At 41.6% G+C, this 282222-nt stretch overlaps 22 protein-coding genes across 32 annotated transcripts; 10 read left to right on the top strand and 12 right to left on the bottom strand.

Moving 5' to 3' along the window:
• Positions 1–3432: 3432 nt before the first annotated feature.
• On the bottom strand, positions 3433–35826 carry bcl11ab (BAF chromatin remodeling complex subunit BCL11A b). Its single transcript, XM_026360646.1, has 3 exons — positions 35331–35826; positions 32181–32573; positions 3433–6621 (listed from the first exon to the last, which is right to left on the bottom strand). The coding sequence occupies exons 1-3, from the start codon at positions 35383–35385 to the stop codon at positions 4643–4645; spliced, it is 2427 nt and encodes an 808-aa protein (XP_026216431.1). The 5' UTR covers positions 35386–35826; the 3' UTR covers positions 3433–4642.
• Positions 35827–37288: 1462 nt separating this feature from the next.
• cep170ab (centrosomal protein 170Ab) lies at positions 37289–50246 on the top strand. 2 transcript variants are annotated; one of them, XM_026358952.1, is made up of 20 exons: positions 37289–37396; positions 38531–38608; positions 38882–39024; positions 39151–39240; positions 39974–40052; positions 40265–40323; positions 40796–40955; positions 41086–41223; positions 41389–41841; positions 41948–42318; positions 42459–42590; positions 42795–42927; positions 43585–45045; positions 45215–45458; positions 45686–45794; positions 45967–46128; positions 46693–46781; positions 47137–47230; positions 48266–48317; positions 48490–50246. In XM_026358952.1, the coding sequence occupies exons 3-20, from the start codon at positions 38920–38922 to the stop codon at positions 48750–48752; spliced, it is 4194 nt and encodes a 1397-aa protein (XP_026214737.1). In that variant the 5' UTR covers positions 37289–37396; positions 38531–38608; positions 38882–38919; the 3' UTR covers positions 48753–50246. The 2 variants fall into 2 exon arrangements, with proteins under 2 accessions (XP_026214737.1, XP_026214738.1); XM_026358953.1 differs by having other exon boundaries at positions 38879–39024.
• Positions 50247–57435: 7189 nt separating this feature from the next.
• Positions 57436–64344, top strand: pld5 (phospholipase D family member 5). The gene is made up of 10 exons (XM_026360350.1): positions 57436–57468; positions 59770–59906; positions 60153–60336; positions 60580–60688; positions 61062–61189; positions 62221–62418; positions 63100–63251; positions 63435–63600; positions 63738–63828; positions 63999–64344. The coding sequence occupies exons 1-10, from the start codon at positions 57436–57438 to the stop codon at positions 64157–64159; spliced, it is 1359 nt and encodes a 452-aa protein (XP_026216135.1). The 3' UTR covers positions 64160–64344.
• A 1689-nt stretch (positions 64345–66033) lies between these two features.
• Positions 66034–82943, top strand: LOC113162121 (girdin-like). The gene is made up of 30 exons (XM_026360136.1): positions 66034–66271; positions 66448–66587; positions 66668–66759; positions 68252–68357; positions 69477–69546; positions 70206–70264; positions 70348–70431; positions 70629–70769; positions 71014–71186; positions 72175–72256; positions 72868–73026; positions 73446–73592; positions 73824–73968; positions 74211–74837; positions 74921–75126; positions 75230–75424; positions 75660–75790; positions 75888–76029; positions 76110–76283; positions 76679–76840; positions 77007–77284; positions 77370–77513; positions 77608–77794; positions 77994–78139; positions 78273–78365; positions 78845–79056; positions 79834–79914; positions 80489–80734; positions 80894–80959; positions 81286–82943. Exons 2-30 carry the CDS (start codon positions 66525–66527, stop codon positions 82383–82385), a joined length of 5511 nt encoding a protein of 1836 aa, XP_026215921.1. The 5' UTR covers positions 66034–66271; positions 66448–66524; the 3' UTR covers positions 82386–82943.
• A 120-nt stretch (positions 82944–83063) lies between these two features.
• On the top strand, positions 83064–85678 carry mettl26 (methyltransferase like 26). Its single transcript, XM_026359559.1, has 6 exons — positions 83064–83391; positions 83687–83849; positions 84302–84361; positions 84489–84556; positions 84711–84789; positions 84927–85678. Exons 1-6 carry the CDS (start codon positions 83198–83200, stop codon positions 84981–84983), a joined length of 621 nt encoding a protein of 206 aa, XP_026215344.1. The 5' UTR covers positions 83064–83197; the 3' UTR covers positions 84984–85678.
• On the bottom strand, positions 85277–98525 carry LOC113161879 (WAP, Kazal, immunoglobulin, Kunitz and NTR domain-containing protein-like). Its single transcript, XM_026359693.1, has 6 exons — positions 98415–98525; positions 97064–98120; positions 89179–89209; positions 88730–88865; positions 87450–87752; positions 85277–87322 (listed from the first exon to the last, which is right to left on the bottom strand). The coding sequence occupies exons 2-6, from the start codon at positions 98106–98108 to the stop codon at positions 85808–85810; spliced, it is 3030 nt and encodes a 1009-aa protein (XP_026215478.1). The 5' UTR covers positions 98109–98120; positions 98415–98525; the 3' UTR covers positions 85277–85807.
• On the bottom strand, positions 88949–93006 carry LOC113161754 (ras-related protein Rab-40C-like). Of its 2 annotated transcripts, XM_026359558.2 has the most exons (6): positions 92332–93006; positions 92173–92233; positions 92013–92073; positions 91857–91934; positions 91514–91736; positions 88949–91051 (listed from the first exon to the last, which is right to left on the bottom strand). In XM_026359558.2, the coding sequence occupies exons 1-6, from the start codon at positions 92483–92485 to the stop codon at positions 90750–90752; spliced, it is 879 nt and encodes a 292-aa protein (XP_026215343.1). In that variant the 5' UTR covers positions 92486–93006; the 3' UTR covers positions 88949–90749. The 2 variants fall into 2 exon arrangements, with proteins under 2 accessions (XP_026215343.1, XP_026215342.1); XM_026359557.2 differs by having other exon boundaries at positions 91857–92073.
• On the top strand, positions 93455–96249 carry zp3c (zona pellucida glycoprotein 3c). Its single transcript, XM_026359556.1, has 8 exons — positions 93455–94070; positions 94149–94255; positions 94428–94531; positions 94961–95144; positions 95227–95347; positions 95425–95513; positions 95624–95697; positions 95933–96249. The coding sequence occupies exons 1-8, from the start codon at positions 93519–93521 to the stop codon at positions 96109–96111; spliced, it is 1410 nt and encodes a 469-aa protein (XP_026215341.1). The 5' UTR covers positions 93455–93518; the 3' UTR covers positions 96112–96249.
• Positions 98526–100084: 1559 nt separating the features above from the next.
• On the top strand, positions 100085–102170 carry LOC113162403 (calcium homeostasis modulator protein 1). Its single transcript, XM_026360496.1, has 2 exons — positions 100085–100630; positions 101661–102170. Exons 1-2 carry the CDS (start codon positions 100085–100087, stop codon positions 102168–102170), a joined length of 1056 nt encoding a protein of 351 aa, XP_026216281.1.
• A 2327-nt stretch (positions 102171–104497) lies between these two features.
• On the top strand, positions 104498–111567 carry zgc:175214 (RING-H2_RNF24_like domain-containing protein). Its single transcript, XM_026359254.1, has 7 exons — positions 104498–105174; positions 105338–105740; positions 107204–107357; positions 108588–108630; positions 109068–109109; positions 109748–109830; positions 111147–111567. Exons 2-7 carry the CDS (start codon positions 105716–105718, stop codon positions 111265–111267), a joined length of 468 nt encoding a protein of 155 aa, XP_026215039.1. The 5' UTR covers positions 104498–105174; positions 105338–105715; the 3' UTR covers positions 111268–111567.
• Positions 111568–112031: 464 nt separating this feature from the next.
• Positions 112032–123856, bottom strand: pdcd11 (programmed cell death 11). 3 transcript variants are annotated; one of them, XM_026359250.1, is made up of 36 exons: positions 123777–123856; positions 123213–123335; positions 122793–122939; positions 122479–122643; positions 122163–122324; positions 121953–122073; positions 121671–121846; positions 121368–121475; positions 120947–121159; positions 120708–120832; positions 120562–120622; positions 120274–120420; positions 119935–120186; positions 119667–119792; positions 119356–119550; positions 119022–119192; positions 118718–118931; positions 118414–118563; positions 118130–118242; positions 117490–117989; positions 117290–117352; positions 117010–117106; positions 116801–116890; positions 116567–116669; positions 116228–116405; positions 115795–115851; positions 115561–115683; positions 115143–115265; positions 114783–114951; positions 114368–114511; positions 114118–114264; positions 113752–114002; positions 113414–113582; positions 113141–113294; positions 112766–112931; positions 112032–112590 (listed from the first exon to the last, which is right to left on the bottom strand). In XM_026359250.1, the coding sequence occupies exons 2-36, from the start codon at positions 123312–123314 to the stop codon at positions 112419–112421; spliced, it is 5454 nt and encodes a 1817-aa protein (XP_026215035.1). In that variant the 5' UTR covers positions 123315–123335; positions 123777–123856; the 3' UTR covers positions 112032–112418. The 3 variants fall into 3 exon arrangements, with proteins under 3 accessions (XP_026215035.1, XP_026215037.1, XP_026215036.1); XM_026359252.1 differs by having other exon boundaries at positions 114118–114261; XM_026359251.1 differs by having other exon boundaries at positions 123811–123829.
• A 135-nt stretch (positions 123857–123991) lies between these two features.
• Positions 123992–125356, top strand: atp5md (ATP synthase membrane subunit DAPIT). Its single transcript, XM_026360593.1, has 4 exons — positions 123992–124078; positions 124852–124956; positions 125065–125158; positions 125239–125356. The coding sequence occupies exons 2-3, from the start codon at positions 124870–124872 to the stop codon at positions 125152–125154; spliced, it is 177 nt and encodes a 58-aa protein (XP_026216378.1). The 5' UTR covers positions 123992–124078; positions 124852–124869; the 3' UTR covers positions 125155–125158; positions 125239–125356.
• A 1-nt stretch (position 125357) lies between these two features.
• taf5 (TAF5 RNA polymerase II, TATA box binding protein (TBP)-associated factor) lies at positions 125358–130885 on the bottom strand. 2 transcript variants are annotated; one of them, XM_026360592.1, is made up of 11 exons: positions 130459–130885; positions 129580–129808; positions 129172–129487; positions 128919–129082; positions 128437–128572; positions 128174–128294; positions 127954–128083; positions 127668–127832; positions 127383–127560; positions 127043–127220; positions 125358–126893 (listed from the first exon to the last, which is right to left on the bottom strand). In XM_026360592.1, the coding sequence occupies exons 1-11, from the start codon at positions 130865–130867 to the stop codon at positions 126679–126681; spliced, it is 2241 nt and encodes a 746-aa protein (XP_026216377.1). In that variant the 5' UTR covers positions 130868–130885; the 3' UTR covers positions 125358–126678. The 2 variants fall into 2 exon arrangements, with proteins under 2 accessions (XP_026216377.1, XP_026216376.1); XM_026360591.1 differs by having other exon boundaries at positions 129580–129811; positions 130459–130867.
• Positions 130886–146606: 15721 nt separating this feature from the next.
• Positions 146607–150967, bottom strand: inab (internexin neuronal intermediate filament protein, alpha b). Its single transcript, XM_026359139.1, has 3 exons — positions 149888–150967; positions 149239–149363; positions 146607–149107 (listed from the first exon to the last, which is right to left on the bottom strand). The coding sequence occupies exons 1-3, from the start codon at positions 150932–150934 to the stop codon at positions 148834–148836; spliced, it is 1446 nt and encodes a 481-aa protein (XP_026214924.1). The 5' UTR covers positions 150935–150967; the 3' UTR covers positions 146607–148833.
• Positions 150968–153051: 2084 nt separating this feature from the next.
• Positions 153052–173892, top strand: nt5c2b (5'-nucleotidase, cytosolic IIb). Of its 2 annotated transcripts, XM_026359137.1 has the most exons (18): positions 153052–153291; positions 154860–154979; positions 158612–158685; positions 163808–163925; positions 164190–164285; positions 164373–164464; positions 164624–164681; positions 165293–165386; positions 166203–166256; positions 166415–166498; positions 166694–166735; positions 166881–166988; positions 167544–167610; positions 167706–167876; positions 168049–168100; positions 169241–169301; positions 169763–169939; positions 170496–173892. In XM_026359137.1, the coding sequence occupies exons 2-18, from the start codon at positions 154879–154881 to the stop codon at positions 170736–170738; spliced, it is 1692 nt and encodes a 563-aa protein (XP_026214922.1). In that variant the 5' UTR covers positions 153052–153291; positions 154860–154878; the 3' UTR covers positions 170739–173892. The 2 variants fall into 2 exon arrangements, with proteins under 2 accessions (XP_026214922.1, XP_026214923.1); XM_026359138.1 differs by lacking the exons at positions 153052–153291; positions 154860–154979; positions 158612–158685; ... (1 more) ...; positions 164190–164285; positions 164373–164464 and having other exon boundaries at positions 165131–165386.
• Positions 173893–176848: 2956 nt separating this feature from the next.
• cnnm2b (cyclin and CBS domain divalent metal cation transport mediator 2b) lies at positions 176849–207935 on the bottom strand. 3 transcript variants are annotated; one of them, XM_026359925.1, is made up of 8 exons: positions 205617–207935; positions 186622–186765; positions 185481–185618; positions 183668–183837; positions 182684–182777; positions 181969–182031; positions 180122–180300; positions 176849–178408 (listed from the first exon to the last, which is right to left on the bottom strand). In XM_026359925.1, the coding sequence occupies exons 1-8, from the start codon at positions 207112–207114 to the stop codon at positions 178127–178129; spliced, it is 2568 nt and encodes an 855-aa protein (XP_026215710.1). In that variant the 5' UTR covers positions 207115–207935; the 3' UTR covers positions 176849–178126. The 3 variants fall into 3 exon arrangements, with proteins under 3 accessions (XP_026215710.1, XP_026215711.1, XP_026215712.1); XM_026359926.1 differs by lacking the exon at positions 181969–182031; XM_026359927.1 differs by lacking the exons at positions 176849–178408; positions 180122–180300; positions 181969–182031; ... (2 more) ...; positions 185481–185618; positions 186622–186765 and adding exons at positions 192577–193455; positions 204851–204897.
• Positions 207936–208219: 284 nt separating this feature from the next.
• Positions 208220–213092, bottom strand: as3mt (arsenite methyltransferase). The gene is made up of 11 exons (XM_026359928.1): positions 212993–213092; positions 212596–212644; positions 212265–212392; positions 212022–212172; positions 211538–211674; positions 211377–211446; positions 211131–211212; positions 210920–211051; positions 210002–210141; positions 209792–209914; positions 208220–208810 (listed from the first exon to the last, which is right to left on the bottom strand). The coding sequence occupies exons 1-11, from the start codon at positions 213007–213009 to the stop codon at positions 208703–208705; spliced, it is 1137 nt and encodes a 378-aa protein (XP_026215713.1). The 5' UTR covers positions 213010–213092; the 3' UTR covers positions 208220–208702.
• A 374-nt stretch (positions 213093–213466) lies between these two features.
• wbp1lb (WW domain binding protein 1-like b) lies at positions 213467–229489 on the bottom strand. 2 transcript variants are annotated; one of them, XM_026359808.1, is made up of 4 exons: positions 229073–229489; positions 221432–221534; positions 219470–219631; positions 213467–216936 (listed from the first exon to the last, which is right to left on the bottom strand). In XM_026359808.1, the coding sequence occupies exons 1-4, from the start codon at positions 229157–229159 to the stop codon at positions 216095–216097; spliced, it is 1194 nt and encodes a 397-aa protein (XP_026215593.1). In that variant the 5' UTR covers positions 229160–229489; the 3' UTR covers positions 213467–216094. The 2 variants fall into 2 exon arrangements, with proteins under 2 accessions (XP_026215593.1, XP_026215594.1); XM_026359809.1 differs by lacking the exon at positions 229073–229489 and adding an exon at positions 223975–226708.
• A 336-nt stretch (positions 229490–229825) lies between these two features.
• Positions 229826–234494, bottom strand: poll (polymerase (DNA directed), lambda). The gene is made up of 9 exons (XM_026360717.1): positions 234431–234494; positions 233830–233973; positions 233374–233671; positions 233091–233208; positions 232573–232911; positions 232276–232449; positions 231562–231690; positions 230782–230950; positions 229826–230688 (listed from the first exon to the last, which is right to left on the bottom strand). Exons 2-9 carry the CDS (start codon positions 233942–233944, stop codon positions 230327–230329), a joined length of 1704 nt encoding a protein of 567 aa, XP_026216502.1. The 5' UTR covers positions 233945–233973; positions 234431–234494; the 3' UTR covers positions 229826–230326.
• Positions 234495–234688: 194 nt separating this feature from the next.
• Positions 234689–238598, top strand: dpcd (deleted in primary ciliary dyskinesia homolog (mouse)). Its single transcript, XM_026360718.1, has 6 exons — positions 234689–234779; positions 235237–235317; positions 235421–235545; positions 235675–235808; positions 235973–236075; positions 237162–238598. Exons 1-6 carry the CDS (start codon positions 234716–234718, stop codon positions 237264–237266), a joined length of 612 nt encoding a protein of 203 aa, XP_026216503.1. The 5' UTR covers positions 234689–234715; the 3' UTR covers positions 237267–238598.
• A 445-nt stretch (positions 238599–239043) lies between these two features.
• fgf8b (fibroblast growth factor 8 b) lies at positions 239044–242369 on the bottom strand. Of its 2 annotated transcripts, none has more exons than XM_026358955.1 (3): positions 242007–242369; positions 240376–240482; positions 239044–240135 (listed from the first exon to the last, which is right to left on the bottom strand). In XM_026358955.1, exons 1-3 carry the CDS (start codon positions 242143–242145, stop codon positions 239839–239841), a joined length of 543 nt encoding a protein of 180 aa, XP_026214740.1. In that variant the 5' UTR covers positions 242146–242369; the 3' UTR covers positions 239044–239838. The 2 variants fall into 2 exon arrangements, with proteins under 2 accessions (XP_026214740.1, XP_026214741.1); XM_026358956.1 differs by having other exon boundaries at positions 242031–242369.
• Positions 242370–262334: 19965 nt separating this feature from the next.
• On the bottom strand, positions 262335–272979 carry slc2a15b (solute carrier family 2 member 15b). The gene is made up of 12 exons (XM_026360316.1): positions 272935–272979; positions 271346–271444; positions 270094–270254; positions 269847–269971; positions 269538–269683; positions 268744–268876; positions 268414–268601; positions 266479–266589; positions 265580–265681; positions 265062–265137; positions 263713–263840; positions 262335–262562 (listed from the first exon to the last, which is right to left on the bottom strand). Exons 1-12 carry the CDS (start codon positions 272977–272979, stop codon positions 262335–262337), a joined length of 1542 nt encoding a protein of 513 aa, XP_026216101.1.
• Between the last annotated feature and the right edge of the window lie 9243 nt (positions 272980–282222).

Raw genomic sequence — 282222 nt, 5'->3', positions numbered from 1 at the left:
TCAAGAGCGTTTGTGAACTAGTTTCAATTTGCATAATGAACTAATAAATTCCTGCCTTCAACAGAGAAGCAGTGTATCCCCTTAAGACTTGCCAGAAATGAGAGTAACAAAACTAACACTTTTTCATTTTCTCCAACATCTTGTTTTACAAATGAAAAACAAGTCTGGCAAAAAAAAAACAAAGCTATTCATACAGGACTTATTATTATTCTATGTGTGACAAACCTTTTGGAAACTCTCTTTTCAAACGAGGAGCTATAACAGTTGACTTTACGAGTTAAGGACATATGTCTACACAAGGAGGGAGAGGAGGGGGTAGGGATGGTAGGCAAGGACCAAGAGTCTGCTATGGGAAAACTATGTCTGCTATGCATGGGTTGTTTGGTGGCGGGATTTGTGGGCCAGAGCATTGTTGCTCTCTTGACATTGAACTTGGGAGAGACTAAAGAGGGGGGTAACCACCCAACTAAACATTATAAGTGTGCACGTATATGTGCAAGAACACACACAGGCTGTTCCTCACACCCAACACTCATCCAACCACCCCCACTTCCTTGGAACTCTGCTTTATCTTAACTGTCAACACCTGGCCTAAGCAGGAACCTCTCTCTATCTGTGAACTTTAATCTGGCCCTGCTAGGCAAACAGCGCCGGGCACGGACAAGGAGAGCGATTAGTCTGTCACGTTGCCCTCCAGTGCTTCAGCAGGGAGAGCAGGAAACAGGGAAAGGAGAGGGGAGGGGGGAGAGAAAAGAGAGGGGCTGGGACGTAGGAGGATATGTAAAGGTAAACCTGTAAAAAGAGACAAAACACATGAAGGGGAATAAGATACACAAAGAGAGAGAAAATGCTAAGGGAATGGGGTGATAGGGGAGAAAAGAGATGGGAGGCAGGACAGGGAGACAGACAGGCGGAGATGGGAGGGTTGCTGAAGATATAACACAGACGCTGAGCTGACCTGACAAGGCCACAGACCAAAGATATGGTGGTGAACTTCCACCCCCATGATCGGTGACTCAAGCTGAGCCATGCAAACACACCTGGGCGCCATACATCCTAACAAACAGACTCACAGAGCTCTTATAGCATAATATATTAGATCATCTGTGCGTTTCAGTGGCTGCTTCTGTGGTAATTTTAATTAGACTGTTAGTATGCAAACAAGAATGAAAAGAGAAGCACCAAATTCAGATATGTATGTAATACTTTTTATTTTTTTCAAGACAAAATGGCTGAGTGAAGGGAATAATGCAGACAACAGCTGAAAATAGAGTGGCATCTCCATAATTGTAAAATAATAACAACAACGAAAATCTGCAATTTGAGCTAGAACTCATTAATGTTGGTCAATGACCTTTGGTCATCAAACAGCGAAATGAAACCTTTAGGAGGGAGAAGAATGAACAGATTTGTTTTGCAGTGACTCTGTTCTGAACAGAGCATGTGTGTGTATAGTCATAATAAATAATGTCGACCAATATGCCGTAGGTCAACTTCAAGTTCAGTTCAGAACAAATAGCTTGAGAGTAAATACAGAACACAGGATGAAATCAGGCTGAAACCAAAATGTACCTCAATACCATCAGCAATGATAACATGTACCAAACTTTTTTTCGTCTTTCTATGATTTCAATTATATTTAGAATATGCCTTGCATATGAGATGTACCATATTTAAATTATAAAGCACCATGGCTCGTTTGGCAATGAAAAAAACTAAATTCCAAATAACAAGAAAGGAAAACTGTAGCAAAAAAAAAAAAAAAAAGAGCTTTTTCAGATTGATGTTGGATTGATTGCATATGACAAAAGGTCTTTTTAAAAACGACTGGAATGTTATCAGGTGGTACATGTTTAAGGACAGTAAAAAGTTGGCTACCGAGAAAACCCAACAATAGCTTGTATTACTGCATATAAAATGGCAGGAGAGAAAAAAAATATAAAACAAACTAAAAAGGTATGTACAACCACCTGTTTTTACCTCATTGTGGTCACTCCAGCGGGACTGCCTGAAAAGGCCATTATATGACCTTTCACCCTTGAGGAACACCACAACATTTTATTTTTTAAAAACATACTTATTTTCAAGCATACAAATTATTCACACTATATTATCCTGCCAAATTAAGAAAATATACGGTGGCAGCTTGTTGGGATTTTTTTTTTTCACTACAGAAAAAAAGGTACATTGAAACCTTTAAAGAGTACAGGCAAAACAGTTAAAAATACAGGCTCCAACATAAATACTATAAGTGCCTACACTAAGTGAACATTAATTTCAAATACCATTCTAAATACAGGAAAAAAGTAGACCATAAATGTGTTCTGAACATAGGAACTTACATGAGTGTGCATTTTCCTATGTGTTTTAAGATCTCTCTATATATTTATATATCATAAATCTCTCCCCAATGCAAATTTTTGTTCAACCTGAAGACTTGTGTATAATAAAGGCAAAAAGATGAGAGACATGTTCATTACAAATCATTACATAGTGATCGAGTCTCGAACGTCGCCGAGACCCAAGAGAGAAAAGCAATAATCGCTAAATAAAAAAATCAAACAAAATTTAAATAAGGTTCTCCCCTAAAGATATTGAAGTGTTACTTTAAAAAAAAACTGACAACACATTTCACTTTTTAATCAAATCTGTAGAATTTGTAGCTTTCTGTAATGAGCAGTATATTTCTATTGTTGGTACGAAGCAGGATGTTTCTATGGCGGTTCCTGCATTGATACCCCCAAAAGCCCAACTTATGTTCAGTTTTCAGGAGGAGACATGGCTGGCAACGGTTTCTAGTTCAATAGTTTGTTTGTTTTTTTTTTTATTAATTTTATCTTTTTTAATTTTATTTATTTTTTTGTTTGTTTTTTAATGCAAAGCAATGATACCACACTAATCTGTCAGCATAAGAGCAAGTTTTCCCTTGAGTGTCCGAGTGTAAACTGGGAAAATTGAACAGTGCACGTAGGTAGTCCCAGATTGAAATCCGGTCATCATTTTATACTCAACCGACTGTATCTCCGATTAGAGAGACAGATACAGAATCCAAGGCAGAGTGACAAGTGCTATATCATCAACAATGACAGGGGATGGAGATAGAAAATACAACTACCACAATGAGGTCTAGAGCATGCTAACTCAAAAGAAAACAAATTGTTTGCTCTTAAAAAGGTGTTGTGATTGGGGCATTTGTTGAAACAAATTTTTTACTAAATTCAGATTTTTCACTTTTGCTGTGGACTTCAATTTTAATCATTCCCGATGTGAGTTAATAAAAAAGGTTTGAGATTACTTAAGGGTTTCTAGGATCTAATGCAGTAAAGAGAATAAGCGCTATAAGGATATAAACATTTGAATTGTAGCGACACCTGGTCAACCCACTACCCACCCAGTACCCTGACCCTCCACCCACCCTTCTACACCCGCCCAGTTCTCTCCCAAAATCTGCCTGGCTTAGAACTACTAAAACCCACTGTGTGGTCTTCAAGTGGCTGCTGGCTACACACTGCTGCCTGGCTGACACTGAAGAAACATAAGTCTGTGCTACTTACAAAAAAAAAAACCTGCAAACGTTTAATTTTCAAAGAAAATAAACACTCTGGAAAATCAAGAGCTTTACGCTGGTTAAAACGACTCATTGGAGTACCCTCCTCAGTATGGTACACATGTACCAGAAAACATAAACCCCTAATCCAAAATGCGCCAAACCCTTAACTCCTTTTAGCATGTAACATGCCAGTAAACAGAATCATATCTGGAGAATAACAATATACATGAGTCAGGCAGATAGATGATTTAACAGAGATACACAAAATGTTTTTTTCATTTTTGCTTCAGCTGGTTCCTTATGCTCTGCTAAGTCACAAAATGACAGGGTCGTACAGGTGCTTGATGCAAGGACCTGCTTATTCCATATGTGTGCAACAATGACCTGTAATCTTCTACAGCTGAAACTCCGAGCTTATAGCAAAAAGGAGGATGAACTAATGCAGGTAAAATATCCAAGGCACTCTTTGTTGTAATTTCACACCATATTGTTAATTTCATTGCTGTTTGTAAAAGAAATATGTCATGGCGCTAGTGCCCAGCATTTCATAGGCAGCCCAATTTTATATATATATCTTATCTCAATCTTGCATGGAAAATCTTTCTCAAAGATCAGTTTTAAGTGTGACCCTGCTAGCTTTGATGTTTTGATAATATGACACTTTTCACTATGTCTGAACACAAAACTGTACATGATATGTAAAACAGTATGCACTGTATGCAGCATGGGTTCTCATAGCTAACTTTTTCATGTTGAAGAAATCAAAAGTATCAACAGCAACACCACCAGCCGAGGACAATTTTCTCTCTAAGTAGCCAAAACACACTGAGCATGCTGTCCAGTTACAAAAAATACAAAACGTGTAAATTATTGCACAATAGAAAGGCTCAAAAAGTTTTGCGTTTGATGCAATAGTATTGCCCCAACGATGGATCATGCATTCAGCTTTTTCCAGTTGAGGATGGTTACAGGGTTGTACTGTGTATTGGTGTCTAACCCTGTTGTCCGTTCCCCTCACTTATTGGCTACTTAGCCAGGGTCGCTTTTTAGCCAGGGGAGCTGTGAAAGAGCTGCCAGCATGCTGCTCTTTGCTTACTCGGTCTTAATGTCATTAGCTAGAGTGCGGTCGCTGTGCCACTTCTTCATGTGTTTCTCCAGAGTGCTGTATACACTGAAAGGCATGTGGCAGATTTCACATTTGTACACGTCCTTGCCCATCTGTCCATGGGTTTTCATGTGGCGGGTGAGCTTTGAGCTCTGGGCACACGCATAGCTGCACAGCTCACACTTGTACGGCCGCTCTCCAGTGTGACTGCGCCGGTGCACTGTCAAGTTGCTGCAGTTCTTGAACACCTTGCCACAAAACTCACAAGTGTCACTACGCCGGCCATCCTTGGAACTCGGCCTGCCATTTCCACTCCCACCATGGGGAGTGCTTGCCCCACTGCCGGTGCCACTACGTCCTGAAGCAGCCCTTTCCCCATCCAGCTCGCCAGGTGGAGTGGAGAAGCGCAAGCTGCCATTCTCTGATGAGTGCTCAGATGAGGAGGCAAAGGGCGATTGTCTGGAGTCCCCACCTGTAAAGGTGATGAAGGGGTCCTTGAATTGTCGTGAGGCAGCGTAGCCAGCTAGCCACTGGGAGTACACGTTCTCTGTGTTTGGGATAGTGGGTGTGGGTGGGTCAAGGTCCTTTTCCACCTTGATGCGCTTGGACAGGGGACTGAGGGAGCCAGGACTGACCCCTCCGCCCAGTAGTTTCCTGGAGAGGCTATCAGTGGATAAAGGTCCTAGGCCATTGATGGTAGTAGTGGTTCCATCAACGAGCCGGTCTGACTCCATGGCCGATTCCTCATCACCAGGATCCCGGGATGAACTCCGGCGCCGTGGGTGCAGGGCTTCACTGTTCTGGTGGTGGCGGGCTCCTTCTAACCGCAGACTAAACCGATAGTCATTCCTTCCCTCTTCATCAACCCCAGGCTTACTCTGCATTTCCTCCTCATCCCCCTCTTCTTCTTCCTCCTCCTCTTCTTCCTCTTCATCTTCTTCTTCCTCCTCCTCCTCCTCCTCGTCCTCCTCTTCTCCATTTTCAGGCATCAGGCCATTGTTTTCACTCTTAAACTTGGCCACCACTGATTTAAGGGCATCTGTGGCACTGCCCATCAGCTCACTGGTACCGGGTTCAGGAGAACTGGCCGTTGAGAGGCCGTCATCTGACTTGGCATTAAGCACCGAAGACTTGTTCTGACAGTGCGTCTTCATGTGTCGTTTCAGTTTGCTGGCCTGGGTGCAGGCATGGTTACAGAGGTGACACTTGAATGGCTTTTCCCCTGTATGGCTACGCCGGTGAACAATTAGGTTACTCTGGAACTTAAAGGTCTTCCCGCAAAACTCACAAGACTTTGCCTTAAGTGGTGTGCCCGGTTGAACTGCATTGGATATAGCATTGGGGGTGGAGCGTGAGCCGGAAGGTGACTGAGATGTGGAGCGGGGAGGCGTAGCAGAAAATGGAGGCTTCGAACCTGGCTGAAATGGCTGCAGCAGCCGTTGCATAGGGTTGGGTCTGTTAGGGGACAGAGGCGGAGAAGCTCCAGTTGCATTCCCAGCAAGCTCACGAAGACGTCTTGAGAAGTCCATGCTTGAAGGAGGTTCTAGTGGCACTGAGTTTAGCCTCATTACTCTGTCAAAGGCGCTGGGATGGTGTGTTGCCAGGGCCAGATCATCTGGACTGAGGTGGTGGCGGGGTGGTGGGCTAAATAAGGGTGGGGTTCGGGGGTAACGACCTTCCCGAGGTGTAGATGCTGAATCCCGGCCAGACCCAGAGCCTGGCATCCTCAGAAGGCTGTAAGGACTGCCGTCAGCTAAGTGGACAGCATGGAGGGGAGGCTGGGAAGAGGCACAATCACCCCCCATCCCAGGAGCTGCAGCCACGCGGGGGGTGAGGGGGCTGCCAGGCTCGCTCTCCAAATAGATGCGGAAGCCGTGGGTGTTCTGGGCATGCTGGAGCAGGAACCAGGCACTGGTGAAGGGCTGCTTGCAGGTGGTGCAGGTGTAACTGCTGGGTTCATCTTTATCTGACAAAAAAGGACACACAGACAGAAAGAAAATTTAATTAACCAATTAAAATGACATAAGACAGGTATGAAGTTTCAAAATAAAAGAAAGTCATCACCTATCATTTTTTCCCAAAAGTCATTGATTGTGTGCAAGCCTTATTTGAGATTTTAAAATCTCAGCAAAAATGTTTTTTTACTTTTATGATTAATTACATGACTGAAGCATACAATACGTTTTTAAAATTGTTACAAATTCTGAGAACCTTAACTATAGCACTAAGGCAAATGCAAAAGATTAAATATACATTTTATAATTTTATCAAAGCGGCACTCACTTCCAGTGGGTGTACGCTTAACAAAAGAATAAATAAAACAATGATGAGAAATATCTCAGGCAGCAAATACACAATTTACACAGTTGAAAAGGCATAGGAATATTTCAAACAATAATTGACTTTCAATAGCACTTGCACAGTGACCTGAGATTTGCCTGACAATGCACGCCTAATCTCGTTAAACACACTCATCTCTACTCCAATGCCTTGTTTACAGAATTAGCTAGGCTAAAGTGGGACATGTATCTGATGCTGCATATTAACGCTGAATACAAATAAGAGGTCACATGTTAATAAATTGTACCAGCGTTTATCACAAAAAACACACATTCACAGCCAAAAGAAGCAAAGGGGAAAATTATGTGTGTGTGTTTGTGTGTGGGTGGGGAGGCTCCTATGAAAATGCATTTCATGCATTACTTTTCTATTTCTGATATTTCATGCTTTATGGATTTATTTAAATCCTCTCAGGTGAATAGAAAAGGAGAAGAAGGGGAAAGCAGAAGTGAGAGATATGCAAAATAAGAGGCATCCGCCACTTGCAAATGTGCTCCCTCTTTCATCTTTTGCCTTTCTTATCCTTTCTTCTCTTTTTTTCTTTTTTCACTGGAGGGCATTTTTCTGAAGTCATTTGCAGACACTGAACCCAAAACCATGGCCATACCGTGCTGCAAAGCGAGAACAAGGGAGAGGGAGAGAGGAAGATATTCTGATGTGTGTATGATTGCAACTACAAGCGATTTCTAAGATGGTGGATGGACAGTCTTGCATGTTTTAAGCCTGCTTTGGTTGTGAGACAAAGGGGTGAAGAGGGGGCAGAAAGAGAATATAGCCGCTGAGAGAAATGAGGGATGTTGCAGATGAGCAATATAGTGAACAGATTGGTGTTTTGTGGTTTTTTCTGTCTCATGTGTCCATGGCCGCTGCGGCCCCCTCTGAACAATCTCACTTAAAGACCAGAACACAGCATAAAATGTGCACCCAATCAAACCTCCACGCAAACCTTTTTCTCTTGACTGAAAAGAGTTGAAGGGGGGGTATACTGGTAAATTATGGATCATTACAATCTGCAAAAATTACAGTTAATTGCTGCCACCTGCAAGGGGCTTTGACCCACTATGGAATTTTTCCATCATAAAAAAGCCATTTGCCCATACAAGTTTTTGCTCCCTCTCTCATAAGCACAAATAAAATGTGCCCATTACATTGGCTCTGGCTGCATGTATGTTTCCTGATTATGTGTGTTTTTATGACTTTAAAGAAAAAACCCTATACTACTCATAAAACGGCTGCAATAGCCTGGCCTCTCCTGTTCGCTTTGCTTTGATGTGCTGCATGTACACACTTCCTCAACCCCCTCCTAATGCGTGAGCTATGTATGAGTGTGTATGCATGAGGAGGAAAACAAATGATTTTTTTCTGTTGTTGTTGTTGTGAAGGACATAAGAGAGAGATGGGAGGTTGGCTCGAATGTCATCTGCTCCTCTGAGATGCAGCCATTTCCGTCAGAGGAAAGAAAAAAAACCCACGAGGGATCATGGGAGTGAAGTAAGGAGGCAGGGAAAAAGGAAAGTAGCGAAGGAGTGAGAGAAGTGTGGCGTGAAGGGGACATTCTTAATGACAGCTCACCACATTTCTGAAGGACACAAGAGCCACAACACTGCACTTCAAAGGCAGTAGTCAATTCATTTTCTTAGGTATCAAAAGCAGCATGTCTTGTACTATGCAATCACCAACCCATCTATGGGCATTGGACAAAATGTGCTCATGCCACAAGCAGCAATGATAATTGTTATTCTCATCCAGGCAGTGGACACATTGATGGGCATCAACAAGCCAGACCAATGCATGCCCAGATTCACAACAATAGAGAAAGGATATCTAAATAAGCCCACTATTGTCCTTAATAGCTGTCCTCAAAGGGATGGAAAGACAGTTATTCAGTAGGAAAAGAAAGACATCCTGACAAGGCGTTTGATGGCCTTCAAGGATTTTTTTTCTAGTATAGAAGAGCAGAGAACTGTGCAAGACAGGACAGATGATCTTATAAACGAGTCTGTCCTCTAATGGAATAAAGGAGAGCTCCCTTTCACTCTCTCTGTTTCTCCTCTTCCACTAACTCCAAGTCTGTGGTGAGTTAGGGCTGGAGAGCAGGAGAGCTGGGGCTAATGTTGAATCTCCAGGTCCCTTTGAAATAGGATCAGCAGAGAGGAGAAACCACACTGACAACCCCTTAGCTGCCATTTCATGGAAGGGGCTGAAAGAGGGAAAGATAGAAAGCATATAGGAGTAGTGAGAGACGACAGGGGGATCAGGAGTAGTAAAGTAAGAGGATGATAATCAGAAAAAAGAGGAGTACATAGTACAAAGGCAGAGCGCAGATGAGAGATGTAGTCAAAGAAGGAGAAAAGAAGAGTTAACAACTCCTTCTAAGCCGTTTCAGGACATTGCAACACAAAGCAGACGGCAGCTATTATGGTGTCTAACGGACAAAGTGCACCGCTATCAAGCAGAGAATATGATCCAGGTCTCATGCAAAAAGCACAAGGCCGACTGGCACAAGGGCAGAAGGAAAATGATGGCGCCTTAAAGAGTAGATATGGTGGTGGGTCGCTGCCGACACCATATTCACACCAGCGTCCCAGACATCAGTGTTCCCAGACAAAGCAATGCACACAAGTAGTCTAGGAGGCTGGGGCATCATGTACACTTAGCTCATGCAGATTGCTCTATTGTTAGTGACCCAGCCCCCAAACCCAGTTCCACAGAGACTCTCTCAATCTCTCAGTCACCACGCACATGTACACAGAGCAACCATACCACCCCCGTGGTCCCTTTCTCCTATCAGTCCAAACACAAGCAAACAAAACAAAAGACGACAAGGCAATCGTGACCACGAACCAGTGTGTTGGCAGGTTAATGATGCGTTAAGGAAAAAAAAAATCATCAACTGTCTCTTTCTCCCTTCATTACTGAATCCGTCATCATCTGCACACACACTTTCTAGACTTTCTAGAAAGTCTTCTAGTCAGACTTTCTAGACATACGTCCAAAAGTTGGCAGACCCTCCTCGACTTCCGCTTTTTTGTTGCGTCCTTGACCAACCCTGGGGGTGGACTCAGGCCGTCCTTGCGTGACCACGTAGCTCTCACTAATATTGGTCATTTAGCTAATGGAGGAACGAGCTAACAGGATTAGCTCACAGGCCTTCCAAAAGTAGGAGGAACAGGAAGGCTCCGAGACAGGGGACACGAGGGGACACAGCGTGTCACCGCAATTTCCCAAAGTTATCAGTCGCCTGGGCTCGGGAGCACTCACACTCACACCTGAAAAGTGATTATGCTAATAGCAGGTCTTTGCCAATATTCATAAGTGTTTATAGGTGTTGGAGTGAGTGCCTTGGGGAGACAGAGGGTTGTCAATACAGTGCCTCTTAAGTGTGCCTCAGCCGTAACTGGTGTTAATGTGATTACCACTCTGTTTATGTCATTAGGGTATTCACAGTCAGGGATTGGACAGGGGTGAAGGGTGAGGCAGTGAAGCGGAGGCTGAGAAAGAAGGTGGGAAGTAGTCTATGCTCCCATTAGTGCTCTTCTTCAGAGCGTTTGCTAAATTTACTCTCTTGTACATGACTTTCAGCTGACTTAGCTGACAGTGGCATGGTGAGGAAAAGGTGTTGACAAACTGTAATTATTTGGATTTGTATTGTATTATTGGCTTTAGAGAGGGCAGGCAGAGCCTTTTTTATGTTTGAGTGTTGTTTCAAATATGCTTTATGTGTTTCTGCATCCATTCGTATTTATAAAAACACCTGATAGAGCAACCAGCTGGACTTGGCCATCCTGCTTCTTTCACTATCTCCTTTTTTTCCCTGTGTTTCTCTGCTACCGCCACACACACCCGAGCTCATACACTCACTTCTTTGTCCTGGGCCAGACTCGTTGTGCTACACTGAGCCACTGGCCACAGACAAAAGGCTTGTTTGACCAACACTTGTTCCTGAGACAAAGCCGGATGCAGGAAATACGGTTTACTAAACAGAAAGCCAGCCAGGGAATAGAACAAGCCTAAATCCTAGTCTTTTTACAAGTCTGATGTGGACCGGGATCTGCAACGCTGGCTGGGGTTGGATTCACACATTACACAGTTGGGAAAAGCTGACCACTAAACATCACACTTAGAGGGAAAGAAAAAAAAAAAAAACAGGAAAGAGGCAGCGAGAAAACGAAAGAATGGAGAGCTAAGGGAGCAAAAGATGCGGAGCAAGAGAGAGAGAGGTAGACTGAGAGAAGAAAAGCCAAGCTGGCATGGACAAGCAAGGGGGTGGGGGGGACAGATCTCCAGATAATGATGCATGGTGGTCTTTGAGGGCCTGTGCCCAGTATAAAGTAATCTGCTGGCTGTAGCTTTGTCTCCAGTCGGACTTTCACACTTCTTACCTTTCCTTTCCCCCTCTCCTTCGCCTGAAAGTTGATAAGAGCAACTGTGGAACTGAGGCGTCTCTCTGAGCCACTAAGAAGCCATTACGGACAGATGGCATCCACGCAGGGGCCAATGAATGTGTGCACCATATACAATAGACAAATGTGTGTGTGTGTGTGTGTGTGTGTGTGTGTGTGCATGCTGGAGAAGTCAGCGTGTTTTTCATATGGTTTTGCATCAGTGTGAGCATTTCTTTAATGGCCATATATGCTCACTTTTAGCGAGTATGACCAGATGACTGTGTCCATATATGCGTGCATTTATATGTGTGTGTGTAGACATTTGAATGTGATACACTTGCCACAATCATTTTAAAATTAGCATTGCTCTACACTGCACATTTCTCTGTGTAACCTCACTTCCTTTGATGTTTTCTCGGTTGAACTGTGTTTGAACTGACCGTCCACCCACCCCTCCGTCCGTCCATCTCTCTATCCCTCCATCTACCCATCCATTCATTCATTTTGACTAAGCCCAGCTGGACAGCTTCGTGCTTGGGTGCGGCTTGGTCCGGCAGACCTTATAATAGGCTGGGCCAGCCGTGTCTCTGATGCAGATCATTATTTGCTCTCTGCTTACTAGTAACGGTGGGAGGCCGCACACTATTGTTTCTCATCCTAGGGCTAATGGTACAGTGAAAAGACCTCTAGACTTCTAAGCTTAACCAGTCTAATTAAATGGACCATCGCTTACGTAAGCATCCGCAGAGATTATTTATTGAATCGGGATCTGCTTCACAGGATCAAACCACTGTCAACAAAAGCCAACACTCAGTGGAGAAGCTTTTAAATAAAGAAGTGGAATCAAAGAAACTGCAAACTGCCAAGTGTCAGTTTAAGCACACATATCCAGGTACATAAGAAGACTTAATCAAGCAGGAGTATTTTTGGACTCGGGCAATATCCCAGATGGGCGAGGAGTCTCTGAGCACTTCAGAGGGGTAAAGTGAAAAGTGTTCTGTCAAAGAAATAATATGTCTCAATAAACTGCAGCTTAGGGGGAGGAGAACAGAGTAAAAAAGACTAATGATGAATATAACAGAATACAATAAAATATAATAGAATGCGTACACATGTTCAATTTTACTTTCAAAGTAAAGGCTGCAACATTCAAATGAGATCATCCACTGTCTTTCCTTACAAGCATCATTCCTGTTTGAAGTGCACAGACAAGATAGCCTCCGTAAGACATGAGGCCAGCAGCCTGAGCTTCACTATCTCTGCATAGCTCAGCTTATGACAGGCTGGCGTTCCTGCAGAAAGGATGGAGGGGGACCAGGGAGGTCGACTAGCTGCACATTTCTGCATAAATCTCCAGATAGATAGCATCAGGAGAGGAGAAACAGGGGAAGGAGGCAGGCAAGCAGCGGAGGATGATAAGGCCCCCGGGGCAGGGCATTCGACACTGTCAAAACTGTTTCGTCTCCGGCTATTGGACGAGTGGAGCGCGTTATGAGCCTGCATACCATTTGCCAGGATGCGATTCGGCTTCACCGGAGCATACAAGGCCCTGTATCTGACCCCCTCGCTTTCCCCCTATTCAGCCTTCACAGACATGCATGAAGATGGACAGAGCAGCGCAAACACCACATGGAAAAAGACTACGAAGATTTGAAATCAACACATTACAGTCACAGTGCGATACAGCTTACAAAAAAGCTTAAACAGTCAACAGCTTTACTGGTGAATATTCAGAGCAACACAATGCACCAACAGAAACCCTAAAAAGCCAGCATGTCAGTGGGTGTCAGTCTCCATTTCGTTTGGCATGACTAGAAGTATGAAAAAATCTTGACATATGTCTAAGCAAACTCAAAAAGTCAGAAACAAAAGTCACAAATCAAAGCTCATAAACTGGCAAGACTAAAAGCCACTGAAGCAACACCTATAGATAGAAAAACTATCGGACTTCTATAGTAAACAAAAACTGGATCCAGTCAACTATTAAATGACCAAAACCACCTGGGTGCAGGCAACACACACACTAAAAGAAGAGCAAATAAAATGTAAACTCCTGAACAATAGTCCTGTTATAATCTTTCTCCACTGTTTCACCCTTTTTCCTTCTACAATTAATTTATTATTACAGACTTTTTGTTTCAAAGAACAAGAATGGATTGTGTTCTGTACAGTTCATTTATTCCTCACATAAATAATTTTTGCCCCCTGGCAGGCCTATGGCATCAGCAAGGCTGCAGCAGGTACAAATTAAACGTCTTGCTTACAAACACTTGTGCAGTAATGATTTCACATCTTCCAATGCATAAAAAACAAGAGGTTTTGCCTCCTAGGAAATAATCTCATTCAGACTGTCATCACCGGCATAAAACACTCCCACAAAACCTGAAGATTCTCTCTCAGCTAAGGTGCCATTTGGAGAATAAAAAAGACATCAACAGACATAAATGACATGTACTGTATTTCCGTTGAAGATTTAAAAGTAGGGGTGAAACAAAAAGCAGAGGGATAGGAGGCCCTATTGGGCTCACTGTGTTGAGTGTCTAGGACAGTGATGAAAGAGCAGAGGATGGTGGGAGAGTGAGCAAGGAAGATAGAGAGAAAGACAGCAATTCAGTGAAGAAAAGTTGAAGAGAAAGAGCGGGGCAGTGAGGGCTAGAGGCCTTGCCTGATCTACAGGCACGGACCTGCAGTCAGGGTGTTTCTGAGCTGATGGAAGGATACACACACACACACGTATGTTTTGTCTGTCTGGAGTAGGTAAACACTTCAGTGTCCAGAGGATAGAGTAATTCCCTCTCCCTCTTGCTCTCTATCCCTCATGCGGCCTGCATGCTCCTTCGTTACTCCTCCTTCCATCACACTTAACACGCTCTGATGACAGCAGTAAGAGAGGTTAAAGTGGGTCTGTCTTTCGCAATCACACAGGCACACACACAAATACGAACAAGGTTTCTCCCTCGCATTCTTTTTTCTTTTAGCCTTAATATCTCTCCTTGGCCTGTAACAGACACAAATGCTGCGACACAATCACAAAATACTTTCTCTAAATCTTCCTTTTCTTGAGCTCAAAGAGACACCACCTTTGGTCATAAAACACCTGCGCTGCAGTACACCTATCATCTTCTCCACCCACTCATTTAGTGCCAGGCAGATCTCAAAATCCATCCATCTGGCCTGTGTGTACAGTGTGTGTGTGTTTTTCCTTGTAACTTGTGCCTGAGGTGCTCATTCACTGTAAATAATATTTCCCATGAAAATGAGACACATTGAGCAGACAAAAGGAAAAGGTGGAAAACAGGGAACGCTCTTCATCGTTATCTGAATTGCTGTGGGACAAAAAAACGAAGGGTGGAGTAGTTTGAGGGTCTGTGCATCTTGGGGTTTCAAATGCACTTGGTAAAATACTACATTTAGAGCAGAAGTAGATTAAGGGAACCGTTAGGAAACACAAAGTCTCCACAAATACTGACCTCAGTTGTTTGTTCCTGAGTAAGCTTGCAGAAGCCCCAGAAGGTCTCCACCATGGGCCCTCGTTGAGATACCAATGAACAAGGGCCGTTTTAAACATGCAGCTATTTTTCACCCTGTTCTACCACCTCAGGGTGAGAGGACCAGGGCATGTGAGCTCGGGCCAACCATAGCAGCTCGTTATGCATACAAGCCTCAAGGCATTGTGGAGGGACATGGCACTTTAAAACAAGAGGGCCAGTGTGTTGGAGTGTCCCGTGGCCCGGAGCTGTGGAGGCTGAGGGTTTAACACGCGTCCCATCTGGTGTGTGTGACTGTGCACACGGTGGTCGAGTGGTTAAGGAAGCATCAATAGCTGGACTTTTTAGATCGAGGGGTATCTCAGGGTCAGATTGTATTTAGCAAATCCATTTTCCTTAGAAATGCAGAAACAGGAAGTTGCGAGGTTCTAGACTTCAGTGTATTATTTTCTAAAATGTTGGTGTAATACATCCTGATTTCACACAGTTAAATACTATGACATGGAGATCTCTGATTCTGTAGTACGGACATAGACACTAACAGTGAGACCTTAATCCCCTACCCCATCGCTATCCATTCATCCACCCCTTTATTCCCTGTTCCATTATTAATTCATCGAGGAGAAAACACTGCTGGGCCACTTCTCAACCCAGACACTTTCCAAATCCTGATTAAAATTGCAAAATGGCCTCCTGTTCAGCCCTAATTCAGCCCCTTCAAGACATTCTGACAGAGAAAGGGAGAGACATGGCAGCGTGAGGAAGATATAGATATAAAGTGACCTACAAATGTTTTCATCACAGTTCCTCTGGTTGTTGTTAGCTCTAATGCCACTAATGTTAAGCCAAAAGCTTGATACCAGCCTGGACCACACCTTTCTAATGTGTTATTTTGGACGAATGCCTGAACTAATGATTACCAAATCAGATGTGTCAAGGTCGGATTTGTTCATTGCCGGGTAAAATATACTTTCCCAGTGACACAAGACTGCACCGCACATGCCAGAGAAAAGACTGTAGGGTTAAAATGGGGTAAAAGCAGTCTGTTAATACATAGATGTAACGTTTACCATCAATAACAGTCCATAAGATGGATGGGCCATATGCTTAGCAATGGCAGGCCACGCTCCACACAATTCTTCATCGCTGAGGCTCACCGTACCAGATTCCTGCCTACTAATTGAAAACATGTGGTCTGATCAGGCCTGATAGCAATGCAAGGGCTGGTTAAAATGGTGGACAATAGGACCTTGTGAGGCTCAGAAAGTTAACACCCAATACTGTATTTCTTTGTCTTCCAAAAGAAGGCAAACTCTGCATTTATATCAATGATTTGTTTAACTTGCTACTGTAATTCCTTGTAAGAATAATTTAAAATTATGTTTACCACAGTTTTTTGTGTCTTTGCAATTTCAGCATCCTATGCACCAACATCATCAGTGGCCTGTTAAAAATACAGAATGTGGACCCTTCCGCTTGTTCTCCCTAGAGGTGTGTCAATAATGCACACATGTCCAAGCATTTGTGAGTGTGATATTAATTAAGGTAGCCAACCAGTAGGTTTCCTTTATGCCCAGCTGTAGAGCATAAATCAAGCTTTTAACAAGGCTAGGGCCCTAAGATATGAAACGGTGCTGGAATTCTACCTGCACAGCCATGCCAAAAACCTGTCTGGGTCTAGGGCTCCCATAGATCACAGTGCTCATACAGAGGGCTATAGTGACCTATCCCGAGGAGGGTAGAAGGAAAAGAGGAGCAGAGGAGCAGAAACGAAGGGTGGTAAAAAAAAAAGAAGCAAGAACTGCTTCTTTTTGGTCCTCGGGTTTAAGTGAGTGAGTGTTGCTGTAAGTATGCTAGTGTGCATATGTGCTAGACCACAACAAATTCTCCTGTTTTTATGAGGACTGTATATAAAAAGCTAAGGTAAGCAAGGAAAAATAATAAGACAGAGTGAGCTAATAAGAGACCGTGAAACCCAGGCAGAGCCAGAGTAACTGGTAGAAAGGTCTGCTGTGAACAAGTTAACTTCAACAAATCAGCAAAAAAGCATTCCTCCCATGCCGACAACACAAGGTTATTAAATGTCTTTTATTTAAAGCGAGACTCTAGAAGGAGCTTTTAGACCAAGAGTTGATGAACAGGATATGTGAAGAAATCCTGTGCGCCTTTGGTGACAGAAGGATTTATTCACAGACAGCTGCAGAACAGGACACATGCATGTACAGACTGACTGGATGGTTGAATGGCAGGCACTGGAGTCCACCTCCAAGCCATCGTTTTAGCACAGAAAGGGTCCGAAAACGCCGACATTCCACAACAGGCAGCAGCAAGACAAACACACACACAACCAATACACACCGGTGACGCAAATACACGAAGATATATACACACACTAAAACAAATCATGCGGCAAACAAAGGTGGGAGAGCTCTGCTAAAGCAATGTGTTAAACTGTACTGTTGTTTATTTTCATAAGTATTAAATAGTACAGGGGAACGTTCCAACCCTTCCAAGTAAAGCTTAAGTACAGGACGGTTGGTTAAACCATATATATAAATAAGTCAGTGTAGAAGTGCGAAAATTTGGATTAATGGCTGATCAGGGGATGAGCAGAGCTGGTTTCTCAGGCTGCACTCTGCGGCACCACCTGAGATTTATGGACCATATGTTTGTGCCATTGCTCCTCTAACGGACTATAAAACTTCATTTACACAAGGCAACAGTGGAGCGTAATGTAAAGCACCATCAACGTGCTAAAACTGTGCCGTGCTGATGCAAATGTCAGGTCTAAATAATTACAGAATGTGATTAACAAAACCTTTCCATTAACGGCAACACTTGTACACGCTGCAGTTTCTGCCTCTCCTTCCCTCTTTTTCTTTTATTCTCTCCTGTATCACCTATACAGTGACAGCCCTGCTAGGAATGTAACTCCACTCCCCGACAACATGAACTCAGGTTCTCAAGATCCACCCTGTCATTTTGAGAGAGGGTGACAACCTTTGACTGATGCAGAGGTCACGAGGGCAATGACCCCAGCAAACTGCTTGTGTTGCAGTCTGAGAAATGAACTGTGGGTTTGCACAAGGTCAAACTGTAAAGATCCTATCTGCTCATTCCATAAATGTCCAGCAGATAATGTGAGGGTCTACGGAGAATTTCAGAAGGGGAAAATGCCTTTGAATACTTGAGAAAACTTCCCCCTTTACCTTTGACACCGCTGTATAGATATATAAAGACGTACAAAGACATGTTTGCTCTTAAAACACATGGCTTTTATTGCTCTCGTCCAGTTTCATCACCTTGCAGTACACAGAGGGGTAGCTGATGAAAAAGGGAATTAAGGGCAGTGCGAGAACTAGGGTATTATCTGAAGAGGAAGGGGTGTAGTTGAAGGGTGTAAAAAGCTGTGTAGAGGAGAAGAAGGGAAAAACAAAAGAGTGGTGGACAGCTTTACACTGCGGCACCCCATTCTAGATTACATTAGTGGCAGCTGCTTCCTTTGTGCGGTTTTATGGCCTGGCCCCAAGAAAAAGCTGCTAAAATTTCATTTAATCTGCTGCAGAAACTGAAGTGTCTGTCAGCCACTCAAACAAGGGGGCCTAAAAGCACCATGCTCTCAGATAACTAAGGCAAAATAACGCTAATAATATCTCTCTCCATGGCCGTACAGGCAGACATTTTGTGTAACCAAAGAGGGCTCGCTTGTGCCAGTGCATGGGAAACTGGCCCGCTCTCTCGGTCCAGGGGCAGGCCCTTAATGGCGGGTGAGGGAGCCAGACAACGTCCCCCTTCTTCCCTTCTACTCTGCCCCCTTTATCTCCACCTCCTGTTCATCCTTCCAAGTCATTACTTTATGTTAATCACTAAAACTACTAAGAGTGACCCCCGATTTCATTTAATATGCCACTACACTTAACAGCAGATGACAATGCAGCTGCTACAGCTAATTTATTAAGATAAAATAATTGCACAACTGACCCTATATTTTATGTTAACTTTAACACACCCAGTACATATTTTAAGCAAATCCAATCCTCATTCAATTTATATTTATTTTAAAATATTATTAAAATTAATTTGCTGCTTTTCCTGTTCATCAGCAATAGCTTTATTCTGCAAGTCTGGAGAATGGTTTGCCAAATTTCTCAAAGACCTAAAATGCCCCAGGATCTAAACCAAAATTAAACAAGCTACGAACAAAAACAGACAAAAAGTGGAAATGCCCACCATTATCCTTTTAAAAACAAGTGCTATATCTCAACTGCCTTTTCAGTATCCTGCTTCTAAAAACCCAGATACCCAAAGGTAAACACAAAAAGCCGCACAACATTGTGCTGGGCTGACACAGGGATGGAGCTTTGACAGCAGTGGTAACTGACAGAAAGCAGCAGCACAGGCGGTTAGGGGCAGCTTCCTTCCTGGGCTTTGGGTTCACTAAACGACATGTCCACATGCGTCCACATGCATTTTGTTCAGATAAACTGAGAGGAAGAAGTCGGGATGGTTGAAATAGAAGGGGCTATTTTAAAAAGCACATGCAACCGGCCCTTTTCCTTCAACCTCTCTGATGATAACATGGCATAAGTGTGGAAAACCAGGGGGAATAGGGAACTGTGAAGATACAGGAAAAGGCCAAAGCCTCAAGCAAAGATACAGAGGCAGTTTCGCCACTTTCTCAGTTTGAATGGGGCAGATCACAGATGACGAACATAAGCTTGTGGCTATATATCCCACAGGAGCAGGTCTCACTTGCACACCGCTCATCCTCTCAGCTTTGGCTTAGGCTTAAGCGACTGACACCGCTGTGTGAGGAAAATGACAATGTACGAACACCACACAAATGAAAAGAGTGGGGAACTTTTCTTCTAGCCCAGTAAGACAGGCAGGTTTGGCTCTTCACTGTCAGATTCATACCACTTCAATGATTGCTCTAATGTCCAGTGCTATCTGTTTCAAGTCCTTATGTTAATCTAAGGTCATGTCTACAACAAAAGCATTTCAGACACATTTTTGCATATCATGCAGATGACATGCAGCAGATGCAATCCTATTTTAATCAGTCCAGTTGTCTACGCAGCCTGCAGGTCACATTCCTTTCTGTAATCTTCTGCTTCCTCTACTGACACTGATCAGTTTAATCAGTGGCATTAAAAAGATGGGAGCATGCAAAGAAACCAAGATGATTTTAACTTAAATTAAAAAAATACGCTAACAGACACCCAACCATTACTTTTTCCAAATAAAACAGTGTCGAAAGAAAGAAAGAAAGAAAGAAAGAAAGAAAGAAAGAAAGAAAGAAAGAAAGAAAGAAGCAACACTGAAGCATAAATGAGTGCTAATGAAGACATAGCAAGCTGTAGGGGTGGGGGGGGGGCGGAAGAGATGGGCGAGGGCAAATTAACCTTTTTAATTGGAGAGTGGTAGCCCTCTTTGGACCCTGCAGTTGGATCCAGAGTGCTGACAGATGATGAGAGGGAAATGGCAGGCCTATTACAGGCAATCTGGCCTTGCAACTTGGCAGACCACAGCAGTACCAGAGCCTGGGGAGAACAGGGCATGTCCAGCATGGAAAGCACTCCCAGCCAGACTGCTCACTGGCAGAGAAGGGCTTGCCTCAATAAAGGTATAAATAGAGAATGGTTATCTTGACACTTTGAACTATGGAGTAAAGGGTTGTCATAAGGGAGTCTGGTTTCTTGTTTGATAACAAAATACTACCTGGTCAAGAAAAAGGAGAAGGGCTTTGCCTTAAGAAACGAAAGAGAGAGAACCAGTCTGACGGGTATGAGAGAAGAGAGGTGCGGTGTGGGGGTGAAGAAATGCACACTGGAAAATTCACACACAACTTGGGTTCATTCGCAAACATTTTCAAACCCAGTACATCTGCCCTGCTGTTCACTAAGGAGCCAGATGTAAGAGAAACACATCAGAGAGGATAACTTCCTGTCTGTCTGTGTGTCTGGATGCAAGAGCCGTGTTTATGTCTAGGGATACAAGGAAAACAAACATCAAGGTCAGAAAAGCTGGAGCCTGTCCAACCAATAGATAGCCGCTTCTTAACAGGGCTTCAGGCCTGTTTTAATATGCAGCCTCAGGGGGAAACCAGGATTTAGACAGAACCCTCAGGCAGGATTTCATATTGAATGCTGGGACCCGTATATTAACATCAGAAAGTGAGTGAACAGCACAGATGATGATGTTACAGTAAAATATAGTCCTCCAAAACTGAACTGCAAAACAACATAGTTAAGCAAAATTTCTCTACACTCAGTGACATCATGTCACGCACCGTCCCACTGTCCAGCAGAAAACATGATGTAAACCTAATCCGCCTGACACCTGCTCTTTAGTGCTGACCCCATTAGCCAGATGTCCATGGACATCTCTACAGTAGGTCAACAATTCTTAGACAACAAATTGTCAATCCTTACCTCTGCCCCCCTCCCCTCCCTTTTTTTTTCTCAGTACAAATCTCAGCACACACTCTGTAACTCTCTTACATTATGTGTTTGAATGACTTACTTCAGAATAAGGTACACACACACATTTTCACATATACTGTAAGCCCACGTGTGTGCCTATGCTCACACACACACACAAACACAAACACACACACATACGGTGTCGCCCCAGCAGCATCCTGTGCCTGCACGCGCATGCACACAAACTCTCGCTTGCAAATTCCTCTCTCACTCTCTCCGTCTTTGTATCTGTCTCTGTCCGTAATCACACACACACACACACACACACACACACACACCAGACACATGGCCGAAGAGAGCAGACTACCATCTGGGAGTAGTGGCCGGCTTTGTCTGGGGGGGGTTGGAGGGGGGTGAAAGCGCCAACATGACCCCCCTTTAAGACACACACATAAACCATACACACAATTCTTGCAACAGCCCCCATCGCCCTCCCCATCCAACTGCTCTAAGTGTGAGTGCTCTTCTCATACAATCTGCACATATACATATGCAAATTTGCAGGGGTGCATTATAAAAACAGCCATCATCTCTCTCCCTCTCTCTCTCACTCCCTCTCTCTCTCTCACACACACAGAAGCGAGATATTTAGTTGGCTTTGGCACCAAAGAAGCCACGCAAGATTTTTGGAAAAGAAAACACGTTTCTGAGAAGTAGAGCAAGAGCTGGAAGGCCGGAAGAAAAGGGGAAGATGAAAAGAAGAACCTTCTTTATAAATAACAAATTAAAAGTGAGCATGTGTGAAATACATGCAAATGGGATTGCATGCATTTACATAGCGACACACACAAACGCATGCACGCCCTGACGCACAAACATACATTATCCATGTTTGCCCCGCAGCATGTGTGTGATGAGCTGCTGCATTAAAAAAAAGAAAGAAAAAAAACAAGAGGTAACACAACTGTCCACTGATTCAACATCGTATCTGACGAAGCATTCAGTGCCAACTTTTTGATACTGGACACCTTTCTAGTTCCAGGGGACGAATACTGTTGTATCAAACATTTAAAAATAAAAAGAAGAAGAAGGAGATGAAGACGTTTGATACAAAAGAAATCAAGTTCTGCTGAGCTGCACATCAAGTCTTTTATCTCGTGTACATCCATCTCAATCAAAGACCAAAAGACCCTGAGTGAGATCAACAGAAAAACAGGAGGACAGAAATATAGAGCAAGAGACGGACACCGATTCCTGTTCGTACAAAAACACCATTCGACAAATCAGTTCGGCTGTGTTTTATTCATATTCACATCACCCGTGAACTTGATTTTTTTACTGAATTTAACAAAGATGACAGCCAAATGAGAAGTGTAGCCTAAAAAAAGGACTCAAATGGATCAATTCCACCGTCATACATGATAAACTCGCCGGTCCTTGAATTCCTTAGATGTTTCGAAGGCAGATCAGAGCTTTCTCCTCTGCCATCTTGAGGCAGGGTTTCAGTGTGAGCTGAAAGCGCGGGACGCACCCGACGTGTAATTAGGAGACGAGCTGTGTTCATCTTTTACTGCGTAGGCATGCTCACAGGTATGATTTCCAGTTCGGCCACATGTGTCGATACAACATATGCTACGTGGATTTGTGGAAATCGTAGCGAACGTAAACCTGACACTGATAGAAGGGTTCTCACCCACACAGCACAACAGTCCATTATGTACATCTTCCATATCAAATTCTCTCTCCCAGTTTTCAGCACTCTCATGTTTGCTGTAATGTTTTCAGTACACAATGGCAGCGGCGGTGTTAAGCTCATGTTGCCCCATCAAGAGGAGCGCACCAACAACAACCAAACACTTTTCCCTCCTCTTCCCACCCTGTTTACAACTGGATCTATTCGTCTCTCGCTTTGTTCCCACGCTCTCTCTCTCGCTCTCTTCTTCTTTTTTTTCTCCTCTGCATTGTCCTGTGCCCTCAGGTTAGAGGTTCTCTCTGTTTCCTCCTCTAAAGCCTGGAAAGAGAGGAGGAGGACGAGAGGAGGGCCGAGGCCTGTCCGTCTGCCTGCTTCGGCCTGGCTGGATAACCGGCCTGAACCGGTTCTGACATAGGTGAACTAGAGACGTGTCTTTTGCCTCTGGACAAAAAAAAAAAAACGAGCCATGGTGGCATTCCATCCACTGACAGCAGGTACCAGGGAAGTGCACATCCATGTGTGTGTGTGTGTGTGTGTGTGTGTGTGTGTCTGCCTGTCTCCCAAGACCTTTGAGGCCTGGACCATTGCCAAGTTCATCTGTTAATGGACAGCTACTCGGAGAGCTGCCCCATCCCCCTCTTTCCCTACTCTCTCTCCCGCAGCCGTGCCTGCTCACGACCCCCCCCCCTTTAACCTCCCCAACCCCCAGCCAGGCCTGCCCAGATACAGGCCCTCACTCTCCCTCCTCCTCCATTCCCTTTCTATCCCTTCCCCTGAAAGCTATATCATTCCCTTTCTCCCTTTTCTCCTCCTCCTCGCTGCCCCCCAACACTCTGTGCTTCTCCTATTCAAGATAAACAGAGTGCTTCAAGTTCAGGGGACACCCTGGGACCCTTTAACAAAGCCATCTATCATGCTGTCTGCCCGAGACTCCTTTGGCCATAGCGAGCTCCACTGCTGCTATGTCTCTCTCAATCTGTATGTGTGTGAGCATGAACACACGCAGGCTGGACACAGACCAGCCAGTCAGCCCGCTAACTCCGACTAGCTACTTGCTCTAGCTGATCCCGAGCTGGACAATTTCCCCATTGTGTTTGTGGCCCCTCCTGGCCTCTGCAAGACCAGAGCAAAGACGCCCCCCCTTCCTTTCCTGCCAATGCACCCCCCCTGTCTCCTGTTAAAACGAGACAAATTCACAACACGTATACACAGCACAGAGCAAAGAACGGCACGCACACATAGGCCACTTTCTCTCCACACCTCCGAGACACTCTCTGCTGACCCCTCTCAGATTCCCCTGAAGTCAAACTGTGGGACGATTAACCAAACTGTCAACAGCTTAATAGTCTGGGAATAAGAGACTGACAGTAGACCTAAGAGCTGTGTGTAAACACTATGGAGATTATGAATGGTACACAAGAGAGAGGAGGAGAGGACGAGAAAGAGAAGCTCCTTTCATGCAAAGATCATAGTTGCAGTTTTTAGAATTCAAACATACAGTGGCAAGAAAAAGTATATGAACCTTTTGGAATTTTATGGTTTTCTGCATTACTTTGTCAAACAAATATGATGTGCTTAAAATAATAGCACAAAAAAATCTGATATATTTTCATACTCTTTCTTGCCACTGTAGGTCTGCTATATGGAAATACTCTGGAAATGCTATATGCAAAAAGCCACTGTAGGACGGTTTTTCAGCTTATATTAGGGGGCCGGTGATATTGAAATAGCAGAAAGTAGGGACATAAGGATACCACAGATGAAGGCCACTGTGAATTGCCACACAGGCTAAATAAATGATTAATTTCAAAAATGTACAACAAGTTGAACCTAATTTAAAGAGCTTTTGATTCCACTTTATAGTCATTTTGGATGCTGTGCTTAATAGTGCTGTTGAATTGTAATGTCTTATCCTGAGAGCTGTTGCCTAATATTTAGTCAAGTCCATTACCATGAATGAGAGTAGACTAAATGTAGAGTGTATTTTGCAGTTAAGTGACTGTTTATCTCAGGGATTGTTAGGCACCACAACACACCTACTACTGTTTGTGGGTCATGACCTTTAGTGCAACGGATGGAACGTTTGCCAATCAATTTGTATTCTTTTTTTTTAATCATTTAAACTTAATGCAGTAAAATTGTACTTTGTTTTTTTTTTTGTTACTGCATTTGATTCTGTTTGTGTACAGTAATCAATATATGCTGAAAGAAAATCAGAAATTGTGCTAGAACCAGAGCAGTCAAACTCTCACGGTGTCTTACATGAGACGACTTCAGCTGACAAAGACTACTGCAGAAATATTTACAAGTTAAGCAGCATGTACTTAAGAGAAGATTTCTTGGTGAACACGTGGCAGGAGCTGGCTAATGAGCTACTGACACAACAAGATCACTCAAGCTATGAAGGAAGGAACAACAACACAAATATATATTTTCCATATCTATGCCTCCCTCTCTCCCTCCTTTATCTGCTAACCTCATGGCTGTCTCTAACAAATAGGCACAGCAGCAGCCACAAAAGCCCAAGCGTTTCTGTCCTCCCCAGCCTCTTGGAGAGCGGGTCCGGCCTGACGATTTTAGAGCGCTAAATTATCCATTAGATGTTATCAAGTTGTAGCAGGGCGATGCCACTCTGCTAGGAGCAATCAATATTTCATAAGTCCAAGGCACGGTGTGCATTGGGATGCACTACTAGAACCTCCCTTCCAATCCCAACTCACCGAACTGCACGCAAACTTAGACATGTACACACAGTCAGACCGACATCTACATGCAGTCAACAAATGCACGTTGGCATAAATGCAGCCAGATACATATTCTTGCACTCAGGCTCTACAGAAACAGTCTGGATGGGAACATTCGCTTTTCCATTTCTTTGCTTTGTGTCGTTCATTCCCACCTTCCTCTGTAAACAAAAGCAACATTTTGAGCCAAGCTTTAAAACTGACACTACCTACACCGTGTTTCCGTGCCCTCGCACTAGCTTCCATTGCACGCTCTCTCTTTCTCCCTCTCCTCCTCATCTCTCTCCCTCTCCCTCTGCTTCTTGCTGTGGCCTGGCAGGCAGGCAGGCAGGGCAGACATGTTCAGAATGCGCTCCGGTAATGGGCTAATCAAAAATGCAAAACAATTGGCAATTACCGCGCCAGGCCCTAATGGTCATTAGAATTTACAACAAGGTAATGAACTGAGAGTCAGCTCAGTCCATGCATATTCATAAAGCAATCAGGCCTTTGAAGATTAAAGAAGCGCTTCAAATTTAAATGAGGGCGCCAGCATGTTATCAGTGAGATTCAGCCTGCAAAAGTAAAGGGTGCCTGGGACAGGCGTGTGCATTTATGAGAGTGTGTGCGCGTGTGTGCGTGTGTGTGATGAGGGCTGGGGGTCAGTTTGGCGTGGGGGATGGAGCGGAGGTGTAAGTACGCGCGTGTGTGCGCATCCATGCATAAGTGATGGAGGTGCGCATCAGTCTCATTGGTGTGCCAATTGGTGCCTGCATGCTTTTGTGCAAAACAAACTACGCCACACCAGTACGGCCATATTGCCTAAAGTGAATCTAATAACCAAATTAACAGTCTCTTAAAAATGAATGAAGCCCCTATCATCTGATCAGCTTTTAAAAGACTTGGGATTTGAATCTAAGATCAAATGTATAGTTAACTTGAGCTATTAGTAGGCAATGAGCTTTTAAACACACACCACCCCTTGAGGAATACAGCAATCTATTAGTATACATTTAGGAAAAAGTGCTGTGGCAGGCATGGTTTGCATACATGCTAAGCACTCTGAGAAACACGCACCAACAGAGGGCTGTGAGTTTTCACAACGTCATACGCAGGGGCCCTTCTCTGTCCTGTATCTCTCTGGTGGTGATAAGGGTGGCGAGACACAGCTGTAGACGACCACCCACCCACACACAAAAGGGGCAAGTAGACTCGCACACACCCATCGAGACACACACACACACGCTCTGTCGGGCCAAGCCCAACACTGGGACCTGCAGTGGGGCAGATAGTGGTGGAAGAAACACCAGAGAGAAAGATAGTGACCAGGATCAGTGGGTTCAGACTGACATGATGCCCTCGTCAGTGTGGCTCTCCCGTGGCCTCAGCATTATCACCGTGGGTGTGAGAAAGACAAAGCAATAGTCCTGCAGCAACACAGCTCTAAGCACCACAGTCACAATAGCAACACAAGAGGTTGAAGTGACATTCTGAGTAAGTGATACTGGATGTGAGAGCGTTACACAGACTGTCAGACACAAAATAAACTAGAAACTAGATCAGTTTCAATCAGTGACCTAAATGAATGAAAAAAACATCTTCTTGTCAAAATTTCATTCTCACTCCAAACTAACCTGCCTTCCTAAAATAGCGCTGCTGTCCTTTTTGCTCTCCTCCACCACTTCCTGAACTACAGCTGTTTCAGAGACACTTTCTTCTCTGTTTCTGTTTTGTCTAAAAATAAAGTCATTAACCTGCAGGTGGTGAAGCCGTCCGTTGGCGTGACAGGCCCTGACACTCTCAGATGACCCCTGACCTCGTGATGTGACTGCCTGCCTCGCTATTGACAGGACAGCGGCGGGACATGCTTATTTCTGAGGATACTTTTTCATCCTGTGCATTGCGGCTGTGGACAAACAAGGTTGTTTCTGTCTTATAGCTTCATCTGACAGTAGGCAGAGAGGTTAGAAAGAGGTAGCGTGTGAGCGTAAGCGCGTATGCGAGTGTGTGCGAGTGCGTGTCTCCTGGCTTGCTCCACGGCCAAATCTGCAAGAGTGAGAATTAGCTCTGGAGTGGATGTTGGAAGCCTTTAAGAGGTGCAGACACGATAATGTAGCCAAAACTGTGAGTTTCCAGTCCCTCGAGACAAACTACTGGAGCGATGCACGGAGAGAGAGAGAGAGAGAGAGAGCATGTGTGAGAGAGCAAGAGAAAGAGATAGAGAGGAACGTGAAGGAGCGAGGGAAAGAAAAAGAGAGGAAAACTAGAGAAGAGGTGGCTGAAATAAGGATCATATGTTTCTGACAGATCTCATCTACTCACAACACATCACGGGGCCTCTGCCACAACACATTCATTACAGACAAAACACAGGTTCACAGAACGGGGTTTACACTGTGTGTGTGTGTGTGTGTGTGTGTGTGTGTGTGTGCGTGGGAGGTCATTGTTGTGTACATAAAACAGATGTGTGTCTGTGTACATTTGTGCGAGCTTCTTTTTTGCTTGTATGTGTTTGTGTGTGTGTGTGTGTGTGTGTGTGTGTGTGTACATACTTCAACTAGCCTCCACCTGAATGGCCTGAGGCTATGGTACCAGAGCTGTTAGAAGACAAACAGACACAGGAAGCCCAAGCCAGGAGCCCCGAGGACAGCACACACACACACACACACACTCTACTGCATACCTATCCACACATACCCAGCACTTCACCGTAGGTTCTGCTTCCTAAACCCACAAAACATGACTTTAACACACGGATACACCTCCTCTACCTCCCTCTTATTTTCACACACACACATTTAGGCCCAGCCCATCCCTCAGGCCCAGCGCTCTGTGCCAAGTCTGGCCTGGCATGGTCCACAGAGGGGTGTCCTCAGGCAAGGCTTGCCAAGTCAAAGACTCTTTCATGTTCAGCCTGCACACCCAGGGTAGTAAAGCTTTAACAAACAGCCAACACACACACACACACACAAATCTATAAACAGTTGAGTGGTAAAATACCACACTCATATTCACACATATGCCCGTGCATTAGTTTAACACCGCATCCACACTGGAGATGTAAACATCCACTGGGCTTCTTCAGCACATCCAACAACAAAGGCCGACAAATCTCCACCAACAACATTTTGTGGGAGTTTAGAGCTCGGCTTCAGAATATAAAAATGTCCTCTATGAAAAATTCATCCTTAAAACCATTCCTGTTCACCTTCATTAAAACTTAGTGGAACCCACAGTCAAAAATAGGACTGATTTTATCAGAGCCCAGAGCAACTGTAAGATCAAATTAGAGTCAGTTTTTACAGACAATGGAGCACTTATGTTGAAAATATTAGCTGGTGTCCAATAATTACAATCGAGCGCATCTGTGCCTTTTCACTATCAATTAAAGTGATCTCCAAAACAAAGGCATACACCACATGTGAACCTATATGCGTGCACATACACACTGGACAAACGAAAAAGATATCCCTTCCGAGAAGCTTCACACACACACACACACACACACAACTTCCCACTCTTTCAGCCCCCCACTCCCGTCCACTGCCCAGCCCCTCAGTTCTGCCTGAAAGACATCGAGTGTGGGTATATGTGTGCTTATGGGGGGGAGGAGGGTTTTTTTTTGTGGTTTGGAGAAAGGTGGCACAGTGCCAAGACGTAGACTGCTAAATGTCATTGTCTTCACAACACACAGCGGCAAACAGGACAGACAAGTTGCAGCAGGAAGACACAGCACAGAGAGCTGTTTTACGAAATACCACTCAGTTGTTAGAACGTTTTCCTCCTCACAGAGAAAAAGGGGGAAAGGTGGCCGCCATAATTAACTCAGTATTGATTCAGAGTCCAGGTTACAATAGAGGCGGCGCGCTGGAAAGAGGCAGAAGTGTGAGATGGTGGTTCGATTTGAGCGACTACAATGGCCTCATTAACACACATGGCTACACTGGTGAGACTGCAAGAAGTGCTAATGCCGGGATGAATAAATACAGGCCACAGTAATGTAGCAGTAAGAGCACAAGAATGTGGAACCACGCTCAGAAGGTGTAGTGAAGAGAAACGATTAGTAAAAATACTAATTATGCTATACAGGACAAGATGAAACCTATCTACAGTAATGCAGTTGTGCATCCTAAATCATAATAATGGAAAGCAGCTCGCTCCAATTACTCAGTGTAGGAAGCCACACGATCATTTATCGCGCTGATAACAATCGCAGTTTGTGCGTGGAATAATGAATATGACTGTAAATAAAAACTATGAAGCTACTTCACTAATATGCCTCTTTAATAGTAATTATATCCTCTGAAATAAATCCAGTTTCACACTACACTGCAGGCACATAGTTTGGGTGAGAAACCATCATCTGCTCTTTTTCTGGGCCATCCATAATCTGGAGACAAGCTCCGGTCTCCCTGTGCATATCTTAAATTGTTTATCATGCAAATGATGGCACGCAGGCTGCTCTGCCCTCTTCTAACGGCCCAGAGCTCCAGACTGCACACCCCAGCCCCAGCTGCAGTCATGAGACTCCCAGACGGCCTCAGCTGTCCCGTAGACGGAGAGGCACAGCTTCATCTGCAGCTCTCTGCCCCCACTGCCCCCACCTTCAAGTTCAACCATCCTGGATGTCAGCTCCCTTTAAGTCCTTCTACTTCTTTTCCACACCTAAGCTGCGGCCTGCGTGAGCTGCCATCCTCACAGAAATCCATCTGCATCAAATGACTTTTCAGGAGGAGCGTGGGGGAGCGGAGGGGTTACATTCACTTGAGCGTATGCAGCATGATACAGTAAATCTTTTAACATATAATACACTCCCCTGGAATGAGGAGGACATGAGGCAGAGACACCATGTGTAAGGCAGGACTGTATGTATTGAGATGCCTCAGCTCATTGTCAGCCTCTAACTGAGAAGGGTGAGAGAACATGGCAGCTACCATATGGAGTACGGGGTGGCGCGCTGGCACTGCCAGTCTGGATCCATCAATCTTGGACACAGAAAACAGAGGTGGGGGGAGGCTGGCTTTTAAGCATATGTGACTGATGCTTGGTGTGTCCAGTACTGAGGCTGCATCTCCTGTTTCACCACAAATCATTTGTTGCTGCTTTTTTTATTTCCTTATCTGCAATCTTGACCTCATGCGGCCACATGATCAATGTTTCTTCCTTGTTCTGCACCTAAACAAGAGAAGTTTTATTTTTTTATACCAAGGTTACAACCACGCGAGATGTCACCCCAGATCACAACTTCACTCTACACGCGTCCAAGTTAATCTACTCATTAATAACTGCAAAGTTACACAATATCCAGGGACGTACGTATGTCCTAGAAATAAAACGGCTCACTGCTGGTGACCTCGTGATGGTCTAAATGAGCAAAGAAAAGCATGTTCGACCAGCGGACGAGTCCAAAAGGCATGTGAGACGTGGACATGCGTGAGGATGCGTGTGTACGAGCCCGTGTGTACGCACAGATGTTTAACAATCAGTGCACTAATAAGCAGCGGTCATTCTGTATGACGGGGGGGATAACTAGCTAACAACAAATAACAGTAGGCTTTTTAAAAATGCCATCTGCAAAGCTGTAGCCCTGACTGATACAGTACAGTAGAGCACATTGTTTGCTGCTACTCTCCATGCAGTTAGCCGGAATTGGTTTCAAATTAAATCATAGCCGCCTAGATAATCAGCCCAATCTGGCACATGATATCAGCTGTGTTTAAGGAAATGAATAAACATTCAGATAGGCCGGTCAAAATCAAACCCCACTCTGTGAAACTGGTCATTAGAGACCCCTCGCTTGTTTGAACAGCAACTGCATGTTTTCACTAGAGACTCATTTAGCCCCGGTGGACAACCAACAAACCAAGCAACCACCTTACAAAATCCTTAATTGCTCAAATCAAGAAAAACACTGACAATTAGTGGCTGCAGAGTTCCTCAAATAAGCGCTTCTTCCTTGACAGTTCTGCATAATTACATTCTCTTCTATCTTTTTTTAATTTTAGCAACAGAGTGAGCCTTTGCAGGCGCATATTTGTGGGAGCGAGAGAATTGGCAGTGTCATAAGCCAGGGAGGGATAGAGATACATCTCTCACCACCACATGAGAGAGACTGAGGAGGCCACAGGATCTGAGCACATCTGTGATGCAGCAACAAACCAAAAGAAATTCATCTTCCCTCTCTCTCTCTGTCTCGCTCTCTCTTAGAACCTGTGTGTGTCTTTTTCACTGTCTGCAAATGTTTTCTTTTCTTTTCGCTTTTTTCACAGCCTGCTTATGCAGATTAGATACGTCTACTACTACCAAGAGCAAAACCAAGCAAATCGGAGATGTAATGGGGTTTCTCTGAATCTAAGCACGTGTGACCCACTCCACACACCTTTAGACCTTACACACCTCCCTTCCCATATATTTTCCTGCTCTTTGGTTTTTACTCGTGTGGCAGCCATTTTAAACTCCCAAGGTGTTTACCTGTGATATTCTCCTGCTTGGGGATTATTCCTTGCAAGGGTGCAGATAAACAATCCTCATCCTGCGGCGACACCTGAACGGCCACCTCCACAGGTTGACACGCCCTCCGCGGGTGCTGATGGTGGGTCCGCGAGTGAGATGAGGACGTGGAGAGGGGCGAGGCTAGCGGCGAGGATGGAGGCCTGTCCAATGTTTTGTCCATACAGAGGCTCGCGTGGCACTGCCTCCGTTTGTGTTCAATGAACAGTAGGATGTCAGCCAGGGGGAAGCGAGAGTGGCACTGGCCGCAGGTCAGCAGGTCCTGGTCCCCTTTTAGGGGCTCACCCTGAGCTACTCCCAGCCTGGGGGAGTCCTGAGAGTCTTCTTCTGGTAAAACACCTGAGAGCGGCTCAGCTGGATGGGCAGACATGAAAAGACAAATGTGAGATATTGGACAGAGAAAGCTACAGATTCTGGAGTGCTTGTAAACAAATGTGTCACATTTCTGAGGAAAGGTACATTATTGAGCAGCATGTGACTCCGCTACAGTATGAGTCCATCTACAAGAATAAGGTCAGGTTGTAAAATGTGTGTATACAATATTTTTAGGAAAGAAAGAGCACACCAACTACTTTGATAAGGACTGACATGTTCAGCTTGCAGGCAGGCAGCAGCCAAACGATTAAGTTGCTTGACCCTCTTTATTGTGCTGCCAATCTCGCTTTTTTAATGAACCTAACACCTCTGAGAATCAAAAAATAGATTCTAATTTGAGTTCAAGATGATTGGACCCCATTTCGTTAAAAGTGCTGGGATCTTGTGAACCAAGGTTAGACATGGAGGGGTTGGATGTGGAGTAGGTCCCTGAAGTACCAACAGAGAGAGACAGAGATGGAGAGAGAGAGAGAAAGAGGGAGAAGAGAGAGAGAGAGAGTGAGAGAGCATTTTAAAAGAAGTAATCTAGCCACATGGTAAACGACATCGGGCGCCCCGACTGGGATGCTGAGATAAGATGTGATGAATTCTCGCCGTCGGTTCAACCTTTAATTCCATGTCGGGTCAGATGAGAAGGTGGTGAGGGACTATGCAAGATAGGCCCTGTTACCTGTATGTTCAACTGCATTAAAGATGAAGGAATTCGCCCTCATTTTACTGGAGCTTATCTTAACCAGCTTATGCCATGAACATAGGCGGGATGTGTGCGCCTGGGTTAGGTGGAAAGATTTTCTTCAAACCAAATAATCTCATTTTTATGCCAAGCAAGAGTGATGTGAATAACTTTGAAAACTAAAATATAATCCTTTTTTCAGACATCTGACTGCACCAGAATTTAAAGTAGTTTATACCAGTGTTTCCCCACTGGGATACAGGAGAAGGTCTGTTCCACTATCAGGAAAATCATTAGGCCTCTTCCTTTGCCATTTAACACTATTATGACTCCCTGTAATAACAGCCGATCAATAATGTCATCCAACTCACTCACTGAAAAATAGCAAACGGGACTTTTTTTCTTCCATGAAACAAATACATTTTTCATGAATTTCCTCTGCCTGTGTAACAAAAGTCATGAAGTGTCCTTTTGCTCCATGACAGCTCAGTGTTTGCGCTGCAACACGATTATACACTGTGTTAAGGAGCATTTTGTTTTGGGATTAATAGTATGAATATCTTAAAACATAATTAGTATGTGAAACCAGATGTAACCCAACATCACAGAATCTGGGTCAGAGCAAGAAATGCAAATGATTTAAGCAAAATTAAACCTGTGAAAGTGTAAAAATAAAAGAAAGTGTTTATAAAAGTGTAAGGACATGTATATTTTTAACTGTTCCATGAAAACAGGTCTGCCACTGTTCGTCTTGAGCCACTTTCTTTCAGAATGCTCTTGAATATTTTACGCTCTTATTTTTAAAATGCATGAGCACTACGAGAAACAAAATACACAATCACTTATTTCTACCCAAGCGGTCCTCTGCGTGCGCTTGGTCAAGCAGCACAGGGATAGAGTGGATCAAGTTCAAGTTCATAAGTGGCCTAAGGGACTCCAATCACATTGCGCCCCCCACTGGCAAAGCTTTTGACAATTGCCCGACAGATGAATGCATACATGCATGTTGCAGGAGTAAAATTGATTTCAGTCGAAATGGGAAGCTGGTGCAGACACATGTTTATCAAAAAAAAAAAAAAAGAATTAGGGACAAAAGAAATGTCCTTTATGGCCCTCTAATCTTCACCGAAAACTTCAATGATAAAGGCTCATACGACTGGAGAGGTCTCCAAATTCACCAACGCGTAAGAGTCTATTGATAAACCAGTTCTAGCTGTCATCTGGCGGGGTGGTGAAAAACATTTCTACCGCAAACACAAACGCGACTCGACAGCAGAGGAAAATCCGTCTTATCATGAGATCTTAATTAATGCCAAGCAATTTCATCACACGCGTAAAACGAGTTTCCTGCTTTCCGCTCCCGTGCGATCGTGGAACAGTGTCGCGCACGGAGATCCTGGTGGATTTTACGAAACATATACCTGGAAATGCCACTAGATAGTCTGTCACACGTTAAATGCGCAGTGTTTAAACAAACGGAGTGCGAGCAATTTGTGGCAGAAAATCAGTATTCCAGCTGGGTACCGCACACGAGGTCTCTGCGTTGTGGACAAGTGGATATGTAAACACCACTTCTCCGCGTCCGAACCAGCGCAAACCTCTGGAAATACAGTCGTACAATACAAAAGGAAGGTAGATTGTAGTAGTGCGCGGGCTTAAACAGCTGCACCTGAAAACTTCTCAGCGAGTGGCAGCAGTAGAGAGCTCCGGCTGCCTTCATATAGGCAAAGGTCTGACCATAAAGCCCATGCATGCCCTTTAATGGCGAAAGAAACCTTGAAGGCTGCGCTGCACAGCGCGTTAAGCAGCATAAGTTAAAGCGCTCTGTCACACTGTTTCCAAACTTTCACCACAGGACCAGTAATTATTAGATCTGAACGTGTCGACTTCGATGTGTTTGCCTTTTTGTAATTCCCCTCTAGACAGTGGTGGGGGCCGTACGCGGTACGTCTCCTACCTAAAATCTCCCAAGGAAGTTCCCCTGAACGACAGGAGCGAGAGGTGCCAGAAGAAAACAGCTAAACTGCAGCAAAATGCGATTTTTTTGTTTTTTATCCACTTACGCGAAAACTCCCGTTTGCTCAAGTGCTGGGGTTTGCCTTGCTTGCGGCGAGACATGTTGGTTCAGTGGCGGCTCTTCAGCTGAGTTCACATTAGGAAATCCGTTCCTACAAGGTAGACTCCAAATGAAATGTCTTCATTGATGCGTCTGACATCCAAGTGGGAGAAATAAAACAAGCAAAAGCGAACAGCGGATCATGCAGAGGATGCGGCGTGGCGCGCTGCGGGCTGTGCGGAGCTCTTCATGACTTTTTCGCAAAGACAGAGTGATGGGGGTACGGCGAAGCCCCCTGAGCTGCAAGTTCAAGTGCGGACGTGACGTTCCTGCGAACTTGAACGTCAGGAGATGGACGGACTGAGACATACAAAACATGGGCAGGGCGAAGCCGGCCTGTGGGAGGGGGACAAACCATAATAAAAACCAATGGACACTCATTATGGACTACCTATGGAAGGAAAAAAAAAAAGAGAGAGAGACCCTGAAGACACCAATGGACAGCGGAGATCAAGGGGGCTGGGCTAACGGAGAGTGGAGGAGGAGGAGGAGGAGGAGGAGGAGGAGGGAGGTAGAGTTATCGAAGGAGTAGAGGAGCCGCAGAAAGCGCATGGACCAACACCGCTATGATCACCGTACTATTAGTTTCTGTTCTTATTTGAATATGCAGTGGTTATGTAAATGGAAGGTGTCTGTGAACTGGATGAAGCTGTATTTTTGTCTTAGTAACTATTAATAAATATCATTACTATAAACCTATTTAGGAAATAATCCAGTTTCAGGTTTATTCTTTTATTTTGGTAAATTTGTTTCACGGTAACTTCAGATCTTTCTGACTGGGACCAGTGACAGTATCCCCAGCAGCCCCTATAAAGTGGGTCTTTTTTACTTCAGTTAAGGCTCATCATATGGCAAATGGCAAATATCGTGGACCCAATGCAATAAGGTGTAATAAACAGAGTGGATATTAATGTAATAAAATATTTATACATAAAAAGTTTTCCATGTGAGTCCATCGGACTATAATAAAAGTAAAATGAAGAAAACACTATGTTTTAATCTGCGGCTTAGAACAAAGACTCTCCTAGATTTATATCTACATCATTGTTATGGTTTAATTAAGCAGCGTACTAAAGGTGAGAAATAAATGACATCTGTGAGGACAATGAACCGGAGTCCAGATTCAAAAACTGTAATGAGAAGTGGCCTCCTCCTCTTCCTCATCTTCTTTGCACCTGACAGGTAGACTGTCTTTAAATCAATTCAACAATAACCCACGTCAGTCAACTTTGTTACATTAACAATCAAAAGCACCAGAAAAAGAAACTGTTGAAAATCTACTGTAGTAACCAGTTCTGTTATTACATTACATTTGTCCTTCTTGAATTTTTCTAGATAGATAGATACAAATAACAAATGGACTCTATTTTCTATGAGATGCTGATATCCTGAACAGCCTCATTGCTGCTTTGGCTGCTTTGACTTCACAGAAAGTTGGTGGCGGAGGAACCTCACAGCTGATCAGGCTGACGGACCTAAAACTAAAAAGCACAATCCCAGCTCAGTCCTTTGTCTCCATCTAGTGTCTCAAGTGGGGGTTGACTGTGACAGCACAGCCTAAACCCCGCTGTGGAGGATGACATCACGAAGACCTTGACGTCATATTCATCTAGTGGGTAGTGTTTTTTGTTTTTTTTTATCCAGTTAATTATCCAAAGCCTTTTGTAGAAGAAACACACCAGACACAGATTATTATTCAAATGCTTAAACACACTCTATATAATAATATTACACATTATTCCTGTGTATTATACGGGAACGACGTCGTTTCAGTGCGTCCTCACATCGCTCGGGTCACATCCATCACTCGTCGTTTGCTGTCTCCACGCTATTACGTAACCTCCTGTGCGCTTTCTGCGGGCTCGTAGCGCCACCGTGAGGCCAAGACGCAGCGCTGCTGATGCGCTGGGCTGGGCGGCGGGCTTGAGGAGGAGCAGCAGCAGCAGCAGCAGGAGGAGCAGGGCTGTTCGTAATCCTCCACATATCGGATGCTGATTGTCCGCAGAACACCCGGTGAGTGCCATGTATCCTCGTGTGTGTGTGTCATTCCTGTAAAGACGCCGCCTGTGCCGCCTTCATCCGCGGAGGGAGACGGTGTGATGAGCGGCGCTGTGTTAGTGCACCAAAGCCTATATGTCGTCCATAACGACAGAGAGCTGGCCGCACATCAGCAGGCTGCGTCCATAACCTGATTCACAACAGCACGTGATTGGTGTTTGGATTGTAGATCTGTCTCAATTAGCCCGTGTTAGGGGACAGTGGAGTGAATGAGGAGAAGAGGAATATCCCGGAGGACCATACGCTTCAGCTGACAAGTCAGCATCCACCGGAGCTGCACCGCAGCTACAGCCTACATGTACTTACACGATGATGTGCGCGATTTCTTCATAACAGTGGTTTATTTGAACTGAATGCTCCCCTGTGCCACGGTTGTTATTATTAAATGGCTCCATGATAAACGCTGGAATGAGACGTGGCCTAACTGGGCTAATCACCATTGGCCGTATCCAACCTCTCGCAGGCACAGTTGATGTGTTGTCATTTGCCGAGGAGATTCATATCCGTGCGTGCGTGGAGCCGTGTGTGGCCAAGCGTCTAAAAAGGGAAATCTGGGCCACTAGAAGCTGGGCCACTGAAGGGGTTAACCCCGTCCATCCTATGGAAAAAAACCAAACAAAAACAGCGACGCTGTCAAGTCCCTCTGGGGTTGAGCTGGTGCACAAACAGGGGGGCCCAGATATGACAAACTGTGCGTAATTAAATCACCTATAGCTACTTGGGAGCGTGAGTCAGCAAGGCCTGCGTGCTGATGATGCTCCCGCAGAGGAAGGACCGGCTGCGTCCTCCACTGAAAAGAGCTGTTGTTCCGTTTCATGCATCCTGATCTGACAGTGCATGGGAATGAGGCAGGGAGTTGGTTTTCCAGGGAAAAACACGCTTGTTCTATTTTATTTTGTCTCTTTCTAGGCCTGTGTGTGCTTAATATGTGGTGTGTATGTATGTGTGTGGGTGGGTGGGTGGGTGTGCACTGTGTAACTTTCTGCACAACACCACTTTAATTAACATCTCCTAATGCACACGTATCATCATCTTTGTCTTACTTCGTGTGTTTGCACTGTGGCTAAGTGCTGCTCTTGTTTGTTTCAGTGGCTTCGTGGATTTGGTGACCAGGTGGCTGCTGACTAATTCAGTTTAGGAGTGCAGTAGTAGGATGCCTGGAATTCTGTAAGCTGTTTGTCCATTTGTGCACTTCCAGTTTTGTGACCATGTCCTTATGTGATACCTGAAATAGCCACTGCACACATAACACGCACATACACACAGAAGCAGGTGAAGTATTGTGCACACTGAGATTGTAGCCCCGTTCGGGCCTGTTAAGCAGGTATCTTTGTATTGATCAAAGCATGACTCATAGGAAAAAAACAGACAAACACACACATATAAAGACAGATAAAAGCCTCTCTGCGCCCCCTCTCATACTTTTTCTGTTTTCAGCAGGATCCGTTAAGGGTGAAAGGTGAACTAGCGAGGCAGAGATGAGTCTGACTTCCTGGTTCCTGGTGAGCGGCAGCGGGACGCGTCATCGTCTCCCCAGGGAGATGATTTTTGTGGGGAGGGACGACTGCGAGCTCATGCTACAGGTACTGTGCTAAGTAACTCCACTGGATACAGGGTCTGAGCTGACACTATTCACTTGTCTGGATTATTATGTGAAGCACTGAGATTAACAGGAATTACAGTGATTGACGGGATTTTGTGTGATTTAGTCCCGCAGTGTGGACAAACAACATGCCGTCATCAATTATGAGCCAAACACAGACGAACATAAAGTTAAGGACCTGGGCAGTCTCAATGGGGTGAGTGTGTTAGAATATTTATTATTTAGTGTTTATTTAAATAAATAAAATTAAATGAATGTTGCATTGTGGGAATTGTAGGAGTTTTACAAGTTTTCCAAGTGTGGCTCATAGTAGAGACTAAAGCTGCATTTAGATTTCTGTGCCACACTCCAAGTGGTATGTCCTCAGACTCCAAGGTTATGCACCTCCTCCAAACTGTAACTAGTTCATTCTCAACTTTAAATCAAACCTTTGCATGAAACTATGAAATCATAAAGGTTGGGAGATCTCTTCCTCTGCACCTTTAGTTTTCTCCATTCTTGTTTAAATGTGTTTCTCTGACGCCCCCCGACTCTATTAAATTGTAGTACCCTTTAACTCCTTCATCAACTTAACGGTATTGTACATTTAAATGACTTTTAAATTCCAAATTTGTAACTAAATTACTGGCCTGAGTCAGTTTAGTAAACTGTAGGTGAATTCTAGGTACTGTACCAAACACACATCCTTTATTCTACACTCACATTATTACGTTGTTCACTTCTGTTACAAACACCTGCATAAGAGCTGTGATGGAATAAAGTATGAAATAAAAAACATTTTAAATCCAGTATATCTTATAAGGAGAAAAGATTCAGATTTCAGACTAAGCATTTGTTGACCTTTGGGAAATACTGAAATTAAAATAATATATGATCTCACTATTAAACATCTTCATGTGTTGTTCTTAACATCCTGCTTTTGTTTGCAGACCTTTGTCAATGACGTGAGAATACAGGAGCAAATCTATGTCACGCTGAAAGTTGACGACAAATTGAGGTTTGGCTATGATATCCTTTGAATGTGGTCTTGTATTATCTGTCAAACCCAGTGGCGCACACCACACAAGGTCAGTGAACACGGGCAACACTGTAACTTCATCTGCTCTTGAATACCTGTGAATGCTCACTGCACCCTACCTGCTGCATAATAGATAAGACTATCAGTGCATGTTTCTCACCCCCGCAAAGAGCTCGCTGTCTTTTACCTTAACCCGCCTCACATACCAACCTGTTCACTGTGGTCCGAGGAGAGCTGCATATTCCAGAGGAAGCTCTCAAGGTTAGACAGCATGTTGTGTGTATGGTGAGAAAGCTAGTAGCTGACATTCACTTGCTGTACTCTACTGTACTGTACAGCAAAGGAACTGTAAATATGTCTGCTCAAAACAGGACCACCAGACAGATCATCTATTTTTGTAGAAATACCTTAGATGGCTGTTTTTTACTCAAAAAGAGTGTAGAATTCAGCTGAACTGGGAATAAATTACTTTTTGAGATTGATGATCTGCTGTTATTTAATTGAAACCGCCCATGTAGCATGTGAATAGATTTTATCCTCATATTTGCATTATGTTGTTAACATTTAGGAAACCTCTTCAGTTATTTGCAATGACTAAGCTCAATTGGACAAGCATATTCTGGAGTAGTATAAGCAGTATAAACACCAGGCATTAAAAATTAAATGTATACTACATATTCATTACTAAACTACTAAACTAGACTTTCCCTCCTGCTGTTGTCTCATCTATCAGCATGAGAAGTTCAGCAGCCAGCTTCAGCTTAACCAAAAGAGACCTCCTGAGGTAGAATCATCCAAACCAGAGGTGAAGCCCTCTGAGGCAGCAGCAGCACCAGCGTGTGAGGGGGCTAGTGCCAAAGCCTCTGAGCCCAGCAGGCCAGAGGACAAGACAGGTGAGCTGGAATATCTAAAGATGAAGCATGTGCATGACAACCACCATGTCCTCCACTGTTTCACACCTCTTAGTTGTACTAAATGGCATGACCTGCCCATGAAAGACTAACTCATGGGTTATTTTGGCAGGGGACGTCGCTGTTTTGCACAGAGGTACGCCACTCTATGGTCAGCCTGCCTGGTGGGGAGATGGAGACGCTGATGACCAGCAACCAGGGAGACCTGAGGAGAGGAGCTCAGATCGGAAGAAAGAAAAAGCTGAAACAGGTATTACAAGAAAGATACAAAAGAGTTATAGATCCTTTGACCTAGCTGAGGATTGGGTTTCTGATAGTTACAGTTAGGCTTTGTAAATACATTATATTTACACATATCCTTACGTTTATTGAGATCTTATGACGCTAAATCTACATCTTTGCATTATTATGACAGACACAAAGAAAAGTGCGGAGACCCCAAAGCCCACACTGCAAACAACCTCCAATCAGGAGCCTAGCTATTTTGAGATCCCAACCAAGGATACCTACTCTGCAGGTAAAGTGGCTGGAGAGGCCCCCGCACGAGAACAAGAATCTGGTGCTTCTGCTACTGCGGAGCCCATTCATGGCCATGCCTCATTCACCATTGAGTTTGACCCTGGCGCGTCAGGTAAAGTCACAGTCAAAGATCGAGTGGCAAAGGCAGGACCAGAGACCAGGCCTCGTCCTAAGCGACCTGTTGGGGAGGAGCTAAGTCCACTTCAGACAGCAATGGTTGCAGCAGAGGTCAAAGTTGCCGACTGGCTGGCCCAGAATGAGCTGCCCTTAGCTCTCAAAGAGACAGTTGCAGAGGATGATGGAGAAAGTGTGAAGAGTGATGTGCCTGTACAACTGAGGAGCCTAAAAGGTGTGTGAATATGTTGCACGTGCTACATAACTTTATTATATAGTATAATGTATATTTGCTTGCTTGTTAGTTTTATCTTTCTTTCCCTCTGCCCCTCCCGTGCCAGGCAGTAAACATGAGGACGGCACACAGAGTGATTCAGAAAACGCACTAGGAGAGCAGCGCAGGGCTGCAGCACTGGAGGAACGTCCATGGGGGCTTTGGGGCGGTGCAGGGATGAAAATCAGGGAGGGTCGCGCCAATGTACCAGAGGGGCTCTTTGCTGAGGAGGACAGTCCTGCACGCCGTCGCAAGTCTTCAACTTCAAAAGTAGGGAGTGGCTTCATAGAGAGGCGGCGTGGCTCGGCACCACATCAGCAGAGTGGCCGTGACGAGTGTTATCATCACGGAGATGACTTTAGTGACAGAGGCACCTACACCATTGAGGTGGAGAATGGAGATCATGAAGAGGAAGAGGCTAGGAAAATGATTGACAAGGTGGGAGATAACAAAGTTATAACATCCTAACTCCTATATTCAGTCATCTTCTGATTAGAAGGAATCTCTGCTACTACTAGACGAAACTACTTTTCTCATGAATGTGCATGTTGTTGCATTTGTGTCTGTGTATGTTTCAGGTGTTCGGTGTCGATGACCAAGCAGCTGTGTGTGTGTCTAGGTTGGGGGGCGGTGATCAAGGAAGAGAGCGGCTCAACTCCCAGAGGTCTGGTCCTGGTGACAGAGGAAAGCCTGGACCCATGGAGACAGAGGTGGAAAAACTGAAAGCTCCTCTTTTTAAATCTAAGTCAAAAAGTTGTCAGTATTTTAAAGCGACTGCCTAAACTAGGCCGTGCAAAAAGTCTCATCTTTGGTACTTCAGTGTTACTTAAATTTAAAATAGCCAACCAGCTACTGCTACTAGGTTTTAATGCTCTAATTGTTTTCATTGTCTCTGTCATGTTGCTTTTGTCCAGGTTCTGTCTGAAGAGCTGGTGGTGGGTGGTCCTCGCTGGGTCTCACAGTGGGCTACTCTTGCTGCCAGTCACATTAGAACAGACCCTGAGGGATCGGGAGGAGAGAGTCACGTTATGGTTACAGAGGACCGAGGTGCTTAAAGAAACTTTAGTCAAACTATTTAATCTAGGTGTTTTCAATGTGAGCAGATGATTCTCTTTACTTTGTGTTTGTATAACATCTGCAAATAGCTTGTTAAAACCTGACTTTTGTAAGGCAACATTGTGTTACTTCTACAAAATGTACATTTTAAAGCATTGTAAATTTAAAGCAGCTCTTAATCCTAAATACATAATTTTAAAGCAGCACTGTTTATTTTTACGTTGAATTTGGAAGAAATAAAATGCATCAGTTAAATGCGATGATATAATGAAAGCAAGGAGAAAATTTAACCTGTTATTTTTGCTTCATGATGACTAATAGTTGAGGGGCTGTGCAGAGTATGGAAGACAGCAGAAGAGCAACAGCAGAGCACGGACAGGGACGGCTGGGTGGAGCAGGGTGGATTGATTTCACACCTCCTGCTAGTGCTAGCTTAAGTTTCATATTGTAGATTTAACTTTAAATAGGCTGTGTTGTAGCTGACTCAGTTTATGACACGTGACCACAACAGTGGCTGCAACATAGCAACATAGTCTTACTTCAAACATAGGTTTCACATTATTGTTCTATTTCACAAATCACAGACTAGGATACTGTGTAATGCACATCCATCTGATATTACTAATAATGGACATTCTATTCTTTTAGCTGAAATTAGTGAGTCCAGCCACTCGGCCTCCTTTGCCTCTTCTGGCTACATAGAGCGTAAGAGGAGAACTTTACCTAAGCTTCCTGGAGAGGAGCTTGCCCTAGGAAGGAGGACCCCAGGCTCAGGCCTGCGTACAGATATGGGAGAGAAACAGGACACTGAGCTACAGGAGAAGGAGAACCCAGAGGAGAAAATGCCCAAGGGGAAAAATCAACCTGGCCGCAGCTCGGGAGGTGTGGGCAGTCATGGTGGCAGCCCCAGTCGCTCCTCACCAGCCAAGTCGCAGGACAGTGGTGGCGGGAGATCGGGTCATTCAAGTGCGTTGACCAAACTCCCCCCACGTCCACTGACCAGCGGAGAGAAGAGAATTGAGGAGGCACGAAGGAGGAAAAAGGAAGAGGAGAAGGCCAGGGAAAATAGTGGGAAACCATTGTTAAGGCAGGAGAGTTTTACTGTTGAGAAACCAAGCTCTAACGTGCCCATTGAGCTGATACCGCGGATTGATGGACTCGATAGCAGCAGAACTCAGAGTAAGGAGGCTGGCATTGACAGCGCCACACTGCAGAAAGATTCAGAGGCTGTGGCGGCCTTTCTAGAGACCACTGTTTCAGACCAAGGTGATCCACCAAGTCAGTCCATTGAAGGCTCCATGTCACCAGAGTCAGATGTGGACACCACAAGCACAGTGAGCCAGGCTGATGGAGCAAGGAAAGTAGTCCAGAAACGGAGGACTCTTGCAGGGCAGCAGAAGGAGAGAACAGTAGTGTGCTCATCCAGTAAGACCCCCGCTGGAGGAAGAGAGACCCAAGACAGGAAGGTCAAGACCAGGACATCTGTTGCACCCCAACCCAACCGTCCCTGGACTTCACTGGACCTCACTGACGATGATGTCAACTCCAACTCACTACTTTCAGACTCCCAGCCCACAACACAGGAGTCCAGAGGATCTCATGCAAAAGCCCAGACAGGTAGCACAACAGTGGGAGCCAGCACCAAGTCTAGTCGGGCTAAGATCACCCAGGCTCCTGTCTCTTCTGCACCTAGTAAAACTGCCAATGTCCCAAAGCCCAGGCCCACGAGGGCGTCTCTGCTAAGGCGTGCCCGGCTGGGGGATTCATCAGACACTGAACCTGCTGACCTTGACCGAATGTCGGTGGCCTCTGAGGCCTCCACTGCTAGTTCTACATCCAGGACAGGGATGGCAAGAAGGGGAATGTCCAGAATAGAAGCTCTGGCACAGCCAAGGAGGCCGAGGGTAGGCTCCCCATCTGCCCAGAGTGACTCAGAAGCCACTGTGACAAGGAATAGAGGTCTGGGGACACGGACTGCAGCAGGTGATTATGCCATTAGACTTAGAGGATCCAATGTGACCTCAGTGTCTGGTCCCAGAGCCAGGGCAAACAGCGCCTCCAAGCTGCCTGACAAGAGTAAAGGCGCCTCACAGTATGGACCACCCGCATGTAAGTGTTTAATTGCATAATATTCATACTTTAAATAATTCTCTTTAAGTTCATGAGCAGTGGAAATGTCACATATGAGTCACAAACATTTCCCAAATATTGTGATTAACCTGCTTGTTAAAAAGGGTCTTAAGCACCATCTAAAAACCATTACCATTCTATGTGTAAGCTGGCACTCGGTGGCGCCGCGTGCCTGTGGAGTATGCCTCCACCTCAGAGGATGAGTATGGCTCCAATCGACACATATCCAAGCAAGGACACACACGGCCCTTCCCATCTACCCGGGTAGTTCAGCTCGGAGGTTCAGCCCCAGCAACTCCTAATCCTGCGGGCCTGTCTGCCCTGAAGCAGCACTCCAGGGAACAGGACGAGTATATGAGAGACTGGACTGCACACAGCGAGGAAATAGCCAGGTACGTGGGCAAGAGGTGCTCTGGTTCAGTTCGCCAACAGTGATGAGTCATGACAACAACATTCAGCTATGCTGTTGTTGTATTTTGTTTTTGGATGTGATTTGTTTTGAGTAATGCAGTTTTCACTCAGTCATACTGTATAAACTGTAAAAATAACCACATGAAAAAGAGAAAAGATTTGTTGCTTACTTAATTATTGATGGTTTGCATTTCTTCTTCTTTTTTAGGATTAGCCAAGATCTAGCCAAAGACCTCGCCATGCTCGCCAGGGAGATCCATGATGTGGCAGGAGAGATCGACTCAGTCAGCCCTGCAGCCACAGACCCTGGAGCTCTGGTATAGTCAACACTTACACAACATCCAAACTATAGCAAAATGTGCTTTGTCTATCTGCTGATTATGTAATAACAAAGTATTGTTATTCTTATCAACCTGCTGCAACCCACTTATTATTTATCAGGAACTGAGTGAAAAACTAGGGCACGTCATTGTGTCCCTTCTGTTTTAGTTGGAGGAGCATGTATTTGACGACAGCTTGGACCTGGGTGGTCCCTCTGCAGAGCACAGCAGCAATCTGGGAAGCAATGGGCGGTCTGTGGAGCTGCGACCCCGAGGCTCTAGTGGACAGGGCTCCCGCTCCATCCGAAGACAGACATGGAACAGAGATGATGTGAGTCAGTGTAGTTCTCAAAAAAGAAATTCTGCAAAAGACATGGCTACTACAGTGTTTTTATTTCTGTTCCATCTTTATTCATGTAAGATCACAGATCATATATTGTATATAATAGAAAAGAAAAGCGAACGCCCTGCTAACTTACAGGAAATCATGTGTTAGGTACAAATGTGTGATGTGCTAAAATAAAATAAGAATAGAATGTATATTTCTATTTCATTTTCTACCTCCACTCTGTGATTGTGTTAATAGTAGTTTACTGTAACAGCACACATTTGTCAAACAACTGTAAAGTATATAAATATATCAGCATCTCAGTCTATGCCTCAGTGGGCCACCAGGGTGAGCTCCCCCATATGCCAAATATTATCATCACTCAAAAGACAAACTGTGCTTCTGATTGAAAGAGTCGAGCTAATAAGGAATATTACAACATAAGTATAATTAAGCTGTATTTAAAGAAAAAATGAAACGACATTTGTTTCCTTATAGAAGTAGGCATTTAGATGTCACAGTTAAATCAGATTGACATTGATGTGTTTCTATCTATCCATCCATCAGGCGGTGCTAGACAGTTTATTACTAGCATCTGTGACTCAACTCTCAACGAGGATTCGTCAGTCAGTTGACAAAACAACCTGCAAAATCAGGTGAGCACATCACACTGCATCACTGGTCCACAAAGAGATACGATGCTATTACTATTTGCCGTATGTTTAATTCATAGTATTAAGCAAATGCAGGGCAGCATTATCAAAATAGAAACATATTATATAGTGTGGTAAAATTCCTGTCTGTGTTTTATGTTGGGAACTAGGCCAACACACATCACAGAGACTTCATCTGAAGTGATGATCACACACAGGATGACAATTCAAAGGCCTTTGTTCATTCCTACAATGTGCAGACAATGCCTGACTTAAATTGCTTGAGAAGTCATCTAATACTTCCCTGAGCTATATTAAACATGTTTTCATGTATTGTGCTATTTTTGTAACCCTCTAGAATCCTCTTCAAGGATAAGGAACAGAAATGGGAAGAGATTGAGAACAAACTGCAGGCAGAGCACGACTCCTTAATACTCAAAAGTTCCAACAAGGTAAAGAACCTGTGTCCGTTATCTGAGGCTTGTGAAACCTCTGTTACTGATGACTTCTCTAACATTTGTAGCCACACTAGTAGCGTGGCTTGAGCCATAGTAATGTGGGTCTGCTGTATCAACTACTGGATGAATTGTGATGAACAGTAGTATAGATAATCTTAACATAATCCTCTGTGATATTGAAATTTGGTTTCAAATTAAATATCTTATGCAATGCTGTGATTTTTCTGATCATTTTAAAACTAATCACAGTCCAATCAGCCTGTACTTTGTCCTTAGTGATACTTAGTGTGCAGCACTGGGCAGTTACATTGTCTTTACTTTATAACTACTATTTTTATTAAAGTCATGCCACAGTAAAAAATACTATAATATCAAGGAAGTCTTATCAGCATAATATTTGCTTCTTGGCATTATTGTGGCATAAATTAAGGTAAAAAGACAGTTTTATATGGCTATGCTAATGAATTTATTTTGCTAAGTATTTATTTACGTCAGTAATACATTAGGTTTGTATTGGGTGGGATTGATGCCACAGTATCAAATCCACTTCTTTGCTACCACACAATATCTGATTACGTACTGAAGCAATTATATTGAGTGCTGACAGTGTGGCAGCTGTCTGGGAGATCCACATCCACAGATGCATCAGACTAGTACAGGCCCCTTACATTACCATCCAAATGCCTTTACTTACAGTAGAGAGCAAAGATTTGTCTAATCAAATCAGTCAACATGTACAGACTGTTGTGACAAAAAGTTCCCAAACCTTCTGTCTCTCACCGGAGCAAGGTCATAAATTCTGCTTTTCATCCAGTCTCGCCTCATGTGAACCCTTGAAGACACAGGTCCATCCACTGCACAAGTCACAGGGCTCATAAAGCATTACTGGGTGTGCGTAGCACAACTTCAGACGTATTTCTGCACTGACAAAGGGATGAATTGCGTTGATTTATTTGGTGCATGGACTTTCACTTACTCACTCACCTCCCCAAGCAGCTTTAATTTGTTTTATTTATGTGCTCTTAACAGGAAATTTCAAGCATAATTCAAGACTTGAAGAGAGTGGAAAGACAACTGCTTGGTATGAATCAGATGCTTCTCTTTCATTGTCAGGACAAAAACAGCTTCGCAAATAGAATTGTCTTCAAGAGTCAGAGGGCATTTATTACCCTTTTATACCCTATTATTTATTATTATTAAAGTGACATTCAAAGATTTTCAACTACATTTTTTTATTCTTATTAATCTGACAGTCATCGACACAATGGTGGATCCAGATGGCACCCTGGATGCCCTGTCCAACCTGGGCCTGACTAGCCCTCTAACTGACCAGAAGAACAGCTCTGGGGTTCAACAGGGGGCGTCAGGGTTGCATGCTGGAGCTGAGGTGTCTTCCAGCACTCTCTCAGCCCGCAGGCCTGAAGGACTTGCCTCTGAAGCCCGTGGATCCTCAAACCACACAGGGGTGGCAGAGCAAGACTCAGGGCCAAAACAAAGCTCCAGATCCTACAAGTGATACTCCAAGGAAATAATACAGAATGCATCCCTTATATTGGAGACACTTTGAAGTCCATGGTGCCGACCATGGTGTGTGATTAGAACATTTTTAGCATTTCCTTCAAGACAAAATGAAAGAATGCGAGCGATACATATTCATGGCAAATCTTAACTACCTTGTCGGTCAAATCATTTATATTGGGACTGAGTCCAAACACTCTCAAACAGCAGCTCTTTGAATGCCAGATAAAAAGAATATAACATAGTAGTAATTGTTGGGCTTATGAAGACACTACGACCTAATATACAATAATCCATCCGTGTTTTTGTGTTGCAGCTCATTCTTATTATTCTTAAAGGAAGTTGAAAGAATGAGCAAGAAGAGAAGAGAAAATGTTAAAGGCAGACCCTCCATATTCCTGTTAAGATTATTTGAGTGTTATCTTCTTAAATCAGAGTGTCTCTGACTTTTGCATTTGCAAGCCTTGAAATGTTTGTGTCCAAATCAAAAGCTCGTCAGTCAGCAGAATTAAGGCCAATACAGAAAGTGGAAATGGTGCAATGGTTTCTAGAGGATTAGGCAGAGGTGTGTGTGTGTGTGTGTGTGTGTGTGTGTGTGTGTGTGTGTGTGCGCGCGTGTGAAAGTGCTCTGCTCTTCTATTCTGCCATATAAGTATTTATAAAAGTAAATTTATTGTTGACCTGTGTCAAGCCCCAAAGCCTAGCTCAGTAATGATTTTCCATCAGACATGGCCACGGTGCTTATTTGTCGGGAAAAGAACTGGGCATGTACTTTATGTACGAGTGTAAATGTTTATTACACTTAAATTAAAAACGTACTATCTACGCCTTGTGCCGATGTCATTTGAAACCAGTGTATCAAAGATATCCCCTGTGTGAAATCAGATGTAGCTCCCACAGAAGGTTTTCCTCTTCCAGATGTTTTATTTGTCACAAGTGCCCTGGATAAAACAATCATAACAGTTGGAGAGTAGAGACGGAGCAGTGGATTAGAGGTGGTAAGAAGGCAGTGAAATTCATTTTTCTTTGCACATTTCAAAGCTCATATATGTTCATTTAGATCTGAGGGACCAGTACACGATGCTCCTTTATGGTGTCCATGTCGTCGACCAAAAACAAAGCAGGGTTTAAAGCCAGCTGTCTGTCGATAAACCGTTTGTCAGATGACTTTCTGATCACAAACAAAGCATTGTGTTTAAACCAGCATAGACAGGGACTACCTCCAAGTCCTGCAGCTGCATTTTATCATGAATGGAAGGAAGGACCATGTATTAACTGTAGGTTTTCCAGTGTCTTGCCTCATACCAATGTTTACACATGAATGTAACCTGATCAGAGCTGTTGAAATTTTAGCCAAACTACTTTAATAGAGGTGAATAACTGCATTTTGTGCTCAGCACCTACTGTACTACTGTCTTTAATTCTGTTGGAGCATTTGGAGAATTTTAGTTTCAATGTTTTGTATGAAGTTTTTTTTTTTCTTTTTAATAATGTTAGGTTTAATGTTGACCTTGCAATATGTGTGTATTGTTAGTCTTATTTACAATAAAATGCATGATAATCATAAACTACTTTGTTAGTTTTTTCACATAAATGTCACAAAGAGCCTATTTCAAACTAATGGCTGGATGAATTACTGGTATATCTGTCTGTTATTTATTCAATTAAAAAAATAATTGTAAAAATATTTGATTTAAATATGTACAAATGAATGAGATTTATTTTATAGACCAAAGCAGATCAAAATATAAAACAAAACTATAAAATATCCAAAAATTTGTGAAAATTGCCAAAGTCTTACGTTGATGTCTCAAAAATTTTTATCAAGTCAAAAACCTAAATATAAGTTTGCTATCTCAAAACCTGAGGTGGAACCAGAATCTTTTCTTAAAAAAATGACATTGATTATCAAACACTGCTGACTAATTTTTTGTGGATAGATAAAGTAATGGACAGAGATCCTACTTTTTACTCTGTAACACTGATCTTACAGCTGTAGTTACTACACTGTAGGTCAATATTTGCTAAATGTATAATATATAATATGTTTAGAAATTACATTCACTATGTTTATACTATAAAATATGTAGTATTAATAACATTTTCATTCAAATGATGACAGTTTACATTCAGTTTACATCTACGTTTCTTATTCCCTTTCTTGACCTGTTCTCGCCAAAGCTGGCTAGAGTAGTAAAAAGCTGATTATTCCATTATGTTTCCACTTTTTCCTCTTCATCACCCCAGAAACTCCTCTGAGTTGCCATTATCCAAAGCTACAGCGTTCCCCACTCTCTGTCTGACCTCTCACTCACTCTTTGCAGAGGTAAGTACACACAACAAATTAGGTTTTAGAGGCAACACTGCCAGAGCTGGTGAACTACTAATTGTATGTCTCCAGATATTCTGCTCCACTTCCTTAATCCTTAAAGCTGTGTCAGGGTTTTTCTCCCTTGCGAACGACATTCACTGCAGCTGCTGGTGCACATCAGTGCTTCTGCAGGTGCTCACCTAAGTGGGAACAGTTTGACTGAATTGTTCCCACTTAGTTTTATAAAGTTCACGTTCCCTATAGGCTTTGTTGCTGCTTTCACACTGCTTGCATTTATTGACCATAAACAAATGTGTCATATCCCTGCAGTGCTGCTAATAAAAATCATTTTTATTTGCTCAAGTAAACATATTAAAAATTAATATGAATATTAAATATTTGCCAATTGGTGCACAGCATGTACTCTCCGCACTATTTAGTGTAATTTGAGCTGCCAATGATGATTTATAACCTATGCAGCTTCAGAGTCAATAAGACATATGATGCTGAGGTGTGTGTGTGTGTGTGTGTGTGTGTGTGTGTGTGTGTGTGTGTGTGTGTGTGTGCACCTCATTGATGGACCATCATTGCTTGTGGGCATTGGAGAGGAAAACAACAGGAAAAGTCAAAAACTGCCTTGTCAGCAAATCGGGTATGCACATCCACTGTAGGGTGGCACACAACCAGTGTTTTAAGGTAGCTTCAATCTAACAGAGTAATGGCTGTATTGTATTGTGCTGAGAGATAAATGATAAGACTGAAACCACTCTCGTGTCTACGCAGTAAATATGGAGCCATAGGTAGCAGCCAGTTAGCTTGACTTAGCATAACAATTGGAAACTGGACAAAATGCTTGCCTACCAGCAATTAGTAAAATTAAAATCAAAAATTAAAAAAGTGTCAATGCTACAAGTTGTGGTTTTGCAGTGATCTCCATGAGGATGCCAGACATCCAGCAGAGAGTCAATATGTTAACAGGCAGAATTTCTTACCTCTGAAAAGAGCCAGGCTTGTTTTTTTCCTGTTTTAAGTCTTATATGTTGAGCTGAACTAACTTTTAGAGCAGCAGCAGTCAGTAACATGACATGGGTATATAAAGAGCATCCCAAAAAGGCCAGTACACCAAAAAGTAGAGGAAGTGAAGACCGCTGCAGTCAAGGCCTAGAAGTGCATCACCGCGACAGAAACCCAACATCATGTTATGTGCAGAGGATCCAGACTTCAGGAATTGCAACCAAGTATTACAACTGACAACTTAGTTACATTAGCATTGTGTTTGTTCAATTATTTATGGGCCACCACAAATAAGAATCGTGTATGAAAAAGGCTGTAATTGCTACTCTGTTCCTCTGATGTTTTCAAGTTTATTAAAAACTGACTGAGATGAAGTGAAAAACCGTCCTGTGGTCGAATGAGTGAAAATTTGAAATTCTTTTTGAAGATCACAGACAATGCAGCCTCTGGTCTAGAGAGAAGATGGACCATCCAGCATGTTGTCAGCTCCCTGTTCAAAAGACATCTGTGATGGTGTGGGGGTGCATTAGTTCAAACAGCATGGGTAGCTTGCACATCTATGAAGGCACCATTAAGGCTGACCAATGTACAGCGGAAAGAAAAAGTATGTGAACTGGAAATTTTGTGGTTTTCCGCATTAATTTGTCATAAAATGTGATCTGATCTTCATCTAAGTCATTAGAAGTATGATAAAAAATAGTATCACAAACTGTTTTTGTTGCTATACACGGCAGCCATGCAGCACCTTCCTGGCTTCTTTGTCTCTCTGCTATCAGAGTTCTGGATGTGAGGTGCAAATGGAAGAAATTGAATTTGATACAGTGTGTGTGTGTTTGTGTATGAGTGAGTGTTGAAGTGTCTTCTCACACTTTCCTCAATCAGATTGCTCCATTACACTTTCTGCTTTTCTCAGTCTTGTCCAGTGCAGCAGCTCCTGTTGCACCTCCGCCCCATCCAGAAGCCCACCGCCTGCCCCTCCCGTCCTGCCTAGGAGACTGTACTACATACACACATACACAGACACACACACAGCCGCCCTGAGAAGTGTGCTAGGACACACTGGTGGGTCTGACCACCACCAGCCAGAGTGAATACTGTAACTCAGACAGCACAGAGACCAATAGTGGCTGACTCAGCTACTGAATGATAAATAGAAAAGAAAAGAGGAAAGACAGGAGTGACAGCCTCTCTGTGTGCTCGGCCGGGAGTCTGTATGTGTGTGTGAGTTTGTGTGCCTGTGCACCAGAACAGACAGTGAAACACAGGTCATCAATGGAGCTGTCAGATGATCCAAGGTCGAGGGGGCAAGACAAGGCTCCCCCAGTACTCCTGCCCTGTGTGTCCCAAATGAAAAGTAGCAGCTACAGCACTGTCTACCAGAAGGACTACTCTGCATCCATCTTCATCCGACGGAAAGTCAAGCTGGAACAGGTGAGTGGACTGTCAAGACTCTCTCAATCACATCACGCCATGATTTATTTAACGGTATATCTGCCTTTTAGAAAGTAGAGACGTGAAGTTAAAAGTTGGAAAGGGTGCACTGATCTAACATCAAATATTCTTAATCATTCAAAGTGTCTGAATGTATTCAGACGTATTGTGACTACGTAAAACTATTTAGAGAAGAAACCATTTACCATGGCAAGCTGTGAGCCCACAAGGAAACCCATCTATTTTGCATGCCTGTGGCGCATTAGCCTCAGTACTGGTGAGTTGCTGCCGGATAAGTGTGCAACTGAGCTCTGTTGCCTCTGTGAGAATTGATTACCACCTTTCTTCACTGCTGCCACACGCCCTGTTCACACACAGCACTAAAAAGAAGCACAGTTTCTTTTTTATGCCTGAATTTCATTTCCTGCTGTACATTCAGATAGTTTGACATTTTTTTATTGAAAAAAGTTAAAGTATAAGCAAACACAAATAAAGTTATGATGTGTTTGGAAATGCCTTTTTGCTATAACTGCATCAAGCCTGCGGCTCACTGTCATCACCAAATTGCAGCTTCCTTCAGGTTCTTTTAGTGTTCTGGATCGTCTACTGCATAATGAACCTCCTCCCAATTCGTTTTGAGGCGTTTCTCTGTACGTTTTCCGCGCACCTCTGAATGCATTCTGCTGCTACCATCATGAGTTGTTGCATATGTAAAGATTAGTGAGCCTGGTCCACAAGCAGCCATGCACGACCAAGCCTCCTCTGTACTTCACAGATGAGCTTGCATCATTTGAATCACGATTAGAGCATGTCTTCCTCCACACTTTGGCCTTTCCATCCATCTCTTTGAAGGAGGTTAATCTCGGTTTCATTGGCTCATAAAACTCAGAAACTCATCGGTCCAGAATTTGTCTCTGTCTCTTTGCTTTTCTGCAAATTCCACCCTGGCTTTCAGATTCTCACTGCTGATCAGGGGCTTGTATCTTGTGGACTGGCCTCTGATTTCTGTTAAGTCTTCTCCCAAAGGTGGAATGTGATACCCTCACACCCCACACCTTTTTAGAATAGAAAAAAAAAACACCTCAGTTACTTGTTCCAATACATCTGTTCATGTACAGTTTGGATGATCTGATACAAACTGTGCTTTATTGGATGTAGTTTCATTATATCTAGATGAAAAGACCTTTTCACTGACTCCTGCAAGATCTCGTGGCACTTTACCAACAGGTGATGGTACAGTAGTAGCATCAGGATCAACTGAAATGATCAAAGCTGTCATCTAATCCCTCCCTCCCACGTTTCTCTTCTTCACATTCAGGTGTGAGTGTTCTTAATGTTTTAAAGCAGTTGCTTAGTCTTAAAAAAACACCTTATTATCTAATAATCAGTTGAACAAATCATTCCTCCTCTACAATGAGCTATTAGCTATGGTGTTCTGCTCTCTGGTGGAACTTTCTAAACTTTCTGAGTCAACCTAACAGGGTCATTTTTCACTGCTGGTTTCCCATCTGCACCCCATCCTCAGCCCCTCTGGCTTATGGCCCAGCTGTCTCCTATGGCGTTGTGCCCAGTCAGCCTTCACTCAGCCTATGATGTTTATGGCAACATTATAGAAAGAAGAAAAAAAAACACCACATCATGTGGACACATGTGAATCTACCATCGACCTTTTGTTGTGAAGGTGAAACAACGACTTTCAAGGGTCCTTCATTGGAAGCCAAAGAGGTATGGGTGGGTGGGAGGGGTGGCTGACATAATTCATGTGTATCTAAATAGCAATAGCATAGGCCCCAGTGTTGTTTCACTAGTATCAACACATACAGTACAGTGTGTCCAGCCCGTTACATGATGTAGTATACCATGTGTACCTCTTGTTTAATGATTTGCTGCATGTGTGTGAAGTCTGAATATGCCTCGCAGCGTGACCCTTACAGATGAGAACTATTTATAATTGGCCCCTTGTGTTGAAGATGTGTGCTGCACTTTATCAGCTAACGTCCTGTACTGAGGGAGCAGGGATGACCTATAGGGGCTGCTGTGACCTCTGAACTGCTCTCCTGCAGACAGCCTCACTTGCAAAGTGTACAGATTTTAAAAAGCCCCTGCAGCTGTTCAGCTTTACAGAAAGCAAAGGGGCTGTACATTAGTAGTCAGTGTTGCATCATTGCGGTGACTGTGCAGTTGGTAAAATGTTTATGTCAACAGTTTCCTGGCATGAACGCCACTGACCGTTAGCTGGGAATCTCATGGTGGTGTTCTGTCTCGAGTGAAGTGTGATAGGTGAAGATCCAATCCTGTTTGGCATTTTGTTTTTCCCCTGTCCATACTGTATGTGCCTCTTTAGGAACATCCACCTCTCCTGGGAAGTGGCTCAAACATATCTCTCCCCTCTGTCTGTGTTTTTTTTTTTTTTTTGTTCTCAGGGTGACGTGCAGAGGGCATCTGTCCCGAACAGACGCAGCAGGTTTCACTGCTATGACTTTGTTTCTGGAATCTCACACAGTGCTCTTCAGGCTTTTATAATTAAACTCACACTTTCTGTCCTCTGCATACTCTTTATTTATTTACCCCGTCATCAGTTGCTTCATTGATAAATTTCTCATTTATTTATGACTATTTAAATGTGATGAAACTCATATGCTAATATCATCTCTCTGCAAGGCTTTAACAAATCATTTAAAATTAGCATCTTTTAACTTAACATAGCAGAGTGCAATTCATTATTTTAGTTCAGTATTCCTCTATGTTACAACCGAGTAAACTTTAATAACCAACCACTTTCAATCTATCCCTCCCTCATTTCTTTCTCATGTCCCATTAGGAAACACCTAATGTGCGCCATACACTACTGAACTGATAAACAGAGCAGCAGCTTGCCTGCAGTCAGCAGCATATGTTGTTTTCTGCTATTAGGTGATGCTATATTCATCTGTGTGAAAAGGCAAATAAACGAAGAGCAAAGGAGAAAATGTTTGCATTTTTCATTTTTCCCCACCAACAGAAATGTGCATGGCTTTAAACCTGAAGCTGTACACGGTAGAAATGAAACATGAATGAGTGTCCGGGATGGGTGTATTACTGAAAAGCACATTTATTACAGTGATTTAAACAGTAGGGATTCAAGCAGACAATATAGCTGACCTACAGTTATGTCGAAGTGATTAATGGGAGCTATAGGGCTACTTTTAATTCTTTTGTCTTCTGTGGGGTGAACACTGTGCGTGTGTGTGTGTGTGTGTGTGTGTGTGTGTGTGTGTGTGTGTGTGTGTGTGTGTGTGTGTGTGTGTGTGTGTGTGTGTGTGTGAGTGTGTACAGGTCCAAGCAGACATGTCCGATCTAATGAGTTCAGAACAATTTAGAGAGTTTTGCTGCAGCTGTCACACCCACACACACACACACACACACACACCCACTGGATCACCAGTGACATGTTTTAGCATCGCTCCCCTCCAAGCCAAGAACGACTGCTTGCTGCCAGATGAGTTTTGTTCACAAGGCTGATAAAAGAGAAAGATACAGACAGGAATGAGGAGGGAGGAAGCAACCAGCAGGGCGGGTAGCTGGGGCTCCGAGCTACAGCTCTGTATTGGCCGTTTGAGCGAGAGGGGCTGGTCTTTCTCCATCTTTTCCACCACTAAGAAGCAAAGAGTGAGCAGCACACATAAAGCACACACATACACACACACATGCAGTCAGAGGCTGGAGGAAACATGTCAAGATACGGGACAGGTCAGGAGCTGAGGTGCAAACACAGACCATCCAGGGCAGTGGGGAACCAGCGAGATGAAGAGTGGCAGAGAGTGAAGACGTCAGGAAGGCTTGCTGGGTGGTGAGGGGCGGCTGACAGAGACAGATAGACTATAAAGATGTGTGACTGAGCTGCTGCTTCCCGCCTGTCGGAGAAGTTTGAAGGAGTGCTGCTCTCATGGCAGGACCGACCACACAGGAGCCGGTTAAGGTGACGTTCACACTTTACTCTGCATCTGTTTAACATGCGATATGACTCTCACTTCATCTGTTGGTGAGATTTTTGTCCATTTTTACATTTGGCCTTTACATTAATTGATAAATTTGGATGAAGCATTAGATTAATCGAATTAATGCCTTGAGACTGTGTTCTTCAATTATCCAGTGTAGAATCAATACAGCAGGGGCAGCATCTAATGATTATTCATTATTTATTAAGCATATTTTTTGAATTACTGATTATACAGTTTACTTTATATAAAGCAGAAATCCTCAAACTAAATTTTTGCTTGATGATTTCGATGTTAACTTTTTAAAATTACATAAAATTCTGACAATACAATACAATACTATAACATTTCTGAGTAATATTTTAGTCCATGAATCCCATAAAACAGTGGAAGAAACAACAGTCACAATTTTGTAGATCTGATAGGAACATCTCTAAATAGATTTGTAAATTATATCCATGTAAATTATAACAGACATAATAAGAAAATTCACACGTTAGAAGCTTGGACCGGCTGATGTGGGCAAAACAAGTCGTGATCCCATGAGTGCTTTATCGAATTACTTGTTTTTCCATATACATATTCAAACAATAACCAGTTCATGTTTAGCATTTACACTTTATAAATACTTGTTGCCTATTTATTTTGAATTAATCTATCAAGACTGAAAGTGAAGCATCCCAAATAGTGAAGCATCCCAAATACACAGAGCCCAAGGGAATGTCTTGAAATTACTAGTTCTGTCAGAAAGAAACCCAAAACCAAAGATGTTGAAATTAAATGAGAAAAATGTCACATTTACATAAGTCATCTAAGCAAAACTTCCAAAGATGAAATTGTTCCAGCTTACTGTGTACTGAATTTCAGTTTTGATGTTGTGTGTCAGAAAATGTCAGACGGTAGTGAAAAATGACATGTGTTGCAGAGCCTAAGGGGTGTTCCCAGATGACTTGGCAGAGCTACAACCAATTAACATTTGTAGATTTGCATGATAAACTACGATTGTATTGACTATTTTACAGTTGATTGTCTTTAATTAATTGTTTGAAGTCTTTCTATTAAGTGCTAGATATCAGGTTATTTTCATGTTTGTATTGAATGAGTTATTGTGATTTTGAAGTGAAGGAATTATTGCGCCTCGCTGCATCCCTGCGAGTTGAGCGACCTGTCTCGCTGTGTCAGCTTGCTGATACTTTATTTCCTCATGGTCACATATAAACCCACAAGTCAAGGGTGGTCCTTGACTCTGCTAAATGTAATGAAGAGTTCAGTGGTCTCAGTGGACAACAGAGGAGTATAAGGTGCATCCGACTGGCACCAGTCTTTCAGCCTCATTACCTTAGACAGACAGTGCAGAGAAAAGAGGGGGACGGGGTCGAACATCTTCCTCAAACCCCCATCAACTCTATGACAAAGTGCTGAATACAGTTTTTCTTTGGTTCAGTGATGAAATATGTATAAATGTTGTAGCTGGGAGTCATCGTTCAGAGAAAAACTACTGCTTACGCTCATCCAACTTATCAGCGGGATGCAATGCATTTGATTGATCAAACACAACAAAAGGGAATACGTAATTTGATGTTGACTGCTCACACAACCGACAAAGCCAAACAGGGCAGAGAATGAGATGGTGAGAATCTGTAGTCGTAAGCAAAACAGAAGTGCCTAACTGCACTTTTAAAACTGTGAAAATCACTCCTCAGCCTGGATCAGGGCTGGTGCATTATAACCCGTGGCCATGCTGTCACTCCACACTTATTACATCCAGTATATACTATAAATATAGACTTTAATATCCTTTGTCATAAACGCGACACTCGGTGTATCCTTCTTGGCACAGAGGTCATAAAATCATTTTCAGCTGGGAACTCGCCTGCGACACACGGAGCAGCATAAACCAAGCTTTCCTATACTCCAGTAACAGTTTGTATCAATTTGAACGTTCCCCTTCAATTGCCCTCTGCTCTGTGGCATGAAGTGGGATTTGTGAGGCTGGGGTACTCCTCAGCAATTCCTCAGCAGCATGGTGGTCAATTCAAAGGTTGCTACTGTCGAAAGACATACAGTTGTTGTATTGATCATGGCTCCTAACATCTAATCAATAATATTGAGTAAAGACATTAGCTTTTAATGGCTTATAAGCCATTCCTATTTGTACACCACCCAAAACTAGCCAATGCAGTGTCTTCACTACAGGTTGTACAACAGGAAGTTCAAAAGCTCAATAGAAAAATGATAGGTGTGACTTTGATTCTTGCATGTGCATGTCTCTCATCTTTCAGACACAGCAGAAGTGTATTGCCATCTTTGCCCTGCTCTGCTGCTTCGGTGTGCTGCTGGCACTGATCTTTTCATCTGTGGACATATGGGGGGACGATGAGGATGGAATTACAGAAGAAAACTGCAGTAAAAACTGCCGGTGAGATGTTCTGAAAAACAGAAAGTGGGGTTTGCATTCATACCTATCAAGGTCTATCTGAAATCATCATCATGATACTTACTGTAGCACGTCTGTTTTCTGCTAATTCATTATTGTACTGAGCAGGACTCAGAGTTATTCAGGAAGTACAATCAGATTACCAACTCCCTAAGTGTAAACATACTTTGACACTGTGCAGTTCCCACTTAATGCTCCAGAAACTCATGTAGCTTGTGTTACTTTCAGCATTGTACTTGTGGAAAATATTCCAGACGACCTCTCTCTCTCCGTGGATGGCAGATCCCACGTCCCCCTCTCTGCTGGCTTTCACACACTGTTGGACCAAGCAAAACACTCAGTTGAGTTGGTGTCACCTGTCTGGAACTTAAACTCTTGGGATCTGGAAACCATGCCAAGCACTGGCCAACAGGTACAAAGTTGTGGCGGACAGCCTGAACGTACCCCCTAACTTTTCTGCAGAACATGAACCAACTGCATTTCCCAGGTGCTCTGTGAGAGGAAATGCAATTATTTTGTAGTAAATCTGTATGTAGTCTCTTAATGAGGTTAGTCCTGCTGAGACATACTGCAGGTAATGACCTTTTAAAAGACATCTCAAAACACTGTTCACATGCTCAACTGTAGTAATACCAAACATGACTTCCTTCCTCAGGGTCAGCTTTTGTTCCAGAGACTGCTCAGCCTGAATTCTCATGGGGTTAAACTTAAGATTGCAAGCAGTCTGCCTAACTCTGCTGAACTGAAGACCTTGGCGGCACACAGTGAGTGGCTGTCCTTATTTTTATTCTAGAAAAAGCTATTTGCTACGCCACGGTAGCAAACCAGAATGAAGATTGATATTACCCAACACAATCCACTTTGCACGCAGACCCACCAGCCTGTTCCAGCACGCATCATACGACCTCCCGCGTCTGCCAAACTTCACAATCAAGATCTTAAAAAACCATGAATGTGCAAAAGTACCTGACGGATTTACTGTCAGAGCCTTTTGCCTCTCAGGCTGCCTGCCTGCTCGCTTTGCCCACATGTCAGTCACACAGTCCAAGGCCAGCTGGCAAATTTTCCACTGTTTCCTTTATTCCTTCAAACATTGCATACTTACACTACCCTGTCTGTGTTTCTCATGCCGTCTAGATGCCGAGATTCACTTTGTTAACATGACAGCCCTTACCAGAGGAGGACTCCGGTCTTCATTCTGGATAGTGGATCGGAAGCACTTTTATATCGGAAGCGCTGACATGGATTGGAGGTCACTCTCTAGGGTAACTACATGAACGTGCAAAGTAAAATCAGGTTCCAGGATAAATGAGCATCTGCAGTCAGGTGTGGTCAATTTGTTTGTGGACTCAAATTGACCACAGTATTTTTCTTTTTATTTATCAGAAATAAAAGCTACATTTATACACATTTAATCAAAGGAAACCTTTGCACCTCACATAGAAATAAACATAACTTAGAGGATAGACTAGCTCCATTATACATCTGCACTATGCACTTACTCCAACACAATGGCCGTCAGCTATGATTTAACATTGTTTTCTGAGACAGGCTGAAACACCTGCACTATTTCACTATTTCACTTTGTATTTAATGTGCATAAGAGCCTGAGGGAAGAAGAAATGGACATGTATTAGAATGCGTCTGGTGTGTGGACAAAGAGAGAGCAGAAGTGAAAGGGAGTAAGGCGTGTCAGAATTTCACCCTGCTTGGTAATCCAATTGACTAAACCTCTGTGTGTCTGTCTGCATCATGCACCAAAATAGAATAAGCACAAAACTCATTTCTGCCGTACAGTTAATGACCAGGAGAAAATGTATCTAGAACAATTATCAGTTGTTCCCTTTTCATTTTGCTGAATACTGTGTATTCATGTTAGTAATTGTATGTTAATGTTGCCCAGAAAAGAAAGTTTATTAAGCAGCGTGAGGTTTACTTTTGCAGTTTTGTTTGAAATGTCTATTTCTATTGTATAAATTATCATACTTGCAACACATGCAATAAATTCTAACTGTAATGATACTAAACTATAACTAACTTCTCCTATAGCACCATCATCAGGTTAAATACTTTGTACTTTGCCAAACCTAATGATAATGATGTTTTGCACATATTCAGAGTTAAATATTCAAGATATATATGTGATATGCATGCAGTGTAATGTATTTAATCTTCCTTAAGAGTCATTCCTTTCATGCATGTGTATCCCGTCCTTCCAGCAGTCACACCTACATTCAGAGTGCAACTTTTCTGCTGCATCATCGTTTCATGTGTGCTCTCGTTTGACGCCCCACAGAGGAAAGAACTGGGGGTGGTGGTGTATAACTGCAGCTGTCTGGCGCTGGACCTCCACAGAGTCTTCTCGTTTTACTGGCAGCTTCATGAGCGGGACTACATCCCCTCCATCTGGTCGAAGAGAGTTACGGCCCTCTACGGGACGCAGAACGCCCTGGAGCTGCAGCTCAACGCTACCAAGGCCACTGCCTATGTGTCTGTGAGGAACACCTTGGTTAATTTACAGTATTTACTGCATGTTAAGCCAGAATCTGGCTTAATAAAAATGCTATAAACAAAACAATGCACAATCTAGAGGCAATGTGCTTGTAGAACCTTCCGCGGCTGGTTTATAGTCCTCTTGAGACTCGATGGAGTAGATGGCGAACATCTATAAAAGTTTCATTACCAACTAATAACAGACACACACAGGGGGTGATTAATCATGTTAATATCATGCTGAGGAGCATCTCGACTCAGAATATCTCAGTACCTCAACCTAATTTGACAGTAATGAATCTTGTTACCCTCTAAGCGACAAGATGCTTATCAGTTGCATTTAGGGCATTTATCATTCCATAGCAACTAATGGAGCCATGCTGTCACAGGCTGCTGGCAACTCCAACCTGCACTTGTGCTTCACTTCTTCTAGTAATGATACATGGCTGTGAAAATGGGCCTTGTTGTTTTTCTTGCAACTTACTCTGTCAAAATGTTACACTGCAGCTTTCAGACGTTTTGGCAAATTCTACACCCTCAAGTATGTTGCTCTTAATGGTGTGACATTTTTCAGTCGGCTGTAATGTAATAGACGGAGTTGTCAACCTTTGTTTGTTGAATTGAACTTTAAAAAGTTGACTTGAGGTCAAAACTTGTCCATGTGATTTATCCTTTTCTGCAGACCTCTCCTGAACTCTTCTGTCCTAAAGATCGCACCAGGGATGTGGATGCCATTCATCAAGTCATCCAGAGCGCCAAGACGTTCGTCTTCATTTCTGTGACAGACTACCTTCCTCTGGTGAAAAGAGGTTTCAGAGGAGTCTCAGTCACGAGGTACACCGTGTGTCTGTGCAACAAAATCTATTATAACATAACAGCATCTACTGCATTTCTATTAATCTGCAGGGTAACTATAATCTTTTCTGGTTCCTTGTCTTTAGTTTGACGAGCACACTGTATGTCCTCAGTGCCTTTAGACTGCAAATCAATGTCCAACAACAATTCTTCCATAAATAGGTATTGGTCACTCATCGATGAAGTGATCCGAGAGGCTGTGGTGCTGAGAGGACTCAAAGTTCGCCTGCTGATAAGCTTCTGGAAAAAGACTCACCCCCTCACCTTTAACTTTGTCACCTCCCTCAGGTCGCTGTGCATGCAGCTGCACAACTGCTCGCTGGAGGTGGTACGTGAATGAACGAACGCTGTAGTTTAGTATTTTCAGTGAATGTCAGGACATTCTTCTTGAATGATAATAGAAATATTGAACTGAGTACGTGTGTTTCTTTACGTACTGATGTTGTGAATTTCAATGTTTTGCAGAGGTTTTTTAGTCACCGAGATCATCAGGATGACATTCAACATGGACTCAACCATAACAAGTACATGGTGACTGATAATGCCCTGTACATTGGTGGGTGATTCATTATGTATTGCTACTATAAAGTAACCATATATTAACATATGAATTTAAATTGTTTTCTCACATACAAAAAGATAATCAGGTGCCAAACTGTATAGAAGCGATGCACACACTAAGAGGAAGATTTCTCCACAATGTTCAAGGTCTGCTTTTGTCCACAGGGAACCACGACTGGGTTGGAAGTGACTTTGCACTTAATGCAGGAGTTGGGCTGGTCATCACAATGAAAAACAATCTTAACGACAGAGGAGTGACAATCCTGGAGCATCTCAAGGCTGCTTTTGACAGAGACTGGAGGTCACATTACGCAAAGAGTCTGTAAGAGATAAATGCAGAAACCGGCAACGTGCATACTACTTAGAAGGAGAACTCAAATGGAGCAATCCATCCCTTTATCTTTCTAAGTACCGAATGTCTTTCTGTAGCTTGATGCCACCTAAGCCTGAATACTCAATATAAGAATGTAGACTTGGCTTGTATTGTCTTAGTACCAACTTTTTTGTAACATTATTTTAATAGATTCAGCTACAGTGAAGTACCAATTTGACTCAGTAACAGGAAGCCAAGTCACAGTAATAGTATCTAACTACTTCATAAGTTGTTGACTGTTATGTGAGCATGTACTGCTGCATGAATATTGAAAGCAATATTGTACAAAGTATAGTATGCACTATGACGAGCGATGTGATGATTATAAATTCAACACATGTAAATTCCATAAACAAATCCCACCTAACTCCCCAAAGTACGTGATGTTGCAGCATTCAGCTGCTTTGATGCTACATTAAAATGCCTGCATTTGTAATGGATTGCATTTCTTGAATGAAACACATGGGCTCATGCAGTGTAGGTTTACAGATACAACAGCTGTTAATCATCTCATTGAAAATTTCCATCTGTCTTTCTAAAATAAAATAAAAATCTTCTCTTTTTTTTTCTAATTGTTGCTGCATTCATTTTAGTAACACCACACAGGGAGCATGTGGCCATCGTTTAATCTACAGCTCTGTTCCCTGCAGAGAACAGGGAGACTTTGATGGCTGTGTTTTGCCTTTTGCTTAATTTGGTTCCGATTTTACAGAAAGTAATTAGCATCGACTAATGCAATGCATCTCAGCTGTTCTACATATTTTCTTTTTATCTGAGCCACTAACAAGCTCTAAGTTACTTACTCACTGTGGCCTTTTGCGTGTGGTGATCTTGTTGTATAATTGACTGTAAATAAAGGGCTTCACAGTTCTGATATAATTAAGAGAAAGACAAAAATGCATATCTGCAGGAGGTCAATGGGTACAAGATAATGTTCTCAAATTATATCCACCACAAAAGAGTGGACCCAGCACAATTTTTTTAAACAGTACAACAATAATAATTTCAACATTGAAATTGCCTCATTACAAAACAAAGCAACTATCATGTCCAATACATACATTTATACATAAACTGCATTTTATTGCAGCTAACATCAACTAATTTACGAGTAGTTTAATCGATATCTGCCTCCAATTTAACTATTGTAAAATAGTAAACTGTAAAGTGTGGTCCGTTGACTTTTTTTTGGTGAATATACATACTGTATATAAAATATATATATAAAAATATGTTTTGTTGTTGAGAAACAGCTAACGTCTGTCATGTATATCTATGAACGTGTCATGCATTTTGCACATGTGCACCTTTTAAATAACACATTTATGAGGAACTTAGAATTTATTCATTTTATTTTATAATTATTAACTTGATTGTATTTATTGTTGGTGAAAGGTTGCAGTGTAGTTTATCAGACAGTTCCAATCTTTAACACAAGGTGGTGCTGTGGCATCATCACTTAAACTGCCTCTGGCAAACAAAGTTTGGCAGGAGTTATTATTCAGAATGAAGAACATCATCACATTTAACTATATCTGTCTGGACCGAGAGAACGGGAGTGAACCTTTAAGCTGTTTGCTTTCATTAAATAAATCAGGAGAGTAGAAGTCGTCGATGCACATGTTTGAACGTCTTTATCCTGTGATGATGGCTCCTGATCAGCTTTCTGAACAGCAAGATGTCATCTCCATCCACGAGGCTGACAGTTGCTTTTGTTGTCTGGTGGGAGGCTGCAGCTGATGGGCCGTCGTCATGGTGACAGATTAAAGGCAGAGATATTTCTGATGTCTGTGCTGCAGTGTCTTCAAACTGTGGACCAGGAGTGTGCATTTCATTTAAAGGTGTCCAGACGGAAACTCAAGAGCGGAAGTAGCTGATAGCAAATCCATGACTGAACTGGCTTTTGGATGTGTGTGTTTTTTAAAGGAGTCACTCACAGTCCGCATCGGTGCTAAGTCTTTCTGTGGGGCGAGCAGGGAAGCTGGGAGGAAGAGGAGGAGCAGGAGGGGTTGCTGGGGACTGACGGCAGATGCCTTTGCAGCAGAGGACCAAGGAGGATGCGAGAGTAAGTGTGTGTGCGTGCGTGTGCGTGCGTGTGCGTGTGGTGTTGCGGGACAAAATGCGGAGCAGATCTCTGAGCGCTGACTTGTAGACGTTCAAAACCTTAGCGCACAGGAGAAGTAGTTTGAAACGAGATGGACGGGACGACTGGCTCCCTCCTGAGGGAAATGTTGTTTGCAGGTTGCTAACAGTCCCAGCTGTGGATTGAAACACCTGGGATCATCTGTTGGGATTTGTCGACCACGACCTCGGTGACGATGGACGCTGGAGTTCTTCTGCCCTGTGTGGACCAGTTCATGCTGAGCCCACTTGTCACTTGGGTAAGTGATGCAGAAAGCTCTGACTTTCTGCCAACAACAGTGATCTCAGCCTCTCATCCTGTGTCCTCTTTGTTATTCAGGTGAAGACGTTTGTTCCTAATGATGCCGCCGTGCACTTGGACTTCACTGAGCTACTGGATGGAGTCTTTTTGAATGACATAATGACCCAAATGTAAGTTCACCACTTTATACCAGCCTTGTTCCCACAGCTTGTGTTTCATGTGTTTGCTTTTCCCAATGTGGGTTATGAACTGTGTCCAGATGGATGACCAGATAAGTAGGCTGGGTATGAGTCTGTTGGCTGTCACAGACTTGGTGCCGCATCTGTCACCGAGTTATGATTAACACCGGGGTTTTAAGAGAAAAGGCCTGAATGACGAATCAGTTGTTGTGTGCGGGTCAAACAGGAGTCATGTCTGTTTTGAAGTAGTTGTCTTCTCCTGCGTTCTCTACGGCGGCTTGATTCAGCATCAAACGTCTGCTAACATTCTCATCCAGGCACCAACAGTACCGGCTTTGTCACATTGCAGCAATAAAGGGCATCTTTGTATTCTGCAGCAGTCTTTAAATGCAACTTCCTCTTGACTTCCAGGTTAGGGTTAGAACTGGCGTTAAAGTTATGCATAGCATACAGTGAATTGCTGATTAGACATCGACATATAATGAGTGGAGTTGCCAAGACGTGAGGGGCATCATACCATGTCAGGACGCTACTTAAGAGATTATAATTTGGTTGCCTTATGTCGAACAGGAATTACCCTGACCCTTACCAGCTGATGGTCATCTGTCAGTTTGCATTCATGTCCAGGACTTCTGTGAGCTGATAGGTGGTGACACTCTGAGAGTTTAACTTTAGTGTTAGAACGAAAAGACTCTTACTGTAGAAACCCCCCTAAACCTTAAGACTTGCAAAGAAAAGGTAAAGAAACATTTGATAAAAGATGACCCAGTGAACTTGTGGATAATGCTGTCTAGCCACCCCAAGTCTACAGTATCCATTTATCCCACTTATCCCCCAGGATCTCAATAACCAGCCCTAAATGCAAAATAATGCTGCGCCAAGGGGAGGGGAAGAGGCGGGATAATCCCCTGGATTGGAAGACCCTCTGGGATTAGGCCCTTGTTGCTGGTGTTTCGTGCCACTGGGACACAGATGGGAGGGAGCTGGAGAGACAGAGACAGGAGAGACAGAGACAGGAGAGACAGCCCAGAGAGGAAGACGTGCAGGCTAGAAATTAAATGGGGAACGTCTCTCTGTCTCCAGTCTTTTATTTCACAAAGGTCCAATATCTTGACCACAAGGTGAAGTCTGACCTACAACAGCACCGAGGCCCCATGAATGATCACACTCTGGCTATAGTATGTGACAGTTCAGCCCCAGACTACAGCAGGCTCCAGCCAACAGCCCAAGGGTCCAACTAAAGGATTTCTTTGAGGTGGAAAGTCTAATGCCCCCCCATTTGGCTTAGAAACAGTCCAGTTTGGTGTCTGAAAGGAATGACGTCACACATGCTAAAGTTAGGCATGAATAGAGACCTCATACATGTTTTCATGGGGAGTCCCGAGCCAAGACTTGAAGTTGCCCGACTCCAGTGGCTGCTATTTGTTTCTTTGTTTGTGAGTGGCAGAAATATCACTGGCTGTATTTTGTTTCCCATCCCCAGAAATCCCTCAGTTACACCTCAGGGTTCAAATAAAGTTAGCAGGGATCCAAGTCAGAGAATCCAGAACCTGAACTTCCTTGTGCAGCAAATCAAGACATTTTATCTGGTGAGTTGAAGCTGATTTCTCCCGTTCCCCAGTCAAATAATATGTTATTTAATGTGCAGGCTGCTACACTTTCTTTAACTCTACATATCAGATTAGAATATCTAAACATTTGAGTCGAATTCTACCTCAACGTCTTCAAAATCTTCCTCGTAGTGCGTCATGCACGTATGTGCACATCACATCGCGTAGCTGGTAGCGCTTGTGTCCCGGGAGATCAACCCAGCTCTTAAGATGCATGCCCTAAATATCAGCCATGTAAACATCTGTGTAATCAGCACAGGAGCGAGGTTAGAGCTCAGAACAGAGCCACAGCAAAGCTGCAGTCAGAGCCACAGATAGAGATTTAAAGTCACGATGGGCCGACACACCACTGAGATTTCAAGCAAGCTTTGATTTTCTTTCAGTGTGTAAGCAATTAACTAAACACTTATAAAAGAGGGCTGTGTAATTTATGCCACCACAGATGAGTTTTTACCATAATCAGCACATCTAATCATTGTTTTCATCTGTTGTTTCTCTGAACAGTCACACACTTACTTTAGGTTACAGTATGAGTAAACGTCATGTTTATGCTGGTTGTATTTAGTATTTGTTTTTGAGTTTATTAATGCCAGTCTCTTAGAAAAAACATGAGGAAAATTAAATCATTTCAGGCTTATTTACTCATATTAAAATAATCCTTAACTCAGTCTTTTGAAAGAATATTTGTGGTAGGTGTATGGGCAGCTGTGGTAATCCTTGTTATGAGAAGCTATTACCAGTCACTTAGGCTGCTCACACCTCAGCACACATAGTGCTCTAACATGACCTTATAGCTGAAAACGGAGCGGAACCAAACAGTTTTGGAGGATTTCACCACTGCACCAGGGAAACTGACTCTGTCATCGACCCATTCACAACACATATCCATTTCTTGGCTGCAGTTCTATACATGTGTTCAAACAGCTGCTATGTGCTGTACATACATACCCTCCTGTCCATTCACAAACTTTGGCTAGGCCACAACTGTTTTGCATATTCTGCCCATCTGCACACCAAACTTTTAGTTTGACCAAATGTGCATATCCTTTTCTCAACCACTCTTGTTTCATTCTCTTTCTGTTTTTTCGTTTTTTTCAGGACCATCTGAGACAGTTAATCGTGATTCCTTTGCCAAGTGTGTTGCTGCTTGGCAGGGCTCCTTACTGTGGTATGCTCTTAAAGAAAACTCAAGTATTCCTCATCTCTTTTTTTCTACTGAAGCTTGAAGCCTTTCTACTGAAGCTTGATTAGCTACTGATACTCAGTATGCACTTGGTACTGGTAAAATGGGCCTGGATCAGTTTTATCTGTTAATTAATTCATATATCTGTGTAAAAATAAAGGGTTTAATTCAAAATTGGGGCATCCCCAAATAGTAATATATATATATATATATATATATATATATATATATATATATATATATATATATATATATATATATATATATATATATATATATATATATATTGTATATAGTAAAATTAAATTGCATTTAAGAAACGATATTTAGAACAAATTAAAATCCTCTAAATACAGATCAATGAAAGGTTGCACTAAAGAGGCATCACAGCACTGTAAAGTGAAATGCTTGCAGTATTTTGTTCCAGACAGACTGTCCTCGCTGTTCCTGATACAGTTTAAATTCAATTGCACTCTATCAGTCTGATAACCACACTGGCTTGTGACGATAAGGCTTTGGCAAGTGATGACCCAAATTCACCAGGCAGCGCTTTGTTCAACTTAAATCCATGTCTGCAGCTCTCACTACATCAATCTGATAAATTTGGTTTCAGACAATGAACTTTTTTTTTTCATTCCCTACAGAACAGAGTCTGGAGGAAATGAAGAAACTTTTGCTTTTACTGTTGGGATGTGCAGTCCAGGTAAAAAACAATCAGCTATCTGATGTTTCAGATCAGAAAATTACCTCTTAGCTAAAGTCAAAACCATTTATTTTTATTTTCAGTGTGAGAAGAAGGAGGAGTACATTGAGAAGATCCAGACACTTGACTTTGACACTAAAGCTGCCATAGCTGCACATATCCAGGAGGTATTGGAATGTACAAACATGTAAATCAGTTTGTGTAGTAATAATAGTGTCTGAGGAAATAAAGAATACAGTGAATATAGTAGGTGTTACAACCAGCAGAAACCTGTTAGCTAAATATGTCCCTAGAAACAGAGCACTGTGTTTTCACTTCCCCTGTTATCCCTGGTACCCTGACATTCTCCTCCCATGTTTACCAGTTGACCCACAGTCAGGAGAATGTGTTGGACCTGCAGTGGTTGGAGTCCAGTGAGATGCACCCAGATGAACTGGAGGCTGTAGCAAGGAACATGGCCAAACACCTCCAACACTTGCTGGACCAGAGGGACACCCATCTGGATGTACCCTCGCTTTTTTTGTTTGTTTTCTTTTGCTAATGTATTTTTAAGTAAATTTGGCAACTTATTGTAAACCCACATATAATCCAAACTGAAGTTGTACATATATTTGTATTTGGAGTATAAAAAGGCATAAATTGTCCATAATTAAGCAGTGAAAGTGTGAACAAGGTTAGTCAATAGTTATGTTACAGTTGTGTGTTAAAGGTCGTCTGTAACTGGTTGCATTTGTCCATTCTTTCTGCAGACAATAGCAGAGCTAATGCAGGAGAAGGAAGGTGTATCTAGCTTGCTCAGTAGCCCCTCCAGCCCTCAGTCTGCCAGCTACTCTCCCAACATGCAGCAGATGGGGACCCAGCAACACCTGGCGGTGGAGCTGGCTGACTCTAAGGCCAAGATCAGACGACTAAGACAAGAGTTGTGAGTACCAAGTGGGGAAGGATTTTTTTAATGCAGTTAAAAAAGACAGCAAGAGAGGGACAATAATATAAAAACATCCTCTGTGTTATAATATTTATATAACACAAAGTAATAACTTTTATGTTTGTAAATTAGTCAGTGTTCCTATGAATTATTGGTGTGTCTTTGTCCAGAATACATAATAATCACACAGTAAACACTTGTTGGTTGAAGTGTTATCTCTTGTTATAGTATGAGTTCCTTTTTGGAGTGGTTATTGGTAAAGAGGTAGCCTGTCCTATGTGGAGCTGCCAACGGAGAGAGAGGCAGAGGGAGACACTAGAGGATAAGAGAGGCCCCAGGGAGTTTGTCCCACATTACTGCCAGCTTGGCAGGTTCCATAGCTGTGCAATACCACTGACCCACATTGGCTCTGCAGTTCTGCGGACATTGCACACAAGTGCACAAATACACCCTCTAACCCCGATCCAATCAAGATGTTAGTTTTATCTTTGCTCTCCATCCCATCTTCTCTGCTATATTGTCCTCTCCTGTTAGAATGCTTAGATTCACATGCTGTTGCTTCTGAGCAAACACAATATAACTTAATCACGTATGGCTTAGCTTGCTCTTCCAAATGCCTTTGGCGTAAATGCAATACATGGATTCATCTGAATATAAACACTGTGTTTTTTTTTTTTATAGAATATGGTGTAATGACCTTTATTTTACAACCTTTATGACAGAATCAGTTATGTGTTGTTACTTACTTAAAGAATTAGAATTATTAGAAGTTATTAAAAGTAGAACCATGGCAGATGTTGCATTCGATTGTACAGGTGGACCTAATAAAGTGGTCAATAAGTAAACATATCCACTCAAAGTGGATATGGATATGTTCTTTTTATTTTTATGTATTTACGTTTAGATTCAAGTATTGTTGAAAAATAGTGAGTAGTGCACACTAACCTATCCACCTGCTTGTCTCTCTGCATCACAAACCCACCAGAGAGGAGAAGAGTGAACAGATGCTAGACTGCAGACACGAGCTGGACAACATGGAGGCAGAGCTGAAGCGAATCCAGCAAGAGGTTTGGGAGCAACATGCTTACCTTCTGCCCCTCTCTGCAGATTATACAGATTAATGCAAACAATAACATCATGCACGACACGTCTCCAATAACAGCTAATGTTCACATCAGAGATGTATGGATTTGACTTAAAAGGAGATTTTCCCAACTGATCTACAGCCCAACTGGCAATAAATTGCTGGAAATTAAAGCAGCATTGATCATTTCTTTTTGGAATTGGATGCAGTACAACAAGCTACTGTATAAACACAACACTTCAACAGAATAGTTGATGTGACTAACCTGTTAGCAAATAATCACATTAGATAGCCAAGACACATGACGCCAAATTAGTATTTATTCATTTAGAATTTGTGTTTTTGGCTACCAGACTTACGGACACACTGTTTTTGGTCTCTACTAACCCTATTCACATGTAAACATGCTATATGATCCATTGTTACAATAGACATTTTGATTAGATTAACTATAACAAATTTACACAATTAATAAGAAAGATGCTTGATGAGCCCCAACTTGGTTGAATACATTTCCTACAGTAAAGACGAGTTTAGATTGACTTTGCAAAGCTACATTTACTTTAGCTGTAGCTCTGTCTAAACCTATGCTAGAATTCCCAGCTGCTTGTGGATGCCCGTGCAGCCCGCACTTACCGTGATGAGTTGGATGCTCTGAGAGAGAGAGCCATCAAAGCAGACAAGCTGGAGAGCGAAGTGGGACGCTACAGGGAGCAACTGCACAAGATGGAGTTCTACAAGGCCAAAGTGGAGGTTGATGCAGTTTAAGTATTTTACCAGTAAATTCATTTTGTTTATATATGTTGGGAAACTCTGCACACTCTGACACTGCAGTAACATAATGAGGGTTTTTTAAAAATGATTCATCAGATGTTAGACAGTAGTACAGATCTTCATCTAAGTCAAGAGTATTAACAAATCTAATGTGCCTAAAATAATAACACAAAAATAATTCAGATGTTTTATGTCTTGTCTCTGTATTGAGAACAACCATAAAAACCTCATAGTGCTAGTGGAAAAAGTATGTGGAGGTGTGGACTAGAGCTACTGACAAAAAACACTTTTGGAGTTTGGTCCACACAAGAAGAATATGCTTACGTGAGCCATGCTTGGCCAAAAGGAGCCTGCCACTGTACATGTATTAATCTAAGAGTTGTATTTTTTTATTTCAGGAGGTGAAGGAGGATAACAGGGTACTACAAGAGACCAAAGAGGTGTTGGAAGATCAACTGGCAGGCTGGAGGGCACGATCCGATACAATCCACCAACTTGAGAAGCACAGTCTACTGCTGAAGGCCCAGGTCCACGACATGGAGCAGGTCAGATGTGTGCACATGAGAAACAGTCTTTGCTATCTTTTTGTTTCGCTGAACTAAGCTTCTTTCACAAATGACAACTGAAATCTGTAGTAATACAATTTAAAAACATCTAAAGTGATTTCAAACATCCATCAGCTCAGAAACATTCTAGTATAGTCCAGGCTTATGCTAATAACATGTAATAACTTACAATAACAACTTGGAATAACTTATCTCATTTGTCCACTTCAGGAGAGGGAGGCAGATCAGAGGCGCATTGAGGAGCTGCAGCAGGAGAACCTGGCTCTGTGTTTGGCTCAGAGGAGGAGCATGGAGGAATCCCAACACCTGGGCTGGGAGTTAGAGCAGCTCTCCAAGACCACTGAGAACTCCCAGGGTAAGAGATGTTTTTAAGATGGAGTCTAAGATTAAGGAACTATGCTAATAGTTGAGATGGATTTGGTGTGTAGGTGTGTACATGTATCTATTAGATATTGCCATCTCTTAAAAGACCTGGCAGGGTCCGGGTTTGTGCATATTCAAGGTGGAATCAGATCTGGAAAATGAAAAGCAAACTCACCAACAATGATTGCCATAGCCAACATCTCACCCTCTGTGATTTATTGTGTTTGTCTAAAGGCCAGCAGACTCTGAGCGAGGAGGTGAGTGAGAGGACTCGCAGTCGGATGCTCAAGCTGGAAAAAGAGAACCAAAGTCTCCTGAGGACCATTGAGGAACTCAGAGCTGCCTCGGTTAGCAACGGCACACAGTCCAAACACAGCTACAACCACGAGTGTGACCGTATCTGCAAGGTGGCCTGTAGCACTAACAACTGCACCTCATCAGTGACGTCATTACAAACTTCCTGCCCAAGTGTAGAAAACTTAAATCGAGATTTGAACTGCCATCAGCAACTGCACGCAGAAGAGTTGGAGAGAGTCCAGGGTGAGATCATCCACACAAGCAATTCCGACCTCCAAATTCAGGAGAAAGGACAGCTAGAGGACGGAATTAGAGGAGACCGTTTCAAAGAACTGATGTCTGATCTGGAAGTCTTAGAAAACAGTCACAATAGACTCCACTGTTTGGTCGGATCACATGATCGCTCCCCTGGCTCGAAGAGCAGCAGTCCCTGCCATGACAGCATCTTCACAGGTCTGCCAACGCGTTCCTCCTATGCCAGCAAGCACACCCAGAGGCTGGAGGCCAAGTGCAGGGCCCTGGACGCAGTTAATCAGCATCTACAGACTTCACTTGATAACACAGGTATGGTCTGTAGATCAACTAAACATTAAGCATTGACTGATACAAGGATAAAATGCTATATTCATTCTCTTTCATCTCTTTAGACCGGAAAGTTCAGTGTCTGGAGGCTGAGGTTCAGGAGCTTGAGGCAGAGAACCAGAGTCTGCAGGCCAATTTAGAGGAACTTCGCATCTCTGCACGACGACTGGAGCAACTGGAAACAGAAAAGCAGAGCCTGGAACAAGAAACTACAGCTCTGGAGAGAGATAAGAGGCAGCTGGATAAGGAGAATAGACGGCTACGCCAGCAGGTACAGTAGGTAGCCTTGTTGGCTAGGTCAGTGTCAGTGTCTTGCATTTTTGGAAGATTTGCATTTAATAATGTGCCTTCTGTTCTACCTTCCTGTGTCTCAGGTTGAAATCCAGGAAGCCAACTTAGACAGCAGTAATGCCTGCATGACCAGCTTGGAAAGAGAGATGCGTTTTCTAGTGAAGGAAGTGGAGGGGTTAAGGGAGACTGCTGAAAGGGTTAAAGGCCTGGAAAGAGACAACAGAGAACTGACCAAGCAGGCTGCTATCGACCAGAGGACACTGGCCACCCTGAGAGAGGTGAGAGGAGATCATCTGTGCTGTCTAGTTTACGCTGACTAAATAGAAGCATATGCCCCGAGGGACCCTGACATACTGAATGCACTGTTTCTCCAGAGATCATTAAACAGCAGCGAGGCTCCTGTGTGTGGCAGAACCCCGAATCAAATGGTTACTGCATGTTTTAGGTTTTGCAAATGAAAAGATTGAATGTGTGTTAACTTCCAAAAATTCAGTGTATACTGTCCTCATTTAGGAGCTTGTGAATGAGAAGCTGAAGTCTCAGCAGACAGACAATGAACTGGAGAGGTTGACCCATGAGCTGGAGACGAAGGTCTTGAACCACGACAGTCTACAGCAACCTGAAGAAGAGACACCAGACAACAGGTACTCACATTCTGCTTGGAGGTAAATGCCAGAGTGTGGTTGCTTTATCCTGTGTCATTTAGAGAGAATATTTCACAAGTGTGTTCTTTCCATGCAGCAGGTTCAAGATGCTGGAGTCAGAGTTGGCACTGTCCCTGAAAAAGTCTCTTCAGATCAAAGAGGACAAGATAGCTGCCCTGGAGGCTCGTCTGGAGGAATCGTCCGCCCTGAACCAGCAGCTACGCCAGGACCTCAAAACTGTAAGTTGTCTCACAAATCTGAGCTTTACAGGTCTGTTAGTTACTTTGAATAGAGAAGTCAACCCTATTTCATCCCACAGGTGAAGCTGAGCTATGAGGCCTTGCAGCAAAGACAGGAGGAGGAGTGGACATTGTCTATCACTAGCCCTCCCAGAGAGACTGGCAAGGCAATGAGTGAATGGCTGCGCGAAAGCCAGGAGGCTACAAAGGAACTGCTGAAGCTCAAAGACCGCCTCATTGAAGTGGAGAGGAACGTAAGTGACAGGCCTCTGCTGTCCTATAGAATGACCAGTACACTGTAGTATTAAATTAGACCATGGGTTCCTTTACATGACAGAATAACCTTTAGATGCCAAAAATAATCTGTATGTGCACACATATTCTAGCAGCATAAAAACAAACAAACAAACACATTACTACTGGTTATGATTTCTTTTGTGTAAACAGCTGCAGTTCACAAGAATTTGAACAACAGGCTCACTGTAAAAGGCTAGGTTAACAATATATAGTAGTATAACAATATATAGTAGTATAACAATATATAGTAGTATAACAATATATAGTACTATAACAACATATCTCTTCTCCTCTCCTCTCCTCTCCTCTCCTCTCCTCTCCTCTCCTCTCCTCTCCCCCTTCTCATGCCCAGAATGCAACTCTGGAGGCAGAGCGCCAGGCTATGCAGACCCAGCTGAAGCAGCTGGAGAGTCAGTCCAACAGTCAGCAGGCTCAGATCCTCGCCCTGCAGAGGCAGGCTGCCTCACTGCAGGAGAACAACACAGCTCTGCAGATACACAATGCTAACCTGCAGGTACCAGTACAATACACACAATTCTCTGTATTACAGGTTACATAACAACTCCCACGAGGTTCTCTGTTAAGCCTTTACACTGATGTTTCCCCACCACACTCCTAAGCCACTGATACTACTTTAACTTAACTTTAACACCTAATGAATTTGGCCTCTTTTCCTCCAGGTGGAGAAATCCACGCTGAACTCACAGAGCGCCTCCCTCATGGCCCAGAATGCTCAGCTGCAGCAGCAGAAGTCCGGGACAGAAAGTGAGCGGGACAGTGCCGTACGGGAACGCGACGAGCTGCGCGGTGTCAACGAGCAGCTATTACGTGACCACGAGCGGCTGGCAGCTCTGCACGAACGGCAAGCAATGGAGTATGAGGCTCTGATGGGCAAGCATGGCTGCCTGAAGAACGCCCACCGCACACTGGAGCTGGAGCATCGCACACTGCAAGACAGGTAGGGGGAGAGGAGAGACAGCTAGAATCATCAGCCCATTATGGTATGAGAGAGCTGCATGTTCACGTGCGTGTGTGATATTTAGATACAATAGCCTGTTGCAGCAGCGGACCAAGCTAGAGGACCTGGAGAAAGCCCTGAAAGAGGAGCAGATGAGGATGGCTCTGGAAAAAGAACAGCACAGGACCACTGCTGCTGAATGTTACAGGCTCCGTGATGAGAAAGACTGGTGAGGAGCCACGCGTGCACATAAACACACACTCTGGATCCCACGCACACTGATGCGCACACTGACTAATGCTCACCTTAACATCTTTTTTAAGGCTGAACCAGACATACCGTCAGCTTCTTAATGACAATGAGCTGCTGACAGCAGATCACAAGCAGCTCAAGAGCCAGCTGAATGAGGCCAAACTGGAGCACACTTGGCTGGAGGCGGACTTTTCCAAGCTCAAAAAGGAGTTCCAGCAGCTGGACATCACCTCCACAAAGCTTAACAACCAGTGTGAAGTATGGACATTTTGTGACTGCTTCTTAACCTCAGCTCACAGAAAAATCACTCACTCATGCGACATAAGATTAAATGACTAATGACTAATTGTATTGCAATTTTATTATGTACTCTGAACTTGCAAATTAAGAATTACTGGACAACGTGCATTATGACTACATACTTACATGTATGCATATATGTCTGTGCGATATTTAGTTGCTGAGCCAGTTGAAAGGAAACCTGGAGGAAGAGAATCGCCACCTGCTCAGCCAGATTGAGACCCTGATGCTGCAGAACCGAACCTTGTTGGAGCAGACCATGGAGAGCAAGGATTTGTTTCATGTTGAAGAGCGACAGTACATGTGAGCACCACCGTGACAAATACCATGACAAGACAATGTAGCAGTGAAGATCTGATCTGTTGCTGTCGTTTACAGCGTGTTGTCGAACAGTATTTTGTTAATAGGCTAAAGTCTGTTGCACGCTTTTGTTCAGTGACAAGCTAAATGATTTGAGGAGGCAGAAGGAGAAGCTCGAGGAGAAGATAATGGACCAGTACAAGTTTTATGAGCCATCACCTCCTCGCAGGTAAGTTGCCTATAGCAGTGATAACTGCGCTTGTATAAGTAAAGCTTCTAATTGTAATGGAGTCTGAAGTTACATTATCTAACTTCACGTACATTACAGTCCATATACGCTAAAAAGTTATTTGATCAAGCATATGCACTTTGTGGTTAATAGACTCCCCTTTGGATCCACATTAACTGTTTGTTTTTTATTTTTTTATTAACTGTTTGTTTTGTTTTTTTGGAAAAAAAAAGTTGGAAAAAAATGATACTGATGACCACAGTTTCCATAATTTATAGATAGTACCACCTTTCTAACACAGCTGCTCTTCATTAATTTGTAGTTGTGTGTCAACTCTATCTTTCATTGGTCCACTATGGTTACCAGCTAGTCGTTAACTGTTGTTAAATTGTTCTATAAACTTAGTTGGATAATGATTGTATATAGGTTTGTTACTGTTACTACTTTTCACATACTCTTGTAAATCTGCTCTTCCACAGACGTGGAAACTGGATAACTCTGAAACTGAAGAAGCTGATGAAGTCCAGCAGCCGTGAGCATGGACCTGAGCGCCCACCAACCCCTACACACTCGGGTGTCACAGAGCAACCTCTTTCTAGCTGTGACAACAGCTCCTTCGTCAGTTTGGATGGCTCTGGAGGGTCAGCCTCCACCTCAGCAGGCGATACCACTTCACCCCAACGTAGCAGCAGTGAGTATGACCAGCATGAGCTCACCACATCACTTCCTTTGATTTAGTACTGTCAAAGTACTAAAACCCTCCATTTACTGCTTCAGCCACAGACCAGGAAGTAAGATGATCATCAGAGGCAGGGCATTCAGTGTGTTCCTATAAGGTTCAGCTTGCATCCAGAAGATAGGGAATCATGAATGAAGCAGGAGCCATGGGTGTTTCATCTGCATGTGTTGCTTCATTTGAAGGACAGACATCCTCTCATTATTTGAGAAATCTACTCACTCTAGTTCAATCTTTGTTAAGGAGGCACAAAAAACAAATAAGTAATAAGTAACTTGCTTCTGCACTGTTTCCTCATGCATTTCTTTGCTTCATTGTCCTGAAAATATTTTTTTCCTCAGCTTTAATAAGTGAAACAATGTTTGAAATGTGACATCAGGAAAAAATGAAAAACATTCAAATATTCTCACATTTGGGCTTATTTGTTTCTTTCATTAAATTATATACACAACAAATAGATTTTTTTTTAAAAAGGTTCATTTATGAAAAATAATAGATATTTTCCATCACATTTGGTGTTTTTAAAAGCAAGCATATGTTGTGTGTCCAGAGTGTCATTCTTCCTAATGCATGAAGGGTCTAAACTTTCCTCAACAGTCCTCAATATGTCTTCCTTGTGTGTTTCTCTTGTCTTTACGTCTTTCTTCACTCCTTGCATCCCTCCTGACTTCCTTCCTTACCTTGTGTTTTTCCTCCCGTTCCTACCTCTACCTCCCATGTGCTGTTAAAAAGCTCCACTGAAAAAGTTTCCCCGTATGAGGAACAGGCTGAAGGACAGAGACAGAGTCAAGTCACTCTTCCGTCGTTCAATGTGTAAGAAAGACTTCGGGCCAGTGTCTACCATCATCTTGACTGTAGCCTTTTATTTAACTCCTAACTTGAGTTTTTATTCATTTTAATCATCACATGCCACATCACTGATATCATAACACTAGCTTAAAAAGTATTTATCGTAGTCAACGAGGTGTAAACTTAGCTCTCATATGTTTGTAATGTGTCCATTCATGCCAACTTCATGTGGCAATAAGAATTTTAAATTATTTGTTGTGATATAGCAGATTTAAGTGTATGCAGCAGTGGCTATATTTGAAAGCAATTCTGGGTCATTTATTAGAGCAACGGAGGTCAAGGATATACTGCATTGCAAGAGGACAGTGGTGCTGCATGAGCTCTGCCATGACAGGAGCCAGCTGTGGTGTAGGGAAATGATACATTCAGTATAATGGAGTATAAAAAAGCAGGGGGTCTGTGGAGAAAACCAGGCATCTGTGTGTCCACATTGTCCATGATTCAGGAAAAACCTTCATAACTTACTTGACCAGTTCACGTGTCTATCCCGTCCCTCATCCATCTTCCACTTCCTCAATTCCTTGGTCCAACATTGCAGCCCTAAGCAGCTTGGCGCTCCCCTCCACCAGGCTCCAGGAAAAAAGCTCACAGCAGCCGGAGGGGTCTTACGATGATGTGGAGGACAGGAAGGATGCACCGACCTCATCCCTCACTACTTCCATCTTGTCTGTCCTCCACTTTCAACATCCCACCACCCTGCCATCTGACCATCTCCACTCCATCTCCACCACACTCACTGATACCGGTGAAACTGTTCCAGATGTTTCTGAGCTCTGGGTGACAGGTAGAAACATCTGTCATTGTCATTTTCATTAGTTAGAAACTAGAACAAAGTGCACAGGACATGGAGTGAATGTAACACTCTTCTGTTTTTTTGTTTTTTTTTTTGTGTTTTATGTGTACAAGCTAGAACTCGAGTGATTTCTCATTTCATGCCCTACAGACAAAGATTCAAATGATAGTGCTGTGCCATCTGGATTTGACGACAACGACGAGCTGCAGAATCACGGTAAAACCCTCTCGTTTAGAGGATTCAGCATGCATACAGATGTATTACCAGCTCAGGAATTAGAGTAAATCCATCAAATTGCAATCATGACCTTGTTTCATATTAATCTCTATGCTGACTGCAAGGGCCAACAACTGTAGGATTTTATTCTGCTGCCCCCTGTTGGTCATAAAGAACTCTTTATACATCTGGAAAATGTGTTTGAGACAGAAAGAAAGAAATATATGTATATATTTATATTTTTTTTCTCTTCAAGTATATATATATATATATATAATTGATCTGTATAGTAGCTCTTTATAAAAACAGTTGCAATCTCTTTGCAGGACTGAATGGTGTCCAGAGTCGAGCCCAAAGTGAGAGTAGCGGTGAGTTCAGCCTCAGCCTGGAAAATGAGCCATGGTCAAATGGCAGCAGCCCCGTCCAACAGCCCCCATCACGCCATTCCTCCTCCTCTTACCAGGCCCCCAGTGATACCTCTACCCCCCAGCACACACAGAAACAGCAGCATAAGGATAAAGCTTCTACCATGCCCATTGCCATCAGTCAGAATTCTGATCACCCATCTATACCAAAACAGAAAGATCCTGGTGCCACTCAGGACTTCTGGCTCACCAGGGGTACAAAGAGCATCAGGATGGGGTCGAGAGGGAAAGTGACACGTCGCTCGTCAGATTCAGGGGGTACAGTCAAAAAGAACACGGGCATGAATTCAAATTCAAGCTGTGTAAGAGCAGAAACCACCCGAGCCTCAGCTTGTTCACCGATCACAGTTCTCTATGTGCAGGGGAAGTCATCATCAATGTCTGGCTGCCTTAACTGTTTCTCCACTCCCCTTGGGAAAGAGGGGAGAGTGAAAGGGTCTAGGTCTCCTAAAAGTCTCCCCCGTGCCAGTAGTGTTATTTCAACAGCCGAGGGTTCATCCCGGCGTTCCAGTATCAACAGTGACTGCAGGGTGGCAGTCAAGACTGAGTCTCTCCAAACCCGGGGCTCAGTAGAATGCAATGATCAGGAGGAACCAGCGAGTCAGAATCAACAACTAGGCCCAGACAGTAGAAACAGTGAGCCTGAGCCAGTTGCCCCAGTCAAACCTCCCAGAGACCCAACAGTCATAGATCCCACAGACCAAACAAAATCCCCTGTGCAGGAGTCAGTTTTTGGCTCCTCATTCACTTTCAATTCGGTTTTCTCAAACACGATCTTCAGTGATGCCGTGGTCGCTGCTGTGACTAATTTGGATGCACTTGACAACAACCAGACTCTCTTCTGTCTGAATCCATCTCTGGTGTACAACAGTTCACTCGAGGGCCTGGGGCCCTCTCCTATCGCACCTCAAACACTTCTAAATGTGGAAAATGAACAGAGTCAGAATGCAGAAGATGCCGCCAGACTGGAAGAGAAGGACAAGCCTGTAGCAACTGCATAAAAGCAGCTGTTACACCTTTGAATATTATTCAAACAAAGCAGATGGTTACAATGTAAAGGTGGATAAAATCTATGGAAGCACACAACAGAAATCACTCTAATTGAATTATATCTTAAAAGGTGTGTTCAATTAAAAAAACATGTTTAGACACTGTTGGTTAAGATTTTTTTCAAAATGCATTTGTATTATTAACAGCTTTTCTTACATCTTACATCCAGTATACCCGAGTAACAGAAATTCACAGTATTATGTTTTTGTTTGCATTTTGCACTGGTTCTGAATAATATACTAAAACAATACATTCATTTTTGCCCGTTAAGAATATTGATGTAGTAACTTAAGACTGTTTACCTTTACCACCTTGACAGTTCTGTGTCGTGTATGTTTGTGTTTGCCAAAACTGTTTCTATTTATGACCTTCTGCTACCAAACTATTATTATATGTTGCTGTCTCTTAGATTTAAATTTGAGACTGAGGGAAAATGTGGTGTTCACATGTGAAATAAATGTGTAAATCTTGTAACATATGATGTGTTCCTGAATGCTATTTTCCCTTGAATAAAGAAGACAGACTATCTGTGTTGTAATGCTCTTATAATGGGGCGCGCTTGTTCCCGCCCACTGTCCGCCGCTATTGGACGCGGGCTCGGTCACGTGGGTAAATGCGGAAGTAGCCCATTTAAGTGAAAAACCAAAACATACGGGGGTGTTGAGTTATTCAATCTGCACGAACCCAACGGTGTTCAGCTCCGCTGGAGTGGTTTGGAAAGCTGTGCCGTATAACTCGACAGTTATACCCGGAGTTTAGCAAGATGCTGAGCGCCGCTGCCGCGGAGAGGAACAAGGAGCCCATCCTCACGGTGCTCCGGGAGAACGTGAACACCGGGAGACCGCTGCGGGCTCTGGAGATCTCCTCCGGGACCGGACAACATGTCACACACTTTGCTCAGGCCCTGCGGCATATAATGTGGCAGCCATCCGAGTATGACCGCCAGTCTCTAGCCAGGTAAACACAGGTTGTATGTACCGACTAGCATCAATCTCCAGTAGCAGTACTAGTTCTACTCTATCTTATAAACATGGTATAAAGTATGTGGGGTATTTACGGTAATAATGAATGTCGAGTAATGCACTTGATGCGAGCCACTGGTTATCTAACTGGGCTATTAGTTGGTTAAAATGAAGAGACTTGTACTGACACTCTGAACACTGCTGCTGAAGGACATGTACTGTACAGACATGCTGTGCTGGTAAAAGCCCATCAAATAACAACAACGTATGTCTTTTGTTTCCATTCTCAGTATAGAAGCGTACAGAGCTCGCTACCAGCTGAACAATGTGATGCCTGCCATCCACCTGGATGCTTCTTTGCCACAGAAATACTGGGGAGGGATCCAGGCAGAGAGCATGGATCTGGTCGTCAATATAAACATGATCCACATCTCTCCTATGGCCTGTACAGAGGTAGAGCTTCTGTTCACAGACTGCTGTGTATTATCTGCTGTAAATGGGGTCAGGGCCCCCAGCATCCCAGAAAAATCTTAATTTGAATGGACCACTAAAGCACAATATAAACTGATATGGTAAAGGACGTGGTAACACCTACATTGTTACATCATTTTAGGTAATAATGGCCTAGTTGATTTATATTGTGCTTGTATCGTATATATATCTAAACATATGTGCATGAAATTGAAATACTCAAAGTAGAAATACCTCAAAACTGTACTTAGTTACTTTTCACCACTGCCCTCTGGTGGTTTAGCCTTGGTACTGACCAAACAATGTTTTTTTTTCCTCCAATACTAAAAACAATATGTAAATGGTATTTAAATTTAAGCAGAACTAACTCTAACCACAACACCACCCGATCCCTGCCACTACCACTATTACCTTAAGATGTTGTTTTCTTATAGGGTTTATTCAATGGGGCTGGAGCAGTGTTGAAGCCACAAGGTCTTCTACTGACATATGGGGTGAGCAAAAAAAAAGCACTTAATGTAACTCAGAATTATGTTCATTAACCACATACTTTTATCCATTGTAAATATGGGGGTGAAATATTATTATCTCTGTAACATTTTGTTGTTACTGTATCCACAGCCATATGCAGTGAATGGTCAGATTACCCCTCAAAGCAATGTTGACTTTGACCACAGCTTACGACAGAGGTAATATAGGTTATATAAATCGAAATCTAGATCAAACATCAATAACATCTGTTTGCTTTGTGTAGGATAGGGCAGTATATGGTGTTATCATCGTCATAAAACTAATTCTCATGTGTGCAATGTTTAAAAGCCAGATTTTTTTTCAATCTTGCAGGAACCCAGAGTGGGGATTGCGGGATATTTCACTCCTGTGCTCTTTAGCACAAAGAAATGGTTTGTTCCTGGAAAAAATAGTAAGTTCACAGTTCACTCAGGCAGCAAAAACATTCTTTTAACTTTGAAATGTAAAAATGAGGAGAATGTAAAAAATTCTAATAGTGGAATGATTTGTTTACTAATGAATTATTAAAAATATTTTTTGATTTTCTAGGTGGACATGCCAGCAAACAACAAATGTCTTCTCTTCAGGAAGGAGAGTTTGGTGTGAAGTATCCTGTTCTTCCAGGACTTTTAAAGAGCCTTAACTTGGATTTGAAGCTCAGCTATGTTGCCACATTTTACCAGAACTGTAAACGAATCATATTTGCCCATATTATAACACACACTGACATCAAACTTAACTGTTATTCTTGTAACTATGATATTCTTCTGTATTGCACATTTACATTGCCTGTGTATTATATTTACTTTAACATAGCCACATACCTTTATACATTTTGAATTCAGTTTGCAGAGACTGGCAGTCAAAGGAACTTGGCAGAAGTGCTTTTTAGAGAGATGTAAGTGAAAGGACATGATGTACAGATCAGATCATTATATGTAACAACAAAGGAGAATCTATCTATATTATTCATCCACTAAGTTGTTTTATAAAGATCCCAATACAAACTAAATGTATACAATAAAACAGAAACAAGATAATATGTAAGTAATTATACTGTAGGCATTTGTTTCAAGAATCAGTTTTTAAGTAAATGCCTGCTATTCCAACTACAGTCTTATTTCTCAGAATGCAGAAACAGAGTAAATAGATGAAACAATATATATTCAAAAACAACATTTCAGCACTGGTATAAATGGAGTCAACACATATAGCATGGAATGTACTACAACCTGTTGTAATGAATATTTGTTGTACATACAAATTATCTCAGAATTTCTTCATTAACATAAACAACATTTCACATATTTTCTTTTGATTAAAGAATTAAATCAGCTTTTCTTGTTGCAATCCGGATTCCTCTCTTCAGTGCTAAAGGTAAAGGTGACCACAGGCCCTCTGTTGGCTAACAAGTCTAAGTCCTGGGACTTTTAAAATGTCTTGCAGTTCTTTTTGTTCACAACCTCGCGTAGCTTCTTGAGTCTGCGTTCTGTTATGGTTCTAACGTAGCTATCTGATTGGATGATGGCCATGCCATCCTGCACCATACCCATCACCAGGAAGGGGTTTTCCTCCATGGTCATGTTGGGACAAGGACAACTCCAGTCTATCTTGACAATAGTTACCTCGAGGTGTTTGGTATTGAAGAAAGTCAGTCCCATCTTTTCATCTCTCAGGACCTCTTCCAAGCTGAAGCGAGCTAATCCAGAGTCCAGATCCTCAATCAACTCTGTCAGCCGCCCCACAATAGCAAAGTCGCTTTGGCATAAGCTGGGCACCATTTTCCCCTTCACTCGACAGGTCTTACATGGTTTCTTTTTGGGTTGTGGGCAGTTTGCCTCACACTCCTTCTTGGTGCGGAAGTTGTTGGCATTCCCATGACACCCACCATAAACAAAGGCCTGGCACAGTTTCATGACGGCATTCCAGGTCCAACGTGCCTCCCAAGATTTGCAGGGACCCTGAACAGCAGGCAGGGAGCAGATCCCCATCCCCTCCCTCTGACAGGAGGCCTTGCACTCCTCATAGGTCTCAAATCGATTTCGGCTGTCGTCACATCCACCGTTGCTGAAGGCCATGCAGGAGCCCATCTTGCTGTCATAATACCAATCCACATGACGCTCTCCGCTGCACACTCTCAGATCTACTTCAGCAAGACAGTCAGCTGGTGAGAATGGCCGTCCCATGGGCATCTCGGGATCTTCAGAGAAATCATCAGCCCGACGAATGACAGACAGCGGATAGTCTGCACGAAGAACTCCTGCAGAATTCCTTGCAATGCAGGTGAAGATCCCTGTATCCCACACCTGGGCATTGTAAATGACCAGTTGTCCTATGTTGGTGATTACCACATTGCCATACATCTGATCTGGCCTCATGACGAGCCGCTCACGCCGTTCACTCTGTTTCTCCCAGGTTACATCAGGTCTAGGGACTCCAATAACGTCACAGTGGAAGCTGACTGTGCCTCCGACGTAGATGGACTGGTGGTGAGGGTTGGAGTACAGTGTAGGAGGCATGGGGTCCTCCTGGGAGGATGTTGGGGTGGGATTAGCTGTAGTGTGTGGAGGCAGTGGACTGGTGTGGGGCCCAGCAAGGAAGAAACGACAGGTGACCACTGTCAAAGTCACCCCACGGATGCAGGCCTCAGCATCCATGTAGCAGCGGTTGAAGTAGGTGAGGCCATCTGAAGCACATGTGAAGTTGGGTTCTTTTTCACATCGGTCTTGGCATTTGCAGATGGGCTGCCCGTCCCAGATGTCACACGTTGCTCCCTGCTGGCTGCAGATAAAACCCTCACAGGTAGCTGTGGAGGTGGAGGCATCGTCTCCATTTCCTCCACCATGCCCACCTGGTTGTGCAGGGGTGCCATCAGAGAAACGCGCAGCTACACAACTGTTGAATCCACAGACGTTGGTGCAGCATTTCTCAAAGTCTGCACAGTCCTGCACACAGAAAAAATAGAATAACAGCAGTTATGGACATAGTGAAAAACAAACAGTAAAATCACCAGAAGAACATATATGTTAACTTTTGTGCACTAATATGGGACAGAGTTGTAAATGACATCACCTCATCTACGTCGCACTCCCTCTCGCAGGTGCTTTGCGCGTCAACCCACAGATTGGCATTCAGTTTATTTGGACAGAATCCTTCGTGTGCAACCTTGGATTCTGCCACACTTGCACACAAAGAAGGTTCTGGTAATTCCCAAACCAAGACCAGTAACAAGCACACACGTATCCATCCTAACCCTTGTTTATTTGAGTTGGGTGTACTATGCCAACTTGCATCCTTTATGCATTTATCCTCCAAGAGTTGAAGAGGGATTTTATACATTGTTGCCTTTTTGCCCGCTGAGTAATTCCATGCCTCCTTTAGGTCACCAGAAAAGAAAGAAGACTGTTGTCGATTTTCTGAGTTGGAAGTCCGTTTTGTGCGTAAACATCCAGAGTCCGTTCGCTGTGCGCAAGAAGAAACGTTGTATTCTCAACAATAAGCCGTTTCCCGATGAGCTGTTCTGTTTATTAAGCACATATATTGTAGAAATTATTTAAACACAATTAGGTCGCAAGAAATATTGTATATCAAAACTAAACTATTGCAAAAAAAAGGGGGCAAGATCTCCTTCGATTTCTAAGCGCAGCCGAATAAGTGAGCGAAACAGCACAATGAGAGAGAAGGACGCAACATCAGCCTTTCAGAGTGTGAATGGAGGTGGAAGGGGAAGCCCCTCTGACCGCCCACATGGTCGACCAGTGTCTGAAACTTTTATGAAGCAGCTCCATGCGCTAAGCAACTGGACAAACATAGTAAAAACATCAAAGACAACGCGGGGACGCGGTGGCAAGCTGTGCGCACGGAGTTACACATTCCGGTGAGAAATCCAATGCTCAAATGTGTCCAGACAGAATTTATGGAGGTGTCATTCATAAACAAGGTAATGAGCCCAGAGCGTTTGATCAGAAGTCCAGCGTTGGTAATACATCCAAAGTTTTCCGATGCTTTGCGCGTTGCAAACCTGCGCAGATTCCTCTTCTCTTGAACACATCAAGTAGCAAATTGTTAGAAGTCGTGTGGGGCACAAAGCGGAGAGCGTGAAAACCAAACACGGGGCGTGTCGCATCATGTCCCGCAAAACATGTTGGTTGCGTCCTCTTTGTCTAGACGTCGGCGAATTTACCACCGTCCATTCACACGGAGCTCAGAGATGCCACGGCCAGGCGGGAACACATAAAGCATCACGTTTTCAATAGTATGCGACTGATCTTTGTACGGACGCAGCAACGAGGCGATGAGAATCAGCTCCCCTCCTCTTTTCATTGGAAGTGACCCTGCAACCTTTGGGTGACTTTTGACCGCGCTGCATTCAGGCGCCGCGACGTCGTGCCGGTTATCCACGACTGGCCAATACCGAGAGCGCGGATAATCAATTCAGCACCCCTCCTCCTCCTCCCACGGGTTTTCTTGCACATGAGCACCGGCGGCCTTCAGGACAAAGGGGACAAAAATATTCCCACAATTCGCACAAAGACGTTGATAAATGTTTAGAAAAAAAAAAACACAGTGACTTCGTAGTTTTACCCTTTATTTTGACGGGTGACCGTTTTCAATGGAGACAAAATTAGAAGGAATCCCGCATCCAAACCTTTAGACACAAATGATGTAGCAACAATCGTTATGTAGGGTTCAAATACAGTGCTTTAAATGTTCACTCATGAGTTCTGTTTAGTCTGTTGTACTGACCTCACACCATACACCGCATAAAAACAGGCGCCAGGAGGGGAAACATGCACCTCACCACACACATAGAAGTGATAACAGTGGTGATGCTTAAGAGGAAATGCAGCACGTTAATCAGAGGTGGGAAGAAAAGGAGAATTTATATCAAACTAATCATATCTGTCAGATCATATAATCAGATCATCCACTTTTAAAAACTAATTAATTCATGGGTTCTGAGTAAAAATGGAACAAGGATTTGTGCCTTTTCTGAGAGCGTTTATGCTTCCATTGTGTTCAGAATATTATTTTCCTATTGTAATCCTTCCTCTACATGCAGTTGTAATAAAGTTGTAAAGAAGAAGACTTAGTAAGAACTGACTTAGTTACAAAACACCCAAGCAGCAACGCTCAATAAAAACATGTCAGTAGCAGATCTGTTACTTTCCACCTCTGATTCTTACAGTCCCACATAATAGCACATGGTCACAGAAAGGTAGCAGAAGCATACCGTTTTACATTCATAAATACATAGCATATACTTAAAATATCCAAAAAAAGCAACCTAATTAAAATGTTTCTCAATGTCCTGTGAGTTGTGAATTGCTGTCGAGAACCCAAGATGCAGCTGCTGAATTACGACTGAGCAAACAATCTGTACATCTGGCTTTGTACAAGGTTTCCTCATCAGCACCAAGCGATATTTTATTTTCCCAAAGAGTTAACAGATTCCAGTCATTCAAGCTGATGATGGTTTAAACAGGTTAAAGGGACGATACAAATAAGAATATTAGATTTAGAGGCGTAAAAGGCGCGAGAAAGCCAACAGATGTCTGAACCAACTGGATGATGGATGAACTGAATTCGGCTGAAACTTCAGAAGCACCACAGGTCGTCCTGTAAACAAGACAACTTGACTTATGGATGCTTTTACAGATGAAGTACAGCTCTACTGAGAATATTATGTTTTCAAGTGTTTTTTGTAACTTCTCTTAAGTCTAGTATTAGTCTGTCTGGGAAAACTAGACCAGTGTGCTTGTGACATTCAATTGAACATTAGCCTTATGTAAAACTTGGTGAAGTTTTAAGTAAGTCCCGCAGCACCCTTGAGGATGCGATGGGAATTTTGTACAGTAGATGAACAGCGTAAGACACCAATAAGTTGTACATCAAAGCAGGTCTCCCAAAATAGTTAAGATAAAACAAGCTTAAGATCCTCCTTCCCAACAACAATAACCATACACAGACCAAAGCAACAGCACAAACGGTATATTTACAAGTTCAAGTCCAACTTTAAATACCAATGAACAATCCTTTTCCAAATAAAAGCTAGCTATTGTCCCTGCACTCTTGTAGTGTTAACAGGTGAGTGATAATCCTTGTTGGTGTGTGTTGGTCCCAGGACAATCTTGATCTACTTAATCATAGTGAGCCTCTATAGTAAAGAGCAGGTCAACGTACTTCCACAAGGCACCACCCGCAAAGACAACAGAAAGCGATCCAGCCATCCAAGTCAGTTCCTGAAGTTCGCAAGCTGTATCCGTATATGATTTAGTTTGCTGGTGGCTCTCCATGTGCTTCTCAGGCCGGACGACCTCTTGGAGCAACAACACCTTTAATACCGCAGGCAGCCATTAGTCCACCACTTTACTATGAGATCTTACAGTTCCCTTTGGAAGAGACTGATGAGTTCTTTGGAGGACTCTGCGGGGGCCTGAATGACTTTGAACGTTTGAGACTGTTGGCTTTGCTCCCTCCTCCGCTACCACCTGAGGCTGCACTGTTAGCCACAGAATAGGAGCGTCCATGCATCATAACAGCATTCATGCCGTTCGCCATGGAGAAAGACTTGAGGTGAGACTTGATGGCCACAGGGAGGGGCAGTTTGTCAATGAGGTGCACCGGCGTGCAGGAGACGATTGAACGGCAGCACAGATCTTGAAGGCTGAAGACTGTACCACAAAAGACAAAACAAGAAAAATAGATGCTTTAACTCAAATTTATGAAAAAAGACACCATGAAGACTCACTGCAGCAGGGAACAGTGTTATTTCTCCTTTTGAAAACAAGAACAACACTAGATAAAAAAAAACATTTGGAAATGAGAACTGTGACAAATTTCTCATATTTTTGTCGGTAAATAAAACTAAATGTATCCATCATCCTAAAAGCTTATCCTCTCAAGGATTGCTCGAGTGCTGGAGCCTATCCCATCTGTCAATGGGCAAGAGAACATTTGTGAACCATCCAAAATGAGCCCCAGGAAAAGGAGAAATCTGATTACTCATCTAAAGCACGTATACACAGATTTTCTGTAACCAAGTTTTTGAGTGCATGTAAACTGAATAATAAACTAAATAATAATGTCATAGACATTAGACATTACAGGGGGGAAAAAATTATTAACCAGCTCACCTCTGTTGGGCCTCCAGAATTTTTCCATCCCATGCCTCATGAGCACAATGCGCGAAAGCTCTGTGAAGGACTCAATGACATTGAAGTTGCAGAGCGGACTGACCTCGAAGAAAGTCATGCTGTTCTTTTCTGCATAAGCCCTTGCCTGCTCTGTTGGCACCTGTCTTTTGAAAGCCAGGTGAAGCCGGTTTCCCACCAGGATCCTGGGTACACCTGGTGCATGCTGTGTGGCATAAACAATTCAGCTATATTCTACAGGTCCAACTTTTTGGTGTAGCAGAGAAAGAAACAGACAACAAACATAGCCAGGACAGTGCTTCACATATGGGATGAAGGAGATTACCTCATCAATTTCCCGGATCCAGCGGTCAATGCCATCAAATGACCAGCCATTAGTGATGTCGTACACAAGCAGTATGCCCTGTGGAGTGAAAGCCAAGCATGAGGATATATTTACATATTTAATAGTGCAGTGAAGAAAAAAAATACAAGTCCTTACCTGTGCTCCGCGGGAGTAAGACCTGAAGATGGTACAGAATCTTCCTTGACCCGATGTGTCCCTGATTTAGACACACACACACAGACAAATGTAAGTAGAGCAATACGCTATTGGGCTGTTTATTGCTGCAGTAATTATTAGCTTGACAAGAAACACTTACCATAATTCTAATTTTACTCTTCTCCCATCCAGCAGAATAGTGGTCGTCTTGTAATCAATGCCTGAGATTAAACACAATTAGCAATCAAAGTTAGCTAATGCTGGTCATTCTTTAATTATGTTCCTTCACAACTAAACAAAAGCTGCTACATTTACTCACCACTGCTGTAGGCATAAGGAGACTCTACTGATCCGTCTTGTAAACTATCCAAGATTTCTCCCTTTCCAACATCGCTATCTCCCACCAAAAGAAATTTTAGGAGATAATCGTAACTCTTGACAGGGCTACTCTGGGACCCCATCATCCCACGCATTGGATCCAATTCACAGAGAGCTTATAAAGCTCGCTAAACGTCCACTGTTGGGGGTAAGGGACAGACTGTCCCCAACAATCGTAGCGATAGCTAGGTGACTGCTGATTGACGTTAATGTTAGCTAACCAGCTAGCTGGTGCACTACTCACGACTTACATGAACGGTACATTTTATTTTGTGATATAAAAAAACAATCTCCTTATTCTACTGGGCTACATGGAAACATCGTCCAGTTCAAGCAGCCGAGCCCCGATTTCTTCAATGTAACATTAATGGTCACATTAATAATCAAAACAACGTTAGCTGCTAACGTTAGCTGCTTAGCTAACCAGATAACACAAACGATAATAACGTATTGTGAAACAAACAACGCAAAGAAAGTCAAACGAGGCTGTTTTGCCCTTAATTAAATTATACCTTACGAAACACAATACGCTTGTTTGACTTTGTTGAAAAGAAAAAGGACTATGAGATACATTCAGCTTCCGACCACAACGTCAAGCAAAAGCGACTGTGCTGGAACTTCCTACGTCTGGCGTCATTAGTTACGTAACATCCGGTGACTCAAGCAAATAAGACACTCCCCCCAAAATCTTTATTCCCCATAAATCTACTGATATCTATATTATACTTACTTTGCATACAATAGATTTGATTACAGTTTGATTTTAATAAAAAAAAACTGTGTACATATAATTAATGTGCTTTAAGAAATATTTTTAAATATTTTTTTGAGATAACTATGCATTTGTACCTTTTTATTTAAGCTTAACTGTAAATTAATATGTCACTTCTGTTGTCTAATTAAGACAATTCAAATCAGTTATTTCATTTACAGACAGATTAACACAAGGCATAGCCTGTTGAAGATTATTATTGTTAGTCACCCCTCATTGGTTGTTCTTTATTGGCAAACATCTGTGGGACATCTCTCTTGATTGCAGAGTACTAAAGCCTGTTGTAACGTCACTGTCATATTCAGCCTGTTTGGGTGAGGAGTCAGCTTTGCTGGTAGGCAACTGCCACAGGGAAAATGGTGCTGGTGCATGCTGGGCTTTTGTTGCTGATGTTTTGTTCTGCCTACAGTTATTGGGTTAGAAAAGGAGCTGTGCAAAGTTTGTTTGACAAAAATCCTGCAGTAGAATGGGAGAAAATGGAGACCAAGATAAGTAAAGAAATTATGCCACTTCATGGACCCGAAGGCAAACTCTGGAGGAGTGCATCAAGTAGCCAAACACCTACACCTAAGGTGTTTCCTATGTATGTGATTATGTCAGCCTCCAAAGACCAGAAATCGGTTTTCAAGCCTGGACAGGGTACTGCATCCCTCCCTGTCTGGGCTGTGAACTTGTTACTTGGTAGTCCTTCCAATATTCTTCCAATTGAAAGCGTAAAAGACCCAAAGCAGTTTGTTGAACTCCAATGTCATCTTGACAGAGTATATTTAAGAGTTAAGAGAGAAGTCTTTAAGACCCTGGGTGCATACACATATTTAAAGCTAGGCACCTGTCCTGTTAATGCAGGTACTGCAACCCATTACTATTTTCTATATCTTCTGACAACTGACTGTGGATTCAGGCAAGAGGTTGGTAAAGGATTTTGTTTGTTTTAATGCATTAATCTTAGTTTGACACTGTACAACCAACACAAATGTTTGTTACAGAGTAAAGCAGATTATGTGTATATCAGTAATGTGCTCAGCTACAAGCCAACCACGCCAGTTTTAAGGGAGATACCATTTACCATTCCTCTGCTGTGTAAATATCCCAGGTAAATCATTAACCTTCTTTAATTGTAGCCAGATTATCTTAAAATTACCATTCAAATTATGAGTCACTTTAAAAAAAAACATCATTTAATGTTGAGCCATAAGAAGCAAAGAATTGGTATTAACATGACTTTTTTTTTGTTTTTTTGTTTTTTTTAAAAACCACTGTTGCAGGTCATTTTACTCGTATGACAATGGCTACCAACCCAATATACAATTAGGCACAATCTTCAAAGCGCTTGGACTACCGGGTGGCTTAAGCCTTACTCCTCAAAATGGTATGTTACTTTTTTGGATGAGAAGTGATTACTGCTGGTAGTTCTTAACCTGTTTGAGTAGCCCTGATGTAACATGTAATTGTTTTACTTATCAAGTTAATTATCAAGCAAGTAATATGGGAATTCCTCTAAAGGTGAGGTGAACACATTCATGGGGAGAATGACTACTTTGGCATCTCTGAGATAAAACACTTGTAAATAACAGAACATAGAAACTCACTGGTTCTTTCACATTTTTATTCAGGTTTTCATACCACCACAGCAGAATGTTTGTCATTTGAAAATGCACTATATACAAGCATATAATAGGAATTTAGCACAGCATATTCAGATTAATAACGGTTTCCAGTTAGGATTTGTGTAATCCAATCATTTACATGGTAAACATATGCAGCAGCATTCGTTGTCCATGCTCTCACTCTGCCTCAGCTACGGGAAATGAAATCACCAATGCTAAAACCTTCACTATGGGTGACCCCGTGTTCTTTGAGGCCAAGCAACCTGAAGACACAGGCATCTTTGGAGACCAGAGGATTTACATCAACAAGTGCTTCATGACTGCCTCCTCAAACCCCAACTCCAATCCTAAATATGCAGTCATTGACAACCAAGGGTAGGATTAAAGTATTTCAGAATTAACGGACTTTCAATTGTTGTATTTGAAGAGGTTAATGTGCAACATTCTCAACTTGCAGCTGTATGATCGATGGCAAAGTGAGTAATGTGTCACAGTTTATCCGTGGTGCATCAAAGACTACACAGAAATTCAGTGTGGGTGCCGCCATTTTTGTAGACGGGGTCTCTTTATCAACGCAGGTATGATTAAGAGAAATTGGTACAGAGCTGTATAGTGCCAAATATTATCTCTAATACTAAAACCCAATGTCTTTCAGAAACTCTTCATGCACTGTGAGACCATCATGGGGCAACTTACTCCAACCCCGAGCTCTAAGGCTTGCAATTATAATCAAACAACCAAAATGTGAGTTGACTCTGGCTAAAGTTGAATACCCGTAGGTAGAGGTATTAAGAGGTAGCTCGCTTTTGAAGGTCACATAGTTACATCGGTGGTATTGTGGTTTCATGGTTTAGGTGGATGGAGCTGTATGGCAACGACTCTGTGTGCAATTGCTGTAATTCAACTTGCTCCACAGTACAGCCTAGGGGTAAGTAAATGCTGCTTGGGTTTACATAGTGGTAACACTACACATGATCCTCAATCTGGCTTGGAGCTTAACTTTAGCATCAGTCAATTCCAGAAGCATATTTTAGTCATGTACAGCCAATATTACAAGGCCAAATGGATTATATTACCTTGAAGAGTATCAAAACAAGACTAAACTATGCTTCATCAGGGTAATGGTAACTTATGTCCTTTTTTTTTTTTTTTTTTTTCAAAAGCTCACAAGAAAATGATCTCGAGTCACTCCTGGAATGTCGATCTGAGGGGCCAAGATGAATATGAGGGGGTAAACCTGCAGATGAGACCCTTTGATGCCAATACATTAAGTCGGAACGATGCTTACAGGCCAGAGTATAAAGCCTCTCTAAACTGGGAGCAGGATTACCAAAACAAATAACATGACCATTACTTTAAATAAATGTCTTGATTCCTCCTGCACTTTCTATTGCACAATATGTCATGACTTAAAAGCTATAACTCTCTTTGCTCTTGGTAAAAGTGTAACAAATTGTACCATTAAGTCTTGAAACTGACATTTTCTGGATCACAGGTGGCACTGTCGGCACACTGCTCAACATAATCCTGTATCAGCATGTGTGCATTTCTAAGCATCTCCTGGAAAAGAAGCACAGCATTTCTGTAGATACAATTATGCACCACAAGGGGATGGAAGAGATTCACTGGCTTCGCCTGAGTAAATGCAGCAGGGAGTTGAATAAACTTCTGTGTCAAAGGGTTCCCGATAAGAACGTGGTGCAGCAGTTTCCTTTCCAAGCTTCTCTCCATGAAGTCCATCAAGTCTTGCAACCTATGACTCATATACTTGGGTTTCCACTGTGATGGGTCTTTGGTCAGCAGCAGATGCATTAGAGCAGTTTTGAAATGAAAATCCTTGATGACACTACTTCCTAAAAGTGGTGTGTTCCTCCTGTGAAGGAAACGTGCGATTTCAAGAGTTTGGATGTGGCAGGCGTTATCAGGCAGGTGCTCAGAGAGGCATTGTAAGAGATTATCTTCATAACTGGCCAGTGAGAGTGTCCAGAAAGTATCCAGATCCCTTGGGGAGCAAGGTGTAATGTAGAAATGCGCCCCAGTGTTGAATTTAACCACAGGATTAACTTTGAAACGAATCATTTTGCCTGATCTGAATCGAATGGCAAGAGCCCCTGGAGCATCAATGTAGCGAATGATGAGCTCAAACTCATACTTGTGTGAAATCAGTGCCCACGCTTGTTTGATCGTGCTCTGAAACCATCTGGTAACCCGTGATTTAGACAGTAAAGGAGTGTTCTTCAAGCAAAGGTCATGACAAACATTGGTAATTTTTGTTTGTGCTTTATCATTCTCACAATGCAGCAGGCAAACCATGTCATCATCTGCATCAGAAGACTGGCAGGGGCAGCAGTTTTGGATTTTCTTGGTTTCTACCACTTTTACTTGACCACAGACTTGCATATCTGGCAACAGGTCACTCACCTGATTGTTCCAGAGAAGACACTGAAAACTATACGGCTCAGTTGTGGTAAAAGGGACATTTATATCAAATGCATCAACCATGTTAAAGTCCTCAATCACCATACCTCCACTGGTATTGCAGATGGTCCTCATGGTCTCCAGCAGATCACTCACAAATCCTTCTAAAAACTCATCCTCTCTCCACTTTGTTTTGGATGAGACTTGAACACATTTTGTATGAAAATTCTGCAGTGTGTCACTGTCTGGTAGCGACAGCCTGCCAGAAGAGCCGGTCACTGAGAAGGCCCGGGCTTTGCCTTGTGTTACTTGGGAATCGTTTCTTAGGTATTTCCCAAAGAAACAGATCATGGAAATAACTGAGAATGTATTCAATATGTAGCAGAGGAAATCTTTCCCCCAGTCAGCCATGGTTTTTTCAGAAGTTTTGTTTTTGGATGTCTTGGTGGGAAGTTCTGACAGGGATGATGCTTCTTGTTCTGCCTTCTCAGGTTTTCCATCTTGTCCTTGTGGTGTATTTGAATCTTTAAGAGAGCCACCAGTCTGGATGTCTTCTCTCTGTTTACTCTTCATGTCCAGCTGTAAATTTTCTGGCAATTCATGAATGGTACCATCTTCCTCTAAGTTGTGCTTGGTGACGGCCACAGATTCTAAAACAGTCGCTTTATCTCTTTCAGTAACATGCTGACCTGACATGTGAATGTTTCTTCCATCATCCAAAGGCCCCTTATCGTCAAAATGTGTAATTTCCTCCCTGACAGGTGCCATTTCCTGCTCTAGTTTCGTTTCTTCCTTCTGCAGCCTGAATTCATACTTTAGCACATCCTCTCCATCCCATTCCTCCTCCACCCTGGGGTCATCCGTCGGATATGTTAGGAGACCCAGAGCCACCACGAACACTTTCAGCAGAATATCCTGCATGGTCAATAGTGTCTGTGAATCAGAAAGAAAGTCAAATATTATGAAGAATTGTTAAAAATAGTTATTCCAGAAAATGCATAATTGCTCTTTGAAATAAATAAAAATAAAAGATTGATTAAGAATCCATGCAATTGTGTGCAAGACATAAGAAATGTTTCAAATTTCACAATGATCCAAAGCTAAAAAGAAGTTACTTCCTTGATGGTCTGGAAGCGTTCTCCTCTACGAGAGTCTATGATCCTATATATAAAACATAATTTATCACTGCACAAATGACCATTAAAGGAGAATGACAAAAATACGCACCACAATAAATTGATTATCTCAACAGTGCAATGTTCCGGTAATGCGCGTGTAGGTACAGAGGAGGAAGCAAGAGAGTAACCTTGCCATGAACAACCACAGGCTGAGTGATCTCTTCCTATTTTAGACGTAGGTTGTCTTTCGTGACTTATTTCCTGCACACCCTGCCCATGTGTTCTGCTGTGACATCGTCCTGCGCAATACATTGAACCTAACAGATCGCACACACTTCCTGTAAGTTTAACTGCACACATGTTCAGAAAAGTGAACTATTTCGACTGTGAGTCACTGAACGGATCATCAGTTTCAATGCCACTGTTTCAAACTGTGATGGGAAAGATCACGTATTAGGCCACAAACATTATATTCAAGCAAAAACTACAATTATTAGTATCGATGAATAGGTGGGTAAGCCTCTGCCTTTTATCCTCTTGTGGGTTTCTAACTGGTTTGTGGAGCACTGCCTCATTCGGCAGGTGCAGTTGGGTTCAAAGGGTAGTGTTAAAAGTACAAATAACTTGGAGATTTAATAATGATTGTATTTGGTCCCTAGATTTATTTAAGTCTGACTAAACAAGTGAAAACATTCACCTTCACTTTGTGTTCAGCAAACTAAATTTCCAATCAAAGCTACAGATATTTGAATGGTTTGAGGCCATTTTTGCATATCTGGGCTGTGTAGGTGCCTTCAGTTAAAACTACTGCGTATGCCCTACTACATAATTTTCAGTTCGAAAACGCTTCGATGGGAATTGTTAGACTACAGACTGGAAACTATGTGTTCTCTGAGAACTGTAACAGGTTAACTTTTGACAAGTGTGGGTTGAAAGAGAGTCTTTTGTTACCTCACAGTGTAACACCTGTGAAGGGAGGGGCACGATGACAGATGATGTGGTCTGCTTTGAACAGCACCACAGAGAGTTCGAGAGGAAGCTTCCAGTCAGTCAGAGCTACAATGTCTAAGAACAGCAAGTTATTTACTATTGACGTTGTTGTTATATGAAACTGCTTCCTTTATTCATCCACACTTCAGAAAACAGGTAAGTCTGAGCGTTTCCGTGTGGGTTGTTAGTTTATGAACAATACCTACAGACACCTGTGTATTACTCTGTCTGCTTGAAAGAGTCATTACTCACTATGAGAATACATGTTTCTGACAACACTTTCTAATAACCTATTTTTACACAAGTTTGCAAGTACTACATAATGCCTGTATTACTGGTTAATATATGGTTTAACAATGTTTTATTAATCAACAATAGATAATGATGGTGACTTTAGATTATTAGGTCCTGAAAAAAAACTAAGACATGTTAATTTATTTCAAAAGTTGTGTCAATGTTCCTAATGATGTTATATGAATTATGGGTGGTCTATGTAACGTCAAAGTCTACTGTGTCAATTCTACCACATGTAGAGTACATACAGAGAATCCAAATTGCAGTTCTTCTCATACATCTGGTGAATACAAAAGGTCCTGGGAGAGAGAGAAGCTGCAGCGTGTGTACACACTAAAAATTACTATAACATCTACTACTACCAAAAGAGTTTATTAACAAACTGATTCCAATGTTACTTATGGTCCATGCTGTGGCACCTTTTCAATCACTTTTTACTGAGTTGAAACTTTTCTTTTCATAGATTTACCTGCACTTGAACTCACATCTGCAAACATGGATAAGTTTCGTATGATGTTCCAGTTCCTCCAGTCCAACCAGGAATCCTTTATGAATGGGATCTGTGGTATCATGGCACTTGCTAGTGCCCAGATGTACTCTGCCTTTGAATTCAGCTGCCCCTGTATGCCAGAATACAACTACACCTATGGGATCGGGCTGCTTATTATTCCTCCTATATGGTTCTTTCTCCTAGGTTTTGTATTGAACAATAATGTGTCAGTGCTCGCAGAGGAGTGGAAAAGACCCACGGGGAGACGGAGGAAGGATCCATCGATCCTTCGCTACATGTTTTGTTCAATCACACAAAGATCCTTGATAGCACCGGCAGTGTGGGTGTCTGTAACTCTCATGGATGGGAAGAGTTTCCTCTGTGCTTTCAGCGTTAACTTGGATATTAACAAGTTTGGGAATTCAAGTCTTGTTGAAGGGATGTCAGAGACAGAGAAGTTAAAACTGCTGGCAAAGATTCCATGCAAAGACCTGTTTGAGCATCAGGAAGTACGAGTGGCAGCATCACGATATATCAAGTGTATCTCACAGGTAACATGGTGGCTTTTTTTAACTGAGAGGTCATTAGCTGTTAACCTTTGACAGGGCTGAAACTGGAAATTCTGTTTCTAAATAAATCTGTGGCTACTGCTGTTAGCGTATTGCTGCTATCAGGGAGAGAATACATGGGTATGGTTGTTTGGAGGTTTGGGGTCATCAAAGTCGACCTACTGTGACAACATAAATAAACTGCACTTGTATACTGCAGCCATAGCAGGTAATTTAGTTAAAGTATGTAAAATAAAAAAGGTATAGGTAAAGTGTGAAGAAATTCTGAATATAGCATATAATGAAAAGTAGAGACTTTTGCTCTGAGGCCTTTCAGAGACCTCACATCTATGAATCCTGGTCACGGCCCTGATCATCATTTCACTGAGCCTCAACCTTAGTTTATTTTTAAACTTCTTTTTAAAATGTGCTTCCGACTAAGTATAAACTCTTGTTAATTATATCCACTTAAAACGTCCCTGCCTTATCCTTAAAGGCAAAAAAGTGTGGTTAACTTAAATCTCCCCATCACACTCTAACTCACTTGGCACTTTGAGTTCACTAAAGCTTTCCTCTTCACTTACTAGAGGGACAGATAAGCCTCTAAATTTATTATTCATGGAACTGGCCCTATTTCAATCTGTACAAAACACCCACACAGTTATTTGGGTCTTTGATCAGCCTGGGGGCAATTATTCAGGCTTAGAAGTAACATCTCAAAAAAGCCATATTGATACAGTACCAGTTCTTTAATGAGCTATGAAAGTGCCAGGAAGCTGCTGGATGTGCTTTTCACGTCACATGTTTGACTATTTGACTTTGCAGTGTAAATATCTACAATAACAGCAACAAACAACACACTTTGCATGTGCTGTTCAGGCAAACTGAGGGAGATTAACCAGATAGGCCTGGTTCACTACTGAGAATCATTTCACTACTGTCTATATTTTCACCACAGGGTTCAAGGGCTCAACATGATGCATAGCTTTCTATAAAAATCCACACAATAATAATACATGTTTATATTTCACAGGCGTGTGGATGGATGTTTCTGCTCATGATGACCATCACAGCCTTTCTGATCCGGGCTATTCGACCATGCTTTACTCAAGCGGCCTTCCTCAAGACCAAGTACTGGTCTCATTACATTGACATTGAGCGAAAGTTGTTCGATGAGACCTGCAAAGAGCACGCCAAGAGCTTTGCCAAGGTTTGCATCCACCAGTACTTCGAGAACATCAGTGGAGAGATGCAAGGCTTGCACCACCATCACTCCAGCAAGGATGACAGCGACGACGACGAAGACAAGAAGAAAAGCGACGAAGACAAGCTTCTGGGTATAAGGGCCCAGGATGATATGAATAAAGTGTTGTGGAACTGGCACACCTGCAAGCCAGCTCTGGCTCTGAGGAAGGACCAAATGGACGGTGAAAACAATTACAAACTGAATGGAGAAGCTAATGGAGCACCAAATGGCTTTGTAAAGGGACACACCCATGATGTAGCGAAAAAAGAATGGGCAGTGTATTACAGTAAGGTCTGAAGTGTTCAAAGACACAAAGAAAAGCTCCAGTTGGATGTTGTTTAGTTTTCAGACAATTATACTGTGTCGGAAATTCCAGTAACAACTGGAGTAGTCTAACTTTTTTTTAATGCACATGACATTTTTGAATAAGTACGAATATGATATATAGAGATAGATATAAACAAGGATTCACTGGAGTAGTTTTGTAATTGAACACTAGAGCGTAATAACCAAAGAGGAGAAAAAGTCAGGACTGTCAACATATTCTGAGTTCACATACAGCTCAGTTTATTCAACGGTGCCTGGTATTGTGAGTAGCAAAAGTTGTTTTTTTGTTGTCAAAACTATCTTTTATTTATTAATGTTGAAAACACCCTCTGCCACTGCTCTCTGAGTTTGTAAAGGCTGTAGGCCGCAGAAGTAGAGCTTCTGTATCAAACTGAGAGCAAAGTATTACGACAGCACACTGGAGAGTTCTCATTGATAACAACACTAATGAATGTTTGTGCTGCTCTCAAGTACAGAACCGCCGAAAACATTTCCAGAGCACAAAACCGAAACTGTTAACATGGCTCGTACGCGCACACACATGCACACAAACTGCATCATGAACTTCAAGCCCCCGCTGCTTGTAGCTTTAAAAGGAAACTTTTAACAGCCAGTATCTTATGATGGAGGATGTTGACTAACGTAAGCTAGATACTTCTGGATAACTAAGATTGACCGTCTGTTTTCTCAGGTTTTGTCTGTTACGCTGTGCTTTAGATTTTCACTATCATCTTTTAACTATTATCACTGTTTTGTGTCTTGTGGCAGTGACCCCTGTTCAGCCAATGTTACATAGAGTCCCTGTAATGTCAGATTAAAGCTGAACAGCCTGACGGACTTCAAACGAAGACTTTATCTGTACTGACTCATGTAACAAGGGTTTATCAGAATTCTGTAAAACATCAACTTTGTCATTCAAAATGCAAAACTCCTCTGTTATCACAGTCCTGTAGTCTTACTTTATTATGCTTTGTAAACACATTTCTGGTCCTAAATCTTGTTGTGAGCAGACAACTCTAGAATCTACCACACTGTACTTCCAATCAGGCAAACCCTATGATTTATGCAAAAACAAAAGCTTGGGGCAGCCAAAACAATTTGCATGCCACAAAACAAAACAAGGTCAACATTTGCATCTCTCTCTGGAGCTCCCTCATGTTCTTACTCAGTTCCCAGTTCGGTCAGACAGTTTTTTAGTAAAACCTTTTCTGTATTGGATCTTTGAAAAAAATGTTTTATGTTTTACAAACGCTCCATTGCAGCTGAATATTTATAATGTGAACAATTCCCTATCAGATATTTACAGCAGTGGTTTCATTATAACTCACAAGAGGGCGTGCTGTCATCAAAACCACCACCGTTCACGTGGCAACAATGACAACACGACCCCGTAGCTATAGCACATATCTGTGATTCCACCCGTCACTGTCAGCGTATTAAGGACTGTATTTATGGTCGTGCATCTGTGCAGCCAATCCAGCTGTTCCTCAGTACTCAGCAGTAATGTCATTACTAGAGCAGGAGGGTAGGAGGAGGAAGGGTTGGGTAGAGTGAATGAAAATGGCATGGATCCCATTGAAGCCTCTCCCTCCCCCTGGGGATTAGTGAAGCAGCACTCCCCTTGACCGTCTCACAGCTCACCCAGTAGCCCAGCAGCTGTTCTGTCCCTCACTGAATTGGCACCAGTGGTCTGGTGTGGGGGTGGACGTGTATGCAAGTCTTTGTCCAGGCTGTGATTTCTTTTTTTTTTTTGTTTGTCTCCCTCTTTTTCTCTTTTTATTGTTTCCCTTCATATCTTCTCATAGTTGCAGAGACAACTCCTCCCTCTGTCCCTGCTCTGTATGTTCTTTGGCTGTAAAAGACTAACATGATGTTTATATATAGATCAAACAAAGCAAACACGAAAATGAATCCACTGTAGGGTGTAAAAGTACGATCTGTGGACGTGCAATGGAAGAAATATGGGGAATGAGGATGCATCATCTTCTCTACTTCCCGCAAACGGCTTTGTTGTGGTTGTCAGGACATCAGCCTTGCACATGTTACTGACCGGGGCCTCCCCTGACTTTGCTGCAAGTATCTCTCTTGTCTCCCTCTCTCTCTCTCTCTCCCTCGCATATACATGCACAGGGGTGTGCGCACACAAACACATACACAGCAACATGCTTGCAGGCGCGCCATTCGTCAGTGTCTGGCTCATTCTGCCTTCCTTCTGCCTACAGATTGGAGGACAGAGGCAGCGAGGGAGGGCTGAGGGAGAGGAGAGTTGCGAGGCAAAACGGCTGATCACATGAGCAGAGATCTGTTTACAAACCTAAGGCAGAGCAGACCAAGGGGAGGAAGGGAAAAGGCGGATTGCAGGTTCTCTCTCTGAGCACCATTATGGATTGAAAGTGGAAGAGGGGAAGCTTGCCATGACAAAGCCAGCTGGAGTTGGGAGAGACTGAATACGACACACGCAGACACACTTGTGCACACACACCGCCTTTGTCTCTAATTTTTTTTTTTCTCAATTGAAGGAGCAGATGGTTAGAGGCAGAGTAGGATCCCCCCCCCCCTCCCTACGCACATAAACACACACATGCACTGACTTGATGCACAAACACACACTCACCAGCAGAACACCAAACCCAACTCGAGGACTGTTGTTGACTGCATGGAGCTGTTCTCACTTTGTCTGGTCTTTGATGGATGCACATCTTTGCCTTGTACACTGAGGAGGAATATCCACTGCAAGATCCGAGGACTGGAGGAGGAGACAACAGACAAGAGGAGAGGGGGATGAGACTTGTGAAAATCCTCTGTTAAAAAAAAAAAAGCTGCTTTGGGAGAAGACAAAGCACAGACCAAAGCCAGATAATTACCTTCACTGGACGAGGACTGTCATTTCGAATGGTGGATGTCACTGAATTTGGTGAAGGGACTGTACTGTAGATGCAAAGTGAAGTCACAGAAGCCCCTGTCTGCTGGAAATGTAAGTATTTCTTGTTACCAAGCAGCCTGTGTTGTTTGTAACGTTGTGACTGGGTGAGATTCAGTTTAGCACAATAACAACTCCTGAATAACACATGGTTTGAGGCATCTGAAAGACAATCATTTCTTGTCAACAAGATTTCTTTGTCTCTCTCTCTCTCCAGTGATGACATCACTCTCTCCGGGATCCAGGAACACATGAAGTCTCCAGTGCTGGTCCAAACCCCAGTCTCAAATCTCCCAATCTTTACACAGGGGGTGGTTAATCCAGATTTGGGAATGCTAGGCAGAAAAGACTGCTGAGCCAACAGAGCTGAAACCTCCTAAGGATTTGTGGAATCTGAACAAATCTTGACATTCTTGAAGGTTGTTTTTCGGGGGAGTTAACACAACACAACAAAAGAGAGATCCAGCTCAGGGTGACTGAATCCAGGCTACAAACAGTTTGGCTGTCCAGAGCTGCGGCCCACGAGCTTGGCTCTTATCCAGCCTTCTCCTGACAGGGCCTGAATTTACTGCTGCTGTCCTGGGAGTCAAATTTCATGCACCCATTCCAATGGTGTAACGGTAAGTGAGTGGATTTCTCTGACGGCTGCCAAATATTGGAGAGGTGGCAGCACATGTACTTACTCGTATCTCTTTAACTCAGTTACTTAGTTGCAGGGTGCGAGCTAATGGGATCCACACAATGGATGTGCGTGTGAAATGGCAAATCAAAGAGAGAGTGAAGGCCTCGGGTTGTTTTCTGAGGAGGGTGAGGGCACTTAAAATAAGCCACATTCAAGGTCACGTTAGTTTGACTAACTAACTAACTATGACAACCGGAGTGGAAGATAACTTTTGTTTCCAACCTTATTGCATATTCTTGTCTTTTTTTTATGCCAAGGTCAAAATTGTGTTTCTCATTATCCTACCCTAGGTCTTCCCTACACTATCCCCTTCCTCTAAATCCCCCAACCCCCAGCCATGTCAAATTATCCAACCCATACCCCCCACAGTGTGCAAGCTGGACCCATTCATTCATTCTAAAGAGAGACACATGGACATTCAGAGGCTGGCAAAGAGCATCCTTGCTGCAAATTAATAGGAACAAGACTGTGGAAGTGGGGCTTCCTCCTCTATTGTTTTACCAAACGGTTGCCCTGTAGTCCCATTTAACAGAGCTCAATCTGTTTAATATACCCCACCCCCTGCCACCTGCAGTCCATTTCTGTCTTACAAATGCATGCAGACACACACACACATCCAAAAACACGTTACTAGTCACCTTTATAGTGTGTGGAACAGATGGTGGTGTGGTAGATATTATGTCTGTCTTCCATGTTTGTCTTGTTTACAGCCAATTAGCCCCGCGAGCACTGCAGTTACCACCACAGTGCCAGTCCCAGCTCCCTGAACACACCTACATCCAAACAAACAGCCACTGTTACTGTATGTCTAACTCCTGGCCATACTTTCTGTCAATGACCACATAGCCTAAGACCACGGTCGAGCAGAGCGTACAGCGTGTTCACATCTCATATCAGTCTGGATCGTGACTCTCGAGGCCCTGTTGGCCAGAGGTCTGTGGTGGCCCTACAGGCCCATGTTCTAGTTAATGATCAGCAATAACAGATCTCGAGAGCTTAACTGCTTTCTAGGCTATTAAGCAAATGCCTGTACAAATTACGCTCTCTGTTGTTTATACTACTAATTTAGACTTCAACTGTCAATGCTAACTGCTGTAGCGGCTGAGGGCAGGGTTCGAGATGGGTGATTATGATGGGAAAGTAAACAGTGAAGTTGCAAAACAGGTTTTTTATCAGCAGGTCTCTATTTTGAGGTGGAAAATTCAGTTTAAAACACTGACTCTAAAGGTTTTTTTGCCATGAAAATTCAAATAAAGAACAGCACATATTAACCACATAGGAAATGAGCAAGGGGTAGGAACTGTTACATTGCTTAATTTAACATGTTGGTCTCTAACCCTTCAAGGTAACAGTCAAATGTGTGCAGGTATGTAATCTGTATTTGCAAACTCCTCTTGTTAGGATGCCTGTGTGGTTTGGGTTCTCAGCGCTCTGAACACTTCTGCAGCATGACGTCTGACATCTATCACCTCCCGCTCAATGTGTATGTCATTGTGCTGGGCATCGGCCTGTTTGTCTTCATGCTCAGCCTCATCTTCTGCTGCTACCTTTTCAGGTAGGTGCGAAAACCCGGGAAATAAGTGAGAAAGATCCAAGGGAAATGTGGAAAGGTACAAAAGGAGACATGTCTTTACAGTTAGAGACTTTTTTTCAATAGGCACTGTAATACAGTGTATCAGCAGATCAACAGAATTCAAACCTACTGTAATAACAGGATCTTAATAAGTGATGAAGATGCAACTTAAAATCATGATGCAATTCATGGAGTTTGGGTGCAGAGTTGCTTGATCTATTGTTATCACAATAGAATATACATAAATCTCTGCTGGCCTTTATGTGTTACAACATAGAGCACAGCGTTTATAGGTACTGCAGCAGTAAAAATAAAGCAATAACAACTTGAACAGGTCATTATGCTTGCAGAGGATCTGTGCATTTGTTGGCTAAGAATTTACAAGATGTTTCTTTTCAGAAGTAGCAAAGATGTACTGTTGACACAGTGCGTCCCTCATTGCAAGTTCTAATTTCAAACTGAAAAAGGTCTTTAGATACAAGTCTTGACCTATTCAATATTTTTATATCAAGGGCATAATGTGATCTGCAAGTAATGTGAAAAAAAATGTTATTATTGAATGTTTCAACCAATTTTGTATTTCTCTTCAGTCCTACAGACGGTTTATTATAGTAGTTTATTAAATAGATTAAACTACCTGACAGCAGTAGTTGACTGGTTAATCAGAAAAACATTGTGGAGCATTAACACCTAAATAACCAAACATTTCCCTCACATGTTGGTGGAGACCAAAAAAATAAATAAAAAGATGATTACAAACTCGACTCTAAATGATCATTTTGCTCTGTGTTTTCTGGGTGTGTACATAGAAACACTAACACATTTATCACAGTAGCTTTTTGAACAGGTTGTCAGCATGTTGAAGCCGGGCCAGCTGTTTCCCTCTATCTTCAGTCTTAATGCTAAAGCTTACTACAAGCTGGCTTTGTACTGTAATGACTCACCTCTGCACACTAATAACATATTCACAATATTGACTTAATAAAGTTATACATGATATTTTATTATAATTATTGTGATTTATGGCAGTATTGGAATTAATGTCATCAGTTTTTTTTAATTTATTTATTGTTGGATGACTCACATGACACACAGTATACCAAGATGAATTTTATCTCTATAGCTAAACCCCAGCTGCTCTGGTGTCTGACTGAAGTTACAGATCTTACAACAGTCACTTCTGTTTTACAGATGTTGTTCTCTGTCTCTCAGGTTGAAACAACAAGGAACGAGGGAGCAATTCAGCTACAATGAGGTATGTCGGAGCAGTATCTGTCACTGTGGCTGAACATGTAACACCAGCGTCTGACGCAGTTTATAAATACCACTCGCATTGTTGTCATTAACTGTGAAACCTAACACCATCCTTTATAGTTGACCTTGACTCCATCCGTGAGTCATTACCTGTACTGATGTTAAAGTGTTAATGTGGTGCGGTGTGAGAAGGCCTGATATGGTGGCCGGTGGCAGGGGTGTGACACTGTATATAGCTTTGGGGAACGTTGAACTGTGCAGAAAAAGAGTACACACCACTAAACCCACTCTCGCAGATATGTTAAGCCTTCTATATTGGGACATCGAACCGATCTGAAAGTGTTTGTTTTACACCACAGCTTCTGCCAACACAATACAGCTGACACCTCACATGACCCTCTGCTTCTTTCCCTTTTTTGTCCCCTTGTCCTACTGTAGGTGGTGCTGAAGGGGGCCAGCAAGAAACTGAGCCTTTTAGGAGTAAGTCACATGCATGAACATGTCACTCGGCTTTAAACATGTTAGACCGTCAGAGCTGTGCACATTACCCTCCCTGTTTCTGACTTAGATCATCTATTATGAGCTGGGAGGGTTTGGTGGGTTAACTCAATTTCTTCCCTCAGATGTGATTAACTTGCTGCCCACAGTCGGTGGAGATGTCCTGAAAATATCTTGTATCTCAAATGCAGCCATTTAACAAATGTCAGGGAGCCTGCCTGGTTCTCTCCTGGTTGCACAACGTAGGACTCCAGAAATAACCGCACTCATTCAAAATGAATCATAAGATGGTTTCTTCCTGTGTCTTGTGATGAAAAGATTGCTTTTTCTAAATCACTTTTTCCAAGGCAGCAATAGTGATTAGGGGGTTGTTTCTTCAAATGTCCAATCTCTGTTTTGTACAAGGGAAGGACGACATAGAAAAGGTTCCTTAGTAACATAGTTAAGATAAAAGCAAAACAGTGGTTTTCCCTTTGTTATGCTCTAGGTCAAATAAAAGTTACCGCTGACTTCATTAATTATGTTATTAACGACAGTGCTAGAGAGATAGAAATATCTAGCATTAGGACATCACATACAAATAAACTAATCTAATCTTTCTCTTATGTTTGTGCTTGCAGCAAACCTGTGCAGTGTGCCTGGAGGAGTTCAGGACCAGAGATGAGCTGGGAGTGTGTCCGTGCTCACATGCATTTCACAAGAAGTGAGTGACATTAGAAATCTGAAATGAAGCGGAGCAACTGCTTCAAGGAAATGGCTCCGCGTATGGAGATAATAATACTTATTCCCTTTTGTTAGCTACAGCCATAAGACCTAACTTCAGCTTTGCAAAAAGTCACAAAAACAATTCCTAAAAAGTTGGGGAGTTCTGTAAAATCTACTAAATCTGTAGCTGTATTTTATGCTTTAAGATACATTAAATATTTTCAGTTGTTGAAAGACCAGTTTAGTACCTGGACTCTTCTACTACAAAGCCGTGCTGTTGTCATAGGTGCACTTTACTATTGTCCTGCTGAAATATACTACAACCCCCAGATGTACAAGCTGTCCTTTCCATAGGCACTAATGCATCTCCATTGAACTGAGCAGAGATAACGGGCTGAAAGGTGCCTCTCCACCCTCCCTCTTAGTCCAGAGGACACAGTGCCCACAGTGTCCAAAACATATGTCAAGTTCCACTTTGCCAAAGAGCATCATGTTTATATATGGCTTCAACTTGCTTTTTTGTATGGCACGGTGAGCTGTGTTAACAGACAGTGATTCTGATCCCATGCAGTGATGTCCATCACAGAATCCTGCCTGACACAGTTTTTCGCTGACTGGTAAACCTTGGCCCATCTTTACTAGAGACTCTCCAAGATGCTCATTTCATAACTAGTCATGTTGCTGACCTGTTGCCAATGAACTTAATTAGTTGCAGAATGTTCTTCTAGCTGCTCCTTAACAAGCACCACCTACTTTTCCAGCTGTTTGTTGCCTTCACTACATTTTTTAAAAGCGTTGCTATTAATTTCAAAATTACAGTTTTTTTCCCTGAAAATGGTACATTTTCTCAGTTTACACATTTGATATATTTACATTATATTTATATATTACATTCTATTACATTATGTTATCTAGATTTTCGACTACTTCCTTTTTTGGAATTGGTTGTATGAGTGCTGCTGTAGTCTAATGCACTGCACTGAAAAAAGCAACAGGTAACACTTAAATTAGTTAAATAAGTTTAACTTAATTCAGTTAAGTTTATCTAAATTACTAGTTAAACTGGTAGAATGGATAAACTTAATTGAATTACGTTTAACTTACTTAACTCATTTAAGTGTTACCTGTTGCTTTGGTTTTGTAGACTTTATATTAAACTGTTAAACAGTAGAATATTTTTGATTGGTCATAGTTAATGGCCTATAGGAAGATGAGTGAATTGCTTAAAGACATTATAGGTAAATTGAAACAACTGAAAATACTTCTGCCATGCAGTGTTTTTTATGTCAGCTGTCTTTTTTTGTATCCTAACAGGTGCCTGCTTAAGTGGCTGGAGATCCGCAGTGTGTGCCCTATGTGTAACAAACCCATTCTCCGTCTCCACACAGACGCTCCCCAAGGTGCTGAGGGTCCCATGGACCCAGAGGAGGTGTGAGGCAATTGGGGGGGCAGGAAATCAGACTCCTCTTATAGAACACACACACATTAAAAACACTAAGGATGAAGGACAGCGGTCATTTTTAAGACATCTCACAGGAAATGTTGATAATGATCCCAAGTGGCCGCCTTGCTGCTGACCTCTGAGCAATACGCCTTGGTGGGAATTGGATATTGATAGCACCAAAATGATTTGGTCAGATCAGTCAGGATTAGAGTGGATGAATAGGATGTTTTCATGAGAATGCTCCTAGTTCTTCTTCCATATAGCATTGGCCAAAAAAAAAAAAAAAAAACATGACAGGAAAAAGAGCCACCTTAGAGAGAGGAATATCATTGCCACCGTCACTGGATGACTTATGCAGCACCGCTAGAGACAAACAACACCAAGGCATTCAGCAGGACATCAGACTACAGGATCAGTATGGATACCTCTAATATCTCAGGGGTGTTACCAATCCAGCCAGCACAAACCATGTCAGTCACCCTATAAACCTGTGCCACACATGCATCTTCAATACTGCCAATGTAGGTGAAATGCTCCAGCAGTCAGGGGTAGCCACAAAGTCCAGCTGACACCAAGACCAGCGGAATTACAACCATGATGATTAAAGTAGACAATATTGTTACAGATTGTGTCCCAGGCCCTTCAAAAACAGACTGATAGAAAACTAGTCTTGCCTGTATGTATTGTATGTAAACGTGTCCCTATATATATATTGTTATTTTGTATTTGTTGCTTTTAAATAAAACATCATGTAATGTATTGTAATGGTCGTGGATTTATTGAAAGGTCAAATTGTCACTTCCAAGTGTGACAGAGGAAGTTTTGTTAAATCTATTCAAATACATAGTAAACTGGTCATAGCATTCATTCTCTTCATAGCTCACAGGCACACACACACACACAAAATGGATTAAAGTGTAAGTTGATCAAAGGTTAAATACCAGGGTTTTTGTGTTCTGCAGCATTGCAGCATCAAACTCAGACATTTAGCTTCTACAGTTCCCAGTTCATAACAATAAAAAAAAGCTAAATTACAAGATAGGAAAGTGATATTTTTCTCCAGGAGTACACTGTATGAAGCTTCATACAGTGTATACGCACTCTGCAGTCCACACGTGTGCCTGACTGTGTGCATCTGGTCTTTATTTGGCAGCCTCAGTGCCTTTAGCTTCCACAAACTCCATGGCTTTTTCCTTGACTGCCTGAATGCTCTGAGGGGTGCCGTGTTTCTTCTCATACTCCAGGTAGCGCTTGAAGAAGAACTTGATCTTCTTCACTGAAACACTCAGGTGGATCACCCGATCAAACAGAGCCCTGCAGGGGACAGAGGGTGGAAAACACCATGAAGAGCATATTATGTGTGACTGTAAAACGAGCCTTCGTGGATAAATTGGAGATAAATATATTTATATACATTTATCTAGAAAAAGAAAAATTAAAAGTAACAGAGGCGTAAGAATCCAAATTGGCCAAAAGAGTTTGGGTTCACCTGACTTCCTTCTGTGTTCCATGTTTGACCATGAGGTCGATGAAGACGGACCAGAGGTCTGTACGTTTCGGGTAGCTTGTCAGAACTTTGTCAAACATGGTGCGACCTTTCTCTGCATCGCCATAACGGAACTCCAGCTGAGCAAACTTGGCGATCACATCCACACCTGAGAGGAAGGATGACAATACATAAAGGTTAAAACCTGTGGAGGGACACAGCTGGGACTGGGAAACAGAACCTGAATGGTTACATGGACTTCGCTCTGACATATTGACATAGACAGATTCACACTGACACCCACCTGCAGTCATTGACTGCGTGTCAAAAGTACATAAATTGGCATATTGTTTTAAGCATTCACATAGGTCATCTTACTTTCTTTGGAGGGCAGACTCTTCAGCGCCCTCTGCAGGACAGCACTGGCAGCGTCGCCCTGACCTTGCTGGAGCAGGAAGGTCCCATAGCTCAGCCACACTGCCTTATTCTGACGGAAACGCTTCACCATCGTCTTATACAAGCCCTCTGCCTCCTGAATACAGCCACACAACAGAGCACACAAGAAAAAGTAAGTGAAACGTTAGAGGCTACAAAACAGTCTTTCGACACAGTTTCGGCACAAGTTGCCCATAAAGTTGTAGTAGATTGTACCTTGGTCTTGTTGGACTTGGTGTAGATGTCAGCCAGCTGCTGGTAGACGGGCACAGGCTCACAGAACTGCAGCGCTCGCTCAAACACTTTCTTTAGGCTTTCCTCTGTGCCATACATGTTTTCCAGGTTCAGCAGGGCAACCCACACATTCAGCTTCTCCTGCTCTTCCCTGGAAAAACACAGGTTTAGATATTACAAACACCAGTACCTAGACCAGGCCTGGGCTTATTTACGTCACCTGCTTTATCCATTTATTTACATGAACAACTAAATGAAAAATAATTTACGTGACGCTTTTATTCAAAGCGACTTACAAGGTAAGACATTCTATTCTTTACCTGAAGGAAATGGTTTTCAGGGCCCTCTCGGCCACAGAGCGGGCCTGCTCGATCTGTGTGGCCTGCAGATGGTGAGCCATGTACTGGAGCCAAAGCAGAGAGCTGTTGGGTGAGGCCAGGAGCAGACGCTCAAAGGCAGCTGCTTCTTGGGGGCGCAGGTTTGGATCCATGAGCTCAGTTTCCCGCTGTAGCAGGACCTTCTCTGCTGCCTTCTTCTCCTGCTCCAGCTCATGCCGGGACTTCTTCTGGGGCTGGTAGAGAGTCGTGGTGAAAAAGAGGCTCAGAGTAGTTAGATAATGAGAACAAAATATCAATATTAAATCTCAAGTCCTAAGGCTGTACAAGCATTTTTTATGGCTAGCTCACCTTGTTGCTTACATCTTGGTCCTCCCCATCACTGCAGTCCCCCTCCTGCGCTGCAGAGGCAGGTTTCAGGGAGCTCAGCCCCACATCCCAGGAGAAACCTGCTGCAATCTGTAGTCTGGACTGGCCTGCTGAACTGGGTGTCACCTGCTGAGAGAGAGGAGGAGGAGAAATCTCTCAGGTTCTAGATAATGACATTACTGCTCTAAATGTATTTCTGGCAGAAATGAAAAATGATTAAGCAGCTTCTTACTTTTGCAGGACCGGGTTTGGGTTCTTCCTCGTCTTCTTTATCTTCCTCTTCCCTGAAGTACACCTCCACGCCGCTGTCATTATCATCAGTCTTTGCTTTCTTTGTTTTCTTCTTCTTCTTCAGTACCTGCGAATCTGCATGTTTCTGGCAAACAGTAAAAAGTGCCATCAAACATCTAATACACCACAATACTTTAACCATTTCAGCAGCAATCTCAGTGCAATTAAAGCTGCAGAGTGAGATGAGAGACTGAAGCCAAAGCTGATGCAGTAGCTTTCATTAATGTCAGACTAAAGAATAATGAGTTCACTTCCAGCACCTCAGCAAAACCAAAAAGGAGGAGTAGTGAATTATCTAAAATTGTCTTATTTCATGCAAATAAGGAAAGAAGAACCAGTTTGAGGCTGTTTGTTACCTCGTCGCTCTCAGACAGCGCACGTTTCTTCTTCTTCATAGTGTCATGTTTCTTCTTCGCCTCTCCGGTCAGACGCAGTGGCAGGCCGAGAGATTCTGGAAGAATGTCTGGTTTCCCGGTGTCGGCGGGGAGCAGAGAGAGGTCAACCAACTTCTCGTCTTCGTCAATACTGAGGACAAGAACAGAGAGAGTTGAGGGCTAAAAATAACACAAAGACTGTAATGATTCTATAAATGGCTGCTAACTACAGCGGCACTGGACAAGATATTATGTAAAGATACAACCTAAGCATGTGATGATAAAATCTTGGGCTACATAAAGTTATCTCGAACATTTCAGAGGTGGAAGGCGTTTTATTACCTTAGGATCTTGGTGGTGAGCAGGGTGTTGGGAGGCAAGTGCTCAGAGAGGACTTTTTGCTTGTTAACAAAGTATGTGGTGGACTGCTGCAGCTGAGCTCTTCCTGTAATACTCCAAGACAACCTGGAAGACAAATATGTGGTGGAAGGGTGAACACGACTTCACTCCTGTCAAAAAGCTGACACCTTTAACAAGAGCAGAAAGCAGCGAGGCAGGATAATGAGCAGCAGAAACAATGCAACAAGATACAGGATGAAATAACTACAGAGAAACAAAGACACTACGCTCTCCAGAAAACAAGCAGAACGCTGTTGCCATTTTTCTTTACAGAAGTTATTTATTGAGTTCAAATATGGATGAACATTCAGTCAAGCCAGGGAACATTGAAAGCTTTATGCTGGATGAATCATTTAGGTACCTGATGAAGACCCCCTGCTCTCCCACTGCTTTGACGTAGCCTCTGATGAGCTGCCCTGCCTTCAGTTTGTCTACAGATGAAACCTCTGGGTCCTTCACTGGCTTGGCCTCCTGAGGGTTCAGCCTAAAGGAGAAAAGTTACAACTGTAACAAAGTAAAACTATGTATTTGTGTCTAAAGCTCTAATACAACATAAATCATGCATGAGACAGGAGACAGTAGCGCCTCGTCGTACCTTGATGGGCGTAAAGACAACTGCCACTTGCCATTTTCACACCCCAGGAGGAAACACCTGAGGTACAAGAAGAGGAAAACAATGTAACTCGCTGTACACTTCACTGTGTTACCAAGACTTTCCACATTGTAGCTGCTGACTGTTGGTATTCTGTGCCAGCAGTTTCCAATAAATGTATTCTGAGCTAAGTGGAAAATCTGTGTTTACAACCATAAAAAAGGCAAAAGCTGGTTTGAGATATGAAGCAGGGTTTTCACTCACTTCAAACTACTTTTTGACATCAGACATCACTTTTCCTCTTTCTGTATGACTTTGTGTGACCGTTCAAAACTATTCTTAATGCTTTTCATGTGGTTCATCTTTGAACTAGTTCTAAAAGACCGTAAACTCACCCCGAGAGCTTCCTCTAAGGGTTGGTGCTGCATTTACTGACCTGAGCAGCTGATCCTTGCGGTACCCATCCAAGGGGTTAGGCCTGTAGGCATCAGCTAAGTCGGTGACAGCAACAGTCCCCATGTTGCCAAAGGGAAGTTTGACCAGGAGGCCAACTTGCAGCTGAATCTTAGTCACTATCCCCAAAGTAACACTGCCTTCCTCCAGATTATGGACACCTGAAAATCCAAAGGAATCCAGAAATTGGATTAACTGCTTTCTGATTTCGCATGGAGACATAATCATAAAAAAGTAGAGCAGCCAGCAGTAATGAAGCTAACACATGCAGCCAGATAATGAGAAGCAGTGAACGGTAGCGCTTAGTGTCTGCTGCTCCTACCTGTGAGAGACAGAGCAACGCGATGAGGTTTGGTGCTCACTTCTACCACTTTAGCACGGACAGCTTGGCCCAGCTTGTACAGCTTCTCTGGGTGGCTGGCGTCCTGGAAATAAGCAAATATACTAAGAATTTAATTTGCCTTACAGCTGTAATTATCTTAGACTCTGAGCATTTCTCGCACTTCAACACACATGAAGTACTCCTGACAAAATGCAAACACAGATTTGCACTTACTTTAGGATCTGTGATCATGGCCAGGAACTCAACTGTCCCAGTAACAGAGGGATCCATGGTGACCTCCAAAGACTTCCTTTCTGGATTAAACTGGAGACAGAAAAAGAAAACGCACATTGAACGGTTTTTGGATTTACTAATATATATCATATATATATTTGAAACTTCTGATCAAAAGCAGAGACAGCCATAACATTCCTCAAACTCACCTTTGATACAAAGCATGTGATTTCCTCCCCGACCTTATAACTTTTTAGTTTGTCTTTTGCTTTAACAGCTGTGAAATCTACACTTGTGTCCAGTTTGCTGCAGAGATGACACAGAAACGAATCAGAAATCGGACAGATCATAAAATGCAACGTATTACTGCAGATATTAATGTCCAACTTGTAATAAATAAGAGCACTGTAAATTCACTATTAGGAATATTTGACATGCAGGTTATCACGTAGTAAATATACTGTACTATGCACTGTCCTACACAATTACCTGCGTATGAGTGTGAGCTCAGGAATGGTGTATGTAAATTTAGGATGGGAAAATGGCAGGAATCTGGAAACAAAAACAAAAACAACATTTGACATTAATTTTAAGTTTGATAGAATTTAACAAATGCTAGAATATAACCACAAAAAATAGTAATCACATAAACATCAACAATCAAACTTATAAAATGAGGCAATGATGACCTGTGACTGGAGGCTTCCCGTCCTCCGATGACCCTGGCGGTGACCACGCTGCCCACTTTCACTGATGATGTGGGGAAGGATCCCAGACACAATTCTTCAGCTGCCACCACTTCAGACACGTGCACGCTGCCTGTGCTCCCATCCTCTAGTGTGACCTGAATGCAGGTGGGCTTCACTGTTCGCACTTTCCCTTGAACGATCTGACCAAAGCAGTAACCCCTGGAGCCCGTCTGGTTTTCTGAAGACGTGCGTTGTCGCTTTGGTGCACTGCAATCCCATGACACTAGGGGGAGGCCTTGCAGCTCCTGGCAACTTGGTTCTATAACCTCAACTGTCAAATGTTTCCCTGCTTTCAGCTTTTCTGACTCAGACAAGAATACTTCATTCAAGTGGCTTCTGGCCTGGATCACAGTCAGCTGTGCCGTATCATCCAGTGAGATGACAGCAAAGTCTCCGTCTATGTGCTGGACCATGGCTGTGTATTTTGATCCTTCAGTTAACTGTGAAAATACAAATTTAAACACTGGAATCATGACAATGAATTATTACATGGACACTTTTCAAACATGTTCAGACTGTGAAACACAAATATCTGAAAATGTGTTTTCTGAAATAAGTAAGCAAAGAGAGGAACACTTACAGATTTCTTCTTTCCCACCAGCTTGGAAAGGATGGAAACATGGACACAAGTAGACAGGATGTCCACATGAAGGATGACTGCAGTGGCTTTCTGTCCTGAGGTCAATTTACCACCTGAAAAACAAATACATGATGTGTTTTTGCAAAGTCAAAAAAATGTGATGCGTGTTGTGCAAACCATGAAAACCTGACACTAGACTGAGCCTATATGGATGAAGATTTATAAAGGAGAAATGCATTTAGTTATTTGGGACCATGTATTTGTATGTATGATCATATGCATACCCATGACATGATGCTTGCTGGCCGTTATGGTAGCACCAACCAAATCATCGGACTTGAAAGTTGCCCCGCTGTCACTCACAGTATCCACAGTGAGCTTCAGCTTCTGACCGACAGACAGAGCGGACAGCTGCTGACGGAGATCACTGTTATCTGAGATTGAACACAGACATAAGAGGTTAGACTTGTTTAATAAGACGAGGCCTGACTTCACCTAATGAATAAAGGAATCAACATATCAGATCTTCCTTACAGTTGTTTATATGCAAATCTAATTTGACCTTGGAGAAAACTTCTCTGTGCATACCTCTCAGAGCCAACATCTCAGCCACAGCTCCTCTCTCCAGCAGGCCATTGATGAGTCGAGTCTGGGCGTCCCCCTCAGGAGACATCACCTCTGAAGTCTTCAGGGTGACCAGGAAACGCCGCTTTTCCTCATCCAGGTTTGTCACTTTAGCTATAACAGTCTGGCCCAGCTGGAAAGCAGTAGTCGTATCACTGATGAACTTGTCTGTCATGGCCTGGGAAGCAACAGAGAAAGAATTTTTTTAGTGGGTAAAAATAATCAGCTTTGGAAACATTGCAAATCTAATTCTAAAGGTTTTACTCACCGACTTGGGTGCAAGACCCACAAGGCCGTATGGAAATTCTACAAAGACGCCATAGGACATGACGTTCTTGATCCAGCCAATCAGTTGCATCCCAACTGTGATCTCTGAGAAATCCTTGGCAACCACTCCTTCCTCCAGTGACCACCTCACTGTCGGTTTTTTGGTGAGACTCTTTAAAAGAGAAGCAGCTAAGGAAAACTGAGACAACTGTCGTGCTTACATTCTCACATTCAGGAGCTGGGAGATAAGCATCAAATGCTAATAACATATTTCATATTGTAAAAGATTTTTTTTCCAGACTCATACATAGACAGATGTTTTACAAAGGGGATACAATATTCTGCTTGTTCTTGCTGAAGCAGATGAGGTTTGAGATGTTGTCTCCCTCCTGTATACTCTCCCACAGCAGAGGTCCGTTGGACACATGATCAGAGAGGTGCACTGTGGGTAGTACAGCTCGTATCTCACCAGGGAGGACAGCCACCTCCAGACCGTTGACTGACTTTTTCAGCACCTTGGCCTCTAGTCTCTACATCACGCACACAGCAGAGATATAAGGTTAGCAATGTTTAGTTCAAAATGTGACACATGAACACAAAAAAAATAAATAAATCAATCAATCAAAGGAGAACGTTTTTGACAGACCTTCCCAACCTCACATTCAAAGTGGGACTCGGCATCTTCCTCGGTTTCTCCCTCCAACGCAGCCTTAAAGGACAGCACCATCTTTGCCTTTTCAGGATCACACTGAAGAACTTTTACCTTTAACACCTGGACCGACAACCAAAAAAAACTAATTATCAAACACCAAATCACAATCCAAGGCTTTTCAACATGGACATTCAAAAAAAAATAAAACAACAACAAAAGCAGGTGTCAAGTTAAACACATCAATGCCGTTCAATCTTCTTACCTGCCCGACATAGAATATCTCCTCAGGGCTTATGATGGGCTCGGAGCTGAGTTCACTAAGCGGCACAAGCCCCTTAACACCATTATAAAAACGAACGATGCAACCGAAGTCTTTGACGCACACGATGTAGCCGTGGGAGACGCGGCCAGGACGGGCATCACTAAAGCTGAGGAACAACGGCAGGGAGCTTTCAACCATAGCCTTCTTTCTGGTCAGGTACAGCTTCTTGTTCTCTGCATCTACCGACAAAACCTGCGCAAACATAATGCACACAGAGTCAAACAAAGAAAAAAGATGAGCTGTTCAACAAATCGCTCAGCGGCTAAAAAGGGCACTGACCCGACATTTGACCTTCATGCCCTCAGTGTATTTCTTCTCTGGGTTCTTGAGGACAATATCAGACAGGTGGGTCCGAGGCACCAGACCTTTAATGTGGTCTGACAGATGTACAACCATCCCATGATTCAGCAGGACTGACACTGTCCCCTTGAAGGAGAAAGACAAATTTACGTCTCATGGGTGTGTTGCTTGTTGTTGTTGTCACACAGCGTCATACAAATTTTCACTCGAGGCTCGAGTCCATTCACGACAACTGTACTTGAACAGGAGGTGATGCTTTATTCTTACCTCTACAATTTTACCTGCCTGAAGATCATGATACCTAAAAAAAGGCTTCTCAATCACGCTCCTGGAAACATGACAAGAAAAGACTGTCAATATTCTGAGTTCAGTGCTTACAATGGGGTAAAAGACAGACATGTGGTTCCGCATACCTGCGCAGAGTAACAAAATGGATTTGGTCCATGGGGCTATAATCCAGGATCCTGCAGGTGTGCTCAGGAATTGCCTGCACTCTGTTTTCATTAGCTGACTCATGTGACTCCTTAAGGTGGTTCCTCTGTCAACAGTATTAACCAGAGAACAGAATCATGAGAATATTTATGACGTTTTTCTTCCTTTTAAATGTTTTTTTTATCTAGTTGTCATTATCCAAAGCCCCACCCTGACTCACATGTACAAAAGCTAGTGTTTTGCAAGGCAGTTCCAACATGGCTCCAGACATGTGATGCATGGCGATCATTTTGCAGCCTTTCACCACCTCACCAATGCGATCCCCACAAGCAGGGGTTGGATCGACTCTGGTCCCAGGCTGAAGGAGGTAGCTGCGCAGACTCAGACCCACCAGACGAGTAGACTGCTCCACATACAGCACACAGGCTTGTACCTGGGTGGACAGGTGACAAAACTGATGGGTTCAGACGCTCAAGTGTAAAAGCTAGTATGAAGATATGATTTACATTTTTAACAACACTTTTATCTAACGGGGTCACAATCAATAGGGCTACACGTCAATTATCAGAGAGCTGATAACTGCTGATGACTGGAGCAATGCTGTGTACGCCAAAAGAATCCAAGTGCCACATCACTTTTACCTCAGTTCCCTCGGTGTAGTCTGATGCCTGTTCAGGCTCCATGTGGAGGAAGTCTACTTGTCCACTAAAGGAGGACATGAAGTCCAGGATCAGACCATGTTTGGTCACCTGCAATACAGAAATTATTCAAATGAAATTATTCAAGTGAATATAGTGACACAAAAAAATGAATTTCACAATTACATTTTCACTCTCAGATATCCAGACAGATGATTTATCCATTTTCTAATAATAATAATAATAATAATAAGAAGAAGAAGAAGAAGAAGAAAATAAATGTCATGTTGCAAAAACAGTCTCTACCTTTTTGATCTTAGCTTTGACCAGAAGACCCGGCAGAAGGTTAGTGAGGTTCCAGCCCTGCTTGGATTCAGCACAGGCCTGGGCGATGGTATGGGGGTTAACAGAAAGACGGACCACACGCCCGTCATTCTTTATTTCTTCCACTTGACAAGTCACATACTGACCCACTTTCAACTCTGAAGACATGAGGAGAGAGAACAAAAAAATAAAAATGATATGCTGACAGCTGAGGCTGTTTACCATTACTGAAAATTAAAATCTTTGGAAAATACCCAGTCTTACCTTCTGAGTTGTTGTGTTTGTCTTCTACTACTTGCTTAGGCAGGAAGGCTTTGGACCCACTGATGCCGATGTCAACTATGTAGCCGTGATCCTCAACGCTGTCCACACAACCACTCAAGACCTAAATCAACACACAGTCATAGCAGTTCAATAAAACAAAAACAAAACAAGAATGTTTTATTTTTGTTTAACTGCTCAGTAATGACTCACTATGCCGGCTTTCAGAGAGCTTGAGGTCAGAGCCTTGTTCAGCAACTTTGGATTGACTGACAGCTGGATGCTGAGAGAGCCTCCTCTAGCTACATCCAACTTGACAACCAGACACCTTATCACCATGCTGGGGTAGAAGAGGTGAGGCAGAGAGCAGATCTCCTGTGAAGCAGAAGCACAAGAGGCTGATATTAGAAACATATAATGTAACGTATGCAATTCATCAACTGAGGAGGGAAAATAAAGCTGTACTGCCCGCTGTGACAAGGTCATTCATCAACTTCAACAGTGTATTCAAATCCCTTCTCAACCATACCTCTGTGTCAGCTGAATCCAGCTGCTCGCTCAGCAGCTTGGTGTACGAGTCACTGATATTGTTGATGCTGAGGAAGCCTTGGAGGCCACAAGGCAGGCCGACTGTCACCTCAAAATCTGTTACCTCCTTCACACAACCCAGCATCAGCATCCCCTCCTTCACATTCTGGGGGGAAAAAATGAAAAACATATCAAGTGAGAAACAGTGCAGCATTTCAGTCACAGTAGTGCCACACTGAAAATAATATTACAGAGAAAAACTACTTAACATATTTAACACATTTCCATCAGCTCTTTTTAAATATGCAGTAGTACCTTGATATGTAGAATCTCCACATGCTTGGGTGCTTTATTCAGTGTCAGACCAGCTTCTTTTTCTTTGTTGGTCTTTTGCTTCTTCGGTTTCTTTCCATCATCTTTAACTGCCCCCTTTCTTTTCTTTGTTTCTGCTGGCTCGTTTGGCTGCAAGTGAAAATTAAGCTTATTAACATTTTATTAATTCTGTATACAGTAAAACAATCCAAAGTTACACAGATTATTTGAGAGCAAAGAGATATAAAGGAACACTGATGCGAGAATAACTTCTACTTAAGTAACAAATGATTGTAAGAATACATTGTCTGATATTGTTCTACATATTAATCCTCCTCTGGGCATAGTCACATTATCTTTAACTAGTTTTGGGAACTCTTTGTACAATATTTTAGACACAAAAAGAGAAGAGTTTAACTCTACCTGGAACAGATTGTCCACTTCTGTCCGCTGCACCACTATTTTACTTTCTGTGGGTTTCTTTGCTGTTCCTCCTCGAGGGAAGTCCTCCTCCAACGATGCCATGTTTGATTTTGTTTCAGACGTCTAAGAAAATTAAAATCACTTTTTATAAACAGGTATTTCCAAACTTTTTAAACTGCTAATGACACAGCACAGCTGAAGTTTGGAACCATTACACATCACTGTATTCAAACTTTATCGATCTCAAATGTTAAAACAATGATTGATTACATAAAATGAACAGAGTGGGACTTGGATTTTTAGCCACACATTGTTTGAGCACTCTAATGTAAAATATTAATATTTATGCACTTGGAAAAGCAGAATGAAGTAAAATGAACCCGCTGCATTTCTGGTACCCATAAAGTTAGCAACCTACACGCAACTTTACCGACCTAAAAACGTTGGCTGGGTTAAGCACTCGCGCAAAATGCGTATCAAGTTTTGTCAATAAACCAAAGTGTCGTATTAAAATAAAAAATATATATTATCTATGTCGCTAATTATCGTGAAACGCTTCCTTACATTTAATCTCCGGCTTGTGGATATCCAAACTCACATGTTGTTCAGCAACACGCCATGATCCTTACCCGGAAGAAAAACTCACATGGGCGGTTCATTCTTTGCCCAATCACACGCAAGAAGTCGTGATGGACATGTTTTTTAGCCATTCAGCAATCACAGTTTGAGTAAAAGTATTTTAAACCAATAGTAACACGCGTTTTCATTGCTGTGCGTAGGCGGAACTTCCTGTCAAATGTAGCTGTTGCGGCCTCAGTTGAAGGGCACTTGTCTCATTCGGTTTACGCAGGGGTCGTGTGCTAAAGGTAAGACATAAACCATTTAGAAACATATCAGCCTCTCACCTTAACTTTAATAATGTTGATTAGTACATATATTATCTTTCAAAAACATATGTGACAATGTACTTAGTAACTGCCTGCCTGGAAATTTAAACTAGCAAGTTGGCTAACCTAGCATGCTAACATTAACTTACCATAGTGTGCTAGCGTTACCTGACGAGCTCTAGCTACAGATACTAGGCGATGAAAGTGAGTCTATATGAAACGCTGACTGAAAGTGCATTTATCAACCCCAACGTTATTGAATTGGGGTCAGTTCACAAGTCAATTACCGCAATATGACTTAGCATGCTGAACCAATCACCCTGAATTTGTGAATTCACTTATGTAATAACGCTTGTAACTAACTAGTTCACAATCGCATGTTGTTTATGCCAAAATAAAGTACTCAATTTATGCCGTGATCCTTGACTTATTTTACTTTACATTACATGTCTTTCTGCATTAGTTAGTGTGCAATAATTATGTTGAATATTGTAACTAAACTCAAACTCAAATATCCACTTAGTGACGATTGTTGTATGGTTAAAATGGCAACTAATGATTATTCTCATTATAGACCACTCATTCACTCTATAAATATATAGAGTGAATATAATAATATGAGAAAATAGTGAAATGACAACGTATGGCTTTACCTCCAGATTATCATGGTCACATATACTGTTCTCATGGTCAAGAGTACGTTTTCTCATACAATATTGGTCACTCATTTATCTTGATTATCTGTGTTGTAGGACCATTATCCATCCATCATGGCAGGACATGATGCCGGCAGCCATCACCAGTTCACTGGGATTGCCAAGTACTTCAATTCATACACAATAACAGGAAGGAGAAATGTGAGTTGTTGCAACTGTTTAGACTTGTTAGACACAAGTCTAGTAAGGCTGTGAAATAGCTGGGACAAGTAGTATCTGATCATGTTTTTTTTTTTTTTTTTCCTGTAGTGTGTTTTGGCCACATATGCCACCATAGCAGCCATTGCCCTTTTCTTCAAATTGAAGCCTAAGAAACAGCCTGCTGTCACTGAAAAGTGATAACGTAAGTACTCTGAAATATGTCTATATTGTACTTCAAGTATTATGTTTGATTCACTCAAGACTTATGTTACCTCCTTTTAGGTTTCCGTTTTGACCACTGTTTCTTCGTTGGAAGTGGAGAGAGCAGCTGGACATGCTTGTGATAAAATATTGCTGTTTGGTTTCCCTATGTTAACAATAAAAAACATCTATGCCCAAACTATAGAAAACACTTGTTTTATTTACAGCGTACATCAGTATAAAAGACTATGATACACAAATTTCAACCATGTGGTGTGCAAAACTGTACTGGTGGCAGTGATTTTTAAAGTTCTTCAATCAACAATGGCACTTGACTCACGCAAAAGACTTTAGTCACAATATAAAATGGTTCGGTTTGCAATTTCCTGGTTTTCTTCATAAGTTGGTCACAAAATGTAATAAATCTTCATCAAAGACAACAATAGCAATTTTTCTAAGTGGATAAAAGACAGTTATGATCTTTGATGTCTTTGACACCCATTAAGCATACAGAGTGATATTGGTTGCACCAGTCATTTTTCCACTATCTGCAAGCAAGTGCATCTTGTAGCTATGGATTAGACCTACACATCATTCAGGAGAGACTTTTGACTGCCTCAGCTTGGACATATTCTTAGGACATGTGGTGTGAACAGTTCTCTTAATCTCATAAACCAGAGATTAAGGTCTCTCTGACATGAAACCATCTCATCCCGGAGATGAAGTAAGATGAAGAGAGCATCATGATTTGAAGCTCCTCTGCTGCCTCTGGACCTGGACAGCTTGCAATCCTGAATTACCACATTCATCAAGGGTTTCTCAATTATCTTTAACTTAAAAGTAAAAGTAGTACTGAATGGCTTCAAAGACAAAAACATCCACCTTTTGGAGTGGCTCAGAGCCAAAACCTCAGTTCAATAGAGATGCAGTGCAGAGCCGCACATACTAGACGTCCTAAGATCGTGTCTGAGCTGAAGACGTTTTGAGAGGAAGACTGGTCCAAAGTTCCTCCTGGATGTTATGCAGGTCTAATCTACAGCTACAGGAAGCACTTGTTTGACATTGTTGCTGTCGAAGGTGGTTTAACCAGTTTTTCAAACATGGTTATTGTTACTTTTTCCACCATCAATCAATGAATAATAATGGAAAGTTCATATAAGGCATAAAAAGTCATGACTGCATCTTATCATCTTAGAACAATTGTGTTTGTTTATATTTGTAACTGGTGACGATCTGATCACGTCACGATCAATTTATACAGAAAACCAGACAATTGCAGACAGTGTTGTGACTTTTTCTCTGCAACACATGAGCCTGAATCTTTCAGACTGAGGGCCAGACTAGGGGCGCACTAGCCTAGTTTTACCCTTATTCATAGCCTGATATTCACAAGAGGTGAATGAGAAATACATTTTCATTTCAGCTCCACAAACCTCTTCTGTTACCCATGTAGCTCAGGGAGCAAAATGTTTGTATTATCTTAAGCTTCCATTGATCATTTTCACATAATTCAGTAATGTCTTATGGGTTGTAGGCCCCGGCGGCCATCAGTAGGTTCCTCCGTGTGAAGTGAAGGTGTATGACAGGTGTGGATTTACTGAAGTAGGTGCCGAGCAGGAGCTCCTGGGAGTTATCTTGTAGATGGATGTGTCCCGTAGCTGCTGTGAAGTCATCAGTCTCTAAATCATCAAATGCTTTCATAGCATCCCATAAACGAACCGTGTTGTCCATGGAGCCTAGGAAAAACAGCATACTCTGAATGTGGGTTTGCAAGATGAAAACATGGACACTGCAGCTCTAACTTCAGAAGTTCAACATGAACATTTTGTGGCTTCAGTCTTGATTGGATTAAATTCACTTAATCAAGAAGCTATGCTATACCCACCAGAGGCAAGAAGCTCGCCGTCCCTGCTGAACCTGAGGGAATAGATTGTATCTGTGTGGCCTTTGAGCTCTGCGACCATTAGTCCATGACCAATGTCCCACAGAAGAACTCTGCCATCGGTGGCTCCTGAGGCCAAGAATTTCCCATTGGGAGAGAAAGCCAAGGCATGGATAGGACCCTGGATAGAAAAAGTGAAAACACTGGCTCAGACATCTTCTATGCAGCAGTAAATGACAGCTGTCCTGCAGTATACACCTGTCTGTCTATGATCTTCAGCATCTTAAATTGGGAGGTGTACATAATGGGAAGCATCAGAACACAGTCTGATGACATGACTGACCTTATGACCAGTGAATATACGGACACAGTTTCCACTCAGGACGTCCCAGAGGCGGATGGTGCGGTCAGACGATCCTGTGGCCAGATAATTGGAGTTGGGGTGGAAACGGGTACACGTGACATCAGCTAGATGACCAGAAAATATCCGTAGGGGCTGGTAATGATCTGTTGCCCATAGACTGTTGGAGACAGCACAACACAGGCTCAATTTCTTTCCTCTGTTACAGCAAAAGATTGAAGGACTCCATATGAAAAGATTAGTCAAATAAGTTCAGCAGTTTCCTACCGGGCAACTCTGTCATGTCCCCCAGAGACAAAATAGTACCCGTGGGGAGAAAACTGAGTGTCCCACACTGGGTAGTTGTGGCCTTTGTAGCCCACCAGACAGGTAAATGTTAGGAGACTCCACAGTCTGACTGTACCATCTTCAGAGCTTGACAACAGGTAATTTCTGAAAGACCAAAGAGGCAGTAATTATTCTACTTCCTGTTCCTAGGTTTAGTAGTAATGAAATGCATCACGTTTTTGCAGAAGGTATGGTTTTAACACAAGGTGTCTCCGAGTTATTCTACCTGTCAGGGCTGAAGCTGATTCCATACACTGGGCCACTGTGTCCGTAGAGGATCTTTGACTCACTGGCCGTCTTCTCATCCATGATCCTCTCTAGCACGTCATCGGACTCTTTGTCAATCAGGTTCAAGTCTGAAAGAAGAAGAAACAAAAGCTTTAACTCAATTAAATTGTGACAACAAAGTAAGTAAAGACATGTTGAACTGGTGTCATACACTGTACCTGCTGCAGATTTAACTTTGCGGAGCTTTTTCGGTGTGACGCTCCATACCCGAACTGTGGAATCGGCGAAGCCTCCTGCAATCAGGCTGGAATCATCTGTAAAGTCCACTGCAGTCAAACCCTGCAGCAAAAAATGTGACTAATTAGAAATGACTTCCAGTGTAGTTTGCATTTGCAATGAAACTGCCCAGCTTCTACCAGCAACTTAAACGTGTCGACATAATAAATTGTGAATAATTATAATTGTGTTCATGATGTTCTACCTGATATGCATTGAGAAAAGAGTAGAAGCAGATAGAGGGGAGGTTGTCTGGTCCCAGGCGGATCCTCTTGGTGGCCTCTTTCATGTACATGATCTTGTCCAGCTTGTCTGAATCCTTTAGTTCTGGCAGAGGTATCCTAAGCAAAGGTAAACAAAAGGTTAGTCATCTGCCACTGACTAGCAGGGTAACTAAAAGATGCTCTAAATTAATATCTATTCTATAGAGTGAAAAGCACTGCAGCATGACAATATTTATAAATATTTATTATATAATGTCTTGTGCTTTGTGGGAAATAAAAAATGCAATTTATAAGCAGTATTAGCCTTTGCAGTAGTAGTGCATTTCTGCATGCACAATTTGTTATGATGGTTAATACCGGGACTTTCAACTGAATAATACCCAGTGCTGCAGCCAACTTTCACAGGCTCACACTATTCTGGCTTTGCAAGAGCAAACAATGCTGCAGTGTAAAACATCCCCACCTGTTCTGTGAAGGAGCATTAGGATCCTGCTTCTTGCTCTTGGAGCCCATGCTGTCCTTTTTGGGTTTCTTCTTTTTGGGTTTACCCTCTTCATTCTCTGCCTCCTCATCCTCATCATCAAGTGGTAGCTCAATTTCTGGCTCCTTCAGCAGTCCATAATAGACCTACAGCAGTTTGAATGGCAATGAAACAAAGGCACGTCATGACAAATAACGCAGATATTATTATATGCACATTGGTGTGTTTGTCTAACCTTAGCCTTATTGGCCTCCCGCTTGGCCTCTCCTGCCAAGCTGCCAGACATGGCATCAATCTGGCTCTTGCTACGTGGCATGCCATCAAAGATGTCAATGTAGAGGTGCTCCTGGATGATGTTCCAGATCTGGTTGTTCTGACGTTCCTGCAGGTGCCTTTTCAGCAGCTGGTAAGAGTCCCGGGAGATTCGCAGGACAAACTTGCTGGTGCGGAAGTCCAGCAGGGTCTCGTTTCCTCTCATGTGCTCCTTCTTGGTCAGACCAGACAAAACACGCAAGTCGTCTTCATAGTAGCACTCCTGATCCCCACTAAACCTGAGATGGAGCCAGACAAAAGAGTTGAGTGGTAAGTAAACTGTGTGTTATATAGAGACGAACATAAGACAGAACACATTAAGGTGCCTCACTTTTCAAAGAAAGCCTTGGCCTCATTTTCGTGATTGTTGTACACCAGCTCCAGGTACATGTGGACAAACAGAGGGTAGAAGACCTGAGACAGTTCTGCTCTGTGACAGTCCAAAACCGTTTCTATGAACTTCTTCAGGCCGCTGTAGTAGGCCTCGTACAGAGCCGGATCTCCCTGCTGGCTGTAAGCTGACAGCACCACGTTGACATCTGGCTGATCCTCTGCAGCAGCTGCTGAAACAGTTCAAGTGTAAAGTGTGAGATGTCCAGTTATTACAGCACATTATGTTATACAGCTTTCAAAAACACTGTGTCAATCCAGGGTGAATTTTAAAATATGTTAGTGACAAAATCGAATTTTTAATTTGAGACTAATGGTAACAAGTAATAGTAATTGAGAACATTTTATCTGTTGAGAGGCAGTACAAAGTGTGTGTAAGTGCAATTACACTTCTCTAGTAGTACGTACTGGTCCTCTGATATGATTATACTGAGATTTTACTGAAATGAATACAAAAATACTGGTTGGTGGCATCATTTAGCTTTGGACAAAAGCTTATGCAAAAAGTGTGAATACATCAGAAACTGTACATTTTATAAACCAGGAGCCACAGACCCTGCATGAATGCAACCCAAGCAGCCCTGCAACACACCAGCTTCATGAAACCTATTAAAAACTCAGGGGCTGAGGGCAGAACTCCACATTTTAAAGTTTCAGGTAGATTATCAATGATCTATTACCGCTTAACTGCCGTAATAACTAATTATTGGAACAGCTACAAAGCGTTGTAAATGTAGTTTTACATGAGCAGGAAACCTTTCTCGTTAACCGCGCATCACTGTTTCGCACATTAACAACAGCAGTCAGGTTTGTATCCTACTTTTTGTTGGCGCCTGGACTCCGGAGGAGGAACCGGTCACCCGGCTAAGGAGAGCACTCGCATCTCCCCCTTCTAGATCCACACTGCCGGCAGCTCCTCCCGATCCTCCCCCGGAGGAATCGGTCCCCTTCGCATCCCCTGAATCAATCGGTAATCCCGCTTCACGGCGCAAGATTTCGACGGACTCGGAGAGATTGTTCCTCTTGAGGAACTGCAGGACTGCCAACATGGTGTGCCGGTCCATCGAGGCTCCCGAAGCAGCTTTGTTACTTTCAGACGAAGCACCGGGGGACGTAGAAAGCACCCGTCCGTCGTTTGCATTATTATTTCCAGATCCATCGCTAGATGGTTCAGTTTTTATGTCTTTTTCTTCCTCCGCGTCCACCAGACCACCTTGTACGGCCGCCATTTTCGAAATGAAATGCGCATGTGCAGTGCGTAAAAAAAAAGAACAACACGAACTTTGCTAGATCCCGTCACCTGATTGGTCCTTCCTTAGCTGCGTCATCCGGGCGCACACAGAAAGTCCCGCCTCCCTCTGCTCCAGCTCCTAATCAATGGAAACGGAACAAAATACACTAAATAATAATAAATCACAGATTCAAGACCAGTGGGTCTGATTTAACTCCAGTGTCCTCAGACGTGGCCAAATTTAGCTCCAGCTGAACGGTATGAATCTGAATTCATTAGGTATTCTGCAATAGTAGCTAACAATTATTTTCTCTATTAACCAACACAAAGTTTAGTTTATATATCTCTTATATATATATATCTCTCAAATTAGACATCATTATTTTGTCCGACCAACAGTCCAAAATGCAACCATTTGAAGCTTTATTTCATTTGTGACACAAAAAATAATCATAACCTTTAAATAAAATAAATACAATCTGGAACCAGCAAGCTTTTTTTTGCTTGAAGAAACGCAATTAGTTATGAAAGCATTACTAATTTTTCCTAATTTCTTATTAGTCAAACAAACGATTGTCAATTGTTATTTTTAATCAGATGTGTAGGCTACCATTTTGTACCAGATGGTGGCACTTTGGTCCCACACACCCCACTTGGATGTCAAAACCTATGACTTCCTCGAAGAACTATATGAATCTACCTTTAACGTTATGATTAAATGTAAGGAAAAACATCGTCCCATGTTCCTTCTCCTTTGTGTTGCTGATCATTTGCCACTGTGTAATAAGATTTTAAAACCCCACTTAATCTTCCCCTTTGGACAATATGTTAGAAAAATATGTGCAATAAGATGCAGACACATACAGCTTTTACTATTTAGCACTATAGCCTTACAAGAGAGGTTTGTGAATAAATGTTGTCATGACAAAGTTGTTTTTAACTTGTAGAAGTGAGGTTAAAGCTAGAGCACATGCAAGTATCAGCACTGCATTTTGCGGAGGCTGGATTTCTGTGTGTACAGGATAATGCACACCCCACCCCTCACCCCCTGAACACGCTGAACTCCCCCTCAGAGACACACTCAAATAGCTGAGTGGACATCTTTCATCTGTTTTCATTTCTGGGAGACGGTTAGTAGACAGCCATATTTTAAGTGTTTCATTTTGGTAGCATATGTCATGAATTTTAAATCACTCCTACACAGTAAACTACTGTAGGCTACCTGTACTGTACATGCTTCGTCAGCTCAGTACTTTATAATAGTGCAACATTATCAGATGATGAAATTGGATGAATTTATGGACATTTGACAAAATCTGTCTTAAACATGGAAGAATCTCATGTTGACAGCAGACATGACAACAGTGCTGACCGAGCAGCAGGTTAAACAAGCAGACTAAGGTCCAGAGTAAGGGGTGGGACAAAAGAAGACTCAGTTGCTCCTTGTGAAGGAGAGATGGGGGTGGGGTTGGCCAGTGTATAAGACACACACATTTACATGAGCAGCTCAGCAGCAGTTGTCTGTGCAAAGCTTCTAATGAGGGAGCAAACTTGACTTCTCTGTGTGTTTTCATGCATGTTGTATACAACATGCTGAGATCAGCAATATTACAATGTTGACATGATTGCATAGCTCTTGTTGTTGTAACCTTCTCTTGTCTCGCTCACCCCTCTCTTCTCTAATCAGGGCTAAAGGTGTTTGTTTTAAGATCTATATTCTGTTAGCATTCATATATCAATTTAAAAGCACCTGCAGTACCATGGTTTCATCTTTTTATTGTGCTGAAGTGCTTTTATTTTGAAAAGGATGAAAGGAAATTATTGTTGCTTTATGTCCCATTGTGGTTTAATTCTTTTTTTTTTTTTTTTTTTTTTTTGCAAGACTGTATTTGAATAACATTTTCTGTTTATCTGATGGAAATGCTAATAACAATAACAGGTGACCTCTAAAAATATAATGCATTCAGTGCCATTTGGATCACCTAAATTAATACAGCTCACACAATGAAGCACCTTCATTTTCCAGGCCAAAAGGGCAGTTCTTCACAATAAAGTTGAAATAGTATGCTCAAAATCTCATATTCATGTGTTAAAAAAACTTCCTTTTTAGTTAATTTTTTTCAACAAAAAAAAATTAGTTAACACACTGATCATGTTCAGTTATCAAATTCCATTTGCAGTTTTCTATAAGGAATGTGTAAAGCTGCACACACTTTCTTCACTATAATCATAAAATGGGTGAGTGAGGTGGGTAGAGAAGCGGTTTCAGTCATGTCCTCCTTTCACACTTCAGTGATGGCTTTCCTCAGTTCATCTTAGTGTGTGAGGATGCTGGAGGACTCTCCCATCTCTCTGTCTCTCTTCTATTTCTCTCTCACTGTGTCAGGAGGCAGCAGGGTGTGGCTTCACCCAACAGAGACCACTCTGTAGGAGCGCACAGACCCTCAAATAAAATCCCTAAAATCATAACATACAGCTGGAAGTAGTATGCTCTATTATGTCTTATTATGAAATTGTAGATATCATTGTTGTCTCAGTCGCTTTAAAATCTCATGTGCATGGTATCAGCAGCTTACCACTGATGAGCATTACTGATATAAATTGAAAGGCTATTTCAGTTTTAACGTCAGTGTCCCCTCAAGCTGTTATATAAAAATGTCATATGATGAAATTGCGGGGGATATTTATAGCATGTGTTCGCTGGTATTAATGGTGTTAATGGCACCACCCCAAGCCTGTAAAAAACAGGGTTTCTGCAGGGTGAGCAGGTTTATCGAGACTGTGACTTACTTGATCTTTCAGATACACTTTGATCATGAATTTGGACATTTTGAGGAAGTTGCACTGATATTATTTTTAATATCACTTTTAGCTTTGTCCAATAAATGACGATACAGGTTGCATTGCAGATTCACAACATTAAAACCAAAATTATTAATACTGTGAGTCAAAGTGTATGTCTGTGTGTGTGTGTGTGTGTGTGTGTGTGAGAGAGAGAGAGAGAGGGAGAGGGAGAGAGACAACAGAGGGATTTAAAGCTGGGGGCACAGACAGGGGCGTGGCAGTTTTCTAGTCTTTTTCTGCATTTTTATGTCTGACTCCCTGTCTGATTTTTCCAGCTGCAAGACATGCTGTGCATGCTGCCTTCTTTTGAGGGGCCTTTTGCTTTTCGGAAAACACTGTTTGTCTGTCTTTGAGCTGTAAACAGTTGGGAATTGCAGAAAAATCCTCCACTGACATTCGCATGTAAATAATTTATTAGGTATGACTCCAAGAAAAGGTAGAAAATGCCCTGAGAGGAGACAAGAGGAGTGAGGAAAAGAAGAGAAGGGAAAATAAAAAAGGAGCTACAAGAAGGCTGGAGGGGGAAGACAGCATAGTGGGTGGCATGGGGAGTGAGTCCGAGAACAGGAGGGGTTGGGCAGCACATGAGCACCGCTAAGAACACAGAAAGGGCGGGACCCTAACCTCAGAGGATGTATGGGTGACAAAGAGAGAGGAGAGGAAAGATTAAATGAGCCTGAAAACGTGAGAGGTGACATATAACGACGAGATGCAGGTGTAAAGGAAGGCGTGAAAGGTGTTAATGATGAAGCAGAGAGCTAACAGCGATGCAGATTTTTTTTACAGTCATGTAAGGAGAGAGCTGACTTGGGAAGGAAGGATGCCTTTAGAAATACAGACACATCACAAACATGAGATGCACGCAACCCTAGACATTCAAAGCTCCATGTTCAAGTTATTTGTTGTTAGCCTCTGTTCTGTCAGTTCCAGTCCTGCAGAGGCTGCTCTGATATTCTTTGGCCTATGCCAGGAAGTGTGTGTGTGTGCATGAAAACATCTTAGAGTCTATTGCTCATCCAAGTGGAATAATGGGTGTGAAAGCAGAGCTGCGGCACTAGAGATCTCCATTCTGGGGGGGAGATGAAATGAGGGGAGCCTGCATTATTCAGTATTGACCTAACTGGGGAGTCGAATCCTGCACGCAGTTGTCAGCTCTGCAGGCCTTATAGAGGGGCGGTGGCACATCGCTCTAGACAGGCTGAGGAAACATCTGGGGTAGTAAAAACTTCTACTTTTTAGTTTTTGTTAATCCTAATTTTCTTAAAGGCAGATGCTGCAGTATCCATTCGATTTAAATGTGTGGTGACAAACTTTTTTTCACTGTTGATGATTTGCCAACAAAATGTCTGATACTCATACACAAAAAACATTTGACCAGCGAGTTAAAGGAGCAGTTTGACATTTTGAAGCTATGTTTATTTGCTTTCTTGCAAAGAAGCGTGACACCACTTTGCATGATAGCACCTAGTTAGCTTAGATTTGACACTTAGGTTTCTACTGGAGCTTAACAAATGGATATGGTTGTCTTTCGACAGAGCCATAGTGGCTCCTCCCACCTTTTTTGTGTCAAGCTTAGCTGATAACATCTTACATGTTATCTTCTTAAAATCACAGGAACTCTATAATGTTGACCCATAGTCTAGTCATAAAGACTATATGTTTATTCACAGCCTATGTGTTGACCAATCTTTTAAAGGGTAACTACACTGAAAATGACATTTTTGCACTGATCACAGATGTATCATCTGTATTTATCTGTACAGTTGGCAAAATTCTCATTATGCATTAAAACTGATTTCTTAGGAAACATTTATCATGAGAACACAGGCAGGATTCAGAGGTATATTATGTAATATACATAGATATATAGATGCATATCACATATGTTAATTACATCACAAGCAGGTGGATCTTACAGGGGAGTACTTACGTTGGTCTTACTCTGCCCCCATCAGCTATAACTGGACCTGTGAGGTAACTCGCTGCTGTGCAGTATCACAAAGCAATAGCAACATTTGCTAAAACAAATCTGGCAGGGCAGGAAAAATACTAAAACCACTTTACTTGGAGCTAAAACTGATCATCAGTTTACCCACAATGCTTGTACCAAAATGTGGCTAAAATAATGCAGCATGAATGACACAAAGGTCATAGAGTACATTTAGTTTACAAAAGGAGATTTTTTTGCAGCGTACCAGGGCATGTGTGTACAGCCCTTAGATTTTGTGTGATGCAAGAGTTAAGCCTAATTACCATACTGTAGTTTGACATATCACCACGCCTGGTCTCCTCATTGTCTGGGAAATATCTCCTCTACATACAACATACACCTGTCACTATACGCGGAGGACGTTACTTTGACGCTCTTACATTAAAAATAGTTGGCACTTTTAGTCTTTCCTTTCTCTGCTCGCTGTTTCTCGGTTCCCTCCAATGCATTTTCTGTCAGTAGAAGTATAACCAGGCACTTAAGCAACCCCCTCTCCGCCTTCCACCCCCACCTTCTCCACTGCAGGTTCTCCACAACAGAGTGTTGTGCACCCCAGCTTCTTTATCACTATGAATAATGCAGACTCCATCTAAAACTAATAAGACAGCATGGCACAGTGACGCATCTTATCAAACTCAAACCGAGTCACACCAAGAGTCTATTGAAGCATTTTAATTCAGCTGTACTGGACTATGACATCATTATTAGTGTAATTCATTTTTGTTCAGTGTTACAATACGAATCTTTTTGTAAGACATCAATTTGTGAATGCCTTTTGTCCCCACAATCCAAGCCCCTTCAGATAGCTTCCCTGCCAAATTAACCTTCTCTGTGGTTCAATGAGCATGTCTAAAGGTGGTCACACACACACACACACACACACACACACACACACACACACACACACACACACACACACACACACACACACACACAGCTGCTGTCAGTGTAAGATAAAGGAGTCACCTCCAATTTGCCAAAGGTCAGAGCCCTGGTGCTTAAAGCCTAAAATCCTGAATCAATAATTACAATTTGTACCCAGTGGCAAAACAAACATAATTAGTAGAATCTCGGGCAGTTTGGTATAAAAAAGTGAATAATTTGGTATTATTTTTTCTTAATTCAATTCAATTCAGTTTTATTTGTATAGCGCCAATTTACAACAGATGTTATCTCAAGGCACTTTACAGTGTAAGGTTTAAGACCTTACTGAAAATATTTATACAAAAAAACCCACATACATTTTTTTTTTAAAGAAGTATCCGTTCTTAAATTGGAATAATTTACTGGGGGATATCACACCTCTCCCACCCAGTGTGTGACATTGGCAGTAAATCTTCTTCTAGGACATTCAGGACAATAGACTGGCTGATCACAATCCTTTTCTTAAATACAGTGAGGTTTAATAAACTGCTTTGATCTGAACTAAATCCCAATCTGCACTATATCCAGTGTGTTCAGGGGCACGTTGTCACTGCATAATATCAGTACATTTGCCAGAAAAAGTATTTTGTTTTTTATTCAGCTGCCAGTCATCTGTGAGAGACTACTGCAAGGTAATGTAATCGTTCTCTCATCGTGTGTATCGTAGATACAAAGACGTACAACTGAAATTATACAGTAAACATGCAAATGCACTTCTTACAATCTTCTTTGTTCTCCTTGAGGTGAGTGCATGTCTCAGGGTGGGGGGTGGACAGGATGATGGGAAACTCCTTAGGGACTGACTGACCCCAAAGATCAAAATGGCAGTGGTGTTTGTACCTGCACAGAATAATATACACACATGAAAAGACAAAGCTTCACAGATTCTATAATCATACATATGTATATTAAAACGCTCCGAAAACAATGTGCTGTTCAATTCAATGGGGCAACAGATTTAGGCACATTTGGTTTAAACCAACTGTCGATGTGTATTGTCCAGTGAATTCTCTTTGACTGAACAATACACACCACTTATAGCATATCAACTGTGTTAATAATCTGTTTTTGAAATAAAATATTATTATGTAAGAGGGTTTATGAAATATAAATTACCCTGAGAACAAAAAATCACGGGAGCATAGTTGCTAATCTAACAGAGCTTGAATCCACTGAGTCTAACGTCCATTTTTGTACAGGGAGAGGAATCAGATTTAGTCTGCAAATGACAACAGTAAACAGTCCAATTAATATGACATCTCGATCACCCCAGGCAAGAACATCTGGTATTTAACCATAGAGAACCTGTTATTATGTTTCTTGATGAAAAAGGGAGAGCAGCGTGAATATGAGTTTAGATTATACGGTATAATCGTCTAATCCACTCATCTGTATACAGCACAAAGCTACGTTTGCTCTCTGGTGGCTCTCTGTATATAGTTTTAACTCATAGGAAAATAGTTTTAACATAGTTTTAGCAAGACTTGTTTAATTCTTGAACTTCATAAGACATAGCTTGAAAAACACTAAGCTGTGGATAGACCTAAGGTGACTGTATTTACTGTAGACAAGTCATGTACGCCCTCTCGTTCTGCTCAAAGGCCGACTGTACAGGTCTCTAAACCGCTTTTCAATTAATAGCTGATCATGCTCTATTGATCTGCTCTCTAATGACAAGCATTAAGTCACTAGTTATCAGTAGCTGATGCACACACACAAACACGAACACCAGTCAGCCAGGCATGCAGCATATTGTAACCACTTTATTGCAGCAGGTAAATATTTCAACAGTACCATTCAGAAACACTGCCTCTCCAGTCTCAAGTCCCACTGGTACTGACATTTTTAATTATGACCTCACCAACATAATGGAAAGCTTTGGTGGTTTCTACACGATCAATAGCTGTTTATGTGTGTACACTGACACAGTATATCAGCCTCTGGGCAGACATCCAGCAGGTGGAGAATGACTCCAGTCAGCACTCTGGGAGAGAGCAGAAGAGGGAAGGAGGAGAAGGACGGGGAGGAGGGCAAACAAAACACAGACATATGCATACTGTAGGCGTGGAGATGGGGTGCCGTGGGATTGCATGTGCAGTATTTGCTGTGTTGATATGGTGCAGCAAAGCGGGTGGAGCTAAGGGGTGCAGCGGTGCTTGCATTTGATGCATGGTGGATTTGACAGCTGTCCTTAATGAACATGCAAACTGCAGCGCTGCAGTGTGAACGTGGCTCAGACAAAAGAAGACAAACTGAGGCAGAGACAAAATAACTGGTCAACATCAGAGAACTGTGAGTAATGGTTAAAGGGTGTTGGGTTTGTGTGCCAATAAATGACCTTGGTATGTGTTGGTGTGTTTTTCTTTTTCTTGTAGAGGATACCCAAAGCCACCACTTGCTGGAAATGCTCAGTCCATAAACCGTCCAAGCACTCAGTACAGTTTACGTGTCAAGTTTGTCACAGTGCACGAGAGACAGATGCAATAATATGCTACCTCTAAAAAAACATCTCTCCAATTAAGCACATTTCTTGTTGTTGTTGTCACATCTGTAACATCAACCTTGTCAACAATGCCAAAACAAATTGAAACGATGAGAACGAAGGTTTCTGTCATTCACCTGCCATCAACAAGGCAATTCATCTGTTCAGCTCTGACACCTCATTAATGAAAATAGGTGTTGGTGTGGTATGTTGCCCATAACTACCTCAGCTTTTATTTAGAGAACGATGACTCTGTTAATTTCATCCAGCCATTTCTTCTCCATGGAACGACAATCTTAGATAATCACAACCACATTAAATCATTTTTGCTGCCTTTATCTCCTGAATGATGTCTGGGAATTACTGTGCACTCACCCATGACTAGCAGGGCAGACTTCCAGAGAAACACAGCTGATCTTCATGTCATTTTTTAAAGCGTCAAGGTTGAAGTAGATATTGCTTCTTAAATGGGCACTGGGGGATGAGGTGGTGACGGCACTGCTCGATACTACCACCCAGCCACCTTCCCACCGCCACTCATCACATACAAAGACATTGTTACCTTCAGTGGGTGAAGGCTGGGAAAGAACAAACAGCAGTGGAGTGGCAAAACCTGCCTGTGTGCCTGTGTCACAGCTGAAATACCACTGAAAGAAATGGTTTTGGTTTCTAATAAAATACTTCTACCACTCTTTCACATTACAGATGAGACATGACTTCTAGAAAGAAAGAAGATGAAACATGTTAATTTGTGAGCTTAAGAGGTGGTTAGTTGGCACATATAGTTAATTTACAGTACCTTTGGTGGTTAAATTAAGCTAACCCATAGACTTTATATTTACAGTACACATCAGACATGACAACTCTAGTTTCAATCTAAAAAGCCTTTAAGAAGTATACCTTATTAGAATTAAATGAAAATTTGAAATGTGTCAATTTATATAGGCTGATATGTATTTTGCCTTTAAAATTTAAGCACACACTTCAAATTAACAAGTTCTTTAAGAATCAGTGAGAACACACAATATTTACATACTCTGACTTCTGTCAAATACCCTCAATCAGGTCATTTTGTGTCGTTTGCATTTCCCGTAAAGAACAATCCATACCTTATTCCTTCATCACTAGGAGCTGTTTGATGACTTAAACCTCCACTCAGTACAGTATGTGTGTCTTTTTCTAACTCGCTTTCCTAAAGCCATTGTTATCTTCTTTACAAGAAGGAAAATGTCCTAACACCAATGACCTTCATGTCTTTTAACAGCAGTGAATGTGTTTTGCATTTTGATGGAGCGCCATGTGCACCAAGAAATGTAATTGTTAACAGATTCACGCCTGATACAGGGTTTCTTCTTTAGTTGTCACAGCATTTTAGCAAGTGAGCAAAAGATGATTCACAACCAGTGAGAAAATAGACAAAAGGTAGAATGAGGTGTGCACAGCCATGTATGCATCGCGACTGATCAGTCATTCAGCACTGATCAATCACTGACAGTGACAGATCAATGATTGATCAGTCAGTTGTAAGCTGGCATCCATTAGCAGAAAATAACTTTACCATCCCTCCTTTATGTCTCATTACTTGCAAGTAACCTTTATTGTTTCTGCACCTCAGAGAAAAAGTAACGGGCAAAAGAAATATGGGACAGGAGAGTATGTATGCACCTCCCCCTTTCAGCCAGCGCCCTTCTCCCCACCCTGCTGCCTTGTGCACGTCTAGATGTTTGAAGACTATGTACTGTTTGGAGCATGGGGGATTTGTCAATAAGTCAGCCTCTGGAGGCTGGTAGTCTTTATTCCTCAAGTCTTGCAGCCTGCAGGGCTTTGCGTGGGGAAGTGTGTCCCTCAGTGTCCTTTTCCAATCTTTACACCCTCTGCTGCACATTAGTAGGAAATTACTGTGGCAGAGGAAGGATTCATACAATAATCTCACTCTCAGTGTGACCCTGGACAACGTCAGTGGTGAAACCGTTGCACTGAGTTCATGTTCTATGATAATATACACTGTTGATTGCTTTAGTGGAGCTACAACAGTCACAAGAAGCAGACAGCATAATTAATCCAGTTAAGGCAAGTAGATAAGAACTATTGTATGTTATTCAAAAAAAGAGTTCTGTGGGAAAATAGCAGAGATATCCACAAGATTAACACACATAAAATAAACACAATATAATGAGAGGCCTGTCAAGGTCAGATACTAATCCTCTAGATAAGATGAAATGTGAACCACAAAAATGAGAACTTTGAATCTTTAGAGGAAGTAGTGAAACAAACTAATTGGTGGGAAGGGGGGAAAACGCTTAAGATGAATTTAATAATTCATGTGTATACTGTACATATAGTCTCAAGAAAAGGTTATGGCAATTTCCTGGTTTTCTGCATGAATCGATCATAAACTGTGATCTGATTTTCGCCAAAGTCACAAATAGCAATACAGCACTACGCTGAGAAAACACAGTTATGGCCTTTCACTTAGAAATGTTTCAATGTTCCGCCAAACAATCAGAATACAGTTGACGTGAGCTTTAGAGGCCCTGTTAGACTTTCTTTATGCTAAAATAAGCTAACTAAACCATACCTTTTGTTGGACAGCTCATATTACCGGATCACTTCTAGATTTATCGACAAGCACACTTGTGTGAAATAGAATTGCAGCGAATCTAATGTGACCTGTTTTAGAGAAAGCTGTGGAGAAAATCTCTCCATAAAAAATTTAAATTAGTTAACATGGTCACATGGAATTATAATTAGCCTCTATATATTAAAGTGTACGTGATAGACTCTCTCGCCTAATGACAGCTGGGAAAGACTCCAGATGATGACCCTATATGGGGTTATGATAATAAATGTATATATTTTGTAGAGTGTTCCCTGAGTTCCTACATTTCTTCTTCAGCCAAATGAGCAACCAGGAGAAGATCTCTGACTGGAATAGCTCAAGGAAAGCAGACTTAATCATTTACCTGTACGAGTGTGCAGCTGCTGTTCATTTGCTGGTAGTGGGGCTGCTAATATGTCCTCTAGCTGTATCACCTACATCCTCATCCCCAGGGCCTGATGATTAATGACAGGAGAAATTACTCTGTCTGACCTCTTACAGTTTCACATCTGCTCAGCTGCAAAGGAAATTAATGGTCATAATGATGTGGCCTGATCACGCTTCAGCTGACTGCAGTGTTTTAATAAATGTGTCCCTTTGATAATACAGAATCTTACGACTATAAGTTCTGTATGTATGTATGCATCTACTCAACAGCAGTCATTTTGATATTTTGTCAGTTAGGAACAAGAACAAAAAAGAAGAAGAAGACATGAATAAAATCGTGACCAAAAGCTTATGTTACTGTTTCATCTTTCATCTGGTTTACACGTCCGTCATCAAAGCTGTGAAAAAGGGAATTCTTAACACTGATCGATGCAACAGAATCATCTAAAACAGATCAGAGGCCTTTTTTTTTTTTAGCTTTGAGCTTCTGTTCATTACCTATTCCATTTGACACACCCACTACTCTTAGTGTCCTTAAAGCTGCTTAAATCCAGGGCTTCAGTCCCATATGACACCTTGAAGAAGTGTCTTTTCAACGTGATGCTGAGTTTGTTACATTTTTATGCTTTCAATTCCTTTTAGCCTCCCTCTCTCTCAATTTGCTGTGTCATGGTGTGCCGACCGACTGCTGAACAAAAAAGCCTGTGGACAGGCTCAGCTGCTCTATTATAGATTAGACAGTGGCAGCACACACCTCACCTGATGAGGAGAAGGAACATTTTATAGAACAGTAATTCCACTGTGATCTCTGGTTACGCATATTTGTTGTCAAAACATTTCAAACCATTTCTGTATCAAGGATGCTTTTTGGCAGAATAAAATGAAGAATTTTCCTCTTTTTTAATGTAAAACTGTTTCTATGAGGTTCTGTGTCACAGAAAAGGTTCTGTAAGAAACCACAATGTCATCATCTAAATTACATCTGTCTCTAGCACAGGGTTACTTCAAGGACGCATCCCTGTAGGTTGGACTTGTTTTGCTGCAGGACTGTGCCCTCCCTGGCCTCCCCAGAATAACGAGCCTCTTCTGAACGGGGCTTGGGCAGCACTTCCTCTTCAAGTCAGTGACTGTAGCACAAGTCTAGCTGTCAGGAACTGTACTACAGATGTGGAATAACAACCGACAATTTGACATCTTTTTAAAGAATGCTTTATGGCTGTAAGGTTGACTTTAGGACTGCTGATGCTGGACTGTATTAAAGATCTGCAGAGTGCAGGCCCAAAGAATGTAGTGAACTAAATCATGATTTTTGACAATATTCCCAAGTGTGTTGAAATTTCTGTAATGCATGTGCATCTTTTTACCAAATTTATCTCCATAGTGCCCCCATTGCATGCTGTGCAGCGACAGCAGACTGCTGAGCTTCAGTTCTGCTGCTTGTGATGCACACATCGGTTTCTCATTGTAACTTTGTCCCTCTCTACCTTTTGATGCAGCCGGTCGAAACCTAAAAATACCCTTTCTTTAGTTTCATCAGACGATTCCATGTATAATCATGTATTTAGTCACTGGAGTAGGTGATGAAATACATTTTCCACACCTGCAGAAAGAATTCACCCCAAAAATGAAAAAAAAAAGAAAGTGTAATGTGTTTTAAATACAGTTATGCTTAACGTTTCTGGAAGTCTACTAATTGTAACATGAAACATGGTTTTCATTAAAGCCAAAACATTCATATGGGACAAGTATTTATGTATGTAATTGTCTAATTAATGTGTTATGCATCATTATGCCTAATGAAATCTTCCCTGCACAACTGAATGTGCAACAGGTGCGTTAGAGGAAAACTGAAATCTGTGTACAAGTAGCATTACTACATAAAAGTAAATATATGTATTTATTGGATTTAAGAGGATACTCTTAAATGATGAATTATTATTGAAAATGGGCATTAGTGTGGCATGTTCCCCATAACCACCTCAGCTTTTATTTAGAGAACAATGACTCTGTTAATTTTATCCAACCATTTTGTTCAGGAAAAACCATCTTCATCTGTCTGTCTGGCTCCGCCGGCTCTGTCTCTGCTATTATTAGCACTATGCAATCAAAAAAAAAAAAAAAAAAAACCCACAGTGGTGGCTTCGTTAACACAGATGGCAGCACGTCACACATGGGGCCTACCTCAGCAATGACTCAGCACTGGGTAATTTCATGGTAAATTACAATTTTCTCCCAGCAGAACACTAAATTGCTTGTTTATTTCCAGTGGTTTCTGCAACAGGTTCAGGATCACGCAGTTCACAAGTAAAACATTTCAGTGTCATTTAGTGTAACTGTTCTCTGTATTTGTGTTTTGGTTTGCTTATTCATGTTGGCCTTGTGTCTGTTTTCCTGTGTGGACAAGAGTGAACCCTGTCTCTGAGAGCAGCCATTCCCCAAGGCTGCTGTAGCTTCAGGATGCTAGCAACAGTTTCCAAGGCAACAGCAGCAGCAACTCACACATTAACACTTTGTTTACTGGTATAAAGGCTGACATACAAAACCACCTGTCAGACAGAGTCAACATTCCTGAGTTGCTTCATGCATTGCACTGATATTTGTCTGACTAACTTACATTAGGAGTTAACTAGTTGTTACTGCCAGTGAGAGTACCTGTATTTTGCGTTCAGCCTTAAAATGCTGTCCTCTTATCTTCTTGTATATTTTCATAAAGCCACAGCATCAGGACTTTTTTTCACTTGTCATGCTGTGCCTAAAATTTACCCTGCACTCTGTCTGAACACCTTAAAGAAGCTTAAAATGAGTAGGACTATCTCCGAGTGGGGGAAAAAGTAATCAGATCATGTATTTATAATTTGCTTTACTAAAAGTAACAATACCAATGTGTAGTAGTACAAGTCCTGCATTTAAAATATTGCTAAAGTAGCAAAGTATTAGCTCAAAAAAACACTTAAACTACCAAATGTATGTGTCTTTGCATTTATCTTTGTGCAGTATATCAAGTTTAAATGTATCAGTATCACTGAATTACTTTACATACTGCAGGGTAGTGTGTGAATTACAAACTGATTTACAACCAGAATAAATAAAATCTTGGTTATACTGTATTTTGTATTATTATTCTGAATAACCCTGAAAAGTAACCAGTAACTAAAGTCAAAGTTAGTAATGTAACATGTCTGCAGAGCTGACACCTCAGTCCAGTAAAGAGCAATGGCTTTGTTCCAGAGACGCTGACAAACAGGTGAAATTTACTGCCACAGCCTTTTCATTTCACAGCCTGATTCTCATTTCCACCACTATCACCACCAGTCCCACACAAATACTTATCACCAGACAGGCCATAAAGCATGTTTCTCCCTCAACATAGTCTCCTTTATCCCTCAAGGCAGCCAATGGGAAAAACTAAAAAGGACAATGCCCCATGCTCACATTAACCTCTTAAATCCCACCGACACCTCAGTCATTGCAATTTCATTTGGAAAGATTGCAAATTGTTAAGCTGCATTTAAGTAAAATGTGTTTGAATGCTCAAGACATCTAAACATCTCCATTTCACAGGATTTCAACACATGTAGACTCGTTGTTTTGAATATTTCCCTCTTAGTAAACAGACTGAAGAGATAATGAAGGGGGAAATGTATGTAACAAGATGCGAAACATCAGTAGATAAATTTGCATTGGTAGTTTTTCCTAGGTTCTTTTTATTACATCATAAACAGTTTTTACGAGTATGCTAACACAAGCATGTGTGCAATAATTATAGAATGACTCAGTGGAGCTGAACTGTGTATGATGATTACATCGAAATTAAAGGGAAACCATACCGATAGCTTTAGGCAGCTATTCATTTCAAATCTTAATTGGACAGAGTTGCCAATAGGAGATTTTATTTTACGCATGGTAGCAACCCAGCACTATTTTTCATGTTTTTTATAGCCTTGTAATATTCTCATGGCTTCTGAGAAATGCGCAGGGTGGAAAAGGTGAGAGTTAAAAGAGACAGCTGAAGAGCTTCCAAAGTTGAAGCACAACTAGCAAGGGCTGTTTCGTAACGTCGCTTCTACAGTGGCATTTGGGTGGGTGGATCCCATCACACCGTCTACTCAGCGGCATTGCAGAGGTATAAATCTTTGAGAAGCTGCAACCTGCGTCACACATGCACACCCAGCACCGAGGCTGTCCCACCCAGTTGGTAGGCAAGGGAGGAGATGGACTAAGCAGATATTATCCAGAAATCCAGGGAGGTCCTAAGGTCTGGGGCTCTATGTGTGTGTGTAGTGTATAGTTCTAGTTTTTGATTACTGACATCATTGATCATTGACATGTGCATCACTTAAGTGTTGAAGCTACTAAATGTGAAACTACTACCTATGACATGTACTTTGTGATGCAATATACAGTATTTCTGACACTTTACAGTGTGAGCACCCTTACTTAAAGACAAAAGAGACACAACAAAGTCGCGGGCAGCCTCAGTAAGATCAAGTTTTTATTGATATGGTGTCACGAAACATTACAGTAGTAATAACAGTAACGAGAACAGTATGTCAGCTACATTCAACTCCTATGCTTTTGTAGTCATGGTAACTCTAGTATAAGCAAATTAAGATATAATGAAGATTAAATACCACACTGAACAGATTCACACACGGCCAGCTGCTGGTGTTTTAAGGCATTTTACATCACATATTATTTGTTTTATGACTAAATCTTGATAGTTGGTGACTAACTGTATTTTTAAGAAAAACTTTTTCATGAAGCGTGTTGCGTGTGCATTTAGAAAAGTCTGGCAGTGCTGTAGAAGTAGTAGTGGCATTTTGTACCTCCCCGGTAAATCCTTTTTGGCTTTTGCCTTGACAGATGCAAGCATGAATAGTTCCTCCACTATAAATGCTACATATTGTATTTTCTTCCTTTTCTTCTGCCTGACGCGGGATGTTAATAAACTAAGTGCACAACTTTGCTGCCCTCAAAATAACTCCAGTTATGATAGGCCACTGAATAGAGGTACACACACACACACACACACACACATACACACTTACTCTAGTGCTAAAGTACTTATCACACGCCTCAAGTAAAACTACAGAAGCGCAATTCAGAACAGTCTGCTGTACACATCTTTTTCCATTCTGTAAGTGTAGTTTCAAGGCATAGATTGCCATGACCAGCAGCAAGAGAATAAGATAGCTGTGTTATACCTGGCAGTGCACAAGCAGAGAAAAAACAAGCTACACAGCTCTCGTACTGTAAGATTTCTAATGGTGAGGTCATACTACAACAGACGTTTTATCAAGTCATGGCCATGGTCAGAAAGAGAGAGGCTGGTTTCAAACCCATCGTGGTTCGACAGGTTCGGACAGAACTTGGGATTGAGTTTTGTTGGCATGGTTTTTTTTATAGGCGAAAGTGATATTATATGGATTATGGGGCTTAAATGTGTCCCATCATCACTAATGGCACATGGGAAATAGTGTTAAATGCACATACAATTCATCACACACAATCTGCATTTGTACTAACGGACATTTCACCATTTTTCTGCCCTTTCCCCTGTATCTCATAGCACATTAAGCAAACTATTCATCATTACCAGGGACCTGTAGCCGTACTAAGTCAGCAGTCTCAGATCTAGCCCACAAACTAACAAGCATGTTCCTATTACATTTATTAATGAGTGTGCATGATGATGCTCAGCAGTGTCAGTGACTAAAAGGAAAGCATCAGCCAAGCTTTGAACTTTGAATGATCTGATGGAGTCCATGCAAGCATGACGTCAGCATAAACCATGCAAATTATGCTTGATTAATTACATTTGTTCTGTTCTGTATGCTTCAAGTCTTTATTTAATTTTAAAAATCTACAGCAACCTGCTTGCGTTGAATAAACTTCACGTGGAAGTTAAAATTGTTCAGTGCTCTAGTAAACATGTTCATTCTCTTTGATACTGTTGTTGTGCAGCGCTAGATGAACCACAGTCACATCAACTGTGTTGTGAAAGAAGAGACTTCGGTATTTTGTTTGTAAAATCCATTTTTAGGGATGACAGTTAAAATAATGGCTCAGTAAGACACTATCATCTATTACTTTTTATTTTGGCTGGTTGCTTGTGTGTGCTTTCTTCTTAAGCTGTCAACATGTTGTCAGGGATCATTATCATATTCATATTGGATGTAATGAAAGTAGCTGATACAAACTGATGTGCTTTGGATCTTTCCTCCTTGCTTGCACACAGTAACACACTCGCACACGCGCATGCTTTCACTGGAAAGTGTTGAGAGTATGTCACCGCTTGTGGTATCTACTGTGTGCTGGCACATAAATGTTTATGTAACATTAGTGAGAAGGACCAGTTGAATATTGTACTTTGAACACCATACATCTGTAAGAGATGCTAACTAAGTGCTTTTCATTGTTTGATATTGACTTTGTGAAAGAGAAAGAGAGAGAACAGATGCACTGTGGTTTTCTATAGAGTGATGGTTATAGTAGAATCGTTATGGGTTTCCTTAGGGGAGCGCATGTGGGGAAACAAAGGGTACAGGGAAGAATAAACCAGCATAAAACAAACTTCTAGCCCTGCACTCTATCGCAGATGTTTGAAATCTTGACTGTTTTTCTCATGTTGGACAAGTGCAAGGCTAAAGGTTTGTTTTAGGGTGGAGATGAATAGAGGGATAAACTTGGTGGATGAAGGGAGGCTTTAGGGGTCAACAACAGGCTCACAGCAGACTCTTAGTTTTTCTGATTGGTGGGAATATCATTGGAATCTTGCTGCTTCTCCATCTTCTTAGTGGTGACCACTGTCTCCTCGTAAACTTCCCGCTGGGACACCTTGCCTCCGGTCTTGCTCTGCTGCTGCTGGTCCTCGTCCTTGCCCTCCTTCTTGGTGCTCTTGCCAGAGCTTGTGTAAATGCGGCTCTGGTAGTATCCTTGCCCAGCACTAATGGAGGGGCTGGGATAGGTGATACCGGTCCCGATGCGGGTCTCTTCCCCTTCCAGTAGTTTCCTGCAGAGCAGATGTTACAGGTTAAGGCATAGAAAAAACAGGAGCTTGTTTAAAAACATATGTTACAGCCATTTACAGACAAGGGGGAAAGGAAGCCTTCACCCCATTAATACCAATACCAGAATACCGACCTGTAGGCAGCTATTTCAATATCTAGAGCCATTTTGACATTCAGCAGGTCCTGGTACTCCCTCAGGTGACGAGCCATCTCGCTCTTGGTGGTCCTCAGATCATTCTCCAGCTCGGCCATGCTATCCTAAGGAAAAAAGGCCAGAGTTCAATATTTCCCAAAATTATATCTTAAGGTTCTTTATAAATTGCATAAGTATGAAAAAGGTTGCCTGTGTAATAATTATCACATACAACCACATACATAGACTTGTTGTTGTTAACCTGTGCGTTACTAAGAGCAAAATGTGTTAAATGTTTTCCCTATAAATGTTTTCCAGTCAGGAAGACTTCATCAAAAGCAGCACTTTGTGTGCTTTTACTCGTTTAGAGCATTTCTACCAGGTGGGCGTTGTCAGTGCAGCTGCTGAGCGCACTGTCCCAGGGGAATGAGTTTCAGCACCACGGACAGAGCCCAAACTGCAACAGATGCTCGCCATTTTATTCTGTGTAACATTTAGGCCAGATTTCTTTTTAAAAAAAGACAAAACAAAAACAAAACAACACCAACACCGTTTTCATTTCAAGTTAAATAAACGTATACGACACTAAAATGAGTGAGTCGTTGTCTCTCTGTCTGTGGTGGGTTTATAAGGAGTTTGAAGTAATTACCTGGTAGTTTCCGATCTCCACATTGTGCCTGTCCTCCATCTCCCGCAGCTGCTTTTCCAGAGACTCGTTGGTTCCCCTCAGACTCTCTATCTCGATGGTCTTGGACTGCAGTTGCCTCCTGAACTCGTTCACCTCCTCTCTGCTGGTGCGGATGGCCTCGTTGCTCCGGTTTGCCTGCTCAGACAGGTCCGCAAACTTGGTCTTGTACCACTCCTCGGCGGACTGCAGGTTCTTGGACGCCATGGACTCGTACTGGCCGCGGATCTCTTTGAGGGCGGAGGTGAGATCCGGCTTGGACACCTCCATCTCCACAGACACCTGGGCAGCCTGGATCATGTCTGTCAGCTCGGCCACCTCTTCCTCGTGCACCTTCCTCAGGAAATTGATCTCGTCCAGGAGAGATTCAACCTTCTTCTCCAGGTCCAGGCGCACCATGGTGGCATCATCCACATCTTTCTTAAAAGCCTTGAGGGTCGCCTCCGCCTCTTCGCGGGCACGGAACTCCTCTTCGTATTTCCCCCTGACTTTCTGCAGATCGTCTTCAATATTATCTCTCTCGATCATGAGCTGGGACTTCTCCCCGTTCAGTTCATCCAGCTGGGAGCGCAGTTCTCGGATCTCTTGTTGGTAGAGCTCAGCCAGGCGGGACGGCTCGGCCTGACGCTGGCGCAAAGCAACCAGCTCCGTCTCCAGCACTTTGTTGTGCTGCTCCAAGTTGCGCACTTTCTCGATAAACATCGCAAATCGGTCGTTGAGACCTTGCATTTGCTCCTTTTCGTTGGTGCGGATGATTTTGAACTCATTGTTGAGGACGCTGCTCTGTGTCAGGTCGAAGGATTCAAGTGGCATAGGCGAGAAGGAGCGGCCGGACTTTCTGCTGTACATGCCCAGAGATGACATGTTGCTCCGGGATGCAGAGGAGGGCCGATAGCCCCCACGAGAGGACACGTTCATGGCTGTCCGCGAAGGAGAGGACGCGTAACGGGGAGAATCCCCGAAAATCCTCCGGTAGGAGGAGGAGGAGAAGACTTCAGACCCGTAGCTCATCGTGGCTTGAATGGAGACAGAGCGGAGCACTGGGCGCGTCTCCTTTTTATAGGGCAACCGCCCAATCACTTATTAATGTCCTTTGGTGCGACGGGTCCGGGTGTTTCCAGATACGTTGAAGTTTATGCGAATCAGCGCTCAGTTTCAACATTGTGCGTTTTTTTTTTTTACAGTTACAATAATTCTCACTTTTGTCTTTCTGTCCGCAGTTGGCACTGTGTTGTGGGGCAGATGGACTTGTCCTTGGAGCGGTGACGGTGCGTCTGCGGTGTTTGATGGCTTCAGATGCTAATACTGAAATGTTCCTTTAGAATCAGATATATAGCTTTTTATATTTGAAGGCAACCTTGAGCCTAATTTCAACATGTCTTTAAATAAGAAAATATAACAGATAAAAGTTGAATAAAGTCAAAAGGGAGAAGGAAGATCATTCAATTTAAGTTCTCCTCCAAATCCTACTCTATTTGTAACAGTTGGTAACTGGTAATGCTCCACGTTTTTAATGAAGTACTTAGTGTAGTGTGTATGTCCTTGATGTTTGTTTTTTAATTTATTTATATTAAGTTTGACAAAGGTTTGTAGAAAGGTGCCATGAAATAAAGTTTGAGTCTGGGCTGTGGATGGGATTCATCTAGTTCTAGCCTGTTTCACTTGCAAGCCTTTGCTGCCCTCTGCTGTCAAATTGCTGGACACTGCAAGCTATTGTGTAAATACAGGGCACACATCTTTTGAAGTACACGAACCTCAATATACCCATCAGCCCATTAATGTTTGGACACGACATGGCATGTTTATCATTGTTCTCCTGCAGAATGAAATGAAACCATGGCTGAGGTCAAAGTACTGACTACTGACTGGGGTTTTTCTGATCCATGGAGTAAACAGACTCATAACCTTTTTATATACTGAGGAGTCTCATAACAGTGAGATAATGACAGTGTCTACTCTGTTTAGTGAATACAGCCTGTAAAAGCACTTTAACATTAGAGGCATCGGTTTATTTCAGACCTAAAACCAAGAATGTGTCATTGTGCACAATGTTTAGTGGCTTACTGTCACTGCATAAAAAGATCCTGTGGTGGAAAGTTACTAAGTATGTTTTGTAATCCATTTGCTCTATTTTGTACTTCTACTGCACTACATTTCTGACAATATTTCAATACTGTTACACTTAAACATTTACTTAATAGATACAATTTACTTATGACATTAAGATGTTATAAAAAAAACAATGATAAACCTATAAAATACAACTTATTGATGAAGAAAACATTAGTATTGTTAGCTTACTTCTTATTAAATACTACTACTACTAATAATAATAATAATATTGTCATCATCATCATTATTATCATTATTATTGTTATTATTGTTGTTGTTATAATTATTATACACTAGATATGCAGGAACATTATGCAACAAACTAAAACTAAAATAATATAGTTATAAATAAAACATTGATTTACACACAGAATGTGCACATTTGCATTCACAAGACCACACATATGCACACACACACACATATGTGTGCTTACATACATGTAGACACATTGCCATATACATGGGAAAAGATTTTTTTAAAATCATCTGAATTGTGCAGCAGAAGTTAAGGTTTCCTCTGCCATAAAACATCTCATGAGCCTTCAGCTTTGTCTTGTGACTATTTGGGTGGGGGGGATTGGAACCACTGAGTGAACTGGCTTGCTGTATGCGAAGTGAATAAACTAGCTATAGATTCTTCTAATAATGGTTCAACAGTGGAGTGGTTTGCATAATAACACAGCCACATGGGTACTTTTTACTTTGAACATTTACTTTCAGCTGCAAACAGTCTTCTGTACGCAGGACTTTCAGTTTAATGGAGATTACACTGTTATATTGCTGCTTTTACTTTTTGCAGTCATAAACACCAGGGGACTCATTTTTTTACATTGCATTTCTAATGCCTGTCACGTCAGTTGTAACGCAGTGTGCGTTTATTTCAGTGACTCTTCCCACTTCTTTCTTGCAGCAAGATAAAGCCCCTCAGTATCTGTGCACCTTGACGTCCTCTGTGCACAGAGTCCCGCCCCCTCATGACAGTCAGGAGTAAACACCGCCCCCCCCCCTAACGTCTCATAACAACAGCCGGCAGCGGAGAGAAAGCAGCAGAGGCAGAGACAGACAGCAGAGAGCAGGATCAGTGGTCTGCAGCCTGGCTTTGCAGTGCACACATCGCCGCTTCCTCCGCATCTTCCTGCGAGAAACACTGAAACAACTCGAACACGCGGCAGAGATTCGTCTCCGACTTTTCGCCTGCTCACGGCGCATGCTCAGAACCACTGACGGTGCAGTTGTTTTTATACAGGAACTCGGAGGTGAGTACAGTAACAGAGCAGTCAGTGCTAAATCTGCCCAAACTGTGTGTGTGTGGGGGGGGATTTCATCGTCTTTCCTATCAAATATAAGCCCAGCAGGACGGACTAGAGGCTGTTTGAGTCGGGGGTTAGCTAGCTACGTCCAGTCCAGCAAACAACGTTAATGATCGTTGTTTGTTTGTTGACCCTGCGGAGAAGGTTGGTGTTAGCTTATAAATGTTTCTTTGGCTGGCTAACCTCTTAGCTAGCTGCTCACAACAAAGCAGATAAACATAGTAGTTAGACATAATAGAAAACACCCTGAAAAATAAGTGACAGTTAAGGCTACGTGTATTGTTGCCACAGACGTCGACTCCACTCTCTCTCTCTCTCTTTCCCAAAGAAAGACCCGAGGCAACAAACAAAGCCTGTCACAAGTTGGCTTTATCTTCTTTTCTGGCGTGTGTGTAATTTTCTCAATGTTAGCTGCGTGTTTTTTTTTCCTCCCAAGCCACAGCTCCCTTCATACCCCACTGGACCCAGCTTACACACTGGGCCAGAATGACATAAGGGCATTAGCAAAAACAAACATGCAGGAAAATGACTGAATACAGGTCTCCATGCTGACAGCTGTTATAAGCTGATATTGTCTTCATCCTCATATTCGAAACATTCATTTAGCTGACCCCCTCCTCCCCTTGTGAAGCTGTAAAGTCAACACCAATGACGGTATTGTGATGACATTTCTCCAAATCAGTGTTTAAGTGGCCTTGTTGACAGTTCAGCTCCTCCGCCTCAGCGTGCAAGTCTCATTTGCATTTGTGCTGTCAGTACGAACAAGATAGCTGACCTCTGCCTTTCCTTCCTGCACGCCAGCCTCTCCAGGAGCAGGAGGAGAATGATAGAGTGTCAGCATGGCAGGAAACAAACATACATCACTGGCCGTTTAGGCTGAATAAGAGCGAAAAAGGCCCAGACAAGGCTTAAATTCCCCCAAGGCAGAAATTCATGAGGCTTTCCACAGTTGCACAGATTGTTGTTTTCCTTTGTGGTCTGAGATTGTTTGTGTGTGATCTCACACAATCTGTATATATAGGCTAGAACTGCACCTTGCATATTAATGAATTTCCTTGGCCTTCGATTTAGTCTTGGCCATGGCTTTGCTCTTCGACTTTGCAGTGAGAGTGCATGCTTTTGTGCCTATAATACAGTATATTAGCTTGACTGGGTTGGACCCCATTCATTTGTATAACGTGACCTCCCTGACTTAACCTCCTAAATACTTTACTGTATGTCTCCCATCTCTGGTCCTCACCATAGGCTGCATTTGTAGTTTGAGAAAATCCTTAACTGACTGAAATAATTTATTATTTTTAATTATTTAACAGTTTATATCACCTTACTGTCAATGGAGAGGCATGTTTAAATAATAGGTGACAGCAACATTTCTATTACACAGTCATACCAAAATATCTAAATTGTAATAAGAGATGATTTGAATTGAACGTTTGTTCAAAGTGATAGCTACTTTTTACGCAAACCTTAACATCTAGTGACCCCGCTGTTAATGCTGCTACTCTTCTCTCCAGACACTGAAGTATTTTAAAGATGACCACTTCATGGAGCGACAGACTGCAGAACTATGCAGACTTGCCTGCCAACATGGACGGCCTAACAATGAAAAAATACAGGAGAGAGCCCTACCACAGGTAAGAAACACAGTTCTGATTATAGTAACATATGAACCAACATTTTATAGAGTAAATTGTGCAGCCAGACAGGAGAACTGCCTCGTTGTACAGTGAAGCTCAACTACTGCTGAGGGGAAGAATAACAAGAACACCAGGACTTTTGATGAGTAAAAACGCTTGTCGTTACTCGACCTGTCTGTTATACCAAACTGTAATGAACACAAGGTCAGTTAAATTCTCTCTGAATAACAAACTCCAGTAAGAGCAGTTTGCCATAAAAGTCAGACACTGAGACACCACAATCTCTAAAACAGCAGAGTTAGCTGTTATAATGACCCTTGTAAGTTATACTAAAGAAAGCTTAACAGTGATTCATTTATTACTTATATATATATATCAGTTAATTTTACATGACTTAAGAAGAAATTTTAGAATATAGTCACATAGGCCTAATGCCAATGTGACTTGGCCCATTTGACTTAAGTTGGTAAGACAGGTAATGTCATTCAGAGGGGTTACTAACGAGGGTTGGTAAGCCAGTTGTGCACTCTTTCAGAGTTGTAATTTTCTGATATAACTGGTTAGGACTAGTGGCACTAGATAACAGCTTGACTATCTACTACTACTTATCTGACTATTTACTGCTGCTCGGGTGGAGGTAGGTATGTTAGATTAGCTTAAAGGTGGTCCAAAAGTTTATTCCAGTGACTAATTTCTCAGATTAATTTATGACCAGAACAATGAGGAACATTTAATTCTCAATTATAATGTACAAGTTTTTTTTAAAATTACAGTGCAGTTTGTGTTTATTTATACAATATGCATTTTTATAGGTAATTGTGGCAATAATGATGCTCATTGCATTGTTTTATATTAACTTTTGACACAAAGACATGCATAGAAACACACCGTTGTTTCTGCACCTTCTGACTGGAAACACCCTCAAGTGATTCTGGTGGAAATTACTTATATAAGGAGGAATTTATTGTCAGAGTAATAAAACGTGTTGCTGTTGAATGTTTAACTCGCTATAAGACATGTGTGTCCGCTGTGTAATGTGTCCTTCCACACCATTATGTAACATGTTATGCTCACAGGGTTTATGAAAATGTCACTCATCTGTGTGTGTGTGTGTGTGTGTGTGTGTGTGTGTGTGTGTGTGTGTGTGTGTGTGTGTGTGTGTGTGTGTGTGTGTGTGTGTGTGCGCGTGTGTGTGTGTGTGTGTGTGTGTGTGTGTGTGCTCTACTGACTGAATCACTTACTCTATAACAGATCTGGCATCTCATAGATAAAGACCATTCCTTCAAAGTAAGAGCTCAGCTGAAACAATGCAGTCTGATAGGGAGAGCTGTGTATCACATAGCATGAGGCTGACAACTCTGCCCAGCACAGATAACTTTCAGTCACAGAGAATCGAATCACTGTCTATATGAGATAAAGGCACAGTGGAAAAAATCTGGCAGATTGTTGCACAGCTGCACTCAAAGTAAAAGCCATAAAGGATTCTTTCGTAGGTGTGGCCCATGTGAGCTATTTGAAAAAATACAGTTTGTCAGCAGCACCAAAGTCAAGGCTAACTACAGTTATCACTACCACCCATTGTCAGTATGGGTGAGCTTAGGAGAGGCACAATCCTACGAAGTCATCGTTTATAGCTGTCCTTCACCTCCCACAGACGTCCAGCAAGAGGTCCCATGTGGAATAGCAGCAGCAGAACAAAACAAGAGATTTAGATTTAAATCCCTTAATGGAAAAGGCCTACGCCCACTCAGTGCGGCAGTATGTTGACAGTAAATAATAACATTTGTTGTGGTTGTTCAGGGGTACCTGAGCTTTAAATTAGTCAGTTTTTCTCCTATGGAAGAAAAATAAGGCCCCAGAAGATCTGGATACTTGGGTTAAAAACATTTAAGTATCATTTAAATGAGAGACCGCAGAAATGTTTTTGTGAACATGTTTTAGTTTAAATCCTTTTTTTTTAAGTCACTCGGATCAAGGAGGATGTATTTTCTAATTCTTGCTACGTTCATATTTAAAATCATTACTTTAATATTGTTTTTCTTTTTGATTTGACTTGAATAATTACTTCTAAAAATGCCCATTTTTAAAAAATATTTGAATATTCTATTTTATTTAGTGAACCCTAAATAAGTTACATATTTCAGTTCAGTTCAGGTATTTCTTTGCTTCTATAAAATCCATTCACATATTATAAAAGGTAAAGTGAGAAAATTGGCTTCTGCTGTGCGATTCAACGAAAAGTCCTAAAAGTAAAATAAACTAAAGGTTCGTCTAGTTGTTCAAGCTGAAACAAAGAAATTGACAACATTCCTTTTTAAGCCTGTCAAATTTGAATATTAATGTTATGATAGTAAACTCACGGTCAATTAAAATAGGTTGGTCAAGACAAGACCAGAAAATAAAAAATAATTAGCAGTTTAATCAATACTGAAATTAGTCATTGGCTGCAGTCTAACTACTACTACTGTATAGTAGTAGTAGTCATCGGGGATACTGGGCCGTGCTTGATTCTACCTGACTTGTGATTGTTCTGGATGTCTTTGAGGGCCCACAAACACCATGCAGCACAACAACAACCCTGACTGACAGCACACAACAACAGAGAATGACGCAGAATGGCCACAATCAGTTTTGCAACAACTCTGAAAATTTCTGAATGACAAGAAAGCAGAGGGGGGGTGGGGTTGAGGGGGGGGTAATTGTTTGTGGGCCAAACTGTAGCTGGCCTGTGTTGCTGGAGCAGGTCACACAAGTCAAACTGCAGTTTAATTTCGCACAGAATGCATCGCCAGTCGTCTGCTGGACATAGATCAAAATGGGAACTCGTTCACTACGGGTCGGCCGCCAGGTATTTTTACAAATGATTCAGAGATTGGCGAAGATGAGAATAAGTTGCCTTGCAGAATTGGCATGTTTGATTTTGAAACTTGTTTACCAGATTATTGTGCAAACTCTGTGTAATCTGTGACTACTACTACACATTCAGCTCAGTCACAGATGTTGAAGATAACTTACGTGAGTTTGTGCCAGTGAATGCAGTTGTGTGTGGACGTGTGGTAGATTGCCATGTTTAAACTTAAGTCTGTGGATTGTTTTGTTCTTTTTGTTTAGTTGATATTGAATTTAAAATCTATGCGACCTCATGCTTGCACAATTCATTTCTATGTGTAATAATGTCAGATATATCATTTAGGCAAATTCAGGATAGCAAATTGACTTAAAAAATTAATTCCAAAAATGCCCCTTTTTTTTTTTATATTGAGTGTTTGAAGCTTCTTTTTGAATTTGTGAACATTAAATAAGTTACTTATATTTCAGTGCCATCAATTTGGTGCTATTTGAAAAATGTTTAGAAAAATGAATGCTCAAATCTAAGTAGTTTGTTCAACACTGCTTAAAATATAATTAATTAAAAATCAAAACATTTTGTAATTTCTAAAGTTTGAAAAAAAACTCACTTGATGTATGTAACTCAACTAGCAGCATTTTTGCTACACATTACTAGTAACACTACTATAAACCACTGTTTGTGTCACAGTAGGATTATTTAGTATGTTAAGAAGAAACTTCTTTCAATTGTCAGTGATTGCATTACAACTAACACATTTGGCTTTACTTGTTTTCTTCAGAGTGTTTGTCAACAGAAGCTTGGCAATGGAGAAGATTAAGTGCTTTGGCTTTGACATGGATTACACTTTAGCAGGTAAGGTGATATGCATTCATCTAACTTATCACCACTGGTGCTAAAACAAAACACTTCATTTATTGTCTCTAGTTGATCAGCAGGAACTTTTCAGATCATCAAGATAATCAATACAGTCACTGATTAAACAATGAATGCAAAATATTTGTTTGTTTTTAGTCTGATAACTGTGACGTTTTAAATTTTTTATGTATCACTTTCTGATAGTGATTTTAATTTCTTATTCAGACTATTTGTCCACAGTTAATAGGATAAACTGTTCATTTTGGAATTGACTGATAAATGAAACTCTAGTCAATCCCAGCCTCACACACACTGTTTTCACTTTCACAGTTTTGGTATGCAGGATATCAGGGTTACATAGCAGCTCCTCAGTTTACATGAATTGTCTTGCCTGTTGTCATATTAATAGTGCAGACTGAAAGGAGCATGTGTCACTTGATGAATGTGAGTAAAAAGGCAGTATGTAAGTTTCCATGGAAGTGCCATTGCAAGAGGGAAATCAGAAAAGGTGCATTAAGCAGAATCTTCTGTGAATGTTAAGGTAAATTTAGATGTTGAGCCAGTTTATTTTATTCTGTCGTCAAAAAAATGAATTATTTTTTTTAAATTCCTTTATATGTTCATATGGGTGTTAAAGTCTATTGTATCTGGTCAGCTCTATATTTTGTTACCTTCCAGTTTCAGCTTGCTGCCCACAAACCATTATTCAGGTCAATGCCAGTGACGAAGGGAGCACTCTAAAATGGTCTGTTTATAAGAGTTTTGTTAGACTTTTTCCATACCAAACATAGCTCCCTGATATACTCTCTCCTCTTTTTCCTACTGACCAGTAACGGGGCCAAAAATAACCAGATTCTTTTTTTCATGCTGCTTTCTTCTGTGACTCAGCTTCAGTTTTTGGTCTCTCCATCTCTATAAATAAATCTACCCTCACTTTATAATGCAGGTCACGTTTGTTTGTTGAGTTCACCAGTGAAGTCTCCTCTGAGAATGGGGATCACTCGCTGTCCCTCTCAGGCTCTATATCCCGCTCTCCGTTGAGAGTGCAGTAGATTTCACGGACGCTCAGCTGTTGACATGGCTCTCTTTATGGGAGCTCATAACCAAGTGTTAATGTTTGCTGGCTATCGAGTATCTTTGGAGTGTGTTCAGATTTTGACCACAGAAATATGTCATCGATCAAATATGAGTGAGAATGGCTGCTGCTTAACCACAGCAACACTGCCAGTTTGTTTTATAGGGATGTTACAGTTCAGGTGTGCATATAAACACTACGCTATAATATAAAAATATATACATATATATATATATATATATGGTGTTTTGTGTATGGTTTATTATAAGTGTGTGTGTGTGTGTTGTGTGTGTATATGATGTAAAATGTATAAAATATTATGCACAGTAAGAATAAGGAGAAAATTATTCTCAGTGTTTATTTGGTGTAAGTGATTGTGATAGAAACATGATAATGCTCTTCAGTGTGTGCTGATACAAGACAATAGTTAACATACTAGTGCCACATCAGTTATGTCATCCAATCGTATTATGTGGTTGGTCATTGGGAACATTTAATTTCATTTCATTTATCCAGACGTTCTTATTGATTGAATGTTTCTAATCGTGCGGGGTGAAGTATTTGTGACTGAATAAGCAAGAATCAAATGTAGAAGTTCAGTGGAAAAAGAAGGTATTTGCTAAGATATTAACTGTGAAGACTGTGCGTGGGTGTTGTTTGATTTGATCCGACTGACAGTGCCAGCAACATAAGCAAACAACACCACAACTCTCATCACGTCCTCATGCAAATGCTGCTACATTCTTTATGAAGTAGTACTGTATGTGACTTCATATTTTTCATACTGAGATAGGGCAAAAACCCAAACACATAAGACTCTGATGAATGAATATAATGAAATAACTAAGACTAAATTGAACTGTTTTGTCAATCACTGTGGATGATGTGATAATGTATCATCAACATGATTCACTGTGATTGTTGCAGTATTGAATCTATTAGCCATAAACAAGCATTCATGTCTATGTTTTGTTATTTCTCAACAGACTTTTCAGGTAATTTGCTACATACAGAAAAAGTAAGCCTTATGAAACACTGACATTTTGAGCAATGTTTATTCACCTCTTGCACCTTATCAAGTGCAAGAGGTGAAGCTTGATATCTATGTATGAAGGTGGGAAGAACATGGCTTAAGACGCCGTCTTGGACACTGTCCTCAAACATACTGTACAAAAGTCCAAGGTTACTTTTCTGGCCTGTAAGTCACTAGTGATGAAATAACTACAGCTGTTACATTCACAAATATCACTCATTTGTAAGGTTTGGTGAACTAAATCAACATTGCAGGAGGCGAGATTGCCTCATCTGTTCTTTGTAACTACAAAAAATATTGCTCAAGCACACGTTCAGTCCCAGATTGCATTGGGAGGTACACACATTTTTGTCCTAGTTTTCCAGCAAACTCTTGGCTGGAATGTAAGTCCCTAAGGCTATAATTTTCTTTTCTTTTTTTTAACACAAAAGGCTTGATTGTGGCGTCCCAAACTGTGACAAAGGCCTACATTTGCATGTTAGTGGCAGAAGATAATTTAAGACAGTGAAGGTGTTGTCCTCTAACATAGATTTCTGTGTGACATGGTTCAGATACAGTCTCTGTGGGAGAAACTTGATATGATTTGGATTTAGTGGTCTATTAGTGGCAGGGTGCGGGATGTTTACCTTATGTCTGTGAAGGGTGTGTGTTACATGTAGTTCTGAAGTGACCTGGACTCTAAAGTCTAAAGACACCACACACCTCAGCAATTGGAGCACTGGGGGTATTATTATCTGGCAACCGTCTCATCAGGGATACAAGGTAACAGAGCTTTGAAGCTAAGGCCATTTCTTGCCTCAGTTCTAAGAAGACTGGTATGATTGTATGTGTCTAAATGCGTGTTTGCATGTATGTGTGCATACTGACAGCATGAGAAGTATGAGAATGGGCCAGCAGCAGGGGAGCAAGGACCCATATAAAAACAGGAATGCAAGAGAGTCAAGGACACAGCAGACAACCATCACAACTTCTGACCTGCACATAAAATGCTGTAAACACGACTTTTCCAATAACATCTGTTGACAGCATTATTTACTATAATATGGGACTTTCCATGACTGTAGCCTCCAGTGTGGCCTCCATGGAAATACAGATCTACAAGTGACTCTACAGACTACTCCTCCAGCATTCAAACATCAGAAATAGTGAGGGGCGTTTAGAATTTCTTGTGAAAAGGATACACTGCAGGCCATGGTGTCATGTGTCTGTGTGGAGTTTTTAAGGGGGGCTTGTTTTTCAAGTTGTCCAGAAGTAAAGCGGTTTTAGACTAATTAAAGTAATTTCTCTGAACAGAGTATCTTGGCATTGTGGTCTCTGTTGTATTCCACAGTGTTTTTCAAGGTGTGGTGAAGTTCGGTTATTTCACACGAGAGATTTTCTGTAGTTTGTGCAGTGCGCAGTTAGAAAAAAACAGGATGTCACATATTTCTGAGCTGCACTGCGAACAGTTGGTGGAGCACTCGTCTGCGAGCCACAGGTTTGATTCCTGGTTCCTCTGGGCCACATGTGGAAGTGTGTGGGTGTCAAACAATCCATGGGGATCAGTGAAGACAACTAAAGTTTTTTTTTTTTTTTTTATCAAACTCGTTTAAATGTTAATGTACTTTTATTTAAGGGAAGGGAATAGGGAATGTTTTAAGCCTATATGCAGTTCTATACAGCTGAGTCACCATAGTAAAATAATTTGTCTCTGTGACCATTAAAACCTATTATTAGATAACAGAACAACTGCTTGACTCACTTTTATTTAACCTCGACTATATAACCTAGAGATGGGGTCTGTTTGTGTGGATGGAAGGACCGTACCCACTTTCCTAAGTCACCACATGAGGAGAGACGCCCAGTGATGATAGCAAAGGTGACAGAGAGGGGAAACTGCTCTTAAAATAGGTTTCTTTGTAGAGACTCAGAGCTTCAAGAGGAATATGACAAGTGAGCAAGGAGGGGGAGGAGGAAAAGCTGTTTAGTTGGTGTATGCTACTGCTCTGGGCAAAGGGCCCAAAACCCCAGTTTTCGGGGCGACCACAGCAGGGGAGTAAGGGAGAGGAGGGTGGAACTACAAGACGTTACGTGATTATAATCCAGAAACAGGCTCAGGCTCACAGTGCAGGAGTGTCAACAAAAGGATAAAGTTTAACTGAACCCATGATGTTCCTGTAACTCAGTTCATGCTAATTATGCTTCTGTGTACAACCCAGCATTCGAAACAACTGCACACTGAGGCTTTTTTCAGAGTACGACACAGATGTTTTCCTGTTTGTCATACAGTGCCATTCCCCCACAAACTGTCCTAACCAAGTATTATCAGCCATTATCCCCCCCAGGGGCCTCCCACCACCCCACAGTGTAGAAAGCAAGCAACAACACAAGCACATTCTCCATTTTATATTTTTAACATCTGACATATTCTTTTCCCAGTGTCAAATAGCATATTAATCCTGTGCCGCCCTTTTGTTAGCCTAGCATCAGCCTGTGTTTTTATTCCAAAGCCCAACACCATCTTGGTTTCGGTTTGGCCCTGGGCTAGATATCTGGCTCCGGTGGTGACAGAGATGCGGCTTGTCCATCTTCACAGGGGTTATTAGAGCTGCTGCTGAAAGTTGGACCATTTTTCATTTTCACTCCTGATCCTATTTCTTTGTGGATTTGCATACAGAACATGTAGACCTGTGATCGCAAGCAGAGAGACGGGCAGTGGGATTGTGTGTGTGGGGGAGGGGGCACTGTACTGCACTGTAGATTGAGAAAATGTTGTTATCAAAATACTGAGACAAGTGTCACATACACTACTACACTAACGTTATGGTACTAATGATCTAATGAGTTTGCTATGTAAACACAGTTGCCCCCACAGAGCACATTCCTCAACTACATGCATACTACAGTGTTGTAGCCAGGAATACAAGCACTTAAATGATACAGTAACATAACATAAACTGTAGCAGCAGTGTGTTGTTTTATAGTACGGTGAAATTGAATAAACTCTGTCTGCCTGTGTGTTTCATTTCTAGTGTACAAGTCACCAGAGTACGAGTCACTGGGCTTCGAGCTCACAGTGGAGCGCCTGGTTTCTATTGGCTACCCCCAGGAGCTGCTCAGCTTTGTTTACGACCCCTCGTTTCCCACCAGGTCAGACCAATCACACTGCTCGCATCATGTCGCATGATGACTGTGACGATGGTCGTCAGGTTACTGGCCAACTGTTGCTTCTCTTGCCTCATCTCTTATCATTTTAGTGCCTTACCTCAATGGACATAGCTAATATAAGGCACACTGTGAAAAAAAAAAACGTATGACTTCATTTATATTTATACTCTTGTGGGGGGAAAAAAAACCCTCTCAGTGAAAAGATAAAATTGTAGAAATGGTTGTTTCCCCCTTTGCTGCTTTCAGGGGCCTTGTGTTTGACACTATGTATGGAAACCTGTTGAAGGTTGATGCCTATGGTAATATCCTGGTCTGTGTGCATGGATTTCACTTCCTCCGAGGGTGAGTGATAATAAATGATTCCTCTTTTTTGTCACCTTCAACTAACATCTTCATTAAGTCCTTGTCTTGTTGTTTCACTTTTCGCAGTCCTGAGATCCGTGAACGGTACCCAAACAAGTTCATCCAGAGAGATGACACAGAGCGCTTTTATATCCTAAACACACTCTTCAACCTGCCAGGTAAGGTCTCTGAACGCTGAGGAGAATGGGACGGTTATAGAGACTGTACATGAGTAAGAAGGTCTCCATGATGATTTGATGCTGACAATTACAACAGAAGGCTAAAGAGGTTAGCATAAAGCTACAGATAACAGCTCTTCTTTTTGTTTTTCTTTACAGAGACCTACCTCTTTGCTTGCCTAGTGGATTTCTTCTCTAACTGTGACAGATACACAAGGTAAAAAAAACTCTCAGTCATGAGTTGTCATGCAACAAGTTTCTGGGCACCGCATGGTGACACAAAGACAGTTGCAAGCCAAACTGGGTCAAGAGCAGTCCCTACAGCATGGGAGGGTGCCGATGTCTCGAATACTAAACTCAGCTAATTATTTTAAAATGGAAATTAAATCATGTTTCTGTCAGAAAATGTCTTTTTGACTTTTCTGTAACAATAATTCATCAATCTCTGCCAATACTAATTGTAGCAAAGCATGGATTCCTATCAGAATGACATAGGGATTTAAAAATGTTTTCACTAACTATTTACAAATAGTGAAATCGTTACATAACTAAGACATAATCTGTAACTATAAGGAGCTATAATAATAGTCTGTAAATTTGTTAAGAATGTAATCTGGAATGGCTGCATGTCCTTTGTCCTCTGAAACCTGGTTGTTGGTCTTTTAGGGGGAGAATGCTTTCCTGTTTGGCTGGGGACCCCTCCAACAAGGGAAGGCTATCCCATTTAAAAGCAAACAAAAAACAAATGTCATGTTCTTAAAAACCTTCTGTAAAGATGTGGCCTGTGCGACGGCTGTGTACGTGTGTGTCTCTGCTCCTCTCCCCCAGCTGTGAAACCGGCTTCAAAGATGGAGACCTCTTCATGTCCTACAAGAGCATGTTCCAGGACGTCCGCGATGCCGTCGACTGGGTCCACTTCAAGGTGAAGCACTTTTGGTGTCCGTGTTGGTGAACTGATGTTACGTGTTCTTCATGACCTCTTCTGCTTGTGAAAATCTGCCAGTTAGATTTGGATGGTTTTTGTAGAAAATACATTAGGGGTGTAACTACACCTTGAACTACACCTACTACACCTGTAGTTCAAGTCCTTCTGTACAGATTAAGTAAACATTTAATCTGGTTTATCAAGATTGATCAAGTTTAAAATCTTTGGCACACCTGTGACTGCAGTTACCAAAGGATCGTGCATTAATTTAAATATAGCTGCTCACCTCCTTTCACACAGTCCTTTGGAAATGCTTTAAGCCTGCAGCAGAGTTTGAATGAAAGCTTTCAGATGAGTCTAAACAAACTAAAATAACAGGCAAATACACCCAAGTTTAGACTTGAATCGAATGAAACCAAGCTGGGATTCTTCTGCCAGCACATTTTGGTAGAAATTCAGATAACATGAACACAGTTTGTCATACTACATTGCTCAAGTGGATCTTGGCAGTAGACCATAGATGCCCTCCGGAGCTACTATGATTCTCAAAACAGCACTGCACATCTAAAACATCTGTTGTGAACAATGTTGCTGTCAGAACAGTAAAATGTGATTGTCTCCATATAAACATCCAGTATAAACCACAGCTAAATACTGTATCTGTGGGGGTAGTCATTGATAGCAGCTATTAGACCGTCATGTAACAAATTATTGGCATCAGGGCTCCAAACTTAACATGGTCATATTTGTGCAAACTGTGTCATTCATTTAAAATTTTCATTGTCTTTAAATCTGACTGGCCTCACATTGCAGGGTACTCTGAAGGAGAAGACAGTTGAGAACTTGGAGAAGTACGTAGTGAAAGATGTAAGTAGTTTGTATTCTACAAGGAAGCTACAAGTGTACTGTGTTAGAAAACACACACACACAGTGACACACATTCTTGTTACTCTCCGTGAAGAGGCTGCTTTGTAAAGATGCATTCAGCTTCAGTATTTTCTTTTTTTCTCCTCTGTTCCCACCAGGGGAAGCTGCCTCTTCTCCTCAGCCGAATGAATGAAGTAGCCAAGGTTTTCTTAGCAACCAACAGTGACTACAAATACACTGATGTGAGTGTTGTACGTGTGCAGTCGAATCTTCGCTGTTTAAGGAAAAACATTATTTAGGTCATTCAGGAAGAGCTACAGCAGATGAACACGAATTAACCTTGAGATCCATTTCGCAACATTGCTTCTAGACTACCAGCACTAACAGCTGTATAAGGTCAAAACACTGTTGTAAGTCTGTGTGTTGTGTTCCCACAGAAAATTATGACCTATCTATTTGACTTCCCCCATGGACCCAAGGTAAAACATAGCTTTTTTTTTCCACTCCCTCTTGAGCATACTTAATGTGTTGAATATGTAGGTGAAGATGAAAGACATTTATTTATTTTCATACTGTACATACACTGTATTAGTGTGAATTTGTGTGTGTTTGTATCCGCCACAGCCTGGTACCTCCCACAGGCCTTGGCAGTCCTACTTTGATCTGATCCTGGTGGATGCCAGGAAGCCGCTGTTCTTTGGTGAGGGTACGGTGCTCAGACAAGTCGATACAGTGAGTAGACACAGATCAGACAGAGAAGACTGGAACAGTGAAGAATTGCTTTATTACATGTGCAAATCAGAAAAAATTGTACATTTTTGTCACTGATGTTTTTCTTCTGACAAAACTATTTGTTATAAAGTTTAAAGCTAAATAAGAATATCTAGACATTAACTGATTATAAACTGGTTCTAACCTAATTGTCAGGTGTTTAATAGAATAGGAAAATGAGCATTTATGCAGGTAGAGGAAATAAAAAGATAATTGAAAATCTGATAATCCTTGCACAATGAATGCTACTTTCAGAGTTGATGTTGCAGCAGTTTTGTTTTTTTGTAATTCATTATCCCCTTCCCGAAGAGATATGCTCCCAAATTGCCAGTGTCTGTTCTTTGTAACTGGAAACAGCTAATTTAATCTAAAGGTAATATTAGTCCAAAACTACCTTGGGTAAACTTATTATTTAGCCTTGAATATGTTTTATTCATGTCCATTAAACAGACTCTAGAGTCTTTCCATAATTGTGCCAACGGTCCCTTCACCAGTCTGGTGCATGTTTGATTTCAGACCACAGGACGTCTAAAGATTGGAACCTACACAGGACCTCTGCAGCATGGCATAGTGTACTCTGGAGGCAAGCCTTCATTTTCTTCCCATTGCTTATTCTTTGACCTATTGTTGATTGGTCTGCATTAGTCGTGATTGTAATTTCACGCTATTGTCTTTTAGGTTCGTCAGACATTGTGTGCGACTTGCTGGGGGCCAAGGGGAAGGACATAGTGTACATCGGTGACCATATTTTTGGAGACATCCTCAAGTCCAAGAAACGTCAAGGCTGGAGGACATTCCTGGTTATACCTGAGCTGGCACAAGAGCTGCACGTGTGGACGGACAAAAGCTGTGAGACAAACAAACGGCACACAGAGACACATGAACACAGACCTGCACACACACAGTGACATGTAGAAATAGCATTTTGACTCTAATCCTCTCACTAATTTTGGGGCTGAAGCTACAGCTCTGTACACTTACTGTAACTCACACAGATTCACGGCCTTCTTGTTTTTTCCAGCGTTATTTGAGGAACTGCAAGGTCTGGACATTTTCTTGGCTGAGCTCTACAAGTGAGTACAGTAACCTTTAACCCTGTTTCCCCCCCCCACCCACCCTTCACTACATCACGCCCCCTCCTCATTGCTGTATCTTGCACCAGTTCTGCTGCTCTTTGCTCTCCGCAGTAACAGCATCTGTTTGCTTGCATGTGACCACGTGTTTGAGAGGGAACAGGGTCAACAGGGTAAAGTCTAAACGGCTGGCTCTCGCAGGCCACCTGATAACTGGAATCACTGATTGGTTATTTTAATTTTATACATTTTATACATTTAGAAATACAACCGTGTGTTGCTTTTTTGGAGTATTGTTGAGCTTATTTATTATTTGTACAGATATAAATTATACAAATATAGATGAAATGCATGAAACTCAACTTGAGTATAAAGTGAATGCACATGCACTCACAAGACTTAAAATAATTAGAATGCTTTCTTTGTTGTTATCTGTCTTTAAAGCATGTTATGCTCTGAATCCCTTTTACTCACCATGATTGCGGCAATATGGTGGAATTAATACTAGGAATTTTGTAATTTGTCTAATTTCTGTAAAAATCTTAAATAGGTTTCTGCAACAAAGCTGTGAGGTAGACAGACAGATGCAGAATTTTCTGAAAAGCAAGGACAGTGAAGCAAAAAGATTTATTTGTGACATGAATTCAAATTTTATTCCCCAAAGGGGCAGAACTGAGCGACACGTGGTCTGGAGAATGCCTTGCTAGTATGGCAGTGTCCAGGCATTAGGTGCCTAATAATAATATTTAGATAACTAAGGAAAGACGACCTTCTAAAATGAGCTTAAATAGACTTTTATTCATGTGGATAATCTATGTTTTTAATATTCTAAATAATTGTCCTTAGCTTCTTAAAAACATCAGCCAAGCTACATAGATAAATTGCATGGCATTTACTCCATAGAGTCCTCCAGTGCTCTGTTCTGTGTTTTAGTTTATCAGGAGCTTATAGCAAGTTTAATTTTCAGTTAGCTGAAAGATACATTTTTGAGGTTCCTGCAGCCTGGCATGGCTCACTGTCGCTGTGAGCAGCCTCACCACCTTTTTGGCACATTAACTTTCAGTAAATCCGATATAAATATCCCCCCCTTCCCAACCCTCTCTTTTGTCCTGATCGTCTTTCTCTCTTGTCCTTCCTCAGACATCTGGACAGCAGCAGTAATGAGAGGCCAGACATCAGCACTATTCAGAGAAGAGTCAAGGTATGACCTTAATCACCTCTGTTTCTATGACAACTGGAGACCTCACTGCATACTTTTACTATTGGCTGCCAGCGATGGTCCAGTTCTCAGTGCCCTCATTTACATTGTACCTACTATAGTCTAATCATTAACAGCAATCCACCTCATCAGAGAGCACACTCAGTTCATTCCACTTGGTCTGGATTATTTGTTCTGTCAGTGCGTGGTGAGGTAATTGCTGATTCAGCTGTATCAATGAGTAACCACACCAACACCCCAAATAAAGATACTATACTTTTTATGGTTAGGAGGGTGAGTAAACATATAATATTTCCAAATAAGACAACACGCACTAATACTCACTACATAGAATATAAGAGTAAAGTTATTCCAGAAAACCAGAGTGGCATGGTGCTGTAGGTTTTGCTTCCAACCCATCAGACGACAATACCAGTGTCTCGCTTCTTCTTCTCGCCCTTTAGAAAGTGACACACGACATGGACATGTGCTACGGCATGATGGGCAGCCTTTTCCGCAGTGGCTCCAGACAGACGCTGTTTGCCTCCCAAGTGATGCGTTACGCCGACCTGTACGCAGCCTCCTTCATCAACCTGCTCTACTACCCTTTCAGCTATCTCTTCAGAGCTGCACACGTACTGGTGAGTGTCTGAAGGCGAAGTGGGCGCACTTCAAAACCCACACCCACATTCTCCCTGCACCTTTTTCCCTTTTACCTTTGATGTCATTATGAATTTACTCAATACAGTCACATCAAAACAGGCCTTGGAGAGAACTACTGCGTTTGTGACAAATGTTTCTGCAATTTTAGGTAGATATGTACAAGATATGTTGTATAATAGGGCTGCACATGAGCTGCGATACATTATGATGTCCTTTGAGTCAGCATCAGTTGGGTCTGGAAAAAAAAAATCTGGGAGTGTGGAACGTGGGCTTACCCGACCTCTGTTTCCTGATCCTCAGCCCCATGTGAGGTTACTAGCTGAATGCTTTGTTAGTGGGTGGTGGGAGTCCAACAGCACCCACTGCTGGACTCACCAGACTTCCACTACCACCTGAAGCAGCTAGTTAATGTTGTGGTTGATCAGTGTATTTACTGGATGTATAGGTGCTGGATAAAGAAGGAGCAGATTAGTTACTTAGATTAGTCCTGTTAAGATGTTTTTTTTAAATGTTTTCCCTTCCTCCTCTCCTCAGATGCCCCACGAGTCAACAGTGGAGCATACCCACGTGGACATCGACACAGAGTCACCGCTCGCCACGCGCAACCGCACCCAATGCAGTGACTGCAAGGACCTTGAGTGTAAACGCAACCAGCTGACCCGTTCCTTCAGTGAGATCAAACCTCCCAACCTGTTCCCCCAGACTCCCCAGGAGATCACCCACTGCCACGATGAAGATGATGATGAAGAGGAGGAGGAAGAAGAAGAGGAGGAATAATAAGCTGGACGTGTAGATGAACCAAGTTCCCATTCCTGCCTCATGTTTTCCAGTAGAGTCAGGTAGTGATCTCTCTGAAAGGGAGGCTAGGAGGAGGAACATCTCCAGCGTGTGTGTGTGTGTGTACAGTGACTTCAGAAAGTATTCTCACCTCTTCCCTATCTGCACAATTTGTGTTGATTTTAGATTTTAAATAGATAAATTTGCCATTTGCTCATCAATCAACACTAATTAACACGAACTTGCGAAGTTCAAAGTTCCCACTCAGTTAATGTGGGTTGTTGACTGTAGACTGACGATGTCAGTTTTTATTGCTCAGAATAAATACACAGCACAATAGTATACAACACACACACACACACACACACACACACACACACACACTGGAGTTCTCCTTAGTATAAAGGACCAGTAGCGAGACCGATCATATGACTGTCAGAAGACTGTATCCATTCATGTTTTTTTTTCTTCTCTATAAAAAACATGTCTAATTGATTTAATTAAAATTTCTTCTTCTTCATCAGACACACAAAACACAACTTGAGTAAACATTACACACTCATTTTTCATAATGTTTTAAGAGATGACTTTTAAGAGCAGCTGCTGGATTAAATGTAAACTTAACTTCTGCTAACAGCTACGGTCAGTCAGCTGTTGTTTAGTTCACAATCAGTGTTGGAAAAGATACACATACTTTATCCAAACCGTTTTTTTTTTTTTTATGCAACACGGGAACAACGTTCAGTTTTCAGCTGCTTTCTTGCTTATTGTCAGTTTTCTCGTCATTACAGAGGGGTCATTTGTTCTAACTTGTATGCAAAGGTGTGTGTTTCTGTGTGTGTACCTGCCAAAGTAGACTCACTCACAGACAGAATGTAGTACGTAAGCTAAGGATCCATGGTACTCAGTGAAAGCACAGGAGCCCTGAAGCACAAGCTGGAGTTGGACTGATCGATAATCACGTTTTGTTTTTGTCTGTTTGGTTGTGAGAAGATGTAGAACCGACATTTTGTTACCAAGCAACGATAAGGACAGAGTACTGTAACCTTACTTTTAGCCGATCGTCTCTATGACAACCCCTAAACTAAGTAGTGTTCTGTAAATACAGTATTTGTCAGTCGAATGGCTTTTGCAGTGTGATGAGCTCGTGAGTTAACACCCTGAGCTGCTAATACGCAGTTGTTGTTTTTTTTTACTTGGCTTGTTTTAGGAAGATGAAGGATGACGATGAATGATGACGAATGATTTGACAGTTTTCAGAGGGTTTTATTTTGACAGGGGGAATGTATATTGCAAAATAGTTTTGACCAGTAACAAAACGTGATATTTGAAATATATTATGTCAGGTGTGTGGTAGGAGTGTGGAAACGGCCTCAGTATGCAAAGACTTTTAGCACAGTTCAGTAGGTCTCAGCTTTAGACTGTGATTAGCTCGCTTTGTTTGTCTGCTCGGTTTGGGGCATTTGCCTTTTTTTTTTTTTTTACCCAATGACCCACAATTGTTGTCATCGTGCTCGAGGGGGAAAACATGTTGAAGGAAAGTGTGCATCTGTATTTTTCTGTTGGGCTTCTGAACACTGTGAAGCGATTGTTTCCTTATAGCAACAGCTCTGAACTGTGTTACTATCCTCATAGGTGACAAACAGAAGACTTCCATGTTAAAGCACTTGACTTTGCATCTGCTTTGAATGAAAAAAAGCTTGTTCGGCCCTTCACAAGGAAAAAAACAAACATATACATATGGTTTATTACTATAGTAGTGGTGAGACAAAGGAATAGGACCCGACAAGTCCAGTTGAAGATTTATGTAAAAACAAATGACTGAATTCTAAAACATTACAGTGATTTGTAACAAAAAAGTTGAACCAGATCCATCTTTGTGAACATCCTTCTTGTTTTTATGCAGGGTCTCTGTGATGCAGATACTTCATTCATGCACTCCCCCAATCAAATGAATTTAAAGCTGTTTTGTTTTGGGTTTTTTTGTTGTTGTTTTTTTGTTTAGGTTTTTTATTCATGCAATGTCAAAATATCCTAAAAAGAAATCCTTTGGACACTTGGCTGAGGTGACATAGCTGGTGGAAGGTTCGAATAACATATATTCATATATATGAAGCAAGTAACTTGGTGTCGCACAAGAAAAAAAAAAACAGCTCCATTCCTTAAACAAACAAACAAGAACAGCATTTTTCAATCAGGTTCTCCACATTATTTGTGATCGTTCCAGGTTTGACTCATGCATTTTTGATTTCAGTAACACGTTACTGAATGGCGCCCGCGTGGAGAATAAGTGCGACCAACTGTTGATGTTAATGATGCAACTTCTTATATTTGGCCAACAAGACCAACACATTTCGACGGCGACTCGTCTAATGCGACTAAACAACCAACAGACATCACATTATGATTCAATTCAAATGTTGCTAGATCCTGATGGGTCAAAGCAAGTGTGCGACTTTTTCACACAACACTGTGCTCGTGTGAGACCTTTAAGCAGGGAACCCGTGGCATCAGCGTTGGTATGCAGAACAGTCAGAGAGCTGCCTGACGTTTAAACATGGAGACTTGATTTTGTCTTTTACTTTTACTCTTTTCTTAAGATCCAGTGCCGTGTTAACTTTCTCCACCTTCATCTTGTAAGTGTTGGACTGGTCTGTTTGTTTAGGCCACAAAAGGGAAGGAACATGCCGTCTCCTAGTTTTGCGTAGTTTTTGGTTTGGTTTGATGTGGAGTGCAGAGAGGTGAATGCGGTGACCTGCTACTTGATGCGACAAATCTTCGCATTAAAACCTTATAGGACATTAACAAACATGTAATGATGAACAAACGTGATAAACGTGACATAGGTTGTTTGTCTTGTTTTTTTTTTCTTTTTCTTTTAAATACAAATGACATATTTGTATTTGTATTTGTTTGGATATGCTCTAAGCGGCAGCCACATTGCTAATAAACAGTGGCCTGTCTTCTGCATAATTTCCATATGCATGTGAAAAGTAAGCATATCCTCTCCACCACAGTAATTCTGGTGGCATTTGTTTGACTTCTGTGTGAACTGCATCATTTTTAGAAAAAGCTTTTTAGACATTTGTCTATGTCGTAGTTTACGAAAAGGAAAAAAAAAAAAAAACTGTAAACCTGTAAAAAAGAAAAACCGTACATTGAAGGGAAATGTGAATAGCATGTTAAATACCATTACTAAAATCTTGTAATCAAACAGCATGGGGTTATTTTTATTTTTCTAAGCTAGTGTTTTAAGATGGTCTCAGTTTACAGAACTGTAAATAGACCTTTCCACCTCTGTTTCTTATCAATTTTCCACATTTTTTGTTTATTTTTCTACAGTACCAGAGGAGTCTGACGCTCAGACTTTAATCTAGCTGAAGCTTGGAAAGGAGGTTACAGAGCTTTAGACATTTTCTATCCATTGTGATGCCTGGTGCCAGGTGTCTAAACGGTCACCTTTCATTCTCTAAACTATTGTAATCCTCTGTTTTTATGCATATCGATTTATGTTCTCCTGAAAAGTGTCTTCTTTGTCAGAAATTGTTCAACGACAGACTGAACATTGGGGTAAATTACATAAAAATGTAGAATAAATAGTTTTTCATAATTTCCATGTTCGTTTGTTCAGATTTGGCTGCTGTTCTCTCTCTCTCTCACACACACACACACACACACACACACACACATACAGGTCCCAAAGTTTCCAAAGATAGCAAATCTGTATATCAATTTAGGGCAAATGTACAAAGTTATGTTCAAAAGTTGAATCTTTCACTGCAGTATATATTTAAATTTTTTAACATTAGCCACTGCACCAACATAACTTCATGACCAGAACCCAGAAATGTTTCGAATAGAGTATTGAACAAATAGTTTGGAGGAAACGTGTTATTTCTGCTTTGACAAAGACTTGAATTGAGCCTTTAGTGTGGAATAACATTCTTATGCAATGGTTTGTCAGTGAGAGGAAGACTGTGCTGCTGCAGCATTTTCTGACTCAGCATTTTGCCTTGGAGTCAGCCCAGCACAGCTACTCTCCTCAAGAAATGCTGACCCATCAATTAACAAAGAAAATAAATTCCACTTTTAGATAATGTATCATCAGTTTGCTACTGTTGCTAATGAACTGTGTCATTTCTTATGCCTTAATAAAAAAAAAAAAAGATTAAAGGAAGCAGCAGAGCTATAGATTGAGGACACTGAGCCATCACCTGTGTTGTCGGTTAATCAGTCACTTTTTTATTAAACCACCAGCTGGAGGAGGCAATGGGAATGTTGTCTTCAGGTAGAAGAAGCATTATGGACAGCACACAGGTACAGTAGCAGCATTGGGATGAACAAAAGACCAGTCAAACACCGGTCGACAAAATATTCACATAATCAAATGTTGATGTTCAGCAAAGGATGGAATATACGAGACAAAAAGAGAGACAGTATGTGTGTGTTCTACATCACAGGATTGGAAAAGAACTCACAGCCACAGCTGATGCTTCCCTCAGTATTTCCTATTGTGCATTTGGACTTTTGAATTGTCATCATGCTTCTCGTTCATGTGTCAGGCGCCGAGATCCGCCGGCCTGTGCGAATGTCACGAGCACAATCTTCGAATGTGATCATCAATCATCTGATATATATATATATATATATATATATATATATATATATATATATATATATCTCTGGAGTGATTGTCCCTGCGGAGCAGAGCGAGTCTGCTGCATAGGAGCACTTACAAGTAAACGATAAACAGCGGTGAACACAGCTGCAAACAGTGCAGACGTACTCTACTGTGTGTGTGGTTGTACTGAACAGATGGAAGGGCTGTTTGTGCTGCTTTCAGCTGTTACACACGCTCACACACACACACACACACATATGCACGCACACACACACAGGCACGCAGTTACATGAGGAAACAGCGACCACCAGTGGTTACAATCTACAACTTAATTTTTAAAAGACAGATTCAGTTTTTCATATGTTGCCTGTGACATAGCAAAACAACCTGCTAGCATACAGTACATATAATGTTAATGAACAGGCCCGGAAGAGGAATCAAAATCATCTGATAGTTAAAGAGGTCAGATCTACACCCCAATAGATAGGAAATAAACAATTATGCTACTCTAAGACCCATGTAGATTTAGAAGGAGGAGAAAAAAAAATAAAAACATTCAAGCACACCTACAGTAATGTTATTATAAACGCATTCCTGTCTTTATGAGGTAAAATAATAAGGGCAAGAAAAAAAATACTACAGAAAAAATACACTTAAAGCAATAGTTGGACATTCTTGGGGAAATTCACTTATTTGCTTTCTTCTTTAGATTCAGTTGAGAAGCTCAGTACCACAGTGTGTGATAAATATTAGGCTGTTAACTTAGCAAAAAGGTGTTAAGAATAAAGCTCATTTTATAATAATAATTATAAATTATATTTACTGGGAAGTCGTAAAAGTTGCATCAATATTCTCATCTGTCTCAACGAGAAAGCAAATAAACGTCTCGTCCAAAAGGTCAAACTAGGCTTTAATCGCGTATTCTTGCAATTGTGAAATAAACATATATGGCTACAGTGTTTCTAAGATAATAGGAAAACAATATAAATATATCTTTCTTTAATAGCAGCCAACATTTGTGTAGAATATTTTAGATTCCGATCTGAAACTCTGACCTCAAGAATTATTCGGCAGAGTTCACGATCTACATGTTGTGGGCAGTCTCTTTCTTATTCGCTGCCATCAGAAAATAGTCTGAATCACCAGGCCATGCTCTGTAGGCACACACATGCACCCCACCCCCATCCAAAACAAACAAACAAACAAACGAACCAACAGTAAAACATGGTAACACACAAATAAACAGTGGAAAAGCATAGCTGTGTATCACTGATGGACACATTTAATGTCGAGGTTGCTTTTTGTGACGTTGATGATGCTCAACATGTTAGATGAGGTCATTAATACTGTGCAATTATCAAGTTTGATTAGGCATAAAATTGGCAAAAAAAAAGACCTCATGCATAGGTGTGGTGTTGGAGCTATTACATGCCCCAACTCCTGGTAACGACCCCCCACCCCCTCGATCCCCCTTTGAATTACACTGTGGTGACAAGTCTAGGCATCATTTCTCCCATAGAAAAACATAGTAGACATGTTTGAGGTCAAAAGATGCAAAGAAATGAAGGAGACAAAGAGGAAGAGACGCTGACTAAGGGCAATTTTGCTTGTGGATGGCTGCAGTTTAGCATTTTTCATAAACAAATATACATATACATACAGTACACACATACAAATACATCTGTCAATTTATAATACAGTGATTTCTTTTTTATTCTTAATCATCTCTTAAATAAATTGCAGTTCATTGCACTTTGTTAAAATAATTAATTATATGATTTCTCTTAAAGGCAATATGTGATTTTTTTTAAAGGTGAAAAAGATAGTGTACCATAAGCCTGATTTAGGATAATAGTAAAAATAACAAGATCTGTAATATACATACTGTATCTGTAAAAGACCCTCACCTCCTCATATACATGAATGGATGTTCATCTCCATATATGTAGCATGTCCTTTTTGATATGACAGGTGTGCCCCACGCACCCCTTTGTGTACATGCTCAAATGCCAGTTTAGGTCATATCATGTTTCCACGCATACATATATACATACAATATTATAAAATAAATAAATACAGGAAACATTCTTGGTTCATGGTTTAACGGTTTCTTTCAAAGCGGTTTTTGGTGCAGTCTTTGACTAACCGTTGCTCTCTGCGTGTTTGGGTTAAGAGTCCTCATTGATGGGATCAACAGTCAACTGAGCCTCCCTGAATGATGCACGGCTGGGTTGGAGGGATGTCATTTGTGTTTGGGAATGTGAGTGCAAAAACTGTCTGTGTCCAGTGTAAGAAGGAGGACCAATGTCTTTGGCCTGAGGAGAAAGTGAGTGTTATGCTGTGTGTGTGTGTGTTGTGTGACAGTGTGTGTGTGTGTGTGTGTAGCGGGACGGGATTTGCATGCACTTTGTTGTCCTCTAGTTCAAGACGCCGCTATGAAGATGTCAAGACTGTCCCAAAAAAGAAGCTCGGTCACAGGTACTTTCCGAGTGCACCCTCTGTAAGAGAACAGCAGGGATTCTGACAGCATTCAGGTGGGGGCGCTTCAGGGTGATGCAGCACCCGTCTTCCCCACTGCCCCTCTGTGAAAGGGTCTCACTGACTGACTGACTGACTTACTGACTGACTGGGGGCTACTGGTTGGAGCAGAACCCTCACTCCATCCTCCTCTGCCTCCCCACTTTCCCTAATCTCCATCTATACCACCAATTTGTGTGTGTCAATGAGACAGGGTGGAGGGTCTGGGTCTCCACCGGGCTTGAAGGGGCTAGATAGGTCCCTCGTTGTGAGCGCTGTGGTTGCTCCTACTGAGACCCACACAGTTCTGCTGCTGGTTGAGCAAGTGAGACGTCTCATTGGCCACGGCTATGGCCACTGCAGGGGTAGTGCTAGTGGTGCTAGCTGTTGTGTTGACGACAGTGGGGATCTCCAATCCGTCATGGAGGTCCGTCAGTGTGAGTTCAATCTTAGTGAACTCACTGTCTGTGGACTGCGGTGTCTTGTCCATTCGAGACGCCATCACGGCATTCTGGTACTGTTGCCGTGTCACCTAAGAGACAGCGATAATGGTGTCAAGCCACACAGAAACATGCTGTCATTAATTGTATTATTGATAATTAATCAGTTTCAAGTACAAGTACATCATAACAACTGTTACTACTACAACTACTTACTCCTCAAACATACAGTCCCCTCCAAATACTGGAAAAGTATTGGAGCAACAACCAATTCATTTTTTTTTTCTACAATGAAGACATTTGGGTTTAATTAATTAATTAATTATACCTGGATACATCAAATGGCATAGAAAATACCACCTTTGTATTGCTTTTGAATCAGATTACCCAAATTTGAAGTGAACAAAAGTATTGGCCATAGCAATACAACTGTGTGAAATGTCTGGAAAAAGAAATAAACCACTGGTGTGCGGCACGACATAAAAGAATGGTTTGCCCAAAGTAAATAACAGCAGCTGTGCAGAAAAAGCCCCAAACAACAATCAGCTATTACCAACAACTTCCACTGGGCATGGGTGACCATCATTTAAATGAGTACAGATACAGAAGCCATACCACAAGATGCAAATCCTTTATCAGCAGTGAGAATCCGAAAACCAGGTTAAAATTAGCAAAAGAGTACAGAGGTGAGTCAGAAGAAGTTCTGTAACAATGTTTTATGACTGATAAGACCTAAATTAACCTCTTCTTGATGCAAGAACTTGGTAGCACCTGGATGAATTAAGGGGTGTTCAGAAACATTGTGTCTGCTAATGTGCAGAGAAATGCATCATTCAGAGGGAAGGTTTTGGACTGGCCAAGTGAATTACTCGACTTATAACCCAATCAAACACTGCATTTCACCTGCTTGAGACGAAACCCCCACCGAGAAAACAACAGCTAGCTGCCCTCCGTGTACACAAATGAATTGGCTTTCCTAACTCAATACCTTTGAAGGGGACTATACATGTACACCCACCATTACTTTGATCCACAACAGTATCAGTCCTTCAAATGTATGTTGAAACAAGTTACAACAGCTAAACTTTCAATTTCTCTTTAAACACAGAAAACCTGAAGCTGCAAACAGCAAGAGAAAAACTAACACACAATACTGACATGTTATCATCTTATAACGGTGTTATTGTTAACACTTCCTTATTTATATGAAGTCAAATGCTGCTGTTGTTTGATGCTGAAAACATTTCATGGCTCTTCCTGACTGTAACAATTGTCTAGTGTGCAGATTAAAATGCTACACGGTACTAAGGGGAAATATAGTGTTTGTTTCTACAAGGGCCCTATTTCACACTACAGAGAGGCATTTGATTAATACTGTTTTTCATACAAATACATTGATTTGTGCAGCTTTAAATTTGTAAAATCTATTAAGAAAATTCTGACATTCAATGAGGATTTGAAAGATTAAGACTAAGTCTAACAGCCGGAGTATTCGGAAAACCCACACAGAGGGGAGAACATCAAACTCCACACAGCAAAACACCCGGCCGAGCCTAGTCCTTCTAGCTGTGAGGCAACAGTGCTAACCACTACACCACCATCCCACCCCCTCTCTAATCCTTAGTCCAAGTAAAAGCCAATTAACTTTCACTACAAACAACTTAATGTCTTGATTTATCAGTCTTCACGCTTCACCATTAAGCTATTAATAATGTCCCAAGTCAAGGCCTAAATAATCAGCACCTCTGTGTTGTAGCAAACCCTTGTGAGCTTAACTGGGAGCTGCTCACCTATGTGATTCTCACCTTTATATATTGCAGGTCTGACCGTGCTCTGACTGAATAATCAGGAACATAGATTTGCAGGAAGGAGTTGAGCTGATTGTTGCTGCTGCCAAGTGTCGGGGTGATGGCGTCGATGCGATCGCTCCTGTTCAGAGAGTCCGAATGGTTGAGTCCAAACGGGCGAGGAGGAGATTTATTCTCTGTAATGAGGATGGAAGAATGAGACAAGATGTTTGAAAGACAAGAGTCTATTTGATTTGACTCTAAACAGATGTTCTTTCATCCAATTCAAAATTCTGGGATGCACCATTAGTCCAACTCAGTTTTTGAGAAGTTTCTTTAAGGGAAGATGAGCTATAGCTGATTGCTAACCAGCGTAACTGCATTAGGATTGTTACACAGACACACACACACACAAGCTTGTTACCAATAGAGAATTATTAGTAATGTACGGTTGTGTCACACAGATAAATATAAGTATTTAGCAGATGTGGCTGCAGATAGAAACAAAAACTCAGTGATGTACCTTCTCTAACTTAACTCGAACTACTCAGTTTCAGCAGAACTTAAGAACCTGTGTATAGATGACATTTTTCTAGGTCAAATGTTGGATATTAGCACTGATTCTTGCTGTGATGCTGTATGGAAATCTAATTTTCTTTAGGTGAGTGGAGTTTCATACAGTACGTAATGAGTCAGTGGTCTCCAGTGATGCTGCTTCCTTCTATGAGCTACCTTTTTTTTTTTTTTTTTTTGTAAACTTTTAATTAAAGCCAGATTATGTTTTCCACTTCTTAAAGAAGCCTAGGTAAAATCACACACAACAAAGTGGAAACGGCTTGGCCAACGCTAATGCTACTACGCTGACTGGAATGTATGTAATCCCATGTCGGAATATGTGTGTGCGTGAGAGGGAGCGAGCGAGACGCACAGTGTGTGCTTGCTTGTGTGTGTGTGTGTGTGTGTGTGTGTGAGCAGACGGAGCGCAGTTGGCCAAACACCAGGCATGTGAACTCTTGAAGATTAGTACTCCACTTTCTAGGGGCCGAAGGGGCCACGTCAGTACAAAAAAAAAAAAGTGGCAGTGTGTGTCAAGAATACAGACATAGTGCTTTTATGTACACACAGACACACACTCAAACATGTGTGTGGCGCCATACTGGGCAAAAAAAAACACGTTAAGAGGTGCACTGCAGTTCACCGCTAAAGACAGAAAGAAAGTGTATTTGTTCAACTGCATTTCCGGATACATGTGGGTGTGTTTGTGTTCATGGCAGCATGTCTGTAGTTACGTGTGAAGTGTGTGTGCTCTATGTACATGTGCCTTTGTGTGTGAACATATGTGTGTTTGAGTGTCTTTGTATGTGTGCTCGGTGGTGTCCTGCAGGGGGCTGTAGCTGTAGGTCTTGTTTATGTAGTTGGAGGGTTAAAGGCTAGGGGCGAGTGGGGCGGAGCCTGGGTCCACTCTGGGGCCTCCAGTCTCCAAAACCATTCAGCCACTTGACTAATGGCTCAGGGGATGAGGGTGTTAAGTCCCAGTCTGAGGCTGTTTTGCTCTCTCCCTCTTTCTTTTTCACGTACACACACACACACACACATGATCATACAGAACCTGTTCAGTTCAGGTGCAAACAGAATTTTCAGACACACACCCATCAAGTCACACTAACAAATATGAATGCAGATGATGAGGATTAATATGACAGAGCACACTCGTGCACATTCACACAAAGCATGCGAGTTAAACCGCTACTATGCAAACTTTTAATAAGAAAGGCACTCTCATGTCTGGTTAGTCAGTGGGAGGATGTTAATGTGGTATTATCTGAGAAGAAGACTGCACGTATAGACATAAAAGGCCACTGTACCTGGAGATCCTGCTAATGATTCAGCCCTACTGACCACAAAAGTGCGAGACAGGGACAGAGGGACTTGGGGGAGAGGGAGAAGATATAAAAGAAGGAAAAAAGTCTGTCAAAGGTGAGAAATAATCAGCAAATATACATAAACAGTAAACATGGATTAAATCTGGTGGACAGCCAGCAGCTGAACTGCCAGACAGATTAAATCAAAGCAAATGCACCAATTTATGCTTCATCATGTAGAATCATAAAGGATTGGATTTCTGATTTCTGCTGAATGCTTGTGGACACAGAAGCAGGTCGTTCTGCTTTTTCACCAGTAGGTGTCTCTCAGGCCCCACCACCGAAATGAATCAGAATAATTGAGGGAAGCTGAGAAGAGCTTTGTAGTTTATGAATGGATCACTGGGTGACGTGTTCTTATGATGTCACTGCAGGACAGCCTTCATTTATACTAACGATCGTCACAGGAAATTACACTTTTAACCACAGGATGACAAAACTGTATGAATTCTGTTGACTTGGTGACACAACCCAGGAGGGGACAGTCTGAAAACAGACAGGGTAACGCTCCATTTCATAGTAGTGCATAGTATAATCATCCTGAAGCTAGACATGGAAAATAAATACTATTATAGAAACCAAACGGTCTCATTGATGAGAGTTTTCTCATGTTAAACCAACAAAAGGGGGACACTAAAGGAACAAGCACTAAACTTACCTGGCGAGGCTGTCAGAGCCATCATGCCATAGAAAGAGAACGGTCCAGCTTCAAACTTCATCCCCTCTTTTCCTGCCTCCACTTCCACTTTCCCCTGTGACAGTAGACACCAGACATGGCAAAAGAGTTAAGTGTTTTTGCACAGTTAACATTTTTACATAGGTGTAATCAACCCTCGACTGCATGTTCAGATGTTCTGGGTGAAGTATTAGTGCTTCATTGTGTCACTTACACTATACAGTATTGTCTATCCTTTTGATACTTTTCCTGTTCAAATATATTTCTTCACTCTGCTCGTGTGTTTAAATCAAATCCACTCTCCTCTCCTTTTTCTTCTCCTTTATACTACTTGTAGGAAATCCACAACCTGTTTAATAGCTAAGTGTGGTGTCAGGGGCAGTGATTCCACACTTGTCCAACATAGACTAGGACTTTTTTTTTCTAATTTAAATACATTTTTCAGATCCTTTGTATAATCTTGACATATTTAAACCTGGTGCTCGAGCAGTACAATCAGTTTCTTGTACCACAGTCCTTGTCAAGCACTGAGATCTACACTACAGACACTGTTAAGTGCACTGTGAACTGTGTCCTAAGACATTTGTATTACTAATGAGCTGTTTATTTGTGGTATTGCTGCTTGTTTTAATAGAAGCTGCCCTGCAGTACAATCATACCATGCATAACTTTTTAGGATGTGTGGCACCTGTGAGAACAAACCCCTGCAGTACAGCTCTGTTGGACGGATGGCTTTACTGTGAAAAACTACAGGACCAAAGTGCGCAAGATCTGGCTGTACCAGCAGCAGCACGCTGTGTTTTCTATAGAGTAGTGTTGTTTGGCTTTCAATGGTACAACTTTCTGAATTAAATATTGTTCTTAGTAAGTAACATACATGAATTTGGTGGTGTAAATCACTTTGAAAGTTACACAGTATCACAGTAGTCAAACAGTGGGTCTGACTTTGTACCTCAGCGCACAAACCTGCAGAATGAGGATGAAATAATCCACGGGCTTGTTCCTGTGGAAGAGGTAGTGCTCTGGTGCCCGCTTGTTCTTATCGTCATATTTCAGATCCTGGATGACGTTTGGGTGCTTCAACAAGCGCAGCAGAATCTTTTCTGACATCTGAATCGGTGCGAATGGCTCAACCTCTGAGGAGGCACAGAGAGAAATGAGGAGGCGATGAGGAATAGGAAACACAAATTCTAACTCTTTAAGGACGGTATGAATGCTCAATAACTGAGACATTATTGTGATGATTGAGAGTGAGAAAAAAGTGTAGTGATGTTTTTAAGGTAAAATGACATTCATTCAACACTGAATAGGCATTTTTTCAGCAAGTGTTGAGCAGCACACATTAACATTTAGCAGTCACCTGTTATCTCATTTGTTCTCTTAGGTACAAACAGGAGGTCCAGACCAGTACAAATCACTGTTGCTGTTGCTCTACACAGTTTAAAACCCTTAACCACACACTTAAACACTTAAGAAGTATGATACATTGAATGTGACTGTATTAATTGTGAGTTTAAAAAACTGAAATGTGCAAATGCATAAACAGAATTTCACATAAAGCAAACATTCATTTGTTATTTCTGAGAATGCTGATGACACACTGTGGGCAGCAATAGCCTAAAACTCATAGTTTCTGTTTTTCAACTGATTTTTCAACTGATACATAGCGTTATTTGTCTGCTCACTGCTCTGTAGTGTGAAGTTCTTCCTTTGACAAAAAATGTCATTTTTGTGAATGAACCTTGCCCACAGTGTAGAAATAGTAGCCTTATATGGCAATTGTAGTGTTGGTTGTGTTGTTTTTGCTGATGTTCATTTGAACCCATTTAAGGATTTTTATTTAGGATAAAAAGAGTTATATGTATCTTGACTACATCTAAGAAAAATGCAGAGTTGACCCGTAATTTAGGTCATTTGTTCCAACCCTGTTACTATTTCTGTCTCAGTGAACCAAAATTTCATTCAAAACTATTAAATGATGTATTCTAATTGTGACTGGTCTGCTTCAACCACCCAACGAGCCAATCAGCGCCTTCGACTCAGTGGAGGTGATATGTGTCAGCTGGCTGCTGTCTCCACCACCAGGAACTAAACTCCCTAATAGCCTTTAGAGGAACTTAATCAACGCTTAGCTGCTAGGTCAAAGTTCTAAAGCAAATCCAACTGCAGTGAGGAACAGTCAACTGCTGCTGCTGCTTTAGTAGTACTTGGATATTCCTACTGCCTTCTCAGAAATCAATTTCCCAAGGGAAAGCGGAGGAAATATTTCAAATTTTAATCTAAGTATGTCGACTTGTGTGAGAACTCTGATCATAGGCCAAAAATGTTGGACGTGATGTCACAGAGGAAGGAGTGTAAGCAAACAGGGTGGTGTTTTTAAAGCTGTGAGCTAAGATCTCGACATGTAACCTTCAGTGCACCACATGCAAGTTTTTTTTTTTTTTTTTTTTGAGGAGTGGGCATCTGTGCGCAGTATCCACAGACATCCCGTGCCGCTCTCCCGAGAGGCCTTCCACCTCTTCACAAACGCACACGCATACCAACACGCTTGTTGTGAGTCCTCACACAACTCGGTCCCTCTCTCACACACACACACACACGATACGGATACTCATTCTACACACATACTCACTCCTCCCTGCACCCTCTTGCCCAAAACCCAAAGCCCATGCGGGCACATGCACACACAAACAGCTCACACGGACACACACACACTTTCCCCACAGTGAGGGGCTGAGGGCACACTGGGGGAAGTCAAGCAGCAACGCAGCCCACTTGCCTGTTGCTAGGAAACGCAGGGTAGCCAGCAGAAGCTGAGGTGATATTTTAACCTTCATTTCATTGTCGGAAGGCTTGAACGCCGAGAAATCCTGCTTTCTTTCCCGATGGGTGATTTTCTTCTTCGTTTTGTTGTCAGCTGAGGAGGAACAATGAAAAGTCGGGCGTAAGACATAAACAGAAACTTTTTACGCAACACACACAGGTCAAGCCATGCTGCTTCAGATATACTGAGTTAGTTGTCCTGGGTCAAATGGTGACTAAACTGGAGTTACCCGACGATTATGGCCTTTCTCAGAAAAGGCAGGTGTCCTTCCCAGAACTAAAGGAGAGCTAGAGGGGGCTACACTGTTAGCTTACCACATTCTTAACATTACTTCAAGTCATATGTTTGTTATAGGCAACAATAACTGGCATGTTCTCCATGTCTGCAGACATTTACTGATACCCTGTGAGGTGTTACAGTACCGCTCATGGTTTGACATGATACATGAAGCTGGGTTTGACAGTTTGACACACATCAAAACTTTTAACAAAGCTAAAAGTAAAACTAACTCCCCTGGGTGTAAAATGTAGAGAACTTAAATCAAAAAGTTTGGACCACAACAAAAATGAGACAATGTCCTCACAGCAACTCATTCAGCAGAGACTGGACAAATCCGGCCTCAGTAGTATTTTGTGCAGATAAAATGATTTTGCATTAATATCTAACGTGAACGATGCAGCTTTACTTCAGCTCTGCAGAGGTGTGAGTGTCTTTCTGGTAAATATTTCGTTTTTTGACCTTCTACTTCTCTGGTTCTTTCGCACCTCTATCATCATCAGTATCATCTACAAATGAAACAAGCACCTGTTTAGTAACAAAACCTGATCTGGCACAAAACAGCAGTCAGACTAAGTTAGACACTAGCATAACTACATTTGTTGGTCTTTTTGGGACATTGGAAAAAGCTATAAGCTAATTTATGTGTCATTTGTCATTATTGAATTGAGCACAGAACTATTACATCAAAAAAAAACTGATCTCAGACACTGGGCTGGGATCAGTTTTTAAGTCGTGGATTTCAGACCAGTGCTGTTACAGAGAGAGACCGGTGATGCCTTGAAGTCTTTAAGTTGGGAGCTTGAAGAGGGGAACCTACTGTACAAATCAGTCTCGTCCAGGATCTCTGACTTGATGATTTCTTCAATAACATCCTCCAGGGTGACAATACCGAGAACCTCGTAGAAAGGGTCTCCCTCACCCTCATTGTTCACCCTCTGAACTATAGCCAGGTGGGATTTTCCTAGCAGAACACAGACAAACAAACACAGGGTAGAAAGTTTGAATTGCATAATGACATAAAGAGTTAAATATAGGTAGGCAGTGATGGAGTAAAAGGAAACACACACGCTGGGTTGCATATGGTTAGTTTCACCTACAATATATCAATATGACATGGATCACAGATTAATACTTTTTTGGGGGAAATACTGTTGAACCACAAACGTCACGTCAGGTTGTGTTGTGACTATTTTAACAATGAGGCTGCAACATGTTTCACAACAGTGTGACGAACCAAATCACACACATGGCAGGTGACACAAAGGCACAGTGCTTCAAGTGATCAAGTGTCGCCAGTGTCAGCAAAAACTCAACCAGCTAGCGAGACAGACCGACAGTCGAACAGTCCTAAATTTCAGCATATGAGGCCCTAAGCCCTCCCTCACCCCCCCGATATATGTTCCCAGGACCCTCCTGTGTGCTGTCCTGTCTGGAAAAAAAAAAGAAACAAACTGCTGTGTATGCAGAGAATAATATCAGACAAAACGCTAAACAAATTCTTTGCCTTTTCTCAGCTTGTGATCATTTAAAAGGAATTTTCCAGAGGCCCGGGCTAATATTAGCCCCTGCAAAATGAAGTTTCCATTCTGCCCTGGCGATATTCTCACCGAGCGAAGGAACAGACCGGGTGAAGCCTCTGCTGTGTGATCAGATTGTCTCAGAATGGGCCGTTTGCATGCAGATACACCCCCGTGTAAATAATGGAGGACGTCAGGGTGCTGGTGCGTATGTGTGCATGCGTGTGCCACTGTGAACTAGGGGAACGGTGTGTTAGCATGTGTATGTTTTGTTTTTTCTCCAACACAGGTACATCGCTGAGTCTGTGCTCGGATGCTGTTTCAGCTAACGTTGGCTGCTGTTATGCAGGCGAGCACAGGCTGAAAGGACTTCTGGGCCGATCACCAAGAGTGTTTTATTGCACTGCAGCTCACTGCTGCCTCACAACACTATGACAGCACACTGATGTGCAGCCTGAGCGTCTGATTGTGAGAACGCTGCGAGCAGTAAGTGCAGAAATGATGCTTGCAGGAAATACACTCGTGTTTCACCTGGTAGTCTGAAAGAATTTTTAATAATGTAAACACAGAAATCAACTAAAACAAAGACCTTAGAGTACCTAAGTTTTATTTTGAAAGAGTCTTGAGAACAGAAGCCTTCCTACTTCTATTAAGATGTCAGTGACACGCTTTATCACTGAGGGGTTGGGTTTAACTAGGACAAACACAAATGGAGCCTCTGGGTTAAAGCAATCAGGCCTCAGAAGTCCTTGAGCAAGCAATTACTCTAAACTGCTCAGGGAGGGAATAGCAAATGGAGTGGCTAGCACAGCACAGCATAGTGAAACAGATCAATGCTCACTTCCTTCACTTGAATGGCATCCACTGCGATCACGTCAGCTTTATAACCACAGGTTCCAAATTTAGGTTTCGATGCATTGAATGAAGGAACAGAAATGAACATGAGAGCATGAAATTGAACATTTGATTTCATGTTTGTTGCCAACCTCTTCCCATTATGTTTTCTTAATTATTGTATTATTAATTATTGTGATATCTAATCACTGTTAATGTAATAGGTAAGTATCATAATTTAATTTTTAAACAATATCTAAACCGAATATTATTGCCCCCAAGGAAAAACTGCCACTAATATACTGTTAAACTGTTTCTGTTGGTTTTATCAGATGAAGAGGGACAATCAATCAGTATGTGTCAACACAATCTCACCTTTCTGTAGAAACAACAAGTGCCAAGCACCAACCTTTATGTAAGCCGACTGATAAGGGGTGAGGACATCATTGAGATTACACACAATCTGCTCTATTCTTCAAGCACGCGCAGTCTACAAACATTAAACACACAAATGCAACAGCACGTGTCACTGTTGTTTGACAAGTTAAACTAATCCCGTCAGGATTTCTTGCTTAAATCAAGAACACTTCCATCACCTGCTTGTACGGAGGAGGTTACTTGGAGATGACCCATTGTAAGAGCTTTAATAGGGGCCACATAGGTTAGTAGTTAACAGCTTAAGTGACTGGGAAGATATTCCAGAGAAATGACAGAGAAAAGCATGTTTATGCAAAGTTTAATAGTGTTTATTCTAGAGTCTGTCCCTGGAGTAGCAATATATGGAGACACAAATTTCACAAATACCATGGAACAGAGAGCAAAGGGAAAATGATCATCTTAACGTTGAGTTCTGTGTATTTTGTGTGGCACTGATTACTCTGGAGGTGTTTCAAGTGAACATTTCAACAAATTCAGCTATTTTATGGAGGGTTAAATCTGTCAGCTGGCTTGACCATTTTCTTCCAAAGTCAAATATCCCAATTATTAGGCTGATTTCCAATTTTGTGCACAGAGCAGCAACATTAATAAGTTCAGTTTAGTTCAGTGCAGCACTGTGCATTGAGGTACAGCTTCAAAGAGTTGCCAGGATTTCTGCAGACTGTCCACAGTATATGTCTGTGCAGGTTATCCTCTAGGGAGCATGAATGAGCATATTAACTTCTACTGCCATTGTAACTGCCTTAAAAAGGTTCTAGATGGAAGTGGGACAGTTTTTGCGTGTACATGTACTGTACACAGATATAACTCTTCTTCTGGTGTTGTTGTCAACCCTATGTCCAGTTTCATCTCCCCCTGTGAGACACACACACACTTTCACTCAGTAGCTCTACTCCAAACCGTTAGGTCTTGCTGTCCCACAAGATGAGTGCATACTTCCTTCCAGTTTCCCACAAAGACAAAATACCACACAAGCGACAGAAAAAACTGCAGCTTCTGTCTTCCATAAATATATTACGAGACAATGACAGCCTGTTTATTCATAGCTCTTTAGCTGCTGTTATGGCACTGGCTTTGTGACGGGGGATTGGAGGTAGAGTGCAGAGGCTGACCCTCCGGACCCTCTGGAGCCTGGAACTTGGCAGCGGGCCTCAGGGAGAGTGTGTCCTTGCGAAGACCAGTCGTCTGGGGTCCTATAAGCCACCACTGCTGCTTGACATCTGGGGCCGTCTAGCTGGGCTGAGGCTGAGCACATGCTGGGTAGTCGGTCACACAAGCACACTGCACACATCAAGGTCAGGGGGCGATTCACTTTCAGTTTCATCCATTAATGAACCATGTTTTCATGGTCAAAAATGTTCATGTTTTAGTCATTAAAAGGATCTTGTATGAGATTTCGAAAACATTTTGAGAAAGGTGTTTGTGCCCGTAAACCAGTTTCAGTTCAGATGCGCTATAAAACAGCAGAAAAGCAACACACTCATACTGTTGAGGCGTTTCACTCAAAGTTCCATGGTGGCGCTAGTGCACAATCCAAGCCATCATAATGCAATATATCATAATTCATCTAATGTTTGTTACCATGTTACAGACCAACAATCGTTTACAAATATCATGTGTATATATACATATATATATATATATATACATATAACTCAGAATTATGGAAATTCCCCAAATTCTGCATAAAAATCTGACTGCAAAAGTTAATGAAGCATTTGACTTAAACATCCAGTCAATATGACGACACTTAAACAAATTAATCAAATCAATGCAAGAAACATGCATAATGGTTCATTTGTCTTAATTATGTCACCTTGTTGTCCAGACTTATTCGTGACACCTGAATAGATGGACCACGTTCTAAAATCTGCGTAAAAGCAGCGGGCAGAAGCAGGTAGGAACTTGCATTTTTATAATCCCCTCCCCTCCTACCCTCTGAAGATACAGGATTGTAAAGATTTATTATTTGGTATTTAATTGCTGCTGGTAAAATAAGAAACAGGGGACTAAAAAACATAAAAGCTTTTAATGATCAGAGTGCCAAAACATTTGTCACTAGAACAATACTCAATAGTTTAACAACCTCAACTTCAAATCATTCCAACTCTTCGTAGCTGCAGCGAGACGAGCCAACAATCCATCTATCCATCCATATTCCAAAGCCAAGCCTGAGAACCACTACTCAGGCCTTCAGAGACTGAGCCGTGTGCTCTTTTCCACCATTCCCAGCTTATTTATGGAATGCAGCTTTGTCATATTTTTCCATAGCGCAATTTTCCCTATAAATAGGCACGTAAGGCTCGGAGAGTTGGGGTGGGAGTATGAGGGGTCAGTATCTGTTGTGGACACTCATCACTGCCCCCATCCATGTCTTGCTCTCCTCCTATTTTTCCAAATATTTGAGCACTGACAAATATAGTGCAATGTAAGGGTGATGGGAACCCACTGGACAGTCTTTCTTCTAAACCCACCTCAAGTTAAAAAAAGAGCAGAGTTTCCAACCTTTCTGACCAATGTTTCCACTGACATGAAGAACAACTTCACGCTAGTGCTGGCAACATGTCCACTATTTACGGCATCATCTTTTATACAAACATTTAGTCTGAATACACATCCAATAAAATACTATCACTCTGTGTTGTGTTATCTCTGCGTCTGCATTATCTGGAGACATAAGTGGAATGTGTATATGTATCTGAATTATAGACAAAACAGATAAATGAAATTCCTGCTAGGATATTCATGGTAATATAAATAATGGAACAAAATAGCCTTAAATGTCACTTAAAGGGGAAATGAATCTTTGAGGACCGATCATTCCTGTCTCAGCGGTTAATTGGTGTCTCTGAAGACTCTTGGGAAGAACAAGAACACTTTGGGAGTAGCAACATGGCGGCAACATGGTTTCCATTAACTGCTTAGCAAAAACGCACTCGATAATCTTGAGAGCACTGCCAAGAGTAGAAAAACAGAAAACAGTAAGACACGTTCCCGCTAGGTGCCTTGGAAAGGCTACACAGACAAACACAAACATCCCAACTGTCCTACACATTGATGGAAACTCTGTAACACCTACAAATCACATATTATAGGAACCTTTTTTTTGCTAGGGTGGGATATTACATTTTAATTTGAGAGCAGGAAAAATAGAATTAAACTATGTGTTTCATAGAAACCTACTTAGAAACACACGTCTGTTGTTCCCATCTTCAAGCCTGTTATTATCACCCTGTTATTAGTTAGCATGAGATGGACTAATCAGATTAATGCAGAGAAGTTAAGTCTGCTCGCAGCTCCTAACCATCATTAAGGGGCCCTGGTCACAAGATCACTCTCCTGCTACTAGCCAGTGGTGTTTCGCTGCACACACATACAGTACAGCCACGAACACACACGCACACTGCTGGAATGACATTGTTGTTCATTCAGAGAAGCAGTTTGCTGTCGTAGCTGGCTGCGTTTGTTGTTGAAAGGTCCCCTGGGTGGAGATTCCTTTGGGCCTCAGTCATAAGAAGAGGCATCAATGGGAAACCAGTGGAGATAAATGAATGGGCCTGTGGTCAGGTGCTGCTCTGTTATGTGAGTGTTGCAACTGCTAAACGGTGAGCACATCACAAAACCATGACAAGAACTGGGGGTGTTGAAAGGAAATGAGAAAAAACCTGTGGAGGTAGAACTCGTTTTAACTCGTTTCAGGTTTTCTTCTGAGTGAAGCAACTCTTTGGCACAGTTAATTACAGAATTAAAAATACTATCACGTGTAATTATTATGTTACACCATTGGCCTCATAGTGAGATGTGCTATATTTATTCAGACCTGTTTGTAGCTAGTTAATGGTTAATATTAAAAAACTCATTTATGCCATCAGAAAGTCACTCACATAATATACAGACATAAACTTAAAAGTATAATTACAACTGACACCTCTATGTGAAAACGTAATGTAAAGCAAAACACTGAAGTGCCCAACAGAAGCAGACAATTATCTGCACAATTGCACTAATGTGCTATCTATCAAGAAAGAGCAACAATCATTTATATTACAAAATGAAATATTAATGAACTGTCAGCCATGTTAAATGCTGGAACTTCTTTTAACAAAAGTAATGGTCCCAAAGTTTGGTATCATCAAATCACAGATTGTATTGACATTTACACATTAAACACTCTTCACAAGGTTTTTATGCTAAGCTACAAGACATCATGACAACAGGGCTGTACGTAAAATGACTTTGTGCAACTTTTGAAAGTAAATCGTACAATCCTGCACTTGAAATGAGAATTCATATGTACAGTCTTTGGTCTGGCTGGACCAGGGGCCTACAGAGGCTAATGTTTGCAAACACAGATATTACTAAGTAATGTTGTAATGTTTGTCACTATTCTCTACTTGGGTACTGTTATATTACTACTATATATTTGAAATGTTGTCAATATGTCAATAGGTCTAGCACAAAAGTAATTTTGTAATTATGGCCACAGTGCTGTTCAGTAAAATGTTTATGGTCTTGCTTTGAGACAAATAGTATGCTGACAAATATATATATATTTTTTTTTTGAGTATTAGAGCGTAATCACATGGAGCGTGTTACTGTCTGGATACATCTATCTATGAATAACATGCGTTAGTATCTCTGCTGTGTTAACCAGTTTGGAACGACCCAGAGTTTTTGGAGAGTAATCTTGTATACCTTCCACAGTCAGGTCCATGTAATGCAACTTTTTCAATATTTTCTTAATAGAAATGTTTTCCATGACTTATCTCAATGTGGAGAGGTGTTGAGGCCTCCTGTATCACAGGCTCACAGAACAGTCTGGCAGTGGAGACATTATTAGCTTCTAAAGAGCGAGGCGCCCCCTATTAACCAATCAGAGAAAAGCAAGTTTCTACTTCATTAGCCAGTTTTGTAGCATTCTTAATAATTGTAATTTCACAACAATGAATACCTAAATGGTTGTGCACAGCAAAGCAGAGGTGTATCAAAGCAGAGAGAGAGAGGTCTGGACAGAGTAGCGTGGATTGATTCAGGACTTCTTTTGCTAGCTCTAGGTTAAGTTGCACTTAGTAGCTTTAAATGAATTGGTTAAAACATATACAAGAGCCATCTCATTTTCTGTCAGAGCTACCCATCTGACTCTGGGTCTGGTTGTTCTTCTGAATACATCCACATGCCGGTTGTTAAGACTGAGTTCTGCATTAAAGTGATTGCATGTCAAATCAAAATATATGTGGATTTTCTATATTTTAACTTACAAGCAAAGCACTTACAACAAAAAGTGAAACTTAAACTGATTAAGAACATGTCAATCTCAATCAAGACACAATCAATGTAACATACATTTCTCACAAGGTCATTGTTGTGGTATTCCTTGGTACCTGCCAAATGTGTAAAAAAATAACGATACAAAAAGATTACATAAAAATACCTGTTTCTTATAAAACATTAAACATATTTGTGATAAATCATGCACACACAGGTGTATGCATTACTTTATCCAATAAGATATAGTATACAGATACAAGAAAAAGTATGAGTATATACTTTGTCATAAAATATTATCTGCTCCTCATCTAAGTCAAAAATATTAACAAATATATTGTAACTAACATAATAACACAAATTTATTTTGATCTGATTTCATGTTATGATTTCATGTCTCAAAAAAGCTAATTGGAGTCAGGTGTTAGCATAAGTTAAGAAAATTGGACTAGAGCTACTTTGACTGACTAAAACCACTCAAACTTTTTGTGTTTGCGCAGCACACGAACAATACGCTTTTGTGAGCTTTGCCTCACCAAAAGGAGCTTTCAGAAGATCAAGAATTTATATGAAGCTGAAAGTGATGTCAAAGACTTCACAGAAATTCACCCTCACAACAAGCACTAATTAATGAGTTAAAGAAATAACCCTGAGTGACACCCAAAAATTTGAAGGCATTAGTGGAACTGACTAACATCTTAATAGAAGTCTACAGTAGGTAAAACGTTGATCAAGCAGGGTGTCTGTGGCAGGACACCACAAAGGAAGATGCTGCTTACCAAAAAGAACATTGCTGCACATCTGAAGTTTGCCAAAGAGCACATTGATCCTGTACAGTAGTAAAATGTTTTGTGGACTGACCAAACTATATTGAACTATTTGGAAAGAACCCACAACGCTACATCCGGCGTAACAAGGGCACAGCATATAATCATGAAAACATTATCCCAGTGGTATGGGGGAGGAAACATCATGATTTGGGCCTGCTTTGCTGCATCAGGGCCTGGCCAGCTTGCAGTGATTAAAGATTAATTCCCAAGTGAATCAAAAATTTCTACAGAATAATATGAGAATGTCTGTACGCTACAAGACAATGAACAAAAATACCGTCCACAAAAGAATGGCTTCTGAAAACTTTTAATAAAATATTTCAAAAGTTTCTTATACTTTTCTTGCCACTGTATGATTTTGACTTATTTTGCTTAGGAGATGAGTGTTCAATGGTTGGTTTCCAAAAGAGTAAGGATGACATCTAATTTATTGATTTCTCCATCAGACTCTGTCTTCTAATCTAACAGTGCAGTAGAGGTTTGTGTGGGTGGAAGCTAATAGTCCTCTACACCTCTGTATCTCTGTACAGCTCTCTATGACGTCATATTTGCTAAACCACAGCCAATACTCTTTGAAGGGTTTGATTTTTCACTCAAACATATGTCACGCTGTAGAAGCTAAACTTCTGTTTACCTGTTATTTGGAGCTCAATGCCCCATTACATCCTGTAGGAGTCATCAACAACACAGGTAGAAATGATGAACTCATTCGAACTCATCACTATGAATGTGTCATCATATTCACAATACACACTAGATTACACAATACACAATATAAAAAAACACATTTGATTTTTATATGACACTTAGATAAGACACAAGACAAGATAAGACACCTAGATAAGACACAAGATTTAGCTTACTTGGCAAGTTGATCATTTGAGAAACAAAGATAGCTGGTTTAAGTCACTTTTAGATTCAAGTCACTCCTTGTTGTGCTTAATTCTTACGGTGAAATGCGATACTGAACGAAAACAAAGGAGCAATAAACAGTCATGTTTAAAATGGACACAATCGCTTCTTTTAAAATGACTCTTGAATTAGCTGATTCCATCACTGAACTTGTGTACAGCCACAAAACCAGTTAATATGTCACACTGCACTCTCGCTACTGCGACACGGTCAAATTAAATGCGCTCTTCTCAGTGCACAGAGAGAACAAGCTAATTAAACACCTGAAAACACACATTTTTGGCATAAAGCACTCAGAGCTTTAAAACTCCAAATTAATACCTCAATAAAAACAATTAGCCAGGGCGAAATCCTTAAAGCTAGTATGAGCTAAGTACTCAATAAAAAAGCTCCTGTGCTTTGTGCAATAAGCTTTAAGAATGGGGCTTGTTGTGGAAAAATGAAACCTGCATCTTTACGTTAGTTTTATTATTATTAAATGTCCACATGGATCCATGAAGTCAATGATTGCTGACGTTTTATTTATTCATCCTCAAATAAATTCCAGAGATAAGAACATTATTGGCATGTTTTTATATAAATATGCACCACAGTCAAACGCTTGATGTCAATCATAGTTTCAATGATGACTTAGTTAGTCACAGGCTTAGTACTTCGTATGGTGGCTCTTAACTTAATGGTGTGAAAATGATTTTAGTTTTCACCTTTAATAACCATGGCTTAAAGGCATGTTAGTAACATATTAACAATTTAACTAAGCATTGTAGTAACTAAAGAAAAAAAAAAGCTGTAATATTTATCAAAATCAACACAGATCAAATCACATGATGACAATTAATCACTATTATTATCGGTCTATCTATTTGTCCACCTAAGTTAGCGTTAATTAAAATCCTGCAAATCTGCCACCGCGGGAAAAAAAGCAAAAAGAGTGTCAATCAACACCACATTGTGTTCCTGGAAATGATCTGAAATAATTCTTCTCAAACAATTAAGGTCTTGAACCTGTAACGTTCAAAAGGCCACAAACACTTTCTCTCAACATTAAGCCCCCACTGATTACTAATTAACCATTACTCCTGAAAACACACGTAGAAATCCAGCCTACAATCTAACTGCCATTCACCAGGTTTTGAACATTTGCAAACAGTGACTGAAATCAGGACTCCAACCCTCCAAACTACACTATATGAGCACAGCAAGTACATCACCTGAAAATAACAACAACAGGACAGCAATAATAATTTAAGCTGTGGATGGGGTTACGTGTTGGAGACCAAGGAAGGAAAACGTGTGGACATACCAAGCTAACCGGGTGACCTTAAAATGTACATGTACCTTTAAACAGACCTTTAGAAATCTGGTTTCACACTAATTTATTTCTGCATATGGATGTGGTGGTGGAATTACAACTGCTTTTATCCACGTTTACACCTACATCACACACGCCTTGTTAGTGTCACAGGTATCAGGTAGTGTAACTAAAGGCTACGTGTGAATTACTTAAAATGTCTTTTAGTTTTTTCTTTTTTCGGTGCTTTTACATGTAAATTGGATTCATGTGAATGTGGGATAGGCACGACTCTCCACTACTCAGTGAAGGCATGTATTTTAGAAAGTTAACAAGTGACTAAAATGTATGGAGTGTGGAGTTATTTTAATCTGGAAAATGAAAGCAGCAAAATAACCTCGTGTAATACCTGCAATGTCAGTGTAGGTATTACAAGGGGGGAGGCATGAAATGGTCACATGCTCTTTTGAGAATGAAACTTCACGGCCCATTGGCTTTTGCTAATAAATGCTTACGGGTGACTGGTGCAAATTTCTCAGAAACCAAAACAGGGGTGTGAGAATTTTCCAAATGTTCCCCAAAATGGCTTTAATTAGTTTCCGGTAGACTTCTAAAATCCATAAACCTTCATTAATAATTAATCATAATGAATCCTGTAAGAGTAAGTCTTGGTCCTCGATCCATTTTGTTGTTTTATTTATTATTAAAGTGTTCGACATGGCCAGCTGAAATGAAACACTACCAGTGCTGAAGCTCAGAAAAGTAGGCTCCATCAGCTGTTTGTAAAAAGCACTGGTGTCTTTTGGGTCTGTGAAGGGCCCGTCTTGGGCTTTTCCTCCTGCCAGTAAATGGAGAGACGGACAGTGTGCCCGGTGTTATCAATGAAGCCAGCCTCTTGGCTCTCCAAAAAGTGCAGCTTGGAAGGCGTCCATGGCAGGGTATTAGGCCTGGAGGTTTGTGTCGTTTGTAATTTATAACACTGAGGGAAATGGGCAAGAGGACAATATGGAGAGAAGAGGGAAAGAGGGAATGCAGGAGGAGGGGGATGGGACTCGCTGCACAAGCGGCTCTGCTTCCCTGAGTGTCCTGCACAGAGCCTGGTTACTAGGCTGACCAAGCTGGAGGGCTTTCTGTCCCTCTCTGGGGCTCCGAGGCACAGCCTGAATGGGCCTTATTTTTCTTTTTGCTCAATTCACAGATAGATACAAACCCGATATAGCTATAGCTTTGTATACGTACATAAAAGCGCAAATGCAGAGTAAACTGATCATGGGAGGAAAGGAGAGCTTGGTTTAAAAAAATCAAATAAAAAACAGACTGATCTATTCTGTACACAGTGTGAGAACAGTTTGTAGAAACTTTACCATAGACTCCAAAGACAGTTAAGCAATGTGCATGGATTTCATACACACTGTATCACCACTACATTACTGCACCTGTGGAGCTCAGTAATTTAAACAATGTGACAGACAGTTGCTGTGATGAAGAAGACCTGATTTTCACAGCAATATTTCACTAACTGGCCACCTTATTAGGTACACCTGTAATGTAATCCAATATAGCAGCAAATTTATGTAAATAGAGTGGCCAACACTTCATAATCTAATTCACTCCAGTACGTCCCCACCACCCACTGTGGTCTCAATAATAAGCATATAGTAGAATTATCACATTTCAGCAGTTCCAGCAAAAACTGAGAAATGATAACCTTGTAAAAGTTGAATTACAGAGCTGCTGTATTAGATTGTTCCTAATAAAGTGGTCAGTGAGAGTATGACATTTACAGAGAACTTATTTCAGCCTAGACACAATAATCACAACAACACAGTGGCCATCCTAATCACATTCTCCTCCTGCTCCTAATCATCATACTGTGACACTAATAGCAGCAATTTTCCCTAATTTCATAAGAATGACATAACACACAACACCCAAATTACCACGATAATATCTTAAAGACATAACTACAGGGGAAACCAACACGTCTGCGTCGTTTTCTTCAGAGACGATTCTGAATTAACATTTATTGCATTTCCTCTGGACAGACAAAATCTATCATTAAATGTAAAATGAGCATCTTCAAGTTGTCTCGCCTTGATGACATTACAGATAAGTTCTTGGTTTTGTGTCTTCTAGCTTTGGAGGCTTAGATTTGAACAATGCTGACTCAATTCTTGAATAACTTTTACTGCAGTAGTAAATGGATTTCCATTTAGAGTAATGATATCTTTTCCCTTAAATTCACGATTGTCTTAGAAAATTCAATCAACACTTTGAACATTAACAAGTCCAGCACAATGCTTGATACCACGCAACCGCATTAATGAGATATTCAGGAACCATTAGCACAATAATTCAGGTAGCTCAGAATAATTTTTAGACCTCACAGCACTCTTCCGCTGTTGTGTCAGTGGTAAAGTACAAATGCTCTGTTAACGTTCTTCATAAACAGGTCCAGTGTGATCACTGTTTTGGGAAACAGCTCAATAAAAGGAACGTGGGGGCGGTTGCATTCTCGATTGCATAATGACAAATTTCGCTCAGTAGTGCATGGCTACAGATCCTAGGCAACATGTGCTGGAAGCACACTCAGCTCCTTAACTACATCCACAACACAAATCTACCAAAGCTTTTCTTCAGGAACAGCCATCATCAGACGCTCCAAGAAATGAAATGAGTCACTAATGAGTCTACAGTAAAGTTAATAAGATGAAAAGATGTGAAGTGACATGCATGCAACAGTGATGAAGAGCACAAAAACAGTAACCGCTGAAATGTCTGCATATCCCTAAATATCACTGTACCTGCTACAGTAAGGGCCTCAGATTTATCCTACTTACTTCCATGGTACAATCTGGGACTAAATTTTAACTGAATCCATCATAGAAGACATTCACAAGAGCCCCCTGTCCCTGCACAACAAGCAGGCTTTCAATACATCCTTGTTACATACGAATAAATCTGACATACAAATGCAAGAGGGCAAGATCAAAGAGGATTAGATCAAAAGAAATCCACACACGTTGCACTTCATAGTGACATTTCTGAATACGCCATCTTACAGGCAACAGGGACATTATTGTGATTTTTTTTGAGGAGAATGTTCTATTTTTGTTTTGCCAAGTGGGACAAATTTGGAGGCTAAAGCTTTTTCCAACGAATGCCAAATATAGCAATCTGACACGGCTGTTTGTGTGGTGAACAAAAAAAGCAGGAGTTGTACGGCAGTACTACATATTGGCATGTCTTACCTGAATACGGACGCCATTGGTAGACACGTAAAAATCATACTTTTTGACTTTAGAACACGCCACACTGAACAGAAAACCAGAACCTCAGTAGACAGAGTGCGCCGGTGTTTCTGAGCCAAATCTGTAGTATGGGAAAACAAATGTAAAGAAAAGTCATAATGCCAGATCAGACAGGCTTTGGGAACGCACTGCACCCAGATTCCCACTCTTCAACTATTGTACTAATCAGGTCTTAAAAGCCTACTCCATGTTGTACCAGAATCTGAAGAATGTAGGCCAATTCAAAAGCCAGTATTGCAACATAACAATCTCAAGAGTTCAATCTGGACAATATCTAAATCACCAAAAGTCAATCACATCCTTATTCAGTTTTTTTTTTCACATTCGAATTAAATTCTATTTTTAAACATGTATGATCTATTACATCTTATATCACATGGTACATTTCTATAATAAGCATAGAACATCACTATGTTCAATACAAGCACCTTATCTTCTTACTACATTAATTGATTTATTACTTTACACCATTAACTATAAATAGCATATTATATGACTGCTGTGGATTTCCTACAGTCTCCTAAGTCCATCTCTACTTTCCATTCATTAGTATGATAGTTAACTTTTAATTGTGGTGCGGGCATTTTGGAAACTTTCCTTGGGTATGCATTCAAGGACACTGAGCAATGTTTTTGTAAAAATCAAACCCAAACAATGAGCGAACCTAAGTGTTATGAATAGATAATTTCAATTTGCTTTCCAGTTGAATCTTGTCAATAAATGTTCTGTGTATGGTGAAATATTCTTAAAGCGCCACTAATCAGTACTACTATTTAAACAAGCAGCTCTGCTGTCATCGGTGGGTAAGTGTGTGAATGAGAGGCAGATTGGTAGGTAAGGAAGAAAAGCTGTAAGGTACAGCACCCACATTTATCATGAGCAAACAAAGACTGTCACCTAACTCTGCAGCGCGACATAGTGTTTTAGCTCCTTTGTGGCATCATTGTTCTTATTTCTAGTCAGCAAACTTTGCTCGTGTCAGCCTTGTTTACACCAGGCAACTGTTTTAGAACCAGCTCTGATGAAGCCACTGTGAACTACATGCACTGCACCAAATGGCAAATAGTTAACAACTTGCTGGCGAAGTTCCACTGTGTTTTTTACATATCTGCGAGTTGTGTAAATAGAAAATTAAGTGCCACTACTGCAACTTTAAAGGGTGAAAATATGTCCATGTTGTTTTGTAACGAAAACAGTGTAATGAAAAGAAAATCTAACTGTCAGTGTGACAATTTACCCACTGTACTTGACTTATGTTATGTAATAAATAGCATAAAGCATGTGAAACAATTTGTCCTTCCTTCAAACCGAGCATCAGGAGCACAATACAGAAAAAGTCCCAGTACAACAGGTTGCAACAAGAGCAGATGCATTTAGCACATATGTAAACTCTACTGTACTGTACTTATGCTAAACAGGTGTCAAAAAAAAATATAAATATGTCTGTAAATAACATTTGTTATCATAAACAGGCACCTGGTTAAATGAGCAAGACACGAATGTGATGCGATTTTAACTTTATTAAATATATCAACTACAATGCACTTGTTAAATTAACAGCATGTGTAAAGAAGTTAGCACACTAGAAGCCATACAACTATGTTGACATGACATTAAATGACATGGCCTACAAGAGAAGATCTACTCCCAACATCTTCTCCTGTAACACAAAGGAGATAGTGTAGCTCAGTGCAGACAACCTTTGATTTGAAGTAATTAGTTCTGATAAAGTGAGCGGCAGGAGAAGTCCTGCTGAGTTCAAAGGGGTGTCCCTCATCAGGAAACATTAAGTGTTCTTACCAACATGACGCCATTTAATCCCAACACTTGTTGTAGCGTTAGCACCAAGGGTTACCAGGCAAACACTCCCAACTCGCTTTCCAGACATTTGCTATGATACACTCCGCACAAACATCTAGAAAGAATGAAACCCATTTGAAGTGAAACATAAAACAGCTGTCAGTATCTCAACAAGAAGGAAAAGAACAGGTTTCACTTTAAGACAAACAACTGAATAAAGAGACCGTGAAGGCTGCTGAATCTGAATTAAGCATAGATTGGCCTATATTGCAGCAATGAGGGAAATAGTTCAAGACGTGCCAGGCCTCATGTAGGCTCTTTTACACTGGAGACTTTAATCTCAAACAGTGAAGCATATATGAGCTATGAAACACCGGGTGAACAGGCGAATTTTAGTCATTTATTGGTAGGATATTCTACTGGCTCTCTGATGAGCAGGGAGAACTGTGCTTATCACTGACGAGCAGTAGAGTAAGAATATCAACGTACACACACAGTTTAGCAGTTAGAGATAAGAAGGACTGACTGCATGGATCTGTGTGTCTGTTTCAGTAAAGGAGAAGGACTACTGTGAGAAATGCTTCCCCTGCTTCGGCTGGGTTGAGTCTCAGTCTATCTCTGGGGTCCTGTGTACAAGTTGGGTGAGTGGCCTGTCCCCCGGGATGGAAAGCACAGCGTGGTTCGAGAATAATGCATGTGAGAGAGAGTGAATAACTTTCACTTTCGGAAATTTCACACATAACTTGAAGTCAGAAGGGCAACTGAATTTCTGTTTCTGACTCAGCTACTTGGTTTGGTCCCAAATGGCACACAGCGACCCACTCATTAACCAGTAAACCTGCAGCTTGACAAGCAGCCCCTGGATGACAGTAATTGTTGCAATCACAGAGAGAGAGAGAGGGCAATTATTGAAGGGGTCAGAAATTTCCAGAAGGCTGTCTGCCTGGATTAAAAGGCTCCTGCATGAATCTGACTGTAACCCCTGACCTAGGGCCTGGGCTGAGTGTGAAAAAAGATAAGCATGGGTACACAGTAGGGATCAGGATCTATGTTTCGCAAAGGCTCACTTCAATTCTTTCTTTCTTTTAGGGAAACATTTAGTGTCACTTGTAAGTAGAATAAGTTTTGTATGACAGTGCATTATGTAATGCTGTAAAGTTGTGAGCATAAAACCACCTTCTATAAAATTAAAGCTGTGCAGAGAAACCACCTTGTCAGAAAGTTCAGAAAGTCCAATGCAAAGCAACGCCAGCTGCTCCAACACAGCGTCTGACACCAGCGTCGTGTTGTTGCTGTTCGTTTTTGTAGCAGATTTCAGAAGACTATGCAGCTCGGCAAGCGGCATCAAATTAATTAACAATGACTTACAATACAAAGCACTTTGAACTGAGTGTGCGCTGTGAACAGAGCCAGATTGACGGGAAACTTTGACCCCGCAGCCCTCCCTGCAACATTTGCTTATGACTTCCATGAGACGCTTAAGGCGAATTCCCTCTGGCGCAGGGCCAGCTGCAGAAACACTCTGCCTCAGTCACTTTCACACCCGAACTGGACATATCCAATGAAATATGCTGGAAAAATTATGGGGTTTTGTCATATACTTGTCTTTGAGTGGTAGCAAACAAAATCCAGAAAAAGTCACTAACTTGAGGAAACACATGTACATGTGTACGTGAGAACACCAATTCAATTGCCAGTTCATTTTATCTTTTAGTCAGTGATGTACTTTCCACAGGTTTTATATGCACCTTGAGCATGTGGCATGGCTACGTTTATGATTCAGGCTTGTATTCATTGTATTTAACAGCTACATAATTTGCACAAATTAATACTAAAGGAAGAAATGATGTTAATATAGATATCCAATAGATAAACCATATCTGCTCTATTAGTTGCACTGATTTAGACATGCATCATGACAGTTCTTTTATGGACAATAAAGTCAATCTCAGTGCCATTATTTCATTACAGCATGCTTCTGTTTACAAAATTAGAACCACAATAGGTGTTTTCTGCTCAAAACAAATGAACAGTGTGTACGGTAGTAGAATGTGATTGGTCGCTGATCTTACAACAGCACAAGCAAATACCTCACTGCCTTCAATAACAAACACTTGGTCCAAGTTTCCATCAGCTAATGGTTATCAGCTCATCTGCTAAATGTGTAATAAAACAATATTCTGTAGTCTGTAACATCATTACTGTAATAATCCAACATGTGACGGTGTGGCACAGTAACACTTCCTCTGCTGAACTTGCTGCAGAAAAAGTAGTTCATGTCTGTAAAGAGTGAGCAGTGATGAAAACAAACAACCCCCCCTCCCACCCACCCAGCTCGTATATTACGCAATGCTAATTTGGCATGGAGAACTACACCTAATTTCTGGTAATGGAGCTCAATGATTTGTTCCGTCTCCCCCCTCCCCCAATTAATCCTCTTAAAGTAAAGTGAATATTCTAATGAGCACGCAATGCATCATCAGTGGGCCAAATGCGGGCTTTACATTTGAAACACGGATGAATCAGCTGCAGAAAAGATGCAACTGTGCATCACTCTTGCAGCTGTGGCAGAGGAGACCTGTGAAAACACTGTCAGGAATAACTCAGAGAGAGGCACTGAGGGAAAACAGCTCCGCAAAACATCAGGTAAATCACGAGTGAGGTAAACGTTCTCATGCACACACGCACAACACATGTGGGGCTCGAGGGTGTTAAAGTTTGTTATTTATTATCCACACAACTGCATTCCAGGGTTGGACAAAAGGAGTTATCGCCACAATCACATCAGAAGCAAGCTCAAGAGTGGTAGAGAGGGATTTAAGCAGGTTCTCAAACAAGATGCCCCCACCTGATAGCCTCAGCACTGTCACTGCCACTGCACCATTCCCTCATGGTCTAATGCATTCCCAAATCAGAGAGAGAAAGAGAGAGATGGAGAGAGTTAAAAAAAGATGAATGAATGAGAGGAAAACAAGGTAAGAAAGAGAAAAGCAAGACAGGGAGCAGGAAGAAAAAGAGAGAGAGCAAGACACACACACAGCGAGACCGTGTGAATGTTAACACTGAATGGAGGCAATGGAGAAAGATAACAACTCTTCCACCTCACAGGAAGTGACCAGTGGGCAAGTGCACCTCACTGTTTTATGCTTTGTGAGACCAGGCCTGATAAGAAGTACCTAAACAAGCCCACCCTTCTTCACTTCTTCCTTCCAACAAATGGAATTTATTGTGAAGTTTTGGAGGAAACAGGAATTCTGCTACTCCTCTTTTCACTCCTGAAAATCAGGTTTTAGACATTTTGGATACAGTCACAAAATGTAATCTGCAGATTGACAGAGCAGCACAGACATTCAGTGTGGACTGGAAGCTGTGCTATGCTCCTATATACTGTTACAGTACCTCAGGTACTATTACATAACTCACCTGTCTGTAGCTCCAAAGGGTAGGGGGTGGGGGGGGGGGGGGGGGGTGGACAGGTTAAAGGCCTACCTGCTTGTTCAATGACCTTTGCTACTAGAGGGTCAGGAGTGAAGCGGCATAACAGCAGCAGGAATACTGTTCAAGAGTTGACGTGCGTAAAGGAGGAAATGTGTGCGGTTAATGAGCTCTCTCACCTTTTTTAAACTCCTCCAGCATGGCATCCAGCTTGGTGTCATTGAACACAAAGTGCAAAGGGTGGCTGTAAAACTTTGTGATGGTTTTTAGCGGGGTGCAATCATCCGGATCCACAAAGGCCAGGTCCTTTACGAAGAGCAGATCCACAATGTTGGACCTCTCGCCCTCGAAGACCGGGATGCGCGTGTAACCGCTCTTCATAATCTCGGACATGGTGTTAAAGTCCAAGGTGGCATCCCCGGGGATCATGAAGCAATCTCTCAGCGGCGTCATCACGTCCTCCACTGTCTTGGTCCTGAGCTCCAGCGCGCCCTGGATGATGTTCAGCTCCTCCTTCACCAAGTCGTTATAAGGGTCCGTGACGCGCAGCATCTCCAAAAGCTTCTCTCGGTTGTACACGGTTCCTATCTCCTGTCCGAGCAGGTAGTCCAGAAGCTTGCTCACCGGGTATGAAGCTGGGAAGGTGAGCAGCATGAAGAACTTGGTGAGGAAAATGGTGTTTGCGCCGACTGCGAGGCCGTGTCTGGAGCAGATGGCCTGGGGCACGATTTCTCCAAAAATGACTATTCCAATGGTGGACATCACCACCGCGATCAACCCCGAGCCGGCGATATCATCCAGCAGGATGGTCAGCGTGGTGTTTACTAACACGTTCCCGAGCAGAAGCGAGCAAAGCAAGTAATTCCCTTGGCTCCTGACCGGCTCTATTTTTTTGGCGTAATTCTTCTCCCGCTCCGTGCCGCAGTTCTGGACTATCTGGAGCTCCATGGGGTCCAGAGCCATGAGCCCCAGGTTCAACCCGCTGAACATACCCGACAGGCACAGCAACATGGAGATGAAGATGACCTGGAGCCAGAAAGGCAGCAGAAACTTTTTTTCCTCCACCACTATCACTTTGGTGTCATCCCCATCGTGGTAGATCCAGGTGTTCTCCGTCCACGGGTCGTGCATCCCCGCCACGGCCGGAGTGGACGTGGCGATGCAAAGGTAATAAGCTTTACTCCTCTCCGTCTTTCGCAGAGGTTTGACCTCAATTTCAACTATTCCGGAGGTCTTTCGGTTGAGGATGATGTTAGGCAATATAATTATATCCGAAGTCCTAATACCGCAGGGATGCAAGCCGGACGAGTCCTCCTGGCTCTGGTTATCCCCCGAGGAGCTGTCGAGGCTCCCCACCGCTCGGCTCCGCTCATGTTCCGTGAAAGCAATTTTGGACCAGGTCTCGTTGTTGATGTTCTGCCCGTACACCCTCAATTTCACCCGAGAGCGCTCACTCACCCGCAGGTAGCCCTTATCCATGAAGGAAATGTCGTCCGTGTCCTCCAGTCGGAGCCCTATGATGACGGTGTCCTCGGACCCTTCCTTGCCACTTGTCGGGGTGACACAACAGACAGTGACAGTTAAGAAAATCATCGCCAAAGCTCGGACCCGGTTAAGTGACGCCATTTTTGCAGTGGTGGGTGCTTGGGACAACGGCCCTGCCATATTGATAACCATTGGCAAGCAGCCTCCTGAATGAAAAGGGCTTTTCCAAATCAGAGCCAGTCGGAGTCCGCCTTCATCTCCGCCGAGGGTTGCCGTGACTTGTGCATCGGGACCTGCTCGTTCCCACTGCGTGTCCGACACTGACGGCGAGCGAGCGCAGGCTTACGGGCCAACTCGTGCCTCCCCTGATGTCCCCGAGACGAGCGACCGCGGCGACCAATCAGGAGGGGCCGCTGACCAGGGGGCGGGGCGTCCGCAGCCTCCTGGACGAATCAAATTCCAAAACAAGTGCACCTCATGTAAAGAGACAGAGAGGACTCCACTCGTGACTTTTTAAACATATATCCAGAGAATCCGTGTGATGAAAGTTCACACTGTCACAGGAGCCGATGGATCTACATGCTCATTTTTCATTTTGTATGCATTTGTTGAATTACAGTTCATCTAAGGACATGCTGATGCACCTGCATCCCCCTACAGTGACTCCATTTGTGTATGAATATGTTGGACCAGAATGTGTATTCAGCTACTTCAAATGAACTATGCTATTTTTATACTATTTTCCAATTATTTGTGCAACTGTTTCAAGTTTGAAAGTTTTACTTTTTTGCAGTAATACGTGATAATGTAATGGTAAATTCACCGCCCTCCATGTGGAGACTGGGGTTCAAATCCCAGCTGTGGTCTACCTCCAGTAAGGGTCCTTAGGCAAGACCTCCCTACACTTAGCCTGCCTGACTTTCTACCTTGAACCGCACTTGTAAGTCGCTTTGGATAAAGGTGTCTGCTAAATGTAAATTTAACTTGCAATAACAATTTAAAAACACTTCACTTTATTTGTCAAAGAAATCACACATTAATAAACATTACTGAGTGTGCTAGAGTTAGCCAAAAAATCTAAGCTTGGTATGCTGGCCTTGGACAAATTTTACAATGAAGCAAAAAACATAATTAACAACTTTTATTGTCTTACAACAGAAATAAAAATGTCTATTTTCATTACATTGTTGCAAAGCTCACACTATCGCTAACCCTAGTTTTCATCAGAAATTCACAGCAGTGCTCTAAACACTCAGGCTCATGTCCTGATACAAAACAATTCTGAAAAGATGATTGATTCATTATAACACTATTTATTTAACAGAAACATAAATTAACACATTATTAAAATTATTTTTTTAGGTTTATTAGTAGGTTAAAAATAACTACTGTCATTTGTAAAGGCAGAAATTGAAACATCCGATTAAATGTGTGAATGACATATAATACTTATGTAGGCAAAAACAGACATGCAAGAAGAAGGCACCGAGTTCTTTTGCACTCTCCAATACTGTTATTTCAAAGTCTTTATGTTTTATGTTGTTATGTAACATAATTCCAATTATTACAATTCCAAAAAGCAAATATGGTTTTCCCACTGGGGAAGACTAAGTGGTAAATATACATGGAACATAAATGTTACACAACTTTACATTTAAGTTAAATTTTTTAATTACTAACATCTCATGTTAATAAAGAACAATTCAGGTTACTTGAATTAGCATAATTATGCATAGACAGTATGATGCTGGGCCTGTGTTTCTCTGAGTCCTTCTCACCATCACTGGCAGCAGGCAGCAGACCGTGTGCTGCAGCATCCCCCTGTGGCTGAACCTGGACTTCGTTTCTCTAGCTGAAGGACCAACTCAAAAGGATCCACACAGCCTGCCTGTACCAATAGTTCAACAAGGTAGAAATCATTACAAGTTTACAATCTGCTTCCAGTTCTAGTCAACTATTACATAATACCGTGTTTCATCTAGGACAACTGCACTAAATGTAAGAAATTTTGAAAAGCAAACTTATTTTTACTTATTCTCTAGGATTCAACATCAATTAATGTGCTGAACATTTTATGGAAATGCAGAGTACAAGCTGATGTACAACAAAGCTTTTAAAAGTATATTTGCCCCTGCAGTACAGGTCACTGTCTTTTTTTATCACATACTGGTTGTTCATTAAATCACCATCTTACAGAAGCTTTGCTTTCAAGAACATGCCCAAAGGCTTTTTATTGCCATTATCACCAACTAGGCGTGTTGATTGGAAAGTATCTCGGGCCTGATGTCACTTCAGAGGATCAGTCCAAAGGTTAAACCAATGGACAGATTTGGATAAATCTGAAAAAAAGATCTTCCTTTTACTTCTTGCTCCACCACTAAAAGAAACTAGTAATTACAGCCTCAGTAGCAGAATAGAAGTTTCATGACTGATTAAATGGTTACAGGGGTCACTGAAAAATGTATAATGGTGTTTGTAGATATGTGTGTGTGCACAGAATGACAATGAGCACTGATAAGATGGCATTCCATTAGCTGAGAAGAGAACATTCCTTCCTGTTCAAGGTTCCCCAGCATGACTCCTCGGTCTGGTTATGACTCCAAGACAGCTGCTTGACCTTGTGTGCATGAATGTGTGCGTATGTATCTTTGAGTGGGTATGTGAGTGAGTAAGTGTGCAAAAACTTGCAGCAATTGTACTGGTGCACACATGCATATGTGACTGTGTGCACTCAGAGTTCCCTGGGTGTGTCATATACTTAAAACTGACATTACAAACATAGTGACCTCTAGTGCTCAAAGAAAGAAAAAAAAAAGAGATAGACACAGAAAGACATTTTCACATCTTAGAATTGAATTGGGACACTGACCTTAGGTCTGACTCCACTGGGCCCACAGGGTCCTCCAGGTGGCTTGAAAGAGAAGTCTTCCACAAATCTGGAATGTGTTAGGATGCTGGCCAGCTCTCCATCTATCTCCACCACTTCATCTACCTGTTAAAATATATATACATTTTATATAATTTAACCTACAGTATATGGGCAGAAGAACCTTGTTTTTTTACTATAGGATTTACAGACCTTGAATGTGTACTGACAGTCAAATAGGAAGCTGTCCTCTACTCCAGTAATGTTTCCATTATACATGACCTGACAGGGTTTGGTGTTGCCTTTGGGGATCTTAAACAGTCGGTACGTGGCAGAGACAAACCTAAAGTCACCTGTATCACCAAATCGGTAAGAGAGATAAAAAGATTTCACCAGACGTGAAAAGTAACCATATATAATGTCTTAAGTGCTACGGTGTTGCTGAACTATTAACCTTGGGCTGTGTTTCAGCAACACAGTCAGCATTTAGTGGTAATAAAAAGTTAACCAGCTTTAAAGTACATAAACCTGCATTAAACATGATTGACATTCACTGACTTACTGTGTGTTTCGTTTTATTTCTTGTTACACAAATACTTGGATACAAATTACTAGGGTAGTTCAATGTCAACATAACAACATACTAGTGTATACTATATTTTATAGCATTAGCATTAATCTCCTCTGAGAAATTTAGGGTCAAAATATATACGAAGCCAGGAAAACACTGAGAATATAACATAACATATTATAATTAAAATTAATAATAAATTGGCTTCACACAAGCAAAATTTCATTTATTTATTTATTCCATTACTGAATGTCTTTAAAGATCTAAGAGATCCAACCTGCAATATAAAAAGGGGAGTTTTCATCTATTAAGGCTAATTAGACCTCCTCTGAGTGGACGTTTGCAAACTGTGCTCAGTTTGAAAAGTTGATGACTTTACTACGTTCAACCTGAGCAAAACTCTAATCATTAAGAGACACACTCATATAAAGTAAGTCACAATAAAAAAAAAATCAATATCCCAAACCAGTGTTATTGTCTTTGCAACTTATCCTAATGAATGCTTTACAAACACGCAAATAAGTCAATGCTTAGAAATAAAGGAGGAAATAATATCAAACCTAGAATGTCCTGTAGTTCTTTGTTGTCAACAGTGATGACACTGGCTGTGACCAACCGTGGGGTGCTGAAGCCCACTTCCTCAGCCAATAGCAGCAGATCCTTCCACCACAGTGCTCCTCCAAGACACTCGCCTGTCAAAAGAAACCATATTCTGCTATTCTGGCAGGTGCATGTGATTGTGTATTGCAGTTGGATATTAATCTGACGCACCCCATAGCACTTTATGATTTTTAATTTCCTCTGTTACTCGTCCACTGCTGTAGACGTCACTGAAGTAAAGCTCACCACCATCCTAATGAAAGACAGTAAATGTAGAAAATATCACAAAACTATACAGACATTTATAGATTTGGATTTAAGGATATCTTTGCCTATTTGATGCATTCTGGTTACATTTTGTGAGATTTGATTGAAAGATTATGAAAAAAAAAACTATATCTATATAAAGAAGCCTACCTTGAGCACACTGTAGGCTTCAGTCAAAACACGCTTCTTGTCTGGAGAGAGATTCACCACACAGTTGGAACTAAAGGATCACAGAAAAGCAAAACAATATCTGTAGAATTACAAAGCAGTAAAATATGAAATATGACAAGATAAAAACAAAGTCATCTTACATGATGATGTCGAATGAGTTTTTTTCCAGACCTGCCTCTGTTAAGGCTTCAATGTAGCCCTGGACAAAACTTACATTGGGTTTCTTGTAAGCAAACTTTTGCATGTGATAGTCCACATATGTCCTGGCAACTTTAAGCTGGGAAGAGAACACAGACCAAATAGTCTTTCAGTTGGGTGCACATGTGATAGTTGTAGCTGTGGTTATGTTTGTCTGTTATCTCTGTTAGGTTGTATTTATAGCAAATGTCCACCCTTGCAGCAGTGAATGACATGGTAATTGGATCATATAATGAGTCCTGAGCAACCCATACATAATTAAGAACAGGATTTGTGGAAGTTGGTCCTTACAGGTCAGAAACAGGATAGAATAAACTGCCACTTTAAGGTTATTTGAGTTCACCACATATAATTTAACCACAATTATGCAATACGGGACCATGCTACTGCAGCCACTTGCAGAGCCATGCAGCAATATTAACGTACTTGGTCCTCAGTCATATCAATCCCAGTGATATGGCCCTTCTCGCCCACCAGCTGACTCAGCATGTAGCAGTCCCTGCCACTCCCACTGCCCAGGTCCAGTATCCTGCAGCCCTCCAGACACTCAGGCACCACCAGACCACAGCCATAGTACCTGAAGTCAAGAGAGACACATTAGTAGTATTTGTGTATCTCCTACTGGCAGACTGAGCCCAGGAGCAGAGCCAGTGACACCGGCGTACTAACCTGGCACAGACTTCAGGGTGGACGTTTTTCAGAGCCTGTCTGATGAAGGCAGGCAGTGGCTGGGATGGAGCCACACAGGCGTTGCTCTTCAGGTCTGAGGTTTTCTTCAGCACCCTGCCATAATAATCCTGCTTGACCCGACAAGATAGCAGTAGTTATACAGCTGGCTGCCATGAGCGAGCACAGAGCAAGTAGGTGAACAGGATAATACTGACCAGTACAACACCACACACCACTGAAAGCCCTTACTGAGACTACTGTGCTCCATGTTTTAGCACATGATCCTGCTACACGGCAACCACTCTGTATCATAAGGGGTGCGTGACATTACCTTGACGTCCAGGTGAACGGTGCTATCCACGACGTCTTTTGTACGCGCACTAAAAAACAAGGTATTCATGTTAGCTTAACTTATCGCTACAAGCTAACACCCCGTACAGTTCAATGTATAGCTAGTTACCATTCAGTTAACGTTAGCTAAGTGCTAACTCGGCATGTTAGCTAACGTTAGTTACAGGAAAATAAGTTATATTTCACCATTTAAAGTTATAACCTGTTACACTGTATGTAATATTGTGTAACTTAGTAAACGGTATTAAAGGTCAACTAAAAGTAGTCAGTTACCGTAGCGGGTTAATGTTGGAGGGTTCAAATCTAGAAATAACACGTCCACTTAATAACACTACATCAAAATGAGACAATTAACGGGACATATTTTATGTTCTTACCTCTTTTCTTCAGCCATCGTCTACTTAGTTCAACAAGTTGACAATCTTTGGAGCAAACATCTGTACAGTGTTGTGCCCGTCGCGTAAAGTGTCTTCCGGCTCAAGAGCACACCCAGTGACTACCTGTTGTATTTAATGCAGGAGCTACGGTACAACAACAACAACAATAATAATAATAATAATCATAATAATAACAATAATAATAATAACAACAACAATAATAATAATGATAATAACAATAACAACGACAACAATAATAATAACAATAATAATAATGATAATAATAACAATAACAACGACAACAACAACAATAATAATAACAATAACAACAATAATAATAATGATAATAATAATAATAACAATAACAACGACAACAATAATAATAACAATAATAATAATAATAATAACAATAATAATAATAATGCAGGTGCAAGGACACTTCTCACTTATAAAAAAAGCCAGCCAGCAGTCAGCTTGGATTAAAATAGTATGTTTATTGAACATACGTCCGTCTTGATAGTTGTAATAAATGGCTTATGATCAGAACATTCAAAGAATATGTGCAAAACCACCTTACACACACTGGTGAAGAGAGAACAAGTGTCTTTGGCAAGATGCCCCTGATCCCGTTAACAAATCAACTAAGGTACTCTTCAAACAACTTCAGCAAAAGTCTCAGTTAAATCATTTCTCAACAGACAAAATAATACCCACATGAAAAACTCTGTCTGTAACAATAAAGCTAATGATTTCATATAAATGAAAGTAACTATTAGGCTCATAAATATTACAGAATGTTAAATGTTACAGAATAGTGTACTCGATTTGAAAATATAAAGTGGTTTTGAAATTGTATAGTTAAAATAATTTTAAATGATTCAGCTGATAGGGAAAATAGCTCATTTTTTGTAATATACTGTATGTACCACATTTACATTTTCTACATCACAAAACAAAACAATGTTTAGGCAATCATCTTATAGGTAATACATGTTACAGTGGAACAGTGTGGGAGACACCTTCTGTTAGACTGCTTAAGGGTAAATATTTATGAATCTGTCAGGCCAATGGCTTACATACAGTATTTGTGCTTTGCAGATATTGAAATGTGCACATTTTTGAGTGTGGTCCAAGGAAAGTCTGAAAAAAACATTTACTTGATACAAAAGGCATGCAGCTTCACTAGTCCCAGTTAATATCAGAGTGTGACTGACCAGAATATTTATTTAAAGCAACTCACTTTGCAAAAACATCTTCTTGTTATCAGTGTATCTTATATAGTACATTCATCATCAGTCAACATCTCCTGTAAAATTACAATGTTAAAGCTACTTAGAGCATTTCAAACTGATGAGTTTTCCAGAGAAGATACATTACTGAATCTGATACTCGAATTATTTCAATGCTTTTTCTATGTGGCCTTTGTTTTGTATCCACAGGGCAGCATTAAACACCGTTAGTTAATTTGTACTGGTCATCACATCCGCACATGCGCAGCCCCTTTGTTTATAATAGATGCTTAGATATTAAGAAGAACAGAGGACAACTATCAGACTGTTATTTTATTACTTTATCTGATCATTTGTTTCCGTTTCTTTGCTTCTGTTGTTTTGGTTTATTTTTTTATTCAAACTCTTCTCATTCCTCACTCGCCAAAGACATATCTTTTCCACTCACTAGGTCACAACAGTTTTGTTCTAAAGTTGCTCTGTTGTTTTAAATACTTATTACCATTTGTTCCGCAACTGTATCTTTATCTATAAAGTCATTAATCACCTTTTACAAAGTTGAGTAATGATGACTACTACCTCTTAAATCATGAGAACCCACTAAATGTTCCTCACTACAAGAAGCATTTTGTCTCTCACTCTGAAAAGCACACATGTAGAAAATTGGGTCATCTTTTGATAAAAAGTTTCAATAAAGAATACCAAAGCTGAACAATGTTGAAAGTTGTGCTTGTACAAAAACCCAGTATGAAGGATCTAAGTGTTTATGTTTACACTTTATAGCTGGTGAAGGTAGTAATAAAATGAAGTGACTGACATGAAAGTGAGGTCCAATGTTTCAGTTGTAATCTCTAGGAAACTAAATCTCTCCTTGGTGTTGGTACCTGCTTGAGCTTATCACCATCCAGCAAAATTCAGCATTCTTTTAGGGTAGGCGCTTAGTACAAACATTCATTAAACCAAGTATACAAAATGTATACACAAAGTGAATCTACTGCATTGCCTAACAATTCACAAATTTCTTACAGATACTGCAAGAAACTAATTGTGTACTGCAATTTAAGACTGGATTGATAAAAAGGCATTTTCTGTTTAGATTTTTATTTTTTTGGATTTTTCTTTCTTTAGGTAAAAGCTTAATTCCTAAAGATAAATGCATGTTGTGCAAAATAGGAACTGCTGACATGAACTTTTGTTAATGCACTTATACTCTATCACTAGTGGGGCAGATAGAGGGCAGCAAAAACAGACACAAGGCAGAGTGGGTTTAAAATCACTAAATAAGCACTTTTGAAGCATGGGTCTGATGGGATGTCCCACACAGTCTTGTTCTGGTGTCCCTGTACAGTATTGACTTGCATAAACATACACTGTCATAATTCCACATTGCACTCATCCAACATGTGCCTGTTGTGTGTGTGTTTATAAAGTAAGTTTTCTGCTTATAAAGGCTTTGCAGAAATGTTGCACCCAGTGAGAAGTGATGCATTCATCCTGGGCAATCAACAGCCTGACATCACAGCTTCAGCTATAAGGTCAAGTCTGACTGTGTCAGTAGCAGTAGCTGTCTTTGTATGAGAAGCAAATCTGAAGAACTGTCTGCTGTCACAGGCTGTTAAAGAGCTTCTACTGGCCAAATATAACCCAGAATACACAGGCCACTGTTCCAGTGTGGGGAGGAGCTGACATTCTCAACCTTTGGATCTGAATCATTTTTAGATTCCATTTCCTGCTCCCACAGCTGTTTTATCTAAGATGCACAAATTCATAAAAGTACTCACTTCATTTAGACATAAAACACGTGCTCAGATATCACGGCATATGTCTTGTGTCAAGTGCTCTTCGTCCCTCGGTGGTGAGGGTGTGCTAGCTTTCAGCCCTGCGGCTCAGTGCTGGTGCTGTGGTGCGACCCTTCCTGCTCGTTTATTGTGTGGAGGAGGAGGCACACAGGAGGTTGCAGTGAACTGCTGCCTATCTGAGGAGCCGGTTGAGGAGGTCCTGACGGTCCACGTGCAACCCGCCTTTCTAGCCCGCCCAGCACTTGCTCATCCTCCATGCTGAAGGAGGCTCGATGAACGCAGCTGTCGCAGAAGTCTCCCACCTCCTCCCTGTCGTCGTCATCGTTGTCCTCCTCCTGCTCATGTCCCTCACACCCCAGCAGACTCTCTAGCTCCCTTAACTCCTTACCATCCTGGCCTGTCCCTCCTGCTCCACTACAACCGCTGCTCCCACGTGTGCCGCACACACACACCTCAATCCCAGAGTCCCCTGTGAATCGCCTCCTCCTACCATTAGGGAGTCGATCTTTGTCCTCAGCACAACTCTCTGACAGATCCTTCAGCAGAGGATCCTTGCAGGACTCGTCCCCACTTATTTTCTCCTGGCAGCTCAGTCTGTCCTCATTAAGCCCACCTGACAGCAGTATCACACCTGAATTTTGGGGTGTCTGGATGGGTTTATTGTCGGGTTTCGGCCGAAAGCCTAAAGGAGAAGGTTGTGGCTCCTCAATGCTGGATCTGCAACACAGACTGTCAGAGACTGGGGCCACTGGAGTGTCCTGGATGGTTGGACAGTGTCCCTCCTGCTGCTCAGAAGCCACAGGACTAGAAGCCACCGAGGATGGGCCTGTGTGTAAGGCACTGTAGGGAGGGGGAGGAGTCGGTGGCCGGTTGACCACCTCTTCATAATCAGGCAAGAGGTAGTTTGGCAGAAACCCTGAAGAGAAAAACATAAAAAACAACTTTGAGTAGGAAACTCATAGTTTCCAAATGTAGGATAGTAGGCAGACTTCCTCTCCTATGGAACCAGCTCCTAGTTTAGGTTCAGTCGGCAGAAACGCTTTTAAGTTCAAATACTTTAAGACTAGGCTTAAAACCTTCCTTTTTAAAAAAGCTTATAGTTAGAGCTGGTTCAGGTGCCTCTGAACCATTATGTTGATATAGATTAGTCTGCTGGGGGACCTCCCTTGAGCCACTAAGCTCTCCTCTCACTATGTTATTAACTTTGTTTCGTTTAGTTGTGCTTCCTCCTCTCAATTATGTCTCCAGTGTGCACTTACTGGCCCTACCAACCTTTTTTTTTTGCCTGCAGTTCTCTCCACTTTCCACTCATCCCAACCGGCCAAGGCAGATGTCTGCCCACCCCGAACTTGGTTCTGGTAGAGGTGTGTTCTGTTAAAGGCAGTTTTTCCTCTTCCTCTCCACTGTCACCTAGGGTTTGCTCAAGTGAGATTGCTGGGTTTTCTATATAAATTATAGTTGTATTGTTATATATAATTATATATATAGTGCCTTGAAATGACTCTTGCTGTGATGTGATGCTATACAAATAAACTCAGTTGAACTGAACTGAATTGGCACTAATACAAATGTACACAACTGAACACACTTTGCATGGCAAAAAACTAACAATTACATAGATTTTTCTTACATAAATAGCTAATTCTTCCCCTATATATTTCATTAGATCTCAATGAACATCTTAGACCAAGTTTCATATAAAACTAGAGCAAAAGAGAAAAAAAAGACTTTCTGGGTCAACTCTGCTCTGCAGCACTGTGTGAGACAGAGTTGCAACACTGGCAAGGTACTCAGAGAGCAATACTGGCTGTTTCCTGAAAACTGGGGCATGCAAACAGGGAAGGCTCTGACGCCGTATAAAACCAGGGATGGATCTCAGAGTAAACGCTACATTTAAGTGAGGAGCCACTGCTCTGCCAGTTAGTAGTGTTTTATTCAGTTTTTCTGTTACATCAGTTTGTTGCAACAGCAAAACGTCTGAGAGCATATACTTAGAAAAGGTTTACATTTTCTTTCCAGACCTAATGTGTCAGACTGATACTAACAGAGATGGGGTCAATAATGGGGTAGAATTTCAAAGCTCTGTCCAACAGGTTTTATGTCAAATCTTTGTTTATATACATTATCAGTAGACATGCACTAGCTTACAATGAAGTTTTCACGGTATAATATACAGAATGCTTTTATATACATTTTATACCAGGACAATATATAATTATACACTGGCCGTCCAAAAAAAAAACTCACCACCTGGATTTAATTAAGCAAATAGGATAATTGCACAATTAATAAATAATTAATGATTATGTTTCAGCTGGTAACAAGTTATTCAACCCTAACTAATGCAGTGAGTAGTTGCTCATTTCCTAAACAACCATGTCGGAAAACATGTGGTCGAAAAAAATATGTTAATCTGTTTCAGAGGGTTGTTTTGGCATACATCAAGCAAAGAAAACATCTAATGGACACCTGCATAGAGAACCCAAATCCCCGCTGTGGCCTACCTCCAGTAGAGGCTCCTTAGACAATACCTTCTTAGGCTTACCTTGCACTTCGTAAGTCGCTTTGGATAAAAGTGTATGCCTATATGTAAATGTAAAGTAAGAGCATTTCCAAAACCTCAATGCGAAGAGAACTCAAGGGATTGGGACTAAACAGCTGTGTATCCTTAAGAAACCCACTGGTAGGTGAGGCTAATTGGAAAAAAAGAACTTCAATTTGCTAAAGAGCATAAAGATTGGACTGTGGAGCAATGGAAGGTCACGTGGTCTGATGAGTCCATATTTATACTGTGCCAGAGTGATGGGTGCATCAGGGAAAGAAGAGAGGCGGGTGAAGTGATGCACCCATCATGCCTTGTGTTTACTGTACAAGCCTGTAGGGGCAGTGCTATGATCTGGGGTTGATGCAATTGGTCAGGTCTAGGTTCAGCAACATTATGTGTCCAAAGAATGAGGTCAGCTGACTACCTGAATATAATGAATGACCAGGTCAATGGATCCAGGTCACTTATTTTTTTCTTCCCTGATGGCACAGGCATATTCCAAGATGCCAGGATTCATTGGGCTCAAATTGTAAAAGAGTGATTCAGGAAGCATGACACATAATTTTCACATTTGGATTGGCCACGACAGTCCAGACCTTAAGCCCATTGAGAATCTTTGAGATGTGCTGGAGAAGAGCGGTCTGACTCTGACATAATCAATACAAAATCTTCAGGAAAAATGAATGCAACTCTGAGGGGCAGTATATAATCCTTTGTGATTTGTCAATGAACAACAACTTTAAGATAGTAATAAAGATTAACATTAAAACAATATGGTCTCTTGTGAATACTTGCTATCAGCAAACGACAACTCATATAGATGTAAAAATTCCATGTAATATGAAAATGAAAACTTCGCACAGTGGGTGTGTGTTTGTGTTTATGTGCCAGTAGTATCTCTTACTGAAGTAGAAGGGCACAGAGGGGTAGTTGTGTGCTTCACGGTAAGCTATAAGGTTGATCTCATGCTGCCTTTGCTGCTGCTGCAGCCGATGTTTGGTGCGGCGATGGTGGCAAACACAGCAGCAGCTCAAAATGAAGATGATCGCCCACACCAACCAAAACCCTAAACAGGAACAACCAACACAAATATGTTGTATTTAGAGTAGAACATTAACAAAATTTATATAATATATATTTCTCTGGTTTGTATTTTTAGATAAAGTCAGATCAGGATAAATACAGAGCAGAAATTCAACATCCATACATCCATAATGTTTAACTATACTAGTTTGTGGTGATGTAACATAACACTCCTGCTGCTAACACAAATATAACACTGCAGATCAAATTCTGCCACCAACTGGTTTAGTGTAAAAGCAGGGAAACATTCACATGCCTGTACATTATCTGTATTGAATCATAAGTATGGCAGGCATGATGCATTTGATTTTTTTATTAAGCATTTTACAGTATATTACAGCATTTCATATTTCATGCCCTTCAACCATCAATGAGAAGCCCAAGTCTGTTCTCATCTCTATAACAAAGCGCTAACACATTTACTGTAACTCTTTCCCAATTCCTTCTCTGTGGAGCAACCCCATATCTGACACCACAGCTGGATCCCATGCTGAACCCAAAGTGCTCTGGTTACTCACCTTGGGAGATATTTGTTCTTATGTGTAAATGCTGAGTGTATTGCATTAATCCAACCTATCAGGAATATTTGTGGTAAAGACCGGAGTCATTTATTTTGATATGCTAAACAGAAATAAAATACATTCAGAGCAATCTCATTTGTAGATTGAATTTGTCTTTGATGTAAACAATGAAAACATCCCAGTGCTATGTGACGGTTTAAAAACATGTTTTTCCCTTATAGCATTAAGTCTTAATTGTCTACAATGGATTAATTTGCTTAACTACACTATCTAGAATCTAGCCTAAACAACAAAAACAAACACAGAGAGGCTGAGAGATGCCTCAGTTTATGTTTACTGTGCCTTTGAAATAAGTGAAACGTCAATACATGGGCACAAAAATTTGAGGAATTTCATTTCAAGAACTACAGGGCAGGGCGGTCCTGTGTCTCTGGGAAAAAAGAATGTAAACTATATAATATGGCACTAAGTAGGTAGCAACTCTGTAGTTCGATAGCTGCTTATGCTGCACAGGCAACTAGATATACAGGCATTACAACAATTGTTAGTTACAGCTTCTATGCCTCAACACAAACTTGTTTCAAACAGAATAAATTCTGAAAAAAGTTGACTTCTAAAAGTGAAGTTGTGTTCTTGATCAGATCATCAAAGAATAGCTAATGTAATATGAACCCATCTGAAGTCAGTCAAGTTGTTTATGTCTATGAACCCTCACCAATTGCAATCTATCAGGACAGCAGGACAGGACAAGGTCTGAACTACAGACACTCTGAATGTCTTACTAACCCAAATGTTAACATAGTGTGTGTTAATTACATGTTTGATATCTAATTTCCCAGCTTTACCACAACCTCCACAATCTCCTAGAAATTACTCATTTTTGAGACAGCCTTTAAACAATAAACAGAATGCAATACTAATGAACACACGTCCAATATGCTGAGCTAGACCAATATAGTTGGTCAATGTAGGTGAAGTTAGGCCCCTAATGAAAATGTATTATGTCCACTCCCAGATGATTTTAATAAGGACTAGACCCCTCCCTGCCTCACACCACCCCCTTTTTCTTTTATTGCAGATTAGTGTGTTCTGCTTAAATATATATATTATCACCTCATTTATATAAGATAATTCCAAAAATGTATGCTGTTATCTCAAAATTCCTGTCTCACACTCTATAGATAATAGTACCTTTAATGTTTTTACAGAGAGTGAGGATTCGAAGCACTAAAGAAAAGAATTATGAAAAACTGGATACTTACACCAGAGCTCATAGTAGTAACTGCAGCACTGTGTCTCTCCACAGCAGTGTCCTGACTCGCAGATGTAAGTCTGGTTGTTAACGCCTTCACAGTGCAGTAGGCTCTGCAACACAAATGTCATATCAACATCTCAGCCTAAAAACAACATCTTGATGAATCAAGATTATTATTATTATTATTATTATTTACAACAATGCTTTTCCTTGTCATACCTTCTATAAAGGCAGACACCTGTGGGTTATTTAAGGATTCCTGAAGCTAGTTGATCACAGTAGCAAAAAGAAAAGTTTTATTTATTTATTTTTTAAATCAAAGTGTTGTCCCACAGTTTTATGTACATATGGTATGAAGCGCTGCTCAAAAAAATTAAAGGAGTGCTTTAAAAACACATCAGATTTCAATGGGGGAAAAATCATGCTAGATATTTATACTGATATGGATTGGGTGATGTGTTAGGTACAAAAGGATGCCTCATCGTTTGACAGAAAATAAAATTATCAACCTACAGAGGGCTGAATTCAAAGACACCCTGAAAATCAAAGTGGAAAAATGATGCAGCAGATTAGTCCATTTTGAAATTTCATTCTGAAATTTCATTCCAGCAACTCAAAATGGTACTCAGTACTTCGTATGGCCCGCACGTGCATGTATGCATGCCTGACAACATCGGGATATGCTCCTAATGAGATGATGAATGATTTCCAGGGGTATCTCCTCCCAGATCAATAGAATCCATTCCTTCATCCTCCAGGAACTGCCAGCATACTCTCACCACATGAGGCTGGGCATTGTTGTCACCAGAAGCAACCCAAGACCCACAGCACCAGTGTAGTCCAAGGATGTTACCCCCCGATATCTAATGGCACTCAGGGTTCTGTTATCTAGCCTGTAGAGGTCTCTGCATCCCTTCATTGATATGCCTCCCTAGGCCATCACTGACCCACCATCAAATCGGTGGGTCAGTAATGGTCTGGTAATGCTAAATGATGTAATAGGCAGCATAAAATTCTGCACAGCTTTTCCAGACCTTTCATATGTCTATCACGTGTTCGGGTTGAACCTGCTGTCATCTGTGAAAAGCACAGGGGCCCAGTGGCAGACCTGTCAATTCTAGGGTTCTATGGCAAATGCCCATTGAATCCCCACAGTGCCAGGCAGTGAGCACAAGGCCCACAAGAGGACGTCTCAGGCCATCCTCATGAAGTCTGTTTCTGATTGTTTGGTTAGAGACATTCACACCAATGGCCTGCTGGAGGTCATTTTGTAGGGCTCTGAAAGTGCTCATCCTGTTGCAGTAGCTCCTTGCACAGAAAAAGCAGATACTGGCCCTATCCAGCTCTGCTAGAGTAACTGCCTGTCTCCTGGAATCTTCTCTGTGCTCTTGAGACTATGCTGGGACACAGAAAACTTTCTGACCATGGCACGTATTGATTTGCCCTCCTGGAGGAGTTGGACTGCCTGTTCAACCTCTGTAGGGTCCAGGTGTCGCCTCATGTTACTAGTAGTGACACTGATCCTAGCCAAATGCAAAATTAGTGAAAGAACTGTCAGAAAAGACAAGGAGGGAAAAAATGTCAGTGGTGTCCACCTGTAAAACCATTCTTGTTTTGGGGGTCGTCTCATTGTTGCCCCTCTAGTTATTTTTATTAATTAGACGAGATTAATATCCCAGAAGTTTACCTGATTTGATGCAAAACTCTGATTAAAAAGTTTAATTTAATTTAATTAAAGTTTAATTTTTGAGCAGTGTATATAGATAAAGTGGTGAAAAGGGAGTCAATTCAAATAGTCTGTGTTAGTTTAACACAACAACTATAAAAACAGATTCACCTAAAGATTAGTATATAATAATGCCTGTGTACATTGTGTAATACAGAATTATCAAACTGCAATTTTTGTCACGCTTAACCCTGATCTTTGACTTGAAATATAAATATAATGAAAACACTGCAGAAATCTAGTTGCCAACTTTTATACTTAGCTTTGGATCTAGATTTAACTAGTCCAAACCACTTGTGCTGTTAAGCTGCTAGAATTTCATCAGTGCTAAAGGCTCATATCAAGTGCAATTTTTGAATTGCAGCCAGCAGAAAACCACTCAGTATGTTGCTCAAGATGTGATACACAGTTTCACCTTAAACCCTGAGTTGAGGTCTGATCAGAAAATGTTCAGAAGGTGCAAAGAAGCTGTTCGGCACAGTCCACTATCATCCACACTGAACTGATCTGTCTCCCCTTCAACAGTCTGTTATATGCTTTAACTGTTAATATGGCAAAGTAGCAAAGTGGTCAAAAGTTAACCTTATTAAGCACATTACTAAGATACATCATACTGGTGAAAAGTCGAGTTGTGAAAAAGACAGGAGTTAGACAATAATAAGATAAGATAAAGGACAAAAGACAAGGCAGAACTGTAATCAAAATTCTCTTGTGAGAAAGGTGTATGCTTTTTCCTGGAAGATCCCATTCATGCTTTCTTCTAGATTAGCTTAATGATTAGCCAAAGTTCTACATAAAGACACTTATCCGTCTCTTTAGATTACCAGTGCAGGTCCAAGATTGAGAGGCATGGTGATGCAGGGTCGAGAAATCCCAGACAAGTCCCCTTTACCTCTTGAGTAATTATCTCATAGAAGAAAAAAATTTAAACAGCTCTCAGACCTACTCTCACTCTCTCTCTCTCTCTCTCGCTCCCTGTCCACCCTACCCACCCACATACACAAAAACACACTCCCTCGCCCCACTCCAGACCCAAACAGTAGACAAAGATTGCTCTACGGAAATTTCCAAGCAGCAGCAGCGGCGGCGGCGGCCGAGAGTGAGCTCCTAGCTTTGCCCTAGCTCTGTGATAATAAGACATATGCAGCGCTACGAGGTGTGTGCAAAACCTGAGGCAGGAACAGAGCGCTGGAAAAGCCAGACGCCGAGCAGTAACACGGGAATGATTTGTCACAAATGACACGCCAGAGCAGCACAAAGCAAACTGCTGACGTTAACAGTGGCCACAACCTCGGACCTGACAGATTAATCATTTCTCATCAGCTGTTTTAGCTTTATCAACATGACATTTTTTTAAACTGCGTCTGAACATGGAGAGAGAGAGAGAGAGAGATCTCATTCTCTGTAATAAACACAATGAACACGATGTTCTGTTCCCCCGTGTAGTCTCTGATAAGTTCAGCTGTTTTCACTGACTATTCTACACCGTATGTTCTCTACTTGGCAGGATGGGCCATTTTTGCAATTCGATACAGATATCCATCTACAGTAGTTTGTTTGGGTCTTTGGCCCTAGCTGCATAAATATAGCCATGTACTTGAAGGAGCTTGGTATTTCGTAAACAGGCCTTCATACAGAAAAAGTGTCCAATCTATGTAATCCCTAATATGTACGTGACACCACTAAACTAATTTGTGCTGTTGGAAAAGTGAGGTGACAGCATGTCGAGAAGACGAATCTGAAAAACATCTAGGTCAACTGAGATCATCCCCAATTGTTTGTTTCTTTACTTACAGACAGCGAGTGAAGAATCTGGACACACAAGATTCCTCTGTCTCCCATCCAAACAAGCGACAATGAAACAATCCAACTCTCTCATGCTATACTGCCGGATTAAAGGCGGTTTTGGTTACTGTCCCAGACGTGGTTGCTACATTAGAAAATAATCAACCTTAATAATGAGAAGCTGTTGAAATGAGCAGAAAATGAGAGCAGTTCCAAAATCCCCTGGTGACTGCCCAATACTGTTGCTGGAGATAAGTGGCTACTGTTATTAGTTAATTCTTGACTGCACAGTCTCAGTTGATCCACTTAGCACGGGCCTTTACGACTTGGCGAGTTAGCTGATGCTCATAAAGGTCTCGCTGACCTCTTATTAATCCTGTCCTTCAACAAAGAAAGGCGTTCTTTCATAGTCATCAAGGTTGAGAGGAAAGCATTTGTAGCAAGTGTTAACACCATATATCCCTACAATGAAAGTCTTCCAAAGAAAAACAGCTGAGGGGCACAGTTTAACTTTGTGAATTCATGAATGCATGAACTGTTTAACATAGCAGAGCATTTAGAAGATCAAAATCCTGAATATTTATCCTGCAAAAATGGAGCCAGATGCACACTGAATATTGGACTTCAATTCATCACGTGGATACTAAATTCTGTTTCAGTGCTGCTGTGTATTTGCTGAATTGTGAGAAAATGACAGACAATTTTTCCATGTCAGCTTTAGAGGTGATGCAACTTGTTTAGCCGGTTTACAATTGCACAGTGCAAAAATAGAAACAGTTTTTTTGGTCACTTGTGTAACAGAAGCAAATTAGTGTCTGTCAAATCAGTATGTAATAGTGAGTTAGTTTCATGATGAGCTGACCTCATCCAATAACAATTGTTGTAATCGCTGAATACAGAGTTCACCTCCACCCTGATGGTGTACAGAGCTAAAACGGTGAAAACAGAGTTACTGTTCAAATACTTATGGACCTAGCTGTATAATAAATACAAGGAGACATCACTCCACATCATAATCTCTTCTGTCATCCAGCCACTCCACAACGCTGAAGAGCCCATCAAAATCATACATATCATAGTTTAACTTAATCTCCAGTGATAGTGGTGTATGTTTAGTCTTTAGCCTAGCCTGGCTACACGTGCCATGTTTCCAGGTTCTGTCATACTGTCTGAGCTACAACATTGGGGCTTGTGAAGCATAGCAGACTTGGGCCTCGTTCAAACAGACTCTCTCTAGGTGTGGAAAAACACCAACCTCCTCATTCATTTCAATGGACGATTATGTTCAACGACAGAGACTCTGACACACGAGTTTGGTGTTTTAGGTAGTTTGTACCATATCGGTGTAATTTGTTTTATCAGTCTGCATGTTTGTGTGTTGCCAGTGCAAAACCAACAATCTGCTTCCTGCTTCATATAGATGTAAATGTCTGAATCAATTATTAACAAACAACAATTGGCCAAATTTTACAGTCTTATATACAAAGCTATAGCATTCATTCTGACTAGAGGCTCCATGTATGTGATCTTTTTTCAAACATTAGCGCTATGATGTAGGTGCTAACTCATACCATACTCATAATAATCCTAATATGCAGCGACAAGTGAACCATAATCACAACAAACAATATAGCTGATTCTATTCTCTCTGACTCTTTAGTTAAACTCTACTGTAGCTCTGGATCAAATAATATCACTATGCTCTCCATAACCTAATCAAGATGGATTTCAACAAAACTACATGTTTCGCTGACTCAATGCAAACAGAGTGACAAACAATAATGAAAGTAAAAAAAAGCCTGTATGTTTTATACTGAATCCAAACAAATGATATTTGAATATTAATGCTAAATATTATGTTGAGCTTGGCATGTAATTATACAGATAGAATAACAGTGTACAGAATTAGTGACTTTTGTAATACTATGTAACCTAATACGTTGTATCAGTGTGATAAGTGATCAGGATGTGAGTAAAACTTACATCTCTAATCTAAACACTATCTGTGAATCCCTGGTACGAGTGTTGCAGCAGAGAGGGTGTTCTTCACTGCTGAGGACATGGTCACAGCACAGTCAAACATGCTGACTCCTGGACATAAAGGCAAACTTCTGTTCATACAAAAGAACCCTCAGCACAGCAGCTATTACCACTAAATGTCACTTTAAGTTTAAAAAGCCATAAATGTGTGTTGCACAGTTTTGGATTTTGAAAGCAATTCACATGTAAATCTAGCAGTTTGTGTTTATTTTACACAAACTGTTATTTATATTTTACACTGCTGTAAAACTGTACCAAGTATGGTATGGCTAATGATAATTTATTTTCTATTTGAATTGCTACATGAATATCTAACTTTGCTTAGCTAGTGACAAGTATACTTCTTTTATCATGTTTCTTATTGTAATTCAATATGAGGTTCTCGCACCTATTCTTTTACACCAGCTCTCCTTTAAGTAACATTACGTAAATGCTTACAAGTATGCAGCATCGTAACTCCATGCTTAATGCACACATACATGCACTGATAAACACATTCAGAGTCAGCATGTGATACTGCATGTGATAACAATAAGTATGGAGTTTGTTCCCCAGAAAAAGAAGGAAACCCTGACACCGAACTTAGTCCATTAGTTATTGTTCTTCAAGACCTGAGGAACTTTAAACTCAAATCCCCTGAGAGATATTTTCACACATCACTTACTGATAAAACAAAGAGGGTGCTACCCTGTTTGTAAGCACTGATCAAGCTCTGATATGGACACTAGCTGAAATGTTACTTCAAACAAAAAAATTTGCAAAGCAATGGTTAAAATGTTGTAATGTGACCTACGAATTACCTTTTGAACTTTTCAGTTAACAGCAAATAGAAGCAGGCAGGATGCCAATAATGTTAATGTTAAATGTAGAATCTGAAGATATTTTGTATCAGATCATTTCAATTCTAGCACATGGAGAAATAGTTCATGGTCCGTTATGTGTCTGTCTGTACAGCAACAAGGCAAACTATATGTTCTTACTGCATACCTTATCTCAGGCAACTGTGAGCAAATAATTCTTAAAACAACATACAACTAAATATGCTGTATGAATTATATTGACTGTATGAACAGTCATATCCCTCAAGAATAAATCGAATAAATAAATTGAAATGTCAGAAAGAAACAGCTCTGGGGATAATGACCAGTATCATTAATCCACCCACTCAAAACAAAGCAATCTGAATTAGTGAAACCACAGCATGTAACGGAAATATGTAGCATCAAATTCAGAATATTGAGAAAAAATACATATGTGCAGTGATTTTTTGAGAATGGAGATGAGGTAACAATGAATGTACTCAAACTGAAACAGTGACTTGAACAGTGATTTACAAATAATTGATTGTACTGTAGATTGAAGTGCAGATCAATTTAAAATAAACAATAAAAAAAATACATAAGAAATTCGTTTGAGTACGTTTGGGACCACTACAGCATCGTATCATGTATCACCACTCATCTGTGGAGCCAGCTACCTGGTGACAGCATCTTCTGGTAAATTAAAGTAATGTTATATTAACAATACCATTTCATATTAGACTGCTGCCTTGTTGTGTGTTTGCTTACTGATCTACCTGCATATTTAGAAAGCTAACAGCTAAGCAGTTCTTTGACAAGCTTGCATAACGTTTGACTTATGAAACTAAATCTGATTCTATTATCTTGACGGCGACTGAGGTAATTCTGATAGGGAGGCAAAAATAACTACGAAACTCGTGAAATGTTACCACACATCTATCATACCTAAAGACATGTTTGTTTAGATGGACTCACTTGTAGCTAAAATGTCAACCATCTCTACCGTAAACACAGCAGAGCGAGGCCCTGGCTCCCTTTACTTTAGCAGGGCTAGCTCTGTTAGCTATCACAGCCAGCAGCTGAACTTGGCAACTATGCTCTTATGTTTCTTGACAGCGCAGCACAAGTTAAGGTAAGGTGGTATCTAACGCCAACAAATACACTAAGATAACACAACTGTTGGCCTTTTGTTTAATAAGCTAATAAAAGCCTGGTTGGGCAGTTTGCTAAGTTAGCCGCGTACCTAGCTAGCTAACAGCCGAGTGAGAGAGCCTTGTTTTTGACGGCTCAGTCTTACCCTGTCTGCTGCGGACTCGGTGGGGATGACAGAGCCAACAGCGTGCAAAAACAATCCCATTTTAAGGGCCGAACAAACGCCTCTCATTCCTCCGATAAGTGGATACAGCTATGGCAAAACATACGGATGAGAAAAAAAAAAAAACTGTCGTTCACAAACTGTTTCCAAATATCTCAACTACTTCTCGGCCCCTGTCGCGCTGAGAGGCCGCTGCATGCGCCGCCTCCTCTGCGTACTGGACATTTCAACGAGGCACGGAGCTGGCGGAGCTGGCGCAACTGGTGCCGCTGCCTGATACAGCGGTTACACAAGCCGTTCCCCCAGCACGGACACTCTGCCTCGGTCTGCTGGATGTGGCGTGGTCACCTCGACCCGATCCATGTGCGCAACGTGATGGGCGTTGAGTTGCGTGGATCGCCACTGGTTTCGCGGACTGACCCGCGATTGGACAGATCGGAAAACTTGGAGGAGTCTGACCAATCGCTGATCGGTGCGTCTGTCGGGTCCCTCTTTTGTGGTTTAGGGGACACATAAGTAGAATCCAGTGATGTCCTTCCCAAGTAGCCTGTCTGAAAACATCTTCACTGTTACCCACCTTTATTGCGTCATATTCATTGAATTCATAACTAACCAGCTCATAATGTAAATATAACTGTATTCAAAAGAAAACACATTTAAATGGTAAACTGATTCAATACTGAAACAATTCTGAAAACCTAAAGAAGACAAACAAGGAGATCCACTATTACCCTTCAATGTTTTATTATTACTCATTAAAATAACCTCCATAAAATGTACAGTATCAAGAATTTCCTATATTAAAATAACCTCAAGGGCTAGATTGCTCAAACTTAGAAAACACATATTTTTCCAATTACCTCTAGAGTTATCAACGCCAGGTGAACAGTTTAGGATTTATGCATTGAGATAAAATTTTAGTGTATTCATTGAGTTGTAAAAGAGTAACAGCAAAAGTATCAAACATAAACGTTTTAAAACCTCACCACATACAACTTAAACTATCTGTTGGGACTGTGAAAACTAGAAGTAATGAAGACAATATGTTGTTTCTGAGATTTTAGTGACCCAACTCTTTAATTTATAGCAGAAAATTCGAAAGTCAAACAGGGATCTTACATGATTTGCGAAGCAGTAATAAATAATTTAAATATAGTGTTTCAGAATATCCTTTGTCAACATTCTTCGTCATCCTTGAATCTTGAATCTACTTAAGGCATTCTGAATGGCAAATTATTACCAGTCCCTTTCATGAGGTTGTCTGTATGGTATGCCTAAAAGAATAAAAACATCCTTCTCTGTAGGTGTAGCAAGTGGAGTGCCGCCATACACCTTCAGGGTGCCCTGACGCACCACATCTTTGTTCAGTGAATGCTCGGATAAGCTCATATTTTTAGTTTTTGCCATGGCTCTCATTGAGCGGTTAAAGTGTGCTGACCCTGTAAAATACATGAGAGCACAGGCAAACTCATTGTAGGGCACTATGATGATGTCCAATCTGCGATGTCTCTGGTTGGGTCCTGACAAGCAGCACACACCCATGTATTTCTTCTGTTCTCCATTGTCCTCCTGGCTTACCAGGTCATCTGTCAAAAACCCTTAAAAAACAAACAAAACAATTATTCCAATTTGTGTGACACAAACCTACAAACAGGCCACAAGATAATTCCTTCCAAACTGATGGAGCTTACCATTGTCATGGAGGCTTAGGAGCAATTTGCTGAAAACGCCCTTGTGGGACTGGCCATCAGGGTGAGTTATAAGTACGTCAACATCCCCACATGTGGCCTTTCCTCGACGGTATGAGCCACATGCCATCACCACCAGGCCTGAGTCTATGGCATGAGCAGCATTCCTCACCTGCACAAAACCAGAAGGAATAACATAAAATAGAGGTTGTCATATAGCCTTGAGTTATTTTGTATGTTTTAGTTTTTTAAAGTTTCCCCTGTAGTGGCAAACATGTAACCTTTTACGTATTCCTCGCAAAATACTGGGAGAAAGTCATGCGAAAGCATCACATATTATTTTGACAAGCCTGAGGGAGTACACATGCTAAAGTCATCTATTTCATGTGTACTTTGTATCTGGCATCTTTGAAGGAAAAGAGAAAATCCAAGTAATCCTATCTGAAACAACTAGCGTTGTATTCAACACTATGGTATCTGGCTAACTTACGATGCAGCAGCTTTCAAGAGTACGTTTTCCCCTTCGGGATGCTCTACTTTGTGAAAATCTAAGAATCTGTCAGAGTCTGGTTTTGCCATTATCAAGCGGTCAAATTGGGCTGACACAGACTTTTTCCTACTTCGAGCCATCTCTACTTCCAAACTTCTGAGGTTTATAGAGGAGCCTTTCAGATGCATATTCATGTCTGTGTAAACTGACTAAACATACTGAAGTGGTAAAAGGTGCAAACAAGCTTCACACAATAATAAATACAGGAGTTGAGACAAATGAAAATGCATTACCACTTTCTCTATGGCTGCTGCTTCCCCTCTGGGCATTCTGTCCAGAAAGTCTTCGTAGTACTTTAGTCCTATTTTCTGTGTGTTGCTCAGATGGGCTTTTGTGCGGATGTCCTCCAAAGTGCGAAATCCCTGATAGACAAAGAACATTGAACAAAATTTCTGCATTTGTTTAGGGAAACAACTAAGAATTAATTTCCCAACCAATAATGTATGCTGTGGATTTTCTTGATTGTTTTTAGAAAGAAAAGGCATCACAATTTTCAACAGCCAAGGCACATGTCATTAGACACCTTGTTGTGTTCAAATGACACATTAAAATGCAAAGATTTTTAATTTAGATAACAAAATGTTTGCATTTCTGCAACATAGAAGATACAAGCAATATTAATATCCTGGCAATAATCGGGTGTTTATCAACAAGATTCTAATCCACAGAGACAATCGGGACCATATTTCTATTATCTAATATATCTTTTTCTGCAAGTAAATATCCAGTCACAGTCTCATAATTGAACATAAGAGCAATTTAACTGGAATAGAACTAACCCAAGAGTCTTGTTGCAAAAGAAGTGCAATAACAGAGACAATACAGGCAACTGTTGTCCAATAAGACACCCTATCAGCCCCCAGGTGAGATCTCTGTTATCCTTCAACTTCAAGGGTGATACAAATTTATATTTAAATTTGTGTTTGGTGTGTGTGTGCATACCTTACCTGTTGGTACCATAGCTGTGCAGTCTTACTCCCAGCACCCCAGATGTTAGTGAAAAGCTCCAGTACTGGCACATCTTCCCCAATGTAATCAAGCTTCCGGAGATGACCACTCTCCATAATCTCATCTATTTTGTCTGCCATGCGTTTTCCAATTCCTGGGATCTGACAAGCCTCCTGACACAAATTTTTTAAACGTTCTGATTAAAAAAAAGAATTTATACTGAGTAATCTCTGTATAGTGTTCCAAAAAAATCTGTACATTTTATAACTGTATAATATCAAAAGCATCTGCATTACCTGGTATGAAGTTATAGGCTTGTGGTAACTCTTCAACGCGTTGACAGCCTTGGAGTAGCTTAGCGCCCTCCACTTGTCTCCCTGGTGTGTGTAGGCCTTGGCCAGCACTTCTAGTTTGTCTGTTATGTGCTTGTTGAAGTTATGACTTTTGGACTGAGAGGACTGGGCGCAGACCCACTTCCCTGGGACCGCCTTCTGGGCTGCAGAGTCTGGATTGGGATCTAGACTGGTGCCAGGAGTTTCCTCTTCAGGGTGATGGCCAGTGATGAGAGCTTCCAGGTCACTCTGAGAGACGCCTTCATCTTCCCCTCGTACTTCTTCTTTGTTGTCTGATATTGCCTAAGAGTAGAATGTGATGTAAAACTATGACACAAAACCAAAAAACAAAGGCTTGTTGTTTTAATGTGTTCAGAGTCTAGTTTTTGGCTGCACCCACTAATTATTGACCCAATGGCTGGTAAACTAGATCAGTGATGTTGAACACTGAACAGTTTTCTTTACATGGCCTGGCAACTTACCATGTCTATGGTCTCTTTTTGCTTGGTTTGAGGAGACGGCTCTGATGTAGCAGGTAATGCAGCAGTCTTGACATTCAGCAGCTCTTCATTAATATTGTCATGTTGTGTTTCAGAGATCCTAAATTAAAAGATGTAAAAGATCAAAATCACTCACTAAAAGTGGAGGGCAGTGTGCTGACAACTACCTGGCCAATTTAATACAGCTGTTGAGACAAATGAAACACTCATATTGTTAAAATATAGCTGAAATTTACAGCTCGAAATATATAGCTATGTAATTTACCTTGTGGATGAAATAAGGCTGTAACTGGATACATCCAGGAGTTGTTTCTCACTGATGCACAAGCTCAACCAAGTGCACTTCACTAATTGGACTGCCGAGGGCATACTATCCACTTTCAGTAGTCGCAGAGCCCTGTCACTGTCCATGTTGTCATCCACAACAACATGAGTGACACCAGGATGCAGTGAACTCTCCGTCTGTCCTCCATTCTGCTGGATTTGTCTTTGGAATATTTGGCATCTGGCATTTCCTATTCCAGCAGGAAGGATGTACACCGTTACACCATTAAAAGTGTTTCCTGTGGCAGACAACAGAAATAGGTTATAATGAGTAAATATGTTACACTGTTTGTCTGACACTTTAGTATTAACAGTACTGATCTACATCACTAGTACATCTTTATCTCTACCTTCAATACTTTCCACTCATTTTCTCACATGCACAAAGAATATTAACCTGTGACAACACATTCATCAGGTTTCTTCTTCAGTGGAGGTGCATCTTTTCCCTGTAGCACTTTGGCCCTTTTAACTTTGGGGAAAGCTTTCATGATCCCGTGACGAGGCTCCATCTCGTCTGTTACAGAGGGGCTGCAGCAGCCTTTGACCCAACACAGAATGACAAAGTTATTTGTTTTTTGACATGTAAGATTAAAGCTCAATTGTATTTTAGAGAGTACATATTACTATATATTACATATATATATATACATATACATATTTACATTACATATACTACATATATTTGGATACAGAAATAATAAAAAACGTAAACAGTTTCGGCATGTAAACAGATATATCCAGGATCTGACACAGCAGGTAATCATACCTCGTTGGAGAAATCAATGTTTTCACAGTGTAATGTTAGTTAGCTAGCGTTAGCTACTTTTTGCTTGTACTATGTTTAGAGACATCACTCGGTGATTCAGCTACACTGTTTCAAAAACATTTTTTACTCAATATATAAACAAGCACACAACAATTTCCAGCATACCCAAGTATAACTTCACATATGAAGCAGAGAGCTCCTAAACTGTAGTTTAAATGTTAGCTCTTACCCCTGTTCAGATGGAACCATACGAAGCGTTACACAACCCCCAAAAGACGCACAACATTCAAATGTTTCACTTCCGGGTCAATTAATCTTTTGGGTTTTCATTAACATTGTATCTAGATTATACCGCAAACCTAAATATCACCTTGGAGTTGTATTGATTGTTAAATGCATAATGTTCGATTCATTTTATAAATATTTTCTTATTTAAGTTTGTGTATTGACCTCGGTTGCTGTGGTTACAGCTTGAATCCGGAAGTCGCTCTGTTTAATAGAAACAGTCAGGAGCATGGCAGAGCAGAGCTGGATTGATATCCTAAAATTATCAAAGAAAACAGCTTTGATACACGACGGTAAGTAAAACGATGAAAGCGTGGCTGTCCTAATAAAAAGAAGTACTTTTGTGAATTGTCCGGAATTATTGTTGTATTACTTCACGTTAACAGCTGGTTATTGTTTTTAGCTATTTGGCTAATATTAGCTAGCAAGAATGTTACTAGGCAACAAGCAAGTGGCACAAACTGGCCCTGCACTAGCTAGCTAAATGCATACGTATTTTTTACGAAAATGTCCACTGAATACATTTACACTACTTACTATATTGCGACTGTGCGACTACAGCACGATTTCTGAAAAAAGATCTGTGTCCTACAACTGTGACACAGTGCTTAGGGTGTCTTTTATATAGCGTTAGCTGCTAGCACGTCTTCTCACGTTATACTAATCTCGGAAATAGTACTCTAAAGTACTCTTTAATCATCCACATTCGTATCTGTATGATAAAATGCTTTTTTTAAATTCCACCTCCAGGAAAAAGGAAAATTCACTACCTCTTTACAGATGGAAAAGAAATGGCAGAGGAGTATGACTTGAACACAGATGAACTCATTGGTAATCAACGGGTTTTGTCTTTAACGCAGCTTCATAAGATATATATTATAAATTACAATAAAGGAGATGTTTATGTGTCTTTTGAAATATTTGTACTTTTCAGTTCGAAAGTGGCGTCATAAAAGCACACTTGGAGCTCAGAGCCAATGGCAGGTCGAAGTTGGAGAGCCACTGGCAGGCCCTGTTACTTCTTTGGACTCTGATGTGATCAAGGAGAACTGCGCAAATGTAGGTTTTCAGAATTACATGTGAACCACTGCATCTTCTCATGTGCATTTTTAGCTAGCTTTGATTGTATCTGTAAATGTCATGTCACATGGATAAAAAATGGATTTGATTTTGCTTCTGTTCCAATAGCCAGTATTTATGCGGAAAGACACAAAGATCGCCTTTCAGTGGAGAATCCGCAATCTTCCCTATCCCAAAGAAGTCTTTAGTGTTTTTGTGGAACCGTCTGAGAGATGCATCATCATAAAAACCTCAAACAAAAAGTAAATATGCATGAGTGCACTGGGTTTCCCTGACCACATTTCTTCTCTTGTTACAAACCTGTTGCATGTAATCCTTACATCTTCCCTATAGATGGCACTGTTTACAACGCTATTGTGTGTAAAGCGTTATGACAAAGCATGCCATCTTTCCCATGTCTTCCTAGGTATTATAAGAAGTTCAGTATTCCTGATATGGATCGTTATCAGCTGCCATTGGACAGCTCTGCACTCAGCTTCACTCATACCAACAACACGTTAATTGTCAGCGTAAGTTCTACTCTACCGTTATATAGAGACAGACTGATGTGACTTAGACTTAGATATGTGTTGTAACACAAAATGTTCAAGTGTTGCACCCAATATGTGTCATTTGATTTATCTGAATTGCAAAAAGCATTCAACAAAAATATACATTTAGAGATACTTAGTATAGACTTGGTTTAGATACTTTTAAAACCATGTTTATGTCCACAACATTTAAACTTTATTAAACATGTTTTTTTATGCAACTCCTGAGGGCAAGATGTAGGTGCTTGTCTTAGATTTTGTATTCTAGTTCGTTTTTATATTTTTTATATATATATATATATACTGCCTGTCCAAAAAATGGTCACTGCCTGGATTTAACTAAGTAAATGGATTTGGATTTGGATATTTTGTTTTACATTGGATAATTCCTTGGATCATTTCTTAAACTACCATGTCAGAAAACACATCCTGTGGTCGTGGAAAAGATGTTAATCTGTTTCAGAAGAGTCAAATATTTGGCATCAATCAAACATCTAAGGAGATTGATAAAACTACTAAAACTGGGTTAAGAACTGTCCAGTGGAAGAAGGTCATGTGGTCTGATGAGTCCAGATTTACACTGTTGCAGAGTAATGGGAGCATCAGGGTACGAAGAGAGGTTGGTGATATGATGCACCCATCATGCCAAGTGCCTATTGTACAAGCCTGTGGGGGCAGTGCTATGATCTGGGGTTGCTGCAGTTGTTCAGGTCTAGGTTCAGCAACATTATGTGTCCAAAGAATGAGGTCAGTTGACTACCTGAATATACTGAATGACCAGGTTATTCCATCAATGAATTTTTTCTTCCCTAATGGCACAGACATATTCCAAGATGACAATGCCAGGGTTCATTGGACTCAAATTGTGTAAGACATTTTCACACATGGATTGGCCACCACATATAATATTAGAGTATGGGACTTTTTTTGGCTGGGCAGTGTATGTATGTATGTATGTATATATGTATTTATATATTTATATACATTTATAGATACTTGTGTATGTGTGTGTATACAAGCTATGGAAGAATGTTGCAGTACTTTTTTTCTCTCTCTCTTGTCCAGTACAAGAAACCAAAAGACATCCTAACCCTTGAGCAGGAGCTACAGAAGGAGCTGAAAAAACTGAAAGGGACTGGCGAAGGAGACATCAACTGCAAAACTCAGTGAAATGTCTCTGTAGGAGTGAAAGAATAATTCTGTGTTGCATTTAAAGCAGAACCTCACAGCATCATTTTCCATGTGTGAGTTTTGAGAAGAACACATTTGCTCAGTGCCTTGTCAGTGTTTAAACTGAGCTCCATTTATTGAAGTTGTTAGTTGGGAAAGTTGTTTAACAATATTTCATATAAAGACATATCGACTAAAATACAGTAGGTATGTTTTGTAGTATGTAGTATGTTTTGCGACCTCACAAACAGATTTATTAACTTTGCAACTGGAAAGTGAGAAATTATTTCTTTTTGCAATTACAAACAACTTGTAAAAAATATTTTCAGGGAAATCTAACATTACATCTAAAGACTATTTTTACTTCTTGTTACCAAACCTACTAGGCAGCAATTTTGATTGGGGTCACATAACCTACCAACCTCCTTTCACTGATGTCCTTGTAAAACACTCAAAACACACAATGCCCCATCCCTGTTCGTTCCAGGGTCACTGTTACGAGCACATCCCATTTGTGTTAACTGAATACCCTCATGTTCCTTGCATGTAGTAGGCCACCCTGAAAGCCATTACTGAAACTAGTGGTACTGTTTCCCATTACAACAGAGGCTCACTCTGACTTAACAGTCTTCAGCTAAAATTCCAAAGACACATACTGTTTTGTTTGAGAGTTTTTTTTTTTTTCAAAATTGATTTGATATTATCATCCAAGACAGACAAATATAAAGTTATTGTTTCACATCTTTGGAATTATGTGTGTTTATGACATGTACAGATCCGTACTGCAAAATTGGATCGGACATCGAAATTGTCTACTTTTTTACAAAGTTCAATTAAAACACTGTCCAGTCAGAAATACTTAGACAGTGGATAAAAAAAGAACAGTGCTGAGACAATGGCATTTAAATATAGATTGTTTCAACCTTATGATTCCTTGCATTTTTTTACCACTTGTCCAAACCCAGAGAACAAGTGCAAAAAGCAGAGACAAAACCACACGTCTCTCTTACTATTGTGCTTTGTCTTTTTCCAGTTGGAAGAACAGGAATATAACAAAACATCTTAAAAGCAGTCAGTCCTGTTGTTTTGCAGATTCTTGTGTGGGACTTGATAGAATTGTGATCTGACAAACATGCATTTATATCTATAAGATTAGTAGTGTTTGTTAGGATTTTGAAGGAATGTGGTGAAATTGTACCAAACATAAAAAAAAAGTCTCTGCTAGTGCAGATGCGTTAAATAGTCATAAAAGTCATTCATTCTGAGGTCTTAATTTTGGTAATTTGCTTTAATGCTTTACAGTCTTCAGATCTCAAGCTGCTGTCAAAACAAATTCCTGCAACAGCAGCAAACACCAACTAACAAATTGGGCATCCAGCTCATGTATTGTGAGAGCAGCCAAGTCCCTCTGTTCAGGGTCTTCTTCCTCCCCTGTCGTTTGGCCTCTGACGGTCATGCTCAACTGCTTCTGGGAAGAGGGGTTTCTTTTCTGCCTCCCTTTCATTCCCGAATGCCTCTTCCCAGCCATTCTCCCTCTTTCAGCCGATGCCACATTTTGCCTGATGCTTTTTCTGCAACCCCTCAGCTCCCTCTCTGCACCCCCACCCAACCCGTCCCTGTGTGACTGGCTTCTTTTTGATAACTGACCCCTCCTCGTGTTATTATTCGAACCCACTATTGTATAACATGCCCTTTTATATGAGGTTTCACAAAGGGCCCATTTGATCAGAGGGTTACGGTGTGCGATCGTGAGAAATGCAACTACATGGTGCTAACCTTTGTTTGGGCCAAAATGGTGGGCTGACCTCATCGCTTTTAATGCATAGCTCGGGCCATTCAGGCCCAAGTCTCACTTGCTGAGCACATTGAATTCAGTAGCCTGTCACAGATATTGCCCCTCAGTTATCTGGGTCTCCAGCTTCAAGAAGAAGAAGGGGAAAAAAAACAACTATTTTTTAGGGCAACCAACAATGTGTGCTAGCTTTCCATCACAAAACAACCAAGACCATGAAAAAAACAGCCAAGCAGCACGTGAACCGATTCTTTAGTGGTTTTAATATACACTCTACAATAAATATTTTGATCGTTTGACGTAATTTACATTTTTACAGTAAAAATATATTCATATATGTAGAAAAAAACGGTTAAAATTCTCCAAAAGGCAAGATAGCATGTCAACTGAGACTCAGATGCTGTAACCACAAGAAAATCCAGATAGCTGCCATTTCTAGCTTCATTGTACTTCACTGTACTCTCTTTCAACATTCTTTGTTGCTGAGTTGGCTAACTTCTAACCAAAGGTTTTCATTCGTGTCAGTGTAGCTGAGCTCTTCAGTCTTTTTATTATCCCCCCAAAAAAATCTTTCCTAAATTTTGTCTGAATTGGAACTAGCAGATTAGATAGTCAATGTTTACATACAATCCAGTACAAAGAATATAATAAGTTCACAAAATGAGGCACAATTGTATGGGCACTTGACTGTAAAATTTCATTTTGCTGGAAGCACTTGTTCTCTCTTGTAGTGGTTCTTCTGTGCTGGTTCATCCAGTTCTCCCTCAGTGGTTTCAGACTTCAGCGGCCCCCTGAGCGCTGGTGATGGGAATGTTTAGTCCGCTTACTGAAAGGCTGCACAGGGACAGGGAGAGGAAGAACATCAAATGGTCTCCTCTCACTCAGCAAGTGCCCCCTGGGTAGGCGCTTCATGAAGTGGGCCTCCCTCTGGTGCTGCTTGGTCTTGGAGGCCTTCCTTGGACGGCCCTTGCGTGTGAATGCCATGTACCAGCCCTCGTACTTAGCGTTCTGGAGTGCAGTGTAGTTGTTTTCCAGAACAATCTCTGTGAAGATGCAGTCTTTGCCTCGTCCTTTCCGCTGGGAAAATGCAAGGAGGGAGATGTTAAGGTAGTTTGGACAGTTTCCAAGAAGAAAAGAACATCATCTTTATTTCCAGACAGTCTAAAACCCTAAGATGGTCTCTAAGATAAATTTAAAATTTTTTATCAATTTGTTGCCATAAGTTGCAAATCTGGAGAAAACATTTCCAAGAAACAGACAAACTTCAAGATGTTACTGTAGTCTTACACCGTCCCAAAACTATGAATTCCAGATTACCTTGCCGATTAGCTTCCCCCTCTTGTTCATACATATGTAGTATCCTGTCTTCACCCCTTTAATACGAACACGACTTCCAAAAGAGTCCGTCTCCACCTCCAGTTTCGCTGCATAGACAAGACAAATCAGAAATAATGAGATGACGCAGCTCTGCTACGGTGTAGCCATCAGATTGTGACTTTGAAGTATATGAGACAAATGAGCTTATTTACTCTGAATGTATTCTTTATGTACAGTAGACACTATAATAAAGAAATTACATTATGTCATTATTGAATGGCAATTTTTTTTTTTCAAAACAATTAAGCCCAGTGAACCGAAGTCACAAAGAAGAAACGTATTCTCTCTTAACCCTTTTTGTGATCCAGCAGCCAGTTTTAACTTTAGTTCCAAAATATGAGGAGATGATAGTGATTTTGCACGGTGTTAGCGCTGTTGATAAAAGCGTGTATAAATGCTGTGCTGTGATGCAGTTCAGACAGGGGATAAAGGAGAGTGAGAATACTGCGGTCAGGGACACAGCCACAAGCACAGAGAGGTGGTCAGATTTGGGCCAGTTACAAGACTGACACTCACTTAGGATGTGAAGCCAGTGTGTGCGTGACTGACTGTGTGTGTGTGTGTGTGTGTGTGTGTAGGCAGAGAAATTTAGAAGACAAAAGAGTACACACAGGAGAGGAAAAGGTATAAAGTGAAGATGCTGACTTCACCGCTCCTTATAAATTGAGTCATACATTGAGTTGTAAAGCAATGAAAATTCCTCATAAAACCAGGCTCCAAAAAAGCAAAGCAGCAGGCACGGAGAAGGGGAGAAGTGGGATGGATGGTGGTGGCTGTGGTGGAAAGATGGCTAGACACACCAAAATCCTTTGGTGACAGGAACTCTGCACGCTTTCAGTTTAAGACAGTTTTTTCCTGCCAGAAGTAGAAAAATAAAATATAAAAAAAGCCCCAGCTGAAGACCATCATAACAGGTGTCAAGGACTTTCTAGACCACCAACACAGCAAAGAAATAAATTATCTTCATAAGGCCATAAAAGAAGCAACATTAATGTCACTAACGATGTTTACAGTTTGCTACTGCTGTTTCTCCTGGCTCAACTCTTTTCCTACCGGCTGCCAAAGACACGACTCCATTTACGCAGCGTTTCAGCAGCGCACCGCGCACCATTACATTTAAACAATTCCCGTGTTTGTAAGGTGAACGTGTTTCGTATTTTACTGTTTCCCTGAGGTTTGAGAGTCTTGAAATGTAAGAAGTGATGGCCTTTAGCTGTCATCGCCCCTTGATGGATCGGCCCATAACAAACAGGCATTCAATAGGTAACGATGCTTCACGGTTTCAGAGACAATAAAAAGCGCTTGCCCTGAGCGGATAAACATATGTGGACATTTATTCCATTATCTGCTTATCATATAGGATATTCGACTATTTATTTAAATATGTACTTTAAGTTATTTACAGTTAATCCACCCTACAGCAAAGCTTCGACCAATTCTCGCGATAGTTCGCGTTTTCTTCGGTCGTAAATGGACTTAATTGCGCTCGTGCTCCCACATACGTACAGTGCAGTGGTTACATCAACCCTTAATTATGGCTTCTGTAATAACACCAAACTGCTGCACTTTACTTTTCATGTCATGCCTCCTCTCACCGTGTACCGCTCCGTCGTCTCCGTTGGCGTTGACCCTCTTGTTGGCCAGGACCTGGACGTGCTTGCCGCTGGTGCGGCTGTACAGCTGGTAGGTTCGGGTCAACCTGCGGCTCATCCGGTCCGACACCCGGCTCTGCTCGGTAACATGGTGCTTGAAGTTAGGAGGAGACTGCACAGAGCTCTGTCGGACAATATAGGAAACACGTGTTAAAAGAAAATGCGTAATTGCTTTTTAACGTGGCGGACTCAGGTAAGCCTGAAAATATTAGTGTCAACTGTGAGAAGACCAAATCACTATGTGTCAGTCAGAGAGCCGCGACGAAAGGCCGTGACGGCCCACAGCGCATTAGTGAGTCGTCGCATTTAAATTACGTGTCCTGCGTCTTATTTATTAAAAATGATAAGACCTGTGTTTTCAAGACGCTTTCACGGTCCCTCGGGATTGTCATTTCTCTCTGAAAAGTCTGTTTCCTGGTGATTTTTGACTTCTTTTTCTATTTCAGCCTTTCTCTCTTCACATGTGTTTTAACAATTACTTTTTTTTTTTTTTTAGGCTGGACCATACCTCTTTTCAAGATGTTTGAATTGTTGCCAATTGCCATAGCACTCATAATAAAATGTTTTCATTGTTATTGCAGCGCATTGCAGATGTAGAGACGGTGGACGAGAAGCCGCTGAGCGCGGTGTCTGGATACCTGGGAACGTTTACTTCGATAATTACCAAACCTTATTGAACTTTAGTGCTTTTTATTGAAGTGGAAATGGGAGTTACCTGTGCGTAAAAGCAAAGCGCCGTGAACTGAAGTAACCTGAAGAAGAAAATGAAAGGTATAAGTTATTGCCTGAATTTAGAAAGTTACTTATAAGCAGTAATATTATGTGGACGGCTCTCTACTTACAGATAACCTAACCTCGATGTTCTCAGCCTCATCTTGTAATAGTTCAAATATTGCTTCATGAATACTCCACTGATTTGGTGCTCGAAGATCTCGGAAATAAAGTTGCTCCTGATGGGGATTTCAGCTGACTTTTACTCCCCTCTCGTTGCGCATAGAAGGTGACAGCCGTTACAATTAAGAGATCCAAGAGCGACAAGCTGATCCAAGATCCAATCTCCCCTCTACCCATACGTGAGAAAGTCCAGAAGAAAGTTCAGAAGGCAACCAATCCGGACTGAAAATGTCGCTGCCAGTGAGCCACATCCATCAAATCGTCTTCACGTCAATCACTTCCCCGGTTCAAGTAGAAATAAATCCTCTTTGACTAAATGAGACTTTGTGCTTTTGGCTTTACGCACGGATCTTTACGCACCGTAGGAAAAATGCGCACGAAGAATTTCCTAAAAAAAAAAAAAACAAAAACAAACAAACAAACAAAAAAGGAAGAAAGAAAGAAAGAAAAGACTAATTCAGTTTAGTCAGACCAATGATGCCACACGTGTCTTTCTATAAGACACTCAGATAGTAAAACTCCACAGCGTCAACCTTCTCCCATTTCTTGTGGTTGCCTCCAGTCCACATACAGCATCTGTCTCCCCCTACATTTAAACACTTTAACTTGCGGGAAAGTCAATATCCTCGGCGAGAGCAGGCGGAGCGTTCAGGCTGGGGCCAATTTGAAACTGAATACTTGTTAAAACACTTACCCTGCACCTCTTTGCTTACAGATCCATATACACAACATCACCCTTTAAGAAAAACAATAAAAAGGCTTATGATGAACTTTTCTATTGGTTAGTATTCAAGAAATAAGTCACATTTTGTGTACTTTCATATGCATTAATCTAATTCAGCATATTATTAGATCTTCATCAATGCAGAATCACAGTGCACTTTCTATAAGCTGAAATATCCACATGGAAAAAGTCCCTGGCATGTACTTAAGAGAATCTACAGTTACATTAACTTATTCCCTGACTGCAGGTTAGAGGTTGTTTGCTGGTCTCTGAGGACAGACCTTGATGTGCTTTTTCATCCTACATATGTAAGTAATATGTATTCCATGTGAACGCATGACACAGTATGTTTTTCACATAACATCGAAAGCCTTTGGCTGGATACAAATACTCTCTTGCTCACAATCACTCTTCCGTAAGTTTTCACAATCCTGGTTCGATTTTTAAGAGTGTGTGTCCCGGGCCTGGAGTGCTACTTTCACTCCAGTGTGGTTTCACGCACTACATCATGAAATTATATTGTGATTATTTTAAGCTATGGGATTTCTTTCAAGAGAGAAAGCGTGGTACTCAATCATTAGATAGAGGGAAGAATGGGGATTGGTGGACCAGGGGACGCTTTGAACACTACTGTACCTGTCAGAAACTAATTCTAAATGTGATCAACTTCATTTAATACTAACCCATGAAGAAAATATATGGAAATACATATTTTGAAGAAACTTTTATTCCTTTTTTTATTACAGTGCCTTCACAGTGAGTAATTTAATAGTAATTACATTTAAAATAATGGTTGTTTAACTGTAATCTAGATTACAAGTACTCCAAAAGGGAGAAACGACTCCCATTGAAAGGTAGAAGCTGAACACACAAACTTGTTTAAAAGCACTAGGCACTGCTTTCTAAATCTTTCATGTATGCCTGAATGACACCACAAGTGTAACAGATTTTTGGGAGACATCAGTGCCTCGATACCCACACTTTAAATCAAACAGAGGTGCTAATCCTCAGTGTAGGTTTACGAACTCCCAACCTGAAAATCTGATCACCGTCTTAATGAGCCAAAACCAATGTTTGGACTTCGACTCTTTACCTGTGAGGCTCGGTAAATGTAGGCCCGGGCCTGTGTTATCTGTGTGAGCAGTTTGGGAAACCTTTGCACCCTTCATACAAAACAGCTGCACAAGAGTGAAATATAATTTATATATAATTATGTGAATTTGGTCAATGTCTTAGCTGTAAATCAGTCACTTTAGCCAATGCAGGGATTTAGATGGTGAAAATAGTCCTGCCTTATTAGTTCCAGTGGGACTTTACAACAAGTGATTTTGCCACCTGGAACGATTCAGCACTTTGTTCTTTCATATTTTGGCCCCAGTGAAGAAATGATTGCACATCTTAATATGAAATCCAAACGCATACTAATTAAAGAGATTGGGTTTTATGAAGACCGTGACTTGTCAAAAGTGACTGTGTGAACCTTCAGATTACTACAGTTCAGTCACGAGCGAAAGATTTAAAGAAAAAGGAGTGTTCTGGACGTCGGGTGTCTGTATATTTAAAATTTAATATAGCAGTCTACTGCACATAACCATAACTCAGACTAAGGTTTGAGAGGTAAATAGGTTGTAGAGAAGAAACCTTTTTATTTTTACACTCTCAGGTCCCATTGCATACTGTAAATTATGTTAGATTGAAGTTTATGTGATACCACTCACTAGTGTTGAAATCTTAAGTATTCATTTTTGTCGTCTACCTAAGTTGGCAGAAGACTGAAATGTTTTCAATCAAAATATGCAGTTAAAGGAACCATACCTACCCTCTAAAATGTTGACGCTCCTCTTTTTAATTGATAAACAGAAATATTGCAAAATGCCTTTTGTCATCCCTAAGATGTTTGTCACGTTGCATCCTTGTCCACCCTTGTCGTGGCCTTGGGTCAGGTCAGCCAAGACCAGACAATGGCTAAAGTCCTGCGCCTTGATTTCAAGGAACTCTAGTTCTAGTTCTTCTCACATTTTAGTTGAGGAAGTTGAGGTGAATTCAGTAATTGCAGATAAGACGTTGAAGAAAAATTGCACTTTAATCAGCACCCATAGTCTCATCAGCACCACCAGTTAAATCATAATACACCATTTTAAGGATTAGTTTTATTTATAATTAGAAAAGCAATACGTTATGTTAACCAGGCTGGTGCTCAGTTCAGTTCAGTATTTGTGCTAAGCTAAACTATATGCTAACTAGGTTTAGACTGAAGAAGAAACAAATATAGGAGTGGTTTCAATATTCTCATCTAAATCTTAGCAAAAAAAGAAAAATAGTGTATTTCCCAAAATGTTGAACTGTTCCTTTATATATAGCATTTAGACCTTCTTGCTTACAGCTGTCCCACAGTTTTTAAAAAGCAGACTGAGAGCATTTGGGTCAGTGCGGTACAGTCAATACATCTCTGTGACTTTGCTACAGTCTACAAAAGCCTCTTGCAATTTAGAAACGATTCCATCTCTGCAAATGTAAATGGCATTGGTTAAGGTGACCTGTCAGACAGGTTTGGCTAAAATTATCCAGACGGTACTTGAAAGGTTCCTTCTGAAACATGATCAAAAGCTATCACTTTTTATTCGCCTTTTTTACATACCTAACTGTCTGCTGCCTCACTCCTGAGATTCTCTAGTGACCAGCTTTTCTGGACTCCTAATGAGTTTGAGAAGGTTTGACCCAGGTCCAAGTTTTGCCCCAGGTTCCCACTCTTGCTTTTTTTCTTAGTCCCCCAATGCTGCTTTTCTCATTTGGATCACAGTTTGCTAATATAAAGCCTCAGTATCAGTGTGAGGTACAAAAACAGCAATCGCTGGACACTGTGAAAAACAAATAAAATAACAGAGAGGAACTTTCTGGCAAACATGCACATTGGTTATTCTTAGAAGAGGAGTGACTGAATGTCTGAAAAGGCCCCAGAGCAGACTACCATTCAGTGAGAGGTATTATTCCCTCTAGCTAATGTGAGACATAAAAATACACAGTCTTGCATAAGGCAGAGCCAATGGAAAGGTAGACACCATAGAGGAGGAGGAAAAAATAGAGCCAGAGTGGACGACGGATAAAGTATGAGCGAGTGTGTGTGTGTGTGTGTGTGTGTGTGTGTGTGTGTGTGTGTGTGTGTGTGTGTGTGTGTGTGTGTGTGTGTGTGTGTGTGTGTGTGTGTGAGTGTGTGTGTGGAAAGAAAACGTGGGATTCTCAGTGTCATCTGGTAGCGGTGTCGCTCACCGCCCAAACCTCAGTGGTTTTTTAGAAGAAAAACTCTTCAGCCACCTGTTGTAATTATGGACTGCTGCTTTGTTGCAACAACCTGAACCACATAATGTGCGTGTATCACATCACCACACCAGCAACTTACCTTGAACTGACGGGAGAGAGTGCTCGCTCATCTAAAACATCACTCAACGTAGTACAATTTGATCTTGGTGCATTTGAAGGAAGACATGGATTATTAATTGCATACATTGTACAGATGAAATGAAAACACTTAGATTCACTGACTCAGTTTTTTTGTTTGTTTGTCATTTTAGCTAAAATATTGGTTGTGTCCATATTGAACCCACACGTACCTTCATATGTGTCACTGTACTACATTGCCACTAAATTCCAAATGTTATATCCTCTAATATCATTATTACATATATTAAAGTACATGAAATAGTATTATTACTTATTATAATTATTATAACTATTTGTCCATTTTTGTAAGATAAGACCGGGGCACAGCATTACCTAATAATGCAGGACCCACCATAGTTGGTATTGTATTTTACTGGGGCTAAACCCTAAACAATGCATTAATCAGATTATTAAAACCAGTTGACTTTACCGTCTCAGAACATTTGTGGTACGGACGTTTGCCTACTTTGTAAATTACCTTTGCTTACTGACGTAACACATGGTTGCTCTGACATTTAGTCATTTGTTTTTCTCCAAAGCTACTGACAAGTGGGGAAGACACCCAGACACCGGGAGCAACGTTGAAGTTCACTTACTCTTTATTAATGAATTTCATTTTTAATAGTATATGAATGTTGTTACTCTTTATTAATAAGTTACTAACATTCATATCTGCAACATTTATATAGCACACTCATTTGGTTATTACTTCTTTTAATGTCTTTATTAATTATTCAACAAACACATTGTTTGTTTGTTTTTTTTAACAATATGGGGGGTGTTAGTAATAGATTACATTACTAAACAATCAAATACATGAGTTTTAACATATAAACACTTAAACTGTGACTTTCTGGTTTTTCTCTGAATGTGTTATGCAGACATGTTCTAGACTCTGTGAGTTTAAATATCATTTAGAGCTGCCTGTGATGTGTTTCCGTCCCATAAGTATCCTATTTGTTTTTACTCAGATGATGAGAGACAAGAAGACGTTCAAAGAAAACAGACAATAGCTGAGTTGGTGCCTCCGTGACTTCCCCTCCTGGTCTGGGCTTTTCTTTATTACAGTTGTTCTCAAGTCTTATTTTTGATCTGCTGTCATCTTAGACATGAATTTGAACTCATGGAAAGACAAAGAGAGGGAGGATGAGAGGTCTGGTGCTGTACCATTTTAATGAGGTGCTCAGTGTGGGGGGTGGGGGCTTTGTCTGTCTACCTTTCAGTTTCTCTATGCAGCTCTGTCACACGCTGATGATTTGGTGAGTGTGAGTGTGTGGGTGTGTATGTGGTGGTGTCACTATGCCAGGCCTTGAGAAAATTGTTACAGTGAGAAAATTTGGAAAATCAAGTCAAAGTTCTCACCACCGCATGACGTTTGAAGCACTTAGCAGCGTTTGAGCAGAGCTGAGCGCTTCGACTTTGTAACTGTATGAAATGACTGTCTGGGAATGACCCCAGTGTGTAGAAGTGATTAACGGGACCCAATTTTGCCATAACCCAAATGTGTTTGCATAACGACTTTGAGTGGTGTTCCTAATGGTATTAAATAAAACTCTCTGCTGAAGCCTTTAACAACTGTTCAGCACTGCATTTCTGTTTTGCTATTTCTTTTGGCAGGCTCGGTTCTGAGCATCTCGACAACAATTTTATCATTAAGTGAGTCTTAAATTATTCATTTTGCTCATGTCGGAACAGATGACAATGCAAAGGGCCCCACAGTGACGTCCCCATCAATTCACTGTGAGGACAAGTATGTGTGTGTGTGTGTGTGGCATGAAGTGCTGGCGGTGAAGTAGAAAGCTGCAGAGTTGTCGTTGGCACAGTCAAAGCAGTGTTCCCTCTCAGCAACTTGGATGTTTCCCCCGTTCTTCAACCCACAACCCCCCACCCCGAATGGAGCGTGATTTACTGTCTTGTAAACACATAGGAAGTAGCATTGAAAACGGTTTAACAAAGTCAATAAAAGCAGACATCATTCCTGGTATCAGGGGGTGGTGGTGAAGGGGGGGGGGATGGGGGGGTCTGTTGCGGCTCAGCTCAGGTATCCTCCCTTCCTTCTCTCGTTTCCTTCTCGCACTTCCATCACTCAATCTCTGTCTTCTCTCCTTGTCTGTCATCTGTGTCCTCAGTTCTGTCTCTCCCGCTCCTTTAGGTTTCTCCTTATGCCTGTTTTCATATCATCATTTTTCCCTCCTCTCCCCCCTCTTACTCCCTCTTTCTGCCTTTTTTTTTTTTTTTTCATTTCATGCATTGGGCAGTGGACAGCCAGAGAAATGGCTTTACCAGACCTACCTGCAGGGTTGCTTATGAGGCGGCTCTTTCATCTGGGCTCTGGAGAAAGAAGCCCCCGGCCCCGAAACAGCTGTGCAGACCTGGGAGTGAGAGGACCATGAAAAAAGTAGAGAAGAAAGCAAGAAAATTCAATGGTCCTCTGGGAATCAAACCTCCCCATGCACCTTCTTGCTCTTTTTTCTCCTTCTCTCTTTCTCTCTACATTTCTTCTCCTCTTTTTTGTGTCTCTCCGCTGCTCCCTCCTCCATCCTGTTTTTGAGTGATACCATTTCGATTCTCACTCTTGTTTGTTACATATTTTCGCAAAGTTTATTTGCTCTCTCACAACTTTTCGCTCTCACAGCTGAAACAAGCCAGGTTTGGATGAACATCTCCTTCTGTCACAGACTCCACACGCTTCCTTTCACCACTAAATCACCTAATTGTGTGGAAACAAATTGAGACACAGGACGAAATCTTGGCCATCAGTGAAGGTCAGAGATGGACTGAAAGAAAGAAGGCCAGGAGCACAGCTCAGCTGTGAGAAATGTGATAGAGGAAATTTAACATGTATAGTTAGAGATGTTTCAATGCTTTTTTATACTGATGATTGTTTATTTTGCTTTATGCTTAAAGTGTGAAGGTTGTGAACGATTCCAAAATCGAGGCCAATGTTTCTGCCTATAAATGTGATGGTGATCATTTGATTTGTAAATAATTAAATAGTTAATAGCAGTAAACCTCACATTTGAGCTGCCATGTGCGCTTAATTAATGGAAATTAATGGATGATGTCAAGTTAATACGTGATAAAAAAAATAGGTATAAAGGCAAACACCTAAAACATGAGCTGAAATGGGCTAAAGCTGTTGGCCTGGACACTGGTAGTAGCTGTTGTTTGGTGTGCGTGCCTCTTCTGACCTTCCTCCCCCACAAAACATGCTGAACTGCTATGTTAGTTCCCAGTCTGAGCAATTATAAAAACAAAAATAGATATGAATGGATAGAAATGGATTTTATCATGCATATTATAGGTGGCATCAAAATGAATAAACACATTTCTAATCTCTGCAGCCTCCGCTTCTGAAAAACAAGAAAGAGGAGTTGGAGTTTTGGAGCTGGACGTAATGTCCCTCATGCATCATCATCATCATCAGTCCCCTCTGTGGTGAGATCACCGTCCTGGTTTTAAAATTCCTCACACTCCTCCAAGAGGTGGGATATAATAAAAAAATGAGCAATTGGTGAGAATCTGTACCATCCCCATGGGTGCTGCTCAAATAGCTTCTCTGGTTTATAACTTCTCGGTTTTAGGTTTTCTCATCCGATTGCCGCACCTCCGTACACGCCAGCCACGCCGTGCACTGCATGCAGCCCATTAGTTGATATATTTGTGTTGGATAGAGTAATGTTTTCTGGGATGTATCAGTTTAGTGATGTGGAGTCGTGATTACTCTAAATTAACATAAGTGTGCAGTTACAGCAGTTTTGAGTTGTGGGATGTGCACCTTTAGCAGTGGGAGGTGGGGGGGAGACACTCAATTTTGTGTAATTGACTTTCCTTGGTGCGCTGAACCTTGTAGCTAACAAGTGCCATATGTGGTTTTTGTGGTTGCATTGCTGATAGACTTTTATTCCTATTACTATCATATGTGAGTCATTTGCCTTCCCCTGCTTGCACAGTATGATCTGTTATCGACAGGTTACCTGCAGAACGAACATATATGGGTTCAGCTTCCTTGGTTGACACAGATTAGCCTAGGTAGCAGAAAAACAACAGTCGTTTCCTTTGAATGAATATGTTATGTTATAAAAGTCTGAATATTAATATTTACCTGCTGCATGATATTCATGTAAAATAGACCACAAACCACAGAAACACTCGGATGCTCCCATTCTGTCATGTCAAAACATCAATAGAATTTAAAATACCAAGAATCAGATCATACATTTTTCCATTCCCCTATTGTCGAGTGTTTCAAAAGTCACTTAACAGACAGGACTTTAATAGTATCGTAACACTTATGGATCAGTAGTTAAGTATTCCAGCAGCACTGTTTCCCCCCCAAAAGTTGAAAGCCAACTTTGGAAGATGTAAAAAAGTGACCTTTGAATCACCTGGCCCTTCTTTCTCTTCTCTCTCTCTCCCTCCCTCCCTCCCTCCTACTTCCCTAACTCCCTCCCCTAGAGGAACTATACAGAAAGCTAGACTGCAAATTGTGAAACAACAGGGAATATGAAGGGATGAGAAATATGGGTTAAGATGAAGGGCTCAGTACGGCAGGTAACAGAGTGAGAAAGCAGAGAAGGAAGGTCCACTTTAAGGCACAGAGGAAAAAAGTAAAGATACTGAATGGGGCCGGTGTTGAGTGCTGTTGTGTTTGTTTAGTCCCCTTCAAAGGAACGCTTAATTATTTTACCATGCTGTGTCTGCAGAGACTGCAGGATTCATGGGCTGCTATCAGCCCCTATCTCTTGCAACTGAGGGCTTAACCCTTCGTCTCCCACTCTTCAAATGTTCACATCCAAGACGATATCAGGCCGGCAGGGTCAGATGATTATCACTAATAACAACAATGATCTTGAAGTAAAACTAAAAGGTAAATAGAACATTTTCTCACCTCAGTATGTTTTTCATTTCTTGTTGTTGATAACAAATTCTGTCCTGCCACACTGAGAGCCAAATGATGACTGTGCACACTTTTCCTGTCTCAAACATCAACACAAATATGAATCACTGTCTTAGGCTGGATGGATACTCGGTGCCTGCAGAATAGTTTGCTTTTCACCAGTTGGTGCAACAACTGGAAGGTTTTGTAACATCCCAATCCAACTGTAGCCATTCACATACAGCCGCTGTGGATGTTAAAGGAATAGTTTGACTTTATTTTTTTAAATATTCGCTTTCTTTTGCTTAGAGTTAGATGAGAACAGCATTACGACGCTTGAGTCTGTCTCATAAACATAAACCTACCTACTATCAAGGTTAATCATTTTAGCTTAACATGACCAGTGGCATGAAGGACGAGTAAACCTGGCTCTGTCTAAAGGTAAAAAACTAATGCAAACACAAATAGACAAATAATAAAATCAACACATTTTACAGCTTCGAAGATGTTTTGTGCTGCTGCAACGGCGCCAATCCCCCACACTTCAGTGGAGCCACACTCTTGCAGTGCAGCAGGTATTAGACTTAAATCACACACACGTTTAAATCTGCAATCGATAGACTTTGCTTCTGCTAAACTTAACAGTCCCAGCGCGCGGCCAACTGTCCTGCTAGCCAGCCTAGTTGCAGCATCGCTCTCATTACTTTGTTGAATCGCTGGACGGATTGGGGCTCTATAAATGTGTCGAGTCCAATAACCCGTTTAAAGTCCTGACACATAGTTGAGAAACCAGATTTTACATTATTTGAAGTTCTTTTTAATTTTAAAGATGCGGTAAAGGCTTACATTTACTAGATATTTGACACATTCATAACACATCTATGAACCATTTAACATCTGTAATACATACCCTTCAATACATCTGTACTAGTTCAGATAGGGCTTTACTGCAGCTGTTCTGAACATGGCCTAAGTGTGTATGCATTAGCCCCTCTTCACAGACCAAACAGACTGAAGCTTGGTTGTCAGGTGATGAGATGTTCTGGTGAATGAAACCATGTAACAGCTTCATAGATGCTGTCATGGTTAAAACAAACAGCATCCATGCAGCTCCTTTCACTACGTTTTTACAGCTGCAGTATCATGTAAAATGCACTTTAGTACATTAAAAACCTAGTGACTCTTTCAAATAAACTGAATAACAGGAACAGTGTCCGAGATCTTGTTCACTCAGTCCTGGCAAGCAGACAGCAGATCACTTTACATCAAATGGGAATGCCACTCAGTTTAGGAATTTATATGCATTATTACTATGGTCTAGACAGTCTAGGAGAGATGTAAAATTGAACCTGCTCCATGAAACAAATTAACTATGCAAGAGGGTGTCTACAAAGGAAAAAAAGCTTATTTTAAAAGGGAAATCATATTTTCTTAATAACATTAAATAGAGATAATCAACTAATTCCAGTTTAGTATCACATGTCTCTGAAGTTTAGTTCAATAAGAATCAATATAATAATAAGATTCACCAGAGCTTTTATTTAACGTATTGTTTTTTTTACCTGTCTTTGCAGTGGATATCATTTAAACAACTTCTCCCTCCCGGCAGATTTTTTTTCTTCTTTACTAAAAAATAATATTTTAAGAGTCCTAACTCGATTAAATGGCTTGTAAGATTTCCTGCGGGGTGACAGCACCCGGGGTCATTTTTCTGGGAATGCCATTACTCTGCTTCATACATGTAACTACTAATAGTACAGAGTAAAGCTCGCCGGGGTATAAAAAAGAAAGAAATACTCTGAGGACTCGCAAAGTCACTCCTTCATCTGCTGAACTGTTTCACAGTTTATTTCTCAGTCTCAGCTTTTAGGCTCTGAGCTGTGGTTTATTTGTCATTGAACGGCCTTAGAAACCTTTAGTTATTAGCTCTTAATGTTCTTCTAACTGTTTATAAAGTTATGTCTATCTATCTATCTGTCTATCTATCTATCTATCTGTCTATCTATCTGTCTATCTATCTATCTATCTATCTATCTATCTATCTATCTATCTATCTATCTATCTATCTATCTATCTATCTATCTATCTGTCTATCTATCTGTCTATCTATCTATCTATCTGTCTATCTATCTGTCTATCTATCTATCTATCTATCTATCTATCTATCTATCTATCTATCTATCTGTCTATCTATCTATCTGTTCTGTTATGGTACCACTATGCAGTGATCCACCTGGCATTCAAACCTGCAGCTCTCCCGGACTAAACCCAACAGTTGCATCATGAAGACAGAGCCTCCTGTCTCCCTGTTTCACCTCCATGTTTCCTTCTCTTCTTCACTTTGTCTCTTTCTGACTTTTCCATCTCTGATCTCATTTTCTGTCCTCTGTGTTTCCCCCTCTCAGCTTGCGCTGCTCTCAATGCAGCCTCTGTACCTTCCTCTCTGCCTGTCTGTCTCTCTCACATTTATCTGTCTCTCACTCCCTGCTGTTACACCCCCCCCCCCCCCCCCCCCCAACACCCTCCTCTTCTCCCCTGTTTCCCTCTTTCCTCTGTAGTCTGAAGCCTGTGGAACCAATTAGAGCTTGTAAGCGGGGACCTTTTGCCCCTGTCGTGTGGTCGGTTTAACCTGCCGTTCCAAAAGGACCTCTCCTCATAGCGCGACCACCACCACCTTACCTACCTCAGTGGGTGGGTTTGGGAAGGTGGACCACCAGGCCTTCTTTGAACCCGTGTCCCCTGTTAAACTGCAAAATGTCGGGAGAGAAGAGAGAAGATGGGACCTAATGGAAGATAGGATTTTTGAAACGTCAGTAACTTGACACTGTGAAATAATCTGTGAACCTTTCATTAAATTCGCCCCTGTCTGGTTCTCCACCTTGATCTTTTGTAGATGAATATATAGCAGGGCTGTTTAGGGGTAAACAAACTCCTCTTTTAGCACCAGCCCTTCTCCTTTCACCCTCTTTTCACCCTCACCCCAACTGCCTGGAATGCTTTTAACAATTTAACCGTCGGACGCAACATGGGACGCTGGGAGACTGTCGCATTCCAAAGGGGAGCATTTTTTAGTCGCTCTTCACGTGTCAATCAGCGACACTATCTCCTTGTCACCCCTTCGACCCCCCTCCTCTAAGACACACAAACACCAACACTGCGAGCCTGCGGCCTGGTTTGCTGCGTCTCAGTTTAAGGACACAGTCGTCGATGTGTTCAGCACCTAAGAATGCAGGCCGTATGGCGGCTGTAGGATACACAAACACAGTTTTCTCAGACTTCACACAAAGGGGTCTTCCACCTCCAACATCTGTGATGTGGGTCACTGAGAAGCACCTCTGATATTCTGTAGCAGGTCTCTTTTAACAAGTAGCTCATGAAAAAGAAAAAGAAAAGAAAAGAAGCGAAAAACAGGAAGCATCAGTTTCCAGACTCATAACTAATCTCTAATGCTTGATTTGTTTCCACATTTGATGATTTCTTGCAGGTTGTGATCAAGAGTTTTTACTTTTTTTTAGCACTTTCATCAACATAAACTGTATCAAACACCAGAAAATCAAAATGTAATATAGTCCATCACTATTCATCTAAATGATATTTTCCCACTTGGGTCAGAAAGGGCACACATAACACAGGACAGCTTTCAGCACCTCCCCTCCCCTCTCCTGCCAACACACCCACCCACCCACCCACACACACACACACACACACACACACACACACACACACACACACACATTCCCTTTACAGTTGGGACAACAGTCCTGGTGAAATTCTTTGGCACATTATCAGTGCGTTGAAAGCACCTGACTGGTATGTGACAGTGGCAGCTAGTGACAGTTCTCCCTTAAAGCTGGGGGGGGGGGGGGGCGGGATGGAGGGTAAAGGGTTGATCTATTTGATATGAGTCCTGCCGGACACTTGACAGAAGCTGTCAGTGAGCTGAGGGGAGGGTGGTGCTTATCGATCAAACACCCTTCCTATCTGCCACGCTGACCTTCATGTCCTGAGGGGTGGGTGTTTGAGTGGGTAGATTGTAATGGGAGACAGGGCGATATCACAGTTTATGTCCACTGAAAATAATAATTATAATAAGCATTACACTATTCAATTGACATATATTTGAGTTCTGGTTAGATGACAGTTAAAAGTCTGATCAGTGCGTTGTGGATTAAGATTGCCACAGGGGACTATATACTCCAACTATCCCTGCACTTGCAGCTTCATATTGACTGAACACACCTAATCCAGGTCATTAGCAGTTTGTAGGGCAGAGACATTTGGAGAACAAGCAGGACAGTGGCTGTTGAGAACCCGGCTTAGCCACCCCTTCATTGGCTGTTTGAACTAACGCCATACTGACAGTGTAGCTTTTAAAAAGGGTAATGGGAAATAAAAAGGGGCTTTTGTAAGTTTCCTCCATTGAAACCCCTGACATTACAAAACAACTTATAAGAAAACACTCTGCTAGTTACCCAGTCAGTTAACATCCAAACTGTCCCTTAATCGAGTCTCTGATTTAAAAAGGCCACCTGGTCATTAGATAGCCCTTTTACAATTATCTCATCACAGCTGAAGACATGTATTTTTTTTATGGAGTGACCCCATACTACAAGAATAAGTGATCAATTATAGCAGTTCTTTCAGCACTAATGCCCACAACCTGAGATGAGAACTGAATTTAGAGACATTTGCACGACTGACTTTGTCTTAATCTGAAAACAGCTCTGTGAAAATATTCCTATTGTTGACGTCAGCTAAGTTCATCTGCAGCAACGCAACATGCTGAGCTGATATTGCGTTTGATTTATGATGAGGTGACCGAGTGGTTAAGGTGATGGACTGCTAATCCACTGTGCTTTACATGCGTGGGTTTGAATCCCATCCTCACAGCTAATCTTTAGGGGTCAAAGTCGACCAGTCAGGTTGGATAGTTACCTAAAAAAACCCTTTTTAATTCCTTGCATCTTTTGTCCCCCGGTCAAGACACTAAACCCCAAACCCCTGGTTTCTTAAGAAGGATACCAGAAGAGCTTCCCCAAGGGCATTAATAAATTACTACTAATTGTTTAGCGTTATTTAAAAAGTTACTGCCGTTGTCATATAAATGTACTGTAGTAGCTTTGAAAAACTACACAATCCTCTGCTAAAAACTAGGATAACATAATGACGTGATTTCCTGACCTGCAGGCTATTGTTCTGTACTGTACTATTCACACTGCACATGAAATTCACTTCACAATTATTTACATTCACATTTAACAAGGTCAGTGTGAATTTTCAGAGATCCACCAAAACCTTCAAGTCAACATCCCCATCCCTCTCGCTGCAAACAGGATCCGCAGGAATCCTTAAAAACACCTTTTTAAGTAATTTTTTCTTCAAAATCTGGCAGCGGACCACAGTTTATTTTTGCTCGAGAGGTGCAACACCGTGCATCAAACCAGCAGCATGCAAAGGGCTGAAGGGAAAAAAGTGTGACCGAGGGACACCCAGTCATCTTGTGGTTGACCATAACCAGTGTTTAGCCTGGACAGTGTTTGGCCACTGGTCATTACAGCACCATGCAGGACCCACTGTACCGCTGTCAAAACACTGTCCTTGGCAAGGACAGTGCACAACAGAATGTGACTGGAGAAAAATGAAGTGTGGGTTTAAAGCTGTGGATTTGATAAGTAGGTTTTGAACTTTGGATCTTTTTGATGAAACCTGACTTTGCTGTCTCGTGTCCACTTTTTTGGCTGTGTTGTCACTAAAGTGAGAAGCTATTTAGTTGCTTTTATCGAGTCACAGTGTGTCTGCCTGAGAAAAGCAGCAAACCCAACACTAGTGGTCTGATATGTAGTTAATTGGCTCCCCCTACTGTCTCCCCGGTTCCTCACAACTCTACAAGGGCTCTGTGCTAAAGGACTCCACTGCAGTGAGACACCTTGGCTCATGTACTAAAGCTAAATCTCCAGTCTGTACAGGTGGACTTGAAGGCATCTGGATACATATTTTCCATCGTATGTGTATTCCTGCACAGACACACATCCTGCGTCTTCCTCCCTCCCTCCCATCTCTCCTTGCTGATCTATAAATACTCTCTCATCAGCAGAGGTTGGCTGTAAGAGGCGTCGACCCCGGCCTCTCTCCGTCCAGCAGAGCAGTGATTTATGGGGGCTCAGGCTGGCGCTAACCTTGCACTTGGGCCCTGGCAGTATAAATGATGGCAGGTCAGTGGCACCGTGGATGGAGGGGAGAGACTCTCTTTCTCTACCTCTGTCTCCCTCTCTGTCGTCTATGTGTCCTGTTATCATCACTGTGATGGAGACATCATCATCATCTCCTGGGCGTGTGTGAATAGTGCCGGATAGGGTGACAGTGCCGGCTCTGGCCTTTGATGGGAGCTTTAATTTCATGCCTAATTTCTCTCAGCACAGAGAGAATCGATGCTGCCCTGCCTGTGCTCCCCATCCCTCTGCTTTGCCCCGCTGCAAAGACAGAGAGCAAAGAAGGACAAATGTTCACTGCTGAGTGATGTGCACGCACCAAGACATTTAGCTTACCTGTAAACACACATATGTATGGACATCCTTCACAGGGCGCCAACGTGCTGACAAGCACAGACAAATGCCGGGTCAGGACACATATGCAGAGATCCATTGCTGCACCCACAAATGACTCAAACAATCAATACAGCTGCAATGGATAGCTTTGGAAATAAGAGCAACAAGCAAAATATAACTACACAGCTACCCACCTGTGTGTTGTGTGTGTTACACATTGCCATGGTGATAAATAAAAGCCCTATGTCCCCCGCTCGGCGCCCCAGGGAGGCATTGAACTCTAGCCCCTCCATAATGACTTTGTCTACCTATCGATCCGGCTATGATCCATGTACTGTAATTCTTATATCATCAGCCCCGGCCCTGGCAATAACTCCAAGTCATATTTCGGCGCCTCCCGTCCACTTGACAACTTAATGATGCAGGGATCCTCGTCGAGTTTAGACTTTAGACCCCCCACCCCCCTCTATTCCTCCTGCTACTTCCCCTGCAGGGCTCTAATTTTTCCTTGTTCTTTCAGACTAATATCAGCAAAGGCACAGAGAGGCTGTTCTCTCTAAGGACTTCCCACTCTAAACCACATATCTTTTCCTTTTCACCTCTGTGTGCCTGCAGTATGGCAGAGGGTTAGTGTCTGGGACTGCTGTGCATCTGTCTCCGATTTGGAGCACAGCCCCTGCAGGCTCCTGAGGAGACTCAGCCGTCCCTCTTTAGACCCTGTTCTTTTTCTCCCTTTGAGCTGGGGCTATATTTCTTTGTCATTTCAACCCTCTCTTCCTAGCCTGGATGTAATAGCGGGAGATATATGGCCTCCTGCTCCTGCAGCCTTCTGAGCTTTCTCAGCCTTTTATAAACCACTGTCAGAGTGACAAAACAGCAGCTCTTGGGTATTCGGCACAGATGCCCCCTCATCCTGAGGCAATTTCTCAATATCCTGCACTGATCCTTTTAGCAAAGAGATAACATCTGGGTCCTTGAACAGGATGAGTTGGAACAGTCAGCGTGGACAGAGTCGTTGCTCATCTCTATAGCTCTGTCTGCCTATAAGCCATAGGCTGTCTGTCAGCCCTGTTTTTATAAGAGCTGATTTAGGGAGCAGCCCTTGAGTCCTGAGCCAACAGAAGACCACAGGTGCATGTAGAAGTGATCCAGGAGCTTCAACCTGTCCAAGCCAGAATTCACCCAGACACTTTATAACCTATAAGTAAGGAGAGGCCCTGATTGAGATGTGAGTAAAAGAGAGATGGAGGAGGAGGAGGGAGCAGATGGGCTCTGCAGACAATTAAAGCTGCATGTTCTGTTGTGCTTCCTCCACTTTGTTCCTGTCACTCGCTTCACGCTTAGTGACATCTGTCCTCTTCTTATGCCATTACATCGAGGATACCTCACCCCATACCCTCCTCTCCTCTCAGCTCCACTTCAGTCTTCCCTGCTCTCATTACAGCCACTCTCCGTCTAACACTCGCAAGACACACAATCTTTGTCTTCTCTCCTCTCTCCTGCGCTCCGCAGCTCCCTCCCTCTCCCGCTCTCTCTCTTTCTCATCCTCCCTACCACCCCTCCTCCCCCCAGCCTTAATTGGGAGTCAGGGAGAGCAGTGGAAATCGCATTAACGCGGGCCCTGCCTGGGTGTGCCATCCATCTTCTTTTTTATTACGCCGCGCCGGGGCTGCCTGGGCGCTGCCGTTCGATTTGTCACCGGCCTCGTTCGCTGATAACAGGCATTTGTCATCGCCTTGCCTCCCTGTTAATGTTATCATCTCCTCCCTGACAGCCGCCCTCCGCCGGGGAGCGCCGGCGACAAAGCACATCCGTCAAGCGAATATTTCCACGGCTAAGGGGACCGCACACTGCAATAAGCCACATTAAAGCACTTATGAAGGGTGCAGGCCGAGTGTGCGAGTGTGTGTGTGTGTGTGTGTGTGTGTGTGTGTGTGTGCGTAACGATGGAGTCTGCGCTGCGTGCGCACACGCACATACGCAAAACGCGCGCCCGCAGGAGCGTGCAGCGCTCTTGTCAGTGCCGTAAAAGAGGCGAGGTGGGGGCCGACAGGGAGAGGAAGAGGTAATTTGTTGCAATTAATTACGCAGTGAGTGTGGCTTTGTTGTGTGGGAGAGCATTTTATCTGTTGGAATGCTTCCTTCACCAGGCTGTGATGCTATTTGTTTGATTTATAGCTTCTGTCTGCCAGAGGCGGAGTGAGCCTGCGTGCCAGTGTGTGTGTTTTCACATGTGCACAATGCTGTGGCATTATCCACAGAAATATACTGTAGTCCCCGTGGCAAGGAGCCTTTTGTTTGGGAGTGACGTTACATATGAACAGCCACACAGCCCCTGTTTGTGGTCCTCTCTCAAGACTCAAGCTCTTCTGTCCATTAGTCATTCAGCAGGAAATCAACAACTTCAAAGGTTGACCTTCCATCAACCAAGCTTGCCTCACCTTTTTCCCTATCTCCGCGGCAGGAAACCATGTCTCAAAGTGCTGTGAAACTTAAATCTACCGCACCACCCAACAATCCAGATATGATATGCTGATGTCTCTCACACTAACCCATCCTCTCCGTCTTTCTCCCTCCTTCTGTGGCATCGGGACAAGCTGGGATCTGACAACATTTATCCATTCTACCTCAGTCGGGGGTTTGCAGGGCCCTTCTGCAGGGGCTGACAGATGGATCAGCCAGCCTAAAGGCAGTGGAAAGAGATAAGAGCGAGAGGAGCACCACTTCCCATCCTTCAACATACTGCATGACTCCCAGATTTGCCATAGCACATCACATGGTTTAGCAAATTTGCAACTCTGGAGCTGTGGCGCTGCAGTCGTGATCATGACAATTTTACACATTCAGAGAACGGAGATACGGTACAACACCTCACTAAAGCCTCCTCACACCGTGATCACACTACACAGTTTGACGTGAATGACTAAAATATCAGAAGATGTTCACAACCTCTCTTAGTAAGACTTTCACTCAGAAAATGATTTGTTCATATCTAGATCACATGTCGTCTACTCCACTGTTATAAACTATGTATACTGCTTTAGCATCATTTATAATTAGAACTGGTTTAATGTCAAAAATTGTCAAAAAAAAAAAAACACCAGCCACATGATTTATTACAACCTGGCAAACCAAAGATGTTTCGCTTACACCTGTTTTATAAAACACTCACAGTGAGAAAATAAATCTCAGAACAAGGCACATGTAATGTTAGGGTTTGGCACAAAGTAATAAAAGAGACTCAAGTGTTGTGGTAGCTCAGAAGTGCTGCTTTGGATTTGATGGCACAGTAGGGTAAACCTGAAATAATGTTTATGAAATTTGTTTCTGATTATGAGCAAAGCAGTGTTTAGCTCGAATGCAGCACACAAATAAAGAAATGGGTCAAACAAGCTTGAAGTAAAGCGATCATGGGATGTGTTTAAAAGAAGTGAAACTAACCGAGATTAAAACTTCTCAGAGCACCGTGAGAAACTAAGTGAGCTCCCGTAAAAACTGTTGTAAGATGCAGAGAAACGGATTAAAATGTCACTGATGGTTAATTTGAAACACATGACCGCATGACTTCTATCTCACATGACGCACAGAAGCTCCACTTTGACTAGGAATGCAGTGTTACAACTGGGAATGTGTGCCGTGGTCCTTTTCACAGGAAGCAGCTGATCTCTGTGGCCACTGATACAGATACTTCAGTCATCACAAATTAAGAGAGGAAACATCACTGATTTCTATCCTCTGATCTTGTTGGTCCACCTCCACTTGTGTTCTTATTTTATTTCACGCTGGCCGAGCGTTCCATAGCCGTTCATCAAACCCAATTTCAGGTGACAATTGGGAGGCAGCTCTTCTTTTAGGACGTTGTTCTTGGCAGCAAACATCTGGCTGATCTCCATAAAGGTTTTGTTCTTGGTCTCGGGAATGATGAAGAAAGTGTAGACGGCCACGCCGGAGCAGATCACACAGAAGATCAAGTAACAGAAAGGACCTGTAGAAAGCTGTGGTTCAGGACACACACACACACACACACACATAATCTTTGTTAAAACAATACAAATTCTTGATCAAAGAAAACAAATATAGGTCTGCTTTTCTAGTGTAAATTGTCCAAGGAAAGCTGTGGAGCGGGAGCTGTGCTGTGATAATCGTCCTACAAGTTTGATGAGATTGAGAGAGCAAACCAAAACTGGGCAAAGACACTGAAATGTGGTGTAAAGCCCGAGAAAAACTGCAGGGCTGCATTATATTTACTTCATGCAACATCTTTCAAATTACACATAGTCATTTGAACCATTACCAATTTAAAAATACTGAGTAATGCAGCTTTAAAGCTGTTGTTTCTTTGTTTTGTTTTTTTGCAAAGGTTAAATATTAAATCTTATGACAGGGCTTTATTTCCTCTTGCTATCCAGTTACTCTGAAAGCATCATTTTCCCTACACAGATAGTCTCGGACAGACTCTTTGGCTTAGCTTAGCACAAAAACATGACGAAAGGACAAACTGTTGGACTTACCCTAAGTACAAAATACAGCCCCTAGCAGTACACAATTTCTGTGAAATTAAAAGAGCTAAGGACCAAATCTCTCACTGAGAACCTGTGTATTTAGGTTTGTGGCCCCATGTGTGTTTACAATAGTGGTGTCATGAGATACTGGTACTTAAACCAACTGATGCAGTGTTGAGTGTATTAACTCATGCATCTCGATACAGAAAACAGTTCAGCACATTTGCCAAAAAACGGACAAAACTCACAGTGAACAAAGCTACAGGTGACTTTAATTATTTACTTATAGATGCAATAATAATTTCATTAGTGTGAATTATTTTGGGCGTGATAAGTGTGGAGTGAAGATGTGACATCATCACTAGTTCACACAACCACTTTCCAAAAGACACCTCATTGTCCTTTGGGCCTATTCACCTGGAACAACACAGAGGGCAGTGAGACACTGCAAGGTTGTAATTTTAATTGGTAATTTTATTGGTATTTGGAGAGTCACCTCCATTCAAACTAAGCCAGACAGCCCAAGTGATTACAGGGCGTGTGTGTGTGACACAACACATTAACAGAACATCCCCAACTACATTCAAATAAACAAAACCTTTCAAACCCATATGTCCACAGTCATGTCCACAACAGGACGTACCTCTAGGAATGGAAAGACGAAGCCGATGGTAAAGTTGGACAACCAGTTGAGGCAGCCGGCCACGGTGTAGGCAGCAGGTCTGTGGGACTGCTTAAAAAGCTCCGCAGTGATCAGGAAAGGAACGCCAGCTACACAGAGGAGACAAAACACATCTATACTGTTTCAACAGACACCGCAAAACTTGAAATTCATCTATTGTTTGGATCTAACGAGGCATCCTGTCAAGCCGTCGTAATACAAATCACATTTAATCACTCAGTACAACTGTATGAACCCATTGAGTGCCGTGAAATCACTATCAGGGTCTTCATTCGTCAATTAGTTCATCAATATGCTCGCTCAGGACTATTCTTTGGCAGTCATTCAAAATAAACAGAACATAATATAACAAATGATAAACTCTCCTCAAGCCCCAGTGCTATTATATCGCACTGTTTTTCCTGCATGTACTTCATTATGTGTTCATTATTACTCAGTGATTATAGATTGACAAGACGGGAAGATGTTAGTCAAGTTGGCAAAACTCCAAATCTGATTGAAAAGACGCAGAAGAGCGTAGCTAGGATTTATGCAATTCATTAGTTTGATATGTTGGATATATGAGGCACTGTCTTAGCGTTAAACCTGTAATTCTTCATGGTTAGAAGTGAAAGCTATGAAGGAGAAATATGCATTAGTAAAAGCTCTAATGATGAGCTTTCCGAATGATGTTCTCATTAACTGTGCATGATAATTGCATAGAGGAAGGTTTAATATCGTCAAATCAATAACCAGGCCATTTGTCAACATCTGTGGTACGTATGGGGGGGAGGAGGGGAGGGGGTCATTGTGCATGCAAGGTTTCATCTGAAAGAAACCATATTCATCACGGCTAGCTTATGAACAATGAGCCATTAAAAGTCTAATTGCAGCAACAGAAATCCTCGTCCGCGTGCCGAGGTATAGATTTTGCCGCTTTGACGGATGACGTTATGAAAACCAGATTCGTCCCAATTCATCATCCTCTCAGGTCCACTCAACGTGGTGCCCAACGTTGTAAACTCTTGCGTCTTAATTCACTCCACTCAACTCATCCGGTGTACGAATGGCTGTGGGAATGGATGTAGTGTGGCAGTTAGGTTTTCTTAATTTACAAGACTAATGAAATACAATATCTCTTCACAGGCAGAGGAGGATCAAGGAGGGAGAGATGCAGCTTTTTTTTTTTCTTTGGTTTTTAAATGTGGTGCCACTGTGGAAATGTCCAGCAGGGAGCAGTGTTACCTTACACACAGGACCGCCCAAACATAAAGTAAGTGTGTGCACACTGAATTAGGAGTTTTCAGATGCACAGAGAGGTGTGGGTTTACCTGGACCTATGCAGAAACCAGCAATAATCCCGACAACGCATCCCACGCTGACGTAGCGCATGAAGGACAGCTGCGTCTGTGAGTGGTCAAACATGAGTTAGGAGTTGTAAACGTTCATAATCACTTTCCACAGTCTTTCATTACTTTGATTAGATGTTAACACATGTAGCAGCATAATTAGTATCATGTGATATTGGTATGACTCCTTTCATATATTCTTCATAGTTGATCTGTTGTTTGTGCTGATATTTAAGTATTTTTCAAACACTCAGATGCCTGAAGATCACTTTTATCTAATAATAGTCGTACACTTTAGACAGTTTTATGCAAAAACCAAACAGACAAACAAAACAAAGAAGCAGTGTATACGTAGACTTTTAGATACAGATCATGTTTTATGTAAATTATGGAAATATGTCTTTTCCCTAATTAAAACTCTCCACTCTGTGCCTTACACCACCATCAGCAAGTTGGTGTAATATCTCCCTATACCAGCAGGACACTGGCTGACACTGTACCTGGAGGAGGGCAGACACTGTGATCCCAGCACAGCAGAGCGCCATGAAGAGGAAGCCACCAATCATCAGAGGTCTTCTGCCCAGACGCTCGATGGTGAAACACTGCAAGGTGGACAAAAGAGGCAGCAACTGTTGTGATCGGCTGGCTGCATGCATGAGTCATCATCTAGAGACAAGCTGACTTTTTATCCTCTGATCTTCAGCCTGTTTCCTCTTCTGGTGGTGAACCACAGACAACGCATGAAATACAGGCATCAATATGTGCTGTCCCCGATACACAAATAAATAAGGTAAAAGCACTGATGACGAGGTCAGTGAAAGTTTCAACATCATCGTGCATTTTTAAAGGAATACTGTCTGTATAGAGAATAGATCAGTGCTACATACTAATTACCTGAACTAGTAACCACCATCTAAACATAGTCCTTCATTCGTACATGGCTGATTAATCCTAAAATCAGTTCAGCTAGAATTAAAATAATGCCAGTCACAATCTAATTAACTTCTGTAGAAAGGTGTTCAACATATTTTTTTAAGCTTGAGATGATATTTAATTAACTTAGAACATATATTAACATTTATTCTAACACATGATATACTGTACTAATTATAGGTGAAACTATCAATTGTCTTCATGATCAATAATCTTTATAGTAATGATTTTTTTTAATTCAGTGACTAAAGTTTCTAAACTTCTAAATCTAAGTTTGTACAAGACAAAACAGAGAACCGGACGTTGTCACATTTTAATGCTTTGTATTTTTAATTTTCATTGATTCTTGTAGTTTGACAAATAACCTGCCCCTTAACTAACAGATAAGATAGAAAAACAGTGTAATTTGAAAGGAAGTATTAGAAAGTCATCCTACAATGATTAAGGTGCGATCACGTCTACTCACCCCCACCAACCCAGAGATGACTTCAATGGCACCAGTTCCCACTGTCGTGTACTGAATCTGAAGGTCTGGGATTCCTGCGTTCTTGAATATGTCATTTGTGTAGAACCAGATCTGGAATCGACACGGACATGATGTTTATTGATATGAGAGATACGTCACATCGCAGAGAGATTCACACACATTCACTCTGATGTTTTGAAACTTAAAGTTTGTCTTTTTTTTCTCTCTCTCTCTTAAGAAGCTGAGAAGTGGCTCTGCTTTTTTGATGCCTTCACGTGATTCATCACAGTGATCATTATCATCAGGCCAACCATCACTCATGCATTTGAGATACAGCGCTTCATCAATATGGACTCCTGACAAGCACTCCCCTAGAAATTAATTTGTGTATTCTCATTAATCACACTTTGCTGATGCAACATCCATCTTTGATGAGGTGTGGACAAGATCGTGATCGGTACCGTTAAACGCTGTCTTGTTGATTTAGTAACCATACATAAAGCATTTCATCAGCATTACAGCACTTAAGTATGCGGACACACACCTATATAACCAGAAAACATGCACAAACAATTTTTTAAAAGTAGGATTTATTGTGAATGAATTTCTTTCATAGACTTTTTAGAAAAGTCTATGTTCGTCATTTTATCTTTGTCTAACCGTCTAGGTAAGTCTCATGGTGTCAGTAAGGTAAACAGAGAAGCCCTCCTATATTTTCCTCTGAGGCTTCCTCCAGCTCTTTCAGGTCAAGCCCAAGTTGTTCCTGGACCAGCTGACTGATGTAGTCCCTGTGGTGCATCTCACTCTACAACAAGGTCTTCTCCCAATTACACAGCTAGAGGACGGCACCACAAGGACACTCGACGCCTGTCAGAACAGACTAGTCGGAGTTTTTTTAACTCATCGTCATCTCAACCCCAAAGACTTAATTTAACTCATTTACCGTTCTCAGAGTGACGTGAGCTGAAGCTGAAATATAGCCACAAGTCAGAATGAAGTCGGTGCTTTGTGGTTCCACTTTTTGTTGTACAAGCTACTTGAAACTAACTCGCAGTTGGAAACGAACATATCACTTAGATGGAATCACTAAAATGGACATTATCTTCTGCGTGTGTCTGAGTCTGATGGCAATATTCAGATCCCAATTAAGCAAAAAGACTTGGGAACAAAATAGTTTTGATCTTTTGGCTCATGGTTTAGATTTTTTCTTCACTGGAGAATTATTCTGATTAAGTAAAGCCATACGTTAGTCTTGTTATTCCATTAAAAACTTGATCCTGAAATTCGATGTTCACTTGCTATTATAACTATTCAAACCTTTTTTGACAATGTGGAAAAACAGACATATGTAAATACTGGGCTATTATTTATTTTTGTGCACTAGACATAGTTTGTATACCCATCATGAATAAACATGCACATTTCCACTTTATCTCTCTTAAAACACCTAATGTTGCATTTTGTGTCGCAGATTGATTGCACACAGAGCTTGGACGCATGAGTTCTTGAAGCTTCCCGGTGTTCCTGTCTGGAACAGTTGGAAAAGCGAGACTCGGTGGGGTGTACCCCTGCTGTGAAATGGTCCTAGTATGCGTGCGAGCAAACCTAGAGCCTCCATTCACATGGAGCAATGGGTTTGATGATGTCTTTGACTCTGTGTGTGAACCTTCTTATGTGAGGTAACAATGAGGGAGAGGACCAGAAGATAATGAGGCATAGTCCTGTTGCCCCCTGCTTAGGCATTCAGTGGCTGCATGCGGGACTGTGATGTATGGACAGGAAGAGATGTAGATGGGGGGAGTGCAGCTGGGAACTGTAACAATATGAGCTTTCACTTTGATATAATAACTGCACATTCTCCGTGCATCTAAAATGTGAGCACACACCCACACAAAGACAGTAAAGCTGTTGGGGTCACTGTGCCATTCCACTCACCGCATCAATGCCAGACAACTGCATACCGATGTTGACCACCGCAACAGTAATGACCTGCCAGCGGACGCAGCAGTCAGTGAGCAGGCCCCAGACAGAGATGGTCTGGATGGAGGACAAAGAGCGTTGCTCTTCCTGCATCTCCTCAACCTCTGCCTGGATGTTTCCTTTGGTTCGGTACCACTTTAAGGCTAGAGGGCAGAGAGGAACGCTTTTAGGACATGATAGTAAATATAAACAAAACATAAAGACGCAATTTTATTTCCTGATCTTTGCATACATAGTCTTCACTTCATACTCCATATGTAGGAAAGCAGAAATCCACTCTCTAACCTGTAATGGTGGCAGACACATCTCCCTTCTCTATCAACAGGAATCGTGGACTCTCTGGGAACCATGGCAACAGCAGCAGCTGGATCATGGTGGGACAGACCACAAGGGACAAGAGCAAAGGCCAGTGCTCTTCCTGTGTGGAAAAAAGAAACATGACAGCTTACTGATACCTTGCTAAAAGTACCAATCGGCAGCTTTTACTGTTCCAGCCATCATCTATAATATGTATAAAACAAGATGTAAGAAGAAAGTGGAAGAGAGAGTGCCTGTTTTAGTGTTGTTTCTTTTCTTTTGCAGCTGTTTTACTAACGCATTTTTCCTTCTAGTCTAAGGGACATTACAGTAAGTGAGGAGATGGAAGGAGCATCATCTGATCATTACGCACAGGAAGAAAAAAATAGCAATGGGAGGACGATTCACGTGATATACTGTATGTGAATCCACAGTGAATCCACAGCGTTTACAGCAGTACACTGGTGTCCATGGTTTTAAACTCGGATCTGAGGGGAGACTCAAGCATCAGAAATACACCTGAGATGTTGCACTCAGTACTGGATATTAAAGTCTATTTTTAGGGCTGCAATGTGCCTTTGAGCTGATGCTCGGTTTTGAATCACAAACATTCAGCTTGCAGCAAGATTAGGACTACTGCACTGTCGACTAGAGGACAGGACTGACTTTAGACTAGACTTGAGGAGGACTAGCTGGTGCTAATTTCTAATCTCTAATGTCTTTTCCGTAAAACCAAGCCCAAGCACACCACATGCGAGTTGACCTGTGCAGAATGCAGATACCTTTCCCAGGAGTTCATGGAGCCCCAGGATCTGAGCGATGAAGACTCCAAGACAAATGTGGATGCTGGGAATGAGGCCCAGGAAGCCTCGCAGATTCTTGGGAGCGATCTCACCAAGGTACATGGGCACCACACTGAGAGAGATACCTGAAAATATCCATTGATTACAATGGTCTAAACTATGCAACAATCACCATGAATGCTGTAAATCAAATACAACTGAAAACAATCAAAGTTTATTTCCATCATGTGTCAAAATACTACCAACTTAAGAAATCTTTTTGGTCATCAAGGACTCTGACAGACCTACCTGAGTGTATTCCTGTGATGAAGCGTCCGAAGATGACCATAGCAGGCATCCTGCAGGCTCTGCTGAAGCCCATAAGAGCTCCTCCTAGAAACACCAGCAAGGTGGATCTCACCACAGTCCCTTTCCTGTTTGGAAGCACATTTTACTCTTTTAATCAATAAGGTGTCTGGGCACAGGCTCAAGATGTTTAATCATAAACATGCATTGAGGATGTGTTACACACAAAAATCATCCCTCACGCACTAACCGTCCATAACTGGTTACGAGTTTGCCCACCAGAAGGGCTCCAGTCATCCCACCAATAGCAAAGACGGACACAGTGAAGGAGTACAGGACAGTGAGAAAGTCGTCATCTGGAATCCAGCCGTAACTTTCAATAATAGTCTCATTGTAGAAATCTCTGATGTACTGGTGGAAGAAAGAAAGTTTATTTTAAGTTTATGTTACAAGAAGGAATTCACTTATATACATAAAACTGTAAAAAGAAGAAATGTTACATTTAATTTATACACGCCATCACTCTTATAGAGCCGGGGCATTAAAATGGTGGCCATAAAACGTAACATCATCATCTCAGTTACTTAATATTGTAAGATGTTATTTTCCCACAGTGCCACACATGCAGATGCCAACGTTAGTCTTGATGAAGGGATGTTGTGTTCAGAGTAGACAGGAAGTGCACTGAGCCTCCACAGTCAAAGGGGAAACCAAAGGCAGGTCATGGCTCCTTACATAGTAGATTTACTATGAAAACATGTTAACAAATCTTTCTGGAGACCAACTAAGAGCTAATGCAGGAACTACAATTTGATTTAGAGCACACAGGCATAAATGGTGTCAGATGATACACAGCAGGGATCCCACAGAGAGCATTAAGTCACGTGGCCCATGCTTAAAGGTTTTACTTCACCCTGTTAGTAACAGTTTCAGACTGTGTGACACAAAACAACTGGAAGTTAGAGGACAGAGCTAACACGGCACAGTGTCATATGACTTTAGCTATACAAGAAAGATCATTTACCATAAAAGCATATCATTTAAATTTGAACCTTTCTGTTGCTGCCACACTAAATGTAGCTCTACTGCTTCCAGATTTAATTGTTTCCTGAATCAAGCTCAGTTGTTAAAGCGAAAGAGAGATCGGGACATCTAAAAGTGAGACATCATGTGCTGAGTGGGGCACAAAGCAGTACGTTTTCTTTCATGTAGCGCATTACACTATCACAGAACAGCGACGGTTCACTGCTTAGTCACTGCACCGCAGAAAATCAACCATTACACCAGAGGACATGATGGATAGACAGCATGGATCAATCACATCATCCGACTCACCACAGGTTCTAGATCTGATACACAAGCCCACATGACTCCATGTGATGAAACACTATCTGATCTTTACTGTATTATATGTGTGAACTTTATAAAAACAGAAAGTTGAATGATCAGGTCAGTGATGACAACAGCATCATGATTATGTTGAAGACGGAAGCGACACGAACCTGTGCAGGAGAGTTGACGACTGCCAGATTGTAACCATAGAGCATGGAGCTGCCGAACGAGGCCAGGAACGCTACTGCCACCAGTGACTTTGTAAGATGCTGAGGCAAAATTCAAGGGGGAAACAAGTGAGGAAAAACAACACAGTTAAAGGTCCAGTGGCCTGGAAAAAAATTAAACAAATGTAAAAATCCCTGAGGTCCAACCTGAAGTTAGAGCACACATAGAGTGAACTACTAGTGTATTAGGTACTCGACGCTGTGTGGAACATATTCAGTGAGCTTTTCCTCATAATATGCATTTAGGTAAACACTTCTACAGCACTTTTTCATTCAGCCTATTTTCTGGGCAAACTGTTTAAAGTAGCGACTATTGAACACAGTTAAGATTATTAAATGAAGATGAATGAAAATGAAGACTATGCAAGAACTTAAAATGTACTGAGCAGGACACGACTGAATCAGAAGAAGCGAAACGAGCCAGCCAAATCCCAGCTCGTGAACACATTCATCTTTGCGTGAATTACTATGAATAATTTGAACTAATCTCGTGTTGTCCAACACAGATTTAATGTAACTGAACATGTAGCAGTTTGAGCAAAAATCGATAACAACTAAAATGTCATTGTGGAGTGGAGGGCCGCTCACAGTTACATAAATGCCAATAATCAGCTAGTCTCTTGACCACCTACATATCCACAGTCACATGAGCCCCCCTCTGCCGTCTACTGTATTTTCATTAGGAATGGCCTGGAGCTACCCTCTTGGCTGCCATCCTAAATTCCAGCACACTGAGATTAGCTGACCTCCAAGACTGAAGGTCAGTGGGATTAATGTGTTTTGAACATCCACACCTTTGGATGGAGTGTAAGGGAAGCTGGTAGCAGCACAAATGATTGAACAATAATCCCATAACCACTTCTAGTCAGTTTGATCCCATCATATCCAAACATAATCTTATACACTGGAGCATATTTGAAGTCAGAAGAGGCTCCTGATGTCGGTGTGTTAGAACAGAGAGAGCAGGAAGCCTCTGCTCCAGACTGAACAATAACTGCATAGATTCCTTAAAGAAACCTAATTTAGCTAGAAATGGCTTGATGGAGAGAGTTAGACGGCTGCACGTGAAAGCAGCTCGTAGCAGACAATGGTGGTCAGTGAGCATTCAATTTAAGCTGATTATCTGTCAGATGTGCAGCTCTTCACATGCTGCATCCCTTTGCTCAAACACTTGTGGTCTTTTACATTTTACTTTTCATCTTAGTGTTCTGTGTGCTTCTTTTGGATTGAGTTTAAATGGATTCATTGAAATAAATCCTGTTTTTGATGTGTGCATTTGGCCACCCTACTGTACTCAAGAGTGAAATGTCACAGTCAGACTTCAAGTCAGCATCCAGGAATTCAGAGGTAGAATCAGTGATGTTGAACCACATTTGGATGTTTTCTTTGCACCGTGCACATTGATCTGCACTGTCTGAGTGTTAAAATTCAAGGCCACGTCTGGATGACGTCATTTCTTATGTGACAATTAGGCCTGTCGAGCTTTCGTTGCATCAAACCCCCTAGAAAGTTCCCTCATCTGTCAGACTCACCGCGCTGGTTACTGCACCGTCCTCCAGTAACAGCTGTTCCGCCATTTAAGTCATGAAGAATTATTCCCGTTTGTGATCTTGAGCTTGTTTAAGAGAAGAAGCAGCAAATGTGCACAACTTTCTAAAACTCTTCTCCCCGCACCTCCTCATTTGTACTTTCCACCCATGCTCGTGTGTCAGAGAGGAGGCGGGTCGTGTCGACGGGCTTCTCCAACTCCTGAACTCCAATTACGCACGGGAGCTCAGGCCCGTCCCAGTCTTCTCTGGTCCGCCAGCGATCACATGAGTGAAGGGTTCATCGTTCGCCCTAAAGCGCACAGCTTAATGTACATCCTGTGACACAGTGTGTCCAGAGGGGTTTTCTGGATTTGTAAACATCAGTGGCACTGCGCAGACCAAAGGGGTGCAGGAGTGGCACCTTCTTCTTGTGAGGAAGTGAACGATCTCACTAATGACCTGTGTGCGTTTTATTCTATAAATGCACTAAATAAAGTAAAGGAAACAAACTGTTTAATTAATGTGGCAAATCAAGAATTGAGAGATCTGCTGTTGAGCTTTCTAGATTGTATCACATGATCTTCCTCAGTAGACAGCATTCCTGTACTGACGGCTTTGTCACTTGCTTTTTCCAAAATAAATCATGAGAATGAGAATATTTTTTATCTTATCAGCCACTGTGGATTTAAACATCCCTAACAAAACTGGAACAAACATCTACAAATCAGTGACAGCAGAAGAAACTACATATTGTGAAGTGTTCCAGTGTTGAAGTTGTGTTGTCACAATTTTACAATCTCAAGTCAAACATCATGGCCAACGTGATCTAACTCATCAGTCGGGTGTGTGTGCGATGAGCATCCAACGGCCCTCCAGCATGCCAGTGGCCAAATCTGTTTAATTTAAGAGAAGTCTTTCAAACTGTAAAACTAGAAGTTGTGACTCAAGTCGAGACAGCCTTATCAAGCTGTGATGTTGCTTTATTTCTTATCTGTTTCTGTGGCCTTTTATTCCATACACCATTTATTGCAGCACAATTAAACCCAAACACAAACACTAGATGCGTCCAGACCTCTACCTTCACTCTTCGAGGTTGGACATATTTTGTCTTGGGGCTTGCTGTTTGGTCGCCTCTTCGTGGGCTTTAGTCACAGTATTGTTCACAGTTTGTTTTTTTGACCTCTTGTGGGATGAAGCTCACAACATGTACAATTTTTACAGTTTTCCATTTGACTGAAGACAAATGACAAAAGTTTCATGAATCTGTCCACAGTACAAACAAGCAGACGCAGAAAGTCAAGATACAGACTGTAGCTCTCTGCTCTCTCTCTGGTAACATTTCATCTCCTTGATGTTGCTCCATCAAAATTCTCGTCCCTGCTGCCCGCCGGATCCTCCCATACACAACCTGTGAACCTGTGCTCGTCTACCTTTAAGACAACGAATCAACTCCACACTAATACATAGCTTGTGTCATGTGACTTCTATTTCTGTGAAATGTTTGTGGCATCATGCTGATTGTGTAAAAATGAATTATGTATCTGTGAATCAGGGCCCAGCTCGCGGGGCCGAGAGTGCAGAAGTAGAAAAGTAGAGAATCTAGAAGTTTTTTATCAACAGCCAATAAGGTAACGTTTCAGTAGCTTACCAAGTTAATGTCTTATAAAACAGAGGAACTAAAATATTACAAACATCTCAATAAACCAGAGAAATGAACAGCCCGTCCCTTTCTGGGATCATATGTATGTGTATGTGGGATTAAATCTCAAACGTGAACAGTTGAGCTCCTGCACCTGTCTGTTTGCTGTTAATGTGTTTTTTTTACCATTTCAACTGAGTCAAATGACAGATTTGTCTTTTATTCCTCTCTTAACGCTGCATTAATAGATGTTCAGCTACTACGGAGCAGCATGACAAGCTGCAAACTCTATACTGTACTGATACTTTAAACATGTATCTTTAGTTTGTTTTTACCTCACAGCAGTTGAATCTACCCTTCAGCTTGCTGCTGATACACAGGTCCTCACAGTGCACTACTGTATTTTGGGAGATACACGTCTGCTCCTCTGTAACCTTCTGTTATCCAGCGTATGAGCAGTCGTTTCTCTGCTCAAGAGCAACAAATAGAGTTTATTCCCTTTGTGCACCCAAAGTTTCCCACAGGAATCTCAACTTTTCCGTACTGCTTTTGCTGCTCATTAGCATGGCGATTAGCTGAGAGATTTGCATGTTGGCAAATAAAAAGGTGTGAAAAGAAATGAACATGATTTACAAGGAGGACATCTCATAACCAGGATCTGGAACTACATGATTTAATTCCCTCTCTACAGTGAATGAGATGTCATTTGATAAATTACCCATCAATACCAGACAGTGGGGGATGCTGTGCTTGTGTGTGTGTGTGTGTGCACTTGCGTGTCTCTGTGTGACTATTATACTTTGTGTGCATCTCTATTTTGTGTGTGCACATGCATTGCAAAGACATTTTGCCACAGTGAGCGTCCTCACCAGCCTCTGTGTGTGTACTGCACGAGCAGAATAACCTCATATTAGCAGCCCATTATTTCAATAAACCTCCTCTTGCATCGAGTTGACAGATCATCTGCCTAGAAAAGCAGATATTGTGGCCTTTAATCAGTCAGCCCCCTCTGAGCCGCCGTAGTCTCTTGTGCAGTATTTAAATTCCTCATTTACTCTGTTGCAGGCAGGACGTGCCTGTCCCCCATTGTTCGCTCTGAATAAACCAGGGAGCTGATCGTGTTAAGTGCAGTCATGATTGATGGCTGCTGATGAAATCTAATATACTCACCCCATGCCGTCGTTTAGCAGAAATAGCATTAGAGGGAAAGACTCCAACATGAGCTGATAAAAGGCGGAAATGTACTCAATGTTGCGTTTTTTACTATTTCTAAAACTGAGGAGTTCGGCCTGTGGTCGAGTAACACCCCAAACAACCGATGGGGGCTGGATGTGATCCTTGATGTGTGTCAGGGACATGGAGCGTATATCTGTGTAAAGTCATTTTGTACAGTTTATACATTTGAAAACCGAGTGGAGTGACTGTCATCCACCTAACCTCAATTCCATGCTAATTATTTTCTTAATAACGACTGTAATTATCTTTCTGTGTTTGAAGGGAGGTCAGCACTTAATGGCAGAAAATTTTACATTTGCACAATTGCAATTTTTCACATGGGTATTAAGATTCTGCATTAAGGCCTGTGGTTGCAATTAGCACATGATCCTGTGATAACTGCTTCATTGTGCTGATGAACATCTGAGAGAGCTCTGGAGGATCGTAGGGACGTGGGATTTTAGTGACCCCTTGTGGGATGTGAGCTTCAGTTCATGATGGCAGGGTGACTGAAAAAAGGGCCAGGACACCGTGTAATATGTGCAAGCTTTGGTTTAGACTATGAGTGGTTCAAGCTAAAGGACACTAAGACAAACTGGCACACACACACACACACACACACACACACACACACACAGAAACACTCAAGAGCCCACTTGAAGTCTCAGCATCATCCTCTCTCTCCTCTCTTACCTCCTCTGCTCTGTGTTTTACCCACTTCACAGCTACATTAGCACTTGATTTGGGTGTAATGGATCTCTCCCCTTCCCTCCCTCCTGTTCTCATTGGTTGCGGCTGGCCCCCAGCCCAGCCCACCTGCTCCACAGCGTTCTCCTTAATGTGACTGGCCGAGGATGATGGATCACCCCCTGTCACTTCTGCCTCCTCCTCCAATCAACAACCAGCCATGGAAATTGATTGTTCTAATTTGCTCTCATTATTATTATGATATTAAGCACAATATACAGACACAGCTCACTGTCAGATCTGGGCAATGCCGTCATTAGTTACAGGGGCTGGAGAATATGCCTCGGCGGGGTTTTCTCCCACAGACGCCAAGATGTAAAGGAATCAGCAAGCGTTGGAGAAACACACTGCTTTTTCTTAATAAGATTTGCCATGCAGCTCCTCGCTGAGGTGATGTAGCATCTAATTAAGTTCAATTCGGTGCATCTGGGAAAGAGAAAAAGGAAGATATGATTAAGTTCTTCAGTGTCAGATGCAGCGTGTTCACACGCAGCAGCCGAATCCGAGGCAATGGGAGGTGCCAGTGTGAGAAAACACACTCATTTTTACATCTGCAATGACTGCAAATGGTACACATCTACCGTTATTAAATGCTGCTTAGAAAATGCAATTAAGATGCACGGGTTTACTCTCACAGAGTGAAAAGTGGGATGAATAACAATGAGAGCACACAATCAAGACACTAGCCCACTCGGTTTTTTTGTTGTGTGCAGCCATTCTTCTATCTTGATAATTTACACAACACACTGTTGTTAAGTGACTAGTTGGGCTGATTTTTCTCATTCTCGATCTCTTAAAACCTCTGTTGTCATCAGGCCTGAAGAAGAACAACCAAAGGTCAGCAGTATTATCATTCTGATTGCCGTAGCCCCCCCTCGCTATATTCACAAGCATGATTTGAGATGGTACAAATGAGACTCCAAAAGGCCAAAGCAAATACCATGGAAATCTGCTGATCCTGATATTAGCACAGCAGCCCCTCCAGCTGTATACTACTGCTCTGTTCCACAGACCAAAGTGTATCCCCAGCCATGCTGTTACCAGCCCAGAGTATATTGGGCAGTGCTTACATTAACACACAGTGTCTAACAAACTGTGTACGCTTCTTTAATTGGATTACAAGGAGTGCTGCATTCCCATTGGTAAGATTAGGAGGGTCCGGGCATTGAGCCCACTCCTCCTCCTCTGAGTGAGTGAGGGATCTGATTCGTCGTCATCCCTAACGACCTACAGATGCCAGATGTTTGATTGGTGGAGTGGTGCTGGCACTGGTGCTTATTGGTCCATGACAGTGTAATAAGGGGGGAAGCCAAGTCGACTGTCAGGGTGTTGAAGTGTCTACTCTGATCTAGAGGTGATTAATGACGCTATTTATTTATGCTCTGGTGTTAAATACAGTTTGTGGAGATACTTTTCTCAAAGAAGATTTAAAGGTCAACTTGGAAACAGAAAAAAAAAAAAGATTCAACCATCTACTCTAAGTTTTCTTCAAAACGGGTACAAATGTTTAAATAATGGAAGGGGACGTCTTTGGTTTTGGTTTTCAAAGGCAACACAGTCTATATAAAAACACACAGCTGTGTTAAAATCTAACATCCACTGTTGAGGACGGTGACATCTGTAATCTGTTCTCGAATTCTGGGGACTTTTAATTAGGTGGTGTCTACATCCTACACTTTATTTTAGAGATGATTTTACAAAACTTTTAAATAGTCTGGTGATGATGTGGGGAGTCTTTAGACTCCTAGAGAAACCACATGTGTAAAATAATAATGTCTAAATCTCTGGCAACACCAAGACCACCAGCGTTTCACAGAGGTGAAAATTTGAATGCTGTGTTCATTGAATAAAAAAACAACATGTCTTTCCGTAAACAACACTTGGTTTACTCTGGATAATCCCTACGATATCTGAAAATGTGAGAAAGTAAAACTACTACATGTTCTAAGATAAGAAATTAGTTAGCACTAGTTAGTTCTAATATTTAAGGATACAATTCATCGAGACTGGAAATTCCTGTGGGGAGTGAGCTGCGTTAGCTTCCTGAGCTGCTCATGTTTGTGTGTGTGTGTGCGAGAGAGAGTGAGAGAGAGAGAGAGTGCACCTTGTGACCTTCCACACTTTGACCTCCAACCTCTGACCTCCGCTGTAAATCTTGTGGTTCTCGGCCTTTTCTTCACACATTAGCCAAACCTCTGACCACTTGCTTATGTGGAATCTCCGGCACAAGCTGCTGAAAACCTGGCAGCTGCTGGCCTCCTGTGAAGGAGGACCCTCTCCATCATGGCGGTGACACCTTAACTGTCCTGCTCTCGCTCAGTGAGGAAGGCCCCCTGCCACCACACACACACACACACACACACACACACAAATACACGCATTAAACCTTGCAAACACTTTCACTTCTGGTGGTGAAAGGACAAACACAATGACGCAAACTGCGAACACTCACTTTCTTCAGTCACACAGGTGCAAACTTGCCCAAACACACACCGATGAACCCATGCACACACATTTTGAGACCCACAAACTGTCTTTGAATCCCAGTTCCCACACCACACATGCTCTCTACATAATTAACAAGAAACAATTCCCCTTTGATACACTCTTTCACACACACACACACACACAAATGAATACACTCACAATCTAGAAAGCAACCATTATACTATATTGTACTCTGGCCTGTCCCTGCAGGTGACCTGACCCTTACTGTCCTGTCTGTCAGAGTGAGTGGAGCCAATTGAGCCAGATGGCATCAGGACCGAATGGCTGTGAACAACAGGCTGAGTTAATATGTAGCTTTAACCATTGTCTCCTCTGCCTGACAATGGAGCGAGCTGGGAGGGAGGAGAACTCGCTAGAGCTGCAGCCAAAGATGGACTCGGCATGTATTCTTGGAGGAGTTCATAAAAATGGAGCTTAAACCCACTTGATTCATCACTGTCTCATTTGGGCAGGAAAGCAAAAGGACAGAAGGGGGGGATATACTGTGCTGGTGTTGTACCTCTGTGGGGACGTTGGAGCGTGGAGTAGTGAGATGTGCAAGAGCACCTTAGTTTACTTGCCTTGATCAAGCCTATTAAATCCATTTATCACAGCTCAAATGTAAGACAGAGTTTGTTGTATGTGTTCATGGATAAATGTCATGAAATGCATTGCAATCAGGTTTTTTAATTGGGTTCCTACAGTCAAGTTAAATTAAAAAAAAAAAAACAGAGATCAAAGTACTTTCTTTTCTCAATAACCGCTGCAACAACGCCCCTAACATCCCTATTGTCAGCTTCTGTTCCTTGGTGCTATCACTTTCCTAAAGATGAGGGTAATTTTCTATGCAAATGGGCCGCCATCATTGTCCCCGCCTCGTTAATCTGGGCCTGGGCTCCTTTGACAAACCCCTCTCTGATTGATGAGGCCCTGACAGCTCCAATGTGTGCGTGCATTTTCACAGATTGACATCATCATTAAGGAGCGAGAGCAGGGCCTGAATCACTGCAGATTTACTCCCCTCACCACCACCTCCCTTCCCACACACACACACACACACACACACACACACACCTCGTCTTGGCATGCACGCGCAAAGGGTTGATGCTTGTGTGCATGCAGGAACACACACAAAAGCCGCCCACCATCCGTCTAACAGCTGAGGTTTCCCTTCTGTACCCACAGAGTCGGGCAGGCGGCAGAATGCAAAACGCTCACTCATTGGCTGCCTGAATCTGTCATGTTGAAGTTAATTGGTATAGGCTTTAAGCAAATTTCCAGCAGCACCCCAAGTCACCGCGCCACTTGATGGGTGAGCCACTGTCATATGGCACCTATTGATTCACACAGGGGATGAGATGACTCCCATAATGCTCGCTATATCAGTGTCACCGTCTCAGAGAGCGGCCGATAGCCTCTTCTTCCTGTCTGCTGATGTAGATCTGGGACAAGATTATTTTAAATCATGGTTCATTCATATTCATTCAATCTGGAGGGGATCTAAAGGCTGGATTTTTAGTGTTTCATTCGGCTAAAGTCCATTTTGGACTTCATTTGAAAATGGAAAAATCGTTACCTAATCCTATTGCTGTGGCCCCGAGCTAGAACATAAGAAACATGGCGTGTGCTGGCAGAGCAGAAAAAAAGACAGGCGACACAAACACTGACTGAGTGGAGGCAGCTGCAGATGAGCAAATAAAGCATTCAATATTTATGACTGAAATTAAAACTAGATAAAGATGTCACATATTACTGCTACCCCGCCCTCCTCTCCTCCCTCCCAGGCCTCTGGCCCTGACTCCAGTGCTCACAACTCTCTACTCTCTCAGTACGAGTGAAAGGGAAGCATTATTCCTTCCCAGCCCAATGTCTTCAAAGACAGTAATGAATGCAATGCAGTGACCCAGAAAATGGACTTTAGAGAAGGAGAGGGAGAAAAAAAAGCAATCTTGCGTTTGTGGCGGAGCATTATCACTTTACTCCCCTCCCCTTGTCCTCTCCCCTCGCAGGCTGGTGTGTGCGATTATATATGTGTGTCTGTGTGTGTGCACCTGCCATTACGTGTGTCTCCGAGGGCCTATGTGCCTGAGTGCGTTCATGTGAATTTGTATGAGTGCGCACACTTGCTTCTGATTTTCTGTGTGTGCGTGCGTGCGTATATGTGTGTTTGAGAGAGTGTGTGTGTGTGTGTGTGAGCTGAGGTCTCCATCAAGAGAGAATGGGCGCTGGCTGACAGGCAGGCCCATTGTGGGGTTAATTAAACACTTCAGGTTTAACACCCCGTCCCTGTCGTTAACCCAAACACTGGCTCATCACTCATTCCCGCCACACTTCAGTTAGAGAGCAGGGGCGGGGGGCAGGAAGGGAGGGGGACAATGGAGATGTCACTGCATTGAGGGAGGGGGTGGAGGGTGATGGTTGTATGATGTCAGGATATCAGAGATGGTGAAGGTACCAGAAACCAAATATCTTATCACGGTCCACGGTGGGAAAAGATCTAGAGGATAAAGCGAAGATAAAGTGTTGGAGAAAGGTTACGGGAAGCCAACATCAGAACAGCTTCAACATTTCTTGGGACAGATTCTCTAAGTCTATGAAAACTACAAAATTATGAACAGCAGTCTTCTGCTTCCTGTTGCCTGTTAACAGTGAACATTTTTGGGCTGTCTGAGAGAAAAGCTGTGAGTTTCAATGAAAACATGCTATTGTCAACACACCTTTGAAAGCCAATGTAAAGCTTCAGTGACTTCAGTGACTTTTGTCATTCCTAAATGAAGTTTAAAAAAAAAAAGCAGACAGCAAAATAGTGACGGTGACACAAAGAGGTTTGGCAAAGTTTTGCTCTTCAAAACATAAGACTGGCGCACATGGGTGGCACGAGCTGACGGCGCATCTCTGCTCTCACATTCTTTATGTGCCATCACTTGGGGCATTAGTGGAGTTTCGTGACACAGCTGTTAGAGAGCTGATGTCACCACACGTGCACATTCGTGATATTTCCAATGTTAACATAATGAAATATAAAGGAAGTTTTACCACACATAAAAAGAATCTAACATGAGCTCTAACATGAATGAAAACATTGAATATAGGACCTTTTGTATCCAATGACAAAAGATGTAAGTGTTGAAAACAATTGGAACATGTAACCATTACCTAGGTGTGTCCTGTGAGACTGATTGTTCAAATAATAACTAGAGATT

The sequence above is a fragment of the Anabas testudineus genome, chromosome 1 (genome assembly GCF_900324465.2).
Source record: "Anabas testudineus chromosome 1, fAnaTes1.2, whole genome shotgun sequence".
Classification (NCBI taxonomy): domain Eukaryota; kingdom Metazoa; phylum Chordata; class Actinopteri; order Anabantiformes; family Anabantidae; genus Anabas; species Anabas testudineus.
The sequence above is the reverse complement of the archived record's forward strand: the minus strand, read 5'-3'. Positions and strand labels throughout refer to the sequence as shown.

Bases quoted from the DNA above. Each gene is read 5' to 3' on its own strand.
- cep170ab (XM_026358952.1), top strand. From the start codon at position 38,920: ATGAGTCTGACTTCCTGGTTCCTGGTGAGCGGCAGCGGGACGCGTCAT. The intron at 41,842-41,947 runs GTGTGTGAATAT...CTCCCGTGCCAG, and splicing joins ACAACTGAGGAGCCTAAAAG to GCAGTAAACATGAGGACGGC. The intron at 45,459-45,685 runs GTACGTGGGCAA...CTTCTTTTTTAG, and splicing joins CACAGCGAGGAAATAGCCAG to GATTAGCCAAGATCTAGCCA.
- LOC113162121 (XM_026360136.1), top strand. From the start codon at position 66,525: ATGGACGCTGGAGTTCTTCTGCCCTGTGTGGACCAGTTCATGCTGAGC. The intron at 77,795-77,993 runs GTATGGACATTT...TGCGATATTTAG, and splicing joins AGCTTAACAACCAGTGTGAA to TTGCTGAGCCAGTTGAAAGG. The intron at 80,735-80,893 runs GTAGAAACATCT...CATGCCCTACAG, and splicing joins TTCTGAGCTCTGGGTGACAG to ACAAAGATTCAAATGATAGT.
- cnnm2b (XM_026359925.1), bottom strand. From the start codon at position 207,114: ATGGTTATCAATATGGCAGGGCCGTTGTCCCAAGCACCCACCACTGCA. The intron at 182,778-183,667 runs GTTTGTGCGCTG...CTACTGTCACAG, and splicing joins ATTTCATCCTCATTCTGCAG to GGGAAAGTGGAAGTGGAGGC. The intron at 178,409-180,121 runs GTGAGAATCACA...GCTGTCTCTTAG, and splicing joins CAGACCTGCAATATATAAAG to GTGACACGGCAACAGTACCA.
- wbp1lb (XM_026359808.1), bottom strand. From the start codon at position 229,159: ATGAGAGGCGTTTGTTCGGCCCTTAAAATGGGATTGTTTTTGCACGCT. The intron at 219,632-221,431 runs GTAAGTATCCAG...GTTCCTGTTTAG, and splicing joins TTACTACTATGAGCTCTGGT to GGTTTTGGTTGGTGTGGGCG. The intron at 216,937-219,469 runs GTAAGAGATACT...TTTTCTCTTCAG, and splicing joins CTCTGTGCCCTTCTACTTCA to GGTTTCTGCCAAACTACCTC.
- LOC113161879 (XM_026359693.1), bottom strand. From the start codon at position 98,108: ATGCAGGATATTCTGCTGAAAGTGTTCGTGGTGGCTCTGGGTCTCCTA. The intron at 89,210-97,063 runs GTGAGAATGATA...TTTCCTCTTAAG, and splicing joins CATGGTTTGCCTGCTGCATT to CATCACCACTGTTATCACTT. The intron at 88,866-89,178 runs GTGAGGTGCATG...TTTGTCCTGAAG, and splicing joins TTATCACTTCTATGTGTGTG to GCCGCCGGTGCTCATGTGCA.
- zp3c (XM_026359556.1), top strand. From the start codon at position 93,519: ATGGTGCTGGTGCATGCTGGGCTTTTGTTGCTGATGTTTTGTTCTGCC. The intron at 94,532-94,960 runs GTATGTTACTTT...ACTCTGCCTCAG, and splicing joins AAGCCTTACTCCTCAAAATG to CTACGGGAAATGAAATCACC. The intron at 95,698-95,932 runs GTAAGTAAATGC...TTTTTTCAAAAG, and splicing joins CTCCACAGTACAGCCTAGGG to CTCACAAGAAAATGATCTCG.
- mettl26 (XM_026359559.1), top strand. From the start codon at position 83,198: ATGCTGAGCGCCGCTGCCGCGGAGAGGAACAAGGAGCCCATCCTCACG. The intron at 84,557-84,710 runs GTAATATAGGTT...TCAATCTTGCAG, and splicing joins GACCACAGCTTACGACAGAG to GAACCCAGAGTGGGGATTGC. The intron at 84,790-84,926 runs GTAAGTTCACAG...TTGATTTTCTAG, and splicing joins GTTTGTTCCTGGAAAAAATA to GTGGACATGCCAGCAAACAA.
- atp5md (XM_026360593.1), top strand. From the start codon at position 124,870: ATGGCAGGACATGATGCCGGCAGCCATCACCAGTTCACTGGGATTGCC. The intron at 124,957-125,064 runs GTGAGTTGTTGC...TTTTTCCTGTAG, and splicing joins CAATAACAGGAAGGAGAAAT to TGTGTTTTGGCCACATATGC.
- pdcd11 (XM_026359250.1), bottom strand. From the start codon at position 123,314: ATGGCATCGTTGGAGGAGGACTTCCCTCGAGGAGGAACAGCAAAGAAA. The intron at 119,551-119,666 runs GTCTGTCAAAAA...TGCGTGATGTAG, and splicing joins TTGAATGTGAGGTTGGGAAG to AGACTAGAGGCCAAGGTGCT. The intron at 114,265-114,367 runs GTAAGAAGCTGC...CCTCTCTCTCAG, and splicing joins CCAAACCCGGTCCTGCAAAA to CAGGTGACACCCAGTTCAGC.
- LOC113161754 (XM_026359557.2), bottom strand. From the start codon at position 92,485: ATGCGTGGGATGATGGGGTCCCAGAGTAGCCCTGTCAAGAGTTACGAT. The intron at 92,234-92,331 runs GTGAGTAAATGT...GTTTAATCTCAG, and splicing joins TCCTTATGCCTACAGCAGTG to GCATTGATTACAAGACGACC. The intron at 92,074-92,172 runs GTAAGTGTTTCT...TGTCTAAATCAG, and splicing joins AGAGTAAAATTAGAATTATG to GGACACATCGGGTCAAGGAA.
- LOC113162403 (XM_026360496.1), top strand. From the start codon at position 100,085: ATGGATAAGTTTCGTATGATGTTCCAGTTCCTCCAGTCCAACCAGGAA. The intron at 100,631-101,660 runs GTAACATGGTGG...TATATTTCACAG, and splicing joins ATATCAAGTGTATCTCACAG to GCGTGTGGATGGATGTTTCT.
- nt5c2b (XM_026359137.1), top strand. From the start codon at position 154,879: ATGACCACTTCATGGAGCGACAGACTGCAGAACTATGCAGACTTGCCT. The intron at 163,926-164,189 runs GTCAGACCAATC...TGCTGCTTTCAG, and splicing joins GACCCCTCGTTTCCCACCAG to GGGCCTTGTGTTTGACACTA. The intron at 169,940-170,495 runs GTGAGTGTCTGA...TCCTCTCCTCAG, and splicing joins TCAGAGCTGCACACGTACTG to ATGCCCCACGAGTCAACAGT.
- inab (XM_026359139.1), bottom strand. From the start codon at position 150,934: ATGAGCTACGGGTCTGAAGTCTTCTCCTCCTCCTCCTACCGGAGGATT. The intron at 149,364-149,887 runs GTAATTACTTCA...TTTTTTCCTTAG, and splicing joins TGGAGATCGGAAACTACCAG to GATAGCATGGCCGAGCTGGA. The intron at 149,108-149,238 runs GTCGGTATTCTG...TCTGCTCTGCAG, and splicing joins ATTGAAATAGCTGCCTACAG to GAAACTACTGGAAGGGGAAG.
- poll (XM_026360717.1), bottom strand. From the start codon at position 233,944: ATGGAGCCTCGTCACGGGATCATGAAAGCTTTCCCCAAAGTTAAAAGG. The intron at 230,951-231,561 runs GTAATGCATTTT...GGTTTTGTGCAG, and splicing joins CAGCAGCCATAGAGAAAGTG to GTGAGGAATGCTGCTCATGC. The intron at 230,689-230,781 runs GTAAGCTCCATC...TTGTTTTTTAAG, and splicing joins CCTAAGCCTCCATGACAATG to GGTTTTTGACAGATGACCTG.
- dpcd (XM_026360718.1), top strand. From the start codon at position 234,716: ATGGCAGAGCAGAGCTGGATTGATATCCTAAAATTATCAAAGAAAACA. The intron at 235,546-235,674 runs GTAGGTTTTCAG...CTGTTCCAATAG, and splicing joins TCAAGGAGAACTGCGCAAAT to CCAGTATTTATGCGGAAAGA. The intron at 235,809-235,972 runs GTAAATATGCAT...ATGTCTTCCTAG, and splicing joins ATAAAAACCTCAAACAAAAA to GTATTATAAGAAGTTCAGTA.
- slc2a15b (XM_026360316.1), bottom strand. From the start codon at position 272,979: ATGGCGGAACAGCTGTTACTGGAGGACGGTGCAGTAACCAGCGCG. The intron at 271,445-272,934 runs GTGAGTCTGACA...ATTTTGCCTCAG, and splicing joins ACGGTGCAGTAACCAGCGCG to CATCTTACAAAGTCACTGGT. The intron at 265,682-266,478 runs GTGAGTAGACGT...TCCACCTTGCAG, and splicing joins TCATCTCTGGGTTGGTGGGG to TGTTTCACCATCGAGCGTCT.
- as3mt (XM_026359928.1), bottom strand. The intron at 211,213-211,376 runs GTAGGCTTCTTT...GTCTTTCATTAG, and splicing joins AAGCCTACAGTGTGCTCAAG to GATGGTGGTGAGCTTTACTT. The intron at 211,052-211,130 runs GTGCGTCAGATT...TTCTTTTGACAG, and splicing joins AAATCATAAAGTGCTATGGG to GCGAGTGTCTTGGAGGAGCA.
- zgc:175214 (XM_026359254.1), top strand. From the start codon at position 105,716: ATGCACCCATTCCAATGGTGTAACG. The intron at 105,741-107,203 runs GTAAGTGAGTGG...TCCTCTTGTTAG, and splicing joins CCCATTCCAATGGTGTAACG to GATGCCTGTGTGGTTTGGGT. The intron at 107,358-108,587 runs GTAGGTGCGAAA...TCTGTCTCTCAG, and splicing joins TTCTGCTGCTACCTTTTCAG to GTTGAAACAACAAGGAACGA.
- fgf8b (XM_026358955.1), bottom strand. From the start codon at position 242,145: ATGAGCCGCAGGTTGACCCGAACCTACCAGCTGTACAGCCGCACCAGC. The intron at 240,483-242,006 runs GTAAAGTGCAGC...TTGTCTATGCAG, and splicing joins GAGGAGGCATGACATGAAAA to CGAAACTGGAGGTGGAGACG. The intron at 240,136-240,375 runs GTAATCTGGAAT...GCATTTTCCCAG, and splicing joins GGGGGAAGCTAATCGGCAAG to CGGAAAGGACGAGGCAAAGA.
- pld5 (XM_026360350.1), top strand. From the start codon at position 57,436: ATGGCAGGACCGACCACACAGGAGCCGGTTAAG. The intron at 61,190-62,220 runs GTAACTACATGA...GACGCCCCACAG, and splicing joins ATTGGAGGTCACTCTCTAGG to AGGAAAGAACTGGGGGTGGT. The intron at 63,601-63,737 runs GTACGTGAATGA...AATGTTTTGCAG, and splicing joins ACAACTGCTCGCTGGAGGTG to AGGTTTTTTAGTCACCGAGA.
- bcl11ab (XM_026360646.1), bottom strand. From the start codon at position 35,385: ATGTCTCGCCGCAAGCAAGGCAAACCCCAGCACTTGAGCAAACGGGAG. The intron at 32,574-35,330 runs GTAAGTGGATAA...CTGCCCATCCAG, and splicing joins GAGCAAACGGGAGTTTTCGC to CTGAGCCGCTCTCAGGTGTT. The intron at 6,622-32,180 runs GTAAACACCTTG...CTTTTTTGTCAG, and splicing joins CAAGCAGGAGAATATCACAG to ATAAAGATGAACCCAGCAGT.
- taf5 (XM_026360591.1), bottom strand. From the start codon at position 130,867: ATGGCGGCCGTACAAGGTGGTCTGGTGGACGCGGAGGAAGAAAAAGAC. The intron at 129,812-130,458 runs GTAGGATACAAA...GAACTGTTTCAG, and splicing joins AGTCCAGGCGCCAACAAAAA to CAGCTGCTGCAGAGGATCAG. The intron at 126,894-127,042 runs GTGGGTATAGCA...TGTTTTTCCTAG, and splicing joins CGGCGAGCTTCTTGCCTCTG to GCTCCATGGACAACACGGTT.